This window comes from Drosophila kikkawai, chromosome 3L (genome assembly GCF_030179895.1).
Source record: "Drosophila kikkawai strain 14028-0561.14 chromosome 3L, DkikHiC1v2, whole genome shotgun sequence".
In the NCBI taxonomy this organism is placed as follows: domain Eukaryota; kingdom Metazoa; phylum Arthropoda; class Insecta; order Diptera; family Drosophilidae; genus Drosophila; species Drosophila kikkawai.
The window spans coordinates 21,741,984-22,019,701 of record NC_091730.1 but is presented as its reverse complement, the minus strand read 5'-3'; the positions used below and the strand labels follow the sequence as shown (position 1 = coordinate 22,019,701).

The 277,718-nt window shown below is 41.4% G+C and overlaps 34 protein-coding genes across 56 annotated transcripts in view; 16 read left to right on the top strand and 18 right to left on the bottom strand.

The window, feature by feature from the left end:
* Positions 1-4,969, bottom strand: part of LOC108078970 (nose resistant to fluoxetine protein 6) — an 8,194-nt gene extending 3,225 nt beyond the window's left edge. The window contains exons 1-2 of one of the 3 annotated variants that reach the window (XM_070285028.1): positions 4,836-4,969; positions 1-535 (exon numbers count right to left, since the gene is read on the bottom strand). The exon at positions 1-535 is cut by the window's left edge and continues 55 nt beyond it. In XM_070285028.1, coding sequence (XP_070141129.1) covers positions 1-318 — 318 coding nt within the window. In that variant the 5' untranslated portion in view covers positions 319-535; positions 4,836-4,969. Of the gene's footprint in view, positions 536-2,831; positions 3,743-4,835 lie in introns of those variants that run through there. The other 2 variants (XM_017173135.3, XM_017173136.3) reach the window with 2 other exon arrangements.
* Tie (Tie-like receptor tyrosine kinase) lies at positions 4,941-27,666 on the top strand. Its single transcript, XM_017172488.3, has 6 exons — positions 4,941-5,788; positions 13,745-14,429; positions 23,192-25,552; positions 25,613-25,806; positions 25,878-26,301; positions 26,867-27,666. The coding sequence occupies exons 2-6, from the start codon at positions 14,135-14,137 to the stop codon at positions 27,175-27,177; spliced, it is 3,585 nt and encodes a 1,194-aa protein (XP_017027977.3). The 5' UTR covers positions 4,941-5,788; positions 13,745-14,134; the 3' UTR covers positions 27,178-27,666.
* Positions 27,667-30,264: 2,598 nt separating this feature from the next.
* Positions 30,265-37,737, top strand: NT1 (Neurotrophin 1). Of its 2 annotated transcripts, XM_070285636.1 has the most exons (7): positions 30,265-30,609; positions 33,530-34,035; positions 34,125-35,050; positions 35,341-35,472; positions 35,992-36,138; positions 36,197-36,797; positions 36,877-37,362. In XM_070285636.1, the coding sequence occupies exons 2-7, from the start codon at positions 33,577-33,579 to the stop codon at positions 37,291-37,293; spliced, it is 2,682 nt and encodes an 893-aa protein (XP_070141737.1). In that variant the 5' UTR covers positions 30,265-30,609; positions 33,530-33,576; the 3' UTR covers positions 37,294-37,362. The 2 variants fall into 2 exon arrangements, with proteins under 2 accessions (XP_070141737.1, XP_017028033.1); XM_017172544.2 differs by having other exon boundaries at positions 36,197-37,737.
* Positions 37,738-39,799: 2,062 nt separating this feature from the next.
* LOC108078569 (uncharacterized) lies at positions 39,800-41,317 on the top strand. Its single transcript, XM_017172489.2, has one exon. It carries the CDS (start codon positions 39,848-39,850, stop codon positions 41,315-41,317), a length of 1,470 nt encoding a protein of 489 aa, XP_017027978.1. The 5' UTR covers positions 39,800-39,847.
* A 1,791-nt stretch (positions 41,318-43,108) lies between these two features.
* On the top strand, positions 43,109-43,921 carry LOC108078687 (glycine-rich protein 3). The gene is made up of 2 exons (XM_017172635.2): positions 43,109-43,364; positions 43,554-43,921. Exons 1-2 carry the CDS (start codon positions 43,109-43,111, stop codon positions 43,619-43,621), a joined length of 324 nt encoding a protein of 107 aa, XP_017028124.1. The 3' UTR covers positions 43,622-43,921.
* Positions 43,922-50,750: 6,829 nt separating this feature from the next.
* On the top strand, positions 50,751-56,538 carry LOC108078659 (uncharacterized). The gene is made up of 4 exons (XM_017172588.3): positions 50,751-50,847; positions 50,934-51,010; positions 54,319-54,381; positions 54,445-56,538. The coding sequence occupies exons 2-4, from the start codon at positions 51,002-51,004 to the stop codon at positions 56,221-56,223; spliced, it is 1,851 nt and encodes a 616-aa protein (XP_017028077.1). The 5' UTR covers positions 50,751-50,847; positions 50,934-51,001; the 3' UTR covers positions 56,224-56,538.
* A 1,328-nt stretch (positions 56,539-57,866) lies between these two features.
* On the bottom strand, positions 57,867-59,560 carry LOC108078570 (ice-structuring glycoprotein). Its single transcript, XM_017172490.2, has 2 exons — positions 59,515-59,560; positions 57,867-59,444 (listed from the first exon to the last, which is right to left on the bottom strand). The coding sequence occupies exons 1-2, from the start codon at positions 59,515-59,517 to the stop codon at positions 57,984-57,986; spliced, it is 1,464 nt and encodes a 487-aa protein (XP_017027979.1). The 5' UTR covers positions 59,518-59,560; the 3' UTR covers positions 57,867-57,983.
* A 1,470-nt stretch (positions 59,561-61,030) lies between these two features.
* On the bottom strand, positions 61,031-62,853 carry LOC108078571 (uncharacterized). The gene is made up of 2 exons (XM_017172491.3): positions 62,807-62,853; positions 61,031-62,709 (listed from the first exon to the last, which is right to left on the bottom strand). Exons 1-2 carry the CDS (start codon positions 62,807-62,809, stop codon positions 61,123-61,125), a joined length of 1,590 nt encoding a protein of 529 aa, XP_017027980.2. The 5' UTR covers positions 62,810-62,853; the 3' UTR covers positions 61,031-61,122.
* A 5,758-nt stretch (positions 62,854-68,611) lies between these two features.
* LOC108078572 (uncharacterized) lies at positions 68,612-70,510 on the bottom strand. The gene is made up of 2 exons (XM_070285447.1): positions 70,506-70,510; positions 68,612-70,434 (listed from the first exon to the last, which is right to left on the bottom strand). The coding sequence occupies exons 1-2, from the start codon at positions 70,506-70,508 to the stop codon at positions 68,683-68,685; spliced, it is 1,755 nt and encodes a 584-aa protein (XP_070141548.1). The 5' UTR covers positions 70,509-70,510; the 3' UTR covers positions 68,612-68,682.
* A 915-nt stretch (positions 70,511-71,425) lies between these two features.
* LOC108078573 (skin secretory protein xP2) lies at positions 71,426-72,397 on the bottom strand. Its single transcript, XM_070285844.1, has 2 exons — positions 72,315-72,397; positions 71,426-72,256 (listed from the first exon to the last, which is right to left on the bottom strand). The coding sequence occupies exons 1-2, from the start codon at positions 72,315-72,317 to the stop codon at positions 71,462-71,464; spliced, it is 798 nt and encodes a 265-aa protein (XP_070141945.1). The 5' UTR covers positions 72,318-72,397; the 3' UTR covers positions 71,426-71,461.
* An 896-nt stretch (positions 72,398-73,293) lies between these two features.
* On the bottom strand, positions 73,294-73,807 carry LOC108078678 (uncharacterized). Its single transcript, XM_017172612.2, has 2 exons — positions 73,781-73,807; positions 73,294-73,704 (listed from the first exon to the last, which is right to left on the bottom strand). The coding sequence occupies exons 1-2, from the start codon at positions 73,784-73,786 to the stop codon at positions 73,303-73,305; spliced, it is 408 nt and encodes a 135-aa protein (XP_017028101.1). The 5' UTR covers positions 73,787-73,807; the 3' UTR covers positions 73,294-73,302.
* Positions 73,808-79,912: 6,105 nt separating this feature from the next.
* Positions 79,913-81,215, top strand: LOC108078574 (uncharacterized). Its single transcript, XM_017172494.3, has 2 exons — positions 79,913-79,956; positions 80,106-81,215. The coding sequence occupies exons 1-2, from the start codon at positions 79,954-79,956 to the stop codon at positions 81,177-81,179; spliced, it is 1,077 nt and encodes a 358-aa protein (XP_017027983.2). The 5' UTR covers positions 79,913-79,953; the 3' UTR covers positions 81,180-81,215.
* Positions 81,216-83,578: 2,363 nt separating this feature from the next.
* Positions 83,579-84,634, top strand: LOC108078576 (uncharacterized). Its single transcript, XM_017172495.2, has 2 exons — positions 83,579-83,713; positions 84,206-84,634. Exons 1-2 carry the CDS (start codon positions 83,579-83,581, stop codon positions 84,563-84,565), a joined length of 495 nt encoding a protein of 164 aa, XP_017027984.2. The 3' UTR covers positions 84,566-84,634.
* Positions 84,635-87,183: 2,549 nt separating this feature from the next.
* On the top strand, positions 87,184-87,949 carry LOC108078645 (uncharacterized). Its single transcript, XM_017172574.2, has 2 exons — positions 87,184-87,236; positions 87,298-87,949. Exons 1-2 carry the CDS (start codon positions 87,234-87,236, stop codon positions 87,829-87,831), a joined length of 537 nt encoding a protein of 178 aa, XP_017028063.1. The 5' UTR covers positions 87,184-87,233; the 3' UTR covers positions 87,832-87,949.
* A 506-nt stretch (positions 87,950-88,455) lies between these two features.
* LOC108078644 (uncharacterized) lies at positions 88,456-89,525 on the top strand. Its single transcript, XM_070285619.1, has 2 exons — positions 88,456-89,141; positions 89,172-89,525. The coding sequence occupies exons 1-2, from the start codon at positions 88,460-88,462 to the stop codon at positions 89,405-89,407; spliced, it is 918 nt and encodes a 305-aa protein (XP_070141720.1). The 5' UTR covers positions 88,456-88,459; the 3' UTR covers positions 89,408-89,525.
* Positions 89,526-91,032: 1,507 nt separating this feature from the next.
* On the top strand, positions 91,033-91,939 carry LOC108078674 (uncharacterized). The gene is made up of 2 exons (XM_017172607.2): positions 91,033-91,078; positions 91,152-91,939. The coding sequence occupies exons 1-2, from the start codon at positions 91,076-91,078 to the stop codon at positions 91,827-91,829; spliced, it is 681 nt and encodes a 226-aa protein (XP_017028096.1). The 5' UTR covers positions 91,033-91,075; the 3' UTR covers positions 91,830-91,939.
* A 3,093-nt stretch (positions 91,940-95,032) lies between these two features.
* LOC108078670 (cyclin-dependent kinase inhibitor 1C) lies at positions 95,033-96,843 on the bottom strand. Of its 2 annotated transcripts, none has more exons than XM_070285740.1 (3): positions 96,697-96,843; positions 95,406-95,804; positions 95,033-95,118 (listed from the first exon to the last, which is right to left on the bottom strand). In XM_070285740.1, exons 1-3 carry the CDS (start codon positions 96,697-96,699, stop codon positions 95,047-95,049), a joined length of 474 nt encoding a protein of 157 aa, XP_070141841.1. In that variant the 5' UTR covers positions 96,700-96,843; the 3' UTR covers positions 95,033-95,046. The 2 variants fall into 2 exon arrangements, with proteins under 2 accessions (XP_070141841.1, XP_070141842.1); XM_070285741.1 differs by having other exon boundaries at positions 95,078-95,226.
* A 9,810-nt stretch (positions 96,844-106,653) lies between these two features.
* Positions 106,654-108,287, bottom strand: LOC108078641 (uncharacterized). The gene is made up of 2 exons (XM_017172569.3): positions 108,097-108,287; positions 106,654-108,027 (listed from the first exon to the last, which is right to left on the bottom strand). The coding sequence occupies exons 1-2, from the start codon at positions 108,097-108,099 to the stop codon at positions 106,756-106,758; spliced, it is 1,275 nt and encodes a 424-aa protein (XP_017028058.1). The 5' UTR covers positions 108,100-108,287; the 3' UTR covers positions 106,654-106,755.
* Positions 108,288-108,902: 615 nt separating this feature from the next.
* Positions 108,903-115,374, bottom strand: nAChRbeta1 (nicotinic acetylcholine receptor beta1). Of its 2 annotated transcripts, XM_017173000.3 has the most exons (7): positions 115,245-115,374; positions 115,007-115,171; positions 112,114-112,250; positions 111,179-111,333; positions 110,562-111,006; positions 109,747-110,346; positions 108,903-109,687 (listed from the first exon to the last, which is right to left on the bottom strand). In XM_017173000.3, exons 2-7 carry the CDS (start codon positions 115,068-115,070, stop codon positions 109,523-109,525), a joined length of 1,566 nt encoding a protein of 521 aa, XP_017028489.1. In that variant the 5' UTR covers positions 115,071-115,171; positions 115,245-115,374; the 3' UTR covers positions 108,903-109,522. The 2 variants fall into 2 exon arrangements, with proteins under 2 accessions (XP_017028489.1, XP_070141859.1); XM_070285758.1 differs by lacking the exons at positions 115,007-115,171; positions 115,245-115,374 and having other exon boundaries at positions 112,114-114,928.
* Positions 115,375-118,853: 3,479 nt separating this feature from the next.
* LOC108078577 (uncharacterized) lies at positions 118,854-123,331 on the bottom strand. The gene is made up of 9 exons (XM_017172496.2): positions 123,196-123,331; positions 121,502-121,621; positions 120,739-121,095; positions 120,462-120,678; positions 120,184-120,401; positions 119,989-120,122; positions 119,768-119,922; positions 119,468-119,709; positions 118,854-119,409 (listed from the first exon to the last, which is right to left on the bottom strand). The coding sequence occupies exons 2-9, from the start codon at positions 121,601-121,603 to the stop codon at positions 118,993-118,995; spliced, it is 1,842 nt and encodes a 613-aa protein (XP_017027985.2). The 5' UTR covers positions 121,604-121,621; positions 123,196-123,331; the 3' UTR covers positions 118,854-118,992.
* A 2,270-nt stretch (positions 123,332-125,601) lies between these two features.
* Positions 125,602-139,838, bottom strand: TP53INP (Tumor protein p53 inducible nuclear protein). Of its 4 annotated transcripts, none has more exons than XM_017172968.3 (5): positions 139,682-139,838; positions 127,684-128,326; positions 127,099-127,621; positions 126,688-126,937; positions 125,602-126,630 (listed from the first exon to the last, which is right to left on the bottom strand). In XM_017172968.3, exons 2-5 carry the CDS (start codon positions 128,060-128,062, stop codon positions 126,466-126,468), a joined length of 1,317 nt encoding a protein of 438 aa, XP_017028457.1. In that variant the 5' UTR covers positions 128,063-128,326; positions 139,682-139,838; the 3' UTR covers positions 125,602-126,465. The 4 variants fall into 4 exon arrangements, with proteins under 4 accessions (XP_017028457.1, XP_017028458.1, XP_070141300.1 ...); XM_017172969.3 differs by lacking the exon at positions 139,682-139,838 and adding an exon at positions 132,211-132,339; XM_070285199.1 differs by lacking the exon at positions 139,682-139,838 and adding an exon at positions 132,211-132,339 and having other exon boundaries at positions 127,189-127,621.
* Positions 139,839-141,604: 1,766 nt separating this feature from the next.
* LOC108078955 (protein LLP homolog) lies at positions 141,605-142,348 on the top strand. The gene is made up of 2 exons (XM_017173110.3): positions 141,605-141,882; positions 141,944-142,348. Exons 1-2 carry the CDS (start codon positions 141,697-141,699, stop codon positions 142,196-142,198), a joined length of 441 nt encoding a protein of 146 aa, XP_017028599.1. The 5' UTR covers positions 141,605-141,696; the 3' UTR covers positions 142,199-142,348.
* A 48-nt stretch (positions 142,349-142,396) lies between these two features.
* Positions 142,397-144,096, bottom strand: Syx17 (syntaxin 17). Its single transcript, XM_017173109.3, has 3 exons — positions 143,654-144,096; positions 143,354-143,600; positions 142,397-143,296 (listed from the first exon to the last, which is right to left on the bottom strand). The coding sequence occupies exons 1-3, from the start codon at positions 143,720-143,722 to the stop codon at positions 142,713-142,715; spliced, it is 900 nt and encodes a 299-aa protein (XP_017028598.1). The 5' UTR covers positions 143,723-144,096; the 3' UTR covers positions 142,397-142,712.
* A 281-nt stretch (positions 144,097-144,377) lies between these two features.
* Positions 144,378-167,761, bottom strand: slow (slowdown). Its single transcript, XM_017173113.2, has 6 exons — positions 167,334-167,761; positions 159,462-160,254; positions 146,074-146,205; positions 145,823-145,947; positions 144,925-145,343; positions 144,378-144,856 (listed from the first exon to the last, which is right to left on the bottom strand). The coding sequence occupies exons 2-6, from the start codon at positions 160,217-160,219 to the stop codon at positions 144,725-144,727; spliced, it is 1,566 nt and encodes a 521-aa protein (XP_017028602.1). The 5' UTR covers positions 160,220-160,254; positions 167,334-167,761; the 3' UTR covers positions 144,378-144,724.
* LOC138928276 (C-type lectin 37Da-like) lies at positions 155,341-155,892 on the bottom strand. Its single transcript, XM_070284945.1, has 2 exons — positions 155,823-155,892; positions 155,341-155,765 (listed from the first exon to the last, which is right to left on the bottom strand). The coding sequence occupies exons 1-2, from the start codon at positions 155,890-155,892 to the stop codon at positions 155,341-155,343; spliced, it is 495 nt and encodes a 164-aa protein (XP_070141046.1).
* A 4,219-nt stretch (positions 167,762-171,980) lies between the features above and the next one.
* LOC108078666 (uncharacterized) lies at positions 171,981-173,026 on the top strand. Its single transcript, XM_017172597.3, has 3 exons — positions 171,981-172,167; positions 172,222-172,359; positions 172,424-173,026. The coding sequence occupies exons 1-3, from the start codon at positions 172,076-172,078 to the stop codon at positions 172,647-172,649; spliced, it is 456 nt and encodes a 151-aa protein (XP_017028086.1). The 5' UTR covers positions 171,981-172,075; the 3' UTR covers positions 172,650-173,026.
* Positions 173,027-174,618: 1,592 nt separating this feature from the next.
* Positions 174,619-189,170, top strand: DopEcR (G-protein coupled receptor DopEcR). 5 transcript variants are annotated; one of them, XM_041775428.2, is made up of 5 exons: positions 174,619-174,790; positions 175,430-175,603; positions 184,721-186,117; positions 186,681-186,939; positions 187,108-189,170. In XM_041775428.2, the coding sequence occupies exons 3-5, from the start codon at positions 185,985-185,987 to the stop codon at positions 187,682-187,684; spliced, it is 969 nt and encodes a 322-aa protein (XP_041631362.1). In that variant the 5' UTR covers positions 174,619-174,790; positions 175,430-175,603; positions 184,721-185,984; the 3' UTR covers positions 187,685-189,170. The 5 variants fall into 5 exon arrangements, with proteins under 5 accessions (XP_041631362.1, XP_041631364.1, XP_017028638.1 ...); XM_041775430.2 differs by having other exon boundaries at positions 174,620-174,677; XM_017173149.3 differs by having other exon boundaries at positions 174,620-174,677; positions 175,414-175,603.
* Positions 189,171-189,443: 273 nt separating this feature from the next.
* Positions 189,444-190,335, top strand: LOC108078974 (probable RNA methyltransferase CG11342). Its single transcript, XM_017173143.3, has one exon. It carries the CDS (start codon positions 189,552-189,554, stop codon positions 190,266-190,268), a length of 717 nt encoding a protein of 238 aa, XP_017028632.1. The 5' UTR covers positions 189,444-189,551; the 3' UTR covers positions 190,269-190,335.
* LOC108078973 (retinol-binding protein pinta) lies at positions 190,271-191,669 on the bottom strand. The gene is made up of 2 exons (XM_017173142.2): positions 191,292-191,669; positions 190,271-191,012 (listed from the first exon to the last, which is right to left on the bottom strand). Exons 1-2 carry the CDS (start codon positions 191,594-191,596, stop codon positions 190,382-190,384), a joined length of 936 nt encoding a protein of 311 aa, XP_017028631.1. The 5' UTR covers positions 191,597-191,669; the 3' UTR covers positions 190,271-190,381.
* A 193-nt stretch (positions 191,670-191,862) lies between these two features.
* Positions 191,863-192,557, bottom strand: mRpS6 (mitochondrial ribosomal protein S6). 2 transcript variants are annotated; one of them, XM_017172581.3, is made up of 3 exons: positions 192,473-192,557; positions 192,362-192,411; positions 191,863-192,292 (listed from the first exon to the last, which is right to left on the bottom strand). In XM_017172581.3, the coding sequence occupies exons 2-3, from the start codon at positions 192,404-192,406 to the stop codon at positions 191,894-191,896; spliced, it is 444 nt and encodes a 147-aa protein (XP_017028070.1). In that variant the 5' UTR covers positions 192,407-192,411; positions 192,473-192,557; the 3' UTR covers positions 191,863-191,893. The 2 variants fall into 2 exon arrangements, with proteins under 2 accessions (XP_017028070.1, XP_017028069.1); XM_017172580.3 differs by having other exon boundaries at positions 192,362-192,546.
* A 402-nt stretch (positions 192,558-192,959) lies between these two features.
* On the top strand, positions 192,960-229,369 carry Cip4 (formin-binding protein 1-like Cip4). 6 transcript variants are annotated; one of them, XM_017172884.3, is made up of 11 exons: positions 192,960-193,080; positions 193,980-194,077; positions 220,503-220,618; positions 222,783-222,833; positions 223,799-223,943; positions 224,012-224,481; positions 224,545-224,731; positions 226,625-226,974; positions 227,037-227,111; positions 227,682-227,845; positions 227,908-229,369. In XM_017172884.3, the coding sequence occupies exons 1-11, from the start codon at positions 193,068-193,070 to the stop codon at positions 228,069-228,071; spliced, it is 1,833 nt and encodes a 610-aa protein (XP_017028373.1). In that variant the 5' UTR covers positions 192,960-193,067; the 3' UTR covers positions 228,072-229,369. The 6 variants fall into 6 exon arrangements, with proteins under 6 accessions (XP_017028373.1, XP_017028372.1, XP_017028368.1 ...); XM_017172883.3 differs by having other exon boundaries at positions 227,679-227,845; XM_017172879.3 differs by having other exon boundaries at positions 227,037-227,171.
* A 1,441-nt stretch (positions 229,370-230,810) lies between these two features.
* On the bottom strand, positions 230,811-252,335 carry LOC108078779 (uncharacterized). 4 transcript variants are annotated; one of them, XM_070286044.1, is made up of 14 exons: positions 252,151-252,335; positions 243,350-243,856; positions 243,010-243,137; positions 238,751-239,837; positions 237,815-237,981; positions 236,587-237,750; positions 236,393-236,523; positions 235,972-236,330; positions 235,765-235,910; positions 234,829-234,938; positions 234,568-234,701; positions 234,172-234,503; positions 231,969-234,115; positions 230,811-231,842 (listed from the first exon to the last, which is right to left on the bottom strand). In XM_070286044.1, exons 2-14 carry the CDS (start codon positions 243,662-243,664, stop codon positions 231,709-231,711), a joined length of 6,354 nt encoding a protein of 2,117 aa, XP_070142145.1. In that variant the 5' UTR covers positions 243,665-243,856; positions 252,151-252,335; the 3' UTR covers positions 230,811-231,708. The 4 variants fall into 4 exon arrangements, 3 of the variants coding, with proteins under 3 accessions (XP_070142145.1, XP_017028317.1, XP_070142146.1); XM_017172828.3 differs by lacking the exon at positions 252,151-252,335 and adding an exon at positions 244,026-244,131; XM_070286045.1 differs by lacking the exon at positions 252,151-252,335 and adding an exon at positions 244,044-244,124.
* Positions 252,336-252,711: 376 nt separating this feature from the next.
* On the top strand, positions 252,712-265,642 carry nudC (nuclear distribution C, dynein complex regulator). The gene is made up of 5 exons (XM_017173131.3): positions 252,712-252,921; positions 252,995-253,278; positions 253,584-253,773; positions 264,896-265,293; positions 265,436-265,642. The coding sequence occupies exons 1-5, from the start codon at positions 252,847-252,849 to the stop codon at positions 265,485-265,487; spliced, it is 999 nt and encodes a 332-aa protein (XP_017028620.1). The 5' UTR covers positions 252,712-252,846; the 3' UTR covers positions 265,488-265,642.
* LOC108078966 (uncharacterized protein DDB_G0271670) lies at positions 254,124-276,999 on the bottom strand. 2 transcript variants are annotated; one of them, XM_041775438.2, is made up of 4 exons: positions 276,412-276,999; positions 255,104-255,382; positions 254,599-255,025; positions 254,124-254,532 (listed from the first exon to the last, which is right to left on the bottom strand). In XM_041775438.2, exons 1-4 carry the CDS (start codon positions 276,427-276,429, stop codon positions 254,504-254,506), a joined length of 753 nt encoding a protein of 250 aa, XP_041631372.1. In that variant the 5' UTR covers positions 276,430-276,999; the 3' UTR covers positions 254,124-254,503. The 2 variants fall into 2 exon arrangements, with proteins under 2 accessions (XP_041631372.1, XP_070141800.1); XM_070285699.1 differs by lacking the exon at positions 276,412-276,999 and adding an exon at positions 256,591-257,003.
* Positions 277,000-277,718: the final 719 nt, after the last annotated feature.

Here is a 277,718-nt window from a genome sequence, read left to right as displayed (position 1 = left end):
CGCGTGGCACTTGTGGCTCACACTGCTCTCGTTGGCCACCTTGGTTAGCCCGAAGATCACCGAGGTGCGCGTCAAATGGGTTTCATGGGGCGAGCTCACTATCGGGGGGCTCAGTTCCATAAGTGCCGGTTCCTCCGGCAGCAATTGCGACTCATTGGAATGACTTTGATAGTGCGGCTGCTGCTGCCAGGTCTGCGCGTTGTTGGTCTGATTGCTGGCGCCCTTGGCCAAAACCGAGCCCAGCCAAAGGCCGAGCAGCATCAGCAGCGTTATGGCCCAGAGATATGGCCGAGATCGAGAGGTGCGCCTGATCTCCATGCCGCTGCCGTACTTAGTCACCTTGGCTTATTTATATTTGGTGTTTAACTCTATTAACTCAGTACGGACGATGGTATTGTGCGCGGTATTTGGACCGCGTTTGTTTGGCTATCTCAAATGGCTTGTTTGATTGCCGCTTTGCTGCCGTCCGTCGAAGGTCACCGTACCACGATTCACCTCACCTGGCCACGCCTCGTCTCGTCTCGCGTCGTCCCACCTGCGGTATTGATATTGGTTAATGTTTGTGCCAATTGATTGGGAGAAACTTTCGTTGGCCAATAAGCACGTTTTCAAACGCATTCGATAGTAATTTCCCACTGACACACATTGCATTTATTACTTTATTTACTAATTTTTGCACTTTGGCCCCTCGCACTCTTCACTTTTGCGATTGCATTAGAATATTACGCACGTTGGACGTTTCTTTACGAGTTTAAGATGAAGCAAGGTAGCGAATTTTTTGTGAAATTATTATTATTTAACGTCTTTAGTTTAAAGTGAGTAAATTTTATCTTTTGATTGCCGTTTTAATTAAGGTGAAAAATGGGATTTTGTAATATGTACAGAAAAAATATATAAGAAATGTGTCATTATTTTATGAATTTTTGAATAAATTGTACTTTTGGAACTTTTTGTTTTCATTTATGTGAACTTGGTAATATTTTTAATTAAAGAAAAAAAGATTTACTTAATTAAGTTCATCCATTACAATTTTAATTTACATAAAACCCAATAGCAAGCAAAATCACTTCACATTTTATAATTTCTTTACATTTAAGCTTTATATTTTTTGTTTTTAAAACACATTTTCCCCTGTGTAAGAAAGTAAACAACCTAAAACGAACAAACCCACGCACTACTCAACCCCTTTTCCTCCTCATCATCGAATTCATTATTAGAATATTACGCATACGACATGTAAGCCCATTACCGGTTAAACAATCGGCGAAAGAAAGGAGTGGAAAAGCGACGCGAAGAGAGAAGACTTATGCAACAATTAACATTTTTAACACAGGCGTTAATAATTTTGCATTAATTTTGATTTGACGGCGCCAAGCGGGGTAAAAGTTTTTTTGTTGAAAACGCAGCGAAAAAAAGATAAACAAAAGCCGAAACGAGACGACACAGTACGAGACTCAACCCAATTCCGCTGGGAGTGCGACTCAAACGGCGACTAAGGTTCAATTGATTGCCTGCGTTGCCCGGCGACGCGTATGTCTCGAGTGTGAGTTCGAGTTTCGGTTCGAGTTTCAGTTTGAGTTACTTTGGTTTTTGGGTGTTTTCGAGTGACGCAGCTCTGCGCAGGTGTAAAGGCAGCGACGTCGATTGCCACCGAGCTGACCACACACAATCGGTGGCTTGTTGTTGCTACCTTTCGTTTTCGCTTTGACACACAAACAAACTCACTCATACGTAATAATTCGCGGCTTATTGTTTATTATGACTAAAGGTGCGCGTAATCAAAATTAACAGACAAAAAGACGGCCCCAGAATCATGAGAGCTGCCTTTTGTGGCACAATCAATTTGGGTGCACAGAGAGAAATTTAAGAATTCTGGGAAAGATTAATAAGTCAGGCGATAGTGATAGGTACTTAAATAACCCTATAAAGTGATCTTCATTGAGGTCTTAGTATAAGGTTTACTTTAGGTACCTTAACGTTGTCAAATTCGTTAAAAATATATGTGAAATGTACACAAACAATTAAGCATAATAAATTTATGTGCAGCTTAAGTAATTTTGAAATTTCTATCTTTATAGTTAATTGAAAAACTATATTAATACAAGAAATGTAATAAATAAATAAAGGTCATATAAAGTTATAAATTTTAAAACAAGTTTAATAATCTCACTGACATATGAACAGTAAAACAATCTTAAGGAAATCCAATTATGTAACCATATAATCTAAAAATGTATTACTATTCTTCAAAATTTTCTTTAATCTGCTTATAATTTGCCATAATTTATTTTGAAATATAATCAACTTTTATATGTAAATATATGTAATTTTTTAAAGACTCATTAGCCTCTTTCTTGGTTTTATATTAACTAAAATTTATATAATTCTCTTCAGTAATTACTAGTCTTTAAGAACTTTTTATTTATGAACATTAAAGGCTCATTTTTTTTGTCACTGTGCATGGTTAGCGCTTTTTGCTCGTTTTCTCGCTTTCCTAAGCGATCTTTTTGTTGGTTTTGCATAATTTAGACGCCGCTTCTTTTGTGGCAAGCGCAACGCGCGACTCGACGCCCCTCGGAAAAAACATATATACAAATATATACATATGGACCCGTCTATTGTGGAATTTCGAAATATATTTGATCTGCATTTACATAACATCAGTGCGGCGGAATCGGTGTGCGCGGGAGAAAGAGTGCGATGCGGATCCACACTGGAAGGCCAGCTTATTGGACAGTGTTTGGCTGGACGCTCCTCTGATCAGAATCCAATTAACAAGTCTTATTTGCCAAGAGAGCACAGAACTGGCTGGTTATTCCCACTCAACTTACTGGTACTTAAATGCTCCTCTTGTTTGACTTAAAACTTATGTATTTTTTATGATCGAAACTTGGCGAGTGCTTTTATTTTCACTTTTTCCTACATTCCGGCTGTAGTTAAGATGGCTTTTATTGAGACATTACCGAGATGAGATCCGCGTGCCTCTGATTTTTTTTCTTCACCGATTTTATTTGACTTTTTTCTTTCGCCGAAGAGATTTTTTTCCACCGAGAGTTTAACTTGGACTTGGACCGACTTTCGTTTTCGTTTCTTTCGCTGGCTGATAAAACGCACTGCACAACAGATTAGCTGACTCTTGCCCGTGGTCTGGCCCTGCAACTTGTTTGTGTTTTTTGCTGCTTTTTTTTTGGCTCTTTGAATTTTTGTCCGTTTCTGTTGACGTTAACCGAATTTCGTTTTCATTTTCGCTGAAATTGTGATGATGATGAGGGCCACGACGCGTGCAACGCTTTGGTAACAACTGTGCGCCGCTGCATTTTGGCTCAAAGTTTTATAAACTTGGTCGCTGGTCAACTGAGCCGACCGCGGGCAGCGACGTAGACGGCGCAGCAGCCGAGAGATAAATCAACAATTGGAATTTCAGTCTCAAGATCAACAAAAGGCGAGAGACCCGAAACCCGAGACCCGACAGACACACTCTCGACTCGACTCCCTTACGCGCCCGAGTCCGAGCTTCAGTCCGGATTTGTCGCTGGCCGGTGGTCAATAATCGAGTCTTTTAATGTTTTTTTTTTTTTAGCTCGGCTTCGGCTCCTCGCCTCGGTTATTGCACGCACCTCGAAGACCCGATCTCTCTTTCGCTCCAGCGTCGAGTCGAGTCTCATTCTCGGACCATCCAGGCCCTTCAATCAATCAAAAGACTCAATCACGTGTCGTTTATATAAATGAAGGCAAAATGTATAAGTGGCGTTGATTTATTAGGCTCGAGAAGAGCAAGTAAAGAAAGCATTATTTTATGGATTCTTAAGTTGCCATTACATAACAAAAACTATGTATATTAAACATGAAAATATGACATAATGTTTTCAGTACCTGTAATTCATACCTTTGTACTAATAATATTTTTTTGAAGCGCATTCTTTTTCCTTTAATGAAGCTAATTCATTTAAGTACCATTTTTTCACCTGAAAATCTTGTTAAAAATACAACAATCTCTTTCCGACGAGCATCTTGCGAGTGCATTGATAAAAGCTTTAATTAATTATATAAATACAGGATCCGTAGGTTAACAAGCCGCTTTAAAATGATATTTTAATTGGGCTTATGTTACTTATTTTAAGGCTTGAGGTCAGCCGGTTTCTGTGTGCAAAAAATAAAGGTTGTAATTTTCTTAGCGATAAAAGACATCTGACGAGGAAGTTATTACGTTTTAAATTCAGCTGTTTAATTATACTTGTGACAGAAACCATTTGAAGCTAAATAAAAATACTCATTAGCCAAGAGAACAGCGTAAAGAAATAGTGAACTTGAACATAACTTAAATAATATGTAAAGAACAGTAAAATATCATGCCATGTTTTGTATTTTTAACTAAGCTTGACAGTCAAAGAAAAGTTTTAAGCCTGAGATTTGGTTATATTTTTTATTATTTTAAATTTACAGAGAATAAAAATATTAAATAATAAAAACTATACACATTCTTGACTAGCATCACAAGACGAGTCGATTTAGCTACAAATCTTACAGATTATAATAACTACGGTTATCTTATCTTCTGTAAAGAAATTAAGTTTCAAATATTTGCTGTTTTAATAAATAAATAGTAATTATAACAAAGTTTACATTTAAAATTTATTAATTTAATATTAATTTCAATTAATTTTATTTATATGTATGCGCACTGCTTTAAAAGTATTATAACAAAATAATCTAATAAAATTTCCTAAAATATTTTATTTTAAATTTTTGGCGCTTAAAAAAATTAAACAAAATTACTCTTAAATTCCCACAGAGGTCGCTGCAACGCCAAGCTTCAGCCCACCTGACGCTCTCACCTGTGGGAAGCTCAAAGCTTTCAAGCTCCGCTTAGGCGCGAGCACGATCGCCATTGAGATCGCCGCTCAGTCGTGTTGCGCCGCTTGAGAAAAACAGTTCGAAGACCGCGAGACGCGCGCATGCGTTTTACCGCCCAACCGCCCACCGCCCGCCACCCCCGCGAGAGCGAGACAGAGAGGCAGCTAGAGACAGACAGGGATAGAGGCAACTACTACTACGCTCGCTGCTAGCCAAAACTAACCGAAAAATAAATCGTGGGTGCTAAAATGAAACCGAAAAACGCACAAAATTCATGAAAATATTTCACCCAAAAGCTGTGCTTACTTCATGTGCGTATGTGTGTGTTGGTGTGAGTGCGCGTGTGTATGTGTGCGTTAACAAGTGCAGAATAAAAAATCATAAACAAAACAACAAAACGGCCAACAAGTTTTTTTGCGTAGAACCGCAAAATTCCAGGTAAACAACAACAGCAGCAAAAGGCAGCCGTGTGTTTTTGTTACCAATATTGCTGCTGTATTGTTGCAACTCGTTTCGGTTGTTGTCAAAGCCACACACAAAGCGGGTCAAATGCATAAATAAATGAATGAAACGAAATGAAACGAGGGGCGATGAGAAGCGAAAAGTTGTTATTATCACTTGGCCTGAAGCGAAATTAATTACAGTGCGCATTGTCACTGCAGAAAGTAAATATACAAAGGCAAGAAAGCCAGAAAAGAAAGAAGTATCTTGTATCGCAATCAGTGAAGTTTCTACAAAGTCTCGCGAGTATCTTCTGCTCTTCATTCGGAATACAGCCATCCCACTCGCTCGTGCTCGTAGAGCAGCTCGAAAAGCTCCGCTCGGTGCGGATCCATAAACAAATGAGTGTACTATCTGCTGGATGCGTTTGCCACCCGAGCACCTGTTGCTTCAAGTAAGCACCTCTGGATCGTCACCACCAATGGCTGCTAAAGTAAGTTATTATTTGTTAACCAAAAGCGGGGGTATCTGATTTAAGAATATATATTAAAAGTTGAGTTAGTTTTCTACATTTCTTACTTGTTTTAAGACAATTTGTGAACTAGTTTTAGAGTTGTAAGGGAAATTTAAGAAAAGCAAACTAGGCAAAAATAATTTACTTTACCCTAACGAAAACTTGAGCTTAACAATTTCAAATAACTATGGTTTTATGTTCTTATTTTGGATATTTAATATACCTTTTCATACAACATAGTTCACATTTACAACATTTTTTAAGTTAATTAGACAATATCAATGTTTTAGTATTGTTTTTTTTACTTATGTTGAATTGAAAAAGAATGAATTGAATTTTAAGGGGTTTTATAAAGTCAGTCAGCCAACCATATTACTTACTTAGTATATTCATTAATAACAAATGATATTTTTGTAAACTCAGCTTCTCAACAATAAAACTTCATGGTTTTGGAAACATTGACCAAAGTCAACTATTTCCAATGTATCTAAATTATTTCTCCTTGTAGAAAGTTTATGAACATGTAACTTAATATGGGAATATTCAATCCACAATTATTTCTCACGCCTTCAAACCTTACCATATCCTTCCTAAACATTGGTTTTGCTTAAACAAATAAGTAAACGCATTTTTGTCTAACGTTTACATCCATGTTGCCCCCTTCCACAAATCAATACCCGAAAGTACTGACCATCTGCATGGTGCAAGGTATCAAAGTATCTTACCAATTCGGTTCTCACGACACAAAATCTGTGGGGAAAAACAACAAAAGTACAAACACTGTGTTCAGACACCTTTGAACTTTAAAACGGGAGAGTGCAAAATCAGCCAGGCAGCGTGTAACGGTGCCACAGCCGAAACTAAAGCCAAAAGCAAACAGACATCAATGAGCAATTGGAAAAAAAATACAAAACTTACAAAAAAAGTAAAACAAAACATTAAGACGGCAACAAAAAACAGACCGAAACCGGGCCCACAAAAAAGGTTCCAGGCAAAAAACAACTGTTACAGCACCAACAAAACTGAACTCAAAACAGTGGGATAAATAATATAAATATTGCAGAATTTTTAGGAATTATTAATAATAATTGGGAAAGTTCATAGAAGCTGAAAGAACTTTCAAATAAATAAAGAAATATTTTTTTTAGACTCTTGAAAGAGTTTTATGCTTGTTTAGAAATATTTAATAGTCAAGTTAGTTAGTTCAGCTTAAATTTTGCGGTCTTGTTAGGACTGTTACCAGTTTATTTTGCTTTTAATCGATCTATAGTTTAATCTTGATCACTTATGCTTTCCCATCCACTGTGCTGACTGCGAGTGAAACTGCATTTAGTGGCCATGTCTCTAACTGTAATGGACATGGACAATACAGTCGCTTACCACGGCGCACTTGTCGCAAAACAGGTTTAATCTCACAGTTGCGGCTGGTTCTGCGGTTCGCCGAGTTATATATGTATATATTTTTTACGATAGCCAATATATGTGTTTATTAATGGCCCATGCATTTTTCCATATTTTCCTGCTGACCTCCGACGAGTCGGTCTGCAGGGGCAAAATGGAATCACCTTGCCGTTCTAATTTGCCAACTGCCACCGCGGGTTGCAATAATTGGAGCGTGGCTAATGTGCGGAGGAAAAGGCCAGGGGTCGGGCTCATTAGCTGGAAGCTGGCCTAAAGAGATACGCCTCCAAGAAAGCCAAGTCGATCGAAAAAAGAACGGCCTACTTTGCTACAAGAGAACAAAAGAAGAGAGGTTCTCTAGGTTCTTAAGTATTGAAGTTTATAATTTTTGACTTTGTAGAATTTATTTCCAGGTATATTAGTCTGATTTTACTTCAGTTTCCTCTTTATTCTCTCTGTGTATACCCAGCTAGAACTTTGCCCGCTTGCATTGTTGGCAGCTTGTTTAACATTTAAAAATAAACTTATCACAAATCGTGTAAACACAACGCAAACAGCGAATGCAAACTGAAAACTGTGTGAACTTCTATTTTCCTCTAAGCCCGGGTGGAAATTGAAAAGTTGTTTGGCCAGCCACGGTGTTGACCATAACCATAACCATAATACGGTGGCAATTGGTAGCGGATGGCCAAACGGAGAGACGCCACTGATCTGTCCGCCAACGGATCGTCGATTCGCGGCGATCGGTAAGCGGATCGAACCCAGCTGGTAACCGGACACTGGCCAACGATACTACCACGACGGAGCATCGCCGGCTAATTGCATTGGAAATGGATGCTAACGGGGCCGTTAATGCGCCGTCAATGGAGCATTAAGTCGCTAGTTAGCCGCCACTTGTGGGTCTTCGTTATGCAATAGCGTTGCGGAGATTGTGGCCGCTATTTTTTATGCAGTATTTGCCGGCGTTTTGCCTCTTGGTGACTCACTCAGTTAGTGGTTTCGGGGAATGGGTTATTTGCCTAGGTCTAGATACAGTGTGACCTAGGATAAGGGAGTTATAAAATATATATATATTTATCTTAGAGATTTATATTGTATTTGTAACTTGAAACTTGTTTGTAAAGGGCCTTAGTTGCATTTACATTATTATGCTATTTCTTAATACTTTACTAAAATATATGTAATTATTTTTTTCACAAAGAAAATTATATTGAAAATCATAGAACCTAATGAACACATAATCAGCTTGAAGTTGTGGAAAATATGCGAATTTTAAGCCCCATCTTAGCTTTTAATTTGAGACTAGAAAATACCTAGATAATTAAAAGCAAAATAGAAATAATAATCAATCGTGACCAAAGCTAAATTAATGATCCTCAAAGTCCGAAGATTTTTTCGTATAATAATTATAAACAGACTCTTTTCATCTTCAAACAAAATAATAAAAAGTACTTTAAATTAAACTCTATAATCATTGATTAAATGGCTTTAATTATGAACTTTAATTTCCCTATATATTCTTTAAATATTCTTATATTAAATTTATAAAATAGTCTCATACATTTACTTCCTTTTGTCAAGTAAAAACGGTTAAATTAACGTTTTTCAGAGGAGTGCCATGTGCATTTTGCACTAATTAGTCTAAGTAAGTACCAGGGCAGCTCCTCGTCTGAAGCTGCAATTTTGCATCAAGTACTCGAACTTTTGTCGCTGTGAAAAACAAAGACCACAAAGACTCCTACTCTGTGACTCATGGGCGCGTCTAGAAATTCCTAACAAAATCGGTCACTGTGGCAAATCTCAGTTAACTTCAGTCCACCTACGCGACTTCGGAGGCGGCACCTTAAAAGTGCACAATATAAAGTAAAACAGAGTCGAATCGGAGCCTTGAGCTTGACAAAAGAATCAAGCAAATTGCATTAAACGAGAGAGGGTGAGACACTGTGGGAAGTGCAGCTAAACACTCCCTCAGCACACTTGATCCCACTTGAAATGGTAAAATAAAATTATAATAGCAATACTGACATAGGTTTTAAGGCGAATATAAAGATTTCTCAGATGCTTAAGCACCTTATTGTTGAATTGACTAAAAGAAATTATAATTTATGCATAAATTATATTAGATCACAACTTTGTTTCGTTCCATTTTCCTTTAAAATCATGTATTATCTGAAGATAAATATATTTTAATGCTTAAAATGTTTCATGATTTCCATGATAGCTTACAGTTATTATTGTATTTGAACGGAATTTCATCCGCTTTTCCGTTTTCAAAAGCCCGCTATGAATTCAAACTCCAATTTTGAATAAATGCCACCAAAATTGTAGTGGCGGTTAGTGTGCCACAAGGCAGGTTATCTAATCCCGGCTCCAATTGTCTCAATGACAGCGAATCCACACACTCAATATACCCGCGGCTGTCACTTGCACTTTCCTTCAGCCTTTGCATAACCACCACACACGCAAATCTCGCATCGTAATCCCCACATCCAAGTCCAAAATCCCCCGGGTGCCTCCCGATATGATACACACACATATTGCCTGACCGCAAACTGCAAATTTGCCTTAATGACTGCGCCGGCACGTTAACTGTCATTTTCAATCAAATCCCGCTCCCGTAGAGGCTGTTTTCCCCCACCTAACGTGGCCTTAAGTGCAGGCCATTAGTTTTCAGCGCTTTTTAAACTCTTGCACAAACGGAGATGCGGACTGAATAATACCAATGGGAACCCTGCGGGCAATTGGAAACTATTCGATCAAGCGATCCAAGTGGGAGGTTGCTTTCTTGAAGTTTGCCGAAGGTATTAGCTAATACCGAGAGAGATCACACCAAAAATAAAAACCCAAAATAACCTGACAAATATTTGCTCACTTTACACACAGCCGGAATTCGACGATTCCGAGAACCAAACGTGTAAAAATCCATTGCGACGGGTAAAATGATTATAGACTAGTCCCGCCAACAACAATGGGGCATTCTTATGTACGTGTTCACAAGTACTATATATATATATAATTATTTATATATTTATAAGTATGTGTGACGGGGTTCAGGGTTAATTATTTCATTGCACGCCTCGGCTCAGACTCCGAGCCAGGCTGGGATTTTGAGACTCGGAACTAGCTGAGGCATATGACTAAATTATGCATTATTTGTATTATTAAATTTGTCTGTCGTCTGGGTTAGTTACTTAATATTTATTCTACATAATTATTTTATTAGCCGAAAAGGAAGTTGACGACATCTGCTGTCGATTTTTTCATGCGTGGCTTGGAATACAAAAACCGACTCGAAGAAGCCACCGCTTCACCTTCATGGTTGACAAACTACCCGAAATATTCATAAGGTCTAAGCAAATTTGCATCTCATTTTTAATGAGCTCTCCTAAGCTTAATATCTATATTATTTCGTAGGAATTATTCATTGTATTTTCAGTACTTTCCAGTACTAATAAGTTAATCTGCCAGCAGGCTAGGCCGGGTTTTGTTGTAACAACTTTGTGATTAGTCGACTGTCGGCTGCTTTCTAATTATATTCCCTCCATCAATTATGGATGCAATGCATTCCTGACATTCTTTTTGCAACTTCCTCGGCGCCTCTTTATAAGCAGAATGAATACATAATGCATATAATTAAGGTACATAGAGAAAATTGTATATATATCATAGAGAATAAAAAAGTATTTTAATTTATTTGTCATTTTATTTGAATTTTGAGACAATTATTTCACGAAAAAAGACCTTTAAAATAGTTAATATATTCCTTTAAATATTCAACATATTTGTATTGGTTTAAATCGACTTGAAATTCTGTATTTAATATTATAAACTCTAATAGATACTCTCCAGCAATGAGATCAAATTCGTTCTGTGCATAGCATCCCAGAAGCAATCTATGTATCTTACGGATGTTTTCCATAAGCTGAAGCTAAACCTAAGCTGAAGCTGAGTGATTGCAACAGAAACTGGCAATAAAAATTTGCATTTGCTTAGCCCGGGATGTTTTGTTTTACGAGAGTGTTTATGCGATCCACCGATCGCTCCCGGCTGATAAAATCGCCCGGATTGATAAACACATTTTTAACTGGCCGTGTCGTGTCTTTGCTCCTCCACGATTTCCCAACGCCAATTTGCATGTTTAATCAGCTGTGGCCAAGTTTAACCCATTGTTTGGCACAATGGCTATAACGAGAAATGGCAAAACAAAGCGAATATCGCACGAGCGCCTCTGTGTGGGCGGCTCTGAGGTTCTGTTGTTGGGGAATTCTGTTTCCCCCCAAAAAATTCTTTCGCACGCCGGATTTTTCAACTTGATTTTGCGGTGCTGAGCGCACTTTATCAATCATCGAAGGAATCGAGCAAACAACGCGAGAACCACTTCAAAACCCATCCAATTGTAAGCCACTTGAAAGTATTTCTGTTCATTGCGGAGACGTTGATTGAGTTGGAGAGCCAACATGACAAAAAATGATTCTAAGCCGTATTTTTTGCCAGTCAAAATTAAGGGTATATATGTACACATACCTGAAGTTGTACAAGAGGTAAGCGGAAGTAGTTACGACTAGGCTTTAGTGTAGTTTAATTATTGAATATAAAAAATGATATAATCTAAGCTAAGTGCAATAGGTTCTTAAAGGAAAAATTAAACAAGGAAACATTATTAATTATTTAACATAAAAAAAAGGTTCTTTAAATATACAAAACATCAAGAACCAGAAGAAAACCATATGTACCACAAAATATATTGTAATGAGAAGAACATTAGTTTAACCTTAAAAAAATATAATAAAAACCCAACTAATGAGTATCTATCTCGCAAAACCTCCATACATCCGTCTTACTCGTTTTGTAATCTTATTGCGCGCTTTTGATTGTTAAGTTTAGAACGCTGATGTTATAACAAATTAACAAAAAATATAATCATATAAAAAGCAGCGCGAACGAGCGAGTCAATGGCATTTCTTATAATTAAACTGGGAGCGAACCTTAATGAGCTAAGCTCGGCGGCAAAAAAAGTTCTCTTCGAATTATAGCCAAATTACGAGAAACATATAATTTAAAAAAAGATTATCATGGGGCTAGCTGTTCTTCGATCATCAGATTGGCATTAGCACCACAGCCACCGCCATTGCCACCATCATCATGCAAATTTCTTTCTTTTCGGCTTTTCTTACACGGCATCCTGCTTGGAACAATTAATCATGGGAACAGCCGATGGCCAAAAAAAGAAGTTCTCGGTCTTAGGCTTTTGGCCAACGAGCGTTGAACTTTCGCTCCTCCGCTTTTGGCCATCCGCGAGAAAGGTTCTTTAGGTTGTAAAAATAGAAATGCCATGCGAGCACAATAATTCATCAGCATAACAAAGAACGCAAATTTCATAATTTCGGTATTCAAAACGAAAACCCTCTGACTAACTGAGCGAGGGTCAAATTTTGGTCTGGTGGGCCTATGGCTTATTTCTTGAACGAAAATTACGCAAAAAACTGATGCCGCACCCAGGCATGAAGGCTTCTTGGCTTGGCCCGAGTTGAGCGGCAGCGCATACCAAATCGAGTGAAATTGTCAACGTAATTTTGCGCAAACCCAGCGGCCAAAACACTTTATATTTCTCCTTTACGTCGCTTTAATTGATTCCTCGCCAGGCAATGACACACATTGCCATAAAAATTCATAGTTGCTTATGTTTTTAATGGCTAACGAAACTGTCGGGGCGGCCCGCGTACACCAGGGCGTATGCGTGATGTGGCTTTAGCTTTGGCTTTGGCTTTGGGCACTGGGATTTTATTGAACCGCAAGCGACGCTGATCGGTTGGCACGACGACCTCAGTTATCACTCTTACTTACCGCGAATTATAATTGATGTTTGCCCAGGCGATGGCCAAGTCCGTACATATGTCTATATTTTTTTGTTTTTGAGCCGCTTACGGAGGGTTATCTGCTCCGAAAAAAATATGGCCCCAAGTGGCAATAATAATGTTTATTGTCGGGCGGCTTCTAAGCTGTGGAAGTTATGTCTCAGTTGACAATGAAAATGTATTAATTACTTTATTAGGCAGGGCAAAGTGAGATGTCAAGCAGGCAGTTTAGGTAACTTTTTATAGACTGTCCTAATAAGTAAAGATAAAAACTTAATCGATGCATAAATATTCCAAACCATATTTCAGCAACTTTGCATAAATGGTTATATTTGATGTTAACCTATTTTTGTACATTTTCTTTTTCATTCATCTTGCATTTTATTAAGCCCAGCTTAAGCAATTAAACATTTCTTAATTATCTATAATATAAAGTGATGGATATCGAGATATTTTTATAGTGGGAGAGTTTTAATCTATTTCCTTTCAAGTTTAAATCCCCAATCAAGTGTCATTTGTGAGGGAAACGCACTGTAAACCAACCGAAAACCGGCTTATTTCCTCCATGTAAAACATTTTCCTTCTGAATGATTTTCGCTGTGATTTCCTTTGACTATTTTATGTACCAATCAGTAACATTTCACTAATGCACTCCGATCTCTCTTCCGACATTTTGCAGCAACGGGCCGGCGTACGATTTCCCAAAGCAGCAGCACAGATAAGTCGACAGCACGACTTGAATTATTGCACGCAACAGCGACAGCAGCAGCAGCAGCAGCAACAGGCCCATCCACAGCAGCCACAGCCATAGCTGCGGCAGGGGCGGAAAAGTGAGGAAAAGCGGCTGGAAAAGCAACCAAAGACGCAGCAGCTTCATTCTACAAAACAATTGTGGAAAAGTGGAAAACGTGTGTGTGCCTGTGTGCCTGTGCAAAAGGCAAACAATAGAAAACCAGATAGAAAATCAGCAGAGAAAACAATCAGCAACAAAGCAGCAGCAGCAATATTTTTGAGTACTTTTGTTTATTTTGTTTGTTGCTGTTTTTTTTTGGTATATGCTTCGGTTACGATGTCGTTGATGAAAATTCATCGAAGCAATGAATCATTTTGCAGTTGCTGGTTGCTCTTGTTGGTGGCATTGTTGGTAGTCGAGGCGGCTTCGGCCACGTTGAGTGAAACACAGACCAATGCAACGCAAACTAATGGTGCAATTAGAGAGCCGGAGCAGCAAACGAGGCATGTGCAACATCAGCAGCAGCAGCAGCAGCAGCAGCAGCAGCAGCAACTGCAGCTGAATGCGACCGCCGGCGATGGCGACGGCGAAAGCCGAAATTCAGCGGAAATTTTCAGTCCCGGCGATGTGGGTAAGTCTTCTACACACTCCACACACTCTACACTCCCAACCCCACACACACGAACGGGAAAAATTGCCAACTAGCCAAAATAAATCTATGCCAATTATTGACCAACTGCCAGCAGACGAGGCAACAATCGCCGCTGCAACATTCGAGTGGCTGACTCAAAAAACAATTGCTGTTTAGGCCAGGCCAGGCCGACCGAAGAAGCCGCCGCCGCGGCATTGGCCAATCTTTTTGCATTTGAAAGCTTGATGTGGTTGTCAACGATGTTGGCGTTGTTATGAGACAGAAAGGAATTGTGTACAAGAGGCAGTCTCCTAGCATTCAATTTAGAGTTTTTGCATTTAACTTTATTAGCTGGGGAGTATAAAAACGGTTTTAAAATTTTGGCTTAGCCATGAGTTGCCTCTTAAAACGTGCCAAGAGCTTTTAAGTAACAAAAGATATCTATTTAGGCTTAATTGTTAATTAACAAAGATACTTCATGGCTGAATATTTATCAATAAATATTTTTGCAGGCCCTTAAATTTAATTTAATTTTAGAAAGGCACTGACCACAAGTGCGACCCATTTACGTTCAAGTTCTCCTCCCCAAGTTTATTAAAACAAGATCCAACTGCAGAGATAAACCCACAAAATGTGAAACCCTACCGAGTTGCAAGTATCCGAAAAAATAAATATGAAACGGTTCTGCAAGGGCAAATGTCGAGGTGAAGATAGCCTGCCTTTCATAAATGCTTTTCAAAAACTGGCTGCAAGTGCCGAGATTGATTAGACCGGCGGCTGGATCTTTTGTCCCTGGCTGCCTCTCGCACTTGGAAATGTAAACAGTAATTGTTATTTTAATTAAGTATTTTCATAAACAATTAAGTTTGGACTTGGTGATTTCTCAAATGCTCCGAGTGCGTGGGTGTCGATAGTCGTTTGCATTTGAAATCGAAATGAAAATTGAAATTGTATTTCGAATTTGAATGTGAATTCAATGGTCGACTTAAGTGTCTTTTTTTATTGGAACAAAGTGTTGGGCCTAGAGTTTTTTTTCGAGATCTTTAAGCCTCAGCCACTCATCTTTATTCATGAACTCGGGGCTTTTGGCTCGAGACTAAGTTTAAACTAACTTTTTATGGTTGAGTGCAAAGGCCCAGAGCTAACTAAACAAATGTTAATGCATTTTGATTATGCTTAATTTATGCACAGTAAAGCAGTTTGTATGTGCCCGATGAATGGGCATAATTTGGCTGTGTTTTGTCGGTCTTTTCCTTTTGGCCAGCCTCCTCTTACGAAATGCAATTTTCGAAGCTGCCCTGGCCAGTTGTAGGTGTCGTTTGCTGGCCACTTGAGCACCCGAGATATTCGTCTGAAAATATCAATATTGGTGTGGCTTGAGGTTGGTGTGTGCTCATTACGTTTACCAGTTTCTTTATTTTTTGTTTCGCTTTTTTTGTGTATATTTTTTTTTTTTTGGAACGAGAGACCTCATGTGCGTCCATTGCGTAATCCCACTCGTTTAGCAGGCGTAGTGAAGCGTTGGCAAGCTCCAAAGAGAAGAAGAGCCAAAGAGCCGAAAGCAAATCTGAAAAGTCAACAAAAAGCCAGCCAGCAACCAGTCAGTCAGCCAAGTGCATTTTGGGGCCAGGTCTGCAGCTGCCAGAGATTCCGACTCAAGCTCTGACTCGGTATCTACCAGGTACCAGGGCGTATACGCAATATGGGGGCGTGCATCAATGTGGGAAAGATACAGAGAAAGAGGTAAAGTAGTGGAGTCATTGTTAGTTGTGCATAGAGAGAAATTTCTATCAAATTTGCTGGAATATTATAAAGCTAAAACTATTTAAAAAGTTAAGCAATATAAGAGAGATTAGAAAGAGGGAAATAAATGTTTATAGATCTTAAAAGCTTAGATAAAAATTTTACAGAAATACTAAATTTCTTTCAGTGTAATCCCGTAGTAAGAGCAACTGCAACTGTTCAAATATTTAGCCCTTTTGCCTTCCGTATTACGTACTCTGATTCGGATTTTGTTTCTGCCTTTAGCTTTTTCCCTCCACTCGCTCCATTCGCTCGATATGTAATAACAAATATTCAATCAAAATATTTGCTCTGTTCATTATTTGATAGGTCCGAGGCGCACATGTGTAAACAGGCCAGCGAACATACAGATATCGGTTGATTTATAATAGATCTTCGTCACGGAACTAATCGATGGCGTCGAGTTCAGGCGCACCGTGATCGTTTGGCAAGGCCAAGAATTATTTACATATAATTATGTAAAGTTTAGAGCTGGGAGGGCTTTGAAAAAAGATAACTGAAACAACAAACAAACAATAGCTAGCATTGAATGAAAATAAATATGGTTCTCTCGGTAATTTGATTTCAGTTTGAAGATAAGGCAATACCGGGTACATTTTCATTATAAATACGTTTGTTTTCCTCAATTTCATCTGTCAAAAACAAGTTATAATATAATTATAATTTAATTTAATATTTAAACTACCCAATAGATTAAAATTTAATAATTTGGTTTGAATGTGAATCCCCCAAACTTAATTTCTATTCTTTTTCTAATTCCCACAAAATTGGGAGTACAATTTAAAGGCTGAAAGCCACATACATTATATAACAAGTGTAAAATGATTCAAGTTATCATCTAATGTTTTTCCTTATTTCCTGGATATTTACATTAATTTCGCATGGTTTTTGCCTTTGAATTGAATTTAATTTGAAGACCTCATTCCCATTCCCAGTTGGTAACTTTTGTGGTTAGTTTCTTGTTTTTTTTTTGTTTTGCTAGGAAAAGGAAATAAAACGTGCAATTTGTGTGTTGGCGGTGAATTTCAATTTAGTGTGTTTTTATCTTCGCCTTATTTTTTATATAAACTGTTTATAATTTCTTTTTATTAGCTTTCGTTGCGGACTCGGTTTATTGAACCCTTTTGGCAGGTCCATAATTTGGTTAATTTCCTTCGCTTCGTTGTCTCTCTCGGCGGTTTTATGTTATGTATTTCTCGGCTGTGTGATTAATAATAAAACCGCTGGTGACCCACAACTCCGGGTTATGCAATAGCGATGATTTAGTGGCGACTTAATTAAAATCCGTGGGACAAAAGAAAGCGGCCGAAAGCTAATTATGGGGGTGGTGCAAAGGTTTCGTCTGCTGCGTTGCGTAAAAGGGGCGCTGAAGCTGATGATGAGCATGTGCCACGCCCCTTCTGGCCATTCGCAACGCCTCAATGCACAGGTATTGAAAAGTACTTTTATTTTCCGCCCGAGCTCGCTAAGCCAAACAAAAAAACGGAAGCCCCCGAACGTCGCACAATGGCATCGAGCGAGATATGTGTATGTAGTTGTAACTAAAGAAAAGCTGAAAATCCGAGTTTTAACAAAACTCGGCAATTATCCAACATGTGCGCCTTTGAAATGGAAAATAAAGTGGAAATCGCTCTCTGGGCCGTAATTGCGCAATTAAAAGGTCAGTCCCATAAACCTTATATTGCCAACATTTGGGTGTCAGCGGTCTGTCAAGGCGGCCGGGCCCGGCAAGGGTTAAAGCCCCACCAGGAAGCCCAAAAAGCCAGAGCCAAAACGATTCATTTAGCGGAATTTCACGACAACTTCAGCTTCAGCTTTGGTTTCTGTTTTCAGTTTTGTAGATTTGCAGCTTGCAGCTTTCAGTCTCATTTCCGCATTGACATCCGTGATGCGATGCTTTTGGCTTGCATTTCTTCGTCGCGAGTGCGAGTACCTTTGCCATTTCTCTTGGCTTTCTCACGTCCCAACGTCGCTGGCAGCTGCACTTCCTGCATTTGTCTGCACTTTCTGCACCCACAAAAGCTGGCTCGCAGCGATGGCTCCTTCTTTGGCCAAATGTCGAATTGGACAACATTGGCATGGCTCCTGCGAAGAGTTGGAATCGATTGGGCTTTATGGCCTGAATGCAGTGATAATATAAATTGTGGCCTTCATTTTGTAGAGATGTTTTTAAATATTACACATAAATTACAACAAATTTAATTAGAAGATGTCGGATTTTTTATATATTATTATTATTTTATTTATTATTCTTTCCTTAGAAGTGTAACACTTTAAATTACTGCGCCAGTCAATATTTTAACGGTAATCGCGATCTATTTCGATATATCAATTCCGATTTATTAAAATGTCTGATATTTTCGATAATATATAAATAATAGTTATATTTTAAAGTTAAAGAATATATATTTTGATATTTAAAATCAAAATTTCAGATATTTTTTTTCGATATTTTCGATAATTAATAGATATTTCAAAAAAATATATATATCCATTAATTATTTGAACACGTTTCATTGATTTTTTCCAGTGACTTTTTCAATAAAACTCCCCATTTATCACCGCCTATAGAGTCCAGTTTGTGTGGACTACACCCCCTATAAAACGGAATTGCCCGTTATGCTCAAGGAGCTGTGCGGCATTTGCTGGATTTTTCATTTCGCGTTGCATGCTTCGATTTCACATTAGAAATGCTTTCGATTGGCGATGCCAGCTGAAAACATGTCTTGCATGTCCGCAGCTCAGTGAGTCAAAAAAACGAAAATCCAAAAACGAAAAAGAGCCGAAATAACCAAACACGTTTCAGCCATGAACGTGGGATGGGATATACTCATAGTATATATACCTATGTATATGGAGGATAGGGTGCAGCGAGTTGCAGGCTGCAAACGAAAGTGAGAAATGCAAGAAAGAAAGAAAAAAACCAAGTGGGAAAATAAGAAAAATTGCAACGAAAGCCGGAGAAAGTTTTTGTTTCTGCCAAGGCGGCATTTAAAATGTGAATTTATGAACTGCCCGCTGTTTCTGCGAGCGGTTATGAGTGCCGCCTCTGTGTTTGTCTTTCTTTCTTTCTCTAAAGTAAGTTGGGCAAATGCCGTGGAAAATACTGAAAACTGAAAACCAGAAAGCAAAAGTGAGGCTGAATTAGTGCCAGGGCATTAATGAAAGTTTTCAGCGTTTATGTTGATTGGATTTGCATTTGCATTCGCTCTGCATGAATGGCTTTCTTTTGCTGCCCAGGAAACCGACGAATAAGTGAATTTAAATGATTCAGAAAGTGATGAGTCAAGGTCGCTAAAAGCGTAAGTCTTAGCCAAGTCTTTTCTGAGAAATCTGTGTGGAATGATTAAATATGGCAAGGGTAGCTGAGAGATTTGTTTATTTTAATTCAGTGAAATATTTGGGGGAATTTAAATGGAGAAATTCATTGGAATAAATATGATTTGTTTGATAAATTGGATGGAAATGTTGTATTATTTATTTGTTTTCTAATAAAATGTAAATTAGCAGACTAATTAATTTGTTAACCATCTTCAAGGAACTGTTTTAATTCAATTCAATTCAATGCAATTGCTATAACCTCTGTTATTATTCAATCAGCCTTCATGAACAACTTTTAATTTCTTACCAAATTAAATTAAGTAATAAAAACTATTAATGGCTACAGACCAGCTCGTTCCCTTCTAAAACTATTTCCGCTACTCAGCAAAACTGCACTTTTAAATTAAATTCAAAATTAAATAAAAATAATAAGCATTGTGTAACTTTTGGCAGAGTTTCTGATGCCTAATTATAAATTATAAATTCGGTCTATGTGTCATGGTTGTTTTGGGGCGGAAATTTCCTAATTTTCTGTCAATTTAGATTTTGGCGGCCTGTGCAACGTTGCGTATGATTGACATTTGTGTCACAGCCACAGTCGGTCGCTATATATATGTGATTATGAATTTTCCGCTCATTGAATGATATTTCATAACTTCAAATGTGACACCATTAAATGAGTTTAGACAATCGAATCAAACACAGCTGTCAGCACGATCGAATGCATTGCGTGTTCGAGTGTTTTACTTGTCGAGTACATACTACTTCCAGAGTGTTTCTCGGTTTGTTCGTCTGTCAATTAGCAATGAGCAAACTGCAAAGTCAGCTGTGACTCCGAGCTGCGACTGTGTCTGTCAGGCCCCTCTGCCCACTCGTGGCGGTAATTTATTTTTAATTAAAAGTTCTAAACAAAAGCCAAGACATGCGATTCATTCAAGCGCTAATATTCAGGCAGCCAACCCCCGCTCAACTATCTATAGTTTGGTTTTGTGTTCTTCTAACTCAATTGTGGTTGGTACACTGAGGAAAAGGTTAGATTTTATAAAGAAGTTAACAGGTTTCAAATAATTTTCATAAATTATTGTATGTGCACTTTGAAATTAATCTGGTTATAAAGAAAATACTAAACGGACAATTAATATATTTTCTAAAAATATCTTAGAGCTTATATTATATAACTATAATATAATTTTTCTCCCTGTTTAAGCCAACATTGACTGTGGCTTCGGTTCGGGTGGCATCTGTGCAATTATTAGGGGACGCGAGGTGGCCGAGGCAAGGGGGCAAGGCAACCTTGATGGGCTTTGTGCGGCGGCAACAAAGTCTCATTAGCTGCCAAATAAAACTTGGCTTTTTTCGACCAGAATCGCCAGCCAAACCGGGCGGGGTCTTCTCCATTGTTCGCCTCGACCAGAGGGGCCAGAGTTCGATCCGAGTTTCGCAAAAATGTAGAAGCTAATGCTGGCATTAGTCACGCCGTCGCATCCGTTTGATGGCTGCTTTGTTTTCGCATTTAACGGGAGATTAATCACCTGCCAAATGCTGCACAATTTTCGGGCATTATGTAAGCTGTTTAGAATTCCCCAAACCTCTTTCGCAGTTTGCAATTTGCCAATTGCCAGAGAGCTCCACAAAAAAATATGAAGCAAAATAAACACAAATAGCTGTTGACAGCAAAGAGAACCGTTTCTAAAGCCCGTCTTGGTTGGGTTTTTGGACTCCGACTCGGATTTGGTTTTGTTTGGCCCAACTTGGCTCGGGCACAGACGAAAAAATCGTGTATATGACCAAAATCAAATTAAAATTCCACAACGCATGCCAAGCAGTGGCCAACAGCGGCATTTTCAGCATGGCTAATGCCAAGAAGTCGCCCGGGCCAACTCGGAATAGCCAGTCGAAGTTCCCAATTCCGAAAGGGAGGAAGTCAAAGCGCCGGGGAAGTACTCTTTCCTGTTGTGAAAATGTAATAAGTTCATAAATTCATTCGAAATTTAAATAATCAAGGAAGAATTCACTATGCAACTTTTCATTTCTAGAATTTGCTGTATCTTTCTCTGGAGTTTCTCCAATTCTAACCTTATAGTTAAGCCACCTTTTGGCAGTATATATATGTACATCCATAGCCGATCCGCTGTCTGTGACTGCGACTGCGACTGTGGCCAAAATGGCAACCGACGGCTGCTTGTCGGTTGTCGTTCGTTGTTTCATTGAAGGCGACGTGACGAGACGCCCAAATGGGGCGCTCAGTGTTGAAAAATCCGGCAGAAAACGCCGCCGAACGAAGAGGCCGAGAAACGACCGGGCCAAAACAAACGTCTAAGTGGCCAAAATGCGGCAGCCAGCGGCGCGGCAGTGGCACAGCGGCATCTGCAACTTGTTCTAGCCGCGTTGCCAGTGCAACCTTGGCCTAAACTGCCAGCCAATGAACTAAATGTTTGTGAAAAGCAGCAACAGTGTTTGTTGGCGGGCATTGTTTCCCCTCCGAGTTTCTGTTTTGGCTCTTTTGGCAATGCGAAAATTAAACAATTGTGCAAGCCGCCTTGTAATTGTTGTGCCCGGATCGCGGGTCAAACAGCGCAGCGCTGCTTAGGCCCATTGCCCAATAATGGCCATAATGACCAGCTGCCTGGCCGGAGGCTCCTCTACTCGTCGTAGAACATAGAAGCTGCCAGAGGCCTTTGCTAATTAGCAACTGCAACAATACGAAAATAAATGCAAATCAAATGAGAAATACATTTCGTTGGTGAACCAGTTGGTCGGGTCGAAACGCTTTTTGGGCTAAGAAGCCAGCGTTTAAGCCAGCTGATTAATGGCCCAAAAGAGCAGCCTCGTTTCTCAAGATCCATGCTCATGTTGTTGATGGCAAGAGATGCTATTTTGCCGTTTGTTAATACCGCAGATGATGCTGGCGATGGCGATGCCGATGATTATGATTGTTGGACGAGGCCTTACCCTAGGCAAAGTTCGCATTCCAAACGGGTTCCGTGCTTGCCGCCTTAGTCGCATTTAATTTCCATTTTCAGATTTGTTTTTCCAATATTTGTCACGATCTGGCGTCAAGAATGCCAGCGGCAGGCAATCTACACTGAGCAAGAAAAACTATAAGAAAATGGGGACAAGAAAACCTTATTCTTAATGTGAGTTAAGTGTTTATTTAATATATTTTTCATTATAAGGAATTTGTTGGATTTTTAAAAAGTTGTAGGTTCAAAGACAATAGCAAAGATTTTATTGGGAAATGTATGACTTTACTATTCATGGAACTCTCTATTCACTGATTCGTAGAAGTTACAGCATCAAAAAAGTGTCATTGCATACTTATTCTTTTCTTTATTTATTAAATAATTTGGGAATTAATTATTTCCGAGGAATTAAGAATAATTAAAAGCCTTATTCAATGGTTACTTAAGGCTTTATAAGAATGACAGACCTTTTTAAACAATAATTATCAAGAAAAAATAGTTATAAAACACCTCAAACAATGCACCATTGTTAGTTAAGTTAGTTTATAGAATAAACAAGTTCAGTGTAGAATTTACAATTCCAATCAATTTTTTGCGCTTTGCAGTTGGGCAAGTCCCCATTGAAAATATTCCAGTGAATATCTGATCTAACGGGTAAATATTTTTACTTTACAGATGCCGTCGGCGATAAGCCCACCACTTATAGGCCCTCGGGCGCGAATAGGCCATCGATTGCGCCGCTCAACTCGGCGCAGGATCGGGAGCGTAAGCTGATGAATGTGCTGGCTGCCCGGCGGTCGGCCCTTCATCGCGGTGGCTTCCGTACCCGGATTGGAACCACCGGACGCAGTGCCATTTCCCCTGCGGCCGCGGCGGCGGCAGCGGTGGAGAGTACCTCGAAGGCGCCCAGTGATCCTCGGTCCGTGTGCATCCGCAACTGTACCAAGAACTTCACGCGACGCACCACCGCCAGTTGCATGCGGCAGTGCGCCAACTTCACCCGCATGGCCATGGCCTCCAATGGCAACAGTTCGGTGGTGCTGAAGGGTCTGGCAGCCAAGGGATCCTCCGGCTCCGCGGGAGATCGCGACACCAACGAGATTCTCTTTAGCGACGAGTCCTCGCACGGACTGTTTGTGGTGGCCAAGGACCAGAATGACACGGTGAACCACATAGCAGACGGTGTGAAGCCACCCGTGGTGGGTGGCAAGGGCATCCGGAGCAAGGCCACCTCCATGGAGCGCGGGGAGGAGGATGCCGAGGAGGAGGAGGATGAGCTGAAGCCATATGTCTACTTTGGAGCCAAGCTGCCGCCGATTCGACCCGGTGGCTTGACCATTAAGCCCGCCGAGGGCGATGACGAGCACCCGCGAGTGCTGGAGGTTTCGGTGGCTCAGAGCAGCACCACCACGACGCTGACCACAACCAGTAGCACCACGCCGGAGCCACCGAGCACCACTAGACCCACTGCCTCTACCCGGAGACCCTTGACGCCCGTGGAGCGTAGTCGTAGTAGATACAAGTATCACATGAGGGACCGGGGACTTGCTCCGGCCCCTGCACCTGCGGCAGCCCCACCTGTCCAGCCAGTGAGTCGTACGAGGTATGTGGGCTCGGGAAGACCCACCGCTGGACTCTCTGATCCTGTTCAGGAGACGAAGCAGCCAGAAGCAGAAGCACCCAAGCCAGTGATGGTGCGGAGAGTGGTGCAAAAGGCAACGCCCTCCTCCTCCACGCCACTGATCATCACAGTACTGAGCGCCGAGGAGGAAACCACAGTGGGGCAGGCGGAAACCAGCACCTCGACGACGACAACGACAACCACTACGACAGTGAAACCCACCACGACAACCAGTACAAGTACCCAGGCACCCAGCACCACCAGAAGAACAACCACGACTACATCGACAACGACAACGACAACGACACCAGTGCCCACAACAGCAGCCACAGCCACAATTCCTACCTCCACAGCTACGACGACAAGTAGCACCACGGCCAGCACCACCACTAGCACTACTAGTACCTCCACTCCTGTCCCTTCAAAGGCACCCAAAACCATCAGTGAAAAGGATACAGAGCTCATTAGGGCCTTGGGACCGGCCTTGACCCAGGAGATCAATATCGAGGAGTCAAACAATCTGATCATCTTTTGCAAAAACACCGCCGACTGCGGGGCTACTCCTCGCACCCAAACCCAGCCCTCGCACACCACCGACTCCAGCCAGAAGATCCTGCGCACCACCGTGCTGACCTCGGTGAGATCCACTGTGAATCCTCGACCCACTAGTACCAGTACGACAACCACGTTGGCACCTCCGCCTGTTGTGCCAGCTTCATCCGGGGATGTCTACATCGGGATTGTGGAGTCTTCCTCCTCCGCTGCGCCACAGGATATAAGCTCCACGGTGATAGCCAACGAAAGGGATCTAAATCTGGAGATGCGGAGGATGAACCTGGTCACTCTGGTGCTGGTTGCAGTGGGAGTGATTCCACTGGCCGCCATTATCCTATACCTGGCGAGGAACTATGTGGTGCGACGTAGGGCCAAGCAGGGCGAGGTCTTTGACGTTTGCATCACGGACCAGCAGCCCATCAGTCCCGTGAAGAAGGTGGACTCCAAATACCAAGTGGAGGACGACGAGGATGAGGTGGATCATCCGCATCATCACCAGCACCATCAGCAGCAGCAGCACCATCAGTCCATGCCCATGTCCCAAGCAGCCCAGAGGGATGCGAACCACAATAGGTATGGAAACAACAACGATGACAAGACATCGCTGGCCAGCGAGTTCCAGGAGTTTGAGCGGAGCAACATCAGGCTGAAGAGTCTCCTCGGCGAGGGCAACTTTGGCCAGGTGTGGAAGGCGGAGGCGGACGATCTGAGCGGCCACTTTGGGGCCACCAGGATTGTGGCCGTGAAGACAATCAGAGCCTGCAGTGCCCAGGTGAGCCTCAAGGACGAGGCCAACATCATGCGCAAGCTGGGTTCCCATCAGAATGTGGTCACGCTGCTGGGTGCCTGTGTGGAGAGCGGTAAGTCTTCGCTAATAAATTAATTAATTAAACTTAATCTAATTAAACTTTCCTTCTCAGAACCCCACATGCTGATCATGGAGTACGCCATGAGAGGTCGCTTGCTGTCCCTCTTGCGGGCAGCGCGAAGTGCCACCAATATATTGCCAGCATCAGTGCCAGGCGGCCGGAGTCTGGCTCCTCTGTCGCCCCGCACCTTGGCAGGCTTTGCCCTGGATATAGCCTGCGGGATGGAGTACATAGCGGGCAGAAGGGTAAAATAATCAGAAACACACATACCATGTTTTGTGTATTTGTACTTTATTAATGATTAACTTTTCCCTAGATCGTCCATCGAGATCTGGCCGCTCGCAATGTGCTCCTCGATCACAATGGCATGTGCAAGATCTGCGACTTTGGCATGTCCATTGATCTGGACGCGGAGCGTCTGCGCAAGGAGCAGGAGAAGAACGCGGCCAACGACCTAATGCGCCACAATGCCCAAAAGTTCAAGTTTGACTTTGGCAGCCGATACATCCTGCAGCACTGGCAGCACACCTTCGGCCAGGGTCATGGTCCCGGGCATGGGAACTGCTCCAAAGAGCACGGACACGGGGAGAAGAAGTCGCACCATGGCCACGACACCATCGGCAAGCGGCACGCTCTGCCCATTCGCTGGATGGCGCCGGAGAGCCTGCAGTACCACATGTTCACCACCGAGACGGACATTTGGGCGTTCGGCATCGTCCTCTGGGAGATAGCCACGCTAGGTAGGTTATGGGATTCCGAAAAAGTCAGAAAAACTAAAGGTTAACAGAAAGTATTGAGGGTAGTTGCCGTTAAATCAAACCTTATATCTCTTTAATCTAATTCGAAAAGTCGTTGCGTTGAAAGATGTTCATTAACATTGATCTATTAAACTGTTCAGGCCCAAACTAAAGTCATTAATTCTATTTAAAATGTCAAGAATAATAGCATTTATCTCGCAAAATGTGTATTCAATTTATAAAGTAAATAAGACAACTAAATTAAGTTGTCGTTTCATGATTCTATAATGAGGACATTTAATTTGGAGTTGAGTTTGCGGTTATCTGCTAATTTATGTCGCCCACAATGACGCATCCTAATCCAGGCTATTGTTTCCATATTTCAGAAAGCTAATTAAACATTATTCAACAGATAATTATCGGGCTAAAGCTATACTAAATTGTGATTGACAGTCTGATATATTACAAGCTGAAGAGAGTTTACATCAGTTCTAAATTTTCTTAACATTTATTGATATTCATTGTTCGACTTCCTGACACATTAAGTAATACTTAATCCAAATTCCAGGCTCCACCCCGTACTCCCAGCTGACTGGCCGGGAAGTCATCCGTCGGGTGCCCCAGGGACTCCGTCCGGAGTTGCCCAAGGAGAGCCGGCACGAGTTCTACAACCTAATGTCCCGCTGCTGGCACAAGGACCCGCACATGCGACCCTCCTTCGCCCAGTCCCGGCTGGAGATCACAAGGTCGCTGCACAAGTGGGTGGACGACGACTCGGCGGCGTCGGACTACATGGACGTGAGCGGGTTCAGCGAGGATCTCGAGCATGGAGTGGTCTACTTCAACCACCGGATCTCGGAGTTCGAGTGCGAGATATGACGCTGACTGAACCCAGCCCCCTCCAAGCATCTCAACCACCTCAGTCCCATCCCGAACTCATCCAAAAAAACCACCTATCCTTCGAAATTCTCTTCGCCTCCCCAGACGTGCTGGTCGAGCAGTATTATTTGTATTTTATCGTTAATCTTCCACTTCGGTCCAGAGAGTTTCTTTCATTGTAAATATTTATACAAAAATTCTTATGATTTACGTTTAATGAAATGGCGCTACCTATGCCTAGTTTAATATTCGTCACTTAGTTCTTCTAGTCTGTATCTCTGAATTCCCATCTTCGAGTTGAGCTATAGCCCCCGACGTAGCCCCGATTTGACTGCACCATCCAAACATAGAGTTCGAACCACACCTGTTGTGTAAAATTATTCGTTGATATAGATAGGCGTGCAGCGCATAGGATCTATGTAATTGTATTTGATATCTAGCTATAGAATTGTACAAATAAATTAATTAAACACGAAATATAATTATGATTATTACACCAGTTTGAAGTGGTTATTATTTATGTGTTGCGGGGTCATTTCGAGATTTTTGTTTACATCATTTGATTAAAAATCTTGTTGTTGGATGATTAAGTCTATAGTAATTGAGAATTTAATACACTGAAAGCACAGGTTGTTTGGGTCTTTCTTTGATCTTAACAACTACCTTTGGATGTTTTTTCTGTTAACTGAATGAAGGGCCAACTATTAGCTTACATTATTTTGTTTCAAATATAAAGCTTTTTCGGCTTATAATGCCAGTCAGGCAGCATTTCATTCAACTTAACTCTGGCTTGAGCTTTCATCTTTTTCTTCACATCCGGCAACTTGGCTAAGCTGGTTCCATCAAACTGGTTCCATGAGCAAGCGGGCTTTTTTCAATTTTTATGAAAATAAAGTAGTGAAGGAAAATATACAAAATATTTAAAACAAAATTCAGTGTCACTTAAAATTTGTTAAACTTAATTTTAAGAAATAAAATAAAAAGAAAGAAAATTAAATAAAAATAATGCTTCTTTTTAAGAATATTTTAAGAACATCGTTAGAACCCACTATGTTTTAAAGGACAAATTAATGCATATATAAATATATGAATAATATATATTTATTTTTGAAAAGAGTCTCAAAAGTCATGGATCTCTCTTTTATGGGTTTGTAAAACCTTTAAGCTAACCTTGAAAATGTATAAATATATATTGTGAACCATATTTTATGTAAATCAGTAGTACTTCACATATTTAAGACCATATTGCACAAGCCTACGAAGCCCTACAGGCCTAAACTTAAAACCGGAATTCGGTTTATAAATATACTTGTTTAAAAATATATGCATAATTAGGTCTTCTGGTGTATGCCTTTTGAATATCAACCTGAAATGCAAAACCATAAAGTAAACCTGATTATTTTCAATGCCAAAGTTCTTATGCATTTTATATTACATTTCAAAAAGGCAGGGTCAGTAATCCCAAACCGAATCCAACCAGACTGCAGTGCCACTTTAGTGGTCGGTCGGTCACTCCCCAACCGGAACACACAAGTCGGGAAAATAAAGAAATAAATATAAAAATAAAACTGTAATGTGCAAATTAGCCAAGTGCATCGCGGTTTTACAATTTTACTTTATGGCCACTGAGATGAACGCCGGTAGCGGAAAAATCTACCTATATGCGGCGTGAAAATCCAAAGAGATGCTGAGTTGGCTTTGGTGGACGACAGTTTTGGCCATGGTTGCCTGATTGATGACGCTGCAATTAAACACACGTCCAGCGATGCGGTAATCTCGACAAATGGACATTAAGATAAAGTGCGTGGAGGCTGGAAAACTTGCGTTGCGTGCAAATGAAAACGAAATGAAAATCCAGCTGGTAACGTTTTACCGCTGCTGTGGTTACCAAGGAAAGTGTGAAGAAAATGCTCTTTAAGTGGTCATTGCAGGCACTTGCCCTGGAGCACTTGACGCTATAGTTTATGGGTTTAACCAATGATGAAGAAATAACAATAAAGCGCAAAAAAGCGAAACGACAAAGGCACGAACAATCATTAATAGATGCGGCACAGTGGGATGCCAGACGATTTAAAGTCATTAGCTTGGTATATTTATAGATGCTTTATGGTTTCCGTAAGGGATATTAAGGAAAATTTCCACTCATGAGGCTATATTTGGTAGTAAAAGTTCATTGGCGTTAAAGTAAGAGAAATCTTACTAAAAAACTTAATTCTTAACTGAGAAAGCAAGGAGTTTAAAGTGGATTGAAAGCATTTTATTAAGAAATGTTTTTATGATTTTCTTTATAATTTTACTTTATTTTTTGTCCATGTGAAAAAATATTAAAGAGAATTAATTAAGTCTTAATTAATTGAATAAATATATTAAAACAAATCTTAATTTATTTTCAAACTTGTATAAAACATCTGCAAAATTTTAATCGCTATTAAATCCACTGTGCTTTGACTGACGGATAGGCGGAGGCGCTAACAACCTGCCCAAAGTTGCCACCGAGGGCTGTCTTAAAAAAACGAAAGTGCCGCCGCGGCTGGCTGTAAAATTAATTTTCTTTCCTCAACTCCTGAACTGAGCCCCCCCTTGATGGAGTGGTCAGAGTGTTTTTCATGGCTAATGATGCCGATAGAAAGCAGTTTAAATATACGGCTTAGCATGCTTCCGTTTTTGGCGATTTGCTTCCTGACCCAGTCCCAAAACAAATGACTTCGGACACGAACTTGGCGAGCGACTCTGGGCTAGAGCCAAATTATTTATATAAATAATGAAAAGCTTCCGCATTTAGCGCTAATATATTCATATATGCAAATGGGAGCCATCTAAGCAACGGTTCAATGACCTGCGAAATGCAGAGCTGCACAAGAAAAGCAATTTGCCGAGGCACAAACACGTTGCAGAGAGTTGAAATTGCAGCAAGAGGTCCAGAACGCCAACCGAGCCAAAGTCACTGAGACAGCAGCAGCAGCAAAAACAGCAGCAGTAGAAGCAGCAGCAACAGCAGCAGCAGCAGCAACATAAGCAAAAGCCGCAGCAGTTAAAGAAGCAGTGAGCAGCAGCCGAGGCAGCAAATCAGTCGGCGGCGAGTGTTGAAAGCGTTCAGACGTAGCAGGCGGACAAGAAACAAGACCAGGTCCAAAACGACCCAGTGAAGGTGAATGCCAAGAAGTGCGGCAAAGTAGAAAATCCGCTAATTAAGGCGCGTGTGAAAAGTGTGAAAAATCTGCATTCAAAATCCGTAAATCCGTACTCAAAAATCAGCCAGACGGCACTGGCCAAAGCCATAAAAAGTGAAAATTATCGCCTCTAAGTGGAGTGGAAGTGGAATGGAAACTCGGTTCTTGCGCCGCAACAGGAAATAAACAGTTAAAAAGACCGATCGAAGAAGGGAGCGGAGCGACTGGGTGAAGAAGAACCCAAGACTGAAGCTGATCTGAGGTGATTTCTTGGGCTCAGCCTCGTTTTATAAATTAATCATAAAAAAAAGAGCGGAAAGCAGAAAACCAAAAACAAAGAAACAAAATCGAAATTGGAATTTCAAAATACGATTTTATTTGTTGTGGTTGTGGTTGTTGTTGCGGCTGCGGCATGTGTGTGTATTTTAGCCAAATATGTGAAATGGAAAAAACTTTCTAAATGAGCTGGGGAGCAGAAAAAAGAGCGCTTACAGCGACGCACAAAAATTTGAATTCTTTTTATTCTTTACGCCCGAGGAAATTGTGTCAGTCCGAGCTGTTTAAGGCGTGCGTGTGGGTCTGTTTATTTGTGTATATGAGTTGCAGCTTTTCGGTATTTATGCTCGTGTCGAGTTCGTGCCCTGAGTCTTTCGTTTTGGGCCCGGCAAATTGCTTGGGACGTTTATGACGCGCTTTGTCTCGCAGGTGATATTGATTCCCCGATTCCGATACCGAAGGGGACAGCTGTCGTCGCCTCTGGTGGCTAGTGGTTCAGCGGGTTCGCTTACTAGGTTAGTCGGTTAGCACCTAGTTGCGCCTTGGTGTTAGTCTGCTTAGTGGGATTCTGCGGAGATTGTCAGCGCGACTTTCTTGCTTTCCGATGCTGCTTTAATTTGTTTTCTTCAATTCGTTGTGTTTTATATTTTCTTTAGCTTTTGCTGCCTTTTTTTTCGACTGCGGCCCCGTTTCGTTGTCTGCGCAACGCACGCAAATTACAAGTTAATTAAAGTGGCCAAAGAATTCGCTGGGGGATTGCATGCTCAGCCAGCTGCAGCATCTGCATCTGCATTGGTATCTGTATCTGCAACCCACTCCCCTGTCCGATTGTAATTTGTTTTTTATTTGTAATCTCCTGCGATGGCACCCACGCCAAATTGCTGGGATGCCTGGGAACCGAAATAATGGCTGCAACATATGGGAAACGACCGCGACTTATTGGCTTAATTTGATTAATCGTGGTACAGCGCTTTCCCAGCCGGTTGCGGGTTACCAGTGTATATATATATGCAAAGGCCACACAATATAAACACAACAAAAAAAGAAGAAATAACCAGAAGCACCAGCGCATTTTCCTTCAGCCTTTGCGGCCATTAGCGAAGATGGTCTCCTGCGCAGGTGTGCGAGATAAATTAAAGACTGCGGGCCTCCATGACAACGGCGGCATCCTCACGTTCGTGCAGCTAACATTGCGCATCATTTCATTCAATTATTTGCCTTGGGTGCCTGTGCCTGCGATGCCTGAAAGAAACGAATCTCGCCAATCTCCGGCCCACGTCTGCCATAAGTCTTCAGGCCCGGCCTTGGAAGCTGCCTTTTCTAAACTGTCAACTGCGGTTGCCGCTCGGCAGATGCCGCCAAATTTTCACTTTTCATCTGCACAAAAGGTCACAGCATCTTTGGCAAACATCGAAGCATGCAGCTGTGCTGCGAGTGCCATTGCCTCCGAGGAGTTGGACGCTGACTTTGTGGCGTTTTGGGTGTAGTTAGCATTCAGATTTGTCAGCTCCTTGGTCTATTCAGCGGAATAATGAAAGAAAAAGAGAATGATAGAAAGAAAGAAAGAAAGAAAGACTTTCCTCTGCCAATAAGACATTTGCATCGCTAAGGAGAGAAACCCCAGGGCAGTTCACGAAAAGGCAGGGCTCACTGGGGAATAGTGATGTCAAGTTGTGGGTTTTTCAAACAGATATGTCCTTTTTTGGGCTGAAAATATATAATATAATAATATATATTTATATATATATAGTATTTATTCAATTTCTTGGTCTAGAAATGACTTGAATATTCTATTTAAAGAATATACATACATATAGAATTTTTAAGTTTGAAACATTTAGGTTTACATTTTTCCTGCTTCAGCTTTATTTTTAGTCTAATATTAATGAATAAGGTTACAATAATCATTAAATATTTAACTCTATTCCTTCATATTTCTTATTATTAGTTTTTGGCTAAAGTATCTCACTACAATTTATAATTTATACTCAAGCCTCGTGATTTTCTTTCGATTTCAATCAGCATCAAGTACTTTTAATAACAATTTAAATGATTAATAAAGTATAAATATATATTTAAATATTTTCCCAAAGCCCTGTGTATGTAAAATATATACTTTTAATAAGCCTTAAGTACAGTAATAATGTTTTAAAACATTTTCCTGTTCCGCTCGTTACGATTGATTTGTCTTGTGTTTCTTGGCTGCCATCACTGCCTGGGGGGCAGGGAGTCTCGCCAAGCCTTTAGCGCTTGACAAATGTCTTCATCATGACGATAGACGATAGGAAGTTAGGGCCACTGCCAAATCAATCACACGACCTTTCTGCATGTCTTATTGCCAGTAAAGTGCCGTAAAACTGCAGGCCAGAGTCATAACCTCGTGTGGTAATAAAAATGGAAAAAGTAACAACAACCGGAGCGGCTTCGCTGCTTCACGCCTTGTTGGGCAGTCAACAGATATGACAGGCGACTCCGACTCCGGATGAGATGATGATCATGATCATGACGACGCCGATGGCTGAGTGCGATTACCAAAAGCTGGCGACGCGAGATGCGGCTGCCGTAATAGCAATAGTTATAGTCTTAAGAGGCTTGTGTCTTGGCCTGGCCAAGACGACGACGACGACGACGATGGTGGTTATGAACCGGGTGCTCTGCAGTCGTAATAGTTAACGCTCATGCTAATGACTCTTACTTTCGATGGAAAGCCGAAAATAAGCGGTTATGAATTTCTATTCAAATTGCACAAGTCCAAGAATAGACCAAAGGTGCTTCTTTGTTTTGTTGAAAGCGTGTGAGTGCGGCCATAAATAAACTATTAAGCAGCTCTCATTGTTCGGTTCGCGGAATTGAGCCAAGCTTAGTTACAGCCACTGACCGCCCCCTGAATTAACTTTCCTTTGCAGACGAATTAAGCCACGAAAACACAGCCAGAAAAACAGAAGAGCTGAAAATGAAAGTGGGCCGCGCCTTTGGCTGCCTCTTCTGGGCCCTGCTCTATTGTGTGCTCTATCTGGACCTCGTAAGCGCCAACTCCGCCGATGACGAGCTCCTGGACTTTGACTTTGCGGACTCCAAGGATATCGTTTCCGGGGACAACTGGCAGCTGGACGATCTGGAGGATCAGCAAGCAGGCGAGCAGGCTGAGAAGAAGTTAGAGTCAAACATGCTGGACTTTAGCGTGGATCTCGACGAGCCAGAGCCAGAGCGTCAGGTTCCACCTTTTGACTGGCGGGAACGGGCTTTGAGGAACGCCCTGGCCAAGGCTTTGGCGGACGAGGGGCTGCGCCAGAAGTTCACCGAGGTGATGCCCATCCTGAGAGTGCTCTCCTCACAGCAGCGACTGGCCCTGTCCGCTCTGATCTCTGCCCAGATGAATGCGAAGAAGGGTCACGACCTGAAGTTGGAGCAGGTATAAAAGCAGCTCATAGTGTAAAATATTATATTATTTAAATTACAAAAATATAAATATATTATTTAATTAATAAAAAATTTCCCTAGGTTCGCATGATGTTTGGCAACGAGAAGAAGCTGCTGCTGCCCATTGTCTTTGATTTGGCCAATCTGGTGAAGAGTTCTACCCGGAAATATATAAATCTAGGTAGCGACTTGGCCTCTGCTGCACTGTTCCACCAGCCCATCGCTCGCAGGGAGGATGTCCTCGTAGCAGAAGAGTCCCAGCTTGATGATCAAGTAGGCACCATAGCCGTGAGTGCCAAGCCAGAGGAGGAAGCCGTTGAGGAGGAGCAGTCCGAGTCTCTGGAAGACTTCTTCGATGAGATGCAGGCGGAGGTATTGGATCCTCAGATGATAAACGAGGCACTGCAGGCCGATATGCGAAATAACAAAACCAAGCCTTTGGAGGAGGGAAAGCATGGTCAAAGAGTGCGCCGTTCGGCCAATGAATTTGTCCACAAACTCACACGATCAGTGCCCATTTCGGTGACGGAACAGCAGCTCTTGGGTGGAATTGCAGGACGCACTGTCAAACTTAATACCACAGCCTTCCAGCAGCCCATTGGCTCTAATGAGGAGGAGGAGGAGGAGGCTGTGGCTTCCAGTCAGTCATATTCAGAGGTTGAAGACCTGGCCTTCGCTGGCCTTAATGGCACAGAACTTCCTCTAAGTGCGGACGAAAGACTGGACCTCCAGCGAAACAGCGGCGAGGAAATGGAGAAGCGAGAGGAGCCTCTGCCCAGTCCCGAAGAGCTCATAGCCGGACCCCGTTACCGCCTGAGCAAGCGACCGCCTCCCGGCCAGAAGTCTGCGTCGCCTATAAAGCGGAAGAGGGTGCAGACGGTGGCCAGTGGGCGGCCAGGACGACCCAAGACCGCCGCTAGTTCCCACAAGCCAGTGGTGTCGCCTCCAAACAAGAAATGCGAGCGATTCACCAGCAACATGTGCATCCGCACCGAAGACTATCCGCTGTAAGATCCCCTCCCGTAGCTAGTTGGTGAGCGGTGCTCCAGGGTCCTGGTTCCTGGTTCCGGTCTCGGTCCTTAGTCCTTAGTTTTTAGTTTTTAGTTTAGGTTGATTTTTAGCCATTAATAAAAACTGTAATTTATTCAACTCACCCACCCGACGATCCCTTGCACCTAGGCTTAGTCACTGGTTTTTGGTTGGACTTAAACAACAAGCACTGGTTTTGGTAGGAGTTTCTATATAAATCAGTTGGAAATAGTACATGTATTACCTTGAAAATATAAACTTTATACAGCGAACAGATCATGGGCAGCATTCGACGGCACAAGAATGCCATGTCCGCCCTCTTGGCCGAGTTCTACGACAAGCCCAACAATAATCTGGAGTTTGGCGATGAGTTCGATGACTTTAGCCTGAGCAAAAAGAGGTGAGTGAGGGGAATTTTAGAGTAATAAGAATTTACAAATTTTGCATTTATATTTCTGGAGAAATATTATATAAAACGGTCTATTTATAGTTGTATGCACGAAAATATACAAGCACTTAAGCCTTTATAATATTCATAAAATGGGCTTAGCCTTTTTACCAAAAATATTTCAAAAGTAGCCAATTTATGATACATTTATAAGGATTATAAAATATATAAGCTTCATAAAACTGTTTCGAAAGACTTGACCATGTTTATTTTGGGGTGTTGTTAATCTTTTAAAATTGTAAAAGCAGCACTTTACACCACTTAACATCATAAATGAAAGTTAGTTTGTAATTACAGCGGAAAAGAGAGTAAATTAACACATTTTACTTACTTAAATAAGCTAAGAGAGTTGTAACTAATTGAGTAGAAAGCTGTTCTCTGCTAAATTTTACTTTAATATATGATTTTTTCACTAAATTATTTTTATATTTCATGAATTTAAACATTAATATTTATTATTATCCATCACAGGCGTGAGGACGAGGGCAGTGCCGGCGGCATGTGCCAGAGCGTGGTCCGCTATGCCCGACCCCAGAAGGCCAAGTCCGCTTCGGGAGAGTGGAAGTACATAGTAAACACTGGCCAGCACACGCAAACTTTGCGGCTGGAGAAGTGCAGGTGGGTGTAACTTACTTTGGCAGCTGTGAAAACTCCATTAACTTTATCTCTTCATCAGCAATCCCGGCGAGAGCTGTTCCTATCTGGCTCAGACCTATCGCTCACACTGCTCGCAGGTTTACAACTACCATCGTCTGCTCAGCTGGGACAAGGTGCGCGGCCTCCACGTGGACATCTTCAAGGTGCCCACCTGCTGCTCTTGCCAGGTGGATGGCTACCGTCAGCAATTCCCGCCACTCTCCTCCATCCAGGCCAAGGACTACTCGCCTCTGGCCAATATCAATGCGAACAATAATGGCTACAGCACCATAAACGAGGAGGATCTCGACTATGCTGATGAGAGCGAGGAGGATGAACTGGGCCTGCGCTACCCCTCGTTCAATAACCGGGAGACCAATGAGCTCTATGCCAGCAGTAAGAAGGTGAGGGTTAAGCTGCCTGGTGTCAGCACCAGCGTGGGTCCTTACCTCAGTCCTCCGGACGACGACGAGGATCGCTATGGAGGCGGATTCAAGGGCTCCAGCTCCAGCTCCAGTTCCAGCTCCAGCTTCGGCTCGAAGAAGTATTACAGCCAGGCGAGCCGCCGGCGGCCGCAGCAGCAGTCGGAGGCGCGGCTGGACTTGGATCTGGCGCCGAGCGAGACGCATTCGGACCAAGAGGTAAACCCATTTGGTGGTGCTGCCGAGAAGCCGCGAGTCCCGCTCAACCGCAAGCGTATTTTTGCCTCCACCCACACAGCCGCACCCGCAATATCATCCGCTTCAGCATCACCAGGAGGAGCTGCCTTTGGCCTACGATTTCCACAGACCACAAGCCTACCAGCCCGCACGGGAACCGCTGCCATCGGTCCGGGAGGCGGCTATGGCCTCGCCATCGGTGCCGGCGGTGGCCCTGCCGCCCATGCCCATCAAGCAGGTGCCATCGCAGCACCCGGTGCATCCACAGCTGCGCCACCTCAGCCCGGCCGGAGCAAGTCGCGACCCCGCTTCTATGCCCCACCAGCCACGACGACAGCCGGCTCAGCATCATCATCAGCAGCATCGCCGCCACTTCCGACCCAGCACACCGCACACTGGGAGCCGGATCGGGAGCGGGAGCGGGATCAGTCGACGGCATCACCAGCAGCAGTACAGCCGCCGGCCGTCTATCCGGTGAGCTCGATCTTAACCAGCGGCGGAACGAGTGCGGAGTCGGCGGCGGGCAAGAGGATCAACTACAACTACCATCCCATCATTGATTTCTTCGAGAAGAACCGGCGGGCTGAGGCAGCGGCAACCACAGTGCATCCGACGGCAGTGGCGGAGGAGTCCCGGATCGTGGAGCAGCGGGTGCCAGGCGCCGGAGTGTTCCAGCATTCCATACCGGTGCCCACGACCCACGAGCGTCGCATGGGATTCGGCGCCGGTGGCGGTGGTGGTGGCAGCGGCATTGCTGTGGGTGGTGGTGGGCAACGTCCGGGTGCAGGTGCTCCTGGTCGGCTGGGCTTTGCCAGTGACAACGCCTGGACACCCATGGTTGTGGAGTAGACTAAGTCGCATGATTCCGTTCAGCTTGAAACCCACGCAAATCTAACGCATTAATAATAATCTCTGCCGTTCTCGCCAGGAGCCTAATCTCGTAGTGGTCCAGCTGGTCCAGCTCCTAATCTCAACTACCCTGCCCGTAAAAACCCCCTCTAATGTTTAACCAACTATGTTTACTTATTTATTTATTTGTAGTGTGTAGCGAAAAATTCGGGAGGACCTCGTTGTTGGGGAGGTTCACTTGGTCAAAGCTAGAGTTATAACAATAAACATAATTTATTTAAAAATTTGCAATGTTTTTTTTCATTTAAGTGGGCTTTAAAATTATTTAAGAAAAGCTATAGGAGTGAGTTTGCTGGTAGTCACTGTGTCGCTGTTAATTTACAGTGGAGGGAGTTTAACAATTTAAAGCATCTTTTAGGCGCTTTGAATATGTTAAGCACCACTGATAATTAACAGCGTCGCTGTTAAGTTTGTCTTTAACAATGAAATGTTTCCATTAATAAATAATAATAATAAATAATACGCTAATATTAATTATTTATTTATTTTATATCTTAAATATTTATTTACACTTTTTAAATGGGTTTTAGCCATATAAATTTATGTATACTTACTACAAATTAGACATATACGCCGCCGCGCCACGCCGCCGCCGCCGCCGATTTTTGCCTTATTTGACGCGCCGCCGCCAAATTATGAAAATAACGGCGCGCCGCGGCGCGCCGCTGGTGCGGCATCGGCGCAGCTTCAGCGCGGCCTTCAGTGTCATTGTTCTTTATAAAACTTAAAAAAAAAAAAATAACTCATTAAAATGGCCTTTTTGCCTTATTTGACGCGCCGCCGCCGCCGGTTCTTTCTGGCTACTACGCCGCCGCCGCCGAGTCATTTTGGCCTCTGCGCCGCCGCCGATGCCTTTAACCATCGGCGTAAACCTCTACTACAAATATTAAAAAAAAAGTGAAATAATAAACCTTTTCAATAATGCTCAAAGGGAAACTTTAAAAACCCACTGAACCTTAAAAGAAATTGTGGAAATATAATCACCAATCGATGAATAATATGACCAAGCTTAAATTTAAATCTGAAGCGAGGTGTCCCAAATTGCATTCAACAATTTAATGAGTGCACTCTAGCACATGCAGATCCTATATATAAATAGATTTACAAAAACCTTAAGAAATGGAAACCCGATACCAATATTTCACGATTTTCGCACAGTTTTAAGCTCTTCATTTTGCGATCTTAATTGTTATTAATATCTAGATCTCCGCCAGTTTTACTGACCATAAAAAAGAACGGCAAAAATGATGCCCATTACGAAAGTCGGCAAATGAACCATTTTATTTTTATATCAAAGACCAGAAATTCCTGAATTTTTAAGCCCATAATGTATTCCCAATTCGTTCATAAATCAAGCATAAGAAGCGATCCCCATTATTCCCGTCCATAGGAAATATTTTAAACACCCAAATTAATAGACCAGTGCATAAATTAATTCGCCTTTCGCCCGGATGACACAAATACATACTATTCGTATAGATATTTGCGGGTCTCCGACGAAGTTCAAGTTGAGGGTCAAGCGGAGCGCTCGCTAATGAGATTCGAGACCGCGAAAATAAAAACACTTACACACACGATCGACGAAAATTGAAACTAGTTTTAAACCAGAAAGTCAGAGAGCCAAAGAGCCAGATAGCCAGAAAGTTGCAGGCCCAGAGACAGAAACCGTGGCCAAAATGTGCCAAGCCGCAGACTTTTGCATATATGCAAAGTGGGTTTCTAAAGCGAAACGGAGTCGATGTCGGAGGCTTCGGCTTAGCTTCGATTTTAACTCCGACTTTGTCCAGTTATAACATTGGACGTTGAACGCAGCAACCTGCAACAAACCGCCAGCCACCAGCAACTTGCAACGTCACTCGGCCAGTTTCGCTTTCATTTGCTGCCGATGACGACGACGACGACGACGACGACGATGATGACGACTTCAGAGTCACATCCATCTCGTTGCGAGCGAAAGAAACAAAAAGAAAGGCTCGTGTCGGGCCAATCAAACTGGAAAATTGGAAAAACGGCGAGGAAATTTTATAAAGGCCCAATGATAGCACACTTACTGCACAGTTGTCGCTCGGCCGCCGAACGCGAAAGTGAAAAGCTGAATTTCCCAGAGTGAGAGTAAAAGTGCAATGGCATTCAGGATTTATCCGGTGCTCCTTTTGTTCCTGCGCCTCAGCCAGGCCATCAAGGTGGAGGATGGAGCTCCTTCCAGCAGCACCGTGACTCCCACAGTGTATAGGGTTTCCAAGCCGGAGCCCAAGCAGCCCCAGAATCGAGTTCCAGCGCATCTGCAGGACATTCGTCCTGGCTATGTGGACGATGATGCGGGTGATGTAATAAGGATCATTGAGCCGCCGCAGCACTTTCAACAGCTGAAGAGACTGCGTCACCGACAGCCAGGTGGCCCACCAGTGATTTGGGAGCAGCCTCGCAAGCTGGTGACCAACCGGGCCAAGGTAGTGTCCCCCGGCGATCTGCTGACCCAGGAGACTCAGCTGCAGAACCACTTGAGCTCCCCCAATCAGCTGCAAATACCCGTGGAAATTCTGGCCTCTGTGAGGAAAACCGAGCGCTTGCTGCAGCGTCAGAGGCAGAAGGGACCGCTAGTGCGACAACGTCACGTCCAAAGGCAGAGTCACACTTTGATTTCCCAGAAAAGCCTCGAGCAGCAGCTCTACCATCGTGGCCAGCAGCACAAGCTCCGGGCGATGCTGAGTCGGAGTCAGGAGCACAAGAGGAACAAGAGAGTCAAGAGGGAGTTGGCAAAGAAGGAAACCCCCGAGGGAGAAGGCAACAAGAGGCAGGGAAAAGCAGCATACGATGTGGCACAGGGTCTCAAGCTGGTGGCTCACATAGGAGACCTCCTGAAGAACGCCACCCTGTACTTGCCCGAGGAGGGTGCCACCAACGAGGTCACCCCCTTCCCGAAAAGGTCACCATTGCAGCAGTCATGCAGCAACGCCACCAACTGCGACAGCCGGCGACGTCGCCAGAGATTATTTAAGCACCAGGCCAAGTCAGCGGAGCGGGAAAAATTTAAGGAGAGGCGGCGCCACTTCCGCAATGAGGCAACAACTACGACCACCGAGACAACGACAACCACGACCACTGGCAAATCACCACCGGTAACAGCTTCGAGTGCTTCCGCAACTCCGCTCGCCAGTCGCCTGCTCAATTCACGCAAATCCAAGTCCAAATCGCCAAATAACCACCTTGCTCGCAGCGATGATTCCATACTCTACGCGGATGTGATGACTAATATACGCAATTTGTGGCAGGAGCACGACCTCCTGGCGGCGCCCAGGTTCATTGCCCCCGGCGAGGTGGCCAACAACACGGACTACCGTGCCCTGGATGTGTACCTCAAGGAGCTGGATCATTTGTCCAAGAAGCTGCCCACGGTGGCGCCCATAACTGGGCTCAATCGGGAGGAACTTGAGCGGGCCACGCCCACGCCCAGTTGGTATTTGATCAACGAGGAGGGAAAGATCTACGAGACCCGGCTGGACAGTCAAACGAAACCCTCATCGACTCTGTTCCATCGATTCCCCGATATGCCAGAGAAAAATACAAGTGTGTCCACGATAGACTGGGAATAGATCCTGCCCGTGTCCTGTTTAATTAGTTTTTATTAATTTATTTAGATGGAATAAAGTATTAGTAATGGAAATTCAGTCTACTTAATGCCCAGAATCTTAGGGGGTTTTAAGAGAGATTTAAAATTCAAATGGATTTTAGTAATTTAATTTATTGAAAACCTGTTTGATTTACATAGAAAACTTTAGATTAAAAATAGCTTCGATTACACTAGTCCAAACTTTAAGAAGAATATTATGCTGATTTCCTCGATGTATTTATTATTTACTTAGAAGTCAACGCACAATAGCCGTGGAAAACTCTTCACCTTACTCCGAGGTTCCCCCAGCTCTTTCAATGCTACATCTCCGCGGGGGCATGGGGATTCTTGCTGGGCAGCCAAGCATTTAATTCTGCTAATTACAACGACTTTGCCTCTCTAGTCCCAGCCCAAGTCACAAGTTCTTGGCTAATGCGGCAATTTAGATAAGCCCAAGCCGAAAAGTGGCAATTAGCCCCGAGCTTGGACGGTCGACGCGACGTGCGAAACGCATTGTATGGAGCCCTGACCCCGCCTAACATGCAAACTTGTGAGAAGATTTTCGGGGCTATTAAAATAGTTGGGGGGGAAACAGTACAGGAAAATCAAATGGCTCAGATGAAGCGGAAGAAAACACCTGACCTCTCTTTCCACGCGGGAAGTAGAACTCGCCCTCAGCCCAATTTCAGGTAATGCGCATACGGTTTTGTGGCTAATTTTATGGGGATGCCAGCTTTTAGATGTTTGACGTTGGATTAGCGATCACATTTTCATTTCCACATTCGTTTTTGGCTACCCGACAGACAGACACTTTTTGGGCTGCTCTTTTTTATGGGATTAGAATGTTGCCCAGCCACTTTGACAAAGAATTATTTAATTTATAGAGCGTGTGTTAGTTTTTTATGATTATTATTTAGTGTGTTGGCGGGAACTGCTGATAAATTAGAGTGGAACTGGCGTAGGGTAAAGAAATCGCTCCATATTATGTAACCAAATGAGGGGATGGCCAAAGAAATGTGATTATTTGCGGGACACATTCTGAATTTATTGTATCTGTGAGTTACCTGAGGAAATTGGATAACTGTTTTGGGATATCTGTTGGATTTATGGATGTCAAATAAATTTTAATATAAATATATATGCATTAAGTAATGTTAAATTAATATAAATTAAGCTAGGTAATACATACGGAGAAAGGAAAATCCAAAGAACTCATTCAGCCATTGCGCCACTCATGGGCATCCCTGACTGCTCGCTGAGTTGTGTGACTTTTCAGCGAAAAGAACCCAAGAAAAGCAAAGAGAAGAGAGCCACTGCCCATTGCGACATTGACCCCGCTGATCACAGACAACAGAAGGTGGGCGGTGGGTGGATGGCTGGCATACAGAGGCAAAGGCAAGAGGGCAAGATGTGGGCAACAAAACAAGCAAACTCAAGTTGGCCCAAAGCATTGTAATTAGCAGTCGGTCATGCAAGAAATTCATTGATACTCGGGGGATTTTCGGCGGAGCGCGGGCTGCTGCATTGTTAGAAGCACACGCAGTTTAGGTGGAATCGCCAAAATTGGAGGGGAAAAGCGTTTTCGCTTAGACAATTGTTTTGTCGCTGGGCATTGATGGCAACGGCGTTGCAAGAATCGCTTTTTGGCCATTATAAAAGCCCGCTGCACGCTCCCAGCGTCAGTCAGTCAGTTGTTGTAAGCCCCGAGTGGCATTTCCACCGTCAGCGTAACTTTTGCTTAAAGGAAATCCGTCTTAAAACCAAATTTAACAAAATGTTCCAGTCGCGATCCCTGTGCCTGCTGCTCGTTCTTGGCCTGTTGGCTTTGTTCTTGGCCGGATCCGAGGCCCTGCCACGTCCCCAGGAGGGCCGGGAGGAGGGCGGTGACCAGGAGGCAGCCGTGGAGGCAGAGGAGAAGGACCTCGAGGGAGCCGCCTCTTTCGGATATGGATACTACTCGTCGCCGTACTTGGGTGGATACTATGGCGGCGGATACTGGCCGCACTATAGTGGCAGTTACTACGGAATTGGTGAGATAAATATTAAAAAAATATGAATCCAATCTTGTTTAGTCTGACTAAGATGAATTTGAGGAGCCAGAAGAAGTAATGTAATTCCCTTAAAGTTAAAGTATATCTGGATTCTTAAACATAGAGTAAATTTATCATGGTTTTCTGTTCTCCATTTAATATTCATTCTCCTTAAAACCCAATCCACAGGCTATCCCTACTACGGTGGCTACTATGGATTGCATCACCACCATGGGCACTATGGACACTACTTCTGAGGTGGGATTATCCAACGCCACAAAGAACAAAACACAAATAGAAAGAGGAATCTTTTCCAGCCTCAGTAGAATCTTAGCGGCACCCAACTTCATCCAACACTAGTTCGCGTAAAGAGACCTAAGTAGAGAAATAGAATCAGATTGAAGATAGCGTTAATAGCCGGCACTAGCCTCAATAGCCAGACGATGCGTTCTTGACCGGATGGCCAACAGATTAATTGCACTGCCCCCTTGCGCAAGGATAATTGCTTCAATTAAGCAGCAAAAACATACACAAAAAAAAAAGAGTACAACAAAGCGAAACAGACCAACTGAATATTACATAAATAAATGTTATGATTTGTACAAATTAATGCCTGCGCTTCTGATGGCTACTGTTGATTGTATTTATTTTATTTCGTACCAGCGTCTGTGCTCTGGCTATTTTATGTCATCGTAAAAGCCGCTCTGAGAAGTCAATCACACGGGGGCACCCAGCTAATTAGCAATTCAAATGGGGCCAGCAAACATTTGTTTTATATCGCTGGCCTAATCTAATTAATAGGGGTTTTATTTCAGAAGCAAATTAACTGTACAAATTGCCAAGAACTGAGTCGCTAAAAGAGGCAGCACCGAGCAACAAGTAAGTGTTCAACATGGCGTATGCGTAATTTATGAGTGGCTTACCAGAAATCGCTTAAGTCGAGCGGATCTCGCGGTTATTGTGTAAGCCAAGTGTCTCAAATTCTGAAAATAAAACCCGCTGAATGCTGGCGGTGCCCGAAACAATTTGTCTTGATCGGATTTTGACAGGCAACAATCGGATATTGGAAGTCAGACAGACGTCAAGTCGGAAAGGTCACGGAAGTGATGGACAATGGACAATGGACGATGGACACTCTGAAGATTAACGGCCGGCGGACGGCGAGAATGGTGCGACAATAATCGTTTGATTTCACGGAGAAACCTTTGCGTGAATAAGCCGGATCAAAGGTCATTCGGTAGCCGAGAACCGTGTATCGGTTGACACTTTTCTTCTGTCGAAAACGAGAACGTATCCATATTCCGACGGCCAGTCTTAATAATAGCGTTAAATTGGCCATTAAAAGATCGTTTAGCATTTCATTGTTGATCCGAAGCGTGACCAAGCAGATAGATATTGCTTAAATATGATTATTATTTATGCATCAATTTTATTTTGATTTAGCCATCTCGGCAACATGACTCACTCGAGGTCCAAATTTTATTAAAATCGCGTCCGAATAGACGCAAAACTTGTTTTAATTAGACTGGGACGACTTCTGTTTATTTTTTGTTTGCGTTTTCTTTTGTGGCCAAAATAAATTAAGCCAGCTGACGCTAACGCCGACATTCATTGCACTTTCTCACAGTTCTGGCTTCTCTAGATCATTCAGGAATAGACAAAAAGTTATAAGCCAGATAATTTGGTTAATTGATGGTTTGTTTTGGCCAATTTTTACTCTATTTACCTATGACTCTTAGCATTTCGTGGGCCAAAGAAAGAGTTATTGAAATTCATTGAAATCAAATTATTGCTACATTGTGAAGTGGAAAAACCACTGGAATTCTCTTTCCATGGTCTTCATTGTTGTTCCGCTGAGTTATTGTATCTTGTGTGGTATTTAATTTGGGCAACGGCCACTCGAGTTCAAGTGCACGAATTGGGAGAAGTAGAGCACAGTGGAATCCAATATACAATAACTTGAAACAATGAATTGAATAACCTAAGAGTTTATTGTACTCAAAATGGTTTTGCCTTTGTTTATATACTTATTCCTTTTTATGCTAAAATTTCCCTTTTCAAATTATTATTAACCACTGTGCCTCACCATATTGTTTTCTTTGAGATTACAAATAAAACCGAACTAGTAATTTGATTCGTATCCGAGTATTTGTCTGCTCAGCCATGCGTGGGCAGCTTTATAACTCAATTAGATGCTAAGGCGATCATCATTAGCGGACCATGGGGTGACTGCATTCAAAATGCACTCAGCACTTGATACGTAAATAATTTCATTATGGTAAATTATCAATCTATATGCCGAAGGCATTAAGACCCCGTCAGCGGAGACGGCTTAAAGGTGTCGCAATCTCTCGGGCTTTAGCGTTCGCTCTGAGAAGTTCCTGCTGCGACAGGTTCGTGTCTTAAGTCTTTCGTCTGGCGGGGAATTATCATGTCAGGCACGTCGCATTTGCGGTCGAACAACTATCCCCATCCGCAATCTTGTGGCAGTCCCGATTCGATTGTTCCTTGCCACCAAGGTCGCTGCGAGTTGGACGCACTTGAACCCTGCGGAAGTGTACAGCGAGAAAAAATGAGTATATTTAATTTTGAGTATATTTGTAATACTTATTTTGCATTTAATTTAGAAAAATATAGGTACACTTTAGAAATAAAAGAAATATTGTAAATCTAAAACTACAAATCCTAAAATTAATGCCAAGTTCCTCTTACAACATTTCACAAATTTTCTGTGCATTCATCCTGTTATTGGCCCTCGAAATTGGCCATTGAACCTGCATCGAAACTTGTTTTCCCTCGGCTGCTGATATCGTTTTGTGGCAGCTGGTATTGGCTTGGCATTTGTGGTTAAGTCGCCGAGGCGACTTGAAAGCCAACAGGGGGGACTTGGCCGGATTGTAATGGTAAACATTTTGCATACCAAAGGCATTAAAATCTTTTGGCTTTGACCTTGCTCAGCCCGATGCTCGCGTAGGTGAATAGAGCACCGCAGGGAGCTGGGACTGTTTCTGTTTCTGTTTCGGATACAGTCTCAGCCGGAGCTTCGGTTTCTTTGTATTAATGTGTGTGGCATGCTCGACTTGGCAGGCGGCAAGGGCAATCAATTGTGGCAGACACGGCGGAGAGTCCGCTCCAAATGCAACCGACCAGAAACTCGCCCGAATAAAGAGAATAGCGCGTATCTGTGTCTGCTCGTTATTTAATTTCCAGTCAAGCTCTTTAATTAGCTGTTAACTTCCGCAATATTTGCGCCAAAGAAAAAAACACCGAGAGATATAGCCAACTCCCAGCCATGTAGTATCTCGTGGATATCCATTTATTCGCTGTGGGTGCGTTCACTGGCTGAAAGTGATTTATGAACGCCGAGTTCCATAAATATTTACGGCAATTGTTTCGACTTCGATTTGGCGGGCCAGTTTAGGCTTTAATTAAGCTCCGTTCAGTTCTGCCTGAAATCTAAATCAAAAGTTTCCATTAGCTGCAGCCAAGTGCTGACAGGAAGTTCTCATCTCGGTTCTAGCCATGAATTATGACCAAGTTTGTACGTCGGCCACAGCGAGCGAAGCGAGGCGTTTTAGAAAGGCGAAATCCTGTGCCCCTAAGGTCACCTTCTGCTCGAGAATCGCGGCCCGAAAACCCGTTCCCAGTCACTTCCTCCTTTGTAACAGGATCGCACTTGGACCCTGCCTCGGATTCCCCTCCATGTGCTGGCCATTAAGCGCTCCGATTCTGGTTCTCAACCCCAGCGACCTTGGGACGAGAGTGCAAAAAATCCGTTCGGATGCTCCGATGCCTCGCATCGCGATCTCGGTCTCTGTGTAGGCTGCAATTAAGCTGAACTTGTTATGGTCGCCGGTTTCACTTCGGTTTACTCACCAGTCGCCGGCTTTACGACCGACAAAAATGTGTTTAACGAAAACGAACCGACTTCGCCCCGACCAGGCATCCAACCACCAGCCATCCATCTCCCCTTGCCTTCAGCTAATCGCCCCGAAAGTTGTTATAAATTTGTCAGTTAAATTCATTACATCAATTGCGGATCCATTGTCACAAACGTAATTAGATCTTGATGAATGGACCTTTGTGGGTGGTTCCCTTTAGAGGGGTGGGGTATGTTAACTTTTGGGGGAAATTGGTAACGATAGTAAACTTCGAAAACATTAGAAAATTCTTGCTAGAAAAATTCTAGAATTTATGGAATTTTTGTTTTAATATTTGCTATATTTTAAAGACACCTTTGTTATGGTTTGTTTTATTTTCAAGTTAATTAGAAACATTCCTGCGACACCTACACATTTAATTGTTGAAATTATGTGGGAGGAAATTCGCCAATACACTAAGAAATTATTGAATTAAAAGAGCTTTTGAATATTTATTTAATTCTTTAAAAATGTAGTTTAAGCTTCATTTTAAGTAGTGTATTTAAATTTAATGAAACAGTTGATCCCTCAACAAATGTTTAACCCAAATTTAATTGGTTCAGTTCTGTGACATATATCTTTCTTAAAGCTTATCTCATCTCCAAAATCAAAGACACTTCTCATTCGAGAGTATGACAAACGGCGCCCTCTCAGATTTTACTTTCATTTGTCATCTTTGATTGTTTATTTATTTGTGAGTATATTGTATCGGTTCGATTTATACAAGTGCTAAAGCGCCCGGAGGTTTAATGAACTGTTGGCGGATTTGTTTTGGGTGAAAACCATTGGGGCTGAATCACCTGCTGATTATTATTATTTATTTTATTTTTGCTACCTCCGCTGGCTGCTGGTTGTTGGTTTTATGAGCGTTTACCTTGCGGTCGTCACTCGAGTCATTTGTATGCCATGGGCGAAATTGTCGCAGCAAAATCCATAAAGACCCCGGACGGTTTTATATTATTTATGGCACGAGTCCAGGGAATCTTAACTAGGTTCTAGTCGCATCCTAGTGGCTAGTGCTGTAATAAAGCATGCATAATAAGCATATATTTTCTGCTAATTTATTGTTTTAGTTCGCTTAGCCAAATGTGTGCAATCAAAGGCTTAAAATTCTTTAGTGTTGGAGTGCTTTTTTTCACTTTTACGAGGGGATGCTAAAAAGCAGTTATGGGGCTTTGGGTTTTGTCTAGTTTTTAGTGCTAAGCGGATTAGGTGAATAGCATTTCTAGTTCCACACGACGGAAACCCGGCTCATCTCTGCTCCAGCTCCGCAGTTTTTAATTATCGGCCGGCAATAAACGATCTCAGCTTCAGTTCAAGTCGCTAATGGCATTTCATTATGAGCGCTGTGCGTCTGAAAAACATAGTTTTGAAAGTTGAAATACTTGAGTCGAATCAAATGGCTGTTGTACACACCGCATCTTGTACGGGCAATCTTCCGGTTTTCGTTCGATTTATGATTATTATTAATAATTGAATTTCTATTTGTTCGACGAGCAGTGAACACCGACCAGCATCTTTCCGCGGCTTTGTTTCGCTTGCAGGGTTTAAGGTTTTTTTTTTTTGGACTTAGAGCTTAATTTAATGGAATCAACAATGGAGACCGTTGGCTTGATCGATTGTCTAATTTGTCAGCCAAAGGATTAGTACGAAGATCAACATTAATAAGCCATTAGAAGCGGCACGAACAAGGTTTCCCCTCTCGTCAGATCGATCACAAAGGGTGCAGTTCCGTTTGATTGATGAAACCGAAGCTATCGGATCGCTTTTCACACTTTTGGCCAGCTCCACTTCTACTTCTGCCTCATTTCCCCTGATAGTTTTTGGACTGCCATTTAAGGTCATTCAACAGCCCAAATAAAAGCAAAATAAAACAGCTTCAAGCTTTGATTTTCGATTTTTGGGGGGTTCTTTTTGCACTCCGATCGATATTTGGAAACTCAAGGCCATCGCAGCTCAGCTCACTTCAAACGGTAGCAAAACTGCAAGGCGAAGATAACAAGATATTTTGGCACGCTCGCTATGAAAAGAGGAGGTCTTTAAGAGGTCCGTCCGATAATGATAGAGTTTAGTTTGAAATGACGAGACGTTTTAAAAATAATGTTCAATGGTAACTGTATTATCTTTCATAAACAACTTACTTAAAATCATTAAATCCTTTTGAAGCTAAACCATTTTACTTAATTTTTAGCTTATTTAAAGCTCAAAATTCGTCATCAGATGTGGTCTTATGTTTTCATCATTTGGCGAAATGCTTAAATTTAATTAGCTTGAACTTGTAAATCATGAGCTCAAAGTATGTGGCCTGAGATCTTGAAAGTCTAACTGGGAGTCGTTAGAAAGTTTAATTATGCTGAGTTAATTTTGACTAAACTGTCTGAAAATGAACAGCAGAGACAAGTCAAGTTTTTAAAGTTTATTATTAAATTTAATTAAATTTATTTTGAATTTTATAAATCTCAAAGAACCTAACATTATAATCCTTATTGATGATAAATCGTTGGATAACCTTTCCTCTTATTCATCTTTTCTCTTCCGTTTCTTTGCCTTTTTGTTTACCTTTTCTCACTTTTCCTCATTTTCCCGCTCCGAGCAGTCTGTAACTGTCCAAGGTCGTGCCACTGCTATTTTTGGCGCATAATGATGGCAATTTGTAAGCCAATTTGCTTGCTTCTTCTGCAGTTGGCCAGGCGCAAACTTCAAGTTTGTCTTAGACTGCCTTAAGTTAGACTGGGCGGAGTTTCAAGATCGATTAGCACCCTGATGTCTGGCTAATTGTGGGCACGCACGAAGCCCAGCTCTAGTTCCGAATTCCACTAATACAGGTGGTCTGCAGGCTTAACTCGGATGCAGAGAGAGAAATTAATGTCAGTATTAAAGAAAACTCACTTTAAAAATATTACAATTTCAAGTAGATATTTTATATCACTAATATCTCTGTAATATGAAAATTATGTTTAAAAAATTGTAATTTATATTCTTTAGTTTTAGTTTTAAATTTTTTAATTTATATATTTATATTAATTAATTAAATATCCTTAGAAAAATTTATGAAACCATGCTCCTATGTTATACATTACTCCATTACATTTGGATTCAATGAGTTTACCATTTGACTAAGGCTAGAAGCAGTTGGGAATTCTAACATTAAGAAAATTAAATATTAGTTTCTAAATATTCTTTAAAATCTAAATAACACCTATTCAATATTTGTAACACCTTAAGATCAACATTAAACTGACTTAATATAAGATTCCTTTAATAAACTTTCAAGATACAATTTTTTTATCTGTGGGATCGCTCACCTGGCTGCACTGCGCATGCGTGGCGGACGTCAGAGGCAGAGCCAGAGTCTGAGGTGCCGAGCGTCGCCTTCGTCGGCGGTCTTCGGCTGCGGCAGCGGTCGCTCTTATAAATACGCCGGGCGTCGGCGCAGTTTTTGTTATTTGAACTTCAAATCTGCTCGAGTTCGCTTCGTCGCTGGCGACACGCGCGCGTTTTCCCAGCGATTTTGGCCGTCTGAACGCGGCTCTACCGATTTTAGTGTGTGTGGTCGCTTGCAAGTGGGTAGCTGTTGCCATAAACAGAGTGACTTCTATATGGAACACTCGCTCGGATGTAAACCAATGATCGAAAATGTATATTTTAGGTGCTGACGCAAGTGCTGAAAGTTTCTAGTTGATCCGTGGAATACCGGGGTTGCATCACGAATCGAGAATGAAGATGGTGAGTGGCAGTGCGAAGCGGGTGCCGACAAATGGCCCCAAAATTAGCTGAACAATCAGGCCATAATCGTAACTAGAATCCCAGAGAATTCACACTTTTTTTCGGGGTGCAGTTGCCAGTGGCAGCGGCAGGCTGCAGGTTGCAGGTTGCACTTACAGCTGGCACGCTGGCATAGGCAAAGGCATCCCATGAGTTGTCTGTCAAACAAAATTGCCCAACGCCAAGAGTTTCTAAAAAGCGACAGCGTCGAAAAACAAACAAACTAACAGAAACTCCGGCGACGCGACGCTGAACAGCAAGCGGAGGAGTAGGAGTCGCATGGTAAATTTGCATAAATGGCGCTACAATTGAGGAAAATCGGTACAAGTACAAATAAAATAACAGAAAACAGCTGGCAGCAGTCATCAGTCAGAGACGAAGACCGAGACATGCACCCAAAGAAAATAGAAAAGTTTTTAAATGGTTTATTACAAGAGTAAAGGGAAATAATAGTTGTAAGATTAATAGTCAGGAAAAAAGTAAAAATAATCTTTAGAATTTTTCTTGAATTTATTTTTCTTTAGCACAAATCTAATTGTCAAATGACAATTGTTCTCAATTAAATTGTTCTAAAGATTATGTAGAAGAATTTAAAAATGGTAAAATTAAATAAAATCCTTTCTATATATATACACATATATTTTTTTTTTAAAGGGAGAGGCACAGTCTAGAATATATTCCCCTAAATTCTTATTACTTAAAGGATAATTTAACTCTTTTGAGCTTTTATAAATCTTTTATTTTATTTAAAGAGTTTAGAATATTTTTTTAGTAAAAAAGAATTTCCATGGAATTATTAATATTTGTTGTTAGATTTTTACCACATTTCTAAGCATATTAATAACATAGCCAGGGGTATTTTTTTTTTTTTTATTTTCTAAAATTTGATCAAGTGACACATTCGTGTAAATTAAATTTACTTGTTGCCATTAATTACAAGCCCGGTTTTGAGTTATTTGTAAATTGAAAAATAATACCCCGACTGATACTATATTTCATATTATTTCTCTCCGTGCAGACCTGCCGCAACGGCAACTGCATTGGGTGACTCCACCGACTCTGAACCCGACCAAGTCCCCTCCGAATCTCCGCCAATGACTGACTCACTCGAGGGCGACTCCGCGCTGCGACCGGAAGCGCTCATAACAGTGATTTTCACGCATGCGCGTGTTCTTGGCCGTTTCAAGAGCGGTGGCCCTAAGGCCCAGAAGAGGGCCAGCAGATTTGGCAACCTGCCTGTGGCCTCAAGTCTTGGTTAGCTTGAGCTTCAGCTCTGACGCTTGAATGAGTCAATGGGCAGCAGAACTCAGTCAGTCAGCCAGTGTTGAGCAACCGCAATTAACGGCGAGCATAGAAACTGATTTTCCCCCAAGGTCGTCACACCACACACACAAATAGATGTGCTGGCGGTGACTTTATGGCACTTCACACGCCTCAATTGTGACAATTAACGCCCCCCCCAGTTGGCGGCATTTGTCGCCCGGATTGCCTAAGGTTTTGTCTCCGTCTCTGCTCGTTGTCTCAGGAGAATGACTCGACATTACTCGGGCAGATTCTTGAAAAGGCACACCTCGAGCTGCACAACCTCACCCACTTTACACACACATTTTATGTCGAGAATTATGTATGCCCCGCTCGAGATGACGCCGCACATTCGGTCTGCTCGGCATTTTGTAATGGGTGCTTTAATTGCGGGCTTGTAAGCCCGGCCTGGAGAGGCATTCAATTAAGGTCGACAGGAAAACGGATATGTATCTCTTAATTCGCTCGGGCCATGTTTATTCGGATTACCAAAAAGTCCGCCGGATTACCTACTTGGGATCGGTCTAAGTGAATATTAAAGCGGAGATCCGACTACGCCCGAGAATTATTCATGTTATGCGACACCTGAGTCAGTGCCATAAAAATATTTCAACACAAAAACTTAATTGGGTTCTGACTTTAATGGACATACACATCTCAGAGTTGTCAACTAATAACGAAATAAAAACGAAAAACACACGGAAAGATACATTATTTTCGGGCAGAGTCAGAACTAGTTTCGATTCTTGCCACAAACTGAGGAGAGATTGGCAAATCCGCCGGAGCTTAAGGCCCGACAGCTGACAAGCCGCTTGAGTGAGACGAGTGGCATTTTTCCATAACAATCTATCAGCGGCGAAGAGTCTGCGACGGAAAAAAACAACACCTGAAGATTCATAAATCCATAAGAACATTGCGTGGGAGGCTCTAGACTATTTCCATTTGATTGAGATGATCTGTGGCGGCTGTTGACTCGTTTTTGTTGCTTTGTTGTATGACCTTTGGCCATTGTCTCGATTCAATTAAGGTTTCATTTTAATGACCAGTCTTTAACGACTCTCCATCTCGAAGCGCACTCGTAGAAGCCGTTTAGGTTTATGTTTATTTTTAGTTTTATTTCTTGCCAAATTTATGTGTTTCAATTTGGGAAATGGAATTCCGGGTTCCAAAGATTGCACAAAGCTGGCTGGCTGATGCTGCTCCGAAAGTCTCTCTTATCGGCGGCTCAATTAGTGCGTGGCTCATTTGATAGTTTTCTTATTTACATAAAGCCCGAGTGGAGCCTAAAACTAATTAGATTTTAGCATCTTCGCGGGTTTGTCGAACCGGTCGGCGTGACTCTGGTGTTTTGATCGCCACGAGGCCATTCACACTTGCCAACTATTTAGAACATTTCTAGGCGGCTGCCTCAGTTCGATAAACCCGTCAATGGCCAATGTCGAGTGGCAGATGCGTCGACCTTGACTCTGCAGTCAGCTTTTAAATCATTTTTGTTTTTATTAAAAGCATTTAAAATGCAACCACATGCGGGCTGGGTCGCCGCCCGTGGAAATAATCAATCAAGCGCAGGCAATTAGCGCAAAAAAATGCGTTTAATTTGACTCTCGGCCGGCCAATCAATTATGTGCGTGGAGAGCCTTCGCCGAAGGTGGCCTAATTGGGCCGCCAGCCTCGTGGTGGCGGTGCGAATTCCTTTTGGCCAAAAGCCGCTGGTGTCAATAGCTGACGCAGCCATTTGCCAAATTGTCGAGCCTTAATTATATGCGGAAATTTTCGACGCCGTTGCCGCGGCACTGAAAATCGCCATAAACGGCCGAGGCCCACGTAGATATCGTCCGTCACTCGCTAAATACGCAGAAATTCAGAAATATAGATATAAAAATAAATGTCCGAGACTCTGATTTAAGACCATTAGGGTTTTCGCCAGCCAATCACTAACTGATGTCTCTCTCTTTGTTTCTTCGCAGCCACTCGGTGTGCTTAGTCTGGCTTTGATCGCCCTAAGCCAGAGCTACTTAGCCGGGGCCCAGGTAAGTGGAACCGCTCGGGGTGACATCAATCTGGACTCGATTAGCTAATTGACTCTTCCGCAGGGCTACGACTATCCCCAGCCCAAGGTGCCCTTCACCGATGGCTACTCCTACCCGCAGCCAGCGATCCCCTTCCCGCCGCCAGCTCCCAAGGTGGTGTCCAGTGGATACTCCTACCCTAAGCCGTCGATTCCCTTCCCGCCGGAGCAGCCCAAGTACCAGCCCCCGGTTCAGCAGATCATTCCGCAGGAGCCCAAGCTGGTCAGCAGCGGATACTCCTACCCCAAGCCTGCGGTTCCCTTCCCACCGCCACAGCCGAAGCAGCAGGGATACGACTATCCCAAGCCCGCCGTTCCATTCCCACCACCGACGAACCCACCGCAGAAGTACCTGCCGCCCACGAATCCGCCACCACAGCCAAAGTCGGGCTACGACTACCCGAAGCCAGCCATTCCGTTCCCACCACCGACGGCTCCTCCCCAAAAGTACCTGCCTCCGGTGACAACCACTCAGGCTCCACCTCCGCCGCCGCCGCCACCGAAGTACCTGCCACCTCCACAGGTGAAGTCAGGCTATGACTACCCCAAGCCGGCCATTCCATTCCCACCACCAGCTCCCACAAAGTATCTGCCGCCCGTGGTGCCCACTACTCCACCCGCGCCCAAGTACATTCCTCCACCAACTCCCGCCTACATTCCGCCGCAGCCCAAGTCGGGCTACGACTATCCCAAGCCCGCTATTCCCTTCCCACCACCAACCGCTCCTCCCCAGAAATATCTGCCTCCAGTGACCACTACTCCTGCACCTCCTCCGCCACCGCCTCCGAAGTATCTGCCACCTCCCCAGGTGAAGTCAGGCTATGACTACCCTAAGCCAGCTATTCCCTTCCCACCACCAACGGCTCCGCCACAAAAGTACTTGCCTCCGGTGACCACTACTCCTGCACCTCCTCCGCCACCGAAGTACCAGCCTCCTCCCCAGGTTAAGCAGGGCTACGATTACCCCAAACCCGCCATTCCATTCCCACCACCCACGAACCCACCACAGAAGTACCTTCCACCTGTTGTGGTCACTCTGCCACCGCAGCCTAAATACTTGCCACCTGTGAAGCCCACCAGCCCACCCCAGCCCAAGTACTTGCCGCCTCCCCAACCCAAGTCGGGTTATGACTATCCCAAGCCCGCCATTCCATTCCCACCACCGACGGCTCCTCCCCAGAAATATCTGCCACCTGTTGTGGTCACACCTCCGCCACAGACCAAGTACTTGCCACCTGTAAAGCCCACCAGCCCACCCCAGCCCAAATATCTGCCACCCCCGGCGCCCAAGTCGGGATATGACTATCCCAAGCCAGCTATTCCCTTCCCACCACCAACGGCTCCTCCCCAGAAGTACCTGCCTCCGGTGACAACCACTCAGGCTCCACCTCCGCCGCCGCCACCGAAGTACTTGCCACCTCCTCAGGTGAAGTCAGGCTATGACTACCCCAAGCCAGCCATTCCCTTCCCACCACCCACGGCTCCTCCGCAGAAGTATCTGCCACCTGTGACCACTACACCAGCTCCGCCACCACCACCTCCACCCACGTACCTGCCACCTCCTCAGGTGAAGTCGGGCTATGACTATCCCAAGCCTGCCATTCCCTTCCCACCACCAACGAATCCGCCGCAGAAGTATCTGCCACCTGTCGTGCCCACCAGTCCACCCACGCCCAAGTACTTGCCACCTCCTCAGGTGAAGCAGGGATACGACTATCCCAAGCCAGTCATCCCATTCCCTCCGCCCGCACCCAAGATCGATGGCTACTCCTACCCCAAGCCGGCGATCGCCTTCAACTTCTGAGTCCCTGTATCCTGATCCTAAATCCCGTTCCCAAAATCCCAAAATCCCGTATACCCTTCATCCCCCGCCCGGCCACTCATCACTGATTAAAAGACACAATTGCCTCTGTGTGCGCATAGTGATCCTTAGGAACGTACGAAATTGAATAATTGTAATTAACTGTAATAATTTAATTTAATATCTATTTGTAATGATGTACCGGGGATCTTGCCTGCGGACTCTCCAATCGAACTTAGTCATTAAAATATGTTTATTAAATTTATGTTTTAACGATTACGCGATGCTGCCGAAATAAAACGATAATGTGAATATTTATATTGGATTTTTGTAATGGGTAGCAAGGGAGGCAAAATATCTATCTCTTATTTGAGAGCCACTTGGGATATATACAGTCACTGTGGCTGAATAAAAGGTATCTAAAATACAAAGACAGACTTATAAGGATACAAAGAAGAACCTGAACCTGAAAAATATATCTGAAAAAAGAAATAATATGACCTTAAGACATCTCAAGGACTTCCAGACAATAGTTCAAGGTCTTCGTGAGTCTTAGCCGTCAGTCAGACTGAACAGGATGTATACAAATATAGAGGCTTGAGAGACGAACAAAGAAATTACAAAATGAACCTCACAGATTAAAAAGTATCTTTCATATCAAAACCTGTATAAATTTACCCAGAAATCCCAGGCATATTTCAAAATAAACCATAACACCTTAAAACCAGTTCAGAAAAACATCCTGTTGCTGTCACGATTTAAATATTAATAACTCAGCGGGTTATCGGCAGCTATAAACACAAAACGTTGAGATATACAAATAATATCACGCTTTAAAGCAGATGAGCTGTTGAATTTCCGGCTTTGATTAAGTGAAATGTAGCTTGTTAAAACAGTACTTAATTATTAAACGATTGAGATGAAACCAAAATAACAAATAAAATAAAACACATATTCTTAGGATCTATGGGAAAAGCTCAGCTTAGAAGCCCGCAAGTATGCCACAATCTTAGAGCCCAAAAAGTAGGCTGCAGATATATTCTCCTCAAACGACTTTGAACTTGAAGCTCGAGACGACAATGCACTTGCCGAAATAAAATTAATTTCGAGTCATTAAACGGGTTTCCGCATCTCGACCTGAACTAGTTTTCTCAACCAGCGGCTTGCCTCCGCTTGACGACAGCTCACTTAATAATCGCCGAATTTAATAGTCTAAACTTTTTACTTTATTATACGGTTTCATTTTTAAACAAATAAGTGTGCTACCATCGGAGCATCCGTGTTTCCTGCTTCTTGAATATTAATAAGCCAGTTGAATCTTTCTTAATATTCTTTTTATGAGTAATACTCAACCGATAATGGGTAGCTCAAGTGGACTAAGCTGTTGTTCTTAGATAAAAAAAAAGTGTGCTACCATTGGGAACGTCCCTGCTTCCGGTTTTATGAATATTAATAGACTGGATTTTATAAGGGAATTGATCTCTTTTATTTTTATATATTTATATATTAATTAGGAGCCAACTCTTTCGGTTGAGATGAACCCGATTTTGGTCAGCTTTTACTTTATTCTTATCCGTATTTCCTGTTCCGAGAATTGTATTAATAAAGACTCTGGCAGTGGGTGTATTTTTCAATAATTTTATTCATGACTTTCTCAATTTTCGTTCCCTAACAAATTCGGTCGGAATGATCGAAAAACCCGATGGCCAAAAGACAGGATTTGGCTCGGTTTGTCGGGGTTGCAGCCTCAACGGCGGGGCCGTCTAGTAACGGTGGCGGCGGATGACGCGACGACGCTGGGTCTTGTAGCGGTATCCATCGCTGGAAGAGAAGGTGTGGGCGGGCTCGGAGGCGGCGGTCTCGTAGCTCTCAGCGGGGGCAGAGTAGCTCTCGGCGGGGGCGGAGTAGGACACAGCTGGGGCAGAAGCGGCAGCGGTGTAGGTCTGGGCAGGGGCGGAGTAGCTCTGAGCGGGAGCGGCGTAGGACACAGCGGGAGCCGAGGCGGCAGCGGTGTAGGTGACAGCGGGGGCGGAGTAGCTCTGGGCAGGTGCGGCGTAGGACACAGCTGGGGCCGAGGCGGCAGCAGTGTAGGTCGGGGCAGGTGCAGAGTAGACTGGAGCCGGGGCAGGAGCAGAGTAGACTGGAGCCGGGGCAGAGGCTGCTGGGGGCAGGTACTCGTTGGAGGGCAGGTGGCTCACATCACGACGGTGACGACGGAGGACCACGCGACGCTGGGTCTTGTAGCGGTATCCATCGCTGGAGGAGAAGGAGTGGGCGGGGGCCGAAGCAGCGGTCTCGTAGCTCTCAGCGGGGGCGGAGAAGCTCTGGGCGGGAGCAGAGTAGGATGCAGCGGGGGCCGAAGCGGCAGCGGTGTAGGTGGAAGGAGCGCTGTATGCGGCAGCTGGGGCGGCATAGGACACAGCTGGGGCAGAGGCGGCCGGAGCGGGAGCAGAGTAGACTGGAGCTGGGGCAGAGGCTGCTGGGGGCAGGTACTCGCTGCTGGGGGCGGAGGCGGCTCCCTGGACTGGGGGCAGGTACTCGCTGGACAGGTGGCTCACATCACGACGGTGGCGACGCAGCACAACGCGCTTCTGGGTCTTGTAGCGGTATCCATCGCTGGAGGAGAAGGTGTGGGCGGGCTCGGAGGCAGCAGTCTCGTAGCTCTCAGCGGGGGCGGAGTAGGACACAGCTGGGGCAGAAGCGGCAGCGGTGTAGGTCTGGGCGGGAGCAGAGTAGCTCTGAGCGGGGGCAGCGTAGGACACAGCAGGAGCAGAGGCAGCAGCAGTGTAGGTAGCAGCAGGAGCCGAGTAGCTCTGAGCGGGGGCGGCGTAGGAAACAGCTGGGGCAGAAGCGGCAGCAGTGTAGGTCTGGGCAGGAGCAGAGTAGCTCTGAGCGGGGGCAGCGTAGGACACAGCAGGAGCAGAAGCGGCAGCGGTGTAGGTCTGGGCAGGAGCCGAGTAGCTCTGAGCGGGAGCGGCGTAGGAAACAGCTGGGGCAGAAGCGGCAGCAGTGTAGGTGGCAGCGGGAGCAGAGTAGCTCTGAGCAGGAGCAGCATAAGACACAGCCGGGGCAGAAGCAGCCACCGAGTAGCTGGACTCAGCAGGAGCCGAGTAGGAGGCCACTGGAGCCGAGGCGGCGTGGTTGGGCGGCAGGTACTGGTTGGAGGGCAGGTGGCTCACGTCGGCGGCCACGGCGGCTACGAGGGCGCAGATCAGCAGGAGTTTCTGGGAGAGACAGAAGGAGAGTGGCGTTAGTAGGTATCCTGGTGAGCAGGTGGGGGAGCCCGGCAAGTACCATGGTGCTGGGTGCTCGGCTGTCCAGTTGATCGGAGAATGCAAATGGAAGTGATGCTCTGGCCAAAGTTCTGCCGCTTATTTATATGATTCTAAGCACCGGCCTGCGGCAGGAAATTTGCATTTGGCTCTTTAATTTATGAATTTGTATTTAGTGACACCGCCAAAACATATCCATTATAGTTTTTGCAATCAGGTTTGCAACGGGTTTTCGGTCTTTTCAGCCTCTCGGCCACAGCATGGGAGCCGGTGCGGGGGAAGCCCTCCGCCACTGGCCGGCAGTTAATACCTCAAAGATCCACTCTGGTAAGAACAGGTTCCATTGTCCCCGCTCCCCAGCCGCATTCACTCAATTTCTCCCAGGGCAGCGCGTGCCGACTCTGATCCATTCCAGCTCAATTTGCTTAATTACCGATAATTATACTGTATACTTTGGCTTAATCAACCGGGAGTTAATCGAGAGCCATCAGCCCGGACAATAAAAGCAGATGGGCTGGCCGGGCGATCGGAGAAATCCTATTCACTTCCAAATAAAAGCGAAATGACTACCGAAAAAGGCAATCAACTTGCGGAAATAAATCACGAACTCAATGCCGAAACAATAGCTCTGGCTGTCTAAGCCGATAGTATGTCAAAGCTGAATGAAAACTGGAAACAAAAGCACTGAATACACTTTTTAAAAGAGATGGCACTGGGACAGATCAAGTCCAAAGAAGTCAAAACATATTAAAATGAAACAAAAGCGGGTAATAATTTAAACAATCAAATATAGTTCAAGTTTTAAAAGTTCCTGAAGAGTCCAAACATTTTGTTGCTTCTGACTGTACATTTATAATACAATATAATAAAATATAGATAGTTAAATTGGTTAATTGATCAATTCAAAGTCTGCCTAGATTTAGTATATAAAATACATAAGCCAGGAATCTCTAAAAATCTCAAAACTGAATTGATTTTAGACACATAACAATAGGAATCCCCATTCTATTCAATTATAAAATTTAATACCACAATTATTTGGTTTGTTGGAACCTAAACTATGTATGAAAATCATACCTCCTAACAGAATAGTTATACCCGCAGTCAGAGAGGAAAGCGGTCTTTGAGCGTCAGGCTGGCTCGATCTTTCAGAGATGAGTGTGCGGAAGCATTGACAAAAATAGATTTGAAATTAATTCGATTATAGATCAGCCTTACATTATATGCCATCTGTGATGGCTAAGCCCATGTTTCCATAATTATAATTAGAGAATTTAACTTGATCCGATTAGAAGTAATATATTTATAGAAACACTTCAATCACTTTTGATGTCTTCATATTTGGACAAGCACTCGACAGACTTCTTCAGAACTCAAAAAGCTTTTTGTAACGAGTTTTGCCATATAATAAAAGTGATCCATTAAGTTAATGATCTTAACCCATTTCCTTATGGGAAATATATAGATCTTATTCGTTTTCTAATTTCCTCCCAAATTAAGACTCCTCGTATTTATAGATTCGTTATCGTATTATTGTATTTGTTGAATGAAAAGGAGGTATTCTAATAGTATTGTCTGCACTCCAAAATGAGCACAAATCGATCACCGAGTGAAGCCGACTTCGCTTAATTTAGTGGCGGCGGATCACAACGCGCTTCTGGGTCTTGTAGCGGTAGCCATCATCGGCCAGCACGGTCTCGGGGGCAGCCTCAACGGTGTTCTCCACGGGGGGCAGGTACTCGTTGGACAGCTCGTTGACGTCACGACGGTGGCGGCGGATCACCACGCGCTTGTGGGTCTTGTAGCGGTAGCCATCATCGGCCAGGACAGTCTCGGGAGCAGCCTCAACGGGAGCGAGGTACTCGTTGGAAGGAGCAGCGACCTCCTGGACAGGGGGCAGGTACTCGTTGGACAGCTCGTTGACGTCACGGCGGTGGCGACGGATCACCACGCGCTTGTGGGTCTTGTAGCGGTAGCCATCATCGGCCAGGACAGTCTCGGGAGCAGCCTCAACGGGAGCGAGGTACTCGTTGGAAGGAGCAGCAACCTCCTGGGTGGGGGGCAGGTACTCGTTGGACAACTCGTTGACGTCACGGCGGTGGCGGCGGATCACCACGCGCTTGTGGGTCTTGTAACGGTAGCCATCATCGGCCAGGACAGTCTCGGGAGCAGCCTCAACGGGAGCGAGGTACTCGTTGGAAGGAGCAGCAACCTCCTGGGTGGGGGGCAGGTACTCGTTGGACAGCTCGTTGACGTCACGGCGATGGCGGCGGATCACCACGCGCTTGTGGGTCTTGTAGCGGTAGCCATCATCGGCCAGGACGGTCTCGGGAGCAGCCTCAACGGGAGCGAGGTACTCGTTGGAAGGAGCAGCAACCTCCTGGGTGGGGGGCAGGTACTCGTTGGACAGCTCGTTGACGTCACGGCGATGGCGGCGGATCACCACGCGCTTGTGGGTCTTGTAGCGGTAGCCATCATCGGCGAGCTCATGAGCGGGCTCGGCCTCAACCTCGACGGGAGCGGCAACCTGGACGGGGGCGGGAGCTGGGGCAGCAACCTGGACGGGAGCGGCAACTGGGGGCAGGTACTCGTTGGAGGGAGCGGCGGCCTGGACAGGGGGCAGGTACTCGTTGGAGGGCAGGTGGCTCACATCACGACGGTGACGGCGGACAACCACGCGCTTGTGGGTCTTGTAACGGTAGCCATCATCAGCCAGCTCGTGAGCGGGGGCAGCCTCAACCTCCACAGGGGGCAGGTACTCGTTGGAAGGAGCAGCAGCCTGGACAGGGGGCAGGTACTCGTTGGACAGCTCGTTGACGTCACGACGGTGGCGGCGGATCACCACGCGCTTGTGGGTCTTGTAGCGGTAGCCATCATCGGCCAGGACAGTCTCGGGAGCAGCCTCAACGGGAGCGAGGTACTCATTGGAAGGAGCAGCGACCTCCTGGGTGGGGGGCAGGTACTCGTTGGACAGCTCGTTGACGTCACGACGGTGACGGCGGAGCACAACGCGACGGTGGGTCTTGTAGCGGTAGCCATCATCAGCCAGCTCGTGGGCGGGGGCAGCCTCGGCCTCCACGGGGGGCAGGTACTCGTTGCTGGGGCCAGCGATGATCTGCTGCTCCTGGACGACGGGAGGCAGGTACTCGTTGGAGGGCAGGTGGCTGACATCGGCAGCCACGGCTGCGATCACGGCGAAGGCGACCAGGAAGAGTTTCTGGAAGAGACAGAGCGGGTGAGTGGGGTTAGTCCTTGCGTTCGATGGCTCCAAGCGGAAGCCATGTGGGTTAGATCTTCGGAGCCGGGGATCGTACCATCTTGTCCGTTGAGTTGCTTGTTCACAGCAGTAAAACCGAAACTCTAATGAGGAATACGCAGAACCTTTTGGTATTTATACAGATTCTCCGCTCTTCGCAGGCCATTACAGAGCCACGGAGCTGGCATCTTCGGACGACGCCGCTGCCGACGCTGGCGTCTGTAAATTCGCACAACTTGGCTCGGATTTTGGCCCAGAGCTGCGCGTTCTAAGCCTCTCTTTTTTTGGCGGCTCAAGCCAAGCTCGGCCAAAAAGACGCTCGGCCAAAAGCTGAAAGCCAAAGCTGAGGCTGCGCGGCGACGGCGACGCTTACATTCGCACAAGCCGAGCTCGAGAGCAGTTGATGGCTAAAAAAAAAAAGTTTAATGGCCAAAATCGTTCGCACGGATTCTCTTAATTGTTTTATTTAATCATATGCGAAAGATTTGATGGACATCAACGTTTTGGACAAGTCGAGCGCTCGCACACACACTTCTGGGCATCTTTCAGCTCGGCTCTCCTCTCCTGTTGTTTACGCCTCTTTGTGTTTTGCGCTCGATTTAAATTCAAATGATGAGTTATATGTTTCAATCAAACTCGCTCACTTCAATGGAAACCAAGCCCCGGCCGACAGTCGATTATTTTGAACGCAGCAGCCTCTTCTCATTGTGGCGATGTCGTCGCCGTTCATTAATCAAGAAATAGGAACTAAACGAGCGGCCATTCAGTTTATTTGTTGTTCGGAAAATATGATATAATTGTGCTGTGGCCAAAGAATTGATCAAGTTTGTAAACAGAATGCCGGATATTAAGCTGTGAGCTCTTCAGTTAGACTCTTTTGGCTTCCTAGAATCTTTGAAGAGGCCATTTTAATTTGAATTTTAAAGGAACTATCTTAAATGGCTTGTAAATATATCTATAAAAGCCTTTTTACTTTATGTTTAATCGTACTACACCTATTGGAAATATAAATAAATACAAAGGTTTTCCTACTATAGAAAGTCCGGTGGATAGGAGATATTGTTGTTAATTAAGGTTGGTCTTGATATTTTACCTTTAATTTTATATAGGTCTTTATACATAATAAGCAATATATAACTCTTTAAAACGATTCAGTTACAAAAATATTTATTTTCTTTAAAATTCTTAAAAAAGAATTAGACAATTCTGGATATAACTTCCCCTTTCAGTTGAATGTCCCAAAAATAAACAAAGTATTAAATTTGGATAAACTGTTCATATAAATAAAACCCAATAGTATGCCGCATATAGAAACAAACTCCATATATTTTTAAATTGAGTTTATTTATTTGCAGTAATTTATGAGCAATTTTAAAGGCAAACTCTGTGGCCGCTGAAAGGGGATTAAACGCTCGAGGAAGGAAACCCATCAATTCAAGCTAATCAATTTGTTAAAAACCAAAGTAAACCGTATATTGCAGTAGCGATGATTAATGATAGACTCAGGGAGACTCCCCCTCTCTGAGGTTTTGTTGAAGACACATACAACATATGCAACAGCGACTCAGCCATGAGGCCAGGCTCGTTAGAGGCGCTTAGAACTAATCGGTTCCGTGAAGCTGAAGGATAAACGGTGCCTAACCTATTGATTCTGCGGAATACGGCATGGAAACATAGGTACTATTATTATTACCATTGCGAAAGTCAAGGCTAAAGTTTATGGGGTGGACCAGAGATATTGATGGGGCCTCACGATGGGATGGTGCTGGTGATGGATGGTTGTCACGCGCCACCAATCGGCGCCTCACTTTCGAAGACCAAAAGCTCTCTCAACTTTTTATAGCACCAGTTTATGTTTTTGTTTTTTTGGCTAATTAACGCGGAGCCATTAAGAAGCTGGCCAGCATCAAATAACAACTATATCATTTTCCCTATTCCCCCGAAATGCATTAAGTTCGGGCTCAGGTTAGAGCCTTACAATTCTAGTTTTGTTGTCCATTGTTCTCGCGTGAGACAAAGATAAATCATACCATTTCCTGTGTGTGTGCAGCACTAAAAAATAGTCGCAAAACTACAAGCCAGTAAAACTAAAAACTACAATATTAACGAGCTGAATTTATGGCCTTTGCCAATCTACATTTTAATCTCTGGCCGCATCTAGGGGCGGCTCGCAGTTCTGGCCACTTGCCCATAAATGTTCTACACGCATGCTGCCAGTCAATAGATCACGATAAGCCGGCCAGCGCATCATCGTCATCGTCGGATGCTATTATTATTACCCATCAGCAGCCGGTCCGAACACTTAAGAGTTCCATTTCGGAATCGCAAAATATGCAAATTAGTGAATGGCGAGTTCGGGATCCCAATAGAATGGGACAGAAAAATAAACTATCACAATGGCCACAGACAATATAAAAATTGTCAGCTCGACTTGTTAAGCGTGGGCCCGAAATTAGCGTAACCCACAAGAAGAGATCAAACCAGGAGATTGGTTTGGCGAAAGGAACCCCAGTTCGATAATGGATGGGACCCCAAATGGAGACCCTACCGACTTACTCCAGACTCGTTCGTCTTCGGTCTGCGCTCGGTTTGCATAATCCCACAGGCCGCGTCGCTCTGTCTAACAAAAACCATTTCGCGTTGGCTTAATTTATGCAAATTCTATTCTAATTAATATTATAGCGATTCGATTTTTTTGCTATATCTATGAGCTTAACAGGCGGCAACTTCTTTCTCGCAGCTGCCGCCTTTCCTTTGTCCCAGCCTTTGTCTCCTCTGCCCGGCACACTCACACGCGCTGTTTAATTTAGTTTTCAAGATACTCTAACATCAGAGATTATTTCTGGGCCAGTGGATTGTTGAAACATCTTTGGAGGAGGTGGGATATATTCTATATATGTGAGATTTTTGTTTGGGGATTAGGAAATCACATACAAAATTTTAAATATTTTATAATTGCTGGGAGATTGTCTTAAGAGATTATTTAATTTAAAGTTTGTAGATATTGTATGTTCAAAGAAAGTGCACAGAATTCATTTATAGTTCTTTCCTTAGAATATATTCCCATCTTAAAACTAGTACATTTTTTACTGGATATGATTAGGAATTTGGAACAATTTGAAAGAATTCTTCTAGTTAAAAAATATATAGATTGTATTTGTACTGTTAATTAAACACTTAGTAACTTCTGAAAAGCCTTATAGACCATACAAGTTTTTACCGATCTATTTTTATATTTAATTTCTTAATTTTAGATATTCATTCCTAGTTATTAAGTTGCAGTTGCGTTTTAAGAAATCAAAAATTCCTAGAAAAGCGTACCAACTAGTCACCCTATTGACCGCCTCATCTAATACTTGCCAAGTACACGTTTTAGTCTTTTATGATAAATTTAACTTTTGTTTCTGGCTTTGATGCTCTTTTTTCGTTTAACTAAAACGTATGATAAATCATTCTGGAAACCAGTTTCAAAATCGCCCCACTCTTCTGAGCCGGCGACTAGAAAGTGCCACCACCACCACCGCCGCCGCTGCTGCCTCCGTGGAGCGCATCTCCAGCGCGCAGAAAACAAAACAAAACCGAAAAAAGCCAAAATCAAAATCGAAAAAAAAAATACAAAAATCAACGCCAGGCAACAGGCAAAAAAAGAACTCCGCACACTTTTAACACACGGCTCGGGGGGGGCCAATAAATAATGGATACGCGTGGCAGCCGAAATTTGGCAAGTTCCTTTCATGTAACTCTGATTCTAATTCTGAATCTAATTCTGATTCTTTAAGGCTGCCCGCGGCTCCCCGAGCGGTTTATGATGGTCTTCTGATGGCTGATGGAATCATGAGGCCTGAAGTGCGACCGCGGCTTCAAATTGTATTTTCGGCTCTGGCCCGTCCAAAATTAATTATGTTGCTGCCAAGTGCTGAAAATTAATCATCATTGCTATGTTTAACGGATGACGCAAGGCGGCATTACAAGGGATCGGATTAGATCAGATCGAATCCCGAAACTCTGTACGCACCATTATCCCAGCTGTAAGTTGGAGAAGCCTTAGATTATGGCCACACAGAGAAAAATGTTAAGTAACTTAATGATTCCCTATTTAAATACAAATAAACTTGATAATTATTAGAGTTTATTGTATAGAAATGTTATCTACTCGTTTTTGTTGAAATTTTATAAATAAAAAAAGTGTTTACTGACTTTTTATATATCTTAAAAAATTAAAGACACTTTACAAATTAAGTAATAAGTACTATTATTTATTTTAAAATTTTTAGCTTGCTCTCAATATTCTTTTTTCCAATAATTCTACATTACATTTTCCACAATATTCAAATACATTTTTAATTTCCTATTGATTTATTTTCTGTGTAAAAATCGTACCTACTATTTCATGTAATTAAAATCCGACAAGATAATAATCAGTGTAGCTTTTACATCATTAAAAAGAATTAGATAATCCCTTAATATTGGAAACATGACCGCTGCCTAGCAAGAAAACATATTATAAGTACAAAAAGAAGACACGCAATTATTTTTCATTACAAACATGTTAAGAATATTCTCCATAGTTTTTCTTAGTGCAGGAAAAACCGCAAATTTTTGATGGGAACAATTGCCTAAGAAGCGGGTGGCTGGAAGATCGGATCATTGAACTCGGCCTGCTCCGCGCCAAGCTGAACCCACTCACTCGCTTTGCATACGAGCCACAAGCCACAAGCCCCAATGGAGCCGGCGAAATTCGCACAGAGCCCGTTGAAAATTTATTTGTGTAATCAGCGGGTCGCATTTGAATGCCCTAGCGGTCCCCGTTAATTTTATGCCGCGCTCCTCCGTAGAGTTTGATCCGAAAGTTTGCCATAAATTATTTTAATTTAATGCTACTTGCAGCCATATTCGAGCGGGCATTGGGCTCACTTAAGCGAGCTAATTTCGCCAGGAGAAGAGTGCACTGATTTATGGGGCTTTCTATTGGCCGCGAAGGGGATGAGATTGGGTCAAGAGCCGCAAGCCGCGAGCTGCGAGCCGAGAGCTTGTGAGGTCCGCATAAATCCAAAAGTGACCTACACCTGACCAAAAATAGATACACACACCGAACAATGGACTGCCTACATTTGATTTAGGAGTCCGCTGGCAAATATTGACATTGATTGGCGAATTTGAGCATTACCTCGAGCGGGGAGCCGCCTTATAATCATAACAAAATCACACAGATCGGTGTCTTACATACTTGAAGATTGTTTGCCAGCCAGGTCACATTGGCCGTTGTATGTGCGTGATTTGGCCAAAACGGATGGGCTCACCTCTATATGCAGGCGACTGGCCAAGTGAAACAATAGATTTGTTTTATTTCTATTTTGATTTTGGCTGATTGGATTTGCATGAGAATCGAATCTAAATGTTGCATAAATTTATGTCGACAATTCATTTTGCCCGTGTGTGTATTTCGGAGCCTCTCTCGCCGCGAGTCGGTGTGTCTTTATGGGTGTCTATTTCTATTGAGCTCTGAACTAGTTTTCTTTCCGCGTCCCCTAATGCTTTATATACATAAAAAACTTTTCCGTCAAATCGTATGATTATATGCACGTGTGATTATGTTAATATTTTTTACAGAAGTTCTCATATTTACGAGGCCAACAAACCTTTAAAGTTAATAACAATTTAAAGATGAACTCATTCCCCTGTGGAACAGTGTAAAGTTTGCCAAAGAGCTTACTTCTGAAAGCTTGGCCTGAACTGAAGTATAAAATATTCGACAAACTTGAAAGCAACTCAAGGCAAGCTCAAGGCGGAAACGGAAGCGGACTCCATTTTGAAAGGCCTGAAAGTAGGCAACATAAATAAAACATCTCTACTTTGACTGCTCTTGTAGCAACTGCTGCTAAGTATAGTTTAATTTCGAGTATTTATAAGCTGAGTTTTCACCTTTAACTCTATTTAAAACTCAAACGAGTGCTTGGGCTTCTGGTAGTGATAGCCATCCTCGCGGTAATCGGTGTCGTACTCCGAGGCAGAGGTGCCCTGATCCGAGCTGTTAATCTTCGAACTACGCCTGTGGGATCGGTGTTTCTTGGGAGCCACCACATAGGAGGCTTGTTGGTTAGTGGCCGCGAAACCCAGGAATCCTGAGTCCACCTCGTCATCTGCATCGTCGTCATCGGCCACCAAGACGGAACGCTGGTTGGGATTGACCGAAACCAAGGCTCCATGATGACCATGATGGGGATGATGACTGTAGAAGTTGCCGTCAATGATGTTGGTGTCCTGCTGGTTGCCCAACGCATTTGTGGGTCCCTGCAGACTGGGCTGTCCAAAGACGTTGCCGCGGAGCACATTTAATCCTTGGTAGTTGGATCGACTCGGCGGACGACGATTGTTCAGGCGCGGCACCTGTCCCGCAGCGAGTTGGGCGCCCACCGAGGGGTCGAACAGGCCCTGATTGGGATCTACACCTGCCTGGGCTCCCAGCTGAGCTCCCAGGGGAGCATTAACAGGATTGGGTCGTTGGTTGGGAACTCCTTGAGCTGCTCCCAGTTGGGCCCCCAGAGCGGGATCGAAGGGAGCACCAACTTGCAAGTTCAGATCAAACTGGTTCTGCAGGGGCGCCACTGGAGCAGGACCAGCAACTTGAACTGGAGCTTGAGCCACAGGTCTTTGGGCCACTGGAGCTTGTCCAGCCCCAAAGTTGGGGTTAAAGGGGGCACCGGCAGCAGCTGGAAGCTGGGCTCCAAAGGAAGGATCAAATCCTTGACCTGCGCCCAGCTGAGCTCCTCCAGCAACGTTTCCCACAGCTCCCAGCTGTGCGCCCAGCGAGGGATCGAAGAAGAAGTTGTTCCGCTTGCCACCGTGTCCTCCGTAGCCGCCTGGCCGGAATGGAGGTCGCTGGCCATTGCCCTGAACAGCCAGTTGGCCAGCGGGAACAGGAGCGGGCTGGTTGGCTGGGAAGTTTCCTGCACCGGGAGCCAAGGCACTAGCTGGAAGCTGAGCTCCCAGAGGATCGGATGGACCGCAACCGGGTGGAACATTGCCAGCCACCGCCTGGCAGTTGGGCAGGAAACCCACTCCAGTGGGCAACTGAGCCCCAGTGGGAGCCTGAGCTCCTGTGGGAGCCTGAGCACCTGTAGGAGCCTGAGCTCCTGCCGGCAAGTCGGGGCGGGAGAGTGAGTTCAGCTCCGAGTCCTGAGACTGCACGTTGATCTGGGTGTGAGTGTGGAACACCGAATTGGGAGCGCTGGCGTACAGGATGCGGCTGGGCCGGCGACGGCGGTAGACCACCTGCGTGGCAGCCGGAGTGAACAGATCCCGGTTATAGTCCGTGCGAACCTGCGGCTGGCTGTGCTTGTAGTGGATGTGCTGGGTCTTCACCTCGGGCTTCTTATCGTAGTGGTGATAGTGGTCCACCCGCTGCTTCTTCGGCTCCTCGTGGCGGTGTTCCACATAATGGTGCTCCTTATGGTGTGGCTCTTCATGCTCCTCCTGCTTGTGGTAGACCACCCGCTCGCTGGTGTGCTTTTCCTTTTTGTAAACGGGTTCGTGTTCCTCCTCTGGCGGCAGGTAATGCGACTCCTCATCCTCGTCTTCGTGCTCCTTGGAGTGGCGATGGCCGTGGTGCTTATGGTGTTTCACATGGGAAACATCGGCCAGGCAGGAAACCGCCCAAAGGCTCAACAACAGGATCACAAAGAGTTTCTAAAGGAAAAAGAAAATTAAGTTAATTCAGAAAAGGATTCTGTTCTCCAGACTTGACGTTGCTTGCTTACCATTGCTCAAGTGCCAGTGATGGGATTCATCTGCAACTGCAACATTTATACTCTCTTTGGAATCTTGCAATGCAATCGATTATCCCCACTTATCGAGCCCCCAAAAATTGAACCGAAATCGAAAGCGAAACCAGTTGTCGAGCGTGAGAAATTGTTTCGGCTCTTTATGTGACCCATTTGTTCTTATTGAATAGCCGCAAATTGGATTCTAATGAATATTCTAAAGCACAACGAAAGTGTCCGTAAATTTGTCAGATCAAAGAGCTTGAATTTATCGGCCTATTGGCTCTGCACATGTCGTCGATAACGAATGGGGTCTTTGATCTTACTTGTGGAACCTAGCCTGACAACAACCCAGTACTTGACGGGTACTGTTAATATATTCTCGAGATTATAGCCAATCTGTAGATATATATTATACATTTAATATAAATTAAAGCTCAATAAATAACTCTATAGTTATATCTAATTTCTTTCTCATTTCCTTAAATCTTTCGAAAAATTGCATTGAAAGATATAATAATTTATTTGAATGCAAACAATTTCCGTCTTGAATTGACCATATGTTTTCCTGAATTTATAATTATTTTGTATGCTCGGTGGCTCAACTTGAGGATGAAGTCATCTTATTTTTGGGTCAATCACTCGTGAACTGCATTCCAGTCTCAAAAATACTAAAAATATTCATTAATAATGATTAGAGGTTGATGTGTTCTTTGTGCTTGGATGTGTTTTGTCTTTAGTGTTTAATTTTGTGCTTCTTTAGCTATAATTCTTATTATATTCTGCTGTTGTGCTTCTCTAAATATAATTCTTAATTATCATATTATCATTTTAATGGGCTTCTTGCTCAGCCTTTATGGTTGTCACATAATCCCATTGTTGTATAAAACTACATAATTTAATTCGTTTTTGTGCGATTTTATTGCTGTCGTTTCGTCATTATCATTTGTTTCTTAAGCGCGGTGCCTGTAGACACGGCGACGGACGGTCCTGTACTTATATCCCTGCTGGCTGGCAGCGGGCTGGTGGTAATCGTAGCCAGAGGTGGCTGCAGCTGGGGCGGAGGCGGCGGCCTCGAAAGCGGGTCCGGAAGCCTCGAAGGCGGGCGCTGGGGCAGGAGCGAAGGACTGGACGGGAGCGGGCGCTGGGGCAGGAGCGAAAGACTGCACGGGAGCGGAGGCGGCCACATGGTGCTGCACTGGTGGCACATAGGTTCTGGCAGGGGCGGGAGCGGACTCAGCGGCGTGGAAGACGGGAGCGGGGGCAGCCACTGGTGCGGGGGCGGGAGCAAAGGTCTGGACGGGAGCAGGAGCTGAGGCGGCGGCATGGTGGACTGGAGCTGGGGGCACATAGGTCCTCACGGGGGCAGGAGCAGAGGCAGCCTGGTGGAAGACGGGAGCGGGAGCGGGAGCTGGAGCAGCAACTGGAGCGGGAGCAGGAGCAAAGGTCTGCACGGGAGCAGGAGCCGAAGCGGCAGCATGGCGGACCGGAGCTGGGGGCACATAGGTCCTCACGGGAGCTGGTGCAGACTCAGCGGCGTGGAAGACGGGAGCGGGAGCAGCTACTGGTGCGGGGGCGGGAGCAAAGGTCTGCACGGGAGCAGGAGCCGAAGCGGCGGCATGGTGGACCGGAGCTGGGGGCACATAGGTCCTCACAGGTGCGGGTGCCGAGGCAGCCGGAGCATTGTAGTTGTAGCCAGAGTCGGCGGCCACGCAGCCAGCCAGAGCCAGAGCCAAGATGAAGAATTTCTGCCGGAGGAGAAGCTATTTAGCCAAGGAAGAGCCAAGATAATCCACAGATCCTTACCATTTTCGAAGATCTGCTTGCTTAAGGTTGAGCGAATCGAATAATATCTTCTGGCCGCGGCTCCTGTACTTTTATACGAGTCGCCGGATTCGCGGCTCCAAACGGAAGTGCGGCGTATCATAAATCAACGAAACGTTTTTCGCGTCGAAAATTTGTTTAATTAGGCAAACAGATACCTCGGCCGGCAGCAGATGTGGCTTGTTTTTATCAGCTAGGTACGCCTCGGACTGTGGATTAAAAACTCTCATTTTTTTAGCTGTCCGCTGGGCATAAATATTCATAAGAATGGCCATATCACAGCTTTATTTTATTTCTTTGGCCAAGCGAAAATTATCGCAAACCTGATAGTTTAGTTTCAACTCGAAGCTGTTTGTGGTCTCTGCCGATATTTTCTCATCTTTCAAGAGTAAAATGCTCATTGCTTTTATGGAAACAGTAGCTTCGGTGGCTGCTGGGATTAATTTATAAGATAATCCAGGTTAAAATGTGTATAACACTTAGCTAGCCATAAACTATCTCAGCCAGCCGTAGCCCAGGCCAACGAATGTATCCGAATGAGCTAATGACTTAATGTTCCGCTAAATGGATTGATTGACTGGTTCATTAATTGCTTGCGAAGCCTCAAGACCGTTCAAATATGCTCGAATATCACGGCGCCTCGAATATTTCCTCTCGGGGTTATTGGCTTCTGCGGCCCTTTTTAACATAAAAACAATACATAATACTATCCGGTTATACATAGATGACGCCCTCAAAATACACAAAGCCTTTGTTTGTCTTTCTGTGCTTTCTTTATTGTCTCGCAACTAATTCGGGAATATGCAAATCTCGTTTGGTCAGACATTTAAATAGACGTATCAAATGTATTTTTGCATTTCTTCGAATTAGCATCAGAATATAGTTGGCGGCGTGGGTTAAACCACACCACAAACCAGTCGAGCTCAGAAATGTCGTTTGGCTGCGGATGATGATGATGATGATGCAGCGCTCACTGGGGCGGCAGGTAGGTGTTCCTGGGGGCCACCACTTGGGGCGGCAGGTAGGTGTTGACCGGTGCAGCCACTGGGGGTGGCAGATAGGTGTTACGTGGGGCAGCCACCTGGATCACCTGGGGAGCTGGTCGTGACACCAGTCGGGCGGCGGGGCGAAAGATGGACACTACGTGTGGCACCACCCGCGGAGCTGGTGGCAGATAGGTGCGCTGAGGCACCACCACGGGCTGGATCACGGGGCGATGAACGATTTGCGGCTGGACATGAACCACTCTGGGGGCAGGTGGCAAGTAGGTGCGTTGTGGCTGCACCACCTGCGGCGGGAGATAGGTCCTGGACAGGGAGGTGGCGCCCACCAACCCCATCAGAGCCACAGCGAAAGCCAGGAAGAGAACGCGCTGTCGGTAGAAAAATTAATCTTTAATCCTTGATGCTTGCTGATGAAATAGAAATCCGAATTGGAACGAAACCCACCGTCATGTTGATCACTCAAAGTCGAACAATTAAACTGTTTTTTGCCAGCGGAACATTTGGTATTTATACGACATTTCTGGAAGAACCCCGAAAAATATATATATTCGAAGTATATAAAATAATAACAAAATCTCTGGATCATTTGCATATCTTTGGCATTGTCTTGCGAGATTGCAGCCATCTGGTGAGATGCTCTTACCTGCTGGCCATAAATAAGACCAGTTAACTTGGGCACGGGCTCCTTGTCTGCAATAAAGCAATCAGGTACATCAATATGAGTTAGAATTCATCTGAAAGTAGCGCATCCAGTCCATAAAATTCAACTGGCCAGGTGCTTTCACTTTTTATGTGATTATGAGCAAACCAATAAGTAAAATGAAGTGGAATTTTAAATACTCTCTATATTGAAACAAAACGTATTTCTTACTTTATATGTACAAAATATTACCAAAGCGATTAAAGCAACATTATATTATTACGAGTATCTTTGGCAGCAGTAGTTTGTTCTGTTGGGACAAAATGGCTTCTCACTTGTCACCAAAGACACTCAACTATCTATAAAAACTATTGGGACAAAATTGAATTTTTCTGGCCACCTAAAAATGGTATACTGATGCAAATCTTACGGTGCATTATAGCTAAATATACATACGTCACTGCATATTTTCAAATTCACAACACTGCAGGAAAATCTGGATGCCTTTCAGGAATGGGCTGCGAATTTGCAATGCGCCAATGTGACATTCACCATCCGAGCAGCTAGCTGTCCGGGTATCAGTCTCAATGCAAGAGCAATTAGCCACCATCGAGATTATAAATACCTCGACGTAACCCTCGATCGAAAACTTCGGGAGGCATATTGCGAACATACACCATCTTTTTAAGACTAAGGTTGTCCGGTTGTCGTGGTAAATTATCGCTTGGCTGCAAGGACATGATATACATGATATACACCTACTTGTCCCCGCCCATCAAGTTTATAGAATTGCTGCTAGAAGTCATTTGAACAACATCCAGGTACTGCAAAGAGGATTTCTGGGGCTCTGTGGTACATGAGTTTACCAGTGACATAGAAAGTGACCTCAAGGTGCCCAAACCTGCGGACATAATCCAGACTATTGCTATAAAGTAAATGGAAAGACTTAATGAACACCCAAACAGTCTGGAAAGTAATTTGGCCAAACAGATCGTAGGACACGAGTTAGGAGAAGACTCAAGCGGCATCACCCTTACGACCTCACAGACCGGTTCTTGACATAACACATCAGACATAAAAAACATTTGAAATATTGTAAACATAACTATATTTGAGATCCCTCCCTGACATTATATACTTAGAAATTACTGCGGATTAGGTTAAGTTACTAAAAATTAAGGAAACAGTACACTTGTCTCATAAGAACTTTTTTTTTTTTCTTAAATGAAAAAAAGTAAATAAAGTATAGAAGCCATACGAAAAAGTAACATCGTCTTACCTCTATTAATTATTTTATTAATTTTACTTTGTGATCTTGTTAGCAAATATTCCCCTCCCCTTTTTCAGGGTATAAAATGATGGAATTAATTACCTTACTTTTAATTTGATTATACATACATATCTCATCAACTCGTCGCTTTGGCCAAATACCTCAAAAACGAGTTTTTGGTGTTTGCTATCTTTGGCTTACAAAACGATGTAACACGACTGCGTAATTCTGAAGAACTTGTAAACAAAATGTTACAAATAAATTCATATGAAGGGTTAGCTAACTTTTCTCAGAAGTTTTGAGTAAGAACGACTTGTTTGGATAACAAGTCTTAAAGTCTTACAAATAGTTTTGATTTAAATTATTTGTGGTAAATATCTGAGTCACTAGAACATGCATATGTCATCTTCTTTGAATGGAATATGCATACGTAAATATATATTTATACTAAGCCAAAATGTGGTATAATCTGACTCAAGAAAATTCCATTTATTAATATTTTATTTATAACCTTTTCTTAAGATTTATTTTGAATATTATTAATAAGAGGTTAAAGCATAAGACAAGTTAGAATTTTATGTACTGATGTGTAAGTCTTAAGAATATTCTATGAATTTATCGATTTTAATTAAATAAATGGATATAAGTTTAAAAGTTTCATATATATTAGACTTCTGCATGAATGCATCCAAAACGACAAATGAATCACTTATTCTAGAAACGGGAACACACTTTTTACTGCACAGTATACTTGGATGTGAGTGAGTAGGGTAGTATTCTCTGTTTTGACAGACAGTGTTCTCACTCATTCCATAGTTGTACAGCTGTTTATGAGTACAGCAAAAATGGTGTGCAGTAGTCAGGCACTGTACAGTGTTTTGGTGTGCAGTTGACTTATTGTACAGTGAGTGAAACTTCATGACTGGTACATGCACACATATAGAGTTCTCGTGTGTACTATGTATTTCTTATAAACAATTTTATTTTATTAAAGAATTTACATTTAAATTATTAATATTCGAATGGAGAAACATTATTTTATGTACCATGTCTTCAGTGGTGGCAATTTTTGAACGTTTTTCGCAAATTAAATTTTTGGCAACAGAAAATGCCCTTTCCGATGCTGCACTGCTCGCGGGAGCTGATAGTAACTTGCAACTAACTTTATACAGTAGAGGAAAACGGTCTTTATTAATTGACCACCACTGCAGAACATCAAAATCTTCACTATACGCTTTATTTATATTTTTATATGTTTGAAGTTCGTTCTCAATATATTATTGAAGAATACTGAACTCATCTGCACAGTTGTACACATACAACTAACAAGCTGTACAACTAAAAAGCTGTACAGCAAATATAGTACTCACTCCCGAAGGGTACAACCATATACTGCACTCACGCAAAGTGGGCACACTAAAAATGTTGTGCTATCTACTTCTGGCCTATAGAGTATACTGTACAGAAAGGATTGGGTGCAGTATTTTATGAACTCTACACTACTGTACAGATCTGTTATGCTACAAATGAGTACACTCATGCAGAAGTCTAATATATATCATATAGTTACATTAAAATGACTATTGACAAAAGTTTTTAGAATACTATATAAATTCAAAATACAATTTAAAATATTTTAAAATTTAAAAATTAGAAACTAGTTACTTAAAATAACCCAATATTGCAATTGACTGCTAATGAATACCGTGATCGACTGCTACTTTACTTCGTGAACTGCGATCAGTTGCGTATTGGCCTTAACAGTCGTGGCCCAGCCGAGACACGAACCCGCACTGTTAACCATAACGGCTAAGTCAAAGCCACTGTTGAATTATACTTCGAATTTATGTGCTCTTAATGCAGATTTATTCAGGCAGAAAGAAATTTTGTTGTATTTTTAATGAACCTTAGCGCGTTTTGTTTTTGTGTCTTTGGATTTATTATTATTATTTTTGTTTCGTTTTTTCGCTAGAACAGAATATGCTTAAAAAATTGGCAAAGTGGCCAAACATGCAGTAAATATTCGCGTGTAGTTAGCCGGCTGTGTTAACGCGGCTTCCGTTGTCTGAAAGCTAATTGATGCCCACATTTATGGTATCTCTCTCCCCGTTTGAAGATTAATGCCTGGCATTATGCTTGGATTGATAAACAGTTTTTGAAATTATTATTTTATTTGCATGCATCGGCGGCTGGAATTCGAACTTGACTTCGGTTTCGGTTTGAGTTTGGGTTTGGGGTTTGGATTTCTGTTTTGTCTGGAGGGAGCTCTGAGTAAGAATAGAACAAACTTGTTCTTAATTATGCCTAATGTGAAATTTATAAACACTAAATTCTAAGGCATTCACCAAACTAATTGAACCGGTTTCGGATCGGTTCGGGATCGAATTGGATGGGTTCTGTTCTGCAATTTCCGATCCCCGTCATCGGAATCCGAATCCGAGACCGACGCACGCGTGTTTAGCAGTGCACATATTTGGCTATTTCAACAAAACGACGAACAAATACGTTCTGCGATGATATATATTATACTATATGTATAAACAAATATTTATATATGTATATACTTGTGGTGAGGACAGATCGCAAACTCGTTTACCGTTGTGTGGCATTTACCCAAGATCCATCTAATTAAACCGCAAGCCATAATTTCGGATGAAGTAATCAGAGCTAATCTTTAATATTAGCTGATGGATCGACGACAATGGCCTGAGAACCCATTTGAATGCCGGAAACTGATCTTTGATCTGACTCAGGTCAAAACACACATCAAATTCCGACAAATTGGCCCGCAAAATGAGTCGCTAAAAGCGATTCGCCAATGAGCCATCTCGAATTTCCAGTGACTATGGCGTAACATTTAACGACCGCCTGATTGACGACTTAGTTCGAACAATGACGTATAGAGTCACTGTCCTACAGGTTAATTTTTGTATATTTACAAAGGGATATATCAATTTAGCACAACAGGTTTTTGCAGATTGTAAGAATGGCAACTTAACTTTTAGAAAATTAACATTGCTATTTATTATGAAAGTGTCACCTAAATGGCATCTGAAAACCCTTTGCTGGTTAGTGTAATACGCCTTAGTTCGACTTAAAAACCCGATTTTACCGATAAAAGATCTGCCCTATCGATTGCGTAACAAATTTGACAAAATGGAAATTAAGCGAAAAATCCCCTAAAATTCTAAAAAAAGAACAGCATAAATTTATTAATTGCGCCAACGGTCAACGATCGACCTAGCCATGTTTGGTGGGAATTCTTGGTATTCAGCCATCTTGAACGTCATAAGCGAGCTCGAAGCTTTCGGAAGAGGATAATAATGGATGAATTTGCGCCGAGAAGCAATTAACACCGCAATCTGAAGAGAAAGATTATGGTTTGCAAATTTTAATTGATTAAATTAGAATTTAAATTTAAATCTCGATTGTATAACAATCGGGTTTTCAACGGGCGAAAGGAATTCAAATGATGCCCATTAAAAATCAGTTTAAGATTGCAAGTTTCGATTGCGTAAATCGAATTAGTAATGGGAGCCGGGCCTGGACTCGACCAGTGGGTCAAGATGAAGGGAATTGTGGTTGTCCTTGCTGCAAGCCAAGGCAAAGGTCATGCCAGAGACTCGGGAGAAACTGCAGCAGAAACCAGTTGCAGGTTGATTCATCCAGTTGGATCGCTGGGCGAAGGTTGCCGGTGCCCTTGAGTGAGTAATTGCCATAACTTCAGGGGAGGAGTTAATACGCTGCCACACGCCGCACCGTTCAGGCGGAACTTTGGAGAATTTATGCAAATCCCCGAATGCCCTCATAAATAAAACATTCCAAAGTAGTTTTATTATAGAACCACATATAGATGCGAAATTAATTTATGTCTCTCGTCGCGCTAACCAGCCCGAGTACCCGTACCCGTGGCTCTAAACTAGATTTATGCGCGGGATCAGCTAAAGAGTGCCATTGTCTATGTCGTTAAGTGCGAAGTGGTTCCATCATCGTCGCGATAGGCCGACAAATTGGCATCGCAGCGCAGCGTTATCGATCACCGAAAAATATTTCTGAATATTTATCGAGCCCAAGCCCATGCGGGACCTCCAATCCCTCGGTTCTTCCCCTTCTTCCCCTAAGACGTCACCCTTATGATCTCCAGACTCTAGCCCCATATCTCTGCGCATATGATTATCACACGCTTACCTGTTCTCCCCTAAGATAACTCCCATATGATCCCCATACTTCACCGGTTTTTCTTGAATTCAAATTAAACTCTGCTGCTTTTTATATTAGCTTTGGACAGTTGTCTCTGCTCCTAAGTTATCATATATTTTTAAGTTGGCGATTTGCTTTCTTTGGCCGTGGCTTATGATTTTTATTAGATTCAAGCTCATTTACGTCGGTTGTTCCAGAACCAAAATCGGAATCTGTTGTGGCCGAAAAGGTATAGCGCCTGGAATCTGGACAATAAGTTTATGGGTGTCGTTCTGGTGGCGAGAAGCGCGACCAGCAACCAGCCACCGACGGCGACGTCAGCCACGGCAGCCGGTTAACCAACCCAAGCAGGTTCTGTTTAGTTTTCGGGGCTCTGCCGAGAAGCTTCTGCCGCTCAGCACCACCGCACCGCCATCCTGAGGCGCTGAACTATAAATAATGTAGACCCGAGCAGAAGCGGCACAGTCACAATTCTGCATCCGCGGTGTGGATTTGGTTCTGAGCAAAATGGTAAGCTGATACCGAGGATCGAGAGCCGAGGACCGAGGATTCCCAAGCCCAGTCGGTGGTGGATACAAAAACCGAACTGGGAGCCTGGGCACCTTGGAATTCGCTTAGGAAACGACTACAGTCAAGTGTTCTGCGTTCTCTGTTCCCAGAAACTCCTCATCGCTTTCGCCCTGGTGGCCGTGGCCAGCGCCGACGTCTCGCACCTGTTCTCGCACAGCAACAACCTCCACGAGGATGGCTACCACTACGGAGCTCCCTCGGAGCCCTTCCCTGTGATCGATCTGCCGGTGCCCCACGAGACTGCCCCCGCACCGGTGGTCGTCTACAAGCCCCAGCCCACTCCTCCTCGTCCCGTTTACACCGCTCCCCCGGTGGTCTACAAGCCACAGCCCACGCCTCCGCGTCCCGTGTACAAAGCTCCTCCTGCAGGTGTGCTGAAGGATGATGGCTACCACTACGGTGAGCCCTCCATTCCCTTCCCCGTGACCGTGCCCCCACCCACCAAGAAGGTCGTCTACGTGCCCCCACCACCACCACCAGCACCCAAGGTCGAATACCTGCCTCCCCCACCCACCAAGAAGGTTGTGTACGTCCCACCCCCACCACCACCAACCAAGAAGGTCGTCTACGTGCCACCCCCACCACCACCAACCAAGAAGGTCGTCTACGTGCCACCCCCACCACCACCAGCACCCAAGGTCGAGTACCTGCCTCCCCCACCCACCAAGAAGGTTGTGTACGTCCCACCCCCACCACCACCAACCAAGAAGGTCGTCTATGTGCCACCCCCACCACCACCAACCAAGAAGGTCGTCTATGTGCCACCCCCACCACCACCAACCAAGAAGGTCGTCTACACCCCACCCCCAGTGGGCATCCTTAAGGACGACGGTTACCACTATGGCGAGCCCTCCATTCCCTTCCCCGTGACCGTGCCCCCACCGGTGTACGTGCCCCCACCCACCAAGAAGGTCGTCTACGTGCCACCCCCACCACCACCAGCCCCCAAGGTCGAGTACCTGCCTCCCCCACCCACCAAGAAGGTTGTGTACGTCCCACCCCCACCACCACCAACCAAGAAGGTCGTCTACGTGCCACCCCCACCACCACCAACCAAGAAGATCGTGTACACGCCGCCGCCAGCACCCAAGGTCGAGTACCTGCCGCCCGCGGAGAAGGGCTACAGCTACCCCAACAACCCCCAGCCCTCGTTCCACTTCTAGGCCGATCGAGCCCCTTGTAAATACACAGATTAAGTATTAGCCATATTTGTGAACGAATTGTGAATGAGTGGTTCGGCCTTTCGCAAAGAAAGCCGAATCCACTTGCGAAAACTGTCAATATAAAAATCAAGCGATTTTGAAGAACGTGTCTTTTAATGTACTATAATTTGGGAATTCTAAAAATATTTACAGATGATATAACTCATTAAAAAACAAAAGAACAAATCCTTCGGTATTGGAAACAAATACTTTTCGATCGTCTTTTTAGATTATGTGACTATCGTTCAAGTGAAAGCATAAAATTATCATTTAAATTAGCAAGTTGCGTCATTTCAACAATCGCAACGAATTCCTAATTAGGAAATTTTTAAATTTCAAGGCTGCATTTATTATTTAAGCGTATGAGCATTAAAAGAAGAGCTTTTAGTCTATTTAATTAAGAGCGCATTTCATTAAATCTTGTTTAGATATATAAACTCATTATCACCTTCGAGAATATATGCAAATTTACCTATTAGCCCAGCAATAAGTTTATGCAATGATTAAGATTTAGAAGTATTATGAAATTGTTTTTAAACTTAATAGGGTAAAAAATAGTGTACAAATATGTTCATATTGCAACATAATGATTAACAGAAGAATACCTAATTAAACTTACAAAAAAATTGGTAACATAAATAACATAATATATTAAAAATGTGTTGCACTTGTTTTTTGTAGATTTTTTAAAATTATTATGTTTATACATACATTAAAATTTTAGCAAAATTATTGCGTCATTTTTAACGATTACTTAATATGATAATGTAATTTTTAAATTTAACAAAGCGCCTCTTCGTATGCTACATATTAAAATAATTTAGAAAGACTCCTAAAAGTAAACAAGCTTGAAAAGTAAAAAGAGGTCTTGAGTATAACTTCACTTCTTTAAAATTCAATTAATCAAATTTTGGCAAATTTGAAATGGGATGACAAAACAATTATCAGAGTTTATAAAGAAACAAAATTCACCAATGAAAAAATAAATATTAAATGGCGGTTAAGCTTACATTCAATTATTAATGGAATAATAATTAACTTTTAAAAAGGCGGAAAAAATCAATTAAATTGTTTGACTTGAGCCGGATCACATATCAGTCGTTAAAAGTGAATTCCCACAATTAATTAAAGACTCTGTAAAGCCTTAATGATTATTCCAGTTATTAAAGTTCAATGGTTCTGATTCTTGTTGAGCTTGTTCTCCTTTTGTTCGACTTTCTTTGGGTGATTAATACACAAAGAGGGTGTGTCTCTAAAATCCCGTTGCAAATTCACAGCAGGTGGAATTTCAGCCACACAAAACAGCCTGAAGCTAATGCCATCAATCTTGCGATGTCCCCACAAAGGCGATGCATACTATAATCAAAATGTCGAGATTGGCATAGATAAATTGTGCGATCGTCGCCGGATCTGCAGCCGTAAAACGCTAATGAAACGGAAACGTGTTGAGGCGTCGCTTTTATGCGCTTCAAATGCTCGATGGATGGGGATCAAATCGGATCTCATTGGATCGGACAGGGCTGCATAATTGAATATGCTTGAAGAACTACTTGGATCACGTGGATCTCAATAGTTGTGAACTAGAGATGTGAAAAAATATAGATATATCGGTAATAAGTCGATATTGAATATGAAAATCGATAGATTTGTCGAAAGTTAATATAAAAAGCAATAGAAATATCGATACCTAAGGAATATTTTATAGTTATAATGTGTCGATAAATGTCTTCCCTAAGTGAAACAATTAACTTGAGAATTTTGTAATTAGTTTTTAAAAAGGTTTGCCAATAATTGGCTTCCTTTTACAATATAAATTGTACTTAACTCCAAAGAAACATTTAATTAATTTTATATTTTAGATATCATATCGATACTTTCGATAGTTCCACACTATAGTTGATATTTCAACTTGGGATTTCATTTTCAAAAATTGTAAATACCCGATATTTTAAATATTTTGTCTTGAAAACATATCGAAGTTTGAGATTCATCCCTAGGGCAAACACAGAGATCAGTCAGAATCATTAATTCGAATGCAAATCGCCGCGGAGCTGAGACAAAGGCAAACGCACTGACACTTGACCCCACAAAACAAGTCTTAGCCTTGGCAATGGCTATGTGGTTGTCGACGGAGATGGAGATGTTGTAGCATTTTATGTGGTAGCAGTAGCACCGCTTCCACCATTTGGCCCAAGACATCGACCCATTGGAGCTTTGTCTCTCCGCCGTTTCTGTTTGTTTGTTTATCTAGGGCCGCTCACTGTGTTTGGCTCCGTGTCTTGGCTTCAGCACAGTCATCACGATCGATCCGCTTTGGCGCAATTAATAAAGTGAGGCAAATGAGGCGAGCATATAGAAGTATGAATAGTATAAATAGTTTGGGCCCCAGCGCCGGCGCCTGCATTCGCTTGAGCAACACTCCGCGGGAAGGCGACAACCATTACAGAGGCATTCTCAGCAGTCAAATCCCTTCTATAGATCATCAAAGCATCATGGTAAGATTACCTGCAGCATATGGATAACAACATAAACAATTATCGAATTCGGTAGTTTTTAAAAGCGAAAAATCTGCAGCTTGTTTGACGTGTTTATTATTCAAATAAGCTTCCATTAAACTCACATAATTTGCTAGATTATCAATCCTGTTTTAGTTCACGCTTTAGACAAACACTTGACTAATTTATTCATATTTAAAGAAAAGAATAATTTAGTATTTCAGAAATATAAGCATTTACCCCAATAAATGAGATAAATGTATAGCTCTATATTTTCTAGTTTGAAGATTGTTGAACTTGAGTATAGTTAAGAAACAAATGATAATGTTCTGATTCTATATTAATCAGATTATTAATCAAGAAACTCAAGTCTTAATTATTAAGAACACAATATCGATTGTCAGGAAGCAAAATCTAATATTTATTATGACTATTTTAAAGCCAAAATCAATCATATTTATTAAACTAATTTATTATAATTTTAAACTGCAGCGCCTTGCTATTGTCGCTCTCCTACTCCTGGCAACCTGCCTTTCCGCCCGAGCTGATGTCTCTCAGCTAGTGAGATCTGGCAATGGATTTGTATACGATGTTCCCAAGGTCACAGAGCTGGAACTGGAGGTCAGCAATGAGTTTCCCACCGGCGATGAGTTCCCCCAGGATGCCATACCCGTGGCGCCCTCAGATGCAGAGCTAGGCCAGGCCGAGGAGCCCGAGGAACCAGCAGAGCCAGAAGAGCCAGCACCTGTAGCCGCCGCTTCCTCTTCCAGATCCAGCAGCATTGCAACCAAGAGCGGCAGCAGCGTCCATGGATACAAGTACCAGGTGCCTAGCCGGCGCTTCAAGAGCTAAATACCCCGCCCAGCAGTTTGAATTTGTACCAAAGTTACGTAAAGATAATAAAAATAAAAATAAAATCTAACACAGAGATCTAGCTGCGTTCCTTTCACCAAAGGCCCTTGGATAGGGCTTAAGCCAAACACAGAGGTTGCTTTGGACTTGGCTTAGAACGAGATTCACCGTGGCTCTTGGCTGGAACTCCATAAAACCAAGCAGAAAAATGTCTCGCCGCCAAACCGGTTGAGGACTCACAAAATTTGCACACATTCGCGATCATTTGCCATTAAAACTGAGGCCTAGCCAGAGATCGCTGAGATTAATGCCCATAAAGAACGACAATTAATTTCATAATCGGCATAAATTTCGCTCATTTTTGCCGAAATCCGAGCAGAAACGCGGATGGTTTGGTTCAGCACACGCCATCCAATTTCAGCACTTGACAATCGATCTTCCGAGATCGCCGATGCTCTCTGGTTCAACAACCCGTCTGCGAATAGTTTTTGTGGTAGTATTTCTTATTTATTTTTTGGCAACCAACGAAACAAAAAGTGATAGTTGAACCTAGACCAGTATCGTCTGTTTGTTTATACAATCGCGGCGAGAGAGACGCTAATCCAACTAATTAGTTGATTAAACGCTGCCGTTAAAGTGATGGGATTTTTTTTAAGATTAAGGGATATCACGTTAAACATATTCATAGTTCTGTAAACACATTCTTTGGGCTCAACACTTATTTGGATAAATATTTGTTTTTATAAATATTTATATTGTCAACTCAGAGGCAGGTGGGTACGTATAGTTTTACTTAACTGGGAAAAGAGAATGTTAAGATATCTAAAAGAGCTTGAAAAATAATTGTTAAATTAAAAATTATTGTTTAAAAAGATAAATAGAGACTAAATAATGTAAGAAAAATATTAGAATAAAAAAATTATAGCTTAAAGTAGCTTAAGTTTTAAAATTATTGATTTTATAAGATAAAGAAGTTTCTTTTCTTGTTTAAATTGAGTTAAGATCGAATTTTAAATAAATATAGTTTTCAGACTTCTTAGTATATATGACGAAATATTAAAATTACAAAATATATTAAATTATTAATGCTTTTGGGACATATTGTTGAAAATGATCTTGTTCTTCCCCCGCTCTCTGTAATGTGTGAATGCTTCTCTATATTGTCCGCCTCTGCTGGAGATCCCCCATTGATCTGTAACCGAATTGCTTCCGCAAGATCATGCCCCAGTAGACCGCAGACAGCTTCATTGTCCATCGTCGTCCATGAAACGCTGACCACTTAAACTGAAGCTCTGACTGAAACTTCTTGAGCTGCAAATGGCAGCGCGCGCCATAATTATTATAAATGAAGTCTAAATGATTTATGACAGCCAGCAGAGCACGCTTACAGCGCTCCCAGCGGCGGAACTAAGTCTTCAGCTACACGTAAGAAAAATATTGTGTATTTGTAGGACTTAAACTTTGAAAAGAGTCAATCAAAATGTCTCTGCGTATTGCAAAACTATAATTAAGATGCCCTAAAGTATTCAAATCGAATGAATAAAATAAATTTTATTGGGTGATGACATATGTTACAATAATTTGCGTAAGAATTTACACACTATTGGTGTTTTTGTTTTATTTAAATTAAATTTTATATATCTATGTCATTTTGGAAACATTTTATGAATATTTAAAGCAGATAATAGTATCTCATAGGTATTCTATTCAATGCCATTTAAGGCTAGTTAAGAATTTCTGCTTTTGAAAGAGATATTTTGTTGAACAATAAATTCAATCAGAAATAATTATTAAGCTAATTATTAGTTTTCAGGAATATTTTAATAAAAATTATGTGCTTTGAGGTACATCCAATCCAATGAAATGTTTACTTTAATAAAAACTGGACTTGATAGTTTGCGTAATAATTAACACCTTAAACACCTTAAGAGAGTGAAACTTTTGGGGAAGTTGAGCGACCTGCAATAATAAAATTTAGGCAATAGACTAGTCTTGGCAATAAATGAATTGTCTAAAATGTATTCCCCTATAAAACATTAAGAAATTAGAGTTCTAATCGTAATTAAAACATAGTTTTAGTTGAAATCAAACTACAGTATATAGGGATTTTGCAAAATAGTTAACACCTTTTTACTTCTAAAAGTTTATGGGAAAGATTTCTGTTGCCAAAGTTGCTCTATTTTTCTCAAAGTGCTTCGACTTAGGGTCAGTCTTCCGTCGGAAGCAGAGGCTTAGTTTTCGTCTGAGTTAGACACCTTTAACAATGATCGCCGTGGTAACAAGAGGCCCAAGTGACGACGTCAATGAAAATGCTTACAGTGGAGACCCATAAAATCATAATGCCGAAACAATGACGCTCGCTGCTCCTCTGTCTTCTGTCCTCTGTCAACGCAGTAGAGCAGTATTGTGGCGCTAATCATTCATATAAACAACGTAGATAGAGCTGCAGAGACAGATACAGATACGCTGTGGGTTTACCGATACAAAGAATGCCGTGAGGCTAGCGGAGCGATATCGATTTAAATGATAATAATTGGCCTTTGAAGCCATGGACAGTGTCGAACTGTTTTAGAATTTTGACTATAAATAAACAGACATCGGAGCGAACGGTCAATCATTTGCGGTTTAAGAGCTCAAGGTATCAGACCTAGACGAGATCACAACGGACATGGTGAGTGTGGTCAGTTAGGGTTTGAAAATCACCTGGATATAATGATTTTTCGTTTCTACAGAAGTTCTTCATTTTGGCCACTTGCCTGCTGGCTTACGCCGCTGCAGATGTCTCACATTTGCCATTGGAGCTCCTGGAGGAGCATCACGAGCATGGCTATGGCTATGACTACCCCAAGCCGGAGGTGCCCTTTGTGATTACCAGCACCACGGAGCCGCCACCACCGCCGCCGCCGCCAACTTACCTGCCGCCCAAGCCGGTGCCCACTTACCTGCCTCCCCCACCACCCACAACTACTACCACTACGACCACGACCACGACTACCACTACACCTGCTCCTACTCCCGCTCCCACTTACCTGCCTCCTCCTCCTCCCACAACCACCACCACTACTCCCGCTCCAACTCCCGCTCCCACTTACCTTCCTCCCCCACCACCTCCACCAAGAACCACTACTACTACCACCACAACCACACCCGCTCCCACGCCAGTGCCCACCTACCTGCCGCCTCCTCCTCCCCCACAGCCTGAGCCTGAGCCAGAGCCCGATCATGGCTACCACTATGAAGCCCCAGCCGAGGCATTCATCTTCTAATCAAAACTAAGAGAAAAACCTATAAAAAAAAAGACAAAAAAAGAGGCACCTCCCCACTGGACTGAACCCGCTGAAAATTTCCCCGGATGACTTTGTTTTGATCGTTCCACACTAGTCTAAGGTTTACATAAGTTAAAGCTAAACGTATCTCGAATAAATGCTGTTTTGTTAACCCCATTTGCATTGATATCGCCTCCATTTCGGATATCGGGACTGGATCGGGGCAAAGTGGTCCAGATGGCCGAGTCAATCACCGTCAATTGTCTGTGGGATTTCGTCGCTGGCCGCTGCATATTCATGAGCCGCTTTGTTCGGGGCAGCTAATTTGGCCGAAATGGCATTAATTGTTTGGTAGAGAGGAGATACCACACGCCGATAATTGGCCACCGTCAAGTTCAGGCCGAGAAAACCGAGAAAAGTGTGAAGAAAACCGAGCTCGAGGAAGCTGCGCTATTGATGGTATAAAAGCGGTAGCCATCTGCGATATTGACATTACTACCTGTTGTCGGCAAACGGCAGCAACATCATCAACCGGATAATCTCGTCGAGACCATGGTAAATAGCCAGAGGATTAGCTCCTCGCTTGGCCCATCTAATTGGGTGTCTTTTTGACTTGCAGAAACCCCTAATGATCCTGGTGGCTCTGGCCGGATTGGCCGCTTGCGCTCGGGCGGATGTCTCGCACCTGTTTGGCGGAGGTCACCAGCACGACCATCATCATCACCACGAGCACGATCACCATGAGCACTACGATGCCCACTCCTCGCACTCGTCTTCCGGTCATGATCACCACGACCTGCACATCGATCTGCACTTCCAGCCGGAGCCGCACCATCACCACCATCATGTCCACGAGGCCAAGTTCGACATTCCCAGTGGATACAACTATGGGGGACCGGAGAAGCCGCGCCAGAAGTATCTACCTCCCAAGGTCTCCCTGCCACCGCCACCTCCTCCGCCGCCAGTGGTTCCAAAAGCAAGCTATCTGCCTCCCTCCAAGCCGGAGGTGAAGTATCTGCCCCCAGAGCCAGTGGCGCCCAAGTATCTGCCACCCAAGGTTGCTCCCAGCCTGCCTCCGCCACCACCTCCCCCAGTCCTGGCTCCCAAGCCCACCTATCTGCCTCCTAGGCAGCCGGAGACCAAGTATCTGCCTCCCTCAAAGCCCGAGGTGAAGTACCTGCCCCCAGCACCTGCGGCCAGATATCTGCCTCCTAAGGTGGCGCCCAGTCTGCCGCCACCACCTCCTCCGCCACCAGTGGCACCCAAGGGACTGTACCTGCCACCTGCCAAGCCGGTGGAGAAGTATCTGCCTCCCTCCAAGCCAGTGGAGAAGTATCTGCCTCCTTCCAAGCCCGTCGAGAAGTACCTGCCGCCTCCCAGGCCTGTGGAGAAGTACCTGCCCCCCAAGCCGGAGCCGCAATATTTGCCACCAGTACAGCCCGAGGTGGATTTCCACATTCCCATTCCGTCTTACGCTCTGCCCCTGGGTCCAGCCCCCAGCTCGCTGCCCGTGGAGAGCCACGACTCCGATTCAGGTTACCAATACAAGCCACCACTGCGTCGCTTCCGTCACTAGGATAACCCCAGCAACACTCACAATCTCCCCACCAACTCATAAACCCAGCACCTGCATCTAGCTTTAAGCTGTACAAATTAAAAAAGCATTTAAAACCCCAAAAACCAAGAGTTAATGGAGCGGTTAATTCCCTGATTCCCCCAAGAGACATTGCGACACTCTCGCTCTTTCACCAACCTCAAGGTCAGAGCTATCGCCCCCAAATCGCTGTCACCCTGCCCCGAGGGATCCGTGTGGATTTCGATCTGACCCCCAAATCTAATTGCGGCCAATCAACCGAAGCTTCGGCTTCAGTTTCGATTTAAGCTTTAGTTCGGCTTGATCATCACCTGCAGTGTCGATAATTACTGTCTTTGGGAATGAAAAATGATGCTCGGCTTTGGCTGTGGATATGGATATATATAGAAACTGATTGGTTGGATGCGGCGTCTGTTACAGAAACCAAAATCGCTAATCGTCAATTGCAGCCGGCAGCTATGGAGCGACAGTTGACCTCTTTCAATGTTGTCCAGAGATCACAGAGATGGGGCAAGTCAACCCAAAGAATGGACTAAATTTATAAATTAAATCCATAACGAATGGGAGATGCTCTTACTTAGAGGGTGCCAGAGAAGCGGACAAGTTGGCTCTATTAACTCCTTATTGAACACAAAAGTAGACTAATTAAAATATTGTGTTGGTTAGGAATGGAATATTGTTAGCTGACTCAGAATATCTGGTAATAAAAATGTTCCTGACAAAAACGAATTGGAGTTGCTATATTTGGAAGGAGTGTGGACACTAAATTTAGTTATCCCAAAAGAAAACTGAATAATTATACTTTTAAACGGGTTTCAGGAAAGAGTATAATTTATAACCTGTACAGAAGAACCTTGCTTACAGAAATATAATCAATTTAAAAGCTACAGAAAAGGCTTACTCATCATATTAAAAAGACAAATAGAAACTCTAAAATTTATAGATATTTTATATCAATAAGAAAACTGAGTTGCGGAAAGGTAGTCAAGTGAAAAATGCTCTTTAAACAATAAGAACTTCGGTTTTTTAAATAAATTAAGGGAAGTTTAATCTAAAAATAACTACTTTTAAGGGAACCCCGAGCTCTTTCCACACACTCTTCTCTCGAAATACCGCTCGAATGGCCCCAAAAGTGCGCTCAACTTTAAATTCCGATCGTTGACTAACCAAAAACTATTTTAAATACTTGGCAAACGCAGCAAAGATCGTAAACCCCAACACGTTTATGGCTCCCAGCCATAAAGAGCTCTCCGACCGGGCCAAAAAACAAAAGCCAACGCAACGAGATGACTTCGAATTAAGAGATTTAATAAAAAATTGAATGCCAATTCCCAATACCAATACCAATACCAATACCCAAATGCGCGAATACCAATACCGGCTGTCAAAGGGGCGAGACCCCTAAACGCCGCTTGGCTGACAGGCTTAGACATATAGCGTTTATATAGCCAGATCGCAGCCAGATCGTCTCTCGCGACGACAGCGTCGTTGGCGTTTTGGAAGTAATGGCAATGGCGAGGCGAGACGGCTTTATAGCGGCCACTGGGTTCAGGTTCGGGTTCTCTAACTGTATAAATAAAGAAGCACTTGCCGGAAACTGTATCACTTGGGCAGAAGCAGTCGTCGCAGCAAGAACGTTCCCGCCACAAAATGGTATTTCCGCGCTCTCAAGGATACTCATTGGATCGATCTTAGAACGATTTTTATATATATATGTATATTTCAGAAACTCCTCATCCTGGCAGTTTGTAGTTTGGCCCTGGCCGCCGCCGATGTGTCGCATCTTCTGGGACACGACCATCACCACGATCACAACGATCACCATGACCATCCTGGCTACAACTACGAGCCGCCGAGCATCCCCTTCGAACTGCCCACTCCTGCTCCGGCCTATCTGCCTCCGGAGCCAGTGACTGTGCGCGTGATTGCCCCAGTTCCCAGCTATCTGCCGCCCAAGCCTGTGACCCAGCCTCCACCAGTGTATCTGCCGCCTGCGACCGTCAAGCCTGAGATTCCGGTGGTCAGGACTCCGAAGCCATCTTACTTGCCTCCTCCACCACCAGTTGTGAAGGTCAACCCACCCAAGCCCGCCTATCTGCCTCCTCCTCCACCTGTGGTCCGAGTTGACCCACCCAAGCCCGCCTATCTGCCTCCTCCTCCAGCAGTGGTGAGGGTGGACCCTCCTAAGCCCGCTTATCTGCCACCAGTTCCAGCTCCCGTTCCCGTGGTCGAGCAGCCCCGCTATGTGGCTCCGTCAGTGCCCAGCTTCAAGATCCCAATTCCCTCGTACGCCGCTCCCCTGGAGGAGCCTGTGAACAGCTACCTGCCGCCCCAGGAAATTGTGGAGCCCAAGAGCGAGGATGGCTACCACTATGATGCCCCTGCCCAGCCGTTCCTCTTCTAAGCGCCGATCACCCCTAGCCATTTGTTTGTTGTCTTCCAATGCCACGTGTATTTACCTGTAGTTATTTATTGTTTACCGAGTCTGCACTAAAAAACGAATAAAGCTTTGCACTGCCAAACGTAAAATTATTCTTTTATTACCTACACTTGTTGGTAATCCCAAGAGATTCCAAGGGGATCTGGGGAAAATCCTATGAGAGGCCAAGAACACGACCGCGAACTCGGCTCAAGTGCCGCCGACATAATTGCCGGCTAAAAATATCTGTGAACTCGGCAGAACAGTTTCATTCAGTTGCTATTTTTTGATCTCTTCTTTTTGGGACCGAGTAATGCTCTGTATCCAATTCCGGCTTGATTTTTTGACTTGCCAGAGAAACCCAAACAAATCCAACGTTGAGTAATTGCAGTGAGCAGCCATAACGGCCATAAGCTCTAATTTTATGGCCCGAGCTGTGGCTGAGCTCCAATAAACGACGGTTTTATAATTTATAACAATGCCTTAATTGCTCCAAGACAATCGCTGGCATTGTTGGAGGTGTGAATACAGATACACCCGCAGATCCCCCGCAGATTCTTAAATCCGCCCACATTGCCGTGAAAGTGAAACTAATGCGATCAGGAAGTTGAGTCTATATTATTTGTTGGTTTTCGGTACTGAAGAAGAACGTACGTTTGTTGACAAAATGAATTGCTTTATGGAAATCGATTGCATGATCTAATGGCTGGCAACCCGTTCCCTCGTCGCTGTCAGCAAATGCAAATTAATTAGATTATTACGTTTATCTTTGGCTGGACGCCCAAGAATGATTTACCTAAGAGCTTTATCTACGGTTGTTGCTCTTAGTAGCGCCGTTTAAATAAATAAACACGGCCCATAAATTATCTCTCTCATCAACGGTTTTAGATTTTCGATTTTCGGCTTGAGACTTTGGCTTTTAGAAAGCAAAACTGATGACCCCAGTCGACCAGGCAGTCGTCTAGCCTGTTTCTTATTCGTTTCGCATTCGCCACTAATGAAACCAACTATTTGTTTCCTCATTTTCAGCACGACATTTTTGTTGATGCATTATATACCAAATGCTAATTGGTGGCTGCTATTTTATCGGCTTGTTCTAGGCAGATCAGAACTATTTTAGGTTTTTCTTGTTTTTATTTTTGGGTTTCCATCTGCATGCAGTGCGTATGAGTAATGTCCGTATCCTTATATTACTCATACGCATAGGGTGCACATTTCAAAAACAACTAAATTAAAATTATACAAATCTCTAAGCACAAAAAAAAAAATAGGCAAACAAACATTTGGTTTTTATTTAAAATAATTTAGTTATTTAAAATTGAATTTATTTTTATTGAAATAGAAAATAATAACTATTTTAGTGTTATTTTTAATAGATTTTAATAACAACTAACAGATATGCTTTATAAGCTTTTAAGAATCTTTGAAACCCGAAAGAATCAATTAGAAAATGTGGGAGTTTTTAAATTAATATTAAGCATAAAATCAGCTTATTAATAATTTTAATGTTTTATTAATAAAAAAAGGTTAGTAATTTTAACAATGTTAGTTTAAAATTGTATTTATTTGTTATACTTATTACTATTTATATGACATTATTTAAACTGAACATTATTCTTGCTTGCTATTTTAATCCTACTTATTTTTATTTCTTTAATAAACATACTTTAAATATATAAATCTGTATTCCATGACAGTCTTGTTTAATTTACCATAAAATAAATATTTTTATATACTAATCCCAGTCTTTGCATTGCCTAATTTCAGGCGAAATATTTTATAAAGACCACAGTTATATTTAACCCGAAATATATGCAAAACTTAGTAGTAGTAATAGTTGAAGTATAACAGTTTGCGATAGAAGTATGCAGCTCTTTCCACTATTGCTGGAGGCATCCTTTAAAATAATAAATAAAAACCTGCTCCTTTTTTACATATTAAAGCTAATGAACAAGATGTTTCCACAGGGTAGTTGTAAAGTTTTAGCTGTAAGGCCAAGCTAAATTTATATAAAAAAAAATCAATAAGAAAATATTTTCAAGGAAACCCCTCCTTCATGGATTATCATTTCTTCCGCATAATAAATTAATTAATCAAACTGAACCACGCTTATTATCTAGTAATTGACACCACAGATTGTATCGAGGCGCGCTCTCTGTCAGTGTAAATCTGTGTAATTAATTACCGAGCAGCGAGGTCAAGGCATATAATTTCCACTTGACCCAGGGAATCCAAGAGAAATCCCAGCCGGAGACGGAAGCATCGCTGTCATCGCTGGCACACAAAGGAATGGTGTGGATTGGAGCGATGGATCGAGACCCAGTTTGTCATAGTTCATAGACAAAAGTGGCTGTCTGTTAATGCCCCTGAATAGAAGCAGAGGCAAGACAATCAAATTGACAATCAATCCATCAATCAATAGCACATTGTCTCACCCGGACAGACGCACTGTGTATGGCTTTTAAAACGGATTGTTTACACTTCTGGCCTTTCCATAGATTAAGTGTGTGTTCTGCCGTGTGTTTTGGGACAACTTAGCAGGTTTAGAAGAAGCTTAAACCGGTTGAATTTAATGTATTTTGAAAGTAATCCACTAGATTTATGTATTCCTATTTGTTTACGAGCCGCCAAGAGTCATGCAAGAAGCTGCATATCTAATTATACCTAATTGGCCCGAAGAAGTCGCACCACTTAATGAGAGCCGCCACCACGCAACCCCGAAATTAAACCACATACATATATTTATATTATACTGTATAAATTGGGTAATGAGACGGTGCGCAAATACTTTGCCCACGAGTACTTCTGCGCAGCTTCCGTATGCAAATGCCAGAGATATCAGAGATCTCAGAGATCTCAGATTTTCCCCCATGACATTCCGTGATTAATGGAGGAGCCCACGCCAACGGGGGGCACTCATCAAATCAAGAACGAATCTTCCACAGTTTCGACACACTTTATTGCGCCTTGATGAGCTGTGAATAATACAATTAAGGCCCGTTGCGATGCGATACCCCGGCAGAGACTGATTGGCCTTGGCAGGTGAATGAAATAACTCGGAATCGAAATTTGTTTATCATTTTTCTTTACAAATAATTTACGTTTATTTATTCGTACTTTACTTGGCAATTCAACAATAACTGAATACTTCGTTTTTCGATCTTTGTCTTAGAACATCATTTGTCTCTTTGTACTTCGCTCTTTATGCTTTTGATCTTGGCTTGTTCTTGTTCGTGTTCTTGTTCTTGTTCGTCGTTTCTTTGATGGGTTCGTTCTAGGATTAGGTTTGTATTAGGTAACGATAGTTGGATAGTTTTGATAGTTGGAGATAGTGGGTTTTCAGTGCTTGGTAATGGGTGCGTGGTTTAGGTATTGGTTAATGCTTGATTCGGTTGGGATTGGATTGGAGTTTTGGTGCGGATAGTTCGGAGTTCGGAGTGGGAGAAGGAAGAGAAACGACAAAATATAGGAGGGATTACTAGGATTGTCGAGCTTGTATTAAATATAGTTAAGGGCTAGCCGTCCGTCTTAGTAGCGGCGCAGACGGTAGAAGCGTCTTACATAGACTGGACGACGGTACTGGTAGCCGGCCCGGCTGCTGTACGTGTGTCCCGCCAGCTGCTGGACGGGAGCCACCTGGATCTGCTGGGCCACTGGCGCCAGGTACTGGCGCTGCAGAATCTGCTGCTGCTGCACGGGCTGCTGGACAAAGGACTGGACCACAGGACGAGCCACGGGACGGGCAATGGGAGCAGGAGCAGCGATCACCGGACGCGGAGCAGGGGCAGCCACGGGACGGGGGGCAGGAGCGGAGGCCACTGGGGCAGGATCCTCAATGTCAATGTACTCGGGCTCGGGAGTAGCAATATCCTGAGGATTGGGTCCCTGGGTGGCGGAGTCGGGAAGCTGGGCACCACAAGCAACACCCACGAGGGCCAGGGCCAACAGCATGAAGAATTTCTGCAAGGAAATGGAGGGAAATTTATATTGAAATTATTTATTAATTGAATTTGTACTCCAATGGGACTCAAAGTCCTTGACCCCAGTGTGAAGTCGTAAAAATAAATCACTGAAAATTCTAAACCACGAAAAAAATATATTTTTGCACTGCCGAATGTAATTGTGTCTACTTTATTACCTTAAAATTATTATGAGCGCACTAAAGTTTCAGCTAAAAAAATGTTAATGAGATGGGAACTAGTTGAAATTCAAAATATACATGTTTTAATGTGATCAAAGACTCTAATAATATTAAGACAAATTAACTAAAACAATATTTTCTGTCTTAATTTCCTGGACTTTCATCCAAGAAGGAAGTTTGGAAAGTTCAAAGGACTCCACAGTAATATATAAATGTTATTCTTTTAAGTTTATTTGCATAAAATATATTTTTAATACTGGGTTACTAAATCCCATAATGACCATAAATCCTTTCTCGCTTGAATGTATCCAACTTCCTGGCAACTTTCCCCTATAACAAGCATTATACCCAAACATTCATACTTGTTTCTATAGGGTAACAATTGAGGAATACAAAATAAGAATTCTAGTGAGAGGTGCTGCTATTTTTGGAGCTATTTCTGGAGCATAATTATGTGCGTGTCTCCGGCACGGGTGTGAAGCAAATCGAGTCCCGAGGACCACTTGAGTCGGGACAGCGTGTTGATGAAGTCGTTTTCAGGCACTTGAGGTTTGGGTTGGGGGCACTTGAGGGTAATAGTTATTTTGGGTTCGCTTTCAAATTCGGGTTTGGTTCACGATTCACTATGTTTTTGCTCTGAAGTTTATATCCTGCTTGACTAGCAGAGGATCACTAGGTCTCGGGGTCCTTGTCATTGCCAGGATCACATACCATTTTATTTGTTTTTGGGTTTTTTTTGGGGGAATTCACGAAATTCTCTCGAGCAGATGCGGACGAGCAATTTACACTTAAGAAGTTCAAAGCACAAATGATGATGAGCTGGTCAGCGGGTATGAAATTTATACTATATCGCCGGTCCGGTCCGATCCGTCCGGTTCGGTTCAGTTCGGTACGTGGGTCTAAAAGAGTCTGGTCTGACCGCCAAAATCCGAGACCGAAACCGAAACCCGATGAGACACATCGCCGCACACGGCGTTATAAATAAGGCAACAACAAAATACTAACAGCAGAAGCAGAAGCACAACAGCAACAACGACAACTAACCAAAATACAGCATCGGCAATTCAAATCAAAATTTAAATTAAATGAAACGAAATGAGAAGAAACGGCGGCTAGAAGAGGCTGCTGATGGGTCTTGAGGTGGTGCCGAGTCCCTTTACACAATCACTTTGATGTCGTCACGAGCCATGACGCACGGACAGGTCACAAGACAAGTCGAAGATCGTAAATATGCACTTGGAAAAAGCGGAATATGATTTAAGGCAATTAACAAATGTATTTGCCAAGAGCATAAAGAAATAAAAACCTTAAAAGCTCACTTTACATGGCTTAATAATGAATATTAAAATATGGTTTTTTGTTTTTAAAAAAATATTTTTCTAATTTAAACATTAATTATTAAATTATAAATATTTCCTCTTAAATTCTACAGTTTTTCCCGGTGCCTTTTGCCCTCGAAGAACACGTGTTGATTACAAATAACCAAGTTCGTTGCCTAAGTCTTTCGTTTGGGCTCATACAAAATATTAACACATTCAAATTTTTCGACAAATTTTGTTAAGAAGAACTTTATAGTTCCATAAACTAAGAATACCAATTGCTAACCAATAATTTTCCTCAGTGCAGATACTCCGATTCTATCGCCTGCTGTCTCCGCACAGCGCGTGCCTCAATTGAGGTTCGTCGCCTGAGTCTTTCGTTTTGGCTCCTGCTTGAAATAATTTGCATAACATTCTACTAGAATAATACTTTTTCACCCAAGTGGCTCCATGCCAGTATGCTAAGCTCCCCGAAAAACCTAACCAAGCAGGGAAGATTAGTCATGGACATGGGATAAGCGAAACGCATCACTTCTACTGATCATGAGCAACACTTGTGCCATTCCATAAACGTATTTTGACTTTATCATGTCAATTTGGAGATTGTTTGCCCATCTGGCCGGCGCACCGACCTGGTAGCCCCTCTTTCGGCCATTTGATCGTCGGCTGGCGCATGATTGTTTGTATCTTCTCTTGACCTTAGTGGCAACAATAAGCGAATTTAACGGCTTTTGGGCATACATCATTTCCGTTTCTCGTGCGTGTGTGTGTGGGGAAATACATTCACCTGCCACCGTCAAGTGAATGAAGCCACTTGAGCCAAAGATGCAGTGCCAATAAAAATGATTTGTTCGATATCAAGGTCTCACCCAAAAAGATTAAGTGGCACAAACACAGGAAATGGTTAATATATATTTTCGACATTGTAAAGACGTTACCATGAATATGCACAACACGATGGACCACTGTATCAGCAGAGCCCACTTTAAAATGGTTCTGGCCCGGTCATGTGACATCATTGCGGGTGCCTTTCACCTGCATTGATTGATGGTACATTTGTCAACGGCAGCCGAGACGAGGAACATGGGAAATATATACTTATGCAGCCTTTTCCATAATCCCACCATAAAATCTAGTAATGAACAAAAAATAAACAATTTATTGTGTGTTTTTACGGTTATTAGAGAATTTAAAATGTAATTAATAATGCTTTGGTCCGCTGGCTTCTTGGGTTTCACATTCATAAATTTGATCTCCCGCGAAACATTCATTATTGGCTGCTTATGCCATTTGCGGACATTGTCGATTGAGTCAGCGACATTTGACTTGCAAAATGTGTCATTTGTATGAGAAAAGCAGCGTTCTTCCCTCGGATCAGATCGAATCGATCGGTAATCAAAGGAGTGCCATAAATCAGTGACAAGGGCGGGGCTATTATGTTTTATGTATATAGTTCGATGCAGTTCTCCCAGCCCAGTGATAACAACTCTTATTTATGGCAATGCCCACATATATAATATTAATATGTTTGCGATCTTTCCATCATCGTGTCTCTTGGGGCCGGAACCGAAGCGACAACGACAACGACAATTTCGATTAATTTGCATATAGGAACCAGAAATCGATAGATCGCACCGAGTGAATCAAAAGCCATGAGCCGCCGTAGGAGCTCCGGCTAAATGCCGGTAATCGAAAATTCTCTTAATTTATGACTCTATGCCTGCCGATAGCCAGAATCCAGTCGCCTTCACGTGCCCCCCGAGAATCGTTTTGTTTTGCTCCAAGCGTTTGGAAATATTAAGCATGCGACCTGTTGTCCGGCCGGGGCTAAGCGCGGCTATAAATACGAATTTCCAAGCTAGATGTTGTCTGGCTGGGCGTGTGTTTACAAGCGATCCGCATCACCTGATAAGGACCACAATAGATGCCCACCTGGGCTTCGCTGAATATGTATGCTTTTTACCAAGAGATCTCTCTGTTTGGGCAAGGCACGCCTCGATATCTCACCGCCAGCTTAGCATTTGAATATGCGCGTGTGAATAGGAGAAATATAAAACATTTTCTGCGCTTCGTGTCACTTCTTGACATCTGTCTTCATAAATAGAACTAAAAACGAAGGAATGGGCGATTTTTGGCTAGAGAATTTAGCCAGTTCTGAGCTGTAATCGTTATATGATTATTGACCTTGTGGCGAGGCGAAGATTCTCAGTCTCAAGTCAGTCTCGCTTTCCCGTCTATTTTTATCACGAGTCTCGACACAATGCTTCGTAAATATTTTGTGGAATTTTTTTTATATTTGTACAAGCTTCCGCACATTCACATCCACGAAACAGACCAGAGAGGCATTATGAATATTCAATATTTTTACGCAAAAAATTATAACAAACAACAAGCGAGGCACGGCAAATATATCATCTTGAAGAGACAATTGGAAGCTCTGGCATGCTCTTGTCGAAATAAGTATTTTGAAAGGCGGGTCAAACAGGTTGGCATCGACGGTGATCTAGGCCCAGAAATATTTATTGCAACACCTCCAAAAGTCGGGGTACTTGACAGATTTATAACCGCCTCAATAAATTGTCTCAAAATAGACCACAAACGCTGATGCTTAGTCTCGTTTCCGCCTCTGCATTTGACGAAATAAATGGCTTAACAATTATCGTACATCAGCCACTTGACCTACAGTCTGGCGGCGAACTTCTGGAACGGAGCCAAGGGGTTTATAATTATTTATTTATTTTTTATTTGAACAAGCAGATTCTCCAAAGATTATTCTGGTTCCAATCGATCGCCAGTCGCAGACAAACCGGCGGGCACCGGGACACGCGCACAGTGAAAGCGTCCGCAGAAGAACGTTAACATTTAATGGGAAGCATAAATTAATTATTGAAATTAGCCAGAATCGAGATAGAATAATAGCCGAGCGGGAATGGGAATGGGAATTGAAAGGCGACCGAGAATCGAATGAGAATGGCCACAAAAGAGCCCCATCTAATCATTGTTTAACTTAATAATTAGTTTTTTATTATCTCCCCCCATAATTTGTTTCGCAACAACAGCAAACAATGAAATCGATGCCGCCTGAGGGGCCAAAAGCATCGGCCAAAGACAAAAAAAGAGACGTCGCGACTTTGGTGGCTGTGAACCCGAGCAATTTAGCCACTTTTGGCACCTTTTTGGCCGGCTCGTGCCGCCAAAATCGTTGAAGCCAGCCGCCAGGTGGTGAGCTGGCATTTTGAACTTTGGCTCTGAATATAATCGATAATAAATAAACACACGAGCTTTAAATGTGAATTAAATATAGCCGAGTAGACAAAGTGGATATTGTCATGAGAAATTAGTGATTTATAATGCTTGGTTATTTTTTCTTATATTAAAGTTTAAATTATATTATATTTTATTTCACACAATCTGCTTGTTTCCAAAACAAAGAGACTTCGCTTAAATTAATGTTTCCTTTCCTTAAAATTCGGAAATTTCCTTTTAAAGTGATCATTAAAATCACAAATTAGTAAACAATCTATTCTTAACATAAATTAGTTTCTAAAACAACCCTTCACCCATTTTAAGATATTTTATTATCTTTTAAAAACGGTTTTATTGTAAGCTCCTGTATATAAATTTAGAATCTCTCCTAATCATAAAACTTGCTAAAAATCTCCCCTAAATGTATTTCCTATTCCACCGCAAAAGGTTGTATATTTCAAGAAGAATTATAAAAACAAATTGATTATCGAATTTGTACCAATATGACTAATTTTATGGTAATAAACTGAGAATTTGGCCTGCATTGGGAACTCGAATCTAAACTGGTTGGTTATAACTCACAAATAGAGGTCACATTCTCCACTTCATTAGGCAGAATCAAAGCATTAAGTCGGCGATAAGCATTTAGAGAGAAGGTATATATACAAATACGGAGACGGAAACACTTCCCCTGAAGAGTATACCCGAGAATACTCTGCCGGTTGGAGATCCAAAGATGCTGTAATCGAGGGACTTCAGTTCTGAAAAATTGCCCCAATAAAAACGGCATTAAGCTTTTACGGCTAATGGAGTGATTCGAAAGGGGCAGCCACGAGTCAGGCTAACTGGCGATCGATCAGATTTCATACATGCCGATCTAGTTCGGTGACAAACAGCCGTCGAGAACCCGTTCTCGCTTGGGAAGAACACAAAGAGGGGTTGGTATTTAAGTTTATATAGATATATATATTTATATCTCTGTATTTATAAGTATAAGCCATTCTAGTCAATTTGCACAAATGCAAATGCTGATTATTATGGTCGCATTTAAGGCTTGGTGGATGGTTAATGGCCATTAGCAGAACCCGTTTCTTTGGTTCTTTTTTTTCGGCAAGAGATTATGACGATGATTAGCCCCACGGGGCTAAAAGCGATGATGAAGGTTCGTTCTTCTTCTGGGGCCCCAGTCGCCGCTCTGTCTGCGGATTTCTGTAAGATTCTCCGCCGTGAGTCACAGGAGAGGATCATCTGCCGAAGCCAATGCAATTGAGGATTCTCCGGTGGTTTGACTAACTGCTATGACATTGTTTCCACTCGGATGCCGTTTGCTGCGCTTTGTCTCTGTAAGGCCAAGGTCGAAATTTGTAAAGAGATTGTAAACATTGGATTAACTGCTATGCGTGTTGCCTTTTCAATCGGATTCGTCGTCTTGGCCATTGTTGACTCTGCATTTGCATAGATTCGGGCCAGCTTTTTGGAGCTGGTGTGCCGGTGAACCATTGTGACGGCTGTCGAAGCTGCTGCTGCTGTTTTTTGTCTGTTTTGACATCCATTATGGATTGGTGTGACAAGTGCTGTCAGTGCTCAAGACAACGACCCACATGGATCGGTGGCCCAGACTATTTGCCGTTAATTGCTTTACGCTGGCCAGCATCTTTTTAAAGGCAACATAAAGTCACACTTGACAAAATATGGGGCTATAGCTAAGCTAGAGATAAGCTAATAGCTCTTGTAAAAAAAAGAAATACAACAAACATTTCCTTAAAATTTAAATTTAAAGAAAATTTTTGATACCAAAATTAAAATTGATCAAAATCAACCTCTCAAAGAAGGCTTATTTCTTAATTTCCTCTCAAGTCTTTCTTTTATATTTTTTGCCTGCATTTTTTACAGTGCATTTTTAAAAGCCAGTCAGAAGCAAAAATTCAATAAATTTGCGTGACAAAGCCGCCCTCTGGGCCTTACCGAATGAATGAATTTTGGATCGATCTAGACTAATCCACTTGTCTTCATATTTGACGCTTTTTTCTGCATTTATTCGCTGTCGCCGTGGTTGATTAATGTTGGCGTTTTGTTCGTTTTATAATTAAAATTTAATAGAGCGGGCAAAATGTGTGACCGATGCCTTGGTATTATGCTAATCACTGGCGCCCACAGCGATCTGCATTGAAAATCTTGAAAAGTCAGAGAAATCGCTTACACGGGCAATCATCCTGAACAAAGGCTAAGCCAATTTTCTGGCTATTCACTTTAGGCCACGAGCTGGCTTGGCCGGGAGAGCCAAAACCGAGTAATTGCCAATTTTTGGCTGCTAAACGATTTTGTTCACGCTCAGCAGAATCGCAGCGTTTAATCATAAATCGCCGCTGTCTGCGGCTTGATTTATTCGCAAGCCACTTGAATGCTCGCCGGGAAGGTTAACAGTTGTTAAACATCTATTAGCAATTGATTAATTTGCTGTTAATGCGATACAGCCGTGCGACTTGAGGGGTGGCGGAGGGGATTTATTATTCGGCGGGGCGGCAATATCGGTCAATTGGACAAGGAAGTTGTAGTGGCAAATGGATATTGCGGAATTTCGCGTGCAGAGCTATAAATTGAGACATCAGTTGGCTTAAATCGAGGTATATGCTGATTGCCGACCGAATATTTAAATGAATCATCTCGAATATAGCAATAAACGTCTAAAAATAGTGAAGACATTATGGTAAACTCGGCATAAATCGAGGTTTTTGGTTCATATCAATTAATATGAATGCCTATGAAAGTTATTAAAATGTATTAATCATTTTAAAAATAGCAAGAGCATTTAAAAATAGTAACGGAATCAAGCAAAATGATTTTTCGAGGCTGTAAATAATTTGGATTAATGATTGCCTAGTAAAATATGCTGAATATAATATTAAAAATTCAATAAAATGAATTCATTATAGGCATCAAATATTAAGTTTGTTACAATCTTCACGGAAAGAGGTTTTAATAAATACTTTAAAATCATCTTTTATTATCATTAGTTATCATAATTAATACATTAAAAACTTTATTGGCTTAAGCTCTAATAAAAAGCTAAAACATGAGTTAAGCTTGCAAAGAAAATAAAACCATAAAAAAATTAAAACGAGCTTGAACCAGGCTTAAGCTAAGCTTAAACTAAGCTCTTCTCTATACAGAAATCAGCTAAATAGTAGGCTAGTCATACAGCATTACCTTAAGCTTAACTTTAAACAACTTGTTCACCAATTTCTTAGCCGAAATTTAGGCTGAAAATTTATTAACCGAACAATCAAGCTTAAAACTCACACAAAATAAAAGAAATAAATTGATGGCACTTATTAAACACACATTAAATTATAAAATTATAAAGTTATAAATTGAAATAAATCAAGGCAAATGGTTAAATAAATATTATAATTTTTAAAAGATCAATTTAAACATCACTTTATAATTGGAATAAAATTTAAGTAACTTTCAACCAAAATAACTTCCTTAAATATAAATAAATACGAAACATCTTATAAATTCTTTAAAAAGTCGAAGTTAAGTCTATTAAATACGAGCCGAAGTCCTTAGCTGCTATGGCTCTTTACCCTTAGTTAGCTCTTAGTTTAGAACTATTTGTTAGCTTAAGATAAATAAATATAATTAAATTAAAATATTAAATTTATATTTTTATACTATTAATAAAAGGATTTGGTTTATTTAAAACATTGTTTTACTAATTAAACTCAACCAAAAAGTCTCTTGAACTTTATAAAATAGTAATCAATTATTAAAAACCATTCAAGAAGCGTAAACTATTTTGTATACATTTCTTTCAGTGCACTGACATGCGTGAGTGATTTTCATCGGCGTTCCTCCGCTTTGTTTGCCTTTCCCCTCTCGCGGATCCACTCGAACACCGCTGACGGGTTGATTCATATTTCGCTTGGCGTTGCCTTCGCCACAAATCATCGTACGCAATGTGAAGACGAAAACGTTTGAGTGCGTTGCCAGTTTTACAATTGAACAGTTATGAGCCGAGACAACAGAAACAAAAAAAACACCCAAAGATGAGGGAAATAGAAAAAAAATGGAAGCCAAACTGTGCCAAGGGCAATTTCGCCAGTGATTGATTTACAAGGCGGCGAACGTAACGCCAGCAAACGCATCGTAACTCGCTAGAATATTGCCGGCGCACGTTGCGTATGCGCAATATTTCTTGAGAGGGGAACAGATGCTATTTTTGAGCTTACGACTCTTGACATCAGCATAAATCATTCTGTGACTTTATTGTACGTCTATTAAGTCATAATTATAATATGTCCATTAATATTTTCGATTAGCCCCTGTCGGAATAAGTTTTGAGGAATTAATTGGAAATTTGAGATTAACGATGAAGAAGACGAGATGAGAATTTCGCCCTCGGGTAAAACGATGATGATTTGTTTTTGTTTTTGCCGCTTTCATTTTATTTAGAATGACTTAATATTTATATACTCGCATTTACATTTGCGTGTTTGCCTGATTGCGGCGTCGGCGGGGGAATATTAATAGCTTGTTTGGGAAATTTACACCCGGATGGAGTGAGAATCGGAATCGTAAGCGAAATCACCAGCATCATAGTGCTGCCCATCTGGTTAGCATGGGCGAAATTAGTTAGGGTCAGCGGGTGAGCGAGTAGCTCTGCTTTTCGGGCCTATGCCGGCCACTTTAGCTCTATTTGGATTCCAGTAATTGCCATCGCATAATTATCGAGGCAAGGCAAACAATGCGTGGCGAATCCCTTGTCATGCCGAATCTTTTCAAGTGCCGTGCTGCAATCATAAATCACGCAAAAAGCCAAGACTAAGTGCAGCTGCAGATCCGATGGCTGACAACATAAATCACACCCCAGCCGAGCCAGGCCGCTCGTTAAGACGTTAATCAAATGGCTCAGATCGGGCCGGGCTTAGGGCGCCTTCTGTCCAGCGAAATTGAAGGCCGCCATGCAAGTGCTTATGTAATTAGTGGCAGTACCCCTCTTGCCATAGCCACCCCCTCTTGGCCCTACTGGAGAATAGTTGCACAACCCACAACGACGACGACAAAGACGACGACGACGACAACGCCACTGCAGTTTTTCTTGTTTATCTTTATTTTTGGGCAACCTAATGAAGTTGCCACGGCTAACTCAATTTATTGACTAGGTCCGCCGACGTATTGACTAAATGACTGATGAACCTGGCAACGGACGGAGAGCCTCGGTGGGAATTGAGTCGTCGCCGATCGCGGAGCTGATCATCGATCGGTTCGCAGTTGCTCATATTTATTTTGGCTCAGCCGGCACCTTGAGTGGCCCATGTATGGATGCGGCGATGCAGTTGCAGTCGTTATGGGCTCTCGCAAAAATATATACCTATATATATATATATATATATATGGTCGTTATGGGTTTATAGTTGGATATTGCAAACAACGCCGGCCTGAGAACGTTCACGGCTGCTTGACGCTCTCGGAATTTCCGCCTCTGATTTATGGCGCCCCCAGGTTTGATTGATTTGACCTACCAACTGGACACCAGCCGCCGGCTCCGTGCTCCGTGCTCCATTGGGTGGTGCAGTCTGGGGACTGCTCTTGAACTGTTGGTATTTTGGCTAGGCCATCTGCCTACTTGGAAAAATAAATGGGTAGTAGTCATATAATTTCATAACTAAAAAGCATAAACAAGACTCGAGGATGTATTCTTTTTTAATTGAGATATAAAATAAAATAACTGCTACAATAATACTTTCTGTTTTTATAAAATAAAATTATATGCTCTCTTTATAATAATTCTTTTCTTCTTTTTAAATCAAAATATATTTAAGGGAGAATTTAAAGTCAGTGAACCAATTTAGAAACCAAATGAAACCTTTTAAAGATGCCAAAAAAAATATAGTAAAAATCTATAAGATAATTCTTTCCTTAAAAAGGAACCATATCTCTTGCAGAATCAATTAAATATTAACATTTTCCTTTATGAATTTTTCTTTCAATGCACTTGCCGCTGTCAAAAAGTGATTACCCAGAAGGTCACCATGCAATACAAGCTGGGACATTGACCTGCCAGCGAATCCCCCGAGTGAGTGACGTATCCAGCTTTGGCTTTGGCTTTCGAGATTTGTTTTTATTTGGAAAAAGATTTGAGCTGCGGGCGGTGGATCCATTGGTGGATCACGGGACAGTGGTGGGCACAAGAGCCGCTTTTCTAGAAGGTAAAGGGTCGAGAAGGCTTATTGTAGTTGTAGCCATCGGGTCCCAGGGATCCCGCCTCGTCGCCACCACTAGTGGGCGGTGGTCCGTACTCCTGAGTTGGTGGAGCGGGTGGTGCTGGCGGACGAGGCTGGTAAGTTGGTGCTGGTGGTGCGGGAGGGGAGGGCGGTTGTGGCTGATAGGTTGGTGCTGGTGGTGCCGGAGGACGCGGCTGATAAGTGGGTCCTGGTGGTGGAGCAGGGGGACTGGGCTGATAAGTGGGTGCCGGTGGGCTGGGCTGGTAAGTGGGTGCCGGTGGGCGGGGCTGATAGGTGGGTGCAGGTGGACTTGGCGGAGTGGGCGGGCGTGGCTGGTAAGTGGGTCCTGGTGGGGGTGCAGGTGGCGAGGATGGTGGTGGTCCGTACTCTGGCGCCGGAGCCGTTGGCTGCGGCTGTGGTGGGGTCACCTCGTTCTCTCCAGGAGGCGGCAGGTACTCAGCTCCTGGCGAGGGGCGTGGTGGCGGCGGCGGGCTTGGAGGCTGAGGCCTAGGAGGCTGAGGACTCGGAGGCTGTGGCCTGGGAGGCTGGGGACGCGGCGGCTGCTGTGTTGGTGGTGGGCCGTATCCTGGAGTGGGAGCTGGTGGTGCCGGCGGTGGTCCGTATCCAGGAGTGGGCTGCGGCCTGGGAGGAGACGGCGGTGGTGGCTGCGGACGGGAAGGCGTGGGACGCGGCTTGGGCTGATCCGGTGGCAGGTACTCCGGTCCTGGCTGTGGCGATGGGGGCTGAGTCTGGGGAGGTCTATAAGGAGCAGGCTGAGTGGGCACGGGCTGCGGCGCAGGACGAGATGGCTGCGTCTGGGGAGGTCCATAGGAAGGAGCAGGAGCCGTAGGAGTGGGCTGCGGCGGAGGACGAGGAGGCTGCGTCTGAGGCGGTCCATAAGAAGGAGCCGGAGCAGTAGGAGTGGGCTGCGGTGGTGGCCGCGGGGGCTGCGTCTGAGGTGGTCCATAGGTAGGTCCTGGGGCTGGTGCCGTGGGCTGTGGCTGCGGCGGAGGACGCGGTGGCTGCGTCTGCGGCGGTCCGTACGACGGAGCCGGGTTAGAGGGCGCGGGTCCTGGTCCTGGGCCTCCTATGTCCGAGTCCTCAATGCCGTTGCCAGAGTCCGGCGGCGGAAAGGGCACCGAGGGCTGCTTGTAGTGGTAGCCATCCTCCTGGAGATCCGTGTCCAAATGGGACACATCCGCGTGGGCACCCGCTGCCAAGAGCAGGGCCACCAGGGGCAGGAAGCAGCGCTGCAGAGAAACACGGATGTCGGATGAGGATGACGAGCGTCCGGGTTGACTGGCTGGCCAGTAACTCACCATTTCTGCTGGGCTTGAACTGAGCGCGGGTTTTCCGAGTTTTCCCAACGCGACGCGACACTACACAAAAACGAAACAGCGGATCGAATTATGACCGGTTTCGCAGACGAACCGCACACGAGATGGCTTATCCAGGTGGCTTGGGAGACGAGGCGACGTCTTCGTTGCAAAATCAGAAATCGAATGGTGCCCAAATGTTCTCCCTTGGCGCATTTATACCGGCCTGGCCGGGAGCAGCCCCTAAGTTGGCCAAGTCGCCGCTCCGACCGCTCAGCGGATGCCGAAGTTTTGAGTCAGCCAGCGAGACGAGTTTTGGCTCAAACGTCTCTCGGCCCGAGTGGCTTTGGCTCGTCGTCATCAGCGCCGTGATGATGGCGATGCTGCAACCTTTGATGTAGTCACTGGCGAAGATAGAGGAGATCTCTGGCCACAGATAGCTGTACTAAGAGCACCACAACCAGGAACCAATGGGGATTCCTGGCCATTTGTGTGTTTGGCCAATTAGGTCCGATAGAATTCACACCACCGGCCACGTAGGCGTATGATTAATGTGCGAACTTTCAGCGACTATCACATATGGCCAAGATCTGGTAAATCCGATAGAATCGTGCTTACATAATTGGCTGATGCTTATTGCCGTGGGCAACTGAACAATCGATGCTCATTTGAATCGACATTCTCCAGTTGGTCAATAAAATGTTGCGCCCATAACAATTAGTTAATAAGCCAATTGACTTGGCGCGTAATACGCGGCGTATGCGCGATGCGGGCTGCTAGAATCGATACAAACTGCACACACGGCTTGATTCGTTAATTAACCTTTGCATTTTTATTGGTTTGTGGTGACCCGGAGCCACCGATTAATTAGAGAAGCATTTACAAATCGATTCACTGGGCTTCCATTCTTAGATCTCATGCGTAAAATGGAAATACTTAAGTTTAAGTCTGGCACAACATAACAAAGTTCCACTGTTTATTGCACTTAAACTAAACTTCATTCTATATATGTAGGTCTATATTAGCTAGGTTCGTTTTAAAAATTATAAAGTTACTCACAATTCCACTAGGTTTTTGTTTTCGTTTTCGTTTTTGTTTGGTTTTCTTTTGATTTACTTGTTTAACATTGTTGCTGGTGAGTGAGTTTGTGTTACTTGACGATCGCTCAGTGTTCAGTGTTCCGATTCGTGTGTGTTTACCAAAAAGAGCTGATATTAGTTAGTTATGTTAGGTGTTAATGCTGCGCAAGCAAGTATCGTTTAGTGTTCATTACTAATTATTAAAATCTAAAAATCCGCATTAATTGTTGCAATTTTTCATTGTTCTCCTCCGTCCCCAATACCTCGTGTCTGCTTATTATTGTTGCGTTTGCAATGCTGTTAACCATTTCAACCAGCCCCGGGCTGCTCCGACGACTCCTCGCTCCCGCTTACTTTCCCCTGTAGATCTCGATGATGCGATCCTGGTCCACGTACTCGAAGATGTGCGGGGCGTCCATCAGAATGCCCACTGTCCCAGCAGTGGTCACTATGAAGAAGATGTACAGCTGCAAGCGATCAATCACCATGGCCACGTACTTCCAGTCCTCGCGGGTCTACAAATAAAGGATTTTTTTTAAGTACTTTGCTTAATTTGTTGAGAAGGTAATCCCACCTGAATGTACAGATCCTCGTTGCGTAAATGCTCGGCTATGAACTCCACCGCCTCGGTGGCCTTGCTGGCCTCTGGGGAGAGCAGAATGGAGTCGGAGGACTCGCTCTCGCGGCGACAGCCATCGCCCAGGCCCAGCTCTGCGCCACTGTTTACCTTGCGGTTGATCTTGCAGTTGGGATGGTGCAGGTCGGACAGCTCCATGACCTCCATCTTAGACTGCTTGCCACCGATGGCACTGATATGCTTGGGCAGCTCCGCCGGCGAGCCGTACGAGGGATGGGGGTGGGCGGGCATGCTCATCCCGGGCATCTCCATCATCCAGCGCAGACGGGTCTTGCGCGGCCGCTTCATGAACAAGAAGGCGGGCAGGTAGTGCAGGAAGATGGAGCGAATGTACATGGGCATGCGGTGGGTGCGTGGCCCCCGGAAGTTCCAGTTGATGATAATCACGGTCACCAGGATGGATACCGTGTTCATGATGAAGGTGAACAGCAGATACTTGGCGATTAGCGGCAGCACCAGCGACGTCGGCGGCAGAATCTTCGACACAAGCAGCAGGAACACAACCAGTGACAGCAGAATGCTAATACCAAGCGTTACCTGGGGATAAACATCTTAATTAAGCGATCGGGCAGTAGCCGTGACCCCGCATCCCACAGTTGACCCGAAACTTGTCGCCTCTTCGTTAATTGGGAAACTTGCTACATGATAGATACTGTGTAAATGATGCTCTGACTTTGGATTTTTCTGAGAGTGTAATGTTGACTTGACCCCGCCCCGTGACCCGCTCTAAACGAGATTCGCTTCCAGCTTACCTTCTCGCCGGCCTCGGCTGGCAGGTAGAAGACCAGCACGCAGAGGAACGAAATGAGCACCGTGGGCAAGATCAAGTTGACCGTGTAGAAGAGGGTCTTGCGCCGGATAATGATGTAGAAGGTGATGTCCGTCTCCGTGGGATGGTTGCCCTCGCCCTCGTAGACGTTGAGATAGGCCGGCACCTCGATGATGTCCCAGGTGCCGGACTTCCAGTAGTCAGAGAGATCCACAAAGTTCTTGTTGTTGTAGAGCGCCAGCGACACCTGGTCGCCGTTGAAGGTCCAGGAGCCGAACTTCATGATGCAGGTCTGCTGGTCGAAGGGGAAGTAGGTCACGTCGATGGTGCAGGAGCTCTGGTAGATGGCCGGCGGCACCCAGAGGACCTCTCCCGTGGGATAGATCAAGACGTTGGACTTGTAGCGCACCTCGTAGTTGCCATCGGCACTGGGGGGAGGGTCGGAACAACATAGGATTAGTATTTTGCGGATAAGAAGGAAACTTTTCAGTTGAAAGCTCTGACTGATCGCTCTGCTTTCGCCTACGGTTTTTATTGTCTTTGGTTAGTGTTCAGAGTTGGAGTTGTTGGGTTAGCTAGAAAATGTGGCCATTTACTCACTTATTGAAGAGCACTATGTCCGGCTTCCAAACCTTGTCGGGGGGCAGACGCAACACCCCGATGCCGCCGTAGTCGGCCTCATCCCACTGCAGCTGGTAGTCGTACCAAACCAAACGTAACCAAACGTTTGATTTCATAATTTGATTTTTCTCATTCTTGATCGGTTTCGATTTTCGATATTCGTTTTCGGTTTCGGGAATTCGATTGTTTCGGTTTTGATTGTGATCAGATGGTGGTGGTTTGGTGGTTGGTTGTTGGTTATTTGGTTGGTTGATTGGTTGGTTGGTTGGTTGGTTGGTGGTGGTTTGGTGGTGTGAGAGAACGTAACGGAGTACGGTGTACGGATTACGGCGTACGGAGTACGGAGTACGTGATACGTGGTACGTGGTACGATTTGCATTTGAGATTCGAAACGAATCGAAATCGAATCGAATTGGCGTACACAATCGAGAAGTCGAGAGAGAGAGCGGGTGGGAAGGTAGTTAAGACATTATTTCGCATGTGGCTTTACTTTAGTTAGTTAGTTAGTTGGTTAGTTTGTTTGCTTGTTTAATCTTAATTGTTTAGGGTTAGTATTTGCATTTCGTATTTGATTTGCTAGCATCAAGTTCACTACAAACATACAAAGTCAAGACAACGTGTACGTAATGTAATTATTTACAAAGCATAACCGAAACTGAAACGTTGTGGTTTGGTGTGTGTGTGTGTATGATGTGTGTGTACTTCTGACTGTCGATGGAACTGTGTATGTATCGGCGTTTCAAGATGGACGATTATATGACAGCAACGAAACTGAAGAATTGTTAGGAACAGAACTCGAAAACACATTTACACTCTACGAATGTTAGTTATGCTTTTTTTTTTTAATTAGCATAGTCTTATTGTTATTATTCAGGTTGTTTTTGATTGACAAATTTGATTTTGAGAACACTTACGACATTGATTAGCTGTACGAACGCCAAACCAAATCTTACTCCAACTTTTTGTGTCATATTCTGTACGGGTCGTATGAGTTTATTGTAGCCTCGAAAGAGGTCACGCACCAAGCGCTCTTCATCTTCGGATGCACTGACTAAAAAACACAACGAAAAACGGAAACGGAAACGGGAACCAAAACGGAAGCGAACCCAAAGAAACATAAAATGGTAAAAAAATTACCCAAAGCGAATATAGGGAGGTTTGGAGAACACAAAATAGTGGACATAAAGAACACAAAAGTTATTTCAAAGGGTAAGCAATGAAAGAAAATACAGAGAAACAAAGAAACGAACGGATGAGCAAAGTTGTTGTATTCTTTGTTTAAGTTTTTCTTGTTGTTCTTTTTCATTTCTTTTTTTTTTAATGGGCTTTGGTATGATTTAGCTTATAGACAGATAGATTTAGACAGAGGCAGAGCGAGAGATAGACAGAGAGAGAGAGAGATAGAGAGAGAGAGAGACAGAGAGAGATAGGCAGATAGGACAGAGGCAATTTCAGGCTTTATACCGAATCATCGTCTTCAACTTCAGCATTAATTTTTAGTTTAGAATTTTGATTTGGAAAGTTAAACAAAAATGGACGACGCATGAGAGCCGATCGATTGTGGTTTATATTGGTTCTGTGTTGGTGGTGGTGGTGGTGGTGCATACTGTGGGTCTTTACTGTATACTGTGTGTCGGCATTGTTGATGTTGTTGCTTGTCTCTGTTATTGGCGTGTTGTTGGCCTACATTGGGTATACGCCGCATGGAAGGCACTTCCATTCGACCAGGACTATGCGCAGGAGAGGTGGCTCCTTGAGGACCACCACCCGCTGCATAGCGGTTGGTCCAATGCAAGTGCCTCGAGGTTCTCACAGTCCTAGAGCCTGGCATTACAAAAAAAACACACTATTTGAATAGGGTTTGGCTAGGTAAATTCGATAATTTGTGCTTTACAAAGTGCAACGTTAAATGGCGCCCCAGCAGGGACAACTATCGGGAGCCTAACGGGAGTTTCCGCTGCTGCTTCTTCTGCTACTTCTAGGCGGGACAGAGACGGCTATACAGTCACGCTTCACCGTTTCTTAACAGCTGAGCGAACTTTATCCGAGAAAAAGCTCCTCCAAGCACACATCCTTTAGGCGGAGAGAGAACGAGCGAGAGAGAGAGAAAGCTCAGGGATGCTGTTACCCACACTCTAGTCTGCGTGTGTGTGTGACCGGGTTATCCTTGTCGAGCATCTGTGTGTGTAGTCGCATATATATGGAGCACGCTACTGGAGCTGCTACTGGGAGAGTGCGTGAGTTTCGGAACTTTGTTTTTTTGGAGCTGCACTTAGCGCTAGGAGAATGATATGTCTTTTGTGGTGGTGCTGGTACGATGAACACTAAGCGAATGTGTGTGAGTGAGTGTATGCGTGTGAGTATGGTGAATGTACTATATTTTTATATTTCTTGTATACATTTTGTACCATTAAAGGGGGGTTCTGTCTAAACGATACATGACTTGGTCTACAAATACTATTTGCTTTTATTTTCGTTACTTCTTGGACTGCTCAGAAGAGAAGGAGTATGAATTAAGATTCGGCAGTTGATACAGAAATCTTTAAATACACGTATATATGTATGCATTTGGTTGGTTCGGTTCATTGCATTTTCATTTCTTTGCTGTTTTCTGTTTCTTTTCTTTTCATTTTCTTTTCGGTTTTTGTTCATTTCGGTTGCTGTGGTCGGTCTGGATGCTGTACGCCACCACCCATCCTGCGGTCCCCCTAAAAGGACCTTGGCTACCACGCTTTTCATAGATACATAGTCAGGGGGGTGGGGAGGTGGACAGAGAGACAGAGAGAGAGAAAGAGCGGGAGTCAGACATAGAGAGAGTGGGAGAACGAGATAGATACAGAGGGGGACTCTGGAGAAACCGTAATTACAAAAGCAGATATAGCTGGGATTATATAAATATATATATTTATCAATACTTAAAGAGTTAGACGAGAGTATGCAGGTGTACTGGAAGTATAGTTTGGTTCGGGTTTACAGTTGTCGAGCATTGGAGAAAGAGAGAGACGGAGAGAGCGGGAGCGAAAGAGACAGTGAGAAAGAGAGCAAGAGCGAGAGCGAAATAGATAGCTAGAGCTAAGCTAAGGCTATGGGTCTATATAGAGATATTGCTAATCCAGAAGATACTAGACTGGGGCAGCACTTGAAACGGAGTGCGAGTGGGTTGTGCTATGAGGAGTTCTACTTGATATTACGAAATATGTATATATATAGATATAGTTTACATAGAGTTGAAAGATGGCTTAGTTGAATGGCTAGCGCAGTTGTGGTTCTGTTTAAATTTTTTCGATATTTTTTTTATATTTTTTTTTTTTCGTTTGCAGCGCTGCAGCAGCGACGCTTTGGCAGATTCTCCAAGTCTCATTTTCTCAGCGAAAGTTGTCGGTGGTTGTGTGGCAGTTGTTGTAGCAGACAGAGCTATACTTTGTTGTTCAGGTTGGGGAATAGTGTGGCTATAAGCTATATACACAGAACGTTGGATGCCAGGAGCTGAAGTTGGTCGTTGGTTCTTGGTTCTTGGTGGTGGCAATGAGAGCTTGGAGAACTTGTTAAGGCGGCGCTGCCAGCGCAAAGCGTAAATTTAAGAAAAAAATCAAATCATTGCTGTAAATTCGTAAGCTAGCTAAGAGAGGAGAAATAGAGAGATAGGTTTTCTTTTTTTTTTTTTGGTTTACAGGGTCGAAAAAACGGTTAGCAGAGTTTGAACAGAGTTCTTGAGGTCGCTTCAAGTCTTTTTTTATTACATAACCACCCAGCCCGAAGAGGGGGAGCTAAGTCCACTCCCCTCGCCGTGGCCCTCAACGTACGTACCTAGGGCGATGGCCAGGAGCACGAGGATGCTGCCCAGCAGCCAGGATTTGCCGGAGGATGCCATGGTCCTTGCACTTCTTCTTCTTCTTCCACTATTTTCCACTTACTCCAGGGACATGACTGACTTTTTCGAGCAGAGGTTTCGCTGGGCCCACGCCCCAAAAACTGCAGGCACACAAAGGATATCCGATTTTAGGCTTTAACACTCGAAAACACCTTAAAAACTGCAACACTTCACCTTAGCTCAAGCTTCTCTTGATTTTGAATATTTCTTGGCAAATTTTCAGCTTAATTTTCACTGGTTTTCAGGCAATTTTCTTTCCGAAATTTCTCGCCTTGAACTGGAGCCGTCAGTTTGGGTGCGGATTAAGAACTCTACTTCGGGATTCTGGATAAAAATCAATGGGATTGCGACTTTCACGCGCGCAGCAGCCGAAATCTGAGTTTCGAGTCACTGACCATGCGCGAGAATGACGGATAAATGAGAGGAAAATTGGGAAAGCTTGCTCCCTCCCGTGAGGGTGGGTTATCCACCACCCACTTTCCCTTAGTTTGTAAACAAAAGCATCAGCTGTTGATGATTTCTGTTTACATGTGCTCGACCTCCAGGGCTGCTAGCATTTCCAGCACAGTGGCTGCGGAAAGTAAATGGTAGAATGCTTCCGCTATCTGATCGCAGCTTTATTGTGTTATAAAAATGTATAATTATGACACAAGACTTGGGCCTATAAATTAAGCAAACAGCACAGCGAGCGACGAACAAAGGCAACGCCTCGAAAGGTCATGTGGGTGGGGCCTTAATTTGTTATTTCATAGTTTTTTATAGTTTTTTTTTACCCGCGCCTAATCGCTGCTGAGTATCATTAACAAATCGCAGTTCCTCATGGCGCCTAAATGTTTGAAATTAACTTGCACAAAAATGCAATGTCAATTTTTTCTCTGAATTAAGAGTATTTTGAAGCAGTTTGTCTATATCACGACAAATGAAATATAAAATAAATTAAATACTTTTTACTGCCTAATTTTTATGGTATTTTAACCTTTGCATACTTTTGTTACAGTTGGATTATAAGCTATTGTTTGCAACTGATGAGGTAAGCATTTTCTCAAAGAGCTCTTTCATTTTGCTGGCCAGTAATTATGACCTTTTTCAACTCTCATGGAGCTGTCAGCGCCTGTCCCAACCTTTAATTACATTACAAATTACGAATTATATTGCTTGTTAACTTCCGTGAATTGATTGATAGCAGCACAATTTATTTAATGTTTTGGAGGTGCTAAGAAAACTCAATTTTCAACTCCAACACCGAAAAACGTTTGAAGATTCTGTGCAGAGGGAAAACTGGTAAATAGTCAACAATGATTCGACTAAAGGAAAACATTATGCAGGCCATATAATGCTAGACGTTTGGTAATGAAAGCATATTTTTGCATTGCTGATGACGCTGGAGTTGCTGAAGTCATTGATATTACCTTTGCTGCACAGAAATAAATTTTTATATTTATTTGAAGAGTTTTCTGGGGAAAAATATCATTTTTATAATGATTAAAATAGACCTTATATATTTTTTTAGATCCCAAAATTGAATGTAGACGGTAAATACTCATAAACGTTGTATTTAAAAATATTGAAATACAAGAAGATTTCTATATTTTACATGAATAAATTCTTGGATTTTAGCAGAAGATTTCCAAAGCAAATTTATATGTCTGAGTACAGCAAGTAGGTCTGTGAATATTTGGTTCAATAGTCCCTGATTTTTTCTGTGTGGTATTTGGCGTTCGAGTGCCTCCTATGCCTGATGATGATTTTCATGTGCGCATGACAGCGCAATACAATGCAACGACAGATGAAAGACGAACACGAAAAACGAAAGACTTGAGACGAAAAACTCAGGCCACGAACGTGCAGGTTATGAGACATGCGGCTGCTGCTGCCTCGCTGGGCAAAAACGCTAAGGTCGCCATGAAGCGCATAAAAAGCACAACTTTGGAACCTTTGTGCGGCTCCGTTGGCGCAATTTGGCTGCCATTTTGGTGTCACCAGCGAGTAGAGTTAAAATAACACAACCGAAAAACAGATAAAATCAATGGCAACGCCAACGCAAATTACATCAAATTAATTTCTGTATCTTCATAAATTTTTATTTAATTATTTCGCTGCATCCGATTGAAACACTTTGCCCCGCCACCGCCAAGGTCGCCGCAGATCGCAGATCTACGTGGTCGAGATGGCCTAGAAAAGGTGGAGAGAAATCTCTTCAGGGTGGGGCCAGTGTATGTAGTATCTATTATCCAAAGAAACACCCAGTGACTGGGGCAGGGACGGGGACTGTGGCGGAATTTTAATGTCAATTTCAGTTTTAGAGGGCCACTTCCAGCTCATGATTCAATTAGTGTGTTTTGCTCACTCGCAGCTTAAACTGCCATTAATCATAAATGAGCAAAAAAGATACGCCACATTGTATGCAAAATCGTGTGTGAATAGGCTGCACACAAACTGTAATGTGATATCATAAACATTCGGATTGTTTTTGCCCGGAGCTCTGTGTTTGTTTTCGCACAGCCAAATAAATTAATTAGCCAGAGCCGCCGCCGGATTCCGTGTTAATTTTTACACCCAAGAACCCCAGCCGTGGTCCGTTTGCCAAAACAATAATAATCGAAAATTGCACAATTAGCAGTGTATGTATTTCTGCGGCTGCTGCTAATGTGGCTAGTTGCTGTTGGGCAATATTAAAAGTCCTCAACCATATTAACACTTTGGGCAATGTTTTGCGGCGCGCCGCAGTCGAAAATTTGTGTCAGACTGAGTAGCAAAAATCATGCGGCTAGGTGCACGATCCACAAAAAGAAAAACGCGAAAAAAAGCAACCACAACAAATAAATAAATAAATAAATACTTTCAGTCGCAAAACACATAAATCTCGGTAGGGGCTCCATAAATAGCGGCACACAAAGCACCCAAAAATGGCTGTGTCAATGGCTGAGGACAAAGCTAGTTTCAAGTCGCAAGTCCCATGAGGAAGTGCGACAGGTGGCACGAGTCGCCATCACCTTCGACTTCCTTATGCCTGCTCCGTGTGGCGGCATAAACCACTTAAAGCTTCGAGCTATCTTAAGATGCTTCCACTGAACAATTTAGGCAAATTGAATGGAAATAGGAGGAGCACCTGAAAGCTGGCAAATATTTATTACAGAAAATAGAAGGGGTATATATTTACCGTCAGCCTAAAAGTGGGCTAGGAAATATGCGAGATCTAAAAAATATTCATGTAAAAAACTACTTAGTACTTACCAAGTCTACCAGCGAATTTATATTTTATCTTGTGTCATTTAAGTTAATTAATTATTTCATTCTAAGGATTTTACTTTAAAAATTGGGCGAAGATGCTAATACCAATTAAGCTTTAAAATATCATTCAATAAATAAATAAAAATGCTAAACAAAAAAGAAAGGGTTTTCTAAACAATGTTAAGTGTGATTATAAAAATATTATTAAGATTTACGAGGAAGTTTCAGCTAAAAATATAATTTTAAAGTTCAAAATACATTTTTCTATCAATTTCCTTACCTTTAGATTCAGAAATTATGCCACTTAAGTGTTTCCTCCTTTTTTAATATTTTAGTAAAATAGTTTTAAATAAGCGTTCACATATAAAAACCGCTTTTATTAAAAGTTAAAATCCATTCACATTCAGTTCCCAATAAAAATCGTCATAAAAGACGTTTTTCTTCAGAACATTTCTTTTAAAATACTTTATTGGTAAGAAATGAAGAACTCTTGAAATGTATAATTTCAGGCATTGCGGTCCCACCTTTCCCCCCCGCAATTGTAGTTGGCAAAATCGTAACTTAGGGCTAACACTCAGAACCTAAAAAAAGACTACAGCAAACTTAGCGCTAACTAAAACAGAATGTCGTGGGCCATAAGCTATATACACAATGTGCTCAGAACGAAGCCAAGTCTGAAGTTTGCGCTCCCTCAATCGATTTGACCCTTGTGCGCTATGTAAGAGTCGTACAGGGAGGACTCCTTGCGCCGCTTTAACCGCGAGCAGGCGATGAAGAGTGTCACAGTAAGCACACACAGCACCGCCGAGCAGCCAGCAGTCAAGGCCGAGAACGTGGAGGTCTTCAGGCAAGTCTGGTGCGGAGCCAAGGGCTTCGTCTGCCGATGGGCAAACACATCGTCACCGTCTGTCTCGCCCTCCTGCAGGACGCGCAGCGACTGGAAGAGATTCACGTTCTCTGAGAGCGACGGCGAGGAGGGTGGATTCTCGGTGGTGATGCCTTCGCTGTCCACAGTGGACAGCGGTGGCAGCGAGAGATTCGTGGCTGTCATATTGGAGGTGTCCCGCTTAGTCACCGCCTTTAGATTTCTCCAGTGGCATGGCTGGCTCTGTCAGAATATATTTGCTATTAGTTTATGTAATTAAAAAATTAAATTAATTACTCACTGGACACCTGCCGTGACACATGCGCACATCGCACTCGATGTAGAGCGCCGGCGATCCAGTGAAGCGGAAGGTCTTCATGTAGGCGTACACCTGCGTCTCGTAGACACCGGAATCTGACCAGGAGCCCCTGAAGCGTGAGATGAGCTTGTCATCCACCGGACAGCCGTGCTGATCGATGAGCTGTATCCGCTTGTTGGCGCCATTGTGGGCGTAGCAGTCGTTGACCACAATATCAAAGCCATCTGTGGATTGCCATTGATCGATCACATTGTTGATTATATGTTTTATCTATATACTTACCATATTTGCTTCTCATATAGATGATCAGGGTCAGGGGATCGCCGACGCGCACTGGTCCAGTCACACGGGGACCACCTATGCCATAGCCATTCTGTATTTCCATATAGCACTCGGGTGGACTCAACGTGAATACCACGGGATTGCCAGTGGCCACTCTATGGATAATTATGAAAAAATATATTTAGTTTATAGATTTTAGAATTAAGGATGCTCAAACTCACTCCACATCTAGAAAGGGAAAGGTCACTGTCTTCCAGAAATCATAGCCATACTCGCAAGTGACCTTAAAGTGCTCATCGTACTCCTCTTCTATCAGCGGATTATACTGAACTGTCACCGTGTTCCACATGAAGTTCTACGGGAAAAGAAATCCATTAAAATAATACTGATCTTATAAAAGGTTTAATTATACTTACTGTGGGATTCTTGCGACTTTCCTCTTGCAAGGAATTCTTGCCCAGAGTTCCACAGCGATTCAACTGAATGTAGAACTCATAGTAATCCCGTCCAGATCCATTGATGTACATACAGTCCGGATCGTAGGCATAGCCAGCAGAGTACAGCAAGCCGCTGAAGGAACCATTAAAGCCTATGCGTATCTTCATGTAGTCGTCCTGGCACTCGGCCTCAATGTCTGCTCAAAGTAAATATATTAAAATATTAAAGATAATAGAAAATATATATATCTCCATACGCTGTACTCTGGTGCCGTTGTGCTGATGCTGATGTCCTGCATATTCCTGATCCCAGTACTCCTCCTGCCACTTGCTGCCCTCGTAGGGTGCTGCATGATATCCGCCACTGCCTGTGGGAGCTCCACTTGAATCCACGCCCGTGGAACCATAATCCAAATGAACGGGATGCCCAATGCGATGGGGTATATAGCCAGAGGAGTCGGGCACGTGGTCGGGCTTTAAGAACAAATATTATATCTAAGTAATTTTAATCCCTGTTATACTTTAAAAACTCACCACCTCATGCTGCAGCTTATTCCTCTCCACGGCATTGCTGCTGCGATTTCGCACATCCTTCGGGAACTTTTTAGGTCCCGCCAATCCCGCTCTCTTCGATAACTTGGAGGGCTGCGTGGTGGGTCCCGAAATGTATGACTTGGAGGAGATGCCAACCAGCTCCTGCTGGGCTTCTGCTCCGGCGGCCAAAGGACGACTGCCAGTCGAACTTCTCGACGAAGGAGTGGTGGTTTGGATGCGTCCCTTGAATATGCGTAGTGGGGCCACCACTGTGGGTGGGGCTGAGGTGGTGGTGGCCACTCCCACCGCTTTGCTGACCACCGAGTAGTCCGTGCTCTGCTCCAAGCTGCTAACAAACTGCAAGAAACCACAACAAAAACATTCACTAAAGTGCGTGCGGCGCGTGGGGCGTATACGCAATGCAATAAATCACTCGCGCGAGTTTGTGTCTTAAGTCTTTCGTTTTTCGTTGTTGGAACAAAAAGTGCTGCATCAGCAGCAGTGGCAATAGCAATGGCAACAAAGCCACATAATTTTTGGCCAGACAAAAGCTTCTTCCGCTCGCGGTCGATACGCAATCTGCATTAGAGCAGAGCATATCCGTTAGAGAGACGGGCCAAGAGATTGGCCAACGATCGGTCACGGTTCATGTGGCCTAATCGGGAAGTTCACTCCAAGAACTGTTAACCAGATTAGATTTCCCATCTGCCCAGGCTTGTGCAACCCAGCTTGGGCAATCAACGAGAGGTGAAAGGTTCCTTACCTGCAGTCCGACAAGTATCCACAGTAGAACCGGCCACAGAATCTTCTTTGTCTTCCTCTCCACCATCGGCCGCCTTGGCAATCTGCACATCGCCATGTCCATCACTCGACTGTCCGGTGGCTGCAAGAGGAACACCAAGATGAAGTCACATAGGCGACCATTCAATATTATCGGAATGCGAATCGGTATCATAATTATCGTCATGCTTGGATCGGACGGCGACCTTGCTAGTGGTCACTCAAGTGTTGTCCGCCGCTGGTTGGTTACACCAACCAACGTGCGTGCCGGCAGGAAGGAAGTTTGTGCTTCATAAATTAATTGTGGCCAATGTTCAAGCCTAGGAGATCTCGGACAGAGAGGCTGAAACGCCCTTAGCATGATTTATGACGGACAATAAAATGTGAAGGTGAGATCCTACGATGGGTGTCTAAGTAAGGTTATCGAGCTAAGAAGTCTTAAGTTCACTGATAGAGACTTGAGAAAATAGATCTTTCTTGGTGTTCTGAATATTACATATATTGAATCATGAAATTTAAACTAAACAAAAGAATTAAGAAATACCTAATTATATTAGACATCTGTGAAGTTGACTTCTCTTTTACTTTCTCATTAATTAAATTAGTACCCTTATTAAAATCACCACCAAGTATATTTCTAGCCATAAATAAAACCCATAAAACACTTCCGTCACAAATAGTAATTCAAGAAGCATTAAAGGCAGTTCCGTTGGTCTCTAGGTAGTCTATGCCGTATCAATGTCGCCGAAGCTATAGAACAATGACAAGAGGCTCTAACATCTTGTAACTTGGTTTGTCAGGCGTTAAGGTCAAAGGCATAAAACTGTCATCCGTGGCGATGGTTTAATTATGGCCCCAGCAGAACGTAGTCTCAGTTTTAAGTCTGCGCTTAAACTTGGATTACATTTTAATGAACGATCCCCCGCTTCTGTTCGCTTCGCCCGCCAAATGCTTGGCTGACTTTTCGCTTAGCTGTAAAAACGCACGCCGTTTGCTTAATTGTTGTTATAATTACTCCAACTTCTTGTTGCCAGTGTTTGTTTTTATGTTTGTTTATTGTTTTTTTTTTTCGCTTAGCTCTGTTGTTGGCTCGTGTTATGCAATAGTTGCCGCTTCTTCTTGGGCTTTTGGTTTCGGTTTTTGGCTTTCATTATTCGCCCGCCACTCGCGTTGCCGTTGTTCTGCTGCCGTTGCTCCTACACTTGGCTCTATAATTATGGTTAATCGCATTCGGCTGACCTTGAGCCGTTTTCCTTTGCCCGTTGCTGCCAACGGCATTAATTGCCAATACTCGCGTCTAACGGTTACGAACACGTTATAGCCTTTCGTGAGAATACCGGTCTAGGACATTGACTTCCGAATTTTGGAAGGATTGCTAAGAATTTAAAGTCCCTTATGGATTTTGTTTATTTTTAACTTGAGCCTGGAAACCCTTTTAGTTTGCAACTATCAATAACAAACATTTAAGAGCCATATATTTAAAACCAAAAAGGTATTGAGTTTTCTGTTAAAATTTAATGCTCAACAAAATGTACGGCCAAGAAATATTCCTTAAATAAATGACTCAATTGAGCAGTATATTAATTGTTTCTTACAGTGAACTTGTAAAAACTTAAAAACCAATATAGACAAGTGCTTCTCCTTTAAATTTACTAATTATTCTACATAAATACTCACCTCTTTAAAAACCTCTTTAAAATAATCCGTTTTCTTATAGTTTTCCCCGCACTGTACGCACTGACCTGCTCAACTAAATTTGGCTTTTCCAACGCGCTTTTCTCGTTAACACCCACTACCACAAATCACGGTTCACTGTTCACAGCTCGGCACGCACTTTGACCAACTGACACCGAACAACTTGGCCCATTTCCACTTTGGGCTTAGCAAATCCTCGCGACGTTGGCCATAAAAGTTGACGATCCGTCGCAAATCGCTACAAAACGGGGTTTTTCTGGCTGGCTCTTTTTCTTTTATTTCTTGTTGAGGTTTCACTTTCGATAATGGTTTTGATATTGCGCGATTTTTGGCTGGTAGCTTTTGTCTCGGCTTTTCTCGGCTACGTCATTGGGGCTACGTCGTTTATGTGGCTCGCTTTACATATTGCACGTCTGCTCAGAGGTTTGTTGGTTTTCCGTTTTGTTTTTTGGAAGCCCGAAAAATCACTCAAGTGCAACTTGCCAAATAGAATCAGCCGCTGCCGCCGACTGGGGGTGTGTGTGGGAGTTGGGTGCAAGTGTGTGGATATGTTTTCGTTCGCCGGATTACCCAATCTTACATAATAGTTGGTCCGAGCGGAGTTCCGAGTACCGAGTACCGTTGCCGGTTGCCTTTTGGACTTTCCGAGTTATGAGGTTTTCGCGGACTTGGCGGCTGGTTTGCAGCTCTTCGCGTTTCGAGCAGGTGTGAAGCCAAGCGCGGCTCGCACGGATCTTTATAAAGTTTTCCTCCATCCATCCATCTAGCCACATATCCCATCCATTTGAGTGGCTACACAGAAGCGAAATTTCTGTAGTTTTTGGGGTTTTTAAGTTTATGAATAAAAGGTCTGTGTTCCTAAGGAGTTGAAGGTCTCCAACATAAACTACAAATAATAAATTTTCTAAAAATATTTTGAATAAAATATATTTTAGAATATATTAATGGAATGCCTCTATTAAAAACCCTTCTCTTTTTATCTACCCATCTTTCAAGGATTTATTCTCAAAGTTCAAAAGATTCTAGTAAAGCCTGAAACCGAAGTTATTACTTATGGCATTCTTTTGGTACTCTCAATTATCCTAGAATTCTTCTTTTAAATATAAAAACCATCTTATTTTCCTCTGTGTAATAGAGCAGAGCCAGCCAACCGCATTCTGGTGGCTCTCAGGGCTCCATCAGGGGCTCTTCTCCACCTGCTTGCAGGTTGTTGTGAAAGAATCTCGCAGAGTCCGCCTGTGATGATTCCATTTGCTGATTTACTTTCGTTGTGGTTCGCCGTTAGACGCGCTCTGCATCGCGGAAGTTGGAGGAACAGGTGAAGCCAGAGATGAGGCGAAAGATGGGAGCTGGAGCTGAGGCTGGAACAGGGCAACCCCTTACCTTTTGGCCAAGGTCAACGGCACCTAACTGTCGAGTGCGGATCTGCAGGTTAGGCTCTTTTAATTGCCTCCGTTTGCCAAGCGTGTCTGCGTTGAAATACAAATCACTAATTAGTTACTTGGCACTTTAGGCGTTGTGAAAGGCTCGTCCGCCTGCCATCCAATTTGACCCTGGAGTAAATGCCATTAAAACCTCATATCAATACCCAAAGCAAGGGCAACCCTTGACCATCCACCGTGACAACTCCTGAGTTTACCACAACTGACCCACATTTAACGAGATCGTTGGGTAAAGTAATAGGTGGCTAAAGTTGGTGTAATATTATTTTAAAGATATTTTATCAAAAGATATAGCAAATTTTGTAACCAACATTTATTTCCTATATTTATTGTTAAATAATTTTGAAATTGAGAAGAAAATTCTTTGAAATATTGGGTTAGGTTAATTGTCCGGGAAATTTCTGGTTAGACCTAGAGACTATTTACGCATTTTTTGAGGTCCTTGAAGATCAAGGTGTTTTTGGCAAAGGTCACAGTTCGCCTGGCTTTCTCTTGGAGGACAGAACCGAGAAGCCCAGGTATCTTATTCTTGCCCTTGTTAGGGCCGGACATCTGCAAATTAAATCTAAAGGTGTCTAAGACTATATTTTTCAAGATATTTGCAGTTTATAAGGGCTTTATTTTCGACCCTATAAAGTATATGCATATATTCTTGATCAGAATCAACAGCCGAGTGGAAATAGCCATGTCAGTTTGTCCGTCCGTGCATCCATCTGTCCGTTTCTACGCAACTAGTTTCTTAATTTTAAATTATTCTATATACCCTTCCTATGGCACTGTTAAATACACCTGAAACAGCAGAAGAGGTGGTGGAGTTAACGACACTCTGGATTTCTGCAAACTGGGTATAATCGAGAGCTAAAGTTGTATCTTCTATTCAAAACTGAAGTAATAAAAATATATAATAAGTTAATAAAAAATACATATCTTTAAATTAAAAGTCCACTTGTTAGTTTTAGCATAATCATTTTTTATTCTGATTTTTTCCTTCTGTTATATATACTTTTATCATTTTTTTTTTTTTTTGTTGCTTGTCATTTTCGCACATTTTTGTTTCATACATACGCACGCGCATTTCCAACATATATATATATAATCAGGCATACAATATAGAACATTACATCTGGTGCATCGGGGTTTAATACATTATATCCTACATGTCGATAAGCATACACTTTACACACAAAATTCATACTTTCTCAACGCAAATAAGATCCATCAGAGATTTCTCAATCAAAGGTAAACATAAAATGTTTTGCAAATCATACCATAAAGATATGGTGTGTGTGTGTTTTTGATTGTTAAGGTTAAATAAATAAATCTGTTTGCTATATTAACAAAATCGCTTGCTTATTTCATATACATAATATTTTTTTTGTCATTTGTTTTGTTTTTTATCTTTTGGGTTTTTTTGCATATTCATTTTGAAAATTTTATTGCATTTTTTTGGTATTTTTTCTCATATAAGTTTTGAAATAGAAACGGCAAACGTTAAAATCTACGCATTTACACAGATAGTTAATTTTTTTTTTGTGGCTTTTGTTTTCGTTTTTACACAATTAATTATTAAGTTTAATTAAACGTATGTGTTTTTTTTTTTGTAGCTGCTAGATTTTGATATATTTTTGTGGCATTTCTTTCCTCACGTTCGCCTGCCGATTTTCTCGTTTCTTCTGGGGGTTAAGTTAAAATACTAATTAAAATCCATGCCATGATTGTAATGCTCCTCCAGCGCGGGAGGGTGTGTGTTTGGGGGCGTGGCTGGGGGCTGGTGGGCGTGTGCGAGTGCGATTGCAGATGCGGTGTGCGCCTAGTAGCAGCACTTGCTGCGGTTGTTGTTGGCGCCGCTGACCAGCTTGCAGTGCTGCATCTCCGAGCGGCGGGGGCGGTTGGCCTTGGCCTGGAAGTCGCGCACCTTGTTGGCCCGCTTAATGGCGCTGCGGCAGAGCTGCTGGTGCTGCTTCTTGTTGTTGCTCTAAAAATTGGCGAATATATTAAACTCTATATATTATATAGCCTTGTTAATCCTTACCTTCTGGCTCTGACGAGCCAGCGTCTGCTGCTTCAGCTGAGCGGCCGCATGGCGGTCATAGCGAGCGCTATTGTTGCGCTGCTCCCGCAGAGCCTGGCTCTGGGCCTCCGGCTCGGCTTCCGGCTCTGCTTCCTCAGCCCCTTCCGGATCCGCCTGCAACTGCGGCAGCTCCGCCGACAGCCCGAGATCAAGATTAACAAAACTTTCGGTGCCCTCCTGGGTGGACCTAATACTACGATAAACGGACATGCTGCAAGGGAAGCAGAGATCATCCATTAGTAAATTGTATAAGAAATCAGGAGTTTAACTATATTATTGGCGTGCGTTTTTTGGCTGCAAATTGCGGTTGGTTTTGGGGGAAGGGAATAAGGTTCAAGGAGGACTGGAGTGTGTACTATAAAGATCACCAACCTTGGATGCTCAATCAATAGATTCTCAAATGGTGATGTTTCCATATTGATTGGCCCAATCGAGGTGAAGCATGGTGGCGGTGTTACGTACCAGGACTCCTCCATCAGCACGCCAGCACCAGCACCCTGGGCCGCCTGATCGCTGCCGCTGGGCGAGGCCACGTACAGCGACTGGCTGACGTTGTCAGTGTCCAGTGCCACTGGAAGCGGTAGGGCCAGCTGGAGCGGCAGACCCAGCGGCAGCGGAAGGCCCTGGACAGGCGGCACACTTCTGGGCGGGCTGTGGGTGCTGATGCTCAGCGGGCGGGCGACACGAGAGCGCTGCAGGTAATTGCGCTGCTGCTGTGGCCGCGGCCCGCTGTACAGGGAATGCGAGTTGAGGTGCTGCCGCCGGCGGGACGAAGCCGCTTGGCCATGGCCGCCCGTTGAGGCGGCGGCGTTGGCCCCCCTTTGCTGCTGCGTCACCTCGACGACGGAGAGCTCCTCCTCGGAGTCGCTGCGCGGCAGGGAGTCGTCCTCCTCGTCTGGAAGGGGATTAACAGAGTTAGGATGATCCCCCTCTTGGGTCCAGCTGGGCAACACTCACCTTCCTTCTCGACAATGTACCACTCGTCCTCATCGAAGTCATCGTCGATGGTCTCGCCCGAGGGCGTCAGCAACTTGGTGATAGTCGCCGGCTGCTTCTGCCGCTGCTGCTGCTGTTGCTGGTGGATCCGCTGCTGCTGCTTGCCGCGCTTGTTGCGGCCCCTTTTACCGTTGGAGGAGCGCACCGCCGGCTGGCTTCGCTGGCTACCCGCTACCGAGGGCGTCGAAGAGGTGACCTCGATTACATCTCCGGCCGTGGGATCGGTGGCTGGGTCGGAGCTGGGATTCGAGTTGGGTTGCTGGGCGGGATTCGCTTCCTGGCTGCTTGAATCGGGTGTCGCTGGCGATCCAAAGAGATAGGAGGCGAGGCTGCTTAGCATTATACGGGTTTTCGGAGCGCTGATCCGGCGTTAGAGGACTCTATATTGCTTTGCGGGTGCTGAGATCAAAGTTTCGCTGGTTTTCGCTGCTTTTGCCGGGCTTATTTTCACAGTTAGAGAGACAAATGGAGATTGCTTATGTTGCTGTTGGTTTTGTTCCTTGGATTTGCTTGAACGTTGCTCAGTCTTTTATTTAATTCTTGTTGTTTGTACGCTGTTTCGCTGCTTTCCTGTCTTGCTTTGTTGTTTGCTTTAGCGTTGAAGCTGCAACGAAAGAAATGGGGAAAATGCGAAATGAGCTTAGCAAATTGTGCGCATATTGCGTAATCACCACCCCCTCTCGGAAGCCCCCCTTGTGTGGCCCGCAGTAAGCAGCTTGTTTGCGTGGGCGCACGCGGTTCAATGGGGCGGCTACTTAATTTCATTTAATTGCAGTTCTCATACTCTGCCAAGAGGCAGCTTCAATCCAACGTGATGTGTTTTTAAAATAGACAAATATGCCAAAGGGTAAGGAGAGCTTATTAAAGAGGGCTTAAAAGCAATTAGAACAGGGATTATGTTCAGCGAGACACAAAAATGGGGTTATAAAGGCACATTATACTGATAATTAATCAAAAAAGTAAGATATATTACTATACAAATAAATTCATACTTTAAAAATTAAATTCAGCTTGTCTAAAACTCAAATTTTCTTCTGTTTGGTCCTTCGAGCCGGATAGAGAAATATAGGTCCATTAAAATTATTGTTTAAAGAGTTAATGAATTCAAACTGATAATTTGACTCAAGTAAGTTAAAGAAATCATCCAAGTTCAAGCATACGCCACATAAAACTATTTTTATTATATTAATAATAAAAACCAACCTAGAGAGAGTATCTGATCTGCATCATTCAATGTATACCCATTTCCCATAGCCATTAATTTAATTGCCTTTCCTTGGAACTCACACATTTCTCTCCTAAAATTTAATTCAAGTGTGAATCCGCATGTGAACTGAGCACTACAAATGCAAAGCTTCCTAGCCTAAAGATGCCAATTAAGTTTTATTGCATCAGTTCGACATTATTCAAAATATATATATAGAGCTCGAGCTGGAATTAATGGAAATGCGGTTTCGAATTCGATTGCGAAAGTGAAATTTCCTCGACGCAAATTAAGCAGAGACGCCAATTACATTTGATTACATTCATCAGATTTCTTCTGTAGCACCGTGCTGACAACTCTCGGTATAATAGACGGGGGCCACTGCCGCAAAGTATCGCAGCACTGCCCATTAAGTTTCCCAGTTGAGAGCCCCTCTCATGGCTTTCCAGCGGTGTGCATGCGCCGAGCTTATGATCGGGGCAATTATATATGGCACACACAATCGCCGAGTGTACTCGGCGCATATACTCGTATGCAATTTGTATCGGGCTCACGTCATGACAATAGGAAAATGTGTACTCAAGCCATGCCCGTATATATATACATATCTCTTCCCCAGATGAATTGAACTAAATCGCTGGCAAAAAGCACACAGAAATTTTTAATATCCAAGGGATATAATTTATATATTCTCTTAATATATTTTCATTTACCTCAAACTTTCACAAAATGTCAACTACAATCCAGTTTTAATTTGTTAAATTTTCTTTCAATAATTCTTAATTTTTTTCTGTGCATTTTCCTGAGTTTTTTTGATTATCGCATCGTCATAAAGATGCCAGCAGCTCGACTGGCATATTTTTGTCGATCAAATTGCGCACGGAAAACGGAAAACTCCGAGGAAAAAGCCATAAGCACTAACAAAAGGAAAATAAATAGAAATGTGGCTAAAGTTAAAGTTAGAGCTGGAGCTGGAGCTGGACTTGCAGAGACAATTGCCACGGCAATTTGCAATTTGACCGCAAAACGAAAACGTGAAAAGCAGCAGCAACAGCTAACAAAGTGAAATCTCCGGCAGAGACAGAAAAGCGTACGAAAATTGGGCTTGATGAGGCAGACCGGAGTCAAAATGTCAGCGAAAGTTTGACAATCAAATTTGATGGCGGGGCCATTGGACTGGCAAGGTGGAAATAAATTCTGATAACTGCCAGGAGATTATTTAGGAAGTGCCTTGTGCATGCGAATAGATTTATAATAAGTATTAACCGAAGAGTTGCCTCGCTTGACCTCAAAATGCCTGGCCACAGCACATATATGCAGCTATGCGAAATAGAGGCGAAATACTTTGCAGTCGAAATAAATTTGCATTGCACAACAACGGTGGTGGCAGCAGCGATTGCATCGTTACGGGTCCGTGCTGGCATTTTATTAATAAACACGTAGGAGGGGACGGACGGATCGAGGGCTCTTATGGCTCAGGCTCAGGCACCCTTGATAACAATTGGTCATGGACCCCGAGATATCTGCCTTTCCTAGCCTATTTTGTTTGCCAGTAAATATAATTTCACTTTTGTAACATCTGCCCATCGACAGCGAAACAAAAATAACCTTGAAATACAACAGATATATATTTGCTCTGCAGTATATATTCTAGCTGCATCGACAAATGCCATATCATAGTGCTTATTTTAGCTCACAATATATTTGATCTTCTTGGCGGCTTTGACCTTGATCGATAACACTAGCCTACATGGGTTAAGATAAGCTTTTGTGGCTTCAAAAACTTCTGGATTACATAATTCTAAATTCGATACCTAGAAAATCGCTATCTGAACAATGAGCTGGCATTGTTCGCTTTTAAGTAAACAAAACAATGTTTGGGCCTTTGGAACAAGTTTGGCTGCCTGATAACTATACAAAAAACACACATATACAAAAAAATATTCGCCAACTCATTTGAGGTCCGATAAGCCGCACCCCAGACGAATTCGCCAGACAGCGCCAACTATGCTAATAATTCCTATTTGTATACTATTGTTTACTATATAGTCTAGGTCCGACCAGAGTCTGGCGTGTGCAGCAAACGAGCCGACAGTCGAAAGTTCAGGCTTTGTTCAATTGATTGTAGTCTCAACCCCCCGATGGCGGGGCTGGGCTAATGAACTTGAACTAATTTAGTTGAGCCGACAGATGCACTGATCGGAGAACGGAATAAAAGATTGCTAAACAAAGATTGATGGACTGAAAAGGGAACTAACAAAAGAACTTATATAATAGGGAAGTATTTTTAAAATAACTTTCTTAAGCATATACATATATTAATAAGAATTTAATCTAAATTAAGTCCCTTTACAATGGCCTTGTATGGTTTAAACTTTGTACTTTCCCTATTTAAACACACATCTCATTGGCAATCTTTCACCAAGACGAAAATCAAAAACCAGAACCCGAAAATGTATTTTTGCTTCAACAAGTATTTCAAACAAAGAACAATATCTAAAGCTTTCTTTTGAAGTGCAAACCAATAGCCAATCTATATAGAGAAACACACACAGTCCGATATCTATATGTGGGCATATATTCATATCAGTCAAATTGTTTCTGATTAGCTTTAAGCTCTCACCCCTGTCAAAGTGCAAAAGTTCCTTTGTTGTTAATGGAATTTCGTGTTTTTGTTTGTTACCTTTTTTTTGGGTGGAAAAATAAACAACAGAAACAAAGCAGAAAATAACAAATGCCAATCTGTAACAAACACTTGAGTTCCCTGGGAAAGGGGGTTCGCTCTATATGGCATAATGCGGAATTATGCAAGACGAGCAAAGTGACGTCAGTGGCGACCTTGGCAGTGCCAGAATTCTGAACACAAATTGCATGCGATTGGGAAATATTCCTTTGGCTTTGGATAACTCTCACCTGGCGGATTTTGAAAACTTTGCACGGGGAAAAACACACGCAAAATTTGGGTAAATTCACGGATAACCACGGGCACGGATACGGATACAGATACAGCGGATCCCAGAAGAGGTACAGCCTAGTCGACACTCGTTTGCCAACTGAAGCCAGCGGAAGCGCATTTGAATTTCAAAAGCGGACGCAAGAACAAAAGCTACAAAAGTATCTGCGGCTGTGTGTGCGCGTTCCTACACTGGTATCTGTATCTTTACCTGTGTGTTTCTGCGGCTGCTGCAGTTTGGCCAAACGTTCTCTCTCTCTATTTATTTCGGGGCTAATTTCACACTTTTTTTGGGCTATTTTGTGGCTGGTTTTGGGTTGTGTGTATTTACCTAATCTTATTCCTTTTCCGTGGGTTTCACTTTCCGTCTGCAGCACTCGAACTCGGCGCTGCTGCTGTTGCGTTGGCTTTCAAATATCAAAGGCGAATGCCAGCAGCGATCGCAGCTGAAGCCTCAAAAGTATCTCAATCGGAGTCCCCCCATATGAGTGTGTCTGTGAGAGAGCGTGGCGAAAGAGAGCGAGAGGGCTGCGATCGGGAGCGTATCTAAGCCCATAATTATGTATTTTTTTAAAACGCAAAAAGCCACGATCGCAGCAGCAGCAGTAAACAAAAGCCAGGCAGCGCCAAAAACATTATGCTCCGCCAGCTGAGAGCGAGAGAGCGATCATACGTGTTGGTCGTGATTTTTGTTTACCAACAAAGCGATCGCGAGAGAGCCACGCCACTCTCCGGGAAACTAACGCTCTCGCTCGACGATCAGCTGCTCTGACGTTTGCGCATTGACACACTTTCGCACGCCGCTCCCCGCCCGCCAACTGTACTTTGTGGTCGTATCTGTATCTGTTAGATACTTTTCAATAGACGCCAGACCAAGTGGCTCTTCGCCACCGACTTGCCACGGGCCCAGCGAGTGACTAAGCGACGCGAAAGGGGGGGGACCAGCGGAAGCAAAGTACACTAGGCAAAAATATACAATGGAAATGTGGGGAAAAAACTAGGACATTTTATAGGAAACTATGATGAAAGCTTATGAGAAAACAAGTTTACCTAGATTTTGTCATAATTATTTTATTTAATATTTTGTAATTAGTTTAGCAAATATTTCTCTCTCTGGCAAAGTATTGGCAATGACAGCTGACAGCCAGCTTGGCTACTCCAAAGTTCATGCTGAAATACAGTTTCTCTGGCCAATAATTTTAGATTTTTAATGCCGAGTCACGGCTGAGGCAGCCAAGCAATAAGTTGTCGGAACGCATAAAAATGCTAATGAAACGCAAACGCCTCAGAACTATTTGCAATACTGTCGAGAACACTCGAGTCATTCAAATAAGTTCAGACTCGATTTCGTAGTCAGTTGGGGGATTATCGCATTATGCAATTTGAATTTAATTGCAATAAAAACCAACAAGTGTTGGTAACTACTTGTCTAACTTGTAGGGTAATTATTTGTTCACCAACATACATAGTTATTATAATTTCATTTAATAAAAACTCATAAATGGAATGGAACTCCCCTTTGTTTCATTTAATTTTAAGCTCCAGCTTTAATTATCTCATACTGGTTCTATTGCACACCCAAAACTGATTCTTGTTTTGCCACCCATTAGGTAATTTCATTTCATTTCTGATAATGAAAGCACATATATATTATATACATATTCCTGGCCATAACCAAAAGCACAACCTCTCGGCCAGGTTCAAGGTTGCTTAGCCAACCATTTGTTGTGCGGTCTTCTATATATTTTTAGAAATTTTATCATGCAACAGCTGACGGCGACAAGTTGTAGCTTTTGCCGAGAGCAGCAGGAAAGTAGCTCACGGCTACAGCTGTAAAGGTGCCAGAGATCGGCGGATATAGCCAGGTCTATATGCCCAAACGTACATGGGGAAATTTATGTGTGTTTATGGCCACTATACCTACACAATATCTTGTGATCTCCTCACACCGTTGGCCAACCCAAGTTTTTTTTTCTCCTTATAATTAATCTCAGTCTGCACGCGTCGTGTTTATGTTAAAAAAAAAAATTGGAAAAAAATAAACACTATGAAAACAAAATTCCCCTACTTTTGCGTGAGAGGTAAACAATATTGGCGTCATCGGGAGGAGACGCCAACGAAATAGAAAACAAAATAGAAAACCAAAGCACTTTAAACTCAAATAAACAAATGCCGAAATGCCAAGAGAAATGCGGGAGTCTCTTCATTTTGCTTTATCTAATCAAGTAATGTTTATGGTAGCTGGAACACACATAAATTGTAAGCATCTCCGACTCTAAATGATTACAACAAATGTCGACGAAACGAACAAACAAACCAGCAAAGGCGGGCAGCTTCAAAGGGAGTGAAGCGAACTCAACTGTCCCGGGCACTTTTTTCTGGGTTATTGCGCACCAACTCCCCCGAATCACCCCACTGTGCCTGGCCCACTGTAGCTGAACTGTAACTGTAATCCAGTCCATGACACGAGCATAGCTTGGAGATACTGCGCAGTTCGGGATATCGAAATAGTAGCTGGGGCAAACTCATGCTGGCGAATGACAAACGCCAACGCATCGGCAGAAGCAGAAGCTAGATATGTGCGACATGGAGTGAAGCTGCTTTTTATACGTTTTATGTATTCATTCGAGTGGACAAACATTAGTGCACGGGAAAAAAAATGCAGTTAATTGAAGAAAGAATAGATTGAGATGAGCCAGATTTGGAGTAGTGTTTCTTTGATTATAAGTTATAGAAATAGTGTTCTATGAAATATACAAAAAAATATTACATTTTTATTTTATTATAATTTTCTTTTTCAGTGCACATTTATAGAAATGGTTATGCTGCCTCTCGTGCATATGAATTGTATTTCAGCTGCAGTCAGTGGAATTTTAAAGGCTTGGTAATGGATGCCATATGTGATAGAACCAAATAAACATGAATATCGTAAAAGATATACCATTATCTACTTTCTTTATAAGCGTTTCAATATGATATGACTTTGTACTGGGCTTTGTGGGCTTCTTTGTGGCTAAAAGCATTTGTAATTGCAATTGTAATGCCCACTTACCACATTTTATTAAGTAATTTAAGTAATTTGTGTAGATATAGCCTTTAAAATAGTAAAATAACTCTAAGAGTTGGGAAACACCTTTTACAAAAAATATATTTCATTATATTTCAATCAATCCCCTTGCCTTTACTAAAAAGTTCTCCTTCATAGCATTTTCTACAATCACAAAGCACTTTTTGTCTTGTTTTCTTTTTTCGCAATATCTATAAATATATGTACTAAGCCCCATCAAGCCTCCCATAAAGCTCCTCGAAAAAGTGACGCAAGCAGTTCTTTGATGTCACAGGCCCCCCCACACACACAAAGAGACACTTGTGAGGCCCCACTGTACCTGCACACATCTCAACATCGAGGGAAGGGAATCATTCATTGGCCAGGTTCAATGTGTTCTGGCTGTGTGCTTATCGAACGATCGATGATAAATGTGGGACTGCAGGTTCTCTGTCAACACACATAATATACATATGTATATAATATCAAGTTCGCGTACCTTGATGCACTTGGACTGTACATATTAATGGCATTTAGATGAGCTTTTTATTATATATTTTTTATATGCACAAAGTGGCTGTTTAATAACGCGTAATTTCAATTAGTACGTGATACGCAGATGCGAGTGTCGATGTCGCTTCTTAGGCAAATCCGCTGGGCACGACGCATTAATTTTATCACTTTGTTTATCAGTATCAGTCTCGCGGGCCCAGCTGCCGTATTTAGAACACTGGGTCAGCGCCGTCTGTGGCCCCTACAGTCTCCGGTAAACAATCAATCAATCTAATATTCCGCCAGTCAATCGATTTGTGCGCCCTTCCACGCCATGGATTACATCAGCTAAAGCTATAGAAAGGTCTTTACACCTTCAGTCATCCCATATCATCATGACTCTCTCTGTATAGCCGAGGGCCTTGCAATGAAATAATCTCGTTTGTAATAGTATTAAAGGTGTAATTAAAAATAATAGGCTACACATGGGAAATTAGGGATTTCAAATTGATGAAAAATATTTGTAAATACAAAATAAATCATTATATTAATATTTATTTATAGTTTTCTTATGAAAGTTATAATAGGGTTTCCCGAAAATCAATACGAATGCTATCTATTTAATGCAGAATTATGATACCCTTATTACTCTTTTCCTCAACCCTTTGTATCCTTATTTATAACCAATTGAATCTCCCTTTTCTTGGTAATCAAATTAATATTTGACACCATTGTGGCCAACACAGTGCCGTCGTCATGCATAAAGTGCCTTTATTTGAGCGCAGCAATTGTGCCTGAACGTCGCCAATTAAAAAGGAGATTTATGGGCGAGTATTAATCGACCTCCTCCCAATGGCCACCCCTTGCAGACACCCCCAAACGGAGTTAAAAATAGTTCGGACCGCAGTTGGTTACTGGGACCGAGACCGTTGCTGCTGTTACTGAATTTCCCCTACTTTCGGTGCAGGAAAATTGTCGTCCACGACTCTCACTCTCTCTCTCTCCTCTCGGTGGGATTTTGTTTACAAACAAATTTGTTTGACCTGCGCAGTTGAGGGCCCTTTCTCCCCTTTCTCCCCCGATGATTGCCAAGGCAACCTTCGAATGTTTTGGTTCGACTCTCTCGCTGCAATTATGTGTGTATATATATATATATATATTTAGCCACGACTTCCGCATTTAGGGAAATGTAGGCCCAGAAAACTTTTCGCAGCTTCTCGCTCCGCAGCATTTTTGGGGGTCACCTTTGCTATTTTCGGTTCCCGGAGGGTGCCCACTTTTCGAGCAGAGATTATGGGAACCCCACACGCGCCAAAGCTGCAGATCGATGAAAGGCCCTAGCATAGCTGCAAATCAGCGCCAGTGGAAAATGAACACGTCAGCAACCCCCAGCCGCAGGGGATGGGTAACGGGGAACTGCGCAGTGTGCAGTTACTGGGCCTACCACCTGGAAACAGCACCACCACCACCACCACCCCCCATCGCAGTGGCCATCCCCCCGGGAATTCCTTCCCTTTAACTCTTGTTGCACCTGCGTTTATTCGAGAATTATGACATAATTTTTGACATTTTGATGAGCAGTGGTAAAAATTTAACTAAGGTTTCAATACCCAGCACTTAGTGCTCAAAAATCATGGCATACTTTTTGGCGGGTTTATCTTTAATAGCGAAATTAACTAAAATTAATACAAAATTACATTATCTAACTTTTAGGATAGAAGCCGACTATAAAATACCTGCCACACAATAAAAAAAAGACAGATAAAGCAACATATTAATTTAAATACTTATATAGTTAAGTAGGAATATAGAAATTATTAAGGCAAGTCAATTACCTTTATCTTTTAAGAGCTATAGCTTCTGATTAATTATTTTCTAATTGTTATTCTTCTTTATATTTTTTCTCTTATGTGTGTTTGAATAGCCCCTGATCTCGCCTTATCCACAACGCTCCTAAAAACCTTATATAACTCCCGATAATCGTACGACTTGAACTTGACACTGCTGCGTCTTTGTCTTCGCCTTTGTTTATGTCCTGGATAAATGGCTAACAGGTTTTTCCCACACCGGATTTCACTTTCTGCTTTCTTCGCTTCCCGCTGTCATAAATCAGGAACTGCCCGGAGGAGGCCCAAACAGTAACCCAAAACCGAGACAAGAAACATCAGGGGACACTGGAACATCAAGTGTCCATTGTTGTGTTTTGTTTGGGTATCTTTCGGATACCCAGTCGTAATTACAGTTACGCCAAGTCGCCTGACTAACTTTCTAATTATAGTCGGGCATTATCGGGTCGGGTCGGGCAGGGAGAGAGAGGGTCTGAGGCGCAGTCCGCCGGGGACGAAATGCGTGCCATTTTGGGATTAGCCAGCTGCCGCCACAGCTACCTGGTAGCCGGGTTCTCCCATCAGTATCTGTATCTGTTTCTGAAAGGTATCTCTATCCATGTCCGAGGGGCTGGGTGAGACGACCCGCGGGGCTGTGAAAAACTGCCGCGTCAGTTGGCAGCGAAAATGCGCTGTACTAATTAAAGCCCCTAATGCCGCCTAACGATGACTTAATTGCCTTCAATCCCTGGCCAGATCGGCTTGGCTTGGAGTGAAAAGCGCCTTAAAGTTGACCAGTGCCTTAAAAGGCCAAGACTAGTTCAAAAATAGCACACAAAGGAATTGACATGGCTACAGGCAGAGAAATATCAACGAAATGGGTCGTCAAGTGAATTTAAATGATGAGGTAATTAACTTTGAATTGTTAGAAGTTCTAACTTAGAACCATTCAGAGTTCTCATTTGCCTTCTATAGTTTTTTAAACATTTCTTATAAGACCATTTTGTTTCTCTATATTTTTCTCTCTGCACTAGTTGTATTTCTTTGACTCCGAGCTACCCTTTTTGGCCAATTAAGGCGGCCAGATTCGTTGGCCACGATCGGGACAGCAAACGTATCTGGCAGATACACACTCGATGAGTTTCGCGGAGCTGCAGCATCATCAGCTGTTCGCTGTTTATGTTGTGTTGTCCGTGGCTTTTGTTTTTCAATTTTTCTTTCGTTACCTCAGACAAACAACTGGCCAGACTTGATTTATCATCCGGGACCCGGGCTCCTCCCGCAACTCCTCTGCCCGCCGTTTCAGTCCAGCACCTTCGGTTCTTCGGCTCGAAAAAATGGATAATGGACAATGGACAATGGCAACTGCAACTGCATGACCTGTTCTGTGCACATTTGCTGCATGATTCACTCGCATTTTGTGTACTATGGTTTATATAGTATTGGCAGTGGAGTGGCAGAGGCTTCTCTCCTACAAGGCTCCCTATTTGCGTTCGTTTTTGGATGAATCTTAGTGCCATTTATTTGGCGTAAAGCCAATGTATGTTTTGGCCACAGTGCAGGAAATAATTGCAAGGCTAATTAAGATGTTAATCAGCGAAACATTCATTGCACTTGCCATCATCAGATGACAGTCCATGAACACATAGTCATAATGTTCGTTTAAACTTAAACTCGATCGGGGGCAAAGAGCAGCAGCTAAATGAGCCTGAACTAACACTGGAAAAAAATATATTAAGTGGTATTTATTACAATTACTTACTTATTAAAAAAAAGGTATGCTTATCCCTAAAAATCGAATTTATATTGCATATTTCCTATTGTTTTTAAAGGAAATTAGTATCTTCTCTGAAAATTTCTCAATAATTTCCATCTTAAATAAATTTGACTAACATTTTCTCTCGGTGTACTCAGCTGGCAATTGCCAGAGATCTGAGATCTGTGGCCTGGCTCTGATAACGATCTCAACAAATGCTAAAAACGTGATGCAAGTCAAATTTATGGCTATTAGATGCCCAGAATGGAAATCCCCTAACGAGAAACTCGGCCGATTTTCAGTCGAATACATTGGGGGGAAAAACTCCCGGAAAAACTCGAGGGGAAAAAACTCGGCCTGGCCAAACCGAAGAAAACTCACACTCTCTCAGACTCACACACACTCGCCCGAATACAGACGCAAAAGTGTGAACTCTTTGAATGCGAAGGTGCAATCAGAATTTTTTTTTTCCCTGTCTTTTTGTTTTGTGCACTTTTTTGTGTATGTATCGCTTGGCTGCACTCGAGATGTGTGTTGTGTGATGTGTGTACATGTAAATCATGGGCAAACTTCGAGGAACCCTATACATAATAAAGATGTACACATTCGCTCGAGTGTCCTTTCCTTGGAGGACTTCGACTTCCGCCTGCTTTACTGATTTTGGGGGTTAAAATGCACTTACTTGCTGCTGCTGCTCGGAGTTTATTGATCGGTCGATGACGGAATTATCCCCTCCTCTGGTTTCTCGTCCTCTGCCAAAATCTGCGTTCTTCACTTACACAATCAATGTTCTTTAGTTTTTATTTATTTTTTTCGTACTATTTTTTGTCCTGATTGCTTTCGTTTTGTAAGAGAGAACTGAGAGGGGGCGAGAGGTGCAAGAGCAGCGCTACAGGAACTCCGTGACGTATGCTAGCAACGACTGACGAGCGAATGATGGCTTCCAAAAACTGGCCAACAAAGTTGCCAGCCAGTGTGTGCGTGTAAGTGGCTCGGCTTGTGCTGGTATGCGTGGTGGTTGTGCCTCTGTGTTGGTGCCTCCACAGCTGAGCCCGACACACTTACCCCGATTCTCCAGCTCCGCTACACTCTACGCTGCTGCGCATGTGCAAGAGAGCTCCGAGAGATACCCTTTCTTTGGTGGTTGAAGGAGAAAATGCCATGGGATATGGGTGATGAAAATAAACAAAACAGGTTATAAGTAAATGTGTAAAGATTTATACAGAGAGAAGAAGAAGAAAAACTAATTAAAAACTGTATTTAAAAACTTGTATACTCAAAATTACTATAAAACAATATTAAAATAAAAGTTCTTAAAAAAGTACTAAAATTCTCAATTAGAGTTACATATTTATCTTTTTAACTGTTTACTTATAATTAACTTTAATTACCTCTAGGTACCATTTGCTCTTCATATAAGAAATCACTATTGAAAGTAAGACTTTAAATCCAATTAACAATTTAAATATTTCCATAAAAAGGCAATAAAATAATTACAATATGGATAGGAAAATATACATATGTAATGAAACTTGAGATTACTTTGTTGTTGGTAAGATTTATATATATGGATATTTTACATTTAAGTACTATTATTAATGATCCAATTGCAATCTGGATGGCTATGCAAACTTAGGCCGAGAAAAGCTTTCTATATTGTTACGTAAATGTTTTTTTTTTCCTATTATTTAAGTTTAAAAATATACCTATTAACTATAAAAAACTTAGAAGATTAACAGAATGTTAGGTAGTTAGATAAATAAATAGGTATATATGTATGTATATATTTTTATATTATATTTTATAATATATTTTATAAAATGTTATGTATTCTTACTACTATTTATTAAAAATACAAAAATACAATAAGGCATCCCATATTCGTATGGAATTCATTCCCAACCAATTTTCTATTTTTTCGTATTTTGCTGGTCTCTCTTTTTCTCTCTCTCACTGTTCAGCAGCTGATTTTGTTTGTATACAAAAATCATATTGCATTCTGAGAGAAATGAGACGAGAGCGAAAAACCAGAGAGAGGGAAGAAAACGATTGGGTAAATAAATAAGCAGTGGATGGCACGGGGGGTGGAGGTGTTGGAAATGAGCCAAGCCACTGAAGCTCAATTTGTGGTTTCAAGCTTAGTAAATGTATGAACAATCTGTAAATTCATATAGAACCAGATTTGTTTGTCAATTCATTCGACAGAAACACAGTAAACCTAAAATACAAAAAATGTTGTTAAATATAAGTTTTAATAAATTTAGAGTTAATTATTATTTATAGTTTTGGTGCTATAAAAAGTATTTCAGATACAAAGTACATACACACATTGGTACATATATTTTACATTATTGTTTTGTAAAAACAAGAAAAGTTTTAAATACAGATTTCAAATTTCAATAAAATTATTTTATTTTTTCAGTCATATATTTATTATATTATTTTTGATACAAAAGAGCTGGAAAATGTAGTGCAGTGTATGGGAACGATTTGAATTCAAAGGACTGTTACTTTTTTAAAATATCGGAGCAAATCTCGATAGCGCAGCGTACTAACAAGTAATCGATATATCGATAAGTGTTTGTATTATTCGGCCACCTCTAGCCAGCTGTTCAAACGCACGTGTTTATTTTTACGAATTGAACGCAGTTTCTTAATTATTAATTTTAAGCGTTTGCTTAATTTGCAAATAACAAAATGGGCCGAAATAATCGCTCTCGAAAGCGTCGCGATGAAATGAACAAGATCAAGAAGGCGCGGTACGAGGCTAAAGAGTTGATTCGCCTGAAGAAAACGCTGGGACTCCTCGATGCCGATGGCAATGAGATCATGAAAGATATCAGCGATGTGGTGGAAGTTAAGACCTCAAAGGAGATCAAAAGGGTAGGTTATATCTTAATATATTGTTATATCCAGTAAATACTAAAAAACCCCGACATTATAGGAAGCCAAGTCCAAGGAAGAGCAAGAACTGATCTACGAGCACCAGGAGAGCCTCGAGAAGGGCGAAAAGGTGGCTGTGGTCAACGAGAACACCGGCGTAGAGCATGTCTTCAACAGCAAGACCCTCAAGGATCAGTATGGCAACTATCCGGCGTGGTTCAAGAAGAAGAAGACCGCCAAGCGTCTACGCAAGAAGCAGCACTCCCAGAAAAAGAACTTCAAGCAGGCCTGGACCACGGTCAACGTGCCCCTATAAGTCTGGGAAATGTTTACCTATCCCAGGTATCCATCTTAGATTGTAAGTCTCCGCTTAGTTTAGGTGATTTTGTAGGCCAACTATCTCTACAAATGTTTTTTAGCTAAGAGTTTATATTGCATATTAAAGCCTTAAAAACTACTAATCTAATTATTTTCCGTTTGATTTAACTCTTAAATCGTAATTAGACATCTCCAATTAGTTGTTAAAGCTAAGGTGTTTATTGCATATTAAAGCCTTAAGAGTTACATATAGATTCTACGTCATGGTGACAACAAATATCCAACGCTTAGAGTAGACACGAAGTGGAAATGAGGCTGGTGAGCTGCCCTACATGCATGATCACAAACTGGTGAGGGAATTAAACTAAAAAGGGAGTGTGGTATCATTACTGAACGGAACAATAACTGCGCACGCTGGAAATGACGCTGGTTGCCGCCTCCAAGCGCCGCGTATTGGCCGACCAGATGTGCGTGGTGGCCAGAGTCGTTGACTGGACACTTTCGCCGACTGGTCATTCTGGCTTTTCCTTCAGCTCCAGCTTCTCGGTCGACTCGCTGTCAGCCTCTGCCTCCTGCTCCTCTATATTGCCGTGCATTACATTGGGATTGGCTTTCAGCACTGACCCGCCGGTAAAGCCCAGGATGCCACAACCCACGGCCGCCAGTCCTCCAGCCTTGATGCCGGCCACTAATCCAATGGGTCCACCTACACAGGTGCCTAGGAGTGCTCCCACCACGGGATACATTGCTTTTTTGTAGGTCAGTGCTTGGCGAAGCTGTCGCTCGCCTTCTTGTACATTTTCCAACGCCTCCTCTGCATTGTCAGCTATTTTCTCCACCGCCACAGACTGCTCTGCAGTCAGTTGCCTCATGCCCTGGAACATGCCGTGGAGATCGTAGATTTCCCTCTGGAGATTCTCCATCTGGTCCAGGCAGGCTTGGCGTTGTGCCAGCGTGTGCTCCTCCAGCTGGAAGTTGACCTGCAGCTGAGGCATGTGCTGATGAGCAGGTAAATTGTGCATGTCCACGTTTTCGGCTGGATTATCCTCATCGTACTGGGAGCCCAAAGTGGACGTGGGTGACTTGAGCTTCAGTTCTGAAGGAGAAGGTCTGTGAGGTTTTATTCTGAAAAGGAAGAATACACTGAATTTACCTGCAAACTCCTTCATTCCAGCAAAGGCTTGATCTCTGCCAGGCCGCATTAGGTCGTCAAAGCGTTCCAGATCCTCTTCCCGCACCTTTTCACGCAATGCATCCATTTCTAGCAGAAGATTCTTTATTTGTTTAATGACCCTCAAGGCATTGAGTTCCTCTTTTTTGATCTTTTGCCAGTCGCCCAAAGCCAGACTTTTCTCTATATTGCTGCGATGGTTTTTCAGTAGACTCAGGTGATGGGGAACCTGTTAGTCTGAGTTTTAATAGGCGAATTTAAATGATAATTGCATGATATTACCGCCTGATCCTGGAATCTCTGTATAGAGACCTCCGCCTGTTTCAGCGGCAGCTTCTCGTCGCCCGTCATAGTGAAATGGAAACTTTGGCCTATCGCTGCTTCGATTTATATTTTATTTATCAGCTTTGTTTGTGGTAAAAGTGAAATTGGCCACAAGGTCGGTGGGATCGGTTGCTAGAGCTCCCCTTTACCCCCCTTTTGATTTTCTCCCAAGATTTCCGTTGTTGTTTTTCTGCGCAGTTGGGGCTGTGACGTCACGTCGTTGTATATGTTTTGCAAAGTGTTTGATTAAAATATTTCCATTACTCAATGACACTGCACTGACATGGTTTCAATTATGCGGGTTGCGCCTCCTCCCCTATGAAAACTGATAATAAAATTCTATTGTTTGTGTTTTGGGTTTCCTTTTTCTTCATTTTTCAGACAGTGTGACCAGAGATACATTGCTTTCAGGTTTCCTACAGGGCGGCCATACATCGATTACATGGGAGCTATCGTTTTGGTCTATCGATATATAACAAAGCAATCGTGTCAGAGCAGAGAGCTTTTATAATTCAAATACAAAAAATCGTTACTTTTCTATTACTTTTTCATAGGTTCAAATCATTATTTAAAATAAATTTAGCGAGTATTAAATATAGATGTTGTTCACAACAAACTCCTGTCCAAAAAAGCCCTTTCTGTGAAATCCCCTCCATTCCCATTGAAAACCAACTCTCCACGATGAATTAGAAAATGCATTTATTTGTGCAATGATTTCTCATATACGTTACAATTATATACAGATACATGCAGAAACTAAACGCTGCACCCACCACGAATCGGGTGGGGCAGTTGGCGGTGGTGCGCTTACAGCTAAAACTTCAGATCTCGATACAATTATGACACGTTCGCTTAAGTACTAATACATAGCCCTAGTCGAGGGCTGGTTCTACGGACTACAGAGGCACTCGACTCGCAACTCGGGAATGGCTTACAAGCTGGAGCAGCTACACGTGAACAGAGTGGACAATTAAGTTACCTAACATTTAAATAATAGCGTTGGGGAAAAAAGGAAAAATGCAGTTCTGTTTAGGGGCAGTTGGCATTAGGCCCATTTCGGCACTTTAGCAGCAGGTTAAGCATCCCCTCCAGCTTGTTCGTCCTCGACTCCGTCTTGTACAGATTCGTCTGCAGCCGGCTGACATCCTGAGCCTGCTTTTCCTATAGAGAAAACATTTTACACAAATTATTATCACTATTCCTAGCAAAATATCCTTCAGAATCCTTACCAGCGTGCTTAGCCTGCTCTTGAGCGTGTCCACCACGCTGTAGGTGGCCTGTAGAGACTTTTGCAACTCGTTGGTATGCACTCGCTCGTTGGCCAGCGAGCGCTCGATCTTCTGCAGCCGCGTGACCACCTCGGCATCGGTGTCATCGATGTCGTTCTCCAAATCCCTCGCCTCGAAGGCGTCATCTGCGTGGGAGGAGGTCTTTCGGCAGCTCTGCTGGTCCGCCTGCAGCACGAATCCCGGACGGCAGCGGCAGAAGTAGGAGCCGGGGGTATTAACACACTGCTGGTCGCAGGGCTTCTCCGTGAGGCACTCGTTCACATCCTGCTCGCAGTGGCGTCCACTGTAACCCGCCGGACAGCTGCAGGTATTGGGAGCCGTACAATTACCACCATTTTGGCAGCGCGTGGAGCAAATAGCTGGCAGGGAGCATAGGAAAGAGTTTTGTTAATTAGATTATTTCAGAATTAATTTCTAAAGTTTTTTTTTTTAGGAAGAAAATAAATGTTAAATCTATAACCAAGACGCTAAATGGAAGATTACCCTTTAAATTAAATTGTTTTTTAAATGAGACAGTTGGTTTAAGTAAGTTAAGTGCTTAAACTCGTTATATTACAGGGTTCAACTAGTCGTATACGCGATATAATTGGAATTTCGGTTCTATTTGCTATCACTTTTCTTATTCTGAAAATTGTTCGTTTAATATTTTGCACTTTTGTATTTTTAATTCAGTTTTGAAACAAGATAACATTTAATAAGATTTTTAAATAGTAAAAATGCCAATAAAACCTCTTAGTTTCAACTTTCTTTTAGTGTATGTACAGAGACTTGAATATATGTTATATTTAATATGATAATTAGGACTCTAAATTTCAAAACAGTTGTAAGAATCACTCACGTTTCATGCACGCATCCGCCCGTGGATTTTCCCTGCTCCAACCCGAACAGCAGTCGTAGGTCATCTGCTGGGCAGTCTTGTGGTCAATTACATCCCTGTAGGCTGGTTCATGGACCACCTGCACCCTAAAGATATATATTATTTATTATAAAAATAATAGTAAAACCAAATGAAGTTGTAGAGGTGTTTTCCCTCTCACTATATACCTCTAATAAGTCAATAAATAAATATAGCTAGTAATTGCCGCTTACCTGGTGCACATTTGTCCATTGAAAGTGGGCGGTTGGCAGGGCGTGGAGACATGCTTCCAGGTGGGACGCGTGTAGACCTCCGTCCGCTTCACGGGCATCGTCACCGTCCGCTGCTGCACGCAGATGTGCCGCCTGAAAGAGATCGAAGCGAGGTGTGAATTGGACTCTGGCTTGGATGTTGGTTTTGACCCAAATCAGTAACTCATCATCGGCGAAAAGTGAAACTGACTTTTCCAGACTATGTCGGCCAATTACTGTCATAACGACAGGTTGCTGCGCCCCCTTTGCATTTGGACTCGGCTCTGGACCTGACTCTGGCTCATACTCTAGCCAATGCCAATTGTCACATGTGCCAGCATGTGCCAGCGGAGTGGACTCGAACCAGAGCCAGATAGGAGCGTGTCTCTGTGTCAGCTCCGCGGAGTATCTGCGATGACAAACACGACACGCTCCGCTCCCAGCCGATGACTTGGGGCCATGTCAGTCCGTGTCATTTGTGCGGAGGAGCTGCAGACCAAGTGCTCCAGTTCACGCAACCGACAGTTCAGTGGCTGTCAGGCCCAGTTCGAGTGCTGTTCAGCATTGCCTTCAATTTCATTTAATTTAAAGCTAAGCAATAGGTTTTTTACCTTAGATTGATAAATGAGGAAATCTTTTCTTGTTGGTTTATTAAAACTTACAAAATGGTTTATTCTTTTAAATTTTAAGATTACTTTTTATTTTTAGCAACAGATATTTGGAAATTTTAATATAAAATTTAATAGTTCTCAAAGTGTTTCCCCTGAAACCCATCTTAAAACACATATTTAATTTTTAAATTACAAAAATTTACTTGTACAACAAATATTTGTTTACAAGTCTAATGCACTCTCTAACAGATATTAATAGAAATTTAATGATGCCATTAAGAAGATGCACCTGATTGCAGATAAAGCCTAAAATATCTCTCCTGGGCATTAAAAACTTCTTACGATTCAAGATCATAAAAACAAGTAAAGTTATCACACACCCATTTGAGTTTTTAAGTGATGTAAGCACACCACACACCCAGCTGACTGACTGCAATCTCCCGATGTTGTGTGTGTTTTCGAAACCCAAACAAAATCCCAAGTACTAAACCAATGCACCCAAGACCTTTTACCCGCCAGCAGTCAAAACATAAAAAGCGCTGATAATAAGCGGTTTTTGATTTTTTTCGGTTGCCAAAAAGAGGCTGCAAACTGGCCCGAAACTGCGATGCATCCATAAATTGGCAGTTGGTGTTGCTGCTGTGATTTGGATGCTGCTGCTGCTGCTGCATCAGTTGCTGCTGCTGCGATGTTGCTGCCTTGCTGATGGTGTCGTAATTGGCAATGCGGGCCAAAAACAATTGCCAACGCGTGACGTGGCCACTGGAGTGACTGACTGGCCTTTTTGCTGGCCGAAAATTCGCGGATAAAAGTGGCAGCAGGCAGTCAGCATCAGCGGAAAGTGGCACACAGTTGTTGGCCAGCACAATGGTCCTGCGACCGGGACATTTACCAATTTCTTTATTGCCGCGCATGCATATTTATGCGCTGTTCTCTTCCTTGGCCGTAACTGGCTTCTCTGGCAGGAGTTCGAGTACCATAATTCTCACGTTATTTATGCGCCAGCATTCTCAGCGTCCAGCGTTAAGGGCGCCAAACAAAACGGGAACGGAAAAAGTCCAAACCCAAAAACCGAACCGAAACAGCTATATATTGCCATGGCCAGAAACAATAACAAGAACGGCCAAGCCAAATGCGGAAGTATTCTTTCGAAAACAACAAAAAAGTAGATGGAGACGGAGAAGAAACTGTGCCAACAAAGTGCAACATGAAATGCTCATTTCCATCTCCATTCCGCTGGCTACATAAATCTCTGTGCGGGTCCAATGCACACACAAAAAGGGGTAATCAAAGCGATTGATTTTTGATATTAAAAGATCAGAATTGCTTTGGTTTTCTTATATTTTTGGAGTATTTAAAACGCTTCTTTGGGTGCCTAAAATAATGCATAGAAAAACTTTGAAACTTTTATTACAGAATCTAGATTGCACAAGGATCATTTGGAGATCTGAAATCTATTTTCAAGGTAGACACCTTGAAAGTATACAAATAATTATTTAACGTGATTCTTTTCTCATACTTAAACCATTGCATACTTTTCAGCACTGTTAAAAATAGTATTAAAATATTTGTAAAATTTTCCAAACCTCATTTCCTTAATTACTAAATTATAAACAATTAAAATTTTCTTTCTGTGCCGTTGCAGAAGATGCATCCCCGACCCCAGACGGATCCACCGATCCAACGATCCACCGCCGCTTTGTATATATCCCGCTGCGCCAGACAGCGCCAGACAAAGTGTAATCGCATGCATGTGTGTCTGTGAATGGCTTCATTGCATTGTTTAGAAACGTTTAGGCTAAAATTAAATTTGAATTTTTAATTGCTGAACGCCCCGAACACCTGTGGCTAGACCTCAGAGTTCTCTTTTGGCTCAGTTATCATCTCAGTTATTTACTCAGCCAGCATCCACGAAGGGTTTCATAAAATTATAAAAACATCAATCAAAATTACTTTTCGGGGACAGACGAAGAGCAGCAGCAGGCAACAAAAATTAAATGCAGGCAGGCCAATTAATCAAAAAATTAAAGCTGTTAAATTTTTACGGAAACGCCAGCGAAATATTGGTCTCAGCTCCCAAATAAAATAAGATGCACTTAAAGAAAGCCAGAGAAAAGTGGGGGATACAAGGCCCAAACCCTGAGAGTACGGTTTATTGATTTACGATTTATTTTCATTGGATGCCACGCAGAAATTAATGAGCCATCGATGGCTGCAGGCCAAGAGGTGACCCCGAGCCGATGTGTGGGCTTAATGGAGTGTTCCGAGTGGGCCATGGGCTAATAAATGGACCCTAGACTGCAGTGGGAGATGGAGTTCAAAGTACATAGAGATTCACAGGCGGAGAAGATGAGTCAAATACCAGTTTTTTTTAAGGAAGAAGATTATAAGGTGAAGGAAGTGTTGTTTACAGTCAATTTTTTTATGATTTACACCTTTAACCACAAGTTTTCTTCATTAGCTGAACGTTTACTGCTTTTAGGTTAAAAGAAATATATGAACGTTTTATGAAATCTATTTAAAAAAAAAAATGCAATTTCTTTAAAAGTGAAAGTGAAATACTAAAAACTTTTCAATTTGTTTTGAAAAATTGTGTTTAAAGTGTTTAAACGTCTAAAGTTCCATTTGTAGTTTTTAATCTTTATATTTATATTCCCTAAAATCGTTTTAAATTTCTGCACTTCATGAACTTTTATCCTTCACCAAGACCTCCTTAAATTGATAAATATTAACAAGGCGTCAAAATATTATTCCCTTCACTAAAATTCACTTTTAATTAAAATCCAGCGATTCATTGTGTTGACAGCCAGCAAAACCTTGGGAGTTTTATTTCGGTTTCGATTGGAGTTAAAACTTATTAAAATTGTAATCCAAAAAAAAAAACCCCTTTATGCTCGAGTCTTTTATGAAACCTATTAGGCGGGCCAAATGGGTTTCTGGCCAAAATGAAACCCCAGTTAGCTGAAGAGACCCCTCAATAAAGTAAATCTCAATTTAAATCATTTTTATGGGTCTCTTTAGAGTCAGTCGGAGTCAGTCAATCGGATGGGTCGCATTTGGGAACCAGTTTGCATTTTGTCAATCTTTACAACTGCAACGTGAATGCATTTAAAAAACAGTTAAGACGCATACGCCCAGTAAAAAGCGAAGCCACAAAAACTTGGCGACACTTAACAGCCGTAAACAGCTGTGATAGGCCAGGGAAAAGTGCAAGTCTGTCTGTTTGCTTATCGGGTTTCCAAATGAAAATGTGAAATAAATTTATAAAAACATAAAATTATTGTTGCCAAAGTCGTAAAATGATTTTTTACGGCCCATGGAGAAGGAGAGAAAATGCCTCGGGCTAGGCCAAGACCAAGAGCAAGGCAGAAAAAACCAAGCCACTGGCCAAAAGGCTGGCCTGAAACTTGGCTGCCGAACTCGGTTCAAGTGCGGCCAGGTCCGGCTAACTGTTTGGGCCATTTTGTGGTCGGTCGGCAGCTAATCTGATTTGCTACATGGAATTAGAATTTAAATTGGCCCCAGCCCAGGCTCGGCCATGGCCAGCAAATGCACAATTCCAGAACAGAGCGAGCTGCAGTGCATCATTAGGCGAGTTGGAGGCACTCACCCACAACTCCATCCAGAACTTTCCTGCACTGAGAGAAAGCTTGAGGTCGTGGAGTGAGCTTAGAGTTTGTCAGTCTCTTGGGAAGTACCCTTTCTTAACTGATATATCTTGAATTATTATTCGCTTGTCGGCGCTCAAACTTCCAGATTTAATCAACATTTTCATTCAATTTAAATAAGGAAATGTGATAGTTTTCCAGTGCACCAACCTTACACGACCGAGACGACGACAACAGCGACACAAGAGCAACAAGAGGAACGACCACGACAACGGCATCGGAGGCGGAGAAGAACATTGCAGACATCATGCTTCCTGGTCCAGCTGGTCGGGCTCTATTCGGATTCTTACTTAGCGTAAAATGCAACGCCCCTGTGACCATGCTCCCGCCCGGGAAGAGGAGTTTTGCCAAAGGAGGACGGACGCACTGCCTCGCCGCTTCTAATAATATTTCAGTCATGTCCACGGATGGCAAGTGCAACGGCAGCCAAGGCAGAAAAATCATCAGCAGAAGCAGCAGCCGCTCCACCGCTTTCAGTTTTGTTCATTTTTCACCAAGAGAATTATTGCAGCACTCAGCGGCGGTTGAAGTGGAAATCCAATATGCGACTGGACAAATACCCCAAGCTGGAGGCGGAGACTCCGACAACGACTCCATATTCCCTGCCCTCCAGGCAAATTCCCCCAGGGAAAGAATGGCCCAGCGGCAACTTCCTCATCCAAAATGGGCAAACATCGATGGAATTTCTTCATTGCTTTGAAGTACTTGTCAGCACTAAATCAGATTGGACTTTTCTGGATCGGGATAATATATATGGGCAACGTTAACCAGTTTGGCATGTGTTTACAGGAAATTATATTGTGAAACTGTTTAACTTTTAAGAATTTGAATTAGTCAAGCAGGAAAACAGAGTTTGATTAATATATATTAAAGTAGAAAAGTAGAAGGAGTTTTTAAATATTTTTAAAAATATACAAAACTTCTAGTTTTTATTGTTAAAAGTTTTATGAATTAGGTGCACCTTTTAGTACAATAAAATAAATATTAAAGGTACATCCTATTTGGGGTATTAGTTATTTTGTAATACAATGATTCCTAAGAAAGAACTTTGGTAGATAAAAAATATTTATTTTTCAAGGCAATTTATACAATATTTAATATTTATTTATAAAGAAACTTGGTTTAATATTTATATTTTTTATTTATATTATTTCCCTGTTATTTTTCCCTGCAACAAACTCCCTGCCTTAGAGCATATACCTCTAATTTTTACCCTTCAAATGCACAAATCGCCAGTCACGGTTAGCCGCAGCCAGCCAGTTCTAATTTGGCTGTAAATTTGTCTTGCTCTCTTGGCCAGATTATGCAATAAAAGACGCAGAAAGAATTTGTTGCGAAAAGTGAAAAGAAAATTGCCGCAAGTGTCAGACAAGGCGAGGCGGTTGACCAGTTGTACATAGATGCGAATGCAGCGCTGGGCGAGATGAAGATGGAGCACTATTTTGTGGTAATCTGAGCTGATTATAGGCCAGCAGGAGGCCCCAAAAGCGATGCAATGTGGGGTTCAGTGGCCTGACCATTGCATTTTCCGTACAACATAATCGCGCGATAAGCGATCTTTGGGGCCTGTCAATGGGTAACTCCCTCTTTTCCAAGTTCCCTCCCCGCTAATTCGGCCCTTTTTTTTCGCTGCAGCCTCTGGGGCCGGAGTGTGAATGTGATTGAGAGTGTGTTGGTGTCTGTGTGTGTGTGTGTGTGCGGGGAGGATGGTGTAAATCATGATTAATGCCCCAAACTTGTTTAAACAACGGCCGTGTCGAGCCGTGGCCGAAAATCCGATTAGTGGCAACGTGAGCTGCTTCCTCTGCCCTTCTCTGAATCTGAAGAAAACGCCAGAGAAATGCAAGAGGCGTGCACGATTTCCATTTTCTGAATGCACTCTAAGAAAAATTTGAGTTCTAATGGGTTGCTATTATAGAAAAGAACTAAGAAGGGAATGTTTATAACAGGCTCATTGATCTCAGAAAGTAAAAGAACATTCTAATACATTTTTTAATATATTTCTTATATATTTTTCTTCAAGTGTAAATCATTTCCTACATATTTCCACCTTTTCATCGGCTTTTTTTGGTCTTTCCGATGAACTGCTAACAAAAGCGCAGCCCAAAAGGCCAACGCACACAAATTTTCATCAAATTAACATGGCCCATTCTCGGCGGCTGCTGCCACTTTGGTTATTGTTATTGTTACTGTTACTGTTGATGCTGAAGCTGATGCTGATCAGATGCTGAAACTGAGATCCAAATCGCGCAACGACCAGTGAAAAGGCGTAACGAAAAAGAAAAAACAAAATTTTGAAAGCGCTCCGCTTGGAAAAGCGGGAAGCTGCTGCCGAGACGCTGCCTCCAATGAAGATATTTTCCAACAAACCCATCGGCCCACGCCATACCTCAGCAGAGCAAGTGCAGCGATCCTATCCCAACCACTTGAATGCACTCCACTTCAGGCCATTCCCGAACCCAATCCCAGTCCCAGTCTCAATTCCAGGTTGTGTGTCTTGGCCGCTCTCGGTGTCCAATTGCAACATAATTAAGTAAGCCAAATGGCGTGTCTCGTTCGCTCTTCTGGCCGGGCTAGCATGCTTATCGGATGCACTGTGAGAAATTTATAGTATAACAGGAAATTAAAAAGAAATTTTGAACAAAAAACTAACTAAAGACTGCAGAAATTATTTAATAAATGTAAATTTAAACAGATAATATTATCTTTAAATTAATAATTGATTTTTAAAGTTTGATTCTTCACAAACCAGATTTTTAAATAAATAATTCTTGTATATTTTAACAATAAGAGGGATCCAAATTTATTTACAACATATCTGAGTTCTTTATTTATTTAAAACAATCAAAGATTGCATTGGGATTTCAATTAAAATGAGCTCTGACTGATGATGATTGATGAGTCAATCAGAGGAGATGACTTCATAAACCTTTAAATGTTCTGGGAACCTTGTATGCAGCATTAAGTTAAACGATAAATGAATGCAAAGAGGCAGTTATGCTTTCATGACTCAGTAAGTTCCCATAATTTTCTCAGAGTGTAGGGCAGAGTATGGTCGGAATTTTGTGCGTCATGTTGGACCAAAAGACCGACTTTTTGGGCGACTCGAGGAGCTCGTGTGTGGCGCTCGCAGATTTGTTGTGTCTTTTGTAGGGGCTGCAAGACAAAAGCGATGCCAAGACAACGACAACGTCAGCACAGCCCGCCTCCGAGCCCCTCTCAGGGAACGGGTTTCCATGTAATCCCGGTCTCCCCACAGACGTGGCCAGTCCCCCCAGCATTGCATTAACCCAATTTTCAACTTGAGATGCGAAGCTGCGTGATTTGCAAATTACTGGTCTGAGCCCATGCAGTTCCATTGTGTGACGGAACTGTCCATCCGTCCAAATATCCACGTGTCCATCTGTCCATTTGTCCAGTGTTCACTGTCCACAAGCCATGTTGCGAGTGACTTACTCGTGTTTATGTGAAAACCCCACTAATTGCATGGCGCAGACGGAGAAGCAGACAATAGGCGTAAATTTAGACCATGAATCGAGATTTACATATTCATTCAATAAATTTTCTTTATAGTTTATGGCAAAGCCTAAGGTGTGATATAGAGGTTTGTCATAATTATGATTGAGATTTCACAATGGTATCTTAGGGGGGGAAATTAAAAGGGGGTGCAACGGTGGGTATAATAGGATTTAAGCTTCAAGATTAATATTGACAAGGGATTGTATGTTAGGTATCTTAAATAGGACTTCTTAGGACTATTATCTAAATTATAATTCCATTTATATTTGATATATATATATTCTAGGACTCTATATGACTCATTTTCTATTTTCTTAAATCTTAAAGAAAAGGTTTTCCCTTTCAAACCCAAGCTTGAGTCAATCATTAATTATTTAAGGTCGGAACGAAAAGGTTTCCATAGCCCGAGTAGGTACATAAATACCTCAACTGGAAATGTGATACTTCAGAAAATGACACACGCTGGAGGGAAAGTGTAACAAATGTTTGTGAGCCAGACCTTTGACCCAAATAAATTGTGACAAATCCAGAGATACATATCCAAATGGATATATTGTGAGCCTTGATATTGTATAGCTTCAACCATTCTTCAAAGACCCAAGCCATGACTAATTTACTAATAAGTTTCGTATCGAAACCCTTTAACAGATTGAGAAATCCATCTTAATTAAAAAGAAATATTGAGATGGAAAAGTCAGCATTTTGCATTTGTCAAACCAATTTGTTCAATTGATGTCATATCTTGTCGTGTTCTTCGCTGATTTCCGATGAGCACGTGTACCAGTCGGTGGGCATAACAAGTTGGATTCCCTCACGGATACCAAGAAAAACTCATTAAACGAGCTTCTGCCTGGGCCAAGGTTTCCATTGCCCCGATGGCATGACTTGGACTCCAGATAAGCCCAGTTCCAGCTCCGTCTCCAGCTAAAGAGCTCAGACTCAACAACTCTTTTTCCTCGTTTATTATTATTTTTTTTTTTTTTTTAGCTGAGCACGCGTAGGCGTAGCCATTGAGCACAATGCTTCACGGTGCAAAATGTTAACGAATTTTCACAAGCCCCAGCCGCATTCTAAGTGCAGTTTTTCCAAGCCCAGCATATCAAATCATTCGTCACTCGCCCCCCCGAAATCCCCCTGGCCTGTCCATAATTATCGCAGAACCAGGCTCAAGCTTAGACCTGGAGCTTGGAGCCAACAGTTCCGAGTTGGAGGTTGGAGTCGTCGATTGTTGACAAGCAATTTGCAGGCGGCGAACTCGAGCCCTGACTTCGCATCCAGCTGCGGTTGTGCCTCCGTCTAAGACTGGCACTGGCAAAAAAACTGAAACCTAACTAGATATAGATTAAAATATGCATAAATTATTTTTCAATAATTAAACTTTACTGAAAAATGTTTTTCAATAGACTTTGATTATAAACGTAGGTGCATTTTACACCACAAATTTAAGGAAATCAAGGATTAGCAGGAGGAGACGCCAGAGAACGCTCACAAATAAAGTTCTTTTGGAAGTGACAGCTATCGTCATTCATTAGATACGTGAAATTATATCTGAACTCATCGCAATGCTGCTCTCCATTTGTATTGTCTGGTTGTGCGGGATGCCATAGAGCCGGGTCAACTGGCTGTCCACTTGGAAACCAAGTGTGCTTTCCCAAGGTCAGAAAGTCGTTTCCTGAAGTCCAGAAGCTGCCGTTTGATCCTTTATCGTCCAGAAATCGGTTGATTACATTATATTTCTCCTGGCTATCCAGCGAGATAAGATTGTAGCCCAAGTTCTCGCAGAAAAGCCGAGCCTGGAACCAGTTCTTCCACACGTTCTCCTCAATGTAAAAGAGAGTGTCGCCAACGTATATAAAGTTCTTAGTTTTCGAACTCACTAAATAGGGATACGAAAGGATTATTAAATAAATAATGTTTAGGAAAAGGACCTCACCATCTCCTTGCACTCCGCTTAGGTAAATCAGGGCCAAAATGGCCAAAACTCCACTGTACTTGGTAAGCATTTTGAAATAACTGTTGTGGTTTGTTCCCAAACTGCACGTTTTTATACCCCAAAGAATGATTCAAATTTCATTAGAAAGACAGAGTGAGTTGGCCGATAGATAGGCCAAAAACGCAGTATCTAGATTAATCAATTTGGTTTCTGTATTTTGCTTGTCTTATCATTCGAGACAGAGAAAGGTGAGATCGTGTTATTCGGTCAAAATCTTCAGACAATTGGAAGGTTGATAAGAGTATAGGTATATTATACAGTATATATAACTCTATTTAATTCTTTAAAATATTTTATTCATCATAATAGAATTCTCCCAAAGAAGTATATTGAGAACAGAAAACGAGTGATTAGAAAGTTTAGGTTTATTTATATTGAAAGTCCAAGTAGAAGTGAAATAAGCAAAGACAATCACCTAATAATTTTAATAACAGACAAAAAATACTATCGATAAATATCGATTTATAGATAAATGGCAATCATATTACTATTTACTTCACCCTATAAATATTCCTCAAAGAAGTTGAAATAACAAATTGCAATATAGATTTGTATAGGACATTTAGAATCTATAGCCTTCAATATACATTTAGAATTGTAAGCTCCAGGATCGGATCGATAAAGAGCGATAACTTAATCAAACCATTAGAATCGATATAATCTAAAAGAATATAAAAAGCATCCAAGATCACGGCTACAAAATCAAGCAGAGTCTAAAGTATTATGAGAACTCTTTCTCAACTCCAAGAATAAATTAATAAATATAAAATATAATAAATAAACCCCAGACTCGAATTCTTAACATATTTAACAGTCACATTTAATGACACTTTTTTTCCCAGTGCACCCTGAATCTCTGTCTGGGGTCACAGAGCTGCTCGGAGTGCACATAACTCTGAGCCCGGGTCTCTTGTCTCATTTGATTGTGCATTTGCCAATTGTGTTGCTTTTTGGCTTTTATTGTTGCGGCTGATTGAAGTCAAGGCCCTGCTTTGTTTTCGATTTTTATGCCAGGCCATTGCAGATATCTGCTAGATACAGATACTCGATTTCGGGCGGCAAGTGGCATTTAAGCGGCAACGCCCACCTCAGCCACCGCCCCGTATCGACACCTACATCTACAGCCTTTAAGGAAAAAATACAAGTAACCCGAGTCCCGGAATCCATAATTAATACATCAGCTACCGATCGGTGGCGCAACTGCAATCGCAAATCAAAAGTCAATCAATAAGAGTTACCACGAATAAAAAAAAAGTAACAGACATCAATCAAGTGTCGGACAGCAAATGCAAAACATGCACACTGCAGACATAAATTGAGTTTATCAAACAGAAGCCAAAACACTGGTTAAAAAGGCCGCCGTAGAGCAAATTTCGAATGCTACAAATGCTGTTTTGGCGTTGAGTTGCAACATTTGGATAATTAAAAGCGTAATTTCCACGGCCTCTGGGGGCAAAGGAGCGGAAAACGACTTAACTTCACTTTTATCCGCATTTGACGGTGATTAACACCGAACCCGCAACCGCAATTGAATCGCTGCACCGACCATTAACCAGGTTCGATCGCTGCTGAGAGGGGCACTTCATATACATATGGTATGCTGAGATACATGGATATACTCGTATATCTGCCGATGGCGGCGTGTGAATATCGCAGCAAAGCCAATCCGCACGGAGCAGTCATTTCCATACGCTCTGTTGCAACTTGCCACTTGCAGTTGCATTTGGCGATGCACGTGCAACGCTTAAATAAATAGAAAACTACAAAATATATAAAGGCAAGGCAGCAGCGCCTACGTACTGAGGCAATCACAGTGGAAAATGATGCCGCGACATTAAAGATCTTGCTGGGGAAATACACTGGGATAAATTTAATATTATATTTATTTACAGAAGTCATTTTTGGAATTTCTATATTATTAAAGACAATTATAAGGAAAGAAAGTCACATTTAACATTTATTTAAAGTTTACTTTTAGCGACAATTTGCTAGGAAATATATGAATTTTTCAACAGTTTTGAAAAATAATGTAAAATTCGTATATTTTCTTTCTATACAATATTACACCATTTATATCTTGTATAAAAAATATTTAAAAATAATAAAAATAATAATTTATAGAATTCTTTACGATATAATTCGTATTTCTGTTCTTTTTTTACACTTTTACAACAATAAACAGATTAAATAATATTTTTTTCAGGTGTAAAGAACATGCTTGTAAATATGTAATTAATAATAACCTAATTTCCAAATGTTTCTTTTAATTTTTATACATTTTTGTAAAGTTATTAATTAAGTATGTACGTTCCCCTTCTTGACAACCAACCCAAAATTGCGGTAACTTACGTTTCCCCAAACGCTTTTGCCCCACTGTGCCATGACTGATGATGCTAGCTGGATAGCTGTGCCTTGTGGCATGATTTTGGCAGTTGCCGCATAAATCAAAAAGTGTCATAATTTGCAACAGCCCGCACACACTAGTGGCTACCCTCCCATATTGCGCATACGCAGCGTTTGCCCCCTGGCAGATGCAGGAGCGTCAAGTTGCAGTACTGCAATCGGAATCGGAATCGGAATTGGAATGCCTTTGCCCTTAAGTAGACGGACATTAATTCCAATTAGAAAATATCAGAGCACACTTGGCAATTGAAAACTCGTTAAAGTTCATTACCTTAAAGCGACGCAGAGACACTAGAAGCGCGGAGGGGGGCTGCCTTTTCGAGTCAATGCCACGCAGATCATGGCAATCTTGGCCAGATCGATACCAGATCGGTGCAGTTAGAAGGCGAAGACGTGCCATATCTAGCCAGAGATCGAAGCTGTACACTTGGGTTGCTGCAATTGCAATTGTCTCGCGCACAAGTGCTTGGCAATTGACACACACGACAATTGAAGTCGCGGCGAAGAGGTGCTGGAAAAATCAAAGCCACTTGGCCTTGGGGCTAATTTCCAGCCAAAGTCCGGAGACCGAAGACCGGGTCTCTGGTCTCAAATTAGCAGCTGCTGCTGGAACGCTGACATTGAAAGCGCTTCGTGTCATAATATTTAAATAATTTATGTGCGCCCCGATAAGCCTCGGATCTTGGGCCAAAGGTAAGCCTTTTCGGCTGTGTATTTATTTATGGCTGCAGCAACCTTGAACCGCCGGGCAGCGGCTCTGATAAATGCAATCGGACACGCCTCGCCCCAAATGCCGCTGAGAGATCGCCGGACCTCAAGACCGACTTCATCTATCCCAGGGGTGTGACCCAAAACCATTACTCTTCGATAGCTCAATGAACTGAAGATTGCAAGGTTAATAAAGTCTGCTCGATTCCGCTTAATCTTGCGGTTTAGATAAGATGTATTATCTTTTTAATCAGATTTTCAATCGAGGGAGAATGTCTTCTTTATTGGTTATATTTTGGGATAAATATTTTACTTAGTTTCTGGTGAATTTTATCACAAATAAAATAAATTATGAACTCTTAATCAGAATATATTTTCTGCTGAAAAAAATCCACAACTAAGACATTCAAATGACGTGGATAATGATTTGGCAAGCGTTCTTACTTAATTTTGGAATGATCCACTTACCGCTCCATCTCCTTGGGGTCCGTGGGAAACCCCCGCCCGATGGTGTTCGTCTCGAAGGGATCTTCGGTGTTGAAACCGGTGGACACTGTGCTGGGTGCCGTGGTGGTGTAGCTATAGCCCCGTCGGGCAGGGACAAGCGGGGGTATGGTGCCCATGCTGCTGCCCAGACCCGGACTGGCCGATCTTCTGTTTAGATTCGGAGGCGGCGCCATGGTGGTGCTGCTCACCGATGGCACAAAGGAGTAACCTCTGCGCCTATCCTGCACTCCAATGAACTCCACATCATGGGTGTTATCCTCACCCTTTCCAGATCGCGGTGACGAAGGGATGGGTGGCGGCGGAGGTCCAAAGGTGTTCGTCAGGATATTGTAGGTATTGTAGTCCCACTCGGATGTGGGTTTGGTCTGGTGAAGGCGTCTTGCGCCCTGCACCCTATTATAGGGATTATGGGGTTGAATCCGTCGTAGTCTGGTGACCTCCTGCATGGTAACACCAGGCAGCAGTTCCACATCCGACTTGGCATTCTGCACAAGCTGTAATCTCCGCTGTTGTCTCTGAGGTGTGCTGGCAGGATTCCCCTGATGACGCGTCCTGTGGCCATGTGTTCGATGATGATGATGCTGATGCAGATGAGTTCTATTCAGGTTCTGGTTAAAGTTTGGGCTCTGGCTGGGGCTACTGCTATTCTGGACACCTGATGCTAGCATCACTGTGCAGCAGAGCAGCAAAAAGCATCCCAAGGAGTTGATTCCCAGCATGATGATGTCCCGCTATCTCAATTCGCTCGTTGAAACTGCAAGGAAATAAAATAAAAGGGGGACTTTATTAAGTGCTGAACTCGTTTTGTTTCGTACTCAAGCCCTTCCCAAATGCATTCACTTTCGTTCTCATTCAAATTCCTAGGCATTTTGCACGCCTCGCGGCGGCGCTTAATGTAAGCAACAAGACGGATCCACGGCTTCTCATTAGCGATTCCTTTGTCCCGTGGAGCGCCGACCTGTCTGTCCATCAGCGGGTAATTGAAAGGTAGCATAAGTATATTAACTAGACTAGAGTCAAGGCTACAGGATCAACACGAAACTAGAATACACTCACTTAAGTATAAAGTAAATAATTTAAAGCTTGTTGATCCCTCTTTCAGTAGCCTAAAAATGACCCAGATTAAACCTAATTTCTGAGAATATTTTTCCTTCTCAAAAAGGACTTAAGGAAGCTACCTCAACAGAGGCTCTATACCAATATATATAGATACAACCCGATGAGGCTGAACGGTTTTCACGGTCGAGTGGCCAACACTTCCAAGTACGGCTCGCTTTTTTTTCGCCTGAAACAAAAGGCAATTTGTTGACGATGACGGTGACTCTGATTATTATTCTTACATGACGTTGTTGTTGTTGCTGTTGCCTCTGTTCTGACCGATAAATCACATGTTAAACAAAAAAAATGTATATACAAAAAAGAAAAGTAAACGCGTTAACAGTTAACCGGCCAAAAACGTGAAGCAAAGTGGAGTGAACCGAAGCCGGAAGCAAGAAATGCATCAATTTTCTCGCTTTGTTCGGTCATTTCTCAAAATTTCACGCACTGCCAAGCCAAAAGCCTCTCATTTGTCAGCATAAAAATACAAATTAAAAAACATAAAAAAAAGAAGAACAGCCACCCTTAACCCATTGGGTATAAAAAAACAATTATTGCAATTGCTCAGTGAGCTTATTAATATTCATTGCTCCAACTTGAATTTATGAGTCCACCCGCCCTGCTCGTTAAAGCGGATCTAACATGTGTTCTTGTGTTTTTTAATTTCGAAAATTTTTACACTGGAAAAATCAGACTTTAAGGTATATTTGGTACAATTTTCTTCAGTTTTATAAATGTTAAAGTATAATTTCAATAAGGATTTCTAGCTTAATTAAGGCAAAGAGTTATTAAAACTTATTTAGAAGTAAATTAAATGAAAATTACATTTAAAAATATTATAAAAAAATTCTTATGTACAAAAATAGTCTAGAAAATTGTTTTTTATATTTAATTTCTTCTAGCATTATACTATAACATTTTCTCTCTCTGCACTTGCAATTGAAAAAGTCCAAAGAACTTTTGATAGGTCCGAATGACAGCAGTCTCTTGACTTGAAGTCGTCATTAACATTTGCTGCGCTAATTAAAAATCAGCATCGAGAGATTGGGAAATTGTGAGACAGTAAGCAGTCAAAATGTGGCAATACCGACCCTTTTTCCCAGATGCATCACAACACGAGGAGGAAGACAAGCACCACCGAAGGGGGAGTATCAATCAGGTGTGGTTTTAAGCCGCTTAGTAAGTGAAACCCTGGGACCCCTTGGGCTCGACTGCCACTCAAATGACTGCCAAATGTCCAACTCAGACTGCAGACTCCAGTCTCCATACTCCACACTCCAGGCCCAATCCCAAAACCAAAACCAAACCCCAACCAGTTGTCATAACTCTGTACAAGTTCCGAGAAATGCAAAAACGCTAAAAATGGTAAAAAGGTTTTCGGGCGCCGCACAACAGCAAACTTAATCGAGACTGCAGACAGACAAATAAACTCAAAAAATATATAAAAAAGAGTGATGAAGAAATCCAAGCAGAGGGGAGAACAACTTGATTCCGTTGAAATCTAAGCCGGGTAACTGCTTCAAAGTCGCTCGGAGTTGACAACTCGCCTTGACCTTGCCGGGATTGCCAAAAACGGTCAGTCCGTAGATAAATCAAATCCCATAGCCGCGGCATTCGTCTGAACCCGAAGGTGGAGATGAATCCAAAGATATATGTATCGTATATGTATGGTATAGAGTTCCAGCCCACTGCCGATCGGCGGCAATATTTTGATATATCTTAAATTAATAGCTGGGCAATGCCATAAGAATTGATTATAAATCAACTTTCGGGTCGCGGTTGCATTTTGGGCACCGCTTTACCCGGAATTTATGCAAAGGCTGCCATAAATTTCCCTTTTTCCTCGTCTAGAAATTAGTGTGTGTTAAATGTTATTGATTTGTTTTCCCAGCACATAAATCACATGGCTAAATACTAGCAAGAATGGGAATGGAGGCGTGTTTCGTTCCCCGTCGGGAAAGTGTCAACTTTATTTTTGTCACCCTGACAAGACACGGATTCTGTGGGAGTATCTGTATCGCAAACTATATCTGTATCTGTATCTGTAGATGTATCTGTATCTGTGGCTGTATCTGTATCTGAGCGAGCTGACCCAGACATGAGCTACGGCCAATGAATCACTAGAGATGCGTAAAACAGACGCTATATATATCAAGAAATTAGGGAAGAAAATTACAGTGAAGTCTGAAATTAGGGTAATTAGAATTTTATAGGAAATTTAATTGGTCTTTGTAGTGAGTCAGAATTCAAGAAGATAATGCTTAAAGCCATGGGTAACTACTTTGTGAATAAAATAATAAAAAAAAAGATACTTTAAATCTCTTTTTTATGATATTGTAATTAATGTGATTATATTTATTTATAAAAAGTTTAGATCATTAGAACAAACAAATGTCTCTAGAATTTTTCTGGATCCTTGTTATTATGTATCCATTTAAGCAACTTTATTTTACAAAATATGTAGTATCCTCTATTTAAATACTTTTATAATCAATCAATCTTCAAAAACTAACAAAATAAACTGAATTTTTACTAGTTTATAAAAATATATTTACAAATTCCTATAGCTAAAATGTAATCTTCAATTTATCAACAAGTAAATACTTTTACATAATAAACTATTTAACAGATATCCTTCTTATCGAATCCCACTCGTTTTCCTACTCTACATGTTCCATAGAAACAGTGCTTATGTCTCATTCCCATTTGACATGTTTTTGGTTGTCATAGGAAATGGTTTTTCTTAGGGGGAAAACTTGAATAAAAAGCGGAGAGATATAGCACACTTTCGTGTTAATTTTTTATGAATAAATCTTTTTCATTTCCCTCATTAATCATCACTGACTAAGAACTGCAGCAATTACAAAATTATCTAATTAAAAAGCAGACATTATGGAATTTTATAAATATTCCGATTTTTACCTTCTTTCAATGGCGTGTAAATTGATCATTATTCGAGGTATTTTTGATCAGAAATTCTGGAATGTAATTTAAATTAAGAACTTTGCCTCAGACTCTCCATTTAAATGTTAATTAAATGCCTCTCTGGCTCGTTTTTTTCTCTGACTCGTTTTTTTTTTTCACAATTTTTTTTGTGCAATTCCAAACAGCTGCCACTTTAGCATGCGTTTTTATTTATGTTTTGTGTAATCGGGGCCGCTCCTCAAGTTCTTATTAAGAGATAAACTAAGAGCTTAACGCCGCCTGCCGAGGAGATCCCCAGACATTCGAGAAATTGTTTGGTAACTCGCCCGTCCAACACCATTTTTTTATGGCTAAGCGAGAAACAATTTTGTATTTTTCAATTTGTTGGCTGCTATTGTTTGCTGTTGCAAACGCTTTTCAGCACTGCTTTCATTAACATTATATCGACAGCTAGGATGGGCTGCAAAATGCCTTAGATCTTGGAACTGGAACTGCATTAAATGTCCGATCTCGCTCTCAAGGGGGCAGTATATTGGGAGAAAAAGTGCACAGAGAAGAATTATGAGTCAGTTTATTGCTTATCTTAAGAAATTTGAATTTTTCAGATTTTTTTTTAAATAAATTACATAAATAAGGGAGCTTTTTTCTTGGGGAAATGTAGATTAAATTAATCCCAAAATTATTGAAGTAATTCTTTTGCAAGTAACAAATTTTATTCTCTTCAAGGGTTCTTCTTAATAATATAAAAAATTGCTGGTCTCTAAAACTCCTAGTTTTTGTCAGTGTAACAATTCCGGGTAAAAAATAAAGCCACCCAGCGACTGATATAATTTTCACGCGGTGCTCTGGAGTTCAATAACCGAACGTTTCGGGTATTATCCAATATATATATCTTATCTGATGGATTGCCAAATATTTGAGATGAAAACCAAGGGTGAGAGAGGTGCTTTTGGAGGGAGTTGCACATTTCATTCATCCCCCCCCGTGGGCCTTGTTTATTGTTCTTGTTGACGACGGATTCGTCTTCGTTTTCCCACGACAGCCAAGACAGCTCTCTGATGGCTTGAAAAATCACGGCCAACGAAATGGTTAATAGTGTGTCGTAGACCGGCGAATTGATAGTATACAATATACATCTTTCACATGCTGTTTTTTTTTGTGTGTTGATATTGTGTCGCTGTCTTTAATATGCAAAATCATGACACATTTGCCCAGCGTTTGTATCTCGTTTACTTTTGACATTCCCCTCCGCCGGCACTGGCTCTCTTTTTCTTTTCTGTTTTTATTTTTCTGAATGTTTTTATTTTTTAACAAGATCAACAAACTGTCATTGGCGGGGAGCAGACGGGGGAAGCGGCAAGTGGGGCCATGGGTCGTTCGATCGCAGCTTTTGTTTACACTTTACTTTCAGTCCAATTAAAGGATTGTTGCCGGCCTTTGTTGCCGCGTTTCCTTCCTAACAAAGTTCGAGTCTCGGAGATGAAAAGCGAAAACTATGCAATATGCTCAACATCGACAGTTTGACATCCAAAAAGCGCAACTACACCCAGCCCGCTTTGCTACACAGTGAGAAAAAAGATACTAATATGAATTAAGGTGAGAGGATAAAATCTCCTTAAGTTTTTACTAAAGTTTAGGTGGTGGAAATATATTGAAAACTTAAAATATATTACTCTTTGGACAAATAGTTTTAAAATTTTTTGAAAATATAATATTTAGGAAAATAAAATAATAATAATATAAATACTTTTTTAGATTTTGCTATTTTTATTAAGTATGTTTCAGTCTCCACCGAAGAAACCTTTACAAATTCATTAAGTTTGTCCCTGAATTCGTACTTGGGAATTCTAAGCGTCTAGTATTTTCTATGTTTACGCTTATTGGTGGTAATTGTATAAATTTTTATATTAATACAAAATTTTGGCATTGATTTTGATTGGTTAAATTTAAAACAATAAATTTTAGATCACTTTTATGATAAAATATTAAAAACAATGATGGTTTTCTAATTTCCGAATTAAATTAATTCTTAAAAAATTAAATATCTACCTATATCCCTAAAAACCTATTCCCCTACATTTTTCCACAGTACAAAACTGCAGCAAGTTCAACTTCAAATGCGAAACCCATTTCAATAACAATTGCAATAGTCCAAAAAAGGCAAAAGGAAAAAAAACAAGGCAACGGCGTAGCTCGCTTTGCTGGCATGTCCAGTCTTTTGCTAATTGCTTTGCAGCTGCGCTGCCACGCCCCCTCGGGCCCCAAGCCTCCTAGTTGCATATCCCCATGGCCATGTGTATATCCCCACTGGTGTCCCCCTAGTTCCATAGCTCATGGTGACCCTAGACTTTGTTGGGGGAGCTAAAGCCAGACAAAAGACATAAACCCAGTTACCGTTAGCTGCGTAATTTATGCAAATGACTTTGGTTAATTAGCAAAGCAAAGGAGAGAAAAAAAAAGGAAAACAAAACAAGAAACCAGTGGACATGCGCCATGTGACGTACTCTCCCCCCCTCTCGAGTTTTTCCGTAATAATATTTGTTGAAAGATTATGATATGCAGGAAGGCACGATCGCATTTTGGGGCGAATCGTGCCCGTAAAACCCGATTTTCGATTGCGCACCTGCCCCGAGCGATATGTGTCCAAATGCAGTGTGCATTTGCACAAAATGAGAAATATTTAATATTATATATAAATTAGCCCTTGCATAATTACCTCACAAAACGCGTCACAACAAAGGGGAGTCTATTAATAAAATTATTCAAGTTTGTTGCATTTTCCACTTTTGTCACACCATTTGTGATGAAGATAATACTTTAGATACTGGTTGAATTAACATATAGCCACCTAAGGTATTGACAAGCATGATGGGCTAGGGAAGAAAAGTTGAGGCTGAGCCTCTTCGCAGATTGGAGAATTCATTCATGGGAAAATACAGCCGGTTAGATTATTAAATCTTCTCTCAGTCAGCGTAAATTAAGGCGTAATTCGAATATTTAATGAAAATTTATTTGCTTTATCAGGAGAGTTTAAATTATGATCGAAAATAAGACATAAAATAAGAAAATCAAGAGGGAAAACTTTAAAAATTATAATATTTCCATTATTAATATAAATATATCTAAGCTCAATTTATGAGATAAAAACGTATCTGGACAAAGTACAATGAAAACATAAGGCTTATGGTGTTATTTAAATATTTTTCAGTTAAAAATATTTATAGTTAAATATATTATATATTATTTATGTTAAGATTTATGCATATATTTCTGTACATATTGAACCTTATGTAGTTTTACTTCAAAGCAAAGAAAGACTTTCTTTCTTATTAAAAAACTATATATAATTCAAGTTAATTATAAATAACTTTAACCTTAAAAGGAAAAATGTATTTAAAATGCATTATTAAGTTCAAATTATGTAGAAATTTACAATCATTAGCATATCTTTCCCTAACATGACTTACTAATTAAGAACTAATTTTTCTGTATCAAAGAACATGGCTTTATCCGCCTTGGGTTCCCACAATAATCAATTCCCCAACCATTTATGGCATTGTGTGGTTAGAGTTCTCCAGAAAAATGACATAAAGGTAGACACAACTTAGTTAGCCGCTCCGCAAAATGCAAATTACGTCCATAAGTGACATGCAACTCCCAGACAGGATCCCCCCCCCCCCCCACTGCCCACCGTGGTGGGGTGTGCGATTTTGAGCAAGATTAATGCACTAGGAAATGTCGCGCGTCGCTTGACACACATTCAATTCATAAATAATTGCAATTAATTAACAATATTTGCATGAGACTTACACTTGGGTTATCGTCGAGAGGGGAGGATGAGGAGATTCCCTGGTATTATTTCGCGATAATCTTAAAGATGCTCAAGGCACGAGGCTCACACAAATAAATCAAAACACAATTATGTCAAATTTACAATCACAAACCATAAATTGAATTGAGTTTTTGCGCTGACATTAAACAGATACGCGGCATTTGGGTTTTATTTGTATTCTTTTTTGTAATCACTTAAAAACAGAATCGTGAATTGTGGGGGCTTTTAAAATATATTTATAAGCAATTATGCCTGCCCCTTGCTATGGTGTTTCCTCTGCGGATTCTGCGTTAGCCGCTTCCGTGTGCCAAGCGATCGGGAAAAACTCGCTGAGATCTTCGAGACTCGAGATTTACTTTTCTGCTGGCGCGGCGGAGCTAACACGAACCAAACCGATCGCTTAGAAGTCCCGAGACGAACTGAAAAGTGCCCGGCCGAAACCGAAAGTCCAGTTAACGATCGCCGATCGGCGGCACAGTCAGTGCTGTCCGAGCTGGAAGATCTTTTTTAAGAGTTGTGTTAATACATAATAAACTATCTGAAAAGTAAACGGAATTCAATTTATAAGTTTAATATATAATATGTAAATTATTAATAATATTTATATTATTAATAGCATTATACAATATGTTTTTATTTAATTTTTACATCTTTAAATTCCCCTCTGTAATTGCTGAAGCTTTATTTCCGTAAACAAATAATGTAATAAGGTATAATAAATATTACAGATTCTGCAAAATGTTTGTTTATTTTGATTATTTATGACGGAATCTGTTGAATTAATATATGTGTTCCTCGTTAATTACTCATTTCTCTGTTATCTTAAACAAACTGATGACGTTTTTACAATGTGCTAATGTAATATTTGTTGTTTTTATGAATTGATTTCAATAAACTAAATGTTAAATACAGCAAATTTAAACTAAACTGATATGGGTTTTAATATGAAATGCATATTTATATTTAAATAAAAAGATTTAATATAAATTTATGATGTATGCAAGTCATCTTTTCTTGAATAAATTATTGAAGACTTGGAGAACTAACTTATTTTTATGTATATTTTAAAAGTCATTTGAAACAGTATTTTTTATCAAATGCATAAGTTTCAGATGATAATAATAATAATTAAATAAAATCATTAAAACATTATTTATCTATTATACGTCTATATAAATAAAGTAAAAAGTTATATATTTTATTCCTATATTTCGCTATATAATATGAATAGCAAAATGACATATCTGCAAAATAATGTATTTAGAACTAAAGTAAAATTAATTTAATACAATATGAAATTTATAAAACTATATATTTTAAATTAGAAAAGGAAATACAGTTGGCCAAGCTAAGCCTCTTTTCTTATTAGGTTTTTATTTAGTAAGTTTTCTTTTCGTTTCTTATTAGGTTTTTACTTAGTTTCTATAAGCCTCACATTTCAAGGAACTGTAATTTAAGGTAAATTAATATATTTAATTTATTCTTTATTTTTTACTTATTTATTATTGAAATCCCTTAATTTCAAGCTTTATATAGCCAAACCCTCATCTCCATCAGACCAGTTGAAGCCCATGTTCGGTGCCCATTCGCTGGTTCGTTCATACAAAATTGGACTGATTGGAAACAAGTTGGCTTCCTTTGTTCGATGCAACTGAGGTCCCTACGGGGATGGAGTGGGCGAGGGAGGGACTGCTGAGGCGTTCAGTGGGTGGTGGGTGGGTGGAGTGAGCAGCAGGTAAGCTGTATTTGCCCTCGGCTGGTCGTTGCCTGATGTTTGAGTGCATTACTACAGCTGTTTTGTTTATACGCGAACGTTGCGTCTCTTTTCTCAGGGCCCAAACTATTCCGAGTTTGCGGTTTGTGCTTTTTATGGTCTGCCTGTTGTTGTTGTTTTTTTGGTTAGTGTTGCCGCTGCTGCTGTGTTGTTCTGCCAGCTACTGTGTTGTCTTTGTTGCCTCTTCTTCGGCGGATGGTGGCAAGTTGTTAAGTTAAATATTTACCCACAGCTGCGCTCCGCTGATCTTTCGCCTGGAGAATATCCCAATCCGAAGACGAAGCCGAATTCGAATCTAAAGAGTGTAGAGGGAAGAGGGAAGATTGGAGAACGGAGAACACAGAACTTGTTGGCAGCCCTTCTTCATATGACCATATCGGGTGCTGGATCTGTCGTTGTCATCATAAGAGTGCTACTGCGAGCCACACTCGAAAAATGCCAACAAGTCTATGTCTTTCCGTAGAAATATTTCTGAAATATAGAAAATTTAAATATCATAATTCAATCTCTAGAAAAATAAGATCTTTTTCTCACTAAACTTTTTATATTACTTTGAATATTTCTTCAAAATTCCCCACATTTCTTCCATGTGCATTTGCCTTGTACTATTAGGCATGGCCCGTGGACTAGCTGCCCGGGAGCTGAGCACATTGGACATGTCAAAAGGATTTGCGCCTGCGCTGTGAGAGATCCCAGGCTCAGGCATTCGGCGGAGTATCCCATAAACTGGTTGCACATTCCCTGGCTGAGGTATAAAAAAACACAAACCTGGTCATAAATCGAACAATGTGCCAGCCATTGACAGTTCGCTTAGCGACCCAAGGGTCTGGTCTTCTCTCTTGTTATTATTTTTATTATTTGTGACGGAGTCTGGCTTTGGGTTGCCTCCGTGGCGTGTATCACAATTTATTGGGCTATTAGTTGCCACTTGAGTGGGGACTTTGGGGATCGCAAGGGAACACCCACGCTGCGTTCCCAAATCGTATTCAAATAAAGCATAAAAGCTGATAACAAAGGCCTGGAACCCCGCTCAGACAATTAACTGATAACAATTCATTAGCATTTCGTGTGGGTCTCGATCTTCGTCGATCGTCATCATCGTCATTATCGCTTCCATCATCATCATCGGTTGCAGTGTCTATTCATGGGGTGTTTAGGTAATTTGACAGCCGTTTGATGAGACCCCAGAAGATGCAGCCAAATTGTATCTTCTTTAATGACTCAGGTGGGTGGGATCGTGGAATCGATTTTGGTATAGACAATCTGGTTTAATGGGGACTAGAAAAATGCATGCTTTTAGTTGATTTTTAAACAAAAAATATATACAATTTTATGCTAAAGTAATAATACTATGGAAACACTCAGTAAAACTTCGGAGTCTTCAATTTTCAAAGTAAACTGTAAAGGTTAGTAGATTCAAAAATTTTTTACATTAAATTAAGACATATTTTTTTATAAATATTTAATGTAACTCTATAATTTCACACGGGTTCTAAAATTGATATTTATTGATCTTGATATTTTTTATTGGTGATAAATAATTTGAAAACCGTTTTATGAGCAAAAAGCAGCTAAATTATATCTTTATTTAATAGGTCAAGTGGGTGTATTCAAGAAATCGATTTAGCCATAGAAAATCTAGATCAATGAAAAGTAGGAAGAGGTATACCATAAATATATTAACGTATAAGAGATAAAATCAATAGAAAAAAGCCAATAAAATGTTGATGTCCCTGGAAATTAGTTTATAATAAAATATATAACCAATAATAAAATGTTATAAATATTATTTACATCAAAAGTTAAATATTTGATTATGTTTGTAAACATTTTTATCAATAATAATCTTCAGATAACAATTTAAGCCGTTGATTAAAATATTTACAAGTTCATAAATATTCTTAAAGTAATTGTTAAATAAAAATTGGAACATAAGTTCACTAATACTTTGATAATGTAAACCAAATACTTAATTACCATTTCCCAAAATATTTTCAAGTTTATTATTTTACCAATTTTGATATAACAAAATAAATACCTTTTAAATTACCCAATATAAAAATTATTGGTAAATATTCCTTCAAAACACAACAATTAAGAAACAAAGACATTAAGGCTAATATCTCTTTTATGCTCATATAAAATCTAACATAAATTCAAGACTCGAATTGCACTCCATCTGATGGCATCGGTGTGTCAGCAAATTTGTTTGATTCTTGGTAAAATCGTAACTTTGCGCCCTGTCAGGCATTATCCATGCCTTGCATCTGGGTTGGTTTTGGATTGGCTTTTCGAATTGGAATTGGAATCGGAGTCAGTCCCGGGGGCTGGGTCGCCAGATCATGCCTCAATTTGGGGCAATGTGTGGTGCAGTCTTACTTGGCAGGGGGGGAAACCCGGTGAGGAATTTCTGACTGCGACCATAAATTGCCAACGAATGTGTCAAGCTCGTGGCGAAAAATTTTCCAAACAAATTCACTGAAATGTTCTTTTGACACTGTCAACCCCCCCGTATACGCCCATAATTTATATGATCACGCTGACGGAAGCGCACGAATTGCCATGGCGAATCGCAAATTGTACAAACAAAAGCTAAATAGCTAACAAATCGGAAAACTGGCAAACTTGAAATAATCAAATGATGAGCCGGGCGAGCAATCTATCGTCGAGTGGCGACCTTGAGGCCTTATTAAGCCGTAACTTCCAGGTTGCTAAGGATAAGCAGCCACTAATGATGAGGCATTGATCATGCTTAGCATGGCTTTGGGGTATGATTAAAATTCTACTGATTAAAGCAATGATTGCTAAGGTGTCTAAATTCCAGAGAAAATGAAAATATAAATCAGCAATCGATCACTCAATACTCAAATTTTCATAAACACAACAGCTTGTCCCACATTTGTTGTATTTCAAAATTTATTCCGGACCTAGACAATCAGACCCAAAATGCAGTTGGCATTCTGGAAGAGCACTGCAAAGGAAGACCAGCTCGAACAGATAACGCCCATCTGGAAGGATTTGAATGCAACATTCGTGACGTAAGAGGGGGAATATTGAAATATAAAAGTTTTAATATCCTGTATTCGGTTTAGTGTCCTCAATTGGAGCTGGCTCATCTACACCATCGCCCTGCTGATGATCTCCGTGTGCTGCTATTATGCCTACCGTGATCGCTGCCGCCGGACGGAGACTATGCGACGTCGCCGGGTGGTTCAGCATGCCGAGAATCGGTATGAATATAAAATTTTTATTCCAATTATCTGATTAATATTTCCCTTATTTATTTTTTCTTAGGCCCCCGCAAAAGCGGCGACCGAATGCTGCCTATCGTGATCACCAGATCTATCGCTATATCATCCTGAGCCTTGCCAAATACATGCGGAATCCGGAGGTCATTCGTCCGTTCATCGACCACATGGAAAAGCTTTATCCCCCCAGGCATTCTCTGGCTGATCAGAAGCAAATGGACGAGCTCTCGGCGAGTGTGAACGATGCAGAGCCAAGCGTGGGCGAGGATTGAGGGATCGAAGGGTTCAAAATCAAGGACAGCATCAGCTTCCACCGAAATTGTTGGTACAATCGAATATGCCTCATCGTTTAGATAATAATATCAGAAGGTATTTTTTTTTTAGATACAAATTTGGTAAACTAAGCTAATATGAATGAACTTTGCACAAAATTTAAACTTTTTGAAATTGTAAATATTTAATAAAAAAGAAGAGAAAGGAGGGAAAGAAAAGGGATATAATTTGTACTTTAAATAACGATAAAAGTAATTAAATTAAAATTTAAAATTAGGCTTCAACAAAACTAAAGGAGAATACCTCTTTACAAACTTAAAATAAAAGTGACCTCAGAAAATCTATGAAATCAAATATATTTATTTATTTATTATTATTTTTGGTGAGTTTTTGTATATTTTATAAGTATTCTGGTTATGTTATTAAATTTATTTTAATGTGTTTTTGTGTACTTTTTGGTGTGTGTTTGGGGTATATCTTAAGAGTATTTTGTTGAATTCTTAACCCATGAATTACTCGAAATAATCTTTTATTAATTCATGGGTAATTCATCATTTAAGTGATTCATTTATGGGTAAATCTCCGGTGAATTAAAATGTGAATTGATGGTTAGATTAACGGGTTCATAGGCGAATTCATGGGTGACTTTATGGGTAGTTATTAATTAGTAAAATAACTTTCTGGCTTAAAATCTACAAAGCTTAATTTTATAGTCAATTTTTAAGTCTTAATTATTTCCTCATCCTTTTAAAACATATATTCTGCATAAATAGCATATAAAATATCTTTAAATACATGATTTTCGAACCCTTCTCATAGTTATCCCAAAAAAACTTTCAAAAACCTTAAAAAAATAATTAAATAAACCCTGAGAAAGTGCACAAACTAATTATTTGAACCAGGCTTTCAGCCTGAGCACTCCCAGTGCATGCGCAGTGGCCGGGACTCTTGGCGGCGGTGCCTAAAAATATGCAGTGCTATTTTTACCTGCCACAAATATAAACAAACTCGAATGCCATGTGCGTCGCGGAGCTTTCAGCTGGCGGCAGAGCGTGGCCCAAAAAGTAGGCGAAAGCTTGCGCTCTTTCCTGTTGCTTGTTGTTGCGGCTTTCCAGCTAAAAGGGGCGCTCTCTCGCAGGCTCTCTCTCTTGGCCAAGTTCTCGGGGCGTTAGCAGCAGTGTTGCCAGTTTAGCTTATTGTAAGCTAAGTTGTAGGATATTTAAAACTGGAAAAGTTTGTAAAATTTGAATCTTATAGCTTGAAATATTGCTTTTTTTCAAATTCATCTAGAATATTCCAGCTTTGATAGTATTTGCGAATTTAAAAGTTTGTTTTGTAAGAAAAATATGCATGAAAATACCGGAGCTTGTCCTTTTTTATCTATATTATATGATCTTGAATTTATTTCTAATCTATAGTGTCATAGAAGATCTATGTACATGTAGATGTTGGCTGAAGTGTTACCCCCAATCAATCAATTTGGAGTGGGAAATGTTGCCATAAGTACACCTTTCCCGAAAAATACTTCAGGCTTCTAGAAAATAAAAAAATATATATTTAAAAGACAATAAAGATGACGAAATTGATGGACTATTAACCAATTTTATTTAATTGCAAAGAACATTTTTAGAATAAAGTTTTTAATAATTAATATTAAATTATTTATTAATAAATAATAATAATATGTTTAATAAGTTTATTGTTCACATACATGTAGAAAAAACTATTATAAATTCATCAACAATCACCGTTTAACTATTGTTTTTTCTTTTGAAAACTGTCGTAATGAAAATTTAAAGACCTAATCATAAATGATTTTTGCAACCCACATAAAAACATAATAGAGTTTTATGTTTTAATTTTAGCTTTTTCTAACTTATACGGGCGCCCATCGCCTGGCAACACTGGTTAGCAGCAGCAGCAGCAGAGAAAATGGGAAAAGCGGAAAAGCAGTTGCCAGTTAGACAGTGAGCGCGTCGCACCTACGCACGCATCGGAAGAATCAGCGGTTGTTGTTGTTGGAAACGGTGGAAGTCCACAAACACACACACACATACACTCCAACACACACACACACACTCCCACGGCAAACACAATTTTCCGCTGGCCAAATAAAATAAAGAAGAAAAGAAAAATAAAAGTTTGTTCAGCCCCCGTTTTTATTTTGGTTTGGCCCGCAAACAATCGACAAAAGAAAATGTAGCGAAATCAATTAAACCGTGCAAATTACCAGCGAGACTCTAATTGAAAAATCAAGGCACACACCTGCGCACATGTCTGTGAGAGGTCCTGTGCGTGTATCCGTGTATCCGTGCGTCTCTGTATGCGTGTTGAAGGCTAAGCAGAAGCAGCAGCAGCAGCCGCGGAAAAGCCAACAAGTAAAGCGAACTCCGAGAGTTGCATGTGTCCCGGAAAATTGGAAAAGCGACGCGTCGCCAGCACGTGTGCGTGGAAAGCCTTGGAAATTGTTTGACCGCAAAAAAATAATACAAAACAAAACTTATGCTCGCAACGTGAAATCATAAATTAAAATATATATCTTTCCGCAAAGCCCCGCAAAATTATCTTATCAAAAACCGAATCCATTTAATTTACAATACCACCACCACCCACCAAATACCAACTGCATGCATTAAAATATTATTTGATTGATTTATTAGTGAAGCAAAGGCCAGCTTAGCGAGCCGAAAGGGAGCCGACTTACCCGCTGGATATATAGTTAAGACCCCGAGAGCCCCACATTTATCTATAGATATCTTATAGTTCTTGCCTGTTGCAGCCGAGGGACAAGCAAAGTGATAAAGACAAAGTGTTCAAGACAAAATGTAATAAATATTATTAAATATATATGTACAACAGAAAACCAATAAATAATTAACTTAAATAACTAAACGCTAAGCTGGAGCTCGGAGCAATGTCAAGGGAGCGGACACGCAAGGATGTCCCGTCTAAGGTGAGTAGTAAATCTAATTTACAATCCTACCTCAACAAAAAAAAAAAAAAAACATTACAAATAAAATAAAATAAATGGAAGAAAAAAACAAAAAGAAAAGGAGTTATATCGAAAGAGCAAAGCAAAACATAAACAACCCCGAAAAGAGCGAAACACAAGAAGTAATAGTAGAGGGAAAAGCGCTGGTAGACACTGGGGAAAACTGTGAAAATAAATACATTTTGGGAGAGTCTTAAATAAGTAATAAATTTGAAAAATATTAAGAAATATTTTAAAATGTTTCCCAAAATAATGAATAAGATTTTAGGAAAGTTTATAGTAAATCCCAAGTTAAATATAAATTCAAAGAATATTTTAAAGAAAATTCTAAAATTTATTGATATACAAAAGAGGTGCTTTAGGTGTCAATCCAATCAAAAATGCTTTATATATTTTCCACTAATTATTGGATTTTTCCCCCGGTTCTTAAGTATATCTGATTTTTCCAAGTGCCTTCTTTTCCGCTCTTCTTCCAAAAGGAAATGCTGTGCTGATTTTCTCTTCTCGGCCATGTCCTGCTCTTGCAAATTGATGTAGAGATACGAAAATAGGCAAAGTTGGGCAAAAAAAAAAAAAAAATCAACAAAAAAAAGAAGAAAAGCAAAGAATTCGGTGGAAAAGCTCAATGCAAAGAAAGGCTGCGTTCGTAGGGGATTAGCCAAAGCCAAAGACTTTGCGCAAATACTGAAAAGCTCGGGCTCAGCGCATCATTTTCCACGCAAATTTCGTTTGCGAAAATTTCAATTTATGTGTAGCATACAGGATTTGCAGGACATGTGTATGTGTGCATCCTGTATCTCGGTCACACGTTGTATGATTTTTTTTCTCATTTATTGACTTGGCCATTTTATAGGCAATTTGTCCTTTGGCTGCCGTCGATAGCTTGTGTTCTGTCATAAAATTGCGCGCCAAGAGAGAGCGCAAAGCGAATCCTTATCCTTATCGGCAAGGACCCAGCTACGGCAACGGTCTGCCACCGCCGCCAAGTTGTTTATTTTGTCGTAAATTTGCCTTCAAGGACGCGACGACACCGCACACTGCCGCCAACCTCCCAGAGAAATACCACCCTTACCCTCTCACATGGCCATTTTATCGATCACACAATGGGAAATTTCACACGTTGTGTTGTCCCAAAAGAGCTGCCAATTGGCCGGGGATATTATAGTAGTTGATTGGGTTTTAATTTTGGGTTAGTTAATATTTGTAATCTATCAATCATAATTAAAAGAAATTTGTATTAAGACGTATATTTATACAATTTATTTTACAATTTAAATTAGTTTTTTGGTAAAGAAACAAGTATTTTCCCTGATATTGTACAATTTATGTAACTAAAGTCACTTTTGTTATATTAAAATTGTTATAATTTATTAAACTTGTTACTTTAAACACTATAGTCCACAATTGTAGAACATTCTACTTCATATACGCTATAAAATAAGTATATATTCCAGCCACTTCTATATAAAATAATAGTTAAAAATTCTTATATTGTATAAATGATCATAAAACATTGATACCACTGATAGATTTGAAACTTTAATCAACATTTTAATTGTGCTTCTGATTCTATTAAAAATCTCCTTTCTTAAAATAAGGAAAATATAAATATTTTTCCTATAAACTACCAAATATTTCCTTCAATTTGTTTCCAAATTGCAACCCATACTTATTATTACCCTGCTACCACTGTAATGTAAAACCCACTCCCTTGTTGACTTGCGTTTTGTCTTTAATTACGTGTGCTGCAATTGGCAACTTCAAGGTCGTTGCCGTCTTTTGCATAATTAAGGATGGCCCAGAAGAAGCGAGTGGCTTTTGTTCTGGTTCCTGAATAATGCAATTGACGCGGACGTGTGGGTGCTGACACAGTTGCCATTTTTCACACATGACTGGCGAGGGAGGGTGAGGGGGGTAGCAACATGCAACATTCGCCGCATGTCCGGCACTCGAGTGCAATTTTCATTGCATACTCCAAGGCTCTCGCTAGCCGGAGACTAATTTACATGCCGAATGACGCTGCTCGTCTCGTCTCGGTTTCCAGCATTTATGAGTCGTGACGTTGGACTCTTGGCCATCCCATCGCATGGGACGCTCTTGCCGTGGCTTTGTGTTTCGGGCCACGTATTCAATTAGTCCAATGGAGAGAGCAAAGCGTTGCAGCTGCTGCTGTCCACAAATTTGCATGCATAGGGAAAAAACCAAAGGGTTTTTCGTCCTTGAGCTAAAATTCACCGGTTAAATGTTGAAGAAATGTCTGGAATTCAATTTTTGGGTGAATTTTTTGGGGGTTTCTTTGCGTCTTAAGACAATTTTATTACATATTTAAGCAATGAAAATGTTTATTTATATTTTCCGTCCTGAAAACTCTTTAAAAAATATATAAAATTAAATTAGAAAATTCGTATAATTTAATATTAAATATTTTTGTATTAACAAGTCAAATAATATGTAAAGTTTCTTACTCATTTCAAAAAAACAAACCATTTGGCTCATAATTTGACCCCCACTTAAAAACTCTAAGAAAATGTAGTAATAATATTTCTTAAATATTCAAGTTAATATCTTTCTTGATTTATGACCACAACGTGTCTGCATTTTTGGCATTTGTGGCACCCACAAAAAAACATTTTGGAAAGAGTGAGAGTGAAAGTGAAATGGTTGTTTGGCGGCTTGTGCTTTTGACAACAAATAACAAACCAAACAGCGAGAAAAACAACAACAAGAGAAAAAAAAAAACAAAAAAACAGATACAACAAACCAAAAAAACGCTGCTATATTTAAACGTCTGAAAATAACAACAACAAATTAAACGAAATATATTTATATAGAAATAATAGCCCAGTAGCGAACAGCAGATGCTCTAATAATTAATATTTAAAATGAATATATTACCATAGACAATATATCTATTTGTTTTAACAGACTTTTTTCAGCTGTTATTATACATTTTCATTAATCAATCGCATATACACCAAAACTATGACTGTTTTTTTTTCACAAAAAGAAAAACAGCATTTAGCCAAATGAAAAGAAAACATTTCGGCCCAAAGGCGGAGAAGAAAAACAAAACAAAAAGCTGGTCGATGGCCGGCCTAAATGGACGCACACCCACACACCCTAAATTCCCCAACACACCCTAAATATTCCGCCTGCCTAAATTTTCCCTGCCCCTGAAATTTCACCACCCAAAAGCTGGGAATTTCCTTTCACCTCCCTCTTGAGGCGCCCACAAATCGCAACTTTCTGTTTTTGTTTTTCCTAATTAGTTGTGGGCAGTGCCCGCCTTGATTTATATATTTATGATGGGCGTGGCACTGGGCTAGTGCCAACTAATTGCTGGTTTAGAAGGACCTTTTAGATTCCTGACTAGGCCAGGCTTATACCGATTAACGGATACTCGTATCCTCGAGTGTTGTGCTCTTGGCAGCTGCTGTGCACAAATTGGTTAAATGTCAAACCTTGCTGGCTGCTTCCGTTTCAATCCCGGACCACCAGACTTGGCAGCTCTTTTAGCGTCAGTTTGCACATTGAGCCAATAAATTGCAAATGAAATACAAGTAGCAGAGCGACGGCAAAGCCTTGGGTGCATGGAGAGAAATATATTTGTGGGTTATTAAATAAACACAAAAAAAGAAATATAATGGTTGGTTTTATAACAAAATAAAAATTTAATATAATATAAAATCAAAATAAATATAATATAAATATTATTCATTGGTTCCCAAGATATGAAATCAATTATTCAGGGTACCCAAAAGTTTGCTGTGATTTTATTATAGTTATATTATTCAATAATACAAATAAGAGACAAATATAATAGTTGCTTTTATATCAAAATAAAAAAATTTTAAGCAATGTGAATCAATTATATGATATGAAATATGAAATCAATTATAAAGTGCACCTAAAAGTATGTTGTGATTTAATTTTAGTTATTTTTATGGTCTTTGGGACCATATCATACATGATACCCCTTTAATTATGGCATAATTTAACAATGTGATTATGACTACATATATATTTTATTTTAGCTTATAAAGACTTTGGTACTAGGTTATTATGATTATGTTCAAGCCACTGGTTCCCCACTGGTTACATTATAGTACTATAATATTTACTATTTTCCCGATCCTCAAGCTTATTTCCTGTTAAAAATCTTTTCAAAACCCGTATGCAGTTTTATATTTTCCTCTCTCCTCCAGTTTTTAAAAGTGTGCATTGAAACCGCATCGTCACGATGCCACTATTCCAACCCCACCGTTCGCCATTGGCTTTATCCGTTTCCCTTTGGCTTATCAATCAGACAGCAAATAACAGCAACAAATAAACAAGTTGCAGGCATTTAAAGGGACGACAACAACAACAACTGCAACAAGAATAGTGGCAGCAGCGTGGATGACAAATTGATGCATTGCCGTATTGATTGCTCCACTGGCTTTGCGCTACTGCCACTGCCACAATGGACGCCTTGGCTGAATGTCAAGTCGCAGCATTGAAACGAATTTCGTGTTGTTGCTGCCGTTTCATTCTCTCTTTTTTTATTGATCGATTGTTCAGTATTTGATTGTGTTTGAGGGCGTGCTGGCATGTGTGTGTGTGTGCCGGTTTCAGGAGCCAATACAATTGTCCTTAGCGCCGAGTGCCGCAAGTCTTATTTATTACGCATACGTCACGTTGCCAACAGCGAAGGCGGAAGGGGCGGTCGCCCATGACTGTGACCTTGCCAATTGCAAACATCTGCAGAAAAAAAGAACTTGCAGTCACTATAACATTTGAGTTTTCCGCTAGATACTCGTGGCATTCAAGCATCAAAAACTTGGGGACCAAGGGGAAATCTGAATTAGCAAAATCCTGAGGGAAATAAAACAATATAAAACTAAACACGCGCGCGTCGCCAAGTCGCGGTTTGTCCTTGGCCCCGCCCACCACATCCTTCTGTTCTGTTCGCCCTATTTATCCACCCGCGCAACGCAAAATTGGCCCAAATAAAAGCATTGCGTATACGACATGTGGTACGGCATTTCACAATGCGGTTTATGGCCATAACAGCGGGTAGCACGTGAATTTAAGTTGGCCCAATCACGCACCCCCCGGGCAGCATTTGTTGTTCCTTTTGGAGGGCGAAAATATTCAGGGCATTTCGTAGGGAAATTGGATTTTTTTATGACCTTTCTTCTTAGGCGAAGTTTGTATTTGGGTTGATTTTATTTCTGATATTACGTTGAGCTTTGGGATTGAAATAACTGATCTGGGGAAAGGGATTTTTGATATAAAGTTTTCTAACTTTTGTTTACTATACATGAAATATTTTCACGGGGTGCCTAAAAGTATACTATGATTTTTTTCTGTTGTTTCTTTTGTGTTTTTGAACGGTTTTAATTGGAAATATAAATAAATTGAAAGATTAAAACCTTTTAAGACTTTTAAAAATCTTAACAAAACGAACAAATTAAACGAATTTGTTGTAGTTTTGTTATTTATAACCTAAAACCTCATAACCTCTCTTCTCGGATTTGTATATTTTTCCCGAACTTTTCCTCAAACAAATAAACTATCAAATTTCCTGTTCCTGCAAACGGAACTGTTGCATTTTTGAAGTGAAAGTTTGCTGCCTCTTTAATTGCATTTTGCCTGCGGGCATTTTTTGGGTTGACGAAAAAGTTTGTGGCCAAAAGTTTTGCTCGATGAACAAGCTGGCGAAGCAACAGGCTGCAGGAGCCAGCGAAGACTGCAAAGTCTTTAAGCCACTGAGTGACAGGAGCTGCCAAGTGTGGCCAAGGACGCAAAATGTGCAGCCATATGCGACATTTGACATGCGTAGGCATAAATTATGCACTGGGCGAAACAGGTGGCCATGTAAACAGCCTGAATTAAATATGGCAGAGCGCAGTGAGAAATAGTAAGACAATACAAGCTGGAGGCAGGGACCGCGCCAAGGTGAGGTCATGCTTATGTAAAGACCAGCAGCAGCCACGTGGATGGCGACGACGATGACGATGATGACGACGTGGTGCTGGCGCCCATCTACAGCAGCCTTGTCGCCATCACAGCCACGGCAGTGCCCAACCACCCATCCAGTGGCTAACGTCATCAAAGGAGTATCCTTCTTGGGCCTGCAGGTCTTGCCTTGGCCTTTGCGGCGGTGTTTCGCAATTTGTTTCAAACAAATGTGCCCCTCGAAAAGTTTATTTATAGCGCCACGAGAGAGAGCCTGGCACATCCTTTGCCATTCTCACCCTGCCACCTGGCAACCTGGCATTTGGATACGATTTTAAGGCGATTCTCTGTGGGATTCCGTGACACATTCGATGGGTATCCGTTTGTGTTTACGTATCCTTTCGGTCTGGCAGGACTGGGTCTGAGTGTAGCCCCATTGTAAACACGCATGGGATACATATTTTATGGGCTCTAACGCCGGGAAATCTACGAAACAAGAATGGGGAAAGAGGTCAACAAAAAGTTGAGTGCAAACATACATTGCGTTTCGGTGGTGAAATTGTGTGTGTAGTATTATGTGAGAAATATATAATGGTAGGTGAATTACTGTATAATTTCTGGCCACAAATTTAAACTTAAAATTAGCCTTGAGTGAGTCCAGGGATAAATTATATTTTGACATTAACTAAAGGATAAGACATGGTGTTAGTTAAATTTTAGGCAAGAAGAAAACCTTTTATAAAAGCTTTAGAGATATTTTATGATTTTTTAAACAAGAAATATAGTTTAAATTATTGAAAAGCCATTTTAAAACAATAACTTATAATAAAAACATATACAAATAATTATACTAGCAATTGTAGTTTAGAATAATACTTATTTTATAGGCCTTAATGGGTTAAGACCCTCATATTATTAATTTATATTCTATAAACTGTTCAGTACTTAAACTTAAAATGTATATACAAGATGCTTACATTATTGGACCCTTCTATACCCCTGACTCTAACCAAAAAGGATAATCTGAAGGCAGAAAAAAACGCGGCTCAGAAAAGCAGGCCACATATTATTTTTAATTATGGCACGCGCTTAATGAGCTGCGCTGCGTCCCAGTGGCAATCAAAATCTCATCAGCTTGTTAGCGCTCCTCGCGTTGTTTTTATATGTATTTTGTTTTATCCCCTCGAAGAACAATGAAAATATTTACATAATTAATCACCGGGTCGTGCTTATTGATTGTCCCGCCAAGAGGCCAGAGTCGCGGGTTCGCTGAACCCTTATTTCTCCGGATTCAAGTCCATATTCCGTACTCATTATGAGAATCGACAACGGCGACGACGACTGTTCCGGCTAAGTTGGCAGCAATAACAGTTATTTCAGCGTAATTGCCGTCGGCCGGAGTCGAGTGGATTTGGATTGTTCACCGGTCAGGAAGTCTCATTTGGCCAAATGACGTCTCCTCCTCCCAGAACTATCAGCTGCAGTGGCTTACGTAATGATTGACAATCAGGTGTGATGGAGATTGAGCACCAGGACCCGGCGCAGTGCAATTCATTGATATTTATCACCTGGCGGTGGCCACTGCCTGAATGTCGGACGCAGAGCGACGCTGCTTGCCCCGTTATCGTTAATTAAATTACCAAGTTGAGCGACTGGCGTAAATGACAAACTTGTTACCTCACACAACGACCCTTCCTTCCGTTGCCCCTAAGTCCACCCCCTTTTGGCACCGCGAATGCCCCCCGTCGCTGTCTAATGGCATTTGATAATGGTGTTTGTGTTTGTGTCTGCGTTGGAAAATGGCACAATGACGTAGTAAACGCCACTGACTGAGGCTGCGAATCATAATCATCGGTGCTGTCACCTAAGTAAGAGGTAAAAGTAGCTACAATTATGGTTTTGGTATTTTTAAAAATAATAAAATATGAGTATTTTTAATTGGGAAAACTTTTATATTATTTTTAAAACAGCCAAAAATGTTTTAAAAAATATATTAAATATAAAAGAATGAAAGAAATACAGAAGAAATATAGAAACTAAATTAATATTAATTCTTTAAAATATTAACGTATAAGCCTAGGCAATGTTCATTATTTTTTATGTTTGAGAAATATTTTTAATTAAATTTGTAAATTTTAATTATTCTTTATATCTAAAAAAAAGACAAACAATAAATATTTTTCAAAAATTATAAAATTATATATATATATATATATGTATATATGTATTCATATTTTTATATAATGATAACATATATATAAAAATTATAATAATACAATTTATATTATAATAAAATTCAATAAAAATACTGCTTATTTACACGAAATTCTACTAAATAAAATTGTTTATTGAAAAGTATTAAATAATGAAAAGAATCCTCCAAGATTCCAGGATTACCGGAAGAATTTTTTATGAAAACTAAAATTTTCTATGAATATTTTTTTTAAATCAGTCCCAAATAAATATAATACATAACGAAAAAGAAAAAACTAAAGCTTAAATACAACAAAAAAAAAAAACAATAAAAACCAATAATATAAAATTTAAAAAATTAATTTAAGATAAAATAATCAATTTAAAGACAAAAACCAGCATAGAAGTCATCACAGAGCCCCCCTTTTCCTCTCAAAATAGCCAAACTTGTACCATAAATAGTTAAATTGGCAACAGCGCCTCGAATGGGTGCTCTAAAAATAGACTGAGTGGGCGTGATCGATGAGGAGGGTCCGCAAATAGCGCCCAGAAAGGGAGACCCTTGAGATTTTTAACAGTTCCCAGGCTCTCGAGGGACAGACGCAGTTTGAGCAGCCGGCCAGTGACAGCGATGGCTCTCAAACTGTGTCAAGTGGCACAGCAAAGTGGGTCATTGCAGGCGGGAATTGTGGGTGGTTAGTGGGTGGTTAGGGGGTTGAAACAGGGTGGTTTTGGTTGACTTTTCCATAGCGGGCAAGTGACGGGCCCAGGGATAAGCACGCTTATGTAAAGCGTTTGTGCAGCTAAAAGGCTTTTTCCACCAGCCTACGAGCCTGCCGTATGTGGGATAATTTATTGATTGGCTCAAGATGTTAGACTCTGCAAACTATTTATAAAGCACGCAGCAGGCATTCAATGACTTTCCCCTCTGCTCCTCTTTTCCAGATGCGCACAATTAGCTTAAAACGACAGCGGGAAAACTTGGAATACTAAAGGCAATGCACAGGAGGAAGCAGCAGGAGCAGCAGCAGCAGCAAGGACAGACAGAATTTACAAGCAAAAGGATAATCACAATCACCAAGCAGCGAACACGAATAACCAACACCAACAAACCGAACTATTAACGAAATATTTTAACTTAACTGTAGCACAACGGAAGCCTTACAAACAACAACAACAAAACCATTTGTGCTGTGCTTTAATTATAGTAAAGAAAATATAAAAAACATAAAACACGATAGAAACACCAAACACAACTACAAACGACCCCAAGAAAACCGCGTAATTATTACAAATTAAAAACTAATAATAATAATCATTATTCTTCCACTTGAGAGTTTGAAATGCGTACATTTTTAAATCGATATTTAAACTAGTAGCAAATTATTATTAACAGAAAATCGAAGTATATATATATACCATATAACCGTTTAACGTTCATTACAAGTTTAGCGAAAAGAGCGTTGTGAATTCTAACTAGAAGCAGGCGAAGACGAAACGGTTTACGATCCTCTCTCTCTCAACTTAGAGCAAATTGTACGCAATTAGTAGCATTTTAAACGTAAGGTTTTAATCCGAACAAATTTTTAAACGAGCTTCAAAACACACACCAACACACGAGGTGAATAATAGAAAAAACCCCGAATACATAAAACACACACGGCAGGACCTTATCCTTAACCTTAACCACGGCGCCAGGAGTGTGTGTAACAATCAAATGCTTGGCGCAGCGCCAGAAAGTAGGCAGCCCGAAAAGTAGGCAGTAGAAAATTTATACAAATTTGGCGCCAGCGAAAAAAAAGAACCGAGAGCCCAGCGCCAAGGACTCTGACGACCTTCGCGTGTGCAGGCGTCGTTGCACAATAAAGGACGCCACTCACTCACACACACACACACAAGAGCGCTCGCGTCACCCAGACGAAAACACATACACCTAGAAGCCGACACACAGACACACACAGGACATACACAGGACAATTGCATGGGCAGCCGCCATGACCGGAAGTGAAGTACGGTCACGTCCACGTCCACTGGCCTTTGCATAACAATCAGCCCGCGTAGAAGACCCCCTCAAAGGGAACGGGGCGAAAAGGATACGCCAAAGGAGCAGGTGCTACCGCAGTAGGACACCAGGAAACATTAGGAGGGGCGAATATAGCCCCCAACCGGCACAGGAGCGCCACTTTCACACGCCGACCGGCCCGCAAAAATGCAGGAAATGAGCTACCTGCAGGATAATTCCAAGCTGGAGGCCCTCACCAAGGCGGTGCTCATATCCATACTGGGCGTGGCCATCGTCCTGTCCAACCTCCTCATCATCGCCACCTATGCCAACTTCAAGGGTACGTTACACGCAAAATAATCAGGGTTTCATTCTCTCAACAGGATCTTCTTGCGCGTAGGTTTGACCAATTTGTTTGTAAAGTCATGACTTTATCGTCACAAATTCATTGAAATATATTTATCTTACATTTTCAATTATTTTAAATTGCATCCCACATCTGAATGTAAAAAAAGAATGAAGTAGTTTGCAGATTTTTTTGTCTAGAATAGAAGACAGGAACAACCCCAGATTATTTGTAGTCCCCCTAAAAATTTTAGCTAAAGGCCTGTTTATAAATCAAATGGAATTTCTTATGTATCTTTTTATTTATATAACCAAGTCATATTTTATTTTTAAACTAAAATATATAACATTTATCTTAGATATAACATGAAAAACTTATAAATTTCCTTTTGTTTTTAATATCATTATCAGGAGCTCTGTTAATTCCTACTGAACTTTAAAGAGGCCTTTAAATAAAATATAATATAACCCCTAGTAAATTATATTATTAGTTATTGTTTTACTTATATTTTTAAAAGAATATTTAACTCATTTAATAAATGGTTATTGTCCCCACAGGCCCCACAGAGGTGATCAACTACTACCTGCTGTCTCTGGCCATCGCCGATCTGCTCTGCGGTCTGCTGGTGGTGCCCTTCTCCGTGTACCCCGCCCTCACCGGAGAATGGATGTATGGCGACATTGTGTGTCGCTTCACGGGCTACCTGGAGGTCACTCTGTGGGCGGTGTCCGTCTACACTTTCATGTGGATCTCGGTGGATCGGTATCTGGCGGTGCGCAAGCCTCTGCGCTATGAAACGGTGCAGACGAAGACGCGGTAAGTAAGGGGAAAATCTATAATAAATATGATTGATATTTATTCCTGGTATTCCTGATTATGTATTTTGTATAATAATAATTATTAATTATTAATTGATACTTATAACTTAAAAATGTCTTATAAAAAGTACCCAATTTTTATTTTTCCATTCTCTACCTGAAACAGCTGCCAGTGCTGGATGGTGTTCACCTGGATATCGGCGGCCCTGCTGTGCTGCCCCCCAATATTGGGCTACTCGAAGCCGATCGAAAACAATGTGACGCACATCTGCATGCTGGACTGGGGGAATATGGCGGCGTACACGGTCACGTTGGCGATTTTAGTCTTAGGTCCCAGCCTCATTTCGATCGTACACAACTACGGCTACATCTTTGTTATGATGCGTAAGATTAGGTCCGGCGAGCCAATTCACGATAAAGAATATGCAACTGCTCTGGCTGAAAATTTATCGAACCCTAGTCATATGATGTCATTCGCATTAGTCTTTGCATTCTGGGTGTCCTGGCTGCCATGGATCTCGTTGCGTCTGTATGAGGTGGTCACGGGCGACGTTATCCAAAGTACTCTTATCAATTTCGCCGTCGTCTGGATCGGCATATTGAATTCGTTTTGGAAAATTCTGATCATGACCAGTATGTCGCCGCAATTCCGTATCGCTTTGAGAGTATTTTGCTTAACCATTTGTTGTAAGACTAAGGGCCGTTTGCAAGCAGAGCTAATCGGGTTGGACCCAGATGACTAGAGTTAGATTTAGATTTTCATTATCCCCAATTAAATAATTGCCCTCCTACCTGCCTCCCTTCCTAGACCGTCCTAGTAACCCGTAATCCGCAAATCCATCACCTGTAATCCGAAATCCAAAGTCCGCAATCCACAAGATCCCGAAAAAGTAAAAAATTGGTTGTAATTGCATTGAGCCATTTCCCAGACTCTCTCTTTGCCATATAGTTGCATATTTACGGCCCGGTTGGCGCTACGCACCACCACAAACCACTGAAAAACGCAGAAACTCAACAAAAACAAATTAAATATACAATATAACTTGCAATGTTATATGAATCATACAGCAACCACACAGAGACACCGCACAGCCACTCAGAAACACACTCACACGCCGAAAGACATATTCATATTTCTAGACTAATAAGCTAAGCTAAGAGTTTTTAGCGTATCCGATTATGATTGATTGATTGATTGCATTGATTGACGATTATTATTGTGTATTTATGAGCTTACCACGTATATATACATACTTGTACTTAAATCTAGCTATACTTGTACGCATAATTCTGATCGTAGACAAGAGACAATTCACAGCAAATCCGACAGCCGATTGATGCAGCTGCATTTCCGTTTCCGGTTATATAAAATGAAATCATATAAGCTATTTAAACTAGAAACTTGATAACTTGTTAGCATGACAACTTAAAAGTATAAACCTTTTTCAAAGTCCATATTAAGTAGCATTTAGAATTTTACAAAACAAATCGTGTGTAGAGTTTACTAAACAATTTGCCAAACTTGACGACGGGCCGGAAATCGGAAATGGGAAATCGCTATTCAAAATTCAGAAACTTCAATCTTCGCACGCTTCGCGACTTTCGAACGGAGAAGATCCTAAGATCCTAGGAATAATATATAACCAAAGCGATCAAACCGAAAACAAATAACATTTCCAGTAGTTTTTAGCCATAAATAATACGAATTAATTAAATTGAAGGGGCAATGGAGCGACGGAGCCCACTATCTAGGCTAGTGTCAAGTTTCAATCGTGCTTAAATCGGTGGAAATCGAGCGAATATTTTCCGAATTTGGCCGCGCACCTGAACGCCTCCACCTGGCCGGGTTCCCAACAGACTGTTGCAATTTTGCCTAGTTCCCTTAGTGGGTCGAATTCAGTATCCCAGGCCCAGCCAGCGGGGTGTCCAGGTGCCAGGATATAGACATCGTTGATATCTTAATCGCCAAATACGAAAAAATTGTAACGAGAGTATGAAAAATCGAAATGCCGATAACGAAACATTGTGTATATTTTGTTGTTGTACATTATTTCATTAAAGCGATCTTTTGTACATTTTATTTATAGTTTTAAATGTTACTTTAAAGCAAGTGTTATCGATTTGTAAGTGTAAGGAAATTGTTAGAGCCGTATAAGCAGATAGAAAGACGTTTGGCGTAAATATAAATTAATGAGCGCAGTAAATAAAAGCAAAACATGATGAAAACAAGATGTGACTGTTACTATTTAACTTGGCGGAATAATTAAAAACGAAAATTATCAGCAATCTGATTTATTTACTAATTTTATTTATCTATCGATCGTAAATTTTGTCTTTGCAAAGTTTGCTTTTATTCCAGATCAAGTTTAAATTTCCCGCGCAAAAGCTCATTACATACAGCGATAGTTAGTTATCGATGTTTAAGCATCGATTTGCGGCTTTTCTTAACCGTGTGACCAGTTGCCGTGAAGGTAAAAACCTTCTTTTTCTAGAAAAGTTAAGAATTACAAACTAAAAACCTGGCAACCACACCGAAAATTCATGTGTTTATAAACTATTAGCTGTTTTTACTCTTTATTTATATATTAAAAGCAACAAAATTTATATGAAATGAATATCCGGAACAACGATCCAGGGGCCGTTCAATATGGAAACTTCATGAACTATTATCAATTCAATTCGGCCTCGGAGCGGGTTAAACTTTTGCCTGACAAGGATATATGGCTCCCACCTGTGGAAGAAGGCCGGGAAACCCCCGAATACAAACCTTACTATGTGCTAGATGTGGGCTGCAATTCCGGCGTTTTCACCAAACTCCTACACAAACACTTGGAGCAGCTTCTGCAGCGACCTGTGACAATAATAGGTGTCGATATAGACGAACGCCTCATCGAACGTGCCCTGGCGGACAATACTAATACTTTAATCAGCTACAACTGCCTGGATGTCCTAGACGAGACAGGTTTTGCCTCCATAACGAGGCACCTTAATTGCTTACATTGCAAAAAGTTTGATGCCGTTTGCTGCTACTCCATTACCATGTGGATTCATCTGAATCACCACGATCAGGGTCTACAATCGTTCCTAAAGAAGCTATCGGACATAGCTGAACTCTTGGTGGTGGAGCCGCAACCCTGGAAGTGCTACCAAACGGCCGTGAGACGAATGAAGAGAGCGGGCGATGGCTTTCCGCTCTTCCCGCAACTCAAATGGCGTTCCGACGTGGAGCTGCAGATACAAAATTACCTGGAGCAGACACTGGGTCGCCGAAAGACTTTTGAATCCACGCCCACCAAGTGGCAGCGAAAAATATGTTTTTACAGATGATGGAAAATATCAAAATCAATTATTATTTATCCCTCTTTTCATATTAAAACAAACAATAACCTTTAAACATTTAAAGTAACAAAATTCATATTTACGCACACAGTGCATGAAGTCTAATCCACATTTAGCTTCCTAAACGAGCCCTCAATGCCAAAGAGTCCCTCGAAATCGATTGGCTTCCCCGGACGCAGACTCTCATCGGTGCCGTAGTTGGCGTTCTCCTTGAAGAAATCGCTGTACGCGTCCAATTTCTTCTCCCACTCGGCGACTATTTCCGGCACTGTTCCATTTTCGCCTCCGTATTCCTTGGGCAGATACTTCAACGGAATCTGATCCGTGAGCAGCTCCATTTTGTTGCCATGCACATACAGGCGAGACTGCATCTTCTTGGACATCATGGGCTTGAACATATTGAAGACCTGCTCGAAGCCGGTGATGGTGTTGATAAAGTGCTGGGCCTTTAGGCGCAGCGGAAGAGCCTCCTCCGAAAAGACGGTGAACTTCTTGGCCATTGAGGGAGTCATCTGGAACATGTGCGCCGCCGTAGCTCCCTTCATGTCCATAATGAAGACCACACCGTGGACGTTGGCGTAGTCGTCCTCCAAAATGGCAATCTCCTGCATTGCCTGGGCCACCATCATGCATTCTAGAATGTGGTATTTCTCCACGGGACACAGACCCATGCGCCAGATGGCGATGCGGGGTCCATTATCATTTAGAGGAGTGGGTAGGTAGATGATAGCCCTGTTTGTGCGATGAAATATTGGGAGATTTAAGTCGAATTGAGGAAGAAAAACAGCTTTGAAATTAATTAAAATTAAACCGAGCAAAATAAATGACTAAAAAATGTTTAAATTTTAGTTTAGATACAGTACACAGGCCCTTGCAACTTTTAATTCCGATAGCAAATCATTTTTCTATTGCTTTTGAGATAAAATATCCAAGATAAAGATACTTCTTAAGATAAGACCAGTTAAATGATAGTGTTTAAAATTAGCCACGGTCTTTGACCTTCATAATTACCCCGTTTGGTGGATTTCCCGGAATTTGCCCTCCGTCGTGCTGGTCACTTTGAAGAACTCGGGATATTTAGTGCGCAGTGTATAGAACTTGTCCAGCTTGGACTTGGCCCGCTCCAGGCTGAATTTGCAGCCTCGGAGGAACGCCACGAGGTGCTGGTCATCCGTACGCGGGTTCAGATGAGGCTGCTGGTCAATCCAGGTCTTGAAGGCCTGCAGATCGGCCTCCAGGCGGGCGGGATCCTCCTTTAGCTGCTCGATAGCCGCTTTTTGCAGCTCCGGCGTGAGTGGGCGGATTTGCGGTGCCATTTCTCGACCTGTTTTTTCTTTTAAGAGGAAATGCGAGTGGACTATTCAACGTTTCTTGGGGCACTACTTGCCGCCCAATCTACGTTCTATTGATGGTCGAATTATATGGCGCGTTATCAGAATGCCTGATAAGTGCCCGATTGGACTGCCATAAACTAAACAAAGACAAACATTGTGCAAAATGCCTCGATAACCGAAGCATTTCATAAGAAAGCTTCCAAATAGCCAACAATTGCGGATTCCCCTTCTTATCGATCGAGCGTGGATTTTAAATACAAATTAACAGCTTTATTGAATCTACTTCTGGAAGGGATAGTAGTCCAGTCCGGAGTTGTAGTTGTACTTCTTCTTCTGCGTCCTTTTCGCGGCCTCCACTATCTCCTGCACGTCCTTGCGGTAGGCGGGCGGCAACATCTCCTCGTGCAGCGTGCACTTGTGCTCCTCGGGCTCCTGCACCTTGAACACGTACCGGCGGATGATGTCAATGTCGCGGCCAAACTCCTCCTTCAAATCGGCGATCTGCGTGGGCGCCGTGTCGAAGGCGATGGTGAAGTGGGTGCCTTCGCGGTGAACCACGCCGTGTTCGCTGACTTTGTGGGGCAGGGCTCGCGTTCCGAGGTTCTCCAGCTTCCGGATGATGCCCCCCTTGTCAAAGATGGCCTCTGCGGTGCGCCGGATCACGGATATCAGTTCGGGCTGCCGGTAAATAGAAGAATTTGGTCAGGTTTTATGTAATCCTCGATTGGTCCGCACGAGGCAACTCACGCGTGGCAATTGGCGCAGCACCAGAGCCAGTTCGTAGGTAGGCATTGTCGCTAAGAGATTGTTTTAGCTGGTAATTGGTTAATTTTATTATTTAATGCCTTTAATACGGACGTTTTAATTGAATAAACTCGGCAAATCAATTTGTTGATTTGATCCAGAAGTTAACAGCTGTTTTCGAGAGGTGGAACGAAAACCAACGCTTATTCGATACTATCGAGGTATCCTAAAAGTCCGCGCGAGGATTGAATATTTTTAATAGCTATTAACAAGTAACACACAAACAACAATAAATTATTTGTTCCCCTTAATATTTATTGTTATAAAGAAGTGTGTATTCCTTGTTGTCTTAAATTAAAACTAATTTGGTAATCATTTTGACAAAAGAATAACAAATATTCACAAAGGAATACATATGTATTTATAAAATTGGTTATTGAAGTGCTTGCAATCGATTGAAAATTTATTTTAACCTTTTTTTATTTTTATTCTTATTATTTCTCCAACTTTCACAACCTTTTTGCATAATTGCGATAGTTTGTCTGCCGGAGTGCCGTCACTATCGCCGATAGTTCTATCGATGATTAGAGAGTCTCTGGTATCGGGGCGTCTGCGCCCACCTCTAGCCATACTGTTTTTTTATGCCGAAAAGAGAAGAAGCAACGAGCGGATAGTTTTCGTCTTTTTCGTTCGCCAAAAGGAGAAACAAATGCTTGCGTTGTGTGAGTGCGGGTGTATATTCGGATATTGTTGTGTGTGTTTGCGCAAATGTCGCCAGAATTATGACGCATACCAAAGTGCAGGCCCTCGATAAAACAACAAATGAGCAAGGAAATTAAGTTGCAACTTGCATTAACAAAACGAAACAGGGGCAAAAGAGTGAGAAAAGAAGCGGAAAAGTGCGTGCACTCGGCAATTGTGTTTACTTGTGTGTGTGTGTGTGTGTGCGTGTGTGAAGTTGTATGCGAAATTATGTAAATACAACAATCATTGCAATTCCAATTGTCCTCTCTTCTTTTTTTGAATTATGAAATGCAAGTTGCACTCTCATCTGAACTCTCCAACTCTCTTTTTCGCATTTCCCACTCTCTCTCTTTGCGCCGCCGCTGCAGCAGAAATGCCAGTGCATACAATTTTCCCTAATTAAATTTTCCTTAAAACGGCTACGTAAAGTTTAATAACAATTTCTCTGTTTGGTTAGTTAAATTCTTGCTTATTAGTTTCTACCTGCCGCTGCCGCCGTCTCTGCCAACGTCGGCGTCGCTGCACTGACACGTCTGCATTCACTCGTTTTTTTTTATTTGTTGGTTTTACATGCTTTCTTACCTGCCCAACCACCAAACAAAAAAAAGACTGCCGAATTGCTCTCTTTTCATAGAAAATTAAACATCGCGTCGCGCAACGCTGAAACCAACAGAAACCGAAATGAAAACGAAAAAGCAACTATCAAATTAATTAACCTTTGCGGGAAATACATAAAACCAGCTAACAGCAACAACAGCAGCAGAAATTCTCATCTTTTATTCTTCTTCCTTTGCTTCCCCCTTTCGCCGTTCCTCTTTGGATTATATTATCTACATCGTTCTTTGGATTATAATTATAACAACAACAAAAACAACAGTGGCAAGCGGAACAAGCAGAAGCAGCAGCAGCATCAAACTGGCCGAGTCGGAAAGCGCAGCGCAAAACTCCAACATGAGTTGGGGCACCGAGATATGGGTGAGTACTAAAAAAAAAGAAGTTTTTGCTGTATAGTTTCTAAGAAGCAAAATCGAGATTAGTGAATTTTTATTCAATTATTAGGAACAGCACTGGTTTTAGCTTACAATCAGTAAATGTATAATTACTTTGTTTCCGGAAACACAACATATTTTAATGGTATTTTATTATATTTTTGTTTCCTAAGGGGTTTAGATAAGGTTTATTGAATTTTAAATGCAAATATGTTTAGAATTTATTTCAGTTCCTAGAAATAAACGAAATTAAATTTTAAAAATACTTTATTCCATCCCATTGAATTTATACGAATTTCTTAGCTAGATGGTTAACTACAAGTACACGTTTTTATTATAAATAAATTGAATAAAAAAGCATCATAAATTTGTAGATTGTAAAAATTCTTTTACATTAAAAAAATGGCAAAGCCCAATAATATTTCTCTATATCTCCCAAGTTTCTTCATGTATTTCCAGTTGGAAAATCATGATCTGTTCTAATTAGAAACCCAATCCGAGTTAACTTAACCCTCTAGTGCCCAAGACCGCCTCTAGACGGGCAATGTTAAAAACACCGTTATTTTATTATTTTCATTCCTTTTCACACGGTTTTCCGTTTTTTCTAATTCAGGAAAGTCCAAAAATTAAGTTCGTTGCGTTTGGAATACATACTAGAGCTAGCGCAAGCTGCTGTATTCATTTGAAGTTGAAAATTTGTGCAAATCGGACAAAATAATTATTTTGTAGGTAATACGACATGTAAATACTTTTTTTTAAAATTCGAAAAAAATTAGAAGAAAAAATTGTACTGTGTTGCTGACAGTCTCAATGACATTTACAATAAACATTTTAACAAAAAAAATTTTTTACCTAATTTTTTGTTGGCCTATCTTTCCAGAACTGCCTTCATGCGGTCCAAGGTTTTAGTCGTATAAAACTCGATCCGAGCAAAAGTAAAATTTTTTCCAAAACAAACATTCACTTTTGATACATACTGAATCCAAAAATAATTTTTTTTTTTGAAAAAAAAAATTTGGGCACTAGAGGGTTATTTATGTCTATTAATTATTTCAATGTCATCGGTAGTTAACCAGAGAAAATCCAATCAAATGCTCTCGTGTAGTGAGAAATTTACAAATTGCTTCCCATAAGCCAAAGTGCAGGCAAATGTTTTAAGAACGCGCGCTTGAAGTCTCTGTCTCGTTCCCTTATACTCGCCGTCTCGCTTCCTCCCCAGGCCGAGCTGGAACTTGAAACTTTATAAAGAGAAAAAAACTGGTTTTGCGGGTTTTATGTAAATCGCTGCCATATGAGCACGGCCAGCGTGCGCCCCAAAGCAATATAGTATATATTTCTGGGATATTTCTCGCTGCTGTTTTTGTTTTCTTAGTTGTTTGTGTTCTGTGTTTCGGTGGCTCCACATTCCACTTCGATCCATCGAGCTCCAAGTTTTCCAGCACTGTGTCTCGACGTTATTATTATTACTATTTGATTTTTTCTATATAGTTTTTCCCATATTGGTGCTCTATTTTGAGATCTATTTCAAAAATACTTAATAATAAGACAAATTAAAAAATTTTATTAATGTTAAAACTTGTATTTGTAAAATTTGAAATTTGGTGTTCAATTTAGATAAAAGTTTTGTTTAGTTTAATAGTTTAGCCAAATTAATAATTAAGATGGTATGCTTGACGCTATACTTTACTTACCAAAAACAGACTTTTTCCCCACACAACTGATAAGATTCCACATCTAGTATTAGCTTGAACAGCTGTTTTCAGTTCTATTGGTTAATGGTCGGGGCGTTGACACGCCCTACCAGAGCTTACCTGTATTTCCAGGGATTTAAAATGGGAAAAAAGAAATGCATAATGCGAATTTTAGCTAGCCTCAGCTGCTTTTTCCCCACGCTTCAGCTCGATCTAGTTCTTTTATTTTTTGCTGATTTCAATTCAATTCGGATATCGATGGATTTTATGCCTTCCGCGTTTCGGGGGTAGTTTTCATTCAGAGCCGAAAAATCCACAGACAGCAGCCGGCACACCCTCAAAGTGTGTCTGTCTGGTGGTGTGCGTGGCAGTGTAGGTGTGCTTGTGTTTGTGTAAGCGGAAAATTTGCTTCGGCAGCAGCAGAGGAGGTTCCGTGATGTCAGGACCAAAATTGCAAGTCTAGACAGAGTTTTGCAACCTATTTGTTATACCATTTTCCCCTTTTTTCCCACAGTTTTCACTACTATTTTTTTCGGCAGCAAAGATTTTGCAGCTAGTGTCTGCTGTTAGTTTTAAGCTCCGAAGGCTTACCAAGTGTTTGTCTAGGGGATTTGCATAGAGTTCAAAAAGAGTGAAGAGACTGAAAAAAACTAATAATAAATGCAGCAGGGAGTTGAGGAGACTACAAAGTAAATAAAAAAGTCAAGTAATGGAAATATATTGCCACCAAAACCAGGCCAAACTATGTCTGTAGTTGTTTAAATATTTAAGAAAAGGCGTAAACATTTATAGAATGATATAAAAGGCATGTTAATTTTGCCAGAAAATAAGCAAAATAGGGTTATTTCCATGAAATATATCAGAAAATTACAGAGGTATCATACACGCAGATAGAAATTAATAAAAAATAGCAACAAGGCCAAACTTAATGCCTAAATTTTGAGAATACTTTTGTATACACAAAGATAAACGAAAATTTTCCAAGAAAATAATATTATCATCCTGTCTTTTTAAATTAATCATTAAATAAAATAAAGTTGCTTTTTATTCCAGAAATCAATAAAACCAGATCATATTCAAAAACCCGTTTTTATGTATGCCAAAACTAAAAAGTGCACTTAAGAGGTTAAACAAATTTAAGAATTAATAAGTATCATACAAAAAGTAATTTAAAAAGAATTCCCAAGAAAATAAATAAACAAATTCTTCTCATGCTTTATGGCCAATTCAACATTGTTAGAGTTTTCGCTTTATTCTTGGCTTCACGACTTTGTTTAGTGATTCATGATAGAGGTGGAAATCAAGTTTTAGACCCCCTTCTCCGTTGCCTCCTACGGCTTTTTTTGCAGACTCAATCACGTCGTATTGTTCGCTTAGCGAAAATCGGTAGCAGCCGGACAATATACAATACACAATATAATGCCCATAACTGTGTATATGACATTTGCATAAATGATTTGCACGCCACAGAAATACTCGATAGGCCACTTAAACCGCCTCTTTCGGCGGCCCAAAGAAAGTGTAACCAGAAAGATTTCGGTTAATTGAATTTGTGCATGGAAAGCGAAGCGGACGTCGCCTCTCGATGAAATTAAAATGAAAAAAATAATCATAATAATAATAATGTACATTTTTAATGCTAAAATCATAGACCCCCTCAGTTTCTTGGCTAATACCAACGTCGATCGAGCGCGTGGCTAAGCGGGTCAATTGCGGGGCCTGCATAAGCCAGCCATCAAGCTGGCAACAACAAACAGCAAGCGCCAGTCTCGGGTAATACAAAAAAAAATGTAAAAAAAACTTTCTTTGCATTTTTTGTTGCTCATTTTTTTATGAACAAAATTTTCACTTTAATTAAATTTAAAGCATGCGCCATCGTTGCTGCTTTGCATATGCAAAAAAATAAAGTTGGTGGGCTTACAAAAAAATTGGGTAAATAAAAACACTTTTGTGTAAGGTATTTATTTCGAGTATCGTGCGCTTTGTTTTTGTTTGAGGTAAATTTCTTTTTTTGGGAAATCTCCCCGCCTCCACGCATCTTTTATTTTCTTTTCCCCATCTCAGTCTCTCTACTTCTTGAATTTTCTTGTGTCTATAGAGTGGACCTAAAAATAGTTTGTGTTTTTGTAATTTCAAATTACTTTCGGGCCTAGACAAAGTAAATTGAAATAATGATGATGATTTGGTGTCAGAATATTTGGTAAGGCGAGCGGAATAAAACTTAATATTTACTTTTTTAAATTAAATAGGTAACTTGTTATTTTTTTAATATAGTACAGAAGGGGAAATAAATAAATAAGAAATTGTGTTGGTATTTTGCTTCAGTATTATTAATTATTGCTTTTAATCTCGACACAGTAGCATTATTTATAAATTAATGTAAACTACAAATGTTTTCTTACGTCAACAGAATTTGTTTTTACAAATGTTTTTATCCTAACTTCAACAATTGTTTACCTTTCGTATTTTCTTTTTATCACAAAACAGTTTTAAAATTATGTACATTTTACTTATCACTTTTAATCTAGCTTATCGGTCTTCTAATTTCCTCTGTCTTGACGAATAATTTGTCTTCATTAATTTGTTTTGCTGTGTCATACCCTATATAATCAGCTGGATTACCCGGAGAATACATTTTTCAAGAGCTCACAACTGACCGGCTCCTCCAGCACCAGCTCCTCTCCATATTTTTCCCTAGGCGGCAGCGTTCAATGCCATTGCGTTGTTGAGTGCAGCTGTTTAATGTTGTCGAGCACTGTGTAAATAATTTTCATGCAATTTGTGCTGCTGCTGATCGTTTTCGATCACTTTTCACATGACATTGAAAGGCCCAAGAAAACGAAATAAAATGAAACAGAAACAGCCACATTCACCGAGACGTTCACCCAAGCAATTAGCCAACAATTATGTTTCGAATTGGGGAACAACTTTAGGTTCAGTGTCTTTATTGCTCTCCATACCCCAAAACTTGTTGAGCGGCTAAAAATATGGCCAGAGACAGACTATATACCATTTTTTATGGCCTTTTGGGTGTGGACAAACTGCTGTAAGGAACTGTTGGAAATGTGTACCCCTCAAGCTCATATATCTTTTCGCAGCAGGTTATTCCTGGGGATGAATGCTTTTCTTCTATTTCTAACGTGTCGGCCATGATTGAAATTCTATCACCAGTTCGTACAGAGAAAGAGCGAACCCTGCTTGCTCAAGACTGCACTTGGATTTTCTTCTCCCCCATGTGAGATTTTCTCCTTGGGCAGAATTCCAATTAAGCCAAGGCAAGTGTCAGGGGCAGGACATCCCCGGAAACAGAACGGGGTGGACTCTGGCTCAAGGCCATCTCCTTCACTTGTTCCTTGGGTGAGTGGAAAACGCACCCTATCTGAAAATCTAAATCAGCATCGCCACCGTCGACGTCTCGTCCTTATCCTTATCGATTTTTTTCTACTTATCCTCCTTGCAATATGTCCTCTGAATATAATCAAAATAGTTTTGGCTGCCTCAGGGGACTTCCCCAAGTTTATGCTCGCCACAAGGGGTTGCAAAAACATTTTCGCTGATTTTATTGCAACCGGATATAAAGATTTCAGCTGAATTTGGCGGCAATTCGAGGCGCAATTGGAAAGCTGACTAAGGGGGGATACTTGCCAAATCGTTTGGGTTCTGAGTAAGGAGCTAATGTCTTTTCAAGTGTCAAAAGTGGCGTCAGTTGCAAATTTTTCTAAAGTACGTTTGACAGCCTTGTTCTGACAAAGTACAGTGGAACCAAGCTTTGAGGTATTTAAAAAATTTTAAATAGGTTTCTTATAGGTTTACATTAATATGAAGAAAGATTTTTAGGAAATTTGTTGTGTTTTTAAGTATTTGTGGCCAAATTTTATTGAACCTATTCTGGTTTCTTAAAAGCTGTACACTCTGTACATTCCATAGCAAATCTTTCACCATATATATCCTTCTCTGTTTGTCTCAAACCTCCTGACACAATTGAAAATTCTATTCACATCAGCTTGGCCAGTGCATTTTAAACTTAATACTTTTCGTTTGCATTTTTTTATATTTTATTTTCTGACTGCAAAGTTGCACGTTTTGAGGCGTCTATCGATTTCAGTAGCCTTCAGCCAGTTTGCGCCGCATGCATATTAAGTAGCCGCCAGATACTTTTGCCAATGCAGAAAAAAAGGCTTTTAAAATGCAAATTGTAGCCGTTGGAGTTTAACATAAAAATCGGTTGCGGCACCCGCGGTGACCATATGTGTAAGTGATATATGCCAGTTCTCTATGATTGCCCCAAATATCCATGTAAAATTATGTAGTACAATTTCTATTTGTTTTGTTTCTATGGTAAAACATTTGTGTTATGTTTTGTGCACTTATGTATAGTATATATAAATATAATATCACAGACTGGCTTTCGTTTCCTCTTAAGCCGCCACTCTGATAAGTTGACCAACTTAAGTATAATTTGTCCCTGAAGAGCGATAAAAGAGGGAAACCAAATGTTGAAAATATTTCGACACACACACATTTTTTTTTGTAGAACTTTATTGCACATTAAAATAAATAAAGAAGTGCAAAAGAACGTGAATAGAATGCTGCCGGATTTCCATGATTAACACCTTGGCATCTCCAAAAACAATTTGATTTGTTTCCATTCAACTAAGTGAGTCAGAAGAAGCTGGCTGATTTGTTTATAAATACCTGTGGCTGATTCAGCGAGAGAAAAATCTTGCATAGTTTATTTAACAGCCATTTGGCAAATTTATTATTTTATTTTTGAGAGTTTTTAGTTTTTATCGAGCATTTTAATACCATTTCCGCTCGGTTCGGTTTCTTTGTCAACGATATATGTGTCAGAGAAAAACTTATCAGCAAATCCATTGGCCCGTTCGTATGTGACTAAATTGAATGAACCTGTTGGCATGGTCATAAAACTCTATATAGACACGCACACTCACATCAGGTTGTTTTATATACAGACAGGTGACAAAAAAGATCCCTGGATGAGTTTATTAAATTTGTTTTTGGTTCTTTTTATCGCTCGGAAGTAGAGGAATTGCCTGGGGGACTTTATATCAACAATAGATTATGACACCCTAGGGAAGAAAGGTATAGAGAATTTGTTTCTATAATTTGATTGTAAATGTAGTCTGTTTTTATAGTTTAGTTAGCAATTAAAACAGATTACTTGAGATTAATAATTAATTTTAACCATGGTTTTTATCATCAGTAATGACCAGAATAGCATTTTTGAGACTTAAAAAAAAACACGAAATGGCTAAATATGTAAAAACTTAATTTAAATGAGTTGATATAGATCTAGTCCCAAAAATAATAAAACATTCATCTCCAAAGCTTGTTTACATTAAACAATTTTGTATTTATTTAGCTTTAATGCTTATTCTTAATTAGCATAAATAAATGTACGCACAATCGTATTATCTAGCCCAGAAAAATATTTTAAATAAATTTAAATATTTCCATCAACTACCTTAGGTTCATATTTTTGGCAAGAGTATGTGAAAATCAGCGATTTCCAGCCAAACATTATTTTGTTGACTAAGCACACACATATACCCATGCTCACCTACAAAGACTCGTAAACAGGGACCATATCATATCAGCAAAGGTTAATAAGTAAATATTAGTTAGACATTAGATACACACTGTGGATGGACGGACAGTGCTACGTATCGCTTAGAACCATTTTTTTTTTATTGTTCTTGTCTGCGGGGCACAAAGGCCAAATTCAATTATAGTTGCGGCCGGCAACAACATGGCCAAAATTGGGTGTGGTTCGAAATGAGTGGCGCGCAAAAAAAGTCCAGAACGAAACATATCGAAGAATTCGATTTTGGAGGGAATTATTTTTTAATAATTAAAATTCCGTCAAGATTTATGGGGTGTGGTTTGGCAAGCTAAAATAATGTTAATCATGCTCACACACAATCATAGGAAAATAAAGGAAAAACAAAATACATATTTCCCTCAGTTTTTAGTCGATAAGAACTCTTTTCCGTTGGCTTCATTATCAACAGGTTCCGGGGCTCAACTCTGACCCTGCCCTGTCAACTTGTGTTCAGCGATTTTTCTTTTATTTTTTCTCCCCCCGATTTATTAATTAGCCTCGAGATTTATGGCGGCTGCCCTTTTTCGGCTCCAGTTGATAATTATAATTCATTCACGCCGGCTGACTTTTAAAGGCGACATGTGGCCGCTGGATAACGATGGCACATGACCAAGTCAAGTCAAGGCCTGAAGTGTCCTCTCTCCAAGGGGATATTATGTATTGCAAGTGTATGTGCCATTTTGCGAGAAATCGGCCGCAAATAACTGTGGGCCACCCCATTTTCAGTCCCAAAAATGCACTCGAATTGAAGTGGTAAATGGGTCGTCATGGCAACCGATGGATGGCCTTTGTTCTCGGTCCCCTCGTGTGTGTTTTCTGGTTTCCCTGTTTCAGTTTGTAACACGTTTTAGCCGTTGATTCTAGCGACACGTTTTGTTATTTACATCCAGCTAGTTGATAAAGAAGCGTCCTTCCTTTTGAGTCACCGACTGACTCATTACATGGGGGTTGAGGGTGGTGTTTCTCTCTGGCTGTTGCTTCCACCCTCCCACGCACAACAGCTGGATGGATGAGTCATCAGCTGAGCCTGGCTGGCCTGAGCTGGCTGTCCTTCAGCCCCACGCCACCCACTCGGTACCAATGCCTTGGCTCGCCCTGGAGCCCTCATGTAATGCCGCTAACATTGCGGCAAAGTGCTTGATTATGATGTTTGTTTAATATATTTTTTTTTTTGCTGTGCCAAAGGGAACAATGTTGACTTAGGGGGTGCTGTGTATGCACTGCAGGAAATGGGGGCTTAAAAAAGGGGGGTTTTTATTTAAAGTATTGCTGGATGATTATTATTCCAAACAAAGAAGGCAATCAGCGGAGAATATTATAAAAATGCATAAGTTATTTCTTATCACACATAATATAATAAATATATTCAATAATTTCAAGGAATATATTTTTAAGGTCTAATTTTTCCCGAGTGTTCAAGGAAGCTGTCACAGATCCTGGTCCTATACAAAAGGAGCATTTTCCGCCTGCGCAAACCAAGTTCAAAGCCAGCCCGTTGAAAGAGCTGACAAAAATATGGTTAGTTGGGGGAGAGGAGTTGCTTTGTGTCCCTGTTTCGTCATCAAAATGGTTATGCAAAGGCGAAAACGAGGAATCGAGGACGCAGCCCGGCTTCGCTTTTATCATTGTCATAAACATAAACGCTGTGAAATACCCTGGCTAAAGCCGGGCTGTGCCTGCCTGCCTGCTTGGGTTTCCTTTAGTTTGGGTTTCGTTTAATAATATTTTTTTGAACCGCCTTTGTCGCTGGGTCTTCCTCAACCCCTTGACAAAAAAAAAAAGAATAATAATAACCGATGGCACACCCCGTAAAACAAATTAGCTTCATTTCCTGCCCACATGACAGGCGCAGCTTTAGCCCTGCCAAAATTCAAGTATTTTTTTCTGTTCAGTAATACATAAATTTCTCGTTCGTTGGCCATCTTGTTTGTTTGCGAAAAAATTTGAACAAACTTTGCTGTCTGTTTTTTATTGTATGCCGTGCCGTGGCGGCGTGGGCCAGTCAAGAGACTCCTCCACATGAAGCTATAGGAGCTATAGCGGAAATCGTTAAATACTCGGCGGCGGCGATAAGAGCTCATGTTGCATCAACATGTTGCGAAAAGTCACTGAACTGGGCGGCGTTGCATTAAAATCGATTCTGGACCCCGATGATCCACTTCACTCCACACTGACTCATCTCGACTCCCTATCCATATGTCGTTTTGGGGTCGCTTTCAATTTCTGCACAGTCCTGAATCATTTCAGGCATTTTTTCGACGCGTGTCAGGGTTGTTGTAATGTGTGTTGCACATATGAAGTGCTAGCCTTTTGTCTGCCGTTTGATGTTTTTATGATGGATTCATATAAAAAGCGTCCATTAACGCATAATATCGCATCATCATACTGAAGCTGCCTGCCGGTCTTTGTTTTTGTAGGTTTTTGCAGTGTTATGATCTCCTTGGTCATCGTGAGAAATTGCATTGATATGGGTTCAATGGTATCGCATGGATTCATCTTTTTTGCAATGATCGTAACATCATTAGAAGTTTTAGATCTAAATCTCTATTATATATAGTGTTATAATGTAATAATAAAACTAAATGAACTGCCAATGTCAGCGTAATACTTCCCTTTTCCGCTCCTGTGACTGCACTCATCTGGCAAATACTTGCTAAATTAGCTTGCAACATTGTTGCCACTCATACGTGCCACATATAATATTATTAAAAACGGCAGGCAGTTCACCGCCATAAAACTCTGCTAAACGACGCGGGCATGAGGTATGAGATGTAGTCTAAGGTATAGAGTACACTACACTGCATGCAAGGCATGCCAGTGCCAGTGGGAGCTGCAGATGGCGACGACGAAGGCATTAAAGTTGCGCGCTGCTTGGCGGCAAGTGGAGCAGACCAGAGCAGGGGGCCTCATGGGGGGTTAAAAAAGGGAGGCAGGCTTAAGGTGGGGGTTAAGGGAGGCAGGCATTGCCGGAGCAATGCACTCGCTGTCATTGTGGAAAACTGGCAAACTTGGAGGCAGCTGCCAACTATTTTGCATCCATGTGAGAGTGCCTTGTCCGTGTGTCTGTGCAATGTTTGCTTGTTTGTTGTAAAAAAGAAACAAGATGAGACGTCTACTTCAGTTAATACTATTATGGAAAGATGGTAGCGCGCTGATTTGACGACGAACAAGAATAAGTACTTTGCGGAAAGAACATTGACTTTGCCTTCGTTGGGTGGAGAGCAGTTTGCTTAATCAGTCAATATCGTCGTAGTGTGCCTGTTGTTACACATTATTTCCAAGAATAACTCAATTGGTTTATGGCCTTTATAAAGAGTGATTCACTGTAGAAGTCCTAAGTGCAGAATCAAGGTCTAATCAAGGGTTCCCCGCAAGGCGCCTAATTAAATCCAGTTTTTATCAGTTTTTAATTGAAATCAGCTTGCTATATATGTTACTTTTAGTGTTTAAAAGACCTTTTGTTTACTTAATTATAAAGTAAGAAAATACATATATTTTACTTTAAAATCTAAAAATAAAATATTAGTGTTTACTGGCTTTTAGCTTTGCAATTTAGCTTAGAAATCCTACAAAAAATACAATTGGTCAAACTTTTATATATTAAACAACATTTCTAGAATTATATATAGTTCTTTAATTTAAGAAATTTTATCTTATATTGTATTTTATTAACCTTTTTTCTCTTTCTCTGTTGCAGGTAAGTTTCAATTTACATTAATCAAGCGACGTGAGTCTCCCTTCGAAAAAAGAAAGAAAACTGCTGGGTAAACAATTGGGCAAAAAGCGCCGTGAGTAAAGAAAAGTCTCTTTCGACTTGAACTGGATCGAGTGGAATGAGTTTGGAGTAAATTAACTCACCTCGCCGGCAATGGCAATGCATTTGCCAGTGCGAGTTTATTTTTATAAGGCTTCGGCGCATTTATTATAAACAAAACCGAATTGATAGCCGCGATATAATGTTTACGTTAACATTGACTGCCAGTCAGTGGATCGATCTTGAAGCCGGAGAACAGAGAAAAGAATAATCGAAATCGAGAACTAGTGAGAGATACAATGAGAAGCCACCACCCACGAGAAAATGCTTTTCCTGACGCATTTCCGTGGCCTTTTCCTATTTAGTAAACACTGCCAACGATTTTGCTGGCCCAGACAGTAACCATCCTCAAGCAGTGCTCTCGATTCCCAGAAAAGGCCTGCTGGCTACTTTTACTTTTTTTCCGGACTGGTGGATTGGTCTCAAAAACGAATCAATTTGTATTTGAAACGCAGTGCGTTCATAATTTGTTTACAGATTCCAATTCGAATGCGTATTCAATATTTATATTTCCGCATTTCGCTTTTTTTTGGGCACTTTCAGTTTTCATATGCGTTGATCATCGCGCAGATGGATTATGCATTCGCTTTATTGTCTCGCCCCGATTCGATTTGCTGACTAATGGAAACTACTCCCCTCCGGCATAATTAACATTACAAATCATAAAGATTTCCGAGCGTCAACTCGATTTGCATTTCCATTGTACATATATTGTATGGACACCGCTTGGAGATGTTTTGATAAAAGGTTTTAATTTTCTGTTTGTTAGTTTTGTGTTATTATTTATTTATGCATTCTATGGTTTCATAATTTCCTGACAAGTGCAAAACCGGTTTTGGGGAAAAGTACACAACAGGAGGAAGATGGAGATAATGCTGCATAATTTTATAAACAAATTGGGAACTTTATTTTATTTGACAAACGAATGAAAAAGAAACAGCTTTTTTACGATCTCTCAACACATTCGGGATTCTCTTTTGTCCGTTCGCAAAAGTGAAAACTGTTTTCTAGCACACAAATACCAAAAGTTTCTGTAATAAACAAATGAAATATCATTTGAATGTAAATTAAGAGGCGCCGACAATGCTTTAACCTGTTGGATCATCAAATTGGTGGCTTCATTAACATATTTCGTTTTTGTTCGGAGAATCTTCTTAACGGCATTTTAGGCTGCACTCAGGCATAACTGTGGATGCAACCTTTATGAGGACGGCATTTTCGGGGAACTTTTAGAATACCTAACTGTTGTTCCATAGACAAAAAACGCACAAGATAGAGCAATCAACGGAAAATTTATAAGTATAGCCAAAGAAAAGATCTAAAAATACCACTAAAATAACCGAAAAATTTCCCCCAGAGAGAAGTCTCGATGAAAAACCACTCAAATTGTACATATACGAATTTTCTGCAAAGGAAAAATTCGCCCACGCAAAATACTTGTTGTCCGTATACATAAATAGATCCTAAATTATAGGCCGATTGTTTTCTTCGGCCATTTGGCAACACTTGTTATGAAATCACGGCAACATGCGCGATGATTTTCCATTTTCTGCTGGACGCTGCAGAGGCGTTTTCCAAACCGTGCCGATCCGAGCTGAAAATTGAACCAGGCCAGCTGAGACACAGGGAAAAAAAGGGGAGATTTTAAGAGATGGTCAAATGGAATTATCAGATTCAGATTATAAAAGAGAATTACAGCAAAAAATATATGGAAAGTTATTGGTTTTAAATGAAAATGAAACCAAAACCCCTTTACTAAAGTCTATTATATTGCTTTCTTTCTGTTTACTCAAATTTTGGATTTACGAAGCATTAAATCAAATTTAATAAATATCCAAAAATCTATTAAACTATGCCAAATGATTTCCATTTGATATTCATATTATTTTGTAACTGTGGATCCGCAACAATGGATCACCACAGACCCAGACCCAGTCAGAGTCTCAGCCTCAGCCGCGAGGTCCAGTCCCCCGCCTTTCGACTCCCAGACTGACTGGCACTTTGGGGCATGAAACCCGTTTGGCTTTTATTTTTCGCTCGCCAAAATGCTGGCAACCTCCTCCTCCTCATCCTCAGCACAGGCAGACTGCATTTATCGTCGTCAAGCAGCTGGAACACATTGAAGCACACACTAAAGCACTCGACGGCGGGTAAAACAAAACTCGTGCCCAAAACAATGGCAAACTCAAACCGCGGGCAATTGGAAACCAGAATTCGTTTGGTTTTGGTTTAGATTTTCACTTTTGCGGCTGTTTTGACGGACACTCCCCCTCGATCCAACGGCTCCGGAGTGCCCTCCTCCTTCACTCTTTCTCCCTTTCTTTTTGCCCTACTCAATTTCCAGAATGACTTTGGAAAGGAAGTGGGCTAAATCGACCAAGGAAATACCTCGTAACATTGGGGTATTAAAATCAGGAATGCTAATTGTAGAGTGGAGAGTTTATAGAGACTTGAATTATATAGTGATTGATTAGTATTGTCATTCACTGGTAGTTTTAAAGGAAATGGTTGGTAGAACAAGGCTTTTACTAATACTAAAACTTGATATTATGTTCCAAATGAGTCTCTTAAATACAGGGTATTGAAGTAAACCCCTGTTGCCTGTCCAGGCACGTGTTTAACCCACACCCTCTAGCATTTCCCTGTCCAAGCCCCCCGGACTCACCTCGATCCCTGATCCCAGACAGCAGCTGGTCAGGGCAATTTACATTGTTGTTGTTTTTTGTTCTAAGGCGCGCAGATGTTCCATTGGCCGAGCTTTCATCCAAGTTCAAGCGATATTTCCCTTCGCTTTTCACCGACTTAATTGGAAGCGTTTGTGACTGAGCGGGGCAATTGTCTAAATGTTTGAACAGAGCGGCCGTTAGTTAGTTAGTCGCTTGGACTTGGACTTTGCCGGGACAATTGGGTTTTGAAATTGACATTGACGCGAAATGAGATTGGTGGGTCGCGCTTTTGTCTCGCCGATGGAAACAATGAAGCGCTTAGAAATAAACGAAATCCATAATACACTCGGCTGCAATCAGTTGCGGGAAGATGTTTGAAGTACTCGTTATAGCTTTGCGCAATACTCCAAAAAAACTCTCTCACGTTCGCTGGAAGAAGGCGAACCCAGTTAACCTTTTTCAACTGGTCAAAAGTCGCGGTGCAGGCAGCTTGTGACGTCACTAAAGGCAATCAGCTGAAAGTAATGCACAGTAAAAAATACCAAATTTTGTAGGGATTTTTATAGATTATATATAAAACAACACCTAAGAAAAGGTTTGGGAATACAGCTGCTTTAAAACATAACCCATGTCTGCTATTAGTATCCGTTTACTGACCAACCTCAATGCCTAACCTAGTTGAGAATTCTAAAGGTAATGCAAGTTTTAAATCAGTTCTCAAAGTTCTTAGGACCAGTTTCTTTCATATCTTACATCTTCTTAAGGTGTCAAAAATAGATATGTATATAGTAATTTATATACACAAATCTCAATATTTCTTTCTGTGCATCCAATATTGGCTATAGCTTCATCTGCAGCTGTGATGCCACAACTCTGAGATGTTTGTCTGGTCAGTGAAATGCTGTTGCTTTTTTGTGTTTGTTATTAATTGACTTTTGAGTTGACTTGCCGCTGGGCGAAATGACAGCGCTTAATTTATTGCGCATACGCCCCGTTGTCTGTGGAAAAGAGCAATGTGGAAACACGGCGGGACCATTGAGAAGGCCAGGAGGGCACCCACAAGTTCGGAAGCAGCCGCTTGAGGAAATTGATCAAGTTTTTCCCTTCAAACTAAACGAGAGACGTCTTCCTCTTTTTTATCCACCATTTCCCATTGCATTTTCATGGCTCATAAATAAATGGAAATTGCAATATTCTCGCCGGGGAAATATGTGAAGATTCTTTTATGTTTGTTGTTTTTTGTTGCTATAAAAATAGCAAATGGATTGCAGTTTGAACACACATTTTTTTTAAAACAATTTTTCCCCACAGTTCTTTGTTGGCTTAAAAGTGGAAGCGTGTGAGTAAGTCTTTTTGTTCTACGCGTCGTGGAATACCAAGTATTTGCATTATACGCCTAGTTTTCTTAGCTGGTTAATTGCCACCGTGTTTTCCACGAATCTCCCAGCTCGTTGAAACTATCGCCTCGTATAATCAAAGATATCTATGTAAATACATATGTGAGAAATTTTAATTACCAGCCATCAGTGGCTGACACAACTATCAAGTACACATGTGGTACAAAAATTAGTATCTACAAAGATGTGTAGATACGTTTAAGTGCTAAGGAAATCTCTTAATTAGAGAGAGAGAGATATTTCTTAATGGCTATTACTCTTTGTTTTGGAAACAGCAATTTCTTATGAATTAACTAAACGCATAAGAACTATAAGCAATTCTATTTAAATTTAAATAAAAAATTGATTTATATACTTTACTTTATGAGGAATTTAACCTTACAAAATCTAAAATATACACATTTTGCTAAAGAGAATTTCATTGCTAATATCTTTACCCCTTCTGTACATTTCACAGAGATCTCAGTGTGCATCTTGTTTGCCACAAAGAGATTAATGATAACTTGAGGAGCTGAAAGTAAAGTCGGAAAGAGAGAGCATGAGAAATGAGTTACTTGGAAAATGCTGGCCAGCCTTTGTTGTTGCTCCAGTTTTCATTTGCAAGAGGAGAGTTGCTGCTGCATATTTTCTTGTACAAGCAACGGAAATGCAGCGAATTTTTATGGCCACTGGGGAGCAAGCAGGAGGGAAAAGGAAAAAGACAGAAGAAAAAAATGAAATAAAATAATAGAGAGACTTGAAAAGCGAAACTCTGGCCACGCGGATCGGGGCTGATAAGGCCCGGCCGAGGCTCTATTTATAGAGCGAGCAGCTTTATCCAATCGATTCTGGGCGCACTCGAAGCCACCGTCCATGTCCGGTCCTGCAGTTGCAGCTGAGCCTCGGAATTGTCCATGGTTCTGCTGGTGGTTTTTGCCGCTTGTCTCTGGTGCTGCTGGTCTGGTCTCTGGCCGTTTCTGTTGGCCAAAGTAGTTCAACCTGTTCGGCGGCTTTGGCCCGGTCCCAAAGAATGTGGCTGCAAATTTATAGCGCTTTTTGCTTTCAGCTCTACGCTTGGCTTCTATGTATCCAATGCCAGCACTGCCCATTTCCAGCCTCGTCTACTGACCATCTTCCACAGCAGCATCAGCATCCGCAGCGACATTAGCTGAAAATAGAAAAAAAGATTAAACTTTCGTGGCAATTTACTAGCAAGATTTACGCAAAATGTTGCTGAAAAATGGTTAAGTCACATAAAGTATATACAAAATGCCAGACAACTAAAGTTTGCTTCCCATCAAAAAGAATGTTAAGTACACTGGGGAAAATGTAGTTTTAAAAACCTTCAAAAGTTTCTGAAATGTACTAGGAAATTTGGATTAATTCATGTTACGTGTCTTTAGATTAGTTTTCTTTAAGAAGTAATCATTCCTTTAAAGCAACTACAGCTTATCACAGTTTTCCTAGGCAAAATCGTATCTAAATTATGAGATTAACAACTAGTTGTTGTGGAATTTTATCTCCAATTTAAAAGAGGAAGACTGCATGAATTTATAATATCTAGTATATCATGTTTGCTTGGAATTTGCTTTTATTAATAGCTTTCTATTTGGGTCAAGCTGTTGTGTGTATTTTAAATGAAGTAGAAAACAAACAAAACCAATTAATTGGTTTAAGATTTGTCCAACTAATTAACAAATTCTGTATAAATTATTATTATCAGTGTATGTGATGGTTGCCACAACTTATTTCCTAAGCCTCTTGCTTGGGCTAAGATGGAGTTTTGTGTTTTGATTCATGTTGTACTCTTACCTCTTTCGAAAAAAAAGACCAAAGCATTTTTATGGAAGATGAGATGATGGCAGGAAAAAGAAAATCCGTTGATCCGTTTGCCACTTTTGTCGTTCAATCATTTCATTCACTCAAGGCTGGTTTTTTAAGCTGGCCAAAGCATTTTTTGAATTGTTTTTATTTTGTATTTTTTGTTCATCTTCTCTGTTTCGACTTTTCTGTCTCCTTTTCCCCAGTTCTCAATTAAGTTTAATGAGCACATGAGCATTTTCATAATTGGAGCAAATTAACTTGAATGGCGCTTCACACAGCCCCAAGATCCATCCGTCCAGCCATCCACTCCATGTAACATGGTAAGGTTATCTCTGGCATGTGTATATAGTAGGGTACTCCATGTAGTGCAGAATCTGTCCGGAAGTGTTTTTCGTCTGGTGGTCTTAAGTCTTAAGTCTGACCAACTTCCCTCTTGTTTGCTGGCTGTTCACCTAACGAGCGGCAATTGTCAACTGTTGGCCGGGTCCGAATCCATGGTATGGCCAAGCCATGTGTGTTCCACAAGATCTCTGGCGTTTTGGCACGTTTCGAGGTTACTTGGACAGCGGGCAATCAGCTGAATAAATATCACTATAATAATAATAATAATAATAATGAAGAGAAGAGAACACTTCTTGATTTGATGTGTTGTGTGTGTGTGTCTGCATCTATCTATCTCGAGAACCCACAACCACTCCCCATGTCTTGGATGGCACATGTTTTCACATTCTTGGGCTATCTCGATCGCTATTCTTCCTCCTTCTGCTGCTGCTGCTCCCCATCTTCGTGTTACCACTTTTCCCATCGGCCATCGGCGACCACTTAGCTGGCTGGAACAGTTGGTCAATTAGTTTGCTCGCGGCTCTCGACATGAACTGCCTGATCGGCTATTTGAATGCTGCTCGCAGCCGAAGTGGATCCGGAGTGGCAACCGTTTTGGATCTCAGGGATCGCCAAGCGGAATTTTGGGTGAGTCCAAGCTCAAGTCCGGTTGTCCAGTGTCCGAGTTGCTTTTAAAGAGCTGGTGGTGCTGTGTATGTACCAACGAGAATGGCCCCGCCGCAGGTGGTTAACTGAACAACCAGTTTGCAATTAAATGTCGCCGTTTAAATGTGATTTGATTCTTTGCATAACCGAAATGCAATTGAGCTTCGACTGCTTGCGGTAGATAGGTATTCGTGATTGGCCTAAACCAGTTGAAGGTGCACTAAAAAAAATGGTAAATACCAAAGATAAACTATAGGGAACGTAGGAGAGGAATGTTAGGGTTATATTTCGTAGAGAACCCATCGAGGATTTCGGTTTTAAGACTTAGGTGACTTAGGCCAAACTTAAAAGAAATTAGTACTTAGGTGTGCTTTATTTTGAGTATGTAGAGATTCAGGAGGTTTCTAACCTATAACATTTTCATTGTCTTATAAATCAGTTCAAAATGGGCATTTAAATCGTTGATGTATGCCACATAAATGTCTGAAATACATAACTGAAATAAGTTAAATACAATAAGAAAACCCGTAATTCTGTAAAACAGATAGATAGTTTATTAATTTTCCACATAGTTTATTAGAAAACGGTACCCTTAGGTGAATATTTAAATATTCTTGCTGTTGCTGCAAGTGGAAAACCTTTGATCTTTCGTTCAATCAGTATTTTCTCAAAGAACTATTCATCAGGCATCGCCGCCGCCTGGAGGCCACATATTTATTCATCCATCTGTCTGTCGCTCGCTTGGAATGCCCATCTCTAATGATCTTGCCCAGACCGGGTCTCCAGCTCCAGCACTTGACCAACGGCTTCTGCCTGGCGGCTTCTGTGTCCGCTGGCAACACGTTGAAAGTTAAAGTTCAACTGAATGATGTTGCTCAACTATTTTTATGATTACAACTTTGCGGTGACTAACGGTTCACACACGATACTCGCAGCTTAGAGAGAAGAAAAAAGCAGAAGATATATGAATGTGTTTTTCGGCCGATGTTGAATGCTTCCTGTTAGCTAGCTGCAAGCATTATTCTTTGCTTCTGGCCAAGATCAGGTTGCCATGTGTCTCGCCTTTGTGGATTTTCCACATTTTTAACTGTGAAAAGGCGTCGCTTGATTTATTCATTTATTCATTCTGTTGCATAATGGCAGATTTACGTGTTTTATTAACGACTTGCTGCAATTTGTTAGAAGCTTACAGGCCTTCAAGTTGTGTTCTCAAAAGTATCTGGAGTGAATTTTGATCTAATTGGATAACACACGTCTTTGATGTTGACCGACCCGACCCAAATATCGATTTATGTGTTGGCGAAAAGTGCGGGAAAAAACCCAGAAAAAAACTAGACAAAGTTATTTAATCGATAGCGACACAAACCACCGCCACCAATGGGTTAATGTGCTAATTTTGGGTTCCCACTGTCAACAACAATTTGCAACTAGAGTGTGCGAGAGTGGCAAACGACATGTAAATATAGATTCCGAGTCGAGTGGGAGACAAATGGGAGCAGAGTTTTCCACGGAGCAGCATTGAGGCGGAAAATCGTTACAGCAAATTAACTGAAAATGGGCAGGAACAACAACGAAAGCTGCTTATAAATAGAAAAGGGAAATGGGAAATGGAAAACGGGTCAGGAGTTACTTCTTAGCTTAGCTTGCCTTCTATTTCTCCCACTCATTGTCTTGGAAATTGTTGAGGGAAATTTCTTGTGGAAAACCGCCGCTAAATTGCACAAAAAGTCGTTTGGCATGTGTGTGATTATTGTATTTTTAAAGATTTTAGATCACACGATAAATATTTAGTTTCTAGAGCATGTTCCCAATTGCTTTTATTGTACTTTAAAAGTTAAGTTTTAATTTTTTTAATATTCCTAAAAATTCTGTTCTCAGAGAGCTTTCCCTTAAATTTATTTAGTAGGGTCAATGCACTAACCTGTAATGGAAAAAAATGATAATATAGAAAAAATAGTGACTAGAAAGCTTTCACATACTCAACAGTTTCATTAATCGTCGTACCATGGTCATGATAAACAAAGGCGCCGCCACCAAACCGTTGTCATGCAAAAAAACCTAAGCTAGAGGGGCGAAAAAACTGGGCGTGGCGGAAGCTAATAGACATATATGACATATAGACATAGGTTGCATGTTGCACTTACTCGGGGGCAATGTCAATTTGCGTCAGTCAAGGGACCAGTCATCGAACATCATCGTCGTTTACACTGAAAAAATGTCTTTGAAAATGAGAAAAAAGATGTTGATGTTGAGAAATAATATTATTAAGGCCTTATTTCAGATTATTTATTGGAAAAATGGAAATAGAATGCATGAAATCATTTTAAAATATTTTTAAATAAATATTTACAAAGTTTGTTTTTCACTCGCAAAAACATTTTAAATTTTGATATTAATTACCTATTATTGTTTTTATTATAGTTTAGTTGATAAAAACTGATTGTTAACTTAACTATCTTAGTGTTACTTTTGGCTCCGTGTAGTAAATGTCAACTGGGTGCAGCAGCACGAAAAAAAAAACAAACAATTTCTCGTCATGCCGAGCGGGCGGTCAACTTCACTATCGATATACACACAGGCACTATGTGTGTTCGTTCATATATGTTTTGTGGAAGGCACTTCCCCTGCTTATCAGTTGCAATGAATATGTTGCTGTTGTGCATGTTGCTCCTGCCGCTTCAGCTGATGTTATTGCTGCTGCTGCCTCTGCTGCGGCAGTTGTTTGCGTGCCACGTCCGTTGCAGATAAAAAAGCGTGCTGCGGAACTTCATTGAACGAGTTGAGTTGTCCATGAGCTGAATCCGTACTTCTGTTCACAGAGAATTTTAAAATTTACTTTCCATTTATATTAATCTATTATCTGTTGGTTCGATTTAATAAGCACAGAAACACAGATTGTTAGAAGACAAGTGCAGTAATTCCACCAGAAAGCTTAGCATTAAACTTCGCTATTGATTTATTACTTTTTTTATGGTTTAATTCATATTTTAAGGGTAATAAAAAAGCGTTTCCAAGTTCCAACATTAACAGTTCTGTTGTTTAGTGTACAAAGAACAACTAACTTGGCTTAGATTCGTTGTTTAAGCCACCCCATTTGTTGTTTAAGCCGCTGCCTATGGCTTCCAAAACCGCAGCTGAATAACAAAGCGGACAGACCGACCAACCGACCGACCGACCGGTGGTGGTAACAAAATCGTTGGTAACAAAACCAACCCACAGCCACCGTGTCCCAGCCCACCGCTGTGCACCTGTTACCCAGTTTTAGCCACTGGCATTGCCATCAGCTCGCTCGGTTAGTCGGTCGTCCGAACTAGGTCTCTCTCTCTCTCTGCAGCTCTCCGCTTCTCCTAATCATTAAAACAAAAACAACAAAAATTATAATAATAAAAAAAAACAAAAGCCAAAGCCGAGGCAAAAGGAAGCCAACGTTTCTGGTCGACTGAGCTCCTGCAATTGTAATGCAAACAGGAACCATATTGTAAGCGATGTACACCGAGAGAAGTTTACTTTAAGATCATAGTAATAAAATTAAAAAAAAGACTTTTCACATATTGAATTATAAAATTCTTATATCACTCAATCAATTTATTCTTCTTTTAAGTTCTTCTGTTGAAAAATGTTAATTAAATTGAAGGATTAAGAATTGTTTTATTTAAAATCAGTATATTAAATTAAACAATTCTTGAACCCCCTTTGTAGTCAAGTGTTTAACAAATAATGACAATTTATATACACATTTCATATTGTTTAATATTTCAGGATCAAAATAAGCTGAACCATGAAATTAAGAAGTGATTGATAAAATATTAATGAATGATTTAAGCAACAAATCTATATTTCAATTCAATGAATTTATTATTTTTAGCAGTATAAACACTTTTTTTAAATTTGCATCTCTATTTTATTTAAAAAAAATTTAAGTGCATTATCAGATAAAAGCTGAAAGAGATGGCTATAGCTTTAGATAGAGATAGACAACTGCCAGACAGTCGCCGTCAACGCTTTCTGCTTCAATTGACACCCTCGTGTGTTGCAGTTGCAATGTTAGTTGCAGTTGCAGTTGCATTTGGCAGTCATTACATAAAGAGACATACAACGAGCATTGACAGGGCTCAGGGGTCTGCAGACCAGGCCAGAGATTTCCCTTTACCGTTGCAACTGTATTGCGCAACAGTCTGATTTCTGGCCCATGATAATGGTGGTTACCATTTTCCCTTAAGTGGTATAAGGTGTAAGGGGTATAGGCTATTGCCATTATCTACAGCAACTATCATAAATAATATATGAAACTAAATATACCTGGGGTTTTGCGGTTGATATGTGTACTTTTTCTATGAGATAACTTTCCAAGAACCCATCAGAGGGAATAGCAGAGAGGAGCAATCATGAAATTTAAGTTAGAATTGTTTGATATGAATATACATATATATTTTATATATTGGTATACAAAATTCTTTAATATAAATAAATATAAATTCTTTAAACTGCAATCAGCATCATATACTCCCCACGTAAACCTTCAATTAGAATGCCTGATAACTTGTATAAATACTACAAGTATATATTCTCACAATACACAGTAATAAATAATAATACTCTCCCCGATTATCGTCAGTACTTAATGCTTGTCCCCGTTCCAATTTCCTTCTCGATCGAATGTCACGAGCCCTGTGAAACACGAATCGGAACGAATCGAAGGCACGATTTAATGGATGAAAGCCCGCAGAGAACAGAACAATGCAAGCTTGTGGACAAATAAAACGCGACAAATGCGTTTAATCAATCGGATCAGCCTTCAATCTTGACCCACTCGGTGTGATGGAATGCTGCCCTTATATCGAGGAGGGTCTCCACCACAAATTCCTCACTATTCACGGCATTGATTGCTCACACTTACAGTGCCCAGAGGGGGGAACCCAAACAATCGATGACAATCTTCAATCGAATTTAACACTTTTCAATGTTTTATTTCTGTGGGCTGCGGCCTCTCTTCCTCTTGCCAGCAATTTGTTAATTTCTTTATTGCTTTTTATTGTCATTGTTTTGTTTGGTTTTTGGATGTTTTTCTTTTTTCGTGTTACTCACTTGGCCTTTCTTTGCCTTTCGATTCTTATTGCTACAATTTTGTTGATGGTTTCTCATGACGCTGATGAACCAACTTGTGTCAAGTGAAAGTCATCAAGTGGGAATCGGAATTGGTATCGGGATTGGATTGGATGGTGCGTCTCTCTGGATTGGGGCTTCTTCTTTTGCTAATAAACTCTGTGACACCAGTTGATGTCCACGATGAGGATGATGATGATGATGATGCCCCCATGTAAAACTTTCGCCATGATTTATTGGCCAGCTTGTTAGTGTTAGCCAGGCAGCTTTTGGGCTGCGACTGCGACATTAATCTTCCTGCTTTGGGTTGCTTAAATAAATAAATATTATTTAAATGCGAGTCATTAACCTGAGGGGAGAAAACACATGTGTGTGCCTGGGCTCCACCTCCAGCCAATTCGAGAGACCCTTGCCATTTTCATGCCAGCACTCCTTATATGCGCAGACTGCCTCCGATCTTGGAATCGTTTCTGCGATCTCTCGACGCGATCCGGTCAAGGTCAACAATGCGATCCGATTGGCGAACACAACCTCGAGAGTCGTCTATCAATGTCAGGCCCCGAATGACGATGATCATGATGAGCTGAGAGTCAGCGTGATCATGTTCGGCATCCATAGAAATTCACTGAAAAAAAACAGCATATAAACATAAGTGCTTCCCACATTCTTTCACAATCAATCGATGATCGATCGATCGATCCAGAAGAAGACCTCTTTCTCTCTCTCTCTCGCCGCCCCAGACATTCCTTTCTCACCTCGTAATCCCGGCAACAGCATAGACTTATCATAATCAATGCATTTGACTCTGGGGCCTATCATTAAACATTTATATAAATCAACGGCGCTAATGGCAACTTTCCTGCCCAGACAACCGTCGGCCAATTTGCCATTCCATTTAATCAGGCAACATGGAAAAACTGGCACGCACACATTATTCGTCTCTTTATATATAGATGTGTCCATATAGATGTATATTTATATAGGTGGAGCAGATCAATTGGAAAAACAATTTCCCGCCGGCGGGGGGCGGGAATATTGCGCAAGCGCACCACCGCACAGTTACTGTGCAAAGTAAATTAATTTGATTTGATTTCAGTCGAACCGACTTGAGTTTGAGTCTGAGTCTGAGTTGGGTTGATGGAAAGGCGCTGGGGGCAAAAGCTGTCTGTGCCAGGTGCACTTGTAGAAATTGCATGCTAAATATGTCCCAAGAAACGAGGTTTTTAACTGGGTTAAAGCGAGAAAATGTTGAATTCACGATATTCATGGTATCTTTTTACAGAAAATCTGGGTTTAAAGACAAGAAAAACAGGAAAATATCTTTAGATGTCATGTAATCTTGACTAATATGGAAAATATTTTACTTTAAAGGATTTTTAAAACAATTTTTCTAGCCTTTTTATGTGACACTTTAAAGAAATATTAGCTTTTGTTTTCATACTTGTTGATTCTAACTTTCATGAAATTTCTCTTAATATCAAAGTGACTTTTATTATTAACTATTAACTTGCTTTATTTGATTTAAATGTTTCCAATGAACCTTACGTATTACATTTTTAAATACTAGACACACGGAACTGTTGTGTAAATTTTAAGAGCATTAAGACCATTAAAAATTGCAATAAAAAAATGTTTAACTTTTACAAAAGCTCGACTAACTCTGCGTTAACACTTTAGAGGGGCATTCACTTACCATTTATGTTATGAAAATAATTTTCCGAGTGCCTTCGATTGCATAAAAGCAACAGACACTTCCCAGGGGCACCAACTGACAGCCAAGACATATTTATAGGCCCAGTTTTGGGGGCCCATAGAGTCGTCCTGGTGGCTCATACATCCACCCACCATGTTGAAGGCAACGCCCTCGGCGCGGTTGCAACTCAATTACCGCAGCTACTCGCTTGACATCTGCTGCTGCTGCTGCTGCTGCCGCCACTTCAGCGACATTTGCCATGTTGCCCGACACTTTTCCACGCGAAAAACGCTTTTCATCGGCTGCCAAGATGCCGCACCTAGGAGCGGGTGAAAGTTTTTTCCCATTTTTTTGAGGTGACGCAAGCAAAGGCCTAAAAGCAAAAAGTCAAATCAAACATATTCTACAAACGCACTCGTTAATGATGTGCTCGAAAACGTATGTAATTGACAATTGTTTTTAATTAATGGCGGGCACGTTTTAATTGAACGACGAGGGAAAATCGAAGCCACAAAATGTTGCCAAATTTCACTGATCAGCAGCAACCTTGTTAAGCGTTCGAAATTAATATAATCGGTGGAAGAAAACATTAAACATTACAACATTCACACTGAAGACGACACCAAATATATACAGACAACGTAAATTTTCGACAATTTACCGCTCATTTTGGGCACGAAAATTGTTTGGGCCATGATCGGAACTGGGTTTCATTATGTAATTGATGGTAATTTCCTGACGAGAGTCTCCTCCTCTCCTCCGCTGAACTTCAAATGCAAATTGGCCGTGCGTCTGGGGTCTCGTCTCGTTTTGTCTCTTTGCCATTTAAGCTGTTTTATTTTGTGTCTGACTTTTAGGGGTTTTTTCAACTTTACTTAAAATTCAAATCTGCCTGCCACCGATGATTGCGTTTGGGGGCGTGATTGGCAGCTAACTCGGCCAAAACGGCTGTCTCTTTTGATGTCTTTTCTCGTTGTAGTTGTTGGCCGGCGTGCGAAAATAAAATCAAAAGTGGAGCGCAGTTTGTTTTGATTGTTTGTTGGCTCTATATTGAGCGAGCTATTGACAAACAGCATTGAAAAGTGTTGCAAATTGCTCACAAAGACAGGCCCGAAGAAAGAAGGAAAATAAACCAGATAGAGAGAGGGAGACAGACATTATGTCATAACTTCAAGTCGAGGAGGAAGTGGCTGCCCATATTTACCCATAATAATATATATGTTGGCAAATACCCATACAATAAATTAAAACCAAATCACACGATATTGTCAGCTAGTAGCGGCCAATTTTGGTCCAGCTCTTTATGGCTAATGAGTTAATGGATCAGTTGTTTCGTTTCATTTAAATCGATCCATTATGGTCTCTTCCAAGATACGTATGTACATATATGTTCGACGAGAGAGATCTATATCCACGGAGCTTAAAAGCGAATTCCATTTTGCTCGCTACGCAGTTTCATTTCTACGTAACATATATATCGGTCTAATTAAAAAATTAGATTAATTTCGCATTATTTTTTTGCGTCGCTCTCGATCCACGCATTGGTATTGGCTCAATGTCAAGAGGCTTTGAGTGTATTTTTGTATCGTGGCTCTTTCTAATCTATTCCATGTGTCTATTTTATACAATTTCAGGATCAGAACGATAATATAGCGATACACACAAACAGAGGCATCGATGCTTTGGACAAGTATGCCAACTTCTTACGCGATCGTGTGGCCATAGAAACGGAATATGCCGGCAAATTAAGGTGAGTCTTGATTGATTAATAAATTAAATATATAAAAAATTAAATAAGTATGATATTAAGTTAAAATATGAATATAAAAAGCTATTAAAGTTGTTTAAAATAATTACAACAGATCAATTAATCAAAAAGCCTAAAGAAATTAGTTTAATCAAGTTAAAAATACTTAAGTTATATTCTTTAACCTTTAACCTTTCGAAAAACAAATAAACATAAATGATAAAAATACATTTCCTCATAAAATAATTTCCCAAAAATTAAAATTTACATTTAAAAGTGATTTTAATATTAAAAATTAATAAAGTGTCAATATCAATATCCAAGGATTACCTTCAACCATTTAAAAACTGCTTTTAAGGCACTGCAAAGTGCTTTGCCGTTTGGCGCCTCCGTATTTGGCCTTAACAAATCGCCAATTAAATATAAATATTTTGTATTGAGCATTTATTTAGCCAGTTGCAACAGGCCTCACCCATTTGTGGCATGTTTTGTGGCTTTTGCAGCTGCCAAAATAATGTTCTCACTGCTAATGTAAATGTTAAGACAAAAAGCAGCTCCCAAGTAATAAGCACAAGGTCGTCCACTTGTGGAAGTGATTGCCCGATTGCCCGGCTGACCAGGTTCCGTTCCTGGCCAAGTATTAAATATAAAAAAACAATCCATTCGTGTAGGCTTCGTGTATTATTTAATTCAAGTCTTTGTCTTGAGCGACCTTCGCCTGGCGACGACAGAACGACAATGCGCCATAAACAATAATAATCGTAAATAGCTAATTGTGTGTGCATTATACTCTTGTGGCGCATTTCAATTACGCCTGATATTTTTTTTACTTTTATGGACCCCAGGAATTTTCGGTTTAAAGGGGAGCCAGCCACACCTCGGCGGAGAGACAGACACGAGCAACGCCAACCCTTGGCTATCCCATAAATTGCACTAAATTGAGTGACACCCGAGTGCTGACCACGACCTGCCCCACGCAATTGACACGCGACTGCCTCCGTGCCCGAATCCGATTCCCAGCTACAGTTTTACCCCTTCCCAAGGCGAACTGGACATGTGGGGAGCTAATGGGATTAGGCTTGAGTTACCCAGTCGATTGCCCAACGTCGCGCCAATGGCTGCGTGGGTCGTCTCGTTCCGTCCCGTCCATCATAGTTCCAGTCATAATTGTTTAATTTAAGCAAAGATTATGTTGCCGCCAAGGTGGTGTTTGGTCCGTCCGGTTGGCAGATCGTGGGGGAATCAGTTTCCCACTGCCTGCCACCAGTGTTCCCACAATGAGTCGCTGCTTGGCTTGATGACTTTGCTCCGTAGTGGTTTCTACTGCTTCTTCTGCTCGTGGTGGGACTGAACTGTGGCCCCTGATATGGCTGGGAGCTGCTACCGTCTTGACTCGTTTTAATGACTTTATCATTACGCGTCTAACGTTGTCTGGCGCGGTCTTAGTTGCAGTTGTACACTGGAAAGAGAAACTTAGACTTTTAACTAAACATATGTGGTAGGTTGAGGTGTTAATTTCTACATGGCGACCGTGGCAGGACCTAAACTTGTTATTCTTGATATCTTATAATATTTTGATAATTAATAAAAGAGTTCTGTTAGGAAATTAAGACCCTAGGGATTAATGGTTTTAATTTATACTTTCTAATTATGTAGAAAATTAGAGAAAATCTTAAGTTTTGATATTCAAAAACGAATAATTTTCCTAAAAAAGAAAATAATAATAACACCTCTTAGTCTCCCAGAATTTCCATTATATTATTAATGGTAATGAATATCAAATAATGTAAACAACTCTCAAGATCGTTCTCCGAGTGTATCTTAACTTTCCGGAGGCTGCTGGATGAGATCGTTGGTAGTAAGGGGTTCGACTCCGAGATACATAGATACCGAGTAAGAGTAGCAACTAGACCACAAAGCAGCCGCATGAAACTGTAAGGAAAAACTGTATTTAATATGCGCGGAGCAGTGAAATCTTTTGCGTGCTCCGCCTTGGCAATCGCAATCGCGAAATGAAAAGTCTCGTGTTAATGCAAATATGTTGCTTCTGCTGCCGCAGACTATTATTATTATATTATTATTATTTCTTAGTATACTTGGCTATGTAAAAACAAAGTTTCACTAATGCCATGATATGGATTTTACCTTTCGTTTCTTTCTCTTGCAGGCGCCTGGTGAAAAACTATCAGCCCAAAAAGAAGGAGGAGGAAGACAATGAGTAAGCATTAACCGAATAGAAAAAAAATATATATAGACTTTAGTTTTATACCTTACCTTCTTCGTGCTGTTAAATGTTTTGAAAAATTATCCATAATTTGCTGCACTTTGTTTGCCATATTTGTTTGGCAAAGTGCTAAGTGCTTGTTATTCGGGCTGGGCTGTGGGATGGGATATAATCTCATTTGGGTTGACTCGAGCTCTAATTGTGCGTGCTCTGTGCCATTCAATTTGCCCGGGAAAAATCCACTTGGGGCTTGGCCTCAAGTAGTTCACTCCGCGGACGTGTGTGTGTGAGGTCTCGAAGTCTCAGTTTTTAATTACACGCCATGCAAATCTGGCACTTGGACTGACTCTGACATCATGACCCGCAAATAGATCTCCGGATTGTGGATTGTGAATTGGGATGTGACTGCGAATGTGACTGAGACTGCGACTGTGGCATGTGTGTAACATGACAATGAAGAGGCAGTGCCAAGTGGAAGACTTGGTAATGAAATGCCAAGCGCTTTTGCCATATTCAGCTGTAAAATCCATAAAATCATGCCCGTTCCTCGGCCATATTGAGGGGCTATTGTGACGACGGCGATGATGGACAAAGTCCGGAGCTGCGTGGGCGTTCCACAGCGCGTGTCTAGCCCTGTCAATCCAGAGAGCTCCATAAATCGGGCCCTCGACTGTGGACTATGGAGTGACTTACAAACTTGGATGTATTTTTTGCACAGGAAGAAAGAAGTTAATAAAAATAATCAAGGTGTTAACTGGCTGTCACAAAGCTGCCCACACCTTTTTGAATTGATATATCACTACACCAAATATATGGAAACCCTGATAATATGGCAGATTAAATTAATAATTAATATTAATTGGACTTTTCTCTCTGTGCACAAAATAAGCAGCCTTCCTCGGGCGCCAATTGACGCGTAGGTCGAACTGATTCACATGCTCCTATTACTTACTTTGCAGATACACATCGATGCAGGCCTTTCGCAATCTGCTCAAGGAGGTGGGCGACCTGGCGGGACAGCGCGAAGTGGTCTCCGAGTCCCTCCAGCTCCAGGTCATCCAGGCAGTGACGCTCCTCTCCAAGACACTGCGCGAAGATCGCAAGGTGAGTGCGTGGGCTAAGCCCATGATGGACGGCTAACTAATTCCGATCTTATGTATTCTCCCTTACAGAAATGCCTTAGCGATGGTGCAATGCTGCAACAGAACCTCACCACACAGCTCTCCTCGCTGGACCGGGCCAAGCGGAACTACGAGAAGGCCTACCGGGACTCGGAGAAGGCCGTGGACAGCTACAAGCGGGCAGACATGGACCTAAATCTTAGTCGTGCCGAGGTGGAGCGCTACAAGAACGTGATGACGGCGAAGATCCAGCAGTCGGACGACGCCAAGAACGAGTATGCCAACCAGCTGCAGAAGACCAACAACCTGCAGCAGCAGCACTTTAGCATGCTCCTGCCCGCCGTTCTTAATCGGCTGCAGGAACTGGACGAGAAGAGGACGCGCGGCATTCGAGAGTTCATCATTGGGGCGGCGGAGGTGGAGTCCTCGGTGGCGCCCATCATTGCCCGCTGCATGGAGGGCATTGTCAAGGCCGGCGAGTCCATCAACGAGAAGGAGGATTCCTTCAAAGTCATAGAAAGGTTTGTTTGGATTTTAAATTTATTTTTCCTAAATTTTACTCATGGTAACATGTTTCCCAACAGATACCAATCCGGCTTCACGCCACCACGTGACATACCTTTTGAGGATCTGTCCAAGCTCGATCCGGATGCCGTGCAGGAATCGCACTACAGCAACTCGATATCGAACCACCTGACGATGAAGGGCACGATGGGTGCCAACAAGCTGAAGAAGCGCGTGGGCATCTTCAATATATTCGGCAGCACCAAGGTGAGGGAGGGAGCTCACGTCCGCTTCTGGGGGTTCATCGGTGGGGTGACCTTTTCCACTTTTCCACTCTCTCTCTCTCTCTCAAACTTTAAAGTCCAGAGTTTTCAGTTCTCCTCACGTTTGTCTCCTCCGTTCCATTCTCTGCACCAGCCTCTTGAGTTGAGCCGCTTCTTGATTAGTTGTTAAGTTTCGTGTGTTCGTTCGTATCGATAAGTCGTAGGCCTCGGTTATGGTTTGTGTCTCTTATGGTTTACTCATCCAGTCTTCTCTCTTTTCCGTTCTATTTCTATATCTTTATATTGGTTTGATCGAATCTGTCGATACCCATTATTTATTTAAACTTGGACCATGGTGATGTCTGTGTTGCCGTAAGTACCAAGTGTCCCAGGCCTCGTTTTCGTGATCCCCATCCGTGCTAAATACATACACCACATTCTCTGAGCAAAGACAATATAATGAATAAGATGCGTAACGCATTATATTGTCTTTGCACATACTACATATTACTGCATATTGCCATGTTTTGTGTGTCTCTCATTTACTAATACTCGGCTTTGCTTTTTGAGTTTCCCCTCACGAAACGCCCCAAGCGAAATCCCAAATCCCAAAGCTTCTTCTACAAACTGCAAATTATTAATTGAATTAACTCTTGATTTCTACCTTTGTACACATATTTGTTGCGCTGCCATTCGGTTTTTGAAATGATTGAAATGCTTAAACTCACACGAACACAAACACAATACCACAAACATGTGATACAATTTAAATAAAATGCAATTACTAAAACAATTCGCTGCCAATAGCAACGGCAGATAATTGAAGCCTGCATCACCATGAAGGTATGATGAATCTCTCTCAGCTCTCTCTCTCTCTCCTAACTAACTCTAAATCTAACTCGTAACTAAGCCTAGCCTAAACCATAGCCCCTAAACAACACTATCTCGCTATCTACTAATCACAATGCAGCTAAATACGAATCTAACCATCACTAGCAAGCATTATATCGTTTCCATTAATTTTAATTAATAGCCTCTGGGCCACCACCACTTTCACTTTAAACGCCTGAACGATCGGCATATTCTTGGCCTTAGTTTAAGTCAAGTCAAGTTCCAAAAATAACACAACCTATTAAATATAATTAAATGTTTAAGAAAATAACCAAGTAGCAGCCGCCGCACACTCACACATTATCACTAAATCTTCTACTTTATGATTTCCCTTCAGTTGAGTCTTTTTATTTAAAAAAAACCCCTCTGCATGATTGAATGTCGCCTGCCTTTATCGCCTCTGTTATTTTCCCTTATGTTCCATTTCCATAACTTTTCTTTATGGTATTTTTTAATGGCCTGTTGATGTCGGAAACGGGTTTTTAGTGATTGATGTCGAAAGCGGGTCATTGGATTATCAGAATATTTGCATTTATTGTTTCCCTTTCGTTTCTGTAATGATTTTTGTTTATGAATTGTGAACTATTTTGAATCACTGCGTGAAACCAAATACTATAATAACAAGATGCATAACGGCCTGACGTTTGAATTGAAATATAGGTATAAATTAAAAATTAAAAGTTCCTGAAACAGATCAACATAGTTTCATTAAGAAAATCTTTTATAATGTTTCGAGGAAATTGGTCCTTAAACTGGTTTTCGAAGAAAGTTAAAGACTTACATTCTTAGAGCCAGCTCGTTACTCATCTTGTTATTATAAGGTCTTTGCTGCAACTCTCTCTTTTGTTGTTGTGGATGTCGCCTTGCTGTATAACTCGTGTTGTCCTCTTTTCTTTATATATAGTCCTAATTTGTATCGTATTTATTACTCATTGCATTCGCCTCTCAATATGTATCATTATATTTATTTTATATTCCAAACTAATCCTTGTGTTGATGCACACAGAATTCCCTGACTGCGGACGGGCAAAAGGAGGACTTCAGCGATCTTCCACCGAATCAGCGGAGAAAGAAGCTGCAGGGCAAGATCACCGAGCTGCAGCAGAAGATTGCCCAGGAAACGAATGCCAGGGATGGCCTGATGAAGATGAAGATCGTCTATGAGGCGAACTCTTCGCTGGGCAATCCCATGACCGTCGAGGGGCAACTGAACGAGTCGGAGCACAAGCTGGAGAAGCTGAAGCTGGATCTGAAGAAGTACCAGGGCTACCTGGACAAGGCCAGTCAGGCGCAGGTGGCCACCAGTAGTCCGCAGGCGAATCGAAATCAATTGCAAAACGGTCACCGAACCTCTAGGTGAGCTTGCTTTTGTGATTTAAGTCAATCCGGAGTGTAATGAGGTTCCTTTTCGTTTTTAGACATTCCAATGGCAGCGCCGATGACCATCATGAAGATGGCGACGACCAGCCCGACGATGCTGGCAGCTTAAGCAGGTCAGGTTCTGAGGATAATGTGGCGCAAATACAAAATGGGCATAATAATAACAATAACGGGTACACTCATAAGTCTACGTTCAATGTTTATACTATATATATATATATCCCTCACCCACATATACATTATACTCGTACATACATTATCGTAGTATTATGATTTGGCATATCTAATCTCATCACATTGCACTTTTTCTAACGGTGTATGTGTGGCATTTTCATAGGGTGTTGGTTCTTCCACCTTTTTCGGTTTCTCATTTGCATAAAACAAAAATCTATATAACAAAATAACACAGCCCAGAAAGCAGAACTCATAAGTAATATAAATTACGAGCCCTGCCAGAAAAGTCCACAAAAATGCCCAAAAGAAGCAAAATTCTAAATAACAATTAGCTTTGACTCTTAATTTGTAGCTCTTAAATTGTAAATCTCGTTTTTGGTTTGATCTTTGACCTTTTGATTTGATTGCTTTATACACCAAACATGACAACACTGATGAATAATGTGAAAATTGCAACTTCTTCAAATATTTCGTTTCATTTTGCCTTTTCCCTTGGTGAAATCCAGCAGTTCGGCCAGTCCCGAAAGCGGCTTAGGCACTTCCCACACATCGCTGCCCGGCTCCGGACAAGGCAGTGCCAATGAGAATGCCATCGGCGAGGACACCTACTACGAAACGGAAGTGGAGACACTGAATCCACTGGGCACATGTCGAGCCCTGTATCCTTTTGAAGGTGAGTTTCTAAGAAAAGTTAAATTATAATCTTATTTTAATTTTTAAAATCCTTTTAAACAGCCTCCAGCGAGGGCAGCATACCCATGAACGAGGGCGAGGAGCTGCAGGTGATTGAGATCGATCAGGGGGATGGATGGACGCGGGTGCGGCGGGCGAACAACTCGAATGGCTGGGACGAGGGCTTTGTGCCCACGAGCTATATCGAGTGCACGCTGTACGCTTAGGCTTAAGATTAAGGTTTTAAAAGTTACCTACTCGGCAAATCTAGCGTATGTCTGATTCATTTTGTGTACTTTTGTCATAACTTTGCGTTCTGTAGGACAGCCATACCATTTCACACACACACAAAAACACCCACTGAACACATCAAACCCTTCTTCACACTGTACATTTTTGACCTAAGCCAAGTTCGAGAGACATTTTACCCTTTGTATGCTTTGTGTATTTACTTTGATTTTAGAAAGTCATTGATCCTATGGCAGTGCAAGCTATATCATACTATACCCATAGTCATATGTGCACCTACGAGCAGACCTCACCTAATTGTAAGCACGCAACGTTTCCCTCTTCACCCATAACAATCAGTCATGATCTATCAGCCATGATTTATATACTCATATATAGAACCAGATTTATATGGCACTTGAATACGTGAGAACATGAAAAGAAACCTAGAAGTAAAGCTAAAAGAAAAAGTAGTCTCGTGAACACGTTTTCGTTTCGATAATGTGTTGACGATACTATTTTTGCTCAGTGCAGCACAGGGCACCTGTCGCTTTTCCCCCGCTGACCAAATGGGGAAAAGCGGCCGCGTGCCACTAAATACGCAAAGATCAGAAGGACATCGATCACACTCGAGACTCAAGGATATGTGTAGGCAAAAGTTATGGCAATCTTGCATGACACACATACGCGGAAGAGAACGCGCTAGCTTGTTTTATATATTTCATATGAATAGCAACAATTGTACATTTTTACTTTACACACAAACTCTATGCATAATTCGTACTCTTAATTTAATGATGATAATTTTGTATTGCTCTTTGCCTTGTACATTTTCACACACACACCACACACACACACAGCCAAGTGCAGCAGGTAATTAAGTTCTTAGACTTTAAGTTCACAAAAACATTTAAGGCTTAAGTCAGGCGCAAAGCCGGGGCGTATGCCACTTTGCAATTTACATTTATTTATAACATTAACGAGATATACACTGCTGCTGTATATTTCGTAGACCACAATCAAAAACTGAAAACGCAAGTCTGCGGGAAGCATCCAGGCGGAGCGAGCTAGATCTTTAGTTGGGCAATCCTGCTAGCCTCCCCCACATGTATTTTGTACTTTCATTTCGCATATATATGCTTTAGCCTTTAGCCTTTAGTCCTTAAGTGTGCAGAAGCAACTGATGATACTGATGGATTCTGTTTCTCTTATGTTAAATATAAACGATGTAAACGAATGAATGGTAAACTAACACACTGCGCGAACGCAGCCAATAAATAATTCCAAAATTCTTAAATTTATCTAATTTTAAATTCGAACCGCAATGCAGGCACATACGTATTAACGATTCAAAATGTTTACAACATCAAATGGAGGGCGAACAATTGAGTTTAAGTGACGAAACTACGGCAAGTGTATGTGAGAATTGTCAGCATAATAAAAGTATTTGCAATTAATTTAAAAAGCCTCTGAAAAGTATTTGTATTACAGTTCAGGAAAGGGGGGTTTAATGAAACTTAAAGGAGTTTATATAATTTTACATATTTGAATATCTCGCACTGCAATGTAAGTGTCAATTACGAACTTATCGTTAACAAGAAAGAAAGCTAACTTTGGCCAGCCAAAGTTTGTTATACCCTTGCAGGTAACAATTAAAATATATTATAACTAAGCCAAAAATACATTAATTTGGATTCGGAAAGCAGTTTTGTGTTAGTTTTTATTAATTTAAAAAAACTTCATACCAATTTAAAATTTTAAGAAATCAAATTTTTTGGCCATTTTTGCAAATTTTAATGGCCAAAAAATCGATTTCTTCCGGACATGCCTAGAAAGATTCGCATGTTAATGCTGATTAAGAATATATATACTTTATAGGGTCGGAAACGTCTCTTTCACTGCGTTGCAAACAAAAAAACACTCCTTATTCCCTTATTCGGTAAGATGAAAGGGTATGATTTAAGAATTAGGGTAGGTATAAGTAGTGTGGCTCCATTCTAGACCCTCCAATTAGAGCTGAGCTCATTTCTGATCCAAATTATTAATAATAGTAATAAATTATATTTTATAAACAAAATAAATACATATATATATATTTTCAGCTTTAACAGTCCATATAGTCTGACAGTCCGTTTTTTAAACAAAAGGTCATTCAGTTTTGGAGCTATCTGGAAAAAACAGTTACTAAACTAAAAAATGATATATATTCTAATTTCATAATTTTTATCATCATATTTTATTCCATTTTGAGGAATTTCTGCTTTTATTTTATCTAAATCGGACTGCTAAATTATAAAGCTGCAATAGGAACTATTTCTTACTGTATTGAACAATGTAAATATAAACTGTAAACATAAACTATATAGGTAAAAGTAAATGAATTAATTAAACTTTTTTTAAGAAACTTAAAACATTTTATTTGTGTCAAAATTATATTAATATACTATATTACTGGCATAGAGAGTGATCGCCATGTTTATATAAATTTTTACGAAAATTGTAATATAAAAATATATAAACAATTTTTAAATTGTTAATTTATTAAAAATATTAATGAAATTTTAAATCTAAAAAACCAGGGCTTCTACTTACAACTATCGATAATTTCAAGTATCGGATACCGTTAAATAGGCTCGTTTTACAACACTGAAACTTAAGCTCGAAATTTGAATTATTCTCGTTACTTTTGTTTTTATTTAAATCTCTTTCCCCCTTAAAAAATTTAAAATCTCTAAGAGTTTGCCTTGTAATAGTTTGAATATTTATTTCATCAAATGCTTGCACATAAATATATTCATATATAGTTGATGTATGTATGTATAAGGGTATACAGTTGGGGTTAAATATATATGTGTTGTATAAATAGTGGTATTTTTTATTGTATTCAACACCTATAACTGCACGTAAAGAGCACATTCTGTTTTAACAATAGCCACTTAGGTACTTCTGCGGTTAACGGTCGAATGCAGTTCAAAACACACAAACAACATCTAAAAAAAATGCGTTACGATATTGGCCGAGAGTTTAATACATTTGTGTCTGTCCTGCATATATATTATTGCTATATACGCATTATATCGTGTGTAAATGTGTATATAGGAGGGTGGAGATCAGCATACCAATTTGTCACATTTTATAGTTTTCAAAGAACAGGCAACACAAGTCGAACAACATTGAAATAAAATGCATTTTCTAAGTATTCTCTTGTTTAACGATAAACGGTAAATTTCTAGTTATTGTCCTTAGGTTTTTGTTTGGATATTCGATTTCCTTTAAGATATATAAGTATTCGATTGGCTCCAATCAGCATCTCGCACTCTTAATTGACATCTGCCGCAGCTTCATCCTATGGAGGGCATCATCGTCTCGACGAACCACAAACAACTCAATTCAGTTCCCAGCCAGCTTTGTGATGAAAATAAAACTAAGTAAATGAAACGTGTTTCGTTTTGTTTTTGGTTTTTGGTGTGTAAAAAAACTCAAGTCTTTTTCTTTTTTTTTAGTGTGTAAACTAAACTAAAATCGCGAAAATAAAAATCACAAATTGCAAATCGGTAAAGAATATCGCTCTCTAGGCTAAGGACGATGCACGCACACAAAACTTGACATTAGCTGCTGCTGCTGCTGCTCTCCAGCTTAGGACGTCGCAATGACGCCGCCAGGACCTGGCAGCCCGCTAGGGCGACCGGTCAAATAGGAGTCCACCTGACGAGCGGCCTGACGACCCTCGGTGATGGCCCAGACGACCAGCGACTGGCCACGCCGGCAATCTGTGAATGGAGGAGTGATAAAGGGAGTGAGTAATGGGGATTTCTTATGGCTTATCCTGCGTTTAGGGAGATTTATAATAAAAAATATTTTTGGGGTCTGTGTTATAGACACTTCTTCAGACTTACCGCCCGCCGCAAACACCTTGGAGTTGGAGGTGCCATACTGTCCATTGCAGGCCTTCACATTGCCACGCGGATCCAGCTCCAGGCCCAGCTCCCCGGGCACCGTCTTCTCCGGCCCCAGGAAGCCCATGGCCAGCAGTATAAGGTCGGCGGGGAAGTACTTCTCAGAGCCGGCCACCTCCGCCATGCGCCACTGTCCCGTCTCCGTCTTGGTCCACTCCACCTCGACGGTGTTCACGCCCTTGATGGTGCCATTTTCGCCGACAAACTCCTTGGTGGTGGTGCAGTACTGGCGTGGATCCTTGCCCCACTTCAGCTTCACCTCCTCGTGGCCGTAGTCGACGCGGAAGACCTTCGGCCACTGCGGCCAGGGGTTGTCCTCGGCGCGCTTCTGCGGCGGCTCCGGAAGAATTTCGAATGTGGTGATGCTCTTGGCACCCTGACGGAGCGAGGTGGCAATGCAATCGCAACCGGTGTCACCGCCGCCAATAATGATCACATCCTTGCCCGCAGCCGAGATGATGTCCTGCTTGCCGCCCAGCTGCTTCTTTTGCTGCGCCTCCAGGAACTCCATGGCGAAGTGGATGCCCTTCAGGTCACGATTGGCCAGCGGCAGGTCGCGGGGCCAAGTGGAGCCCGTGGTCAGGAGGACGGCGTCGTACTCCTGCAGCAGCTGCTCGGCCTTCAGGTCCTTGCCCACATGGACATTGGTGCGGAACTCGATGCCCTCGTCGGCCATCAAGTCCACTCGCCGCTTGACCACCTCCTTGGAGAGCTTCATCGTGGGAATGCCGTACTGCAACAGTCCACCGACGCGATCGTTGCGCTCGAAGACGGTCACAAAGTGACCGGCGCGGTTCAGCTGCTGGGAGGCAGCCAGACCCGAAGGCCCGGAGCCCACAATGGCCACCCGCTTGCCGGTGCGCACCTCGGGAATCTCCGCCTTGATCCAGCCCTGCTCGAAGGCATGGTCGATGATGGCGCACTCGATGTTCTTGATCGTCACCGCCGGCTCCGAGATGCCCAGGACACAGGAGCCCTCGCAGGGAGCGGGACAGACGCGGCCGGTGAACTCCGGGAAGTTGTTGGTCTGCAGCAGCTGGCGCAGCGCCTCCTGCCACTCGCCGTGGAAGACGAGGTCGTTCCACTTGGGAATGATGTTGCCCAGCGGGCAGCCCGTGGAGTTGGACTGGCAGAAGGGAACGCCGCACTCCATGCAGCGAGCAGCCTGGACCTTTAGGTTCTTGCGCACATGCGGGAAGTTATAGACCTCGTCCCAGTCCTTTTGTCGCTCCCCGGCATCGCGGTAGGGCGCCGATTCCCTTTTGTACTTGACGAAGCCGCGGGTCTTGTCCAAAACGCGGTCGGCCCGCTTCTGCTCTAGGGCCACGTCCTGGATGGCCTCCTCGATGTCCTTAATGTGCGGCTCATGCTTGCCATTGCCATTCTCGATGGCGGCTGGCTTCAGAGGTTGCTCCGCCGCCTCCTGCTCGGCCATGTCCTGGAGGGCCTTCTGGTACTCGTACGGGAAGACCTTGACGAACTTGGCCTGTGCCTCGGCCCAGTTATCGAGTAGCTCCTTGGCCACCTTGGAGCCGGTCTTCTCAATGAAATCGCCCAGCAATTGCTTCACCAGCTGCACATCCTTGCCAATCTCCAGCGGCAGCAGCTCCACACTCTCCGGATTCACCTTGGGCTTGAAGGATCCGTCTATGTCGTACACATAGGCTATTCCACCGGACATTCCAGCGGCAAAGTTACGGCCAGTGAGACCCAGAATGACCACCAATCCTCCAGTCATGTACTCGCAGCCGTGGTCACCCACGCCCTCCACCACAGCCGTGACTCCAGAGTTGCGCACGCAGAAGCGCTCGGCGGCAATGCCGCGGAAGTAGGCGGTTCCCTCGGTGGCTCCATACAGGCAGACATTGCCCACGATCACGTTCAGGTGCGACTCGAAGGGAGCCGTGTCCGGCGGAGTGATGACCACGTTGCCACCGCACAGACCCTTGCCCACATAATCGTTGGCATCGCCCTTCAGAGTGACATTAACGCCGCGAGCCAAGAAGGCGCAGAAGCTCTGGCCGGCGGAGCCCTCCAGGAAGATGTCGATGCTCTTGCCAGCGGGCAGGCCAGCCTCGCCATATTTGCTGTAAGGACAAATAAGGATTATCTGTAAATAAAAACGATAAAATTTGAAACCCACCAAGCAATATGGTAGCTGAGAGTAGAACCGAAGGCTCGCTCCTCGTTGTGAATGCGCATCTTGACCGTGACATTGTCGTCGGCGCCACTGAAGATCTGCTGGGCCTTGGCAATCAGTTGGTTGTCCGCACGCTTCTCCAGCTGGAAGTCCTGCTTTACCGAGCCACCCACTATGTTGGTGCCAGGACGTAGTTCCAATGCTGGCTGCAGGAGCAGCTTCAAGTCCAAGTTACTGGCCTTGGCATCGCGCTGGCTGGCGATGCGCAGGAGATCGGTGCGACCAATCAGATCCTGGAACTTGCGAATGCCCAAGCCGGCCATGATTTTGCGGATCTAATAAGGAAGCGAGAGATGTGAGTATGAAATTAAGGATAATAATATTTATTTAGGTACTTACATCCTCTGCCAGCATGAAGAAGAAGTTAATCACATGCTCTGGCTTGCCAGTGAATTTCTTGCGCAGCACTGGATCCTGGGTGGCAATGCCCACAGGACAGGTGTTCAAGTGACACTTGCGCATCATGGTGCAGCCTATAATTAGGAAGAACAAATGGTATTTAAATATAAAAAATATATTTACTAAAATAATAGGATAAGCCATTAGGATTTACCATTATTTAGGATATAATATTTCAAAAACAAGGATCCTTTTACTTACCCATGACTATCAAAGGAGCTGTACTGAAACCAAACTCATCGGCACCTAACAAAGCAGCCACCACTACATCGAATCCTGTGCGCAGCTGTCCATCGGCTTGTACAATCACACTAAAGGAGCGGGGAGAACCATCCAGGAGGAAGCATCGTCATCATCATCATCAAATCCAGACCGTTTAAGAGTGGGGGGAAGACACGACATAGAAAGGAAGGCAATGTTAGCTAACTCAAGACCCGCCGAAGGTTCAATGTAATGAGAAGAAATTACGAATGGAGCACAGCGCGACGAACGTGATCGAGTGAGCAAGTGAGTGGAGTGGAGTAGAGCGAGTGGACTGGAGTTGGGATGTGGTTTTCGGATCGATCGAATCGTGTATCGTTTATCTGCTGGCTGGGAAAGTGGCTTAGATCACGGATATTTCCTTGATTTCATCGCTTCAGGATATGATTATGGGTTTTCTTGTTTTCTTTTAGATTTTAACTGGGTAAATCCCTGGATTTTTTGAGTGCCAATCATCTCTTCTTTGATAGAAACTCTTTTCCACATCAGAGAATCAGTTCAGGTCACAATGCCAATGGAGTTAGAGGCTCCATTTAATATGGATCCCTTCCTTAAGCAGGCTTTCAAGTCAGTCTCTTCTGCCTGTCTTGCCCATCCGCCGTGTCATCGTCCTCCTGCCCACACCGCTCCCACTGGCCACATGTACGGAGGAGGAGTTTCAATGGGGTTGTGTCTACGGGGGATCAGCCCAACAACTTTCCGATGATCAATGGATCTCTGCATTTTGGGAATACATGTTCTGAACAGGTTTTCCAACGCTGTCATCTGGATAACCACCAGGCACTTCGGTAATGTATCGGTTCATGATTAGTAACAACACAAGAGGAGAGAGCGGAAATGGCTCTGAAGCCGGCTTTCTCCTGGTCGGAAACTTACCGTGATCGTAGATTGTTCAGCACCAGCACCTGATGGGTCTCGGCCACGCCCAGCTCCCAGGGCAAACCGGCATTCTTGATGCCTGTCCAAGAGCTGGCGCCGGTTCCACCATCATGTCCCGAAATAACAATATGCTCGGCTTTGCCCTGCAATGGGATAATCACGATAACAAAGAGTAAATCCTAAAGGAACCTTCTACCAACTCACCTTGGCCACACCGGAAGCCACCACACCAACGCCCACCTCGGACACCAGCTTCACACTGATGCGTGCATTGGGATTGGAGCACTTCAAGTCGTAGATCAGCTCGGCCAGATCTTCGATGGAGTAAATGTCGTGATGCGGCGGTGGGGAGATAAGACCCACTCCGGGCACCGACTTTCGGGTCTTGGCTATGTCCTTGGTCACCTTATAGCCCGGCAGCTCGCCACCCTCACCTGGCTTGGCTCCCTGGGCCATCTTGATCTGCAGATCATCGGCATTGGCCAGGTAAGAGGCGGTCACGCCAAAGCGACCGGAAGCCACCTGCTTGATAGCAGAACGGCGGCTGTTATTGGGGTCCTGATCTGCAGGGGAAAGAGGTGGAGTTAGGACACCTAATCCCTATAAAAACCCTCTTTAAACTTACTCAAATAACGATCAGAATCCTCGCCACCTTCGCCCGTGTTGCTCTTGCCGCCAATGCGATTCATGGTAATGGACAGAGTCTGATGGGCCTCCAGGGAGATGCTGCCAAAGCTCATGGCGCCAGTGGCAAAGCTGTTTTATCACAAAGTAAATATATACAGATTCAAGATTTCTATAGCTCCTAGGACCACTTACCGCTTGACAATCTCGCTGGCGGGCTCCACCTCCGATAGATCAATCTTCTGGCGATCAGTGACGAAATCTAGCTGTCCGCGCAGCGCACACCGGCGCACACTCTCCAGCGTGGTCTTCTTGAAGGCCTCAAATGCATCCAGGTTCTTGTTGACCGCCGCCTCCTGCAGGCTGCCAATGGAGGAGGGCTCGTTGATGTGGGCCTCGCCACCGTGACGCCAGTGGTATTGTCCCGGATTCCTTAGGATGCGCGTGTCCGGCGAGGTCTTGCCATAGGTGAGCTGATATCGCTCCAGGCCCTCCTTGGCCAGAATTTCCAGGGTGACGCCACCGATGCGGCTCTGGGTGCCGCGGAAGCACTTGGCCACGAGATCGGTGCCCAATCCCACAGCCTCGAAGATCTGGGCACTCTTGTAAGACTGCAAAGTGCTGATGCCCATCTTGGCCATCACCTTGGCAATGCCCGTGTCAATGGCCTGGGCATAGGCGGCGTAGATCTGCTTGTCGCTGACCTCCGGTCCGATTACTCCGTCATCTCGCAGAGCCTGGGCCAATTCGAAGGCCAGATACGGGCAGATGGCATCTGCTCCGTAGCCGAGGAGCACACAGATGTGGTGGACTTCGCGGGCCTCCGCCGTCTCCACCACAATGCCCACCTTCATGCGCTGCAGCGTCTCGATCAGATGGTGATGCAGGGCTCCCAGTGCCAGCAGAGCGGACACGGCTACCTTGCCGCCAATTCCTGCTCCACGATCGGAGATCACCAGCAGCTGGTAGCCAGCCTGAGCCGCCGAATAGCCCTCGCGGCACACACGATCGATGCAGTCCAGGTAGCCCTGGACGCCGTCGTTGTACTGGAATGTGATGTCCAGGACCTTGGTCCGCCAGCCGCGGTGCGTGTTCCGCTTGAGCAGCTGGGTGTCTGGAATGCTCAGTATGGGATTGGTCAGCCAGATGCGGTGCACCTGCTGCGCCGATGGCTGCAGCAGATTGGCCTCCGGTCCGAGGGGGCACTGCATCGACATGACCACCTTCTCGCGGAATGGATCGATGGGCGGGTTGGTCACCTGGGCGAACAGCTGCTTGAAGTACTCGTAGGGAATCGGCTGGAAGCTAGAGAGGCAGGCCAGCGGGGCATCGTTGCCCATGGAGCCAAGAGCTTCCTTCCTGGATTTACATAGTGAGGATAGTGTTCAGTAAAATGGATGAGATATCTCCCAATACCACTTACTTGTTCTTGAACATGGGAATGAGCAGCATGTTGACCGTCTCCGTGGTGTAACCGAACAGGGAGAGACGTGGATCGAAGATGCCCCTCTGGGAGGCAGGAAGCTTGGCCAGCTCATCCACCTGCGGAGTGTTGAGCACATTCGCATTGCGAATCTCGTCCAGGGTGATCTGTTCAAGAGCACAAGAGACCGATTAAGGGGATTCACGGGAGGAGGAAGAGCAAAAAGCAACCAAAGAGCATGCATAATGGAACGCAACGGGGAGGCAATAACGGAACGCAGCTCTACGGACTACTTCAAATCTTGGGCTAGGACCTAGGGCAACCTCTGGGTTCGTTAACTCACCATCTGCATCAGTCCCACAACAAACACACACACATTTGAGATTCAGATTTAGGGGATAGCATGAGAGAGAATGGACGAATTTAGACCAGATACATATATTATTAGATTATTCGATTCGATCATTTAGTTTGCCAAAATTTCGTGTCTGGAGATGAGTTGAGTGTCACTCGAGATGATTAGTAGTAGTGGGAATCGAGCCTGTGAGCCTGATCTGTGTAGAATAGTTGGATTTCTTGGATATTGAATTCTAATTTACAAAAATGTACCTATGTATTTATGAGAAATTTCATAAAAACAATAAAAATGTTCGTATAAAAAAGTATTCTGAGAATTTTATAATAAAAATAAGATTTTGCAAAAGTTTGATTGAATATATATTTGAGGAATGTGTTTAAAAATAACACAGAATGTCATAAAATTGAAGACGAACGTATTTCGAAATTATGAATATTCCATAAAAAAAATATAATTTTATTTTATATAATTTAATACAATTTCAAAGAATATATTTCTTATATTTTTCTATACTCCCAAAATAATTTAATATCCAAGAAATCCATAGACCCTTCTATATTCACGTCCCCATAACCCACCTTTTGCTGCAGCCACTCAGAGTGGGGCCTCGACTTGGAGATCGTGGCCTTCAGCTCAATGTCCTGGATAAGCTTCTGCTCCTTGGTGTCCACCAGTAACATCCTGCCCGGCTTCAAGCGACTCTTCAGGGTGACCTGCGATGGATCCACATCGTAGACGCCCACCTCAGAGGCCATGACCAGCACGTTCTCCTTGGTCACGTAGAAGCGCGAGGGACGCAGTCCATTGCGATCAAGAACGGCGCCAATGTAGCGGCCATCGGTGAAACTGATCAGAGCCGGACCATCCCAGGGCTCCATCACACAGGCGGCCCACTGGTAGAAGTCGCGCTTCTCCTGCGGCATCGTCTTGTCGTTCTGCCAGGCCTCCGGCACCATGGTCATCACCGACTCCGGCAGCGATCGCTCGCTGGCCATGGTAATGAACTCGAGCACGCAGTCAAAGCTGCCCGAGTCCGAGAGATTCGGCTCCACCACGGGATAGAGCTTCTTCAGCTGATCCCCGAACAGATCCGACTGCATCACGCCCTCGCGCGCCTTCATCAGGTTCACGTTTCCCCGGAGAGTGTTGATCTCACCGTTGTGGGCGAGTACCCGGAGTGGATGGGCCCGTTCCCAGCTGGGGAAGGTGTTGGTGGAGAAGCGCGTGTGGACCAAGGCCAGGTACGTCTCGAACTCGGGATCCTTGAGGTCCGTGTAGTAGTCCCACAGCTGGTCCGAGGTGAAGAGACCCTTGTACACCACCGTGCGATCGGACATCGAGCAGATGTAGAAGCGTCGACCGGGTTTGATCAGCTCGTGACTGGCCCTCTTCCGCAGAACGAACACTTGCCGCTGGAAGGTCTTCTCATCGCTGCCCTCGGGACGACGCACAAACACCTGACGCGACAGAGGCTCCGACTTGCGGGCCACCACGCCGATGGCTGCCTGATTGGCCGGCACAGTGCGCCAGGCAATCACCTCCAAGCCAAGGCTCTTGGCCAGCTCATCGAACTCCTTCTCGGCGGCAGCATGCTGGGCCTCATCCAGGTAAAAGATGCCCGTGGCATAGTCACCCAAGTCCGGCAAGGTTACAGCTTGCTTGGCACTGAAAGGGGAAAAGAAAGTAATGGAGATTAGTGAAAAGATTTTGTAATAAGTATTATTTATGCATTTCCAGCTTCCTCATAATGGATTCTCTCTCATTCTCTTGATTGGGTCACGGCTATGGCGCACTACTTGTACACATTCCCCCTCCTAAAATGTCTATAGTAATGCGCCATTAAATCGCTCATAGTCAGGTTTCCATTTACTGCAATTGAATCCGACTCGCCCGGTTCAGTTATTTCAGTCGTTCATTCATCCACAAGTCTCACCTTATCAGCGTCTCTCGAGAAGCTGTCAGCGGTCCAGCCGTCACAACTTATAACCACCCCATATACCCCACCGATTCGCTTGAATCGTCTGACTATCACCACCTGTTATTACTTGCCATTCAAATATGCATTTGTACAGAGAAAGAAATTGATGATAATTTTAAAAACTTGGGTTTATTTTCTTATTTAAAAAAAATATATAAATTACCAATTTCACTCTCAATTCATATTTCAATTCATAATTCGATATATATTCATAATTTGATTGAAAATCACTTATGTTAATGCTAATTTACCTTTATTATTAATAAGGAACCACTGACATGAAAATGTTATCAGTATTTATGCCAAGAGTGAACAGACTTATAAAAAACCTTCTGCATGTCTTCTGATATAGCGATCTATATGAACAAGACCCTAAGAGGTTAACTTATTTAAAAATGATTTATTTTTATCTATAAAGAATAGTTATAACCTACATTTTGTTGTTATAATTACCAGAGAATATTCAATGTTTCCTAATATCCTATTTATTTTAAAATCCTCAAGTACAACTTTTTTCTCCCTGTGCATTTCAGCTGAGCTCGTAACCGAGAAGCTCGTTCTTATTACGTCGCAGCATTCCGCTCAATCCGTTGGACGGCTGACGGACTGACCGGCTAAATGTTTTGCCATAATTTCGCAATTAGTCCAAGACTTGAGGCGGTCCTTGAACTTGGCATTCGGCGCCGGCGACGACTTGTTGCTCACAGATCGCTATCTCGTCGTCAGCTCTCCTCCGTCACTTGGCACGTGTGCGTGTCTAGAGGGAATTTCATGCTCTCTGTGAGTGGCATGCAAAGAATTTCACCAGAATTTCTTAAGCTTCTCTCCAGAACCTCTAAAAATCTCTCGGAACACCCGAAATATGTTCGGACATATCAATTAAACCCTCGGGCCAGACGCTAATTAAACTAGATTTATGGTCTGTCGTGCGACATTACGCGTTTTAATCACCCAACCAGTCGGCACATCCATCTATCGCCTCTCTATTGTATATATATTATACAGATTCTGACAGCTGGGCCACTAATTACATAGCAAATAGTTGCAAATTCGCGCCATTGATTATCACATTGAGTTGTAAATCTATGGGACAGTGTCGTTTTTATTAGCTAGGGTTCGGGAAATACGCTTTCCATTAGGCTTCCATTGAGAAGGATGCCAATTTAAAACTACCAGACATTTATCGATAAATATATTTATATATTCATCCATAAATATCCCCCTGGTAACAAAGTTTTAGTCTGATAACAAATATTAAATAGGGGTCAATGTAATTGAACTTAAATTCATGGAAATCTTTACCATGTTTGACTTTGATTTAAGTGATTTAAACCTGTTAACCCTATTAAACTTGTCAAACAATCTATGATTTTCATTTCTTTTTGCTTAAATAATTTTTAAATTTTTATTGAGCTTGCCAATTCTGCTCAGAATTGGGTCAGTAAATACCTCTATTATATCTATGAAACCCTCTTATTAAATTATTAAAATAATTTTCACCTATCCAAGCATTACTATTAACTCCCTAACCTAAGTATCTATTAATATTAAGTGCCCTCCAGCTGGTGAAATTCCCAAATTGTTCTTCGCTTGGACATTGGTCTGATTCTAACCAGACTAAACCTCATTACTATGCACATCTGGTACCCCATTTACACTGGACCGAGTGTGGGGGGCTACAAGTGGGGACCTTGCCGTGTTTTTCCATTTCGCATTGTCAAGCTAAATAATATAATATAATATTGTGGAATGGAATAATTTGAGTAAAGTAATTGCCTGCAAATGTGTGGCCTCCATGCCCCTCTTCACTTTGGCTAGTCCCTATAAAAACGTTTTATCCCATATATAGCCTATTTAATATATATACTAGGTTTACTTTATATATATACCGCTCTGAGCAAAGCGTGACGAAAACAAGAACCGTGCCAAAATGCTGACAAAATAAGTAAAATAAACAGAAAACAGAAATCGTCGGTCGGGAGCAGAGAGCAGATGTTGTAGGTTTTAGCAAATACTCTCGGGTAGACATATGTACACATTTTATGTACATGACCATGACTGCGTCTTGGTCTCCACCGCAGTGAGGATATATCTCTGCAGATCTGTGGATGTGCCTCATTTCAACAGACTATTTTTGACGTCCGCTCGATTTCTGTCTTCACAGTACGTTACGTTGGCCAATGAAGGGTAGCCAGCCATCGGGGAATAAGGCAATTGCAATTTTAATGCCCTCCCTTGCATGCAACAAAGATAACATCTGTGTGCTTTAATAAATATTTTATGGATATTATGAGTGCATTCTCATTCACACATTGTTGTATTCAGAGCGAAATATCTCACTAGAAATTGTTACGTGCTTATATTCAGTCATAACGCAAAGTGGGACTCACTATCGGATGTGACTATGCGATGGTGTCTCCTTTTGGGAGAGCAGAAAATTTAATAGATGTATTCCTGAAGTATCCCGTTTTTATTGTAAACATTTTGACCATTCAGAGAAGTTTTATATATTTTGTATAATCAAAATACTCTGCAAATCAGTCATAAACCCTCTCTGAACAAGCTTCATGCCAAATTGATTATACTCTTTGTTAGAGAGTAAACCTTAACTGATAGACAGCGACAAACGACACGGCAGCTCTAAACTATTTTCGTATTTCGCGCACGAGATCGCACCGATATCGTCTCGCTTTTCCCCCAGCGCCTCCACTGCCAGTCAGTCTAACCCGCAGACAGGTCCCGTGTAAGCGGTTCGTTCATCAATGGCGACGGCGCCAGAGGAACCGGCATAAATAAGCACCATGCATATATAGTATGTGTTTTGAGTACATATGTACGGATCTTATAGGTAGAACTTACAGAGCCTTGACATAGAGTCCGTGAGGAATGGAAGCCAAGACGCCAGCGCCATCGCCAGTGTCATTGTCGCAGGCGCAGGCGCCACGATGATTCATCCGTTCTGACAGGGTCTGGGCATCACGTAGAATCTAAATATGGAAAGAGGTAGAATTGGAAGGATTAGCAGGATCAGCAGTGTCTAAAAAATAACACTTAAATAGGGAGTGGGTGAAAGGTTTAATAAATTCAGTACAAATTTTTATTGATGATCACTGAACAGTCTTTTAGTTTGTCTTTTTAAAATAGGTTGTTTTTCTATTTAATATTAATATTAAAAGAATTAAGAGTCCTTGATCCTTACCTTGTGAGAGCGCTTGCCATCGATGGCCACGATGAAACCGACTCCGCAGGCCTCGTGCTCGTTCTGGGGATCGTAGAGCCCCTGTTTGCCGGGTGCCTCCCATGGCATCTGCTGCTGCTGCTGCTGCTCCTGGACATCCTGATCCTGCTGCTCTCCGCTCAAATGCAATTCATTCGATTCTTCGATGTTATCGCTGCCGCTGCTGGCCGAATTATCGATGTTATCGAAATTATCGCCGCTAATCGTCGTTGTTGTTGTTGTCGCCTCAACAGTAGCACATTCAAATTCGCAATTGTCAGTGATTGTTGGTGCCATTATACGTTGTTACCGTTGCACTTGCTGAAAATCACTCGCGATCTAATTTGATTTTCACTCGGTTTTCTTTATTTTTTTTTTAGTCTGGTTTAGCGTGTTCAACACCGTACACAATTCAAACAGTTTTTAGTTAACAGAGTAACAGTTCTTTCTGGTTTAATTAGCACAGTTTTAGTTCAGTTTTTCTGTTGGCTGAAAAGATCAAGTAAATGGTAAAAAAGAGGGAAATTTTAAATTTGATTTCGAGTATTTTTCCCGGTTTGTTTTGGTCTGCAGCTTAATGCACTTGAAAATAATTTTTGCACGATATTCAGTTATACTGTTTCGCTTGCGTTTTGCACTATTTTCACCCCCAACTCACACACACACACACACGTACACTGCTAGATATTTTTGTATATTTATTTCAATTTATCTCGCTGCTGGCACACGCGACACTGACGGCTGCTCACAAGCGAATGAGCAACGACCGAGCGTTGGAGCAGTCGAGAACCCGAGAATCCGAGAACCCGTGCCCCAAGATGATCACACTCTCTCCTGGTCGCCGCAAATTCCTCTCCGTACTTGGACTCTCTCATATAGCGCTATAAAAACATCGCGTCTATATCTCTCTGCCCCCCCGTTGCCCATGCAATCGGGCGCCTGATTCAATTCTGATTCAATACTCGTATCATGTAATGCAATTGTGCTTATCGCAAAACTATTCACAGGGACACTTCTATAAGAAATACTTTATAAATATTGATTAAATTCAAGTATTATTAATAATAATTGTTAATTTGTTTATAAAAACAAAAGCTATAAGCATCACCGGGGTTTCGAAACCCTAAAAAAAGAGGTCTAAAAGCATGTAATACATTTTTTGATTTAACAAATTCATTAAAACTTTGTTGTGGTATTCCTTTTTTCTTTAAAATTACACTTTTTTATTATTTACTATTATTTATCTCTTTATTTTGAAACGGCCCCCAGTTACGTTCTGTTCCTAAATCGTAGGAGTATATAAATCTATCAATTCAAAAATTTTAAATGTACTAAAATACATTTATTTATCCCCTAAATATAAGTTCTAGGATTTAAACTGTAGTTAGCACGCTTTCAATCTCCCGCAAACCCGCTCTCTGAGCACCTCTTCACCTGAATGGGTTTTCTAAATTGCTCCCTAAATAGACAGTTCGACGATCGATCGATCGATTCAATTGATTGACGGTTCGGTTGAACAATCGTTGCATCCAGAAGTGGAACCTTGAAAAGCGTGCGCTCACGTAATGCAACAAAATCGCCCCATCTTTACATTGTTTTATCGAACTAGGAACGGCAGTTCCAGATTTAGAATCGTTAAACGTTATCAAATGCAATTGTGGAATGATTTATATATGTAATATAAATATATGTAGCTGGCTTGAAAAACACCACAACAAAATGCTTTAAAATGCGAATTACAAAAGGCTGCAGCACAACAAAAACAATTGAGCAATAACAATTTGAAATATGTGAAATAAACAACAAAACGTATTCTGTTTTTTTTTCAACAGAAGCAATACGAAAACAACAGCAAAAATGTCATTAAATCGGTGTTCTGCTGTCTTAGGATTATAATTTTAGATACTTTTTGTCGAATTTCTGATGCTGCTCCATCTCGGTATCTTGACACATCAGCTAAGAAATAATAACTCACTGTCACACACGGAATATTATTTTTTCATTTACATATCTCTCTATGGGGTCCTTCAACTTTTGACCAGAAAAAATGCATTTGAAAATACACATTTCATTTCAGATACATTTTTGCTCTTTGTGAGCTTCGTTAAAAATAGATTCTCCATTAGAAAGTCATGTTGACGGTGAACTTCTTATTTTGAAAATTTTCCATTGCGCTGTGCGTTTGATTAAATTTTATTTTGCACAATACCCTTTCCCAAAAATAACTTCTATATAGTGGGATTCGTTTAATTAGGCCAACATAAACTAATCAATCAAAAAAGGCAAACCTGCGATAAGAGGAAAGTGTGGTAAGGGGTTTAGATTCCAAGTTCATGGGTTCCAATTGCCTATATTAAATCACTTCCCAGCTAATCAGAGAGACTTTCTATTGTGCTCCGCAGACGATCGACCGAGCTGGCGCTGGTTCAAAGTCCCAGAGAGCGATCGGAATTATCTGGCCGGGGGCTACCACGTCACATCGCAATCTTTGGCGAACCATTCGGGTGACACATTCTCGCCGTCTCGCCACTTGGGGGGATATTTCAGGAGGAGCACGGAAGATGGGGACCATGGAACCGGTTCCCGGCCTGCACCTCGCCGCGATAAGTGCCGAAAATTGGTCGAGCGATAATATTCTCTATTGCGAGAATCTACCTGGTAGTCCAGAGTATTGGGGGTATATCGATCGGTTATATATTGCTTAAGTTCTAAAATCGAAATATGTATTAAGGGTTTGGGAACATATTGTTTCTAGATGAATATAATCCTTAAAATATAATCCAATCTCATAGTGAGATTGGTTCTTTATTTATCAGCGTTAATAGGACTTTATAATTTAAATTACTGTATAACTTTTTTATTTGTCTATAAGGGGCACTCTCTATTTCAAACACCCCCGAATTTCTTATATTTGTTAAATGTTTGTTCCTTTTTTTTGGCTTTTTGGTATCTGGTATCAGGCGTCTAACATGTGCCGGGCGAGTGTCTGGGGCTGAGGCAGCGGCAAGAGGAAGACGGAATTCTCTTTCATTATGTTTTATTTTCGTTTTTTTTTATTATTAAGTTAATAAACTTTTGGCACACCCCGCCGCCACCCCGGCAATTCCACCAAGCCAGATAAGATTCATTCACGACCCAGGCACAAACACTTTAATGGCACACTGAACCTTCCTATGGGGGGATTGGGAAAGGTTTTTTCCTTTCGTACAATGAGATTGCGTTCCATTGGGGAGCAATGCTATAAGGCGATATTCACGATTTGCATGCGTGATTGAGAGGAGTGGGCTATAAATATACACATGTTCGATTTCTGGCTGCATGCGTAGTAGAGTCCCGTACGGGACCGATAAGGCCCATGTTGTGTGACTCGTGGAATGCGAAAATGTGACGTATGTGAGACAAGACAATGGCCCACCAGGGGACCAGAGATTGCATGATCTGATCAGTGGGTTCAGTGGAAAAGTTTTGACCTAGCCCTGAGATACCAAAAGATAAGTCGCAATAAGTGAGAATATAAAAAAGAAATTTTCGCCACTTTTTTATGGCCAAACAAGCCGTAATAAAACTTGATAATCATGACTTGAATAAAACACATAAGTGTGTGGATTTATGCTCTCAGTAGCAAAAGCTAAAAAAGTGTTAGAATAAAGATAAAAATGTAATTATTTTAAGGCATAAAAGATGCTTGTGAAAGTTGTTAGAAATAAATCATTTCTTTCATAAAAGTTGAATAAACCGATAAGTTTTTCATATAAACCCCGACTCGCACTAATCTATCTCTATTTTATTATTGACAAATGACCATTTCCTTTCTTTAATTCATCACATTTCCGCCGTTCTCCTTGCATAACTTTCTGAAATGCGTCAGACTAATAGAATGCTATTTTCAGAGTACAGACACATATACTTTATCTATATACATCGCCGCCATGCCGTTCGTAACATAAATTCCATTGGAATTATCGATCACGTGACAAAGGGTAATTTCTAATTACCATTGTGACATTTAGTTAATACGGATAATTACCGGAGCAATGGAAAGGAGACACCCTGTGTTCCAGGGACCTGAAAGCGCAGACTCTGGCCTCGCAGTCATCGTAAATATTTAGACTTCCACTTGAGCGGAAAGCAAAAAGAGAAAAAAAAAGCAATCCAATATGGCAAACAAGTCTGCAGACTACCAGATTAGAATAGATCGGAGATCGGAGAGGAGGCCGGGAGATACGGAGAGAGATATAGTCAGCACCTCCATTGCGTTGGCTCAAAGTCCGAAACGCGCCAGCCGCGTGTGGCCCATATCCACAGAGAGCCAGTCCGATATATATATGCGCATCTACAGATACTATCTATCCCCTGCGATATACATTTATTTATAATGTAAACAAGCGCAGGCAACAAGTTTCAATAACCCCGAAAGCCGAAATAAATAAATAAATTATGCGTCGACAACATTGCGTGTGGTTAGTTTGCAATTAACGATGGGGCATGTCACGAGGCCATTATCGAGGATAATCGGCGGTCCTAATGGGTGCCAGGCTCTGGAACATCACCGCCGTACAATGGAAAAGTCATTAGCCAAAGCGAAACCTTCTTTCGTGCCTCAATCTCAAATCACTAAAGAACCCAACTCCAGTAGCCACTATAAAATTTTTTTACCAGCGATTTACGATACGATATAGGCCAGAAATTAGAGGGGGGAGGCATCGGTGGGGGGCAGTTCTATTGCCATTATTAATGCGCATTATCTGACCCGGCTGGGGGCTTATCAGGTGGTCGGTCGGGACCAACTTTATTGGTACCCCTATTGTTTTATGGCCTCCAACCTGTGCACTTGAGTCAGCTGTGCAAAGTTTCCGTGTGCCCCGATTCCACGGGGGGGGGGGGATTTCCGAAAGGGATCTTCTCAATTGCTTTAAAAATAGTTACAATTTGTTTCCATTATCGCCTGGCCCACTGTTTAATTAGAGATTCCCCCGGGACGTCTTGCGGTTTTGTGTTTTTATTGCGCTTCGGAATTACGTAGAAGTAATTACAATTATGCGAACTTTTTTTTATCTCCACCTACAGTGGGCGCCAGGGCTGTAAGAGGGCTTATAATTAACCTTGTTCAGTAACCCCTCTAATAACAAAATGAGTCGAATGGCTGATAACTTGCATTGACTTTGATTGGGCGACAAAAACCAATATGGTATTACTAAACTTTACCGTACTGCTTATTAGCGACTTGGGTAAAATATTTAAGTAACTAATTAAACTTGAAGTCTTGAAGGTTCCAAAGTTTTATGTATATCTGGGAAGTGCTAACAAACCAGCAATTAGCACTCGCTTTTTAAATTCTATAACTTTGATTCTAATAAACATATCAAACAATTCTGTAAATATTAGAGGTATTCTTGAGAGCTCAATATTTAAAAAATGCAATTTTGTCAGATATCCGATTATTCACGAACCTCTATTGAGTTCCCATAACATCCCTAGACATAAATAAAGAAATATGGGAAAGTTTCAAATTTTTCAAGCTAAGACACTAAAAACCGTAGGTCTTTTTGTAGTCATAACATAAAAATATGACTACTTATTGGAAAAGCTTTAGGTTCCCTTGTTTATTTTCTCCATAAATTCCTGTCTGCCCGAGAAAATTATCGCAGCTGTTTGCTATTTATGGCATAGGTGCGGACACCTCCCCACCGCCCCGAAACCTCTCCAATTAAGAGGCGACTACAGTTTGCAGTCAATAAACAAGCAACGTCGCAATTTACATTAGTTTTCAATGACCGTATCTGGCTGGGATCGGTTGCACTTTTGGGGTAGGTTGTGCAGCCCTTCCAGAGCCCCTTTCTCCATCGTTTCGGCAGAGTTATGTAAACAGAATGCAAGTAAATTGCAGCGGGGGGCTGATTCACTCGATGGGGTATCGGGGCTTGAGTCCCGAGTTCTCTGTTCTGGGTGCTTCTGTTTATCTTCTTCCGTAATAGACCTCGGGACCGAGCTTATCAGGCTCACCCCAACAAAAAGTAATCCTAGCAATGGAAAGTCAATCATGGTCAATATTTATTAAAAGTCAACCATGTTCACAAGTAAGAAATGTATGCAATCTAGCTTATGTGAGTCAAATCCACTCAGTGTGCTAAGAAGCTAGTAGTAAGAAAATTAGAGGAGGTTTTAATGTTTAATGTTGTCCATTTAAATCCAAGAAGGAACGCTAAGGTTAGTCTACCGATCATTGAATACCCTGCTTTTTATTTAAATATTATTTAATTTATTTATATTATACAAACGTCACTTTAGATAAGAAATTCTATTTCCTTTTATAAAATTATAAATACATTTTTAGACTGCACGATTCTTTAATCATACTCTAGGGAACCCCATTTAAGGGAATACTAGATTGCGATGTTATCGTAATTGCTTTGGGCACTTGCTTCGGTTGCCTCCGCTCTTCCCTAGCTGCTCACCCAATTTAGAGGCTGCGACGCAATTGAAAAGTTTTCCGTTTGGAAAATCACTGAACCATTAAACCAAACTTGCGGCGCCACCTTATTTCAACCGCGACCGCAAAATATATCAGATTTCAAAGGGGGTTTGCAATAAGGAATGAGCTGCGAAGGCATGACCATTAATGTGAAAAATACTGAGACATTCCACGGTTGCTTTCTTTTTCATCTTCAGCAATCCGTGATAAGCTTAAAGAGGGCTTTAAACGCACTTAGCCGCACGAGGAGGCTTAGTTCACACTTTCGGGGAAATCTTGCACAATCTCTTCTCAAGTCCTGGGTCTATTGTATCTTATTTGCTCACTCAATTTCAGACAATCCTTTTTAAGTGCTTGAGCACACACACAAACACAGACGAAATGGGTAATAAAACAAAGGCAAGAACGTTATCCTTTAAATTGAAGTGCAATTGTACTGCGAAAGCCTTTCTCTCTTTGCGGCAAACTAAGAAATGCCGTGCTGATTACATAACGGTTATGTCAGGAGAGCAAAAGCCCCAGAGACAAAGAGTGAGAGAAAGAGAGTGGGTGGACCAGAGAGCCAGCTCGGAAGCTGCCCCCCACGCAGAGAGAAAGTGTAAATGTCAAAGGGCAGTGACGCAGTAAGGCAAATATTTTCCGACTACTGCACGAAAAATAAATCTGGGTATATATTTTATTAATTTCATTGCTATATTTTAAAAGGATACTAAAATGTTTCAATAAAACAGTGCGCTAATCAAATAAAAAAAACCGTTAAATTAAGCAATAACATGAATTGCCTACTTTACGGCGTCTGCCTAGTACATGTGTCCTAAAAAAACCTACTGCTTAATTTAAATTTTTAAGTAAGTATGTTTATTCAATTTTATCAAATAGTTCTTGAATATGAAACTTTATTTCCAAATTACTGTTTATGAGGAGGAAAAAATATCGTAAACCCTCTTTTCTCAGTGTAACAAAAAAGTATGCTCCAAACAAATACAAACACAAAGTGGCAGTCATTAATTTTGATGCGACCATTAGGAAAAACAATTTGCGGCAATCGCTTGGCCGCAGCTTTTCAGCCGCCACTGTTTTCGGCGTGAGGGATGGATGGTTGGCACTGGAGCAGAAATCACTGCCATGGCCCTTCAGAGCAGAGCAGAGAAGAGAGGCGCGGTGCGGAGCTAACCTTACTCTGACCTTGAAGCGGAGCGAAGATCTGGTCTGCATGGCACATGCCTGCAGTAGAGCAACGGGGGCAGGAAGGAGGCGAAAAGGGGCGGGAAATAGCGAAACAAGATTCACAAATGAAGCGCAGGCCATAAAATAGTCAACGAGCAGGAGCGAAAAGAAGCAGAAACAAGGGGGTGGAGAGCAAACGAGAAGAGAACTTCACAGCGGCAGGAACAAAAACAAGAACAAGAACGAGTAGCTTGCGGCAGGGCGGCAAAGCCGCACTGTCACAGTGTCGGTCACTTAGATTGGATCAACTTTTTTAAAAACATATAAATTAAAAAAAAAAATGTTTTTATTCGGTCACTAAACCGTACACAAAAAAATTAAATAAATAAATAAAAGCAAAGAAAAAATCAAATATTTAAAAATTAACTTCATTACTTAAAAAAAAACTGTTTTTTTTACAAACATATTAAAAAACCAATTTATTTAACACTTAAACTTTTACGTTTGTTTACAACCAAACACCGACAGTGCTTGTCACCAAAATAAGTCACAAATCAATTTTTATCATAAAAATACTTGTAACCGGAAAACTTTTTCGTGTAATGAACATCAAACAACTTGAGGGTTTTTATACTTTTTTTTGTACTTTTTTTGCACTTAAACACTTTTAAACACATTTGACAACACTTTGCAAAACAATCAAGTAAACACAGTTATTTATCATTAATTTTATGTGTTCATAAATCACTGGCCCAAAAGGCTCTTAATTTTACGCCCCCCACTGTATTTGTGGTGTGGGAGCTGAAGCTCTCCCTACTTTTTCCTGCTCTCTTGTTTTTCTCCTTCTTTTAGCACTCCCGCCTGCCTGTCTGTTTGTCAGTGTGTGAGTGCGCCATGTAAAATTTATTGATTTTCCAGAGAAACTCCTACGGGAAATGGTGTGGGAGAGGGGCAGAGGGAAGTGGATTGGGAGCGCCCGGAACCCTTATCTTTTTTCCGTATTACGTTTTCCTTATTCCTCAACTATTTGTAAATATATCAAGCACGCTATAATTATACATGTGTGTGTAAGTGTGGGTAAAGTAATTTGCATATCACATTTTTCTAAGCCACAAATAGGAATTCCGCATATTTTTTCATTTACTGTAAACTTTGCTGATAAACCGCTCCGCTATGCACCGATTTTCGAATTTTGCGCTTTCCACAAAAACCGAGAACTCGAAAGTTTTTCACTTTTTCACTTGCTTTTAGCACACTTCCACTTAAACTTTGATTTGGATTCTATTTTATTTGCTGCGTTTTCCGCGTGCTCAGAATACGTGCGATTCCTTTAAAAGACGAAAGAGAATGAACGAATAGGACGAAAATCGCCACTATCCCCCAAAAGAGAGAGAGAGAGCGAAGAGAGTGGAGCAGAAAGGGGAGAGCTTGGATGGGTGAAGTTTGTTGTTTGAATTTAACATATTATTTACTCTTAACAAGCTTTTTAATAAAAAAAAATATATAGTTTTTAAGTTTGAATTTGTTAGCTAATTTGTTTTAATATAAAACATTATTTTGCTAGTTTTTTAAATACGAGTAAATACCGTTACACGATGTTCACTGTTGAAAGCTAATTGAAAGCTTTTTGGTATATCTTTATCGATAGCTACTCCATGATGCTTCGCCATCCCTGAACCTATCGATACAGCCTATCCATACCTGTCATCGATAGACGAAATCGTTGAGGTTTTCACATCCCTAATTCACATGTGCCGGCAGATAAAACAAAAAATTATTTTATCGAATCTTCCAGAAATCGACCGAATTTTATTTCCTAGCAGTACAAACACTCTACAGCATGTCTAACGAAGAAGGACTGTACGACAATATTCTGCTGGCCGTGGCCGAAAAGCACCGCGGCGGCGTGCCCGAGGTAAAAATAACAACAAAGACTCAACTCCTTTGTGCCCGAAATTCGAATTAATCATTGTTTTTTGTGTTTGCAGTTCCTCGGCACCCTGGCCAGTTTCCTACGGCGCAAAACCGACTTCTTCACGGGCGCCAAGCAGGCCGAGTGGGAGAAGATGCTGCTCGATGTTTTCAAAAAGGAATCCGCGCTGGCTATGAGCGCGCACCAGGAGAAGGTGAAGTCGCGCGAAGCTGCCCAGAAGGTCAAGGATGAGAAGGAGCGCGCGGCGCGTGAGGCTCGCCAAAAGGAGATTGACGATAACAAAATATGTGATATCACCGACGAGGAGGCTGCTGCCATCATCAAGGAGGAGGAGAACAAGTAAGTTTTCGACTAAAGATGACAATTTTATCCCTAAAAATTAATGAAAAGTCAGCCTGCGGTGTAATTGGTTACTTTCCCAACCTAAGAATAGTAATATTAGTTGGTTTTTAAGTAATTTTTTACTAATTTCTTAAGTAATATTGCGAGGATACTTAAAAAGATCAACCTAAAATGACTTTGTGACCCAAAAACAGTAAAAATATCTAACTTAAGCTTGTTTTTAATCACAAAAATCTTTATAATTATGCCTCAAATTATGTTTTCCATTGATTATTAACCATTTCTCAATGTCTCTCCTCCAGAAAACGACAGCAGCTGCTGGATAGCGCTAGTGGAGAGCCAGCTGCCTCGAATCGCGATGACATTTCCAAGCCCATTGAAAGCGTAGACGATGAAACCGAAAAGGGCGAGTTGGGCAAGCTGCAGCCCAATGCTGGCAACGGCTGCAACTTGGACAAGTACAATTGGACACAAACGCTGCCGGAGGTGGAGGTAAGTCCCAGTTAAGGGTGATAATTAGAACCTATAGTGCCCAGTAAGGTGTTGCCATGGTTATGGATTGGTTAGAAGTGTTGTTAGGTTCCGAGTAATGTTCAAAAATCAAGAGCAATAGATATTCATTGCAAATACTACGAAGATTTTATAGCAAAATGAAGACATCTTTATGAGTAACCTCATAATAGTATAACTTTTATCTTTGGGTTTAACGCCAAAAGCGGGTTTTCCCTCCTTTAAACACAACCATCATTGGTTGCTAAGGCTGCGGTCATAGCTGCAAAACCCCCAAAAAGTTATTGACCCCTTGATACAGGTGCTTGTGAGTCACACTCTCCCTTTTCGTGTACAATGTAGAAAATTCACTTTATTAAACATATCACAGGGATAAATAACTTAGTTGGTAAACCAGAAAATACAGCATTTACTATCATCCGATCCCAGATCCAGATACAGATCTACTAGTTCCTCGTATGTTTCTCTGTCTCCGTAGCATAGGGCGCTTAATACTAACGAAATTTCCCTTCAGCTTCGTCTGACTCGACTCCGACTTCGACTCTTGCTCCTCCAATCCAAACACAATCGTTTAATAAATATCTTACACAACTAGCGCCAAGACGACGACACGATAACAATAATAATATTAATAATAATAATAATAATAATTGGGGACAAAGACAATACAATAAATAATAAACTAATTGGGCTAGACAGACAGGATTGAACACTAGCTCTTGGGCATGTCGCGGGCGCGCACTAAAAAGAAAGGATTTAAGAATTAAAATCAAGTTCTAGGCACTTGGTTTAGTTTGAGAAACTTACTCTCCAGCGCATAGACCATGCCCATGATGAGCAGCATGAAGATGGTGCTCATGCTGACAATCAAGACGGTGACCTGGCGTCCACGATCGCAGAGGCCACGCTTCGGTTTCTTGGGCGGACCGCCTTCACCATTGACCATTGTGAAGTGCATGGAGCTGGCAATGGACACGGTGTCCAGGTCTTTGGTTTTAATGTACTGCAAATTGGGATCCGCCTCGGCCTCGCCTGCCTGCTGCTGGCCATCGATGGCAATCACTGCATCCTTGCCGTTGCTAGAAGCCAGCGCCAGATTGGCATTGTAGTTGGACGATGATGGATTGCTGGAGGGCTGGATCAGCATCTTGTTGTGACGCTCCTGCTTCTTGTGGATCTCCGCGAACCGTTCCAGATTCGCTGCCGTCAGCAGCAGTGAGCCGGAAGCGGCGCTCTGTTGAGAGAAGAGAATGTCCATAGAGTCATGCTGCTGCTCCAATGGAGTCTGCCTTCGTGGGCTCGTCTTACTCACCCGCGTGCTGTTGTTGCTGTCGCTCGATCCCTGCGAACTTCTCGATCCCCTCTTGGCTGCTGCCAGTACTGCTGCCGCCGCTGCCGCCGTCACAGCAGCACTTGTCGAGGAGCTGCTACTGTTGTTGATGATGTTGCTGTTGCTGGGCAGGCTGCGTTGGTTCAGAGTGGGCGGATTCGAGTGCGATTTGTTCGAGGACTTGGAGGAGCTGGCCGAACTGATGGCCGAGCTTGAGGAAGAGGCCAGCGAGGCGCGGGGAATGTGCCAATAGTCCTGCATCTGCAAGGGAAAAGAAGAGAGTTTGTTAGTTTTTATTGTGGGGAAAAGAATGAAATATTTAGGAGATAAACTTGTTACATTTTAAGAGTGTTTAAGAGAGGTTTAGACAAGTTTAAGCTATACTTTTGGGGGACTTGCTTAAATCTAGATTGAGACGTTAGATTTTGAAAAGGTTTAGGCTTGAGGATTGTTGGGAATTCGGTAGAATTTACAAATCTTATTATATGGTATTCCACATCTTTGCCAATATTATGTAATTATGTTTATCTCATACCTTCAGTAAATATTAAAAAGTATTTACAAGCTAATTAGCACCCAGCAAACACTTGTAATGCTACTTCTCGCATTATTAAGTTTAAACAAAAGTGTGCTAATACCCTTAATTTCTATAACTTTAATTATGCACACCTATTTTTTTATAATTATTTAAACTATAATGTGTAATTAAATGGCAAGGCCCATTCTTTAAGTGTGAAATTGAGCTCCCCTTTGCCTGGAAGCCCTGTGATCATGTCACGAGCTCGTACATCCGCCTGCTCTAAAATATACTTTTTTTTTTTGGTAACACATCTAAGTCTTCCCTGTTCTCCCCCCTTCTTCCTGCCACTTTTTGGCTGTGCTAGCGTCAGAAGAAATACAACAAAAATGTCAAAAAATTAAGAAACCTGAACTTTCCAGTTGTCTTTGGGCCTTTGGGTTGTCTTTGTTTTGCATTTGGCTTGTTGGCAACTTGTTTGATATTTATGGTCTCTGGTCTTGGTTTGGCTAAAAGCCTGATTTGTATTTATTATTAATTCGGTTAGTGCTTGTTGTTGCGACAGTTTTTTGTTGCTTTTGGGCAAGCTTTTATCTTGGCCTTTCTCCCGAAATGGCTCTGCCGATTGTTTGGCTTTGACGTAATTGTGGCAATCAATTGTTTTCGATTCTATAAAATCAATTTGCCGGAATACAAAAGTTGCAATTCGAGTTTGTGTCTGCCAGATTTGTTCGTTCGAATTTTCTGTGTGTTTTCTGTGGCTTTTTGTCTTACACGGCACAGAAGTTAATAAATTTGTTCGTCGCCGCTTCTTGCGTTTTATTTATTGTAAATATTATTTAGGCATGCGGAAGTCTTATCACTCTTTATTTGATTCAACTTGATTGGCCAGTTTTCGATTTGTTTTTTCACTCCCCGTCGTATTTATTTTTGTGTCTGTTACTTTACTTACTTTTTTGTTTTTTGTTTTCTGTTGGCTTTGTTAATTTGTTAATTTGTTGTTTCTCGGCTCCCGGGGGGGGGATTTGTTTGATTATTACAGCAATTTATCACACACACAATTTAAGGTAATTAGTAAGTATATCACAATCTGGAGTATTTATACTCAGAGTCTCGCTCCGGTTGTCAGTCTCTCGGTTCGGTTCTTAATTGGGCTTTTTACGAGGTGTCTCGTGAAAAAATTGAATTTTAATTTAAATTTATTCAAATTGCGGCTCCTCGCGAAACACTCAGCTGTTTTCGGGCTGCTGTTGGGGATACCGATTCTTATTTTTGCAAATTCTTCTGATCGTATCTCTCAGTTCAGTCGCGTCTTCTTCTCGCAGCGAAGAATTCTTCTTGGGTGCGCCGTGTCGCCAAAAACAGAACCGATCTAAACGGCCTCAAGAATCGAACTGAAGCGAGCTTAGCGGATAAGTCGCTCTGCTCACCTGAGTTCTGCCCACCTGAACAGCGCCGTGTTGCTGTCGACGCCGCTGCCTCTGTCGGCGTCGATGCGCAAACCTTTTGCGAGTGTAAGTGTTTGTTGTTTTTGCTGGCTTTCTTGCCGGATTTCGCATGTCATAACATTTGTACGGTTCTCATTCTGTGTGTTGCCACTGCCACAGTAGTTGCTCGTAAATTATAAAGAATTCTAATTACAGAGAACGTATGGGATTTGTTTCAGGGTTCTATTTAATGTTTTTTTAAGTTAATTTCATGGCTTAACCAGGGTTTGGAAGATGTTGAACGTGTTTATTATAGGTTTAGCAAGGTGTATTTGTGAGATTATAAATATCTTATTAGTTAGTTGGGAAACTAAAAAGGGATTTGATGGGTAAGAGACTATAGTATATTTCTTAGGTAATAAAAAAGGGTTTATGTTGAGTTTAAAAGTAGTTTTATAAGTTTATCAATCTATTTAGTTTATTTTTACTAAATCTATAAGATCTGTACAACAAAAAGTATATTTTGAGCATGAAAATTGATCATCACCGTATTTTCTGCTTGCTTTGCACTAAAATTCCCAAGTGGGAATTCTGAACATTGAGCTATTCAGCAAATGAATAATTTTCCAAGATTTTGACTTGGTCACATTAATCTTTACATTATCTGTTATCTGTTATCCGAAAATAGGAAAAACCTTTAGATTATCTTCATAAAACTTTGTTTTTTAATATATACCTAATTTAAACTTAAACTGCATCAAGCTAGGAAGTTTAAGCTAATACTTTGACTTCATATCATCTCTATTATTTATTTTTCATTGTTATTATTGTTCTTTACTATCTTTACATTACATTATCATCCTTTATCTTCTAATTTATTCAATTAATAACTTTCTTCTTGTTTCACTTGTAGCTTCCAAGTTCCCAGTGACCACTGTACTTGTATCTATTTATACAGCTCTTAACGATTGGCAACTTTTCTCCCTCGATTCTTTTGTTTTGTCTCGATTATGTTTGATGGGGCTGACTTTGCCGGCTTTGATGTTTGGACTGGTGCTCGCCTTGGTCTGATCAGCTCATCGATGGATTTGCCTACTTTCTTTCGGGCATTCTTTTCTTGGCTCTTTTGGCCGCCCTTTTTGCTCATTAAGTTGCAATTGGTTTTGCCTATTTTTTTTTTTTTTTGTGGGTATTTCTGAGCCTCTTCAGTGAAGGGCCCTTGGTGGTCTTGTGCCGTGTGGGCGTCTTTTTTTCTAGATCCGTTTCGACGGTGTCGGCCCAGAAATTTGAGTTTGATTGCGGGAAAACCCTAATTCTATTTTAATGTTGAACATAATTAAGGGCAAACCTTGACCAGCTTGCACACTCTCCGGCCACCCCGCCCATTCGGTGTAGTACCCAGTACCCAAGTAGGGCTTCCATGGGCCCATTAATGTTTGATTAATACGTCTTTCATTATTAAATCAACGGTTTATGGTCTTATAAATAATATGGCCATTATTTAAATGGTTATTTCGGCTTTTAGGCGAGTCTATTTTTGGCTAATTTTAAATTCTAAGAAAGCATTTAACGTCAATGATCCACACAAAAGCCTTATATCAACACACACGATCGGAGATGCAAAAAATGGAATTTATCGATTAATTAATATGAAATTTGAAACATGATCTGCGGAGCCAAATCCAAATCAAGTTTCCCTTTACATTCTGTAGTGGATATATAAGATAAATCATGGCAAACATGTTTACAAAATTCTAGTTCGAAAGCATTGAATTCTGAATTCGACCTTTTTCAAATCGAATCGAAACGAATCGGTTTGAGTCTTTTGTGTTGAGTCAATATGAAAATACCCACTTTATCAGTGAGTCACCGCTAGAAGCTGATTTCCATTAATAAATTATAGTTTTTTTGAATAATCCCAAGATGTTTGCGTTTCTCTTGGGAGGAATTTGTTAAACAAATTGCCGAAAATCCCCAAAAGACGGTTTGTTATTATTGTTATTTGTTTGTTTTCTACTCGCTGATCCTAGCCCCGGATTCGATAGTTGTTTCTTCCAATCCAAAATCCAGCACTGATCTCATATTAATATATCATTAAAGTTTCGAGAATTGCTTGGGCAAACAGCAAAGGCGAAGATTGCCAACATTTCTATTACAGATTTATTTGCTTTGGGGCTTAAATCGGAGAGCTCCATCTGTCATTTTGGCCGGAGCTCTTGCCTCGGTAGCCAGAGCCCAGCAAATGTTTCTAATTTTTTGTAGCTTTGCCTGTCGAGCATCTTGTTATCACCTTTTAAGTGAGACAAGTGAGTGGCCTGCCGCCTGTATTTCATTTTTTATTTGTATTCTTTTTGGGGGTATTCTCCAATGTTTTGGTATGGGTGAAGTGCGGCCGATTTAATCAGCGGAGAGTTGACAAAGATTACCTGACACGGCCAGTTACCAGAGCACCGGAGCAGTGGCAATGGACTCGGAATCGCATTAACAGGGGGAAATAAGCAAGGTAAAGCCGAAAGAGATTCTCGAGTGGCGAAGATTGAGGGACGTGGCCACTCGACGAGATGGGATGACGGCCAAACACTTGCTATAGATCGCCCGGAGAAGCGAGAATCGTATTGTACCGAACCGATCCGAGACATTCCCCCAAATAGAATCAACAACATTCACCGCACACAAAAACTAAAAACCAAGACAAACAAACGGAGATGTGGTTTTGTCTTTTTTTTTATGCATATAATTAAGAATGCAAAATAGTCTTGCCAGTAACGCCGACGTATGGATCTTACGTGCCCAGCGATTTCTGTTCCATTTTGGGTGACAACAATTGGGATTAAAAAATAAAACGTTGAATTGATAATTTGATCGTGGTAAACGGGGAAATCCCTTGAAGCCATCTACAGATAGATCCGTTGACGTATGCCACGCTTATGTGGGTAGGCCCTCGGGGTTCATACAGCATCTTCATCTCCATTAATTGCCGCTATTAAAGCTTAATTTTCGCATATAGAAAACGTTTTGGGTATGCAAACAATTTATCGGTTTGCTGCCTTCAGGGGGGACTTGGAGATTCTAACTAAATGACGTTCTTTTCCCCTCTTAGTTAATACCCAAAAACCATGCGAAATTCCTGAGAGCTTGACTCATTCGGTGGATGCCAAGCGGAAACACGAAATAAATGTCTTATTGATATCTCATCACGTAAGAGAGTATTACGCTTTGGTTCTATATATACTTGAAATTATATTGCCGCCTTTGAACAGCTTCTAATTGCGGGTTATATGAACGCAACTGATCTTTTATTTGTCCGTTTCACACCTGTTTAGCTTATAAAACCCCTCTTAATGGGCTTCTACCTATAAATCAAAGGCAAAAGTCAACTTTGGTGGGGTCTAATATTGTGTAGAAGCAAAGTGTGAACAAAGAATTCAACTGGACAAAGCCCCTTAGTAAATTAGCCGCTTTTAAGATCCATTTTGTTCGGTTTCCTGGTCGCCAATATATTTTATTATTGAGATCAGGTCACAATAAGCAGTTCCAGAAATGGCATTGATTTATTCTGGCTTTGGTTTTCCAAGAAATCTAGTTCAACTTGGGTGGGAATATTTTGGGTAAAGCATAGATTTATGGACATTTTCTTGTGATTTAAGTTGTCCTATATCGTTTGCTGTCACCTAAAACTATAAAACCCTACAACACAAAAACCCGCAAATTATCTCAAAATTACCCAAATTAGTAAGTTGTTAAACAAAAAAAACTTGATTAAGATATACACAGATCAAAAATCTTGTTCTGGGCTTAATTACCATTAAACTACTGTATTCCAGAGGCTTCTTTACAATTTTCGTTGTATTTAATTTATGGAAAAACCATTCACGTTGACAGTTTCAGTTTGAAAAGATCTCGTTTCTCACCGAAATTAAAGTCGCATTGAGGGACAGCTGTGATCATTATTTGGGATATCCCCTCCGAAAATGTTTGACTAGGTTAACCGGATAAAGTTTTCAAATACAATTTGTTTTGTAATCCGCTTATGGCGCAAATAAATAAATAAATAGCTACCAGATCGATCTCTCAAATCTCATTTACCATGCAAATGTCAATACGGATTCTATTGTAGCCACTCGAGAGCTCATTGTATCTACGTCTGCTTTTTGTGGAAGCCGAGTTGAGCGCCCGCCGTTCCCAATGGGAACTAGTTTTGGTGGCAACGTTCTAATCAGATTTAAAGGCAAAACAATTCTAAATGGAAAGGAATATAAGAAAAAAAAATGAAATAAAAAACAAATCATTTGCCACGCTCGATTTCGATTCCATCTCTTTGGGTCTTGAGATGTTTTGGGTCTCTACTCCACTTCTGGCCACAAATAAGTCAAGTTTAAGCCGCTTTTAATGAGCATACAGTAGCACATCGCAAGCAGGGAAAATCCAGGAGAATGGTTTAGATTTTGAGAAGAATTACGGAAAGTTTTTTTTTTAAATATATTACTTTTTTTAAGGAGATTTAAATGTGTAGACGATTTTATAGATTTTAAAGGTGTTCAATTGTATAATTTAATAGAGCATTAAATTAATAGTGCTGGAAAAACATCGATGTTTGTACTTTCATAACAAACATCGATTAATTATCGATTAATAATCTTTTTGCGAGTTAGCTATTGTTTTTTTCCTGATGGCTTGATAATGCCAAATGAAATGATTAGTTTATTAGTGAATTTATTTCTTAAAAATCATCTATTAAAGAAAGGCTCCCTCGTTCCATTTTGTGACCCTTCACTGTACCCTACACCTTAGTTCTTTGGGCTACTCAGCTGTTTTTTGGCTCGCTGATAACATTATCGAATACAAAACACTCGGCACACACTTATAAACACTCGACTCCATCAACGAAGCTATATCGGCTGTTGTTTCTTTTTTTTCTATTTTGTTTAAATGGACGCTGAGTTGTTGTTTCTACGCTACTTTGGTCAGGGGAGACCGTTGTCTGTTGCTGTTGTTGGGGCCGTTCTTTTTTCCTATTTCATTTTTTTTGGTGGTGCCTGGCACCGGATCGCATCTTTTAGCATAAATTATACTCGGCTAGATATTTAAAGAAAATGAAATGCTGTTCAAGTTTTATAGAATTAATCAGGCGGCGGCAGAAGAAGCAATAACAACAAATCGCGCTATTAAAACGGCAGCAGACAAAGATGTCTTTCACTTTGCAGATTGCGAGAGAGTGGATGAAGGGGTTGAGGAGGTCGCAAATTAGTTCGAAAAGCTTGGGAGATTTGAATGATCGATTAACTGGTTGCCGATTTAACGTGCAGCATCCTCAGCATATTGGCCCAGCCCGCGGCATTTGCATAAAATCGCCCACCGTCCGACGACGAACCGTCTGCGAATCCGCGCTCTCACCTGGATAAGTGTGCCATGTCTCGTGCTTGATATTTTGTATGTCTCTTCTTTTAGTCTTTTTTTCCTGATGCCGTCGTCGCAGCCATCAATATTTGTTATTATTCATTAATTCATTCACGACGACACCTTCTATATGCTGTTGCCGCCGCTTCTCTGAACCCAATAGCGACGAACTCTGACTTTGACTGGCAGTGACTCTTCAGCTTTGTGTCTTTACCTTTGGGTACAGCTTCATTTCGTGCCTCTATTGTTTTTCCTCTATGCTGCTGAAGGCATTTGCATGTGTGTCCCACCTGTTGAGGTGCCTTAATGGCCGTAGGTGTGTGCTAGTCTCCCTCTTGTCTGCCGATTTTTGATTTGTGTAAATTTCCTAGTTTCGAGCATGGTGTTCTTTGCGTCTGCTGCCATTTGCATAACCTTCGGCAAATGCAGAATGGTTTTTTTTTCGGTTTTAGAGTCCCTTGAGAAAGCCGCCGGCATTGTCTTTACATTTACTTAATTAACTTTTCAAAAATTCAAGCTCCAAAAACACATGCAAACCTTCACATTTAGGCCTTTTTTGAACGTAAAACCCTTGAGGAATTGGCTTTCATTTTATGTTTACTTAATGAAAATGAAGTATACAAAGTAATTGACTTTAAATGGTGTATATTTGAGTTAAAAAGGAGTGGTAATACAGGGTCCTTAGAACTTCATTTTAGTGACTAAAAATTCTATGAATTTAATTAGTTTATTTGCCATTATATTTATATTTTGATAGTAATTGTTAATTTAGACAAAGATAAAGGTTCTAAAATCCAAATTCAATCCAATTATTTATAACAAATGTCCAAGTACAATATATTTCAATTAGTTTTAGCTGGTTATATTGTTTTTTAACATACTTCTTTAATAACTCCAATGATTAATTTATATTTCTTCAAGTGAAAGGTAAATAATTGAATCAATCTTTGTTCTATTCAATCTTGAACTCATTAATTTGCAAAAATACTAATTGGACCATTTTGTCCAAATTATCCGCACATTTCTGGATCTAAATGGTACAGAGTTCTTTTATTTTTGCTGTTGCCAAGTGCCAGATTTGCCCACGTATTCCGCAGACTTCAGATTCTGACTGCTTCTGGTGCTATTTCTGTGTCGTAGCCTTACATCCGCGTACTATTCAGCGTTTCCAATTGACATCCGCTTCAGTTTCAGCTTTTGACACATTTTTTTTTGGTCACGGCGATCGCTGGGGTGATGATGAAGATGGTGCCACCCACATGGGCACCAAAAGATCGGTGATCCGTGATCGCTGATCGCGATGAGCTTCTGTTGACACGAGCCGCGTGCTGCTCTGTAAAGAAGAATCGCTTTGGAGTTCGGAGTAGCTGCCACCTTGGCTGGCTGCCCACACGATCAGCATGGAGAGACTCCACTGTGAGATATGAGCTGTGGTCGCTGTGGAAAGCGTCCTTGGTCGGATGCTGCTGCTGCTGCGTCGTCGTCGTGAGATTTAAATTAAAGGGGCTTACCCCTGCCCCCTCTCATTGTTTCTGCCGCTCGAGCCGCTCGCTAATTGATTGCACAGCCAGTTGTCTAATAACTCTGGCTTTAATTATGCTGCGAGCTAATGGGAAAGGTGTTAATGTATGCATGTATCCGTGCGATTTATAATTAATGGCCAGCCGTGGCATATAATTCTAGACGCCAGTGTAATTGCTGTGAACTTGGCCAAGCTAAACCAAGCCAACCCAGGCCGCCGCAAGCCGCATAAATAACTCCATCGCCTCTTTAGGCAACCTGCAACCTGTTGAGCGACATTCCCAACATCTTCGCCTCCATCAAGCGGAGCTGAGACCCTTAACCGGACCTCAAGAACCGCTGTACGTACGTCCTTGAACTGGCAGCTGAACTAAATTCCCGTTCTACTTGGGGTCCTTGAACAAAGGAAGACTCGCATCTCGATCCGTTGATCTTGGTGAAGGGCAGGCCGAGAGATCTGGCAGCTGTGATATGTATGGTTCACCGAGGAGACATGCCCCTGTGCCTGCAGTGGCTTGGATTTATTTATAGAGAGAGATCGTTATTAGCTCGCCAAGGTTGTGCAATGACCAAAGCAAAGTCTGGGGCTAAAGAATCATCCGTAGATGTACACATCCGATCATTAATCACAAGAGACCTGCCACTCCAAGCTTGATTACACGAAGAACCCCCTGAATAATCCACTCTACTCTAGTTTGATTGTCATTAACGGAAAGGCTTTGGGATTACACTTGGGAAAAAACTATACAAATGGGGTTTGATGGGTTAAAGTTGTGGGATTTTAAAGAAAGATCTAACATTTATTTTAAGAATTTTTAACTTGAAGCTCTTTTACCTATTGAAATTCATTATAATCTCCATCTTAAATCTCTATATTAACTATTTTTTATCACATTTTTCGTCTCTCTGCAGCTCAAGATTCCCTTCAACGTGACATTCGCTCTACGTGCCCGCGATCTGGTGGTCAATATCGGTAGGAAGTCGCTGAAGGTGGGTCTCAAAGGTCAAGAGCCCATCATCGATGGCGAGCTGTGCGGCGAGGTGAAGCAGGAGGAGTGCGTGTGGGTCTTGCAAGATAGCAAGACTGTAATGATCACACTGGAGAAGATTAACAAGATGAACTGGTGGAGTCGTCTGGTGACCACCGATCCGGAGATTTCGACGCGCAAGATCAACCCGGAGCCCTCGAAGCTGTCGGATTTGGATGGGGAGACGCGCAGCATGGTGGAGAAAATGATGTTTGATCAGCGGCAGAAGGAGATGGGTCTGCCCACCAGTGATGATCGCAAGAAACAGGATATACTCGAGAAGTGAGTAGTGGGACTTTAGTTATAATTTTAATGAGTATTTTGAGCACTTCTCAGGGAGTTTTGTGAAAAATATTTATTTGTATTCCCCTAACTTATCTATTTATACAAAATCTTCACTTCTTTCATATTCTTTCCCTTACAGATTCAAGCAACAGCATCCGGAGATGGACTTTTCCAAGTGCAAATTCAATTAGTTTATACATTCTAAGCCTTACATTGTACAACTTTCGCTTTCGCACTCTTCTCACTCTCCCTCACATTCGAAATGTGTGTATTCTCTACATCTTTCATCTTTCCCAAACACCCAATAAACTAAAGCAAGCAAAATAAATATATAATTCGTACAGCATTTAAAATGGAAAACAAAACCCTATGAATTTTTTAATATTTCATTATGTTAAATACCAATTAGTTAGTGAAAGCCAAGCGGGGGATAAAAAATCGATCATTCATGAAGGAAAAGGCGGGATGAAACCAGCTTGGTCATCTGCAAATGATCCAAGGTAATTTCTCGCTTTTATGGCTACCTTTTAAGCTGAATTTAAATTGAATTTATTTATTGGATTCCCGAACTGGATCTGAATCTGGATGGGCGGAATTCGCCAGACTTACTTGTCTTTAACGGTTCTGGGTAATCCTCTTCATTTCAGCGAGAGCAAGAGGGTGTGGCCCTCGATCAGAATTTCTCAGTAGTTCTCTGGGTCAATGATCTGATTAATTTATATATATATAAATTTTGTTTTTTGTATATATTTTGAACTTGTTCTTGGTAGAGACGATCATAAATTAGTGCGTCGGCTGTTTTAATAAATAGTTTCTATAGATATTATGTTGATTTGGCAAGCTCTGGGCTTTGTCCAATTTGTAAAGTGCTAAGCAATTTTTTAATGGCTACGACTAATTTGGCAACTAATTTGTTGTCTTGGCTTTTGAAGTTATTTTGCGTATTTTATTTGCCACGCGCCGTGATTTTTCGCCTTTGCGATGAGAGCGTGACACGAGGCGGCAAAGGGGATATTTTAAATAACGGTATTTTTAATTAAAAGAGTCTAAAATAAATCTTAATTAGTAATTTACATATTAAAGTTACTAATTTTAACTCTAAACTAAACAAAATTAAGTAAAGATGGTAAAAATCCAAGAAAATAATATATTTAATTAAAAATTTGATTAAAATTAAATTTTAAAAAAGCAAAATTAATATTTGGTATTGTATACCATTCCAAAAATCATCTTTATATATCTTAAAAATCAAGAAACACCTTAAATTATACCTCAACCAAACCATCTCTAGTTTTAAAAAAAGCCACCAAAGTAGTAAAGACATTTGATACGCCCCGTTTAGTTGTTAATTCTCGTAGCTCATTAATTAAATAAAATGTTTCTCAAACTGTGTTTAACAAGCCGTAAAAAAGATAAGCGTACGCCGTGTCCGAACAATGCCAAAAGGCCCTAATTAATGAATGGCTATGACGGACGGTTTCCCCATATCGCGCGCAATGGGGTGGAGGCCAAAAAAGGAGATGGCTTTGGGATAGTAATCCCATCAAATCATCGTTTGTCATGCGAGATCCCACTACTCCATGCCTTACTTAATTAATTACCAATTAATATCATAAATTACTGTCAGCTGGGAATACGAGAATTGCGCACAAAAAAATTGGCATTGTCCCTAATAGCCAAAAATAAATTGTAACAAATTGTTTGGGGAGCAGAGAGAACCAAACATGCAAGCAGAACAGAACAAAGTAGAACCGGATTTTTTGGTTTGAACTTAATATGTGGAATTTTGTTTGTTTTGTTATAAATTGGAAAGTACCGAATGCTTTCGGTTTATATATCCGCTTCGGTTTTCTGCCGTCCAATTAGAAGGCAAACCGACCGGTTGAGACAGACTACACCCGGGAAAGGAGAAAGCCCGCTAATAAATGTGGTTAGATAATAGCAACTCGCAGCAAAATGTTTTCTGCATTCAGAATCTGACTAGTCATAGCCAGCGATTAGAGGAAAATTTAGTTTTTGGGCCCTAAGGCGCTGCGGTAATTAAATTCCAGGCCGCAGTCAGGCTCTATAAATAGCACTTTTATTCAAATCAATTGAACTGTTAAATGACGCACGTGATGAATGCGTCTTGTGTCCAGCAGAGAAATCAATAAATATTAAATGTATGAAGAAATATATGAAAAAAAAGCAAATTAACAACAATGGGAGCCATAAATAATGAATCCGGGTGCCGTGCCGGGTTCTACTGTTGTTTCTGCTGTTCTCTTCGAGTCGCTTTTTTTTTTTTGTATTTTTATTATTACTTATTTCGACAGCCGAAATTTTTGGTAATTTCGAGTGTTTCCCACATCAAACACACAGGCGAACACGGCGAGTTATAGCGCAAATTATTCCTCTGGGGCGTTCTCAGCTTGTTTGAGACGGTCGGTCGGTCGGTCGGGTCGCGTGGGCTATTCTATTTTTTCCCCTCGCAACTTATTTTTTATGCTGGTAATTGCGGCACATTTGTTATTTTTAGACATTTTTTTCCAGTCTGGTTCCATGCCCATTAAGTATAACAGTTCGGGAGGGGGCGGGGGGCGGGGTAAATCGGGAATAGGAGGCTGGGTCTTGTGATCAGGGCTGATGACTCTATTGTAAAGCTAACGCGTCATGTTGCCGGTCACGCCTCATAAATTCGTCTAGACTTTGGCTCAGACAAAAGACTTAGGCAACGAACTTGCATAGAAATCACCGGGGGCCGCGCTGGAAAGTTTCGGTTTGCCAGGTTGCCAGGCAAAGAGCAAGTCGTTGCCTCTTGTCCAGTTGCTGTGATCGGTTTGAAGGTCAAGCATAAAACTGCAGTGGCCATAACAGTAAATACCTTAAAGCCAAGAGACATAAAAGAGTGACAGAGTCGGAGGGAGAGGGAAACCAATATATTAACTCTGTTCATGTGAACTGTCTCTTGTCTTGCCCAAAAGATATCATTTAATTCGAAAATGTATTATATTGTATCACTAGTAATTAGTAGACTCTTAAGTTCTTTAATTTCTCTATAGTTACGTAGAATCTGCATGATTTATTTAACATTTGATGTATTTATTAAGCATACTTTCAATTATTACAAGCAATTTGTTACTTTAATTCATCTTGAAAACAACAGGAAAATCTTTATTGAAACCTCGTTGATTGCTAAATGCATTGCACTGCCATAAATCAGTAGGAAATAGTGCGTATAATTAAATCTCCCAGCAAAGACTAATCACAAGCCATAAAGCATACATTTAGTATGAATAAAATGGATTTGCCTGATTGAGTCATCAGCCGAGAATGTATTTTTAATCCCTGTATAAGTATCTTCAAGAATTCAACTGATATGACAGGGTTAAGGTTGCTCAAACGAGAGAGAAGGGAATTCCCAATGTTGGGTTAAGCTGGAGGCTCGAACCACAGACCGCGGTGGTGGGCTTGTCACCAGGGAACGAACCATGGAGGTGGAGTGTCGAGTGCCTAGTGTGTGGCTTGGCCGGGCCTCGAGATGTGCAGACAGGCGGAGATTAATGTCTTCGACTTATGGCCGTTGTGCCTGCCATTTCGTCAGCCGATCGTTCAAGGGTTCTAAGCGCTGCATGTCAATAGTATTATATGGATAAATATATCCGGCTGCGTTCCCGGACCTGATTCATGCTGCAGTTGGCCTGCATTTACATACATATAGAGTCGCATTTATTGTATTTTTTTTCCTTTTTTTTTGTTTTGTGCCACTGCTGCTGCCTGTGGTTTTGCCTTCACTTTTTGGCTTGCCATTGCCTGCAGGAATTTCCAATTAGCTTTGGTTATCGCACAATTTGCTTTTGGCCTGGCTGCTGCATTTGCATATCGGTGAGCTGAGCGATTTATAGATGCTATTAGCCAGGTTTTTTGGTGGTAATTTATGGGGATTTTAGGGGATTGAATCTAGCTAAGGATGCCAAGGAAAGTAACCCTTTACCAAGAAGGAGTGCTTATTAAATCAATAGTTACATGAGAGTTATACACCTTTTTATATTGTTTAAATAAATATTGTATTTACATTTCATAAATTAAGTTGTTCTATATCTTTACCACATTTTGTACTTTATTTCAAAGCTTTTTTCTCGTTCTTTTCATGTTATTTGGCTTTTTTCTTGTTGCCAACTGCTTGAGTTGGCCCAAATCATGTTGTTGGCCTGCGGTATACAGCAGCTGTTTAACCGTTCACCGCTTTTGATAGCGATCTATTAATTGGCCATTTTTGGCAAATTATTTGCCGATTTTTTTCTTCGATTTTAATGCTTTGTTTTCGGCTTTATCTTTTGTCTGAATTATGACTAATTTTATGGTATTTAGAGTGCGGGCGACGACTACTTTATGGGCTCTTACTGTGGGTTGTAGTAATATTTCTTTTAACAAAATCTTTTGAATATGAGAAAGTTGTATCCGCTATATAATTAATTGGCAAAGCTCTCTTTTTTGGATCTAACTCTTAGACCCACTAATGGATGACACATTCTGTTTGGCGTAACGATCCAAATTTAAGAATCTTTTGGTATATTCCCATGACTCAGTTAAGCTTTTGACTTCCTTGCTAGTTTAATATTTTTTTATTTTTGTAAATTTAATGATAAACAAGTCAAAATCAAATGTTTGTCCAGTGTCCATCGTGGGTGGTCGACAATCATTTATCCAAATGCGAAGTGGGGATGGCCGGCACAATCAAAAGTTATTAATAACACAACAATATAGTATCATTTGTTAAACATTTTATGAATTGCTGTTCTTTATGCTGTGTTCATCGCCCGAGAATGTGGTGTGAAAGGCAGAAGAGCACAATCGCCGAGATGATGATGATGATGATGATGCATCTGGGAAGGGGATTGCGATCGTGATTGGGTCTAATGCATACAATGTCTAGATATGCAGTAAATGTACGTGGACAATTAGAGAGTGATTTCACTCGATTAAACTTTGAATGGAGGAAGTTCTTGGGTCGGACTTTAAGATTGCATAAGTGATTTCTGAATATTAAGAGTTCGTTGATTGCATAATTTGCGATGAAGAGAGCTCTCTTGTTATGTGCCAGCTCATTTAAAAGCAATTAAAAGAATCTTAAGCCAATCTATTGACTTTTGCATAATAGAATAATAAGGAGGTGTGTTTAACTTGATATTTAATGGGTTAAACAAATTTCTTAGTGCATTTCTTAATTTTTTGTTATATAACAACCAGAAACATTAAGTAAATTTTAAGCCCAAGTCTTAAAAGCTCTTTAAATGTAATTACCAAAATGGCTACTCATTTAATTAATCTGAAATTTCCACAAACATTTAAGTGATCTAAAACCTTTTATTTTTTATCAGTTTTATATAAAATCGTTGGGTTTTTATGATCATTTACATTTCATTGGGTAATTAATGGCCAGGCTTTCCTGGCCTCTTCAATTAACACTTTATACCGAAAAGGTGAGCAGGGGGTCTGTTTGTGCACTTGCATAATTATTCACACGTCTGGCAAGTTAAATATAAAACAAAAGTTAAATAAAGGCCGAGGAAAAAAACCAACAAAAAATCTGTCATTAAAGTTGACACGGGAAATGCCCCACGAAAAGGGGTGAACAGAGTGCAAATTTTGGAGGGGGATGTAAACATTTGAGGGGGGGAGGGGCATACTTAACCCAAAGAAGCCCTCTTGAGTTTACATTCCTGGGCGTGGCAAATATTTATTTTGTTTTCACCTTTATTTTCTATTTACTTGGACAGCTTCTCACTGGGTTTGTTTGAAGAGATGAAAGGGGGTTCCTCTTGCTCTAAGCACACAGGAAATGTACCCAAGGTACAAGTTTATAAGTTTTGTATTACGAATTAAAAATAGTTTAAGGTGAATAAATAATGAATCTGATTCTTAGGTAATATTTTATTTGATATTCATGTATATTTTTGTGAACAAAGTATCTAAATTATTACCTTTCTAATTGGTACAAGAACTAAAATTGTACAAATTAATTTTTAAATAGGTACGGAAATTTGATTGTCTATAGATCATTACTGTGATGATTTTTGAAACTTGTGTATAAATATTATATTATTAACAAAATTATACAATTATTTTTTTAATTAAAAATAAGTCCCTAGTCTGTTTGAGTTAGGATTAAAAACAGTTTTAAAGATTGATAATAATATTTATTTAATTGCTTTAAAATCCAAACATTATCTTTACTTTTATTAATATTAAATTAATAATAATCTAATTTTATCAAAAAAAATTAAAGTACCTATTTTAAATCTTATCAATTATTTCCCCCAAAAAAGTACCTAAGGGTACATGTTACCCATCATCTACGGTCAATAACTTTAAAAACATTCAAAGTTAAACCCAAAAAATCACTATTTGCCAGGCAAATCTCGCAGAACAGCTGATAGCCAGTCCGTCTGCCCTCTCCGCCCCACCGATCGCCGATGGCTGCTTAGCGTGTTCATGCAAATTCGACCTTGACACAATTCCGTTTCATAACAGAGAAGCAAACAAATGAGCGAGGGAGGCAGGCGAATACCCAACACACAACACCCATGTGTGTGAACGAGTGTGTGCGGGGCGACACACATAAAGAGACAACAACAACAACAACGGCGGCGGCGAGGTGGCAGCAGGTGAGATGGAGACAGAAACCCGTGTAATAACTCAACCTCAAGTGCGGGCCAACTAAAAACAAAAACAAATAAAAAATCTCCCCTTTTTTTGCGGCTTTTGCAGTGTGAGAAAATTATAGGGGATACAAAAAAGTAAGCAGAAATTATTGATTTAAATTTAATTTATTGGTTTTAATTTAAGAAATCTAAATTTACATTAAGATCTTATAAATAAATGTGGAAAGATGTCAACAGAATAAAATCTTTAGTGTTAACATTTCACTTATTGCAAAAATAAAATTAAAAAAAAAAAAAGGTAAATAGAAAAAGAATTCTGAATTTTACAAAAATATATTTACTAAGTTGGTTAAAAAAATCTGACAAATATAAAATAAGAATAAGCATTTTACTAAAAGAAAATCATCTTAATGAAATTTCTGAGTTTAAAATACTTTCGACTTTCTGAGTCTAAAATAAAGCCAGAAGACTTTCTTTTACAAATTATTTAAATTTCCCTACAAGTGCTCTCTTTTCTTGATCTACTTTTACATTTATGCTCATATTATTATTATTTTTTGTAATTTTTAAATATTTCCCCATGTGTAGTCGCTATCGTTACACGTCGCTACCTCGCGTTTTTGTTCGCCACCGGCATTCACATGGCCAAAACGGCTTACGAAAACTGTTTTTAGTTTACTGCCAAGAAGTCAAGTCTGAGAATTGCATGCTCTGAACTTTGCTGGATTTTCTGGGGGGGATTTATGGGGGAGGTGGCATCCGAGGTATGGGTGCGGGTGTGGACTTGCACAAGCGATGAGGTGCTACGATGAGCAGCATGCGATGGGGAGCACTCATTGGAAATTCTAATAAATCGGGCCGGATTTGATCCCAGGCCTGGGTCAGGTCAGATCATCTCACGATCTTTGGATCCGATTCGAGATCTTTAGAGCTCCCATCTCCATACCAATCCCAGATCGGATCAGATCAAAGGGGAGCTGCCGACAAATTTTGAGTCATTTTTCGGTGCCAAATTGGCTGGGATGGCTAAAAGGAAAAAAAATATATGTGATGGGGATAAGAAACCGAAATGGAGACCTCCCCTGAACACAATGAACTTCTAATTAATTTCAATTTCGTGGGCTTTGTTTTTGCTGTTCCTTTTAAAGGCAGCCAACTTAATTTCTATTATTAATTAGTTAACACATTTCGCGCATTAATGAAGGAGCTCTGAAAGCGACTCATCGATGGCACGTGGAAGCGTTTTTTATCGTTCCCCGTTCCATGCCATAAATATGCACATATCTATTGCCATTGCTCTCCCCGATTCGATGGGAATACATTCTTGGCCGGATTTCATTCTTCAAGCGGACACCTTGTGCCGGAGATTTGCATGGAATTATTAAGGTAAGGCAATCAACGGATTTCGCGTGTGTGTGGCAGGTGACATCGGCTATCTTGTGAATGGGAGCTGATTGGAAAAGTTGATAGGGAAGTTTAAAATTTATTACCCAAGAATGTTCGAAGATAAAGTGATAAGTTATACTGTAGAGTAATCCTTTAATGGGTTCGATTTGCATGCCTCTTTAGCAGTTAAACAAGAAATGGCTTTTATAGTCAAAGAACAAGATTCTGAATAATGTAAATAATCAATAACTCAATTATAACTTGATTTAATCTTTGCATGTGATGATGGGAGTTAAATGCCAGTGAGCTTTATGATTTAATTAATAATCAACAAGTTTCTTGTTAACTTTTATAACTGGGGAATAAACTTTTAAAGATATTTTATTATTACTTTATATATAAAATAGTCCAGCAGACAAAGAAGCTGTCCTTAAGAGGGTGGATTCGAAAAATATCCGCTGAAGATATTAAAAACGGACAAAGAATCGGACTTGTTTCGCTAAATGCTCAAAAACGGACACGCAAACGGACGAATAGCGGACGAGTATGGCGAATTCTCAGGGTTGTATCCGCTAATGATGTCGTAAAATGTAAAATTGAAATCTTTTTTGGTTTCCGAAAATCTGATTAACTTTACTATCGTTTATGAGTCTTAATCAGACGTTTTGTCCGCCTAAAATCCGCAAAACTATCGCTTTTAAAAACAATAAACGAAGTTTTTGCCTGCTGGGAGTTTACTCTGATTAACTTGTTCCTCCTAGGAATAGTTTTTAAAACTATATCAGTTCCCATTCTTAGTTTCTTTCAAGTTAAATCTTTGACTAACTTAATGTTTTTGATTTCCTCTCCCTCAAATTAATTCCCAAGCTTTTCATTTCTCACGTTCTGAGATCAGATAAAATCGTAACATCTTCTTGACAAACTTCCTTCCTTTGTGATCTATCTCTTTTTTGCCACAAAAATAAATTAATCTCAACTGCTGCTGCTGCCTGGCTTAATTCATTTTTTCGAAAGTGAAAATGCCAGAACCAAAACGGAGCTCCAGATGGCAATTCCAAATCCGTTTCGGTCGCAGTCATTATCCGATTTAAAGATCAGCCCCCACAAACAAAAAAGGAGACTCTTCAGAATGTTTATTTGTGTATCTCTTACACAACAATAAATTATAAAGATTTTTTGTTTGCTACCAAATTGGATGATGTGCCGCGGTCGCTTCCCCATTCTTGCCGCTCTCGCAGCTGGATATTCACGTGGGTGCTGCTGACTATATATGATATTGTCAAATCCGACAACGCCGGATCCGAACCCGAAGTGGCAGCAAATCGACAACAAAGTGAAGGGAATTTTCAGTCTGGGAATGCGATCGACTTGATTGAGTTTAAGTACGAGTATTTGGCTTTACTTTTTGGTGACACGTGTCCCAAGAGTCAAGGGGTTCGTAAACTTTATATAGCTTCCGTCGCGGAACAAACCAACCTCCGCGCGACTTAATAGAATTTGTTATTAACTCTGAAATTAAACAAAATTGCATGGCTGAGCAGAAATTGCCCAACATTTAACATTTACTTTGCCGCTTTTTTGCTGTCTTTTTTTTCTTAGTTTTGTTCGAGAATTCTGCACAAGGTTATCAAACACAAACACCACCAGCACCAAAATTGAATGCAATTAAAGTTTGCATTGAAAGCCGCCGAAAAATTGCTTCTTTTTAAGTATTTTAATAACCGAATGCAATTTGCAGTTCATTCTCGGGGTGTGTGTGTGTGGGTCTCGAGTTTGTTGGAGTTTTTTTTATTATTTCTGCCACGTTTTGCTCACAGAACAAAGTGCAATAAAATTTAGCAGGGCAACACCATTTAAAATTGTTGGCTTCAGAAGTGATTTCGGAATCTTAATCGCTAAGAACATAAACGAGAAGCTGGGGAGTTGGGTGTGAAGTTAAAATTTACAAATAGATACAAATTTGTTGAGTTCATAGAATATTTTATAAATTTACATATTACAGGAAAAATAAAAATACAAAAAAAAGGTAATAATATACTTATTTTGTTTATATTATTTGTTTTTATTATTCTTAAATATTTCATATTTTTTCGAACAACAAATATAGGTTGACGTTCTCTCATTTTTTTTTTTTTTTTTTGTTTTTTATTTGTAACAATTAACTATAGTTTACTGATGAAATATTAATTAGTATTCAAAAATTCACTTTTAAAAAATGCTATTATTAAAATAAATTAAAAAAAAAAAACTGTACAAATTTGAAAAAAAAATGTTTTCAACTACAAATTTTTCTTTGTATTGTAGTTACATTGTTTTTTTTAAATTTTTTATTAAAGATTATTAAGTATGCTAAATTGCATTTTTTAGTTTAAAAACAATTTCTTGTAATTGTAGTTACATAGTTTCTTTTTATTTTTTATTAAATATTTTTAAATATGTCATATTAAACTAGTAATTAATTTTTGTTAAAGCTTTATTCAATTTTGTTTCAGTATTTATATTGAAGAGCTAGATTATATATTTAATATTAATATTTTAATATATAAATATAAATGCAATATATAAATATCCAATAATCTTCAACCACATTTCCCAACAATTTCGAAATATGTCAATTAAAGTTAGTGCAAAGCACATCAAAGCAAAATCCCGCAAAGCAATAATTCCAATTTACTTATTGATCAACCCACTGAGGCTTAAGTTAAAAAATAAAACATACTATATATGTATATATGTCGCGAAATTATGATGAATGATGGGGTTGAGAAAAATTTGCAATTGCCAAGAGACGTAAAAAACAAACCGAAATGAGAAAAGGAGACAAATACAGCAAAAAAACAAATTGTAAACACGTTTTTTTTTTTATTTTTCTCTCTTTTTTAAGCCATTGCGGTGTGCCGCCCGGCATTAATGGGCCAAGGGGCGTGGCACTTACTTTTCGGAGGCGGCACAAAGACAGGCCGCCAACTTGTCACGCACATTTTTGTTGTTGTTCTCGCTTAGCCTACTTAACTTGTTAAAGTTAAAGTTGCAACAACACACAGAGTGTGTGTATCTTTTTTGGTGGGATAAATTTGTCATTTACCTGCTTGGGCGCATCCATTTTTGACCAGGTGAGCGTAGTTGTGGGTGTGAGTGGGAGAGATGATCGAAATTCAATTGGCCTCTCTTTCGTTTTATTATTATTATTATTTTGGTGGTGTCTTCACTTGGGCTACTTTGCGTGTATTTTTAGATTTGTTTGTTTTGAAGGTTATCAGTGAAATTCGTCACTTTTGATTACTTCGATTATTTCGATTTCAGTTTAAGGGTTTGTTGTTATCGTTTGTTTCGATTTATGTTTTATCGTAATCTCCTATCAGTTTATTTTCCTGCTCTCGATTCAATACTCGATTTCGATATGCAAAGTCCTTCGATTTCGTTATCGATCAATCACTTTCGATTCATGGGACAACAATTTTGAATTGACACTTTTCAACTTGTTGTTGTTATTTCTATTTCGATTTTTCCATTCGCCGCCACAACTTTGTTTCGAATTTGGAAAAGATTAATTTTCGCATTCACCGGGCAAACTCGTTCGGGACTTAAAGTTTTTGGCGGTAGTTGGCAAATGTAACTCAGTTTTTTTTTTACTATTTTTTCTAACTCTATCTTTAACTCTAAGCTGGCTGACTGCTCTGCTGGCGCGTGCACACTCCGTTGCGGCTGTGCTGAGACTAACTGCGACGGCGGCCGCCCGACGCTTCAAGTATTAAGAGAAAAAACTACATTAAACATTATTTGCTTTGGGGGGCCGCCTGCAAACACAGATACTCGGTCGAGCACACACAGCTGCAGACACTCACACTTACAGACACACCATGACAGCACGGCTATAATTTGTACGACGCTTTTGTGGTTAATGCCAAAAGTTGGCTTCTGCTCGAGTGGCCCGAAGCTGGGCCGAAGTTGCGAAGAAGCTGCGACCGGAGTGGGCGTGGGGTCAGAAGTGGACTACGGGTACACGGGGGAAAATTATTTGGGAAACAAATATTTATACGGAAAATTATTTATAAATTGTTTAGTTTGCTAAAACCCCTTTCTAAATATATTGAGAAATTTAATTTATTTAATGAAACCAAGTATTGTAATCTTTTTATGGCATTATTGTTTAGTTTTCAATTATTCTATAACTATAACGTTAAAAAACACACTAAATCACCTTTGCTATGTAATTCTGGCTTTTTCAGGGTGATCATTATTATTCACTCATTTTGCAGTTAGAACCACTTGGGAATTCTAGTGTAAAGAAAGCGGTAAGTACACCAAAATCTACCTTAAACTTTAATTTAAAATAAACATTAGGAAAGGGAACTTATTTTGTTGGTGTTTTCTAATTTTTTGTAGTGTACC

Coding starts and splice junctions, on each gene's coding strand:
- LOC108078577 (XM_017172496.2), bottom strand. CDS start 121,603: ATGGACATGGCGATGTGCAGATTGCCAAGGCGGCCGATGGTGGAGAGG. Junction 120,679..120,738: donor ATAAGCTGCAGCATGAGGTG/GTGAGTTTTTAA, acceptor TTGTTCTTAAAG/CCCGACCACGTGCCCGACTC. Junction 119,410..119,467: donor TGTGTCACGGCAGGTGTCCA/GTGAGTAATTAA, acceptor ATATTCTGACAG/AGCCAGCCATGCCACTGGAG.
- LOC108078666 (XM_017172597.3), top strand. CDS start 172,076: ATGCAGTTGGCATTCTGGAAGAGCACTGCAAAGGAAGACCAGCTCGAA. Junction 172,168..172,221: donor TTGAATGCAACATTCGTGAC/GTAAGAGGGGGA, acceptor TATTCGGTTTAG/TGTCCTCAATTGGAGCTGGC. Junction 172,360..172,423: donor GTTCAGCATGCCGAGAATCG/GTATGAATATAA, acceptor ATTTTTTCTTAG/GCCCCCGCAAAAGCGGCGAC.
- nudC (XM_017173131.3), top strand. CDS start 252,847: ATGTCTAACGAAGAAGGACTGTACGACAATATTCTGCTGGCCGTGGCC. Junction 252,922..252,994: donor ACCGCGGCGGCGTGCCCGAG/GTAAAAATAACA, acceptor TTGTGTTTGCAG/TTCCTCGGCACCCTGGCCAG. Junction 253,279..253,583: donor ATCAAGGAGGAGGAGAACAA/GTAAGTTTTCGA, acceptor TCTCTCCTCCAG/AAAACGACAGCAGCTGCTGG.
- LOC108078659 (XM_017172588.3), top strand. Junction 54,382..54,444: donor GCTACTTAGCCGGGGCCCAG/GTAAGTGGAACC, acceptor ACTCTTCCGCAG/GGCTACGACTATCCCCAGCC.
- Tie (XM_017172488.3), top strand. CDS start 14,135: ATGTCGTTGATGAAAATTCATCGAAGCAATGAATCATTTTGCAGTTGC. Junction 25,553..25,612: donor GGGTGCCTGTGTGGAGAGCG/GTAAGTCTTCGC, acceptor TTTCCTTCTCAG/AACCCCACATGCTGATCATG. Junction 26,302..26,866: donor CTGGGAGATAGCCACGCTAG/GTAGGTTATGGG, acceptor TCCAAATTCCAG/GCTCCACCCCGTACTCCCAG.
- LOC108078779 (XM_070286044.1), bottom strand. CDS start 243,664: ATGGCACCAACAATCACTGACAATTGCGAATTTGAATGTGCTACTGTT. Junction 236,331..236,392: donor GGATTCTGATCGTTATTTGA/GTAAGTTTAAAG, acceptor TTTCCCCTGCAG/ATCAGGACCCCAATAACAGC. Junction 234,702..234,828: donor AGCTCCTTTGATAGTCATGG/GTAAGTAAAAGG, acceptor TCCTAATTATAG/GCTGCACCATGATGCGCAAG.
- LOC108078966 (XM_041775438.2), bottom strand. Junction 255,026..255,103: donor ACAGCAACAACAGCACGCGG/GTGAGTAAGACG, acceptor TTCTCTCAACAG/AGCGCCGCTTCCGGCTCACT. Junction 254,533..254,598: donor CATGGTCTATGCGCTGGAGA/GTAAGTTTCTCA, acceptor CTTTCTTTTTAG/TGCGCGCCCGCGACATGCCC.
- LOC108078644 (XM_070285619.1), top strand. CDS start 88,460: ATGATCCTGGTGGCTCTGGCCGGATTGGCCGCTTGCGCTCGGGCGGAT. Junction 89,142..89,171: donor GCCGGTGGAGAAGTATCTGC/CTCCCTCCAAGC, acceptor AGAAGTATCTGC/CTCCTTCCAAGCCCGTCGAG.
- LOC108078576 (XM_017172495.2), top strand. CDS start 83,579: ATGAATAGTATAAATAGTTTGGGCCCCAGCGCCGGCGCCTGCATTCGC. Junction 83,714..84,205: donor TAGATCATCAAAGCATCATG/GTAAGATTACCT, acceptor TTTAAACTGCAG/CGCCTTGCTATTGTCGCTCT.
- slow (XM_017173113.2), bottom strand. CDS start 160,219: ATGCTGGGAATCAACTCCTTGGGATGCTTTTTGCTGCTCTGCTGCACA. Junction 145,948..146,073: donor AATGGACAAATGTGCACCAG/GTAAGCGGCAAT, acceptor ATATATCTTTAG/GGTGCAGGTGGTCCATGAAC. Junction 144,857..144,924: donor AGAGCAGGCTAAGCACGCTG/GTAAGGATTCTG, acceptor TTTTCTCTATAG/GAAAAGCAGGCTCAGGATGT.
- LOC108078670 (XM_070285740.1), bottom strand. Junction 95,119..95,405: donor AGTACCGTCGTCCAGTCTAT/GTAAGACGCTTC, acceptor ACCTAATCCTAG/AACGAACCCATCAAAGAAAC.
- LOC108078687 (XM_017172635.2), top strand. CDS start 43,109: ATGTTCCAGTCGCGATCCCTGTGCCTGCTGCTCGTTCTTGGCCTGTTG. Junction 43,365..43,553: donor TGGCAGTTACTACGGAATTG/GTGAGATAAATA, acceptor CCCAATCCACAG/GCTATCCCTACTACGGTGGC.
- DopEcR (XM_041775428.2), top strand. CDS start 185,985: ATGCAGGAAATGAGCTACCTGCAGGATAATTCCAAGCTGGAGGCCCTC. Junction 186,118..186,680: donor CACCTATGCCAACTTCAAGG/GTACGTTACACG, acceptor TTGTCCCCACAG/GCCCCACAGAGGTGATCAAC. Junction 186,940..187,107: donor ACGGTGCAGACGAAGACGCG/GTAAGTAAGGGG, acceptor TACCTGAAACAG/CTGCCAGTGCTGGATGGTGT.
- nAChRbeta1 (XM_070285758.1), bottom strand. CDS start 112,317: ATGTTTCTTTGGGTTCGCTTCCGTTTTGGTTCCCGTTTCCGTTTCCGT. Junction 111,334..112,113: donor TCGTACAGCTAATCAATGTC/GTAAGTGTTCTC, acceptor AAACCGATCAAG/AATGAGAAAAATCAAATTAT. Junction 109,688..109,746: donor ACGAGGATCTGTACATTCAG/GTGGGATTACCT, acceptor CTTTATTTGTAG/ACCCGCGAGGACTGGAAGTA.
- LOC108078974 (XM_017173143.3), top strand. CDS start 189,552: ATGAATATCCGGAACAACGATCCAGGGGCCGTTCAATATGGAAACTTC.
- LOC108078955 (XM_017173110.3), top strand. CDS start 141,697: ATGGGCCGAAATAATCGCTCTCGAAAGCGTCGCGATGAAATGAACAAG. Junction 141,883..141,943: donor CCTCAAAGGAGATCAAAAGG/GTAGGTTATATC, acceptor CCGACATTATAG/GAAGCCAAGTCCAAGGAAGA.
- LOC108078973 (XM_017173142.2), bottom strand. CDS start 191,596: ATGGCACCGCAAATCCGCCCACTCACGCCGGAGCTGCAAAAAGCGGCT. Junction 191,013..191,291: donor CGGGAAATCCACCAAACGGG/GTAATTATGAAG, acceptor TCGCACAAACAG/GGCTATCATCTACCTACCCA.
- Cip4 (XM_017172878.3), top strand. Junction 223,944..224,011: donor CACTGCGCGAAGATCGCAAG/GTGAGTGCGTGG, acceptor TCTCCCTTACAG/AAATGCCTTAGCGATGGTGC. Junction 224,482..224,544: donor TCCTTCAAAGTCATAGAAAG/GTTTGTTTGGAT, acceptor GTTTCCCAACAG/ATACCAATCCGGCTTCACGC.
- Syx17 (XM_017173109.3), bottom strand. CDS start 143,722: ATGACGGGCGACGAGAAGCTGCCGCTGAAACAGGCGGAGGTCTCTATA. Junction 143,601..143,653: donor AGAGATTCCAGGATCAGGCG/GTAATATCATGC, acceptor TCAGACTAACAG/GTTCCCCATCACCTGAGTCT. Junction 143,297..143,353: donor TGGAATGAAGGAGTTTGCAG/GTAAATTCAGTG, acceptor CTTCTCCTTCAG/AACTGAAGCTCAAGTCACCC.
- LOC138928276 (XM_070284945.1), bottom strand. CDS start 155,892: ATGCTTACCAAGTACAGTGGAGTTTTGGCCATTTTGGCCCTGATTTAC. Junction 155,766..155,822: donor AAGCGGAGTGCAAGGAGATG/GTGAGGTCCTTT, acceptor ATCCCTATTTAG/TGAGTTCGAAAACTAAGAAC.
- NT1 (XM_017172544.2), top strand. CDS start 33,577: ATGAAAGTGGGCCGCGCCTTTGGCTGCCTCTTCTGGGCCCTGCTCTAT. Junction 34,036..34,124: donor ACGACCTGAAGTTGGAGCAG/GTATAAAAGCAG, acceptor AAATTTCCCTAG/GTTCGCATGATGTTTGGCAA. Junction 35,051..35,340: donor CGCACCGAAGACTATCCGCT/GTAAGATCCCCT, acceptor AACTTTATACAG/CGAACAGATCATGGGCAGCA.
- mRpS6 (XM_017172581.3), bottom strand. CDS start 192,406: ATGCCTACCTACGAACTGGCTCTGGTGCTGCGCCAATTGCCACGC. Junction 192,293..192,361: donor TGCTGCGCCAATTGCCACGC/GTGAGTTGCCTC, acceptor ATTTACCGGCAG/CCCGAACTGATATCCGTGAT.
- TP53INP (XM_017172968.3), bottom strand. CDS start 128,062: ATGCTAAGCAGCCTCGCCTCCTATCTCTTTGGATCGCCAGCGACACCC. Junction 127,622..127,683: donor GTACATTGTCGAGAAGGAAG/GTGAGTGTTGCC, acceptor ATCCCCTTCCAG/ACGAGGAGGACGACTCCCTG. Junction 126,938..127,098: donor CTATTGATTGAGCATCCAAG/GTTGGTGATCTT, acceptor CTTCCCTTGCAG/CATGTCCGTTTATCGTAGTA.
- LOC108078569 (XM_017172489.2), top strand. CDS start 39,848: ATGGCATTCAGGATTTATCCGGTGCTCCTTTTGTTCCTGCGCCTCAGC.